Raw genomic sequence first — 287,474 nt, 5'->3', positions numbered from 1 at the left:
GCCACCAGGCAGGAAGTCTCAATAAATCTTAGCCTTCAACCAGGAGGGGCCAAGACGATCCCTCTGGAGGAGCAAGCATTTCCCGGCAGAGTAAATCACCAGGCCTCTTAGTCACTGCAGGTGTAGACGCTGCTCTCCTTCCCCAGGAAGTCTGTAAATCAAACCTTCAACCTGGATTTGAGAATCTGCTCAGAGGTAAGTGAGGCAGGAAGCAGGGATGCAGGAAGCATCCCTCCTCTGGGATGCTGGGAGAAAAACAGCTCCCCAAGTCAGGCTCGGGGGGGTGCTTCATGGAGGGGAGGGGCACAGCGTGGTGCTGAGGGACCACTGCTCTCACCTGAGCCCCCAGGGGTAGAGGAGATGCTCCTGGGGCCCCTGCCAGCCCTGACATTCTGTGGGTACCTGATCTGGTATCTGGGTGTCTGGGGGCAGCTGGAGCAAAGGGTCTGGGGCTCAGGGATGGAGGCTGGAGAGGGAGGTTGGGGGTGTGCAGCAGCTCTGAGCTGAGCTCTGGGTGGGGGTATTTGGTGGGAAGAGGGCTCTGATGGTCACAGAGACAGGCCCAGGGTGAGGGTGGCCAGCAGGGCCTTGGGCCACAGCAGCCAGAAGGATCCCAGAGGTGCAGGACTCAGCACTCTGGGCTGGGAGTCAAGGCCTGGGTCAGTTCTGGTGCTGCTGACTGGCTGTGTGACCTTGGGCTAGTCTCTTGACCTCTCTGGGCCTCAGTTGCCTCATTTGCAAAATGAAGGTGATTGTTCCTGCCCTGGATGCTGGGCTGTTGGGAGACCTCAAGGAGGTCAAGGAGCAAAAAGACAGTCGGGAGGGTCCATCCTGAACACAGGGTGTGGGGCCTGGCCACTGACCTGGGTGGGGCCTGGCTCTGCTCCACTGGCCTCTGCTCCCAGCCGCCTGGTGATTGGCCAGGTCCTGGTGTCCCCGCCCCTGAGAGTCCAGCTGACTGGACGAGGTGGGGCTTTTAGGCAAATAAGGCTGCTCCCTCACTCCCTCCCTTCCTGCCTCCTCCCCCTTCTCCCTCAAGGTCACCATCACTGGGTCTCACACATGCTGGCTTGAGTTTCCCCAGGAATGTCTGGAGGCTTGTAAAACATGTGATTTGCTGTCTAAATGCAGGACCGCTCTGGCCGTCTCTCCCCAAGATCCATGCTGCTCTCCCAGCCCTACCACTGACCCTCCCCTTCTTAATCCCTGCCCCCTCCCCCTGCTGTGTGATTTCGAGCAAGCACTTCACCTCTCTGAGCCTCAGGCTCCTCCCCTGTTAAATGGGGATGAGAATGTCTACCTCATGGATGTGTCCTGATTATTTACACACTCTCGTAGTCCTTAGACAAACATTTCTTGGGAGCTTCCTGTGTGCCAGGCCCTGGTCTGGACACTGAGGACACGGAGATGGACAGTGGAGAGGCCTCTGCTCTCTCGGTGCTTCCATCGTGGTGGGCTGCCCGGTGGCTGCAGCAAGGAGCTGGTGGGGAAGGTGTTTGCAAGTGGCCAAGAGCCGAGGCAATGCAGAGTGCGTGGGTGACACACCTCCAAAGTCACGGGTGGGTCATCAGCAGAGCCCAGGCCAGGCTGGCCGCAGAGCAGGCACATGACACACCCCTGTAAGGGGACCCACCACGTGGATTTCCAGACCCACATGTGAAGTTACCCCCTAGTGCAAGGATGTCAGGTCCCAGAGCAAGCCTCAGCTCATGGGGGAGGCTGAGACCTCCTGGGTCCCCTTGTCTCCTTGATCCCACCCAAGGGCTCACGGGCCATACAGGTGAGGGTCACCTGGTCTCAGAAGAGTAGCTCTCCGCTTCCCCTTCCTGAACTCTGTCACCCTGTCCATTAGCTCCAGAATGCCCAGCACGCTTACCTTGGGATTGGAGGTTTAGAGCTGAAATCTTGTTACCAGAACATCTGCTTCACTCATCAACCCCCAGCCGGCTGTGCAGGCAGCACTTTCCTCCCCACAGACGATAACAGAATTTTTAATTATTATAATTATCACTTGCAATATTGCTTTACAGCCACTGATAAATAAAATGAGATCTGGCTCCTCTCTACCTATCTCTCCCTTCGGCTTTAAATCTGATGACAAGTTTTGTGACATGCCCAGAAACAAGAGTGGGTAAGAGGAAGCCCCTGAGGGGACTTCATGCAGGAAGGAGTTTATAGTAGTGAGTGTGAACGTGGCTGTGGAGACACATTTGAGGGGGAGGTCCCCTCGTGCATGCCTGAGTGTGCACAAGTGTGTGCCTGAGTGTGCAGGCATGTGCTTGTGTACATGTGCAACAATGGGGGTGAGCAGGGGGCAGGCAGCACCTTGTCAGGGGCAGGGCATGGCAGGGGAGTCAGGTGAAGGCACCTGGGGGTGGTTGATGGGGCGCAGGTACAAGTCTGTCCCCAGGGCTAACAGCCAGGGCCCTGGAGGCAGGTGAGCCCCTGTGCCGGCGTCCTGGTTGTTTATTTCCCCTCTCCAAGCTTCTTTTTCCTCATCTCCAACTGAGCACAGGGACTGCTCCTCCTCCATAGGACCGTTAGGACCATAGGACCGTTAGTTGTGAGAATTAAGTGAGATGGGCTGTGAAGCATGGGAGCGCTCAGGGGGGGTTAGTTATTAGTATTGGGGGCAGGGTGGAGGTACAGGGGGATAACAGGTGACAGGGCATGACTGTGGGTGATAAGGAGTCAGGTCTGAGGGTCAGGGCAGCAGGGCCCAGGCTTTAGGCCTGCCTTGGCTGGGGGCGCAGAGGCCCTCCCTAGAGAGACCTGTCCGTCCTCCCAAGAGGTAGTTTGGGAGCTGTTGCCAAGCCAGCCTCTTCTCCCACCCCCAGCGCCCCCCAGTGGGAGCTTAGGACCCCACAGAGGGGACCATCAGGTCCCAGTGCTAGAGCCCAGCCTGCAGGAGTCCCAGTCCCAAGGGGGATGAGAAGGCACAGCCATTCCTGAGTACCTACTATGCGCTAAACACCTGTGCCTGCCTTGGCTCCCAGCCTCCCAACAAGCTGCCACTGCAGTTGAGTGACTAGCCCAGCGCCACAAGCCCACGTGGCATGAACCTGGGTCTGTCAGGGAACAGGGGCCACTTCTCTCCCGCGGTCCCTCCACTGACCACTCACTCAGGGGATCTTGGGGTGAGCCCGTGAGCCCCCTTCCCTCTAAATGTCAGGGGGGGTGGAGAGAACACGAGGAGGGCAGGCACCCCTCCCCATCAGGGTGCAGATTCCACCGCAGGACTTTCCAGTATGACCTTGGAGGGGTCCCTCCCCTCCTCTTAGCCTCGGTCTCCTCACCTGTCAAACAAGGACAAGGACCCCCACCCTGGGGGACAGTGCGGTCCACATGAAAATGGTGCAGCACAGTGATTACACACAGAGTGCTGAGCCTGCCAGCCTGGGTTCAGATCCCATCCTCAGCACCTATGAGCTGCGTGATCTGAAGTAACTTGCTTAACTACACAATTTTCTTATCCATAAAGGGGGAGGACCATAATTAAATAATAGGTGTCTTGTAGAGGTGTCATGAAGACTAGGGAAGTCAGGAGCCTTGGAGAAGTTACAGCAGGGCCTGGTGCAGGGTAAATGCTCAATAAATGGAAGCATGGTTTAATGTGAAGATGGGTAGTTATGAAGATTAATCATAACAGTAATAGCTGACACTTATATAGCAATTTGAAAAAAGGATATGATGTTGGTGAGCATTTTATTCAAGACAAACTCAGTGAATGTCACTGTCCCCATTACTCCCTGCCCACCCTATGCCGACCTCTCCCTGGGTCTTAATGCAATCCTCCCACCAACCTCCTTTCACAGGCCCCACCCACACCCCCAGCGCTCAGAGCTCTGCCCACCTCCCCCCAGGACCCGCACTCCGAATCATGGAAACAGCAGTTTCCATCTAATCATCGATCCAGCCCTACTGCTGTTCAGAGCGCACCTCCCTGAGGTTTAATTACCCAGACCTGCAGGGTCCCAGCAGCCTCTGTCTGCACCACCTCTGAGCCCAGCGGCCCAGCAGCTGCAAGGCTGTGCTTCTTCACCTGGGCTGAATTCTCTCCCGCTTCAGGAGAGGGAGAGTGGGTAGGAGGTGGAGTGGGGCAGGCACTCCAAGTGGGAATGGGGTAGCAGCTTGGTTCCAAAAGGCAGAATGTTTGTTTGTTTGTTTGTTTTTTATTTTATTGATTGATTGGTTGATTTCTGGCTGCGTTGGGTCCTCGTTGTTGTGCACGGGCTTTCTCTAGTTGCAGCGAGGGCTACTCATCCTTGGAGGGCGCAGGTCTCTCACTGCTGTGGCCTCTCCTGTTGCGGAGCACGGGCTCCAGGTGTGCAGGCCTCAACAGTTGTAGCACGCCAGCCCAGCAGTTGCGGCCCACGGGCTCCAGAGCTCAGGTTCAGTACCTGTGGCACACGGGCTCAGTTGCTCCACTCAGTAGCTCTGTGCCATGTGGGATCCTCCCAGACCAGGGATCAAACCCGTGTGCCCTGCATTGGCAGGCGGACTCCCAGCCACTGAACCACCAGGGAAGTCCCTATTTGTTTGTTTTACAAAGGACTTTTTTTTTTCTTTTCGCCATGCCACGCAGCATGCAGGATCTTAGTTCCCTGACCAAGGATCAAACCCATGGCCTCCGCAGTTGAAGCACGGAGCCCTAACCACTGGACCTCCAGGGAATTCCCAGGATGTTTGTTTTAGAATGAAGCATTTAGATGATGGAATTCTGCCCCTGCCCTCCCCTCTACTTTTCAGATGGGGAAACTGAGATCTAGAGAGATCAAAAAACTTCCCCAAGGTAACACTATATGTCAGTTAAAAGCAGGGATTAGAACTCAGGTCACCTCTCAAGCCAGGTCTCTTCAGACCACTCTGACTGGGGGATTAAAAGACATTTACGGGGGAACAAATGGATCCGTCTGCTGCTGTGTGTGAGAGGACTAGAAAGGGAGGCCCCTAATGCCCGGATGAGGAGGTTGGACCTTGTCATGTAAGCAATTGGGAGCCAGGGATGGTTCTTCAGCAGGATAGTGACATGATCAAAGCTGGCTCTAGGGAGCTGTCTATGGAAGCAACATGGAGGCATGATTGGAGATGATGAGTCTGGAGGCAGGGAGACTGGTGAGGAGACTAGAGTGGTGATCCAGGAGGCTAGTGATGAGGAGTGACCATAAAATAGTGATGTAACACTAGTGACCATATTTTGACTACTTATGGATTCCAGGAAATTCACGTGCTTCATTTTATTCAATCTTCAAAACTATCCCATTAACAGTCCCATTTTTCAGGACACTGAGGCTCAGAGAGGTTAAGTTACTCCCTGAGAGCCACACATGAATTAAGTGGCAGACCCTAGGCTTGAACTCAGCACTGCCTGCTCCACACAGGGCTGACATGTCTGGGACTGCAGCAGTAAGGGTGGGGAGGAGGGACATTGCCACAGAGATCTGATCTGAGAGGACAAACTGACAGGAGAGGGAGGTGGCAGAGTTGGATGAGACTTGGAGAATCAGCCTGGGAGTTTAAGCTTCTGAGGGCATGTTAGGATGGAGCCTGGGTTAGGCAAGGGAGATAGCCCATTGGGCAGATGTGTAATAAGAGGCAGGGAAGGTAAGGGGCATTTATCTCCCTACTCTCATTCCCAGTACCTTGTAATATGAAAAAAAAAAAAGGTTTTAAATCAATCCCTAATGACTCCCAAAATTACAGGAGCACTTCTCTAAGTTCCAGACTCTGAGCTTTGTATCAGTCAGTTTATGCTAGGCTATGCTGTGGTAACAAACATGCCCCAAATCTCAGTGGCTTAAAACTAAAAGGACTTCTTCCTCACTCATGCCACCTGTCCTTCTTGGTTGGCTGGGCCTTCTGATCCATGTTATCCAGTCTCTAAGACCCAGGCTAATGGGCCTGAGTGGAGCTCTTTTGGTCATTCCAGCAGAGAGAAAAAGGAGCAAGGGGAATTGTGCACACATTCTTAAACTCCCACCTGCACATGTTACTTTCACTCACATTCCATTGAGGAAAGCAAGTCAATGGCCTCATCCAAGTTCATGTGGGCAGCAGAGTGCAAACCCACGTGTCTGGGAGGAGAACAGGAAAATCTGGTGCACAGTACAAGTGCCCACGGTGTGTTTGATTTCCCCATTTGTGCATCCAGGGGGCAGCTGGAACCCAGCATATCCAAAAGAGAACTTCCTCTTCCTCAAACTTTCCTACCCCAAGCCTTCCCCGTGCCTGCAGACAGCACCTCCATCCACCAGTTCATCAATCTGAGAACCTGAGAGTCTCCCCCTTCCCACCACCCACATCAAATTCATCACACAGTTCTGTTGATTTGACCTCCACAATGTGTCTGAGTCCCATCTTCTTCTCTCCCAAGGAGTCTCCAGTCTTGTGGAGGCGTCAGGGCTTGTTCTAAGGAGACGTTAGTTCTCTGGAGGAGATAGCTCTGCCTTTAGAAGCCCGCCGGCAGCTGGGGGAGCCTATCCTCCCCGGTCAGGAGCCCTCTGGGAGAAACCAGGAACTGCTGAGGACACCTGGTCCCTGCAAACTCTCTGAGACATGAGCTCACACTGTCCCAACAGAGACCATTGGTGAGGTGGCCCCTCTCATAGGTGGGTTCCCCCCTCCCGGAGGCAGAGGGGCAGCTGGGGGGAGGTGGAGGCGAGCCTCCCCAGATAAGTAGACCCTGGGTCAGAGCTGCCAAGGGCATCCCTCTCCTGGGAGGCCAGACCCCATCAGTATCCTCCTCTGGTCTGGCGGTGCGAGGAGGGAGCCTGGACCCCAGCCTCACTGTGTCCCCAGAATCCTGCGTCATCGCGGACGTGCCCCTGCCCCTCTCTGGGCCGGGCCGGGTGACACTAATACTACATCTGCCTCCACGTTGGACTCTCCCCTCTCTCACCTCCCTGTCCCCTTGCCCCCAACCCTCTCCCCCCATCACTCCTGGTTCTTGATCCTGCAATTATGGAAACAGAAACTTGGCTAATTTCTTGGGCCCATAAATCACCCAACGGGGAGGCCAAGTGGGCGGCCCCCGCTTCACTCCATCACCCACCTTAATGCATCATCTGACACTTTCAATTCATTTTTCAATTCCTTTACCATCAGAAATGATGATTAAATTTCCAGCGTAAATATCACTTTACCAAACTGAATTAATCTCAGGAGAAGAGGGGCAGACAGGCCCCAGCAGCACCGTCAGAGCATCTCAGGCTTTAACCCTTCCGCCCAACTGAGGCCCTACTGGAAGGGCAGGGTCTCCTGGGGGGGTGGGGGTGGGGCCTCACTGGGGTCACATGACCCAGACCCCTTTGTCCTTTTGCAGCCATTCTCCTGTCGGGGGTCTGGGAGGAAAGTCTTGCCCAAGGTCGTCTTGCCCAAGTTCACCCTCCCCATCAGGGCAGAGTCAGGGACACCAGCCCCTCATCCCCCCACCTGGCTCCTTCTTGACCTGCCTCCAGCCCCTCGGGGGACTCAGTTGGGGAAGGGGCGCTTCATGGCTGAGAGAGGATGAGATGTGGGGAGTACCGGGGTTTGCCATTTTTCAAGTCACTTAAGGGGCCAGGGATCCTGCAGGCATGAGGATGGGGGCTCCCCGTGATCCCAGAACCTGGGGCGACAGGAGTCCTGGAGGGATGGGAGTGCGCACAACTTGCAGGCCCCTCACGCACAGCCAACACCATCGCCCCCGCGCCCGCCATGGCCTCTCATATCAATCCAACCAACAGCTGCATTTGACGTGTCTCCCGCCCCCAACCTCAGCCCAGACCTCCCCCCTGGTCTCCCCACTTCCACGTTCCCCCCCCCCCCCATCTGCAGAGTCATGGGCTCAAAATACTGCCCCATCATTTCCTGGCTGGAAACCCTTCAGTGCTTCCCTCTGCTCTCAGATCAGGTCCCCGCCCTTCACGGCCAGGAGGACCGAGGGAACCAGCTCCTTCCCCATCAAATCATTCCTCCACCTGGAGGGCCGTCTCCCTTCTTAACATCAAATTAGATGTCATCTCCTCGGAGAAACTTCTCTGACCACCATCCTCCATCTAAATGAGTTTTTACCCCCTACGATTCTATTTCTTTTCCTTCAGAGCACATAACACGAATGATAATCTTGCATTTATTTGTGGGCTTATTTGTTTGATAGAACTTCAATGAAGAGACTCACTCAGTGCCTCAGCAGAAGACCCTGGAAGCGGCCCTGGAATACAGCAGGTTCTCAGTGCAGACTTTTAGCCCACAATGACAGACGATACCCCTGTCTCTGAGCCCCGCCCGGGTTGGGGGGACACACCCAGGCACAAATGGGGAAACATCAGGCAAAGAAGTGCCCTAAGGGAGGGACAGAGTAGGAGTTCCTGGGGCAAGTTCAGGAGGCTTCTCAAAGGAGGCCTCTCGCCCTTCCAACCCTCTATTGCTGTCCGTCACCGGCCCCCTGCCCCATTTCTGTACCACAGTCTCCCTCTGCCCTGAGGGGAGGGCCCCCCACTGCACCCCACTATTAAGCCAGGGCAGCTGGGTGTGGGCAGGTAGGAGGAAAGTTAGCAGTGGCCCTCCTGCAGGATGTGAATTCCCATTCGGTGGCCTGGAAAGCAGAAGGGGCGTCTGCAGGAAGCCCGGGGCTCCGACCACCTTCCCACCCTGACGTGGGACAGGGCAGGCAGTTGGGCCTCAATACACTGTGTCACCCCAGGCAGGTGGCTGTCTTTCTTGAGGCCTTAGTCGCACTACTATTAAACCTCGAAGAGCTTCTCAGAGGCACCTTCCCAGCCCACCTCGGCCCCAGCTGTGCCAGGTGGGTCAGTCCCTTCCCCTAAGCCTCTCTTTCCTCATCTGTAAAATGGCTCAGTGATGCTTGTTCTGAAGTTTGAAAAACATGGGGTGTCAGAGATGACACACTAGACATATTAATATAACATTAATATTAATCGTGAAAGGGCTTTTTTAACTGTCGGGTGCTGTGCCCACATCAGGGCTTTGGTTGGTGAGGAGGAAGGATTGGGGCCAGGAGACCTTGTTCTCGTCTCTTTAGGCTGCTGGACGGCTGGATTAGTCAAGGTCCTCCCTGTTACTAATTCACCAACCATTTAAAAGTAATTTATTAAGCATCTGCTGTGTGCCATGCTTCATGCAAGGGGCTAGGACACCATGGTGAGCAGAGCCAGAACCGGGCCTCAGTTTCCTCCTCTGTGAAATGGGGCATAACCTGGATGGTCCAAGGGCCTCTCCAGCCAACCCTGAGCCTTTCATCTAGAATTACTCCCTGAGGCCAGGCTGAGGGTGCAGCTGGCAGAGCCAGAGCCTGGGCAGAGGGTTGAGAAGAGGCTGCAGACTGCAAAGTGGCCAGAGGGACAAGGAGGGGGGACATGGCTCCTGAGCCCGTTTCACCCCTAGGACAATGAGAGTTTCCAGAAAAGACCAGACATGCTCCCTACCCCACCCCTCCTGCTCAGCCCAGTGACCTCTGGTCAGTGGCTGCTGTGACCTCATCCTCCTCTGGGAGCCCTGGGCTGGGAAGGAGCTCCGGGACCTGACATGGACTTGGAGCCTGACCCCATGTCTGAGCAGGGAACTCCCATATCCCTCTGTGTTCAGATGGGAAAACCGAGGACAGAGAAGAAAGCAGCTTTCCCAGGTCACACAGCAAATTAGTGATGATTAGTTCCCACCAATGTGTGTGCTTCTGATAAGGAAACTTAAAATACAGTAACAATCATAATAATAAACAGTGCTGAGCACTTTACAGGTGAGACTGCGTTTCACCCTCACACCCTCCCCTTGGGGTGGATGCATGGCTGGCCCCATTTTACAGACAAGGAAACTGAAGTTTCACTCCCATGGCTGCCCCTCTCACCACCCCTGCACGGTCCCCAGTGGGTTTTCTATGCTGTGGGTGGTTATTTATCCACGTCTGCCCTCCCTACTCATCTCTGACCTCCAGGACGTCCAGGGCCGTCCGTGTCTGTTTCACTCCCCACAATACCCCAGCAGGTGCCCAGCACGTAAGAGGGGCTCAACAGAGATGTGTGGCAGGGCGGTAAAGTGAGAACCTAGGAAACCCAAGTCTCCCAGAGGAATTATGCCCCCACCCTGACCCCCAGCAGCAGGCAGACCCCAACTCCTGGCTACTGTTGGCACCGCCTGCCACACCCCATGTACTCACGCCTAGCGCTGCCTGCTGAGACAGGCTGACTCAGAAGGAGTTAACAGCCCGAGTCTCATTCCCGGGCCTGACTGGTTGGCTGAGCCCCATGATTAAGCCCCACAACAGAGCGGGCTGCTGACGGAGGCGTGGCCGTGCACTCTGGGGAGAGTCAAAGTCAGCCCCTTCCCCACCCGAAGCCCTGAGCACTGGTTCAAAGCAGCCCCACATCCCTCCCCTCTCCTCCCTTCATCTTCAAAGCAGCCCTGGAGCTGGAGCACGCTGCTGTTTGCTCCTGAGAAAGAGGCCCTTGGGGCGGGGGGACAGGCCCAGGGTCACACAGCTGTTTGGTGTTGGACCTGGGGCCAATGGCCCCTCCTCTGATTCAACAGCATCCTTCCTCCTCCTCCCTGGCTCTGTGGGTGGTTGAACACCAGGCTCTGGCTTTCAAAGTCCCTGAGCGCTTCCCTGTCCTCCGGCCACACTGCAGGGCGTTCTGCCTGCCACCAGTCTGCTTCTTAGACTGAGCAGTTCAGCCCCAGGAACTGCCCTTCCTCCCCCAGGCCTGCGAAGTGACTGAGAACATAGAAGATTCCCCCAGAAGAGCTGTTGGCCTGGCCAAGCCCACAGAGAGGAAACATGAACTCATATCCCAGTTCCTCTGTTTTCCTTAATTCATTAAATCACCCACCCATCCACCCAGCCTCCCATCCACCCATCATTCAATGAGCAGCTACTATGGGCCAGGCACTGCTCTAGACACTGGGATGAAGCAGTGGACAGAAGAGATGGGCAACATAGCAGGCTCTCAGGACACCAGAGCTGTATCACTGTTACTGTTACACTTTGATTATTATTGTTTGAAGACACCGCCTGTTCTGAGGTCTCAGAAGCCACCAACGAGGGGTGTGGGGTGAACACTGCTTTCCCGGATGAAGCTGCCCGCCCCAGGGGCTGCCAGGAGCCACAGAGCACCCTGAGCACCCATGGGCACGGGATGCACCCAGGCACGGGGTCAATCCTTCCCATCCCCCATCCTTGCAGACAAGGCAGGTGGCTCCTGATGACAAACTGTGGTGCCAGGAATCTGGGGAAGGTCTAACTAATTATGACAATTGACACCTTTGCCAGATGTCCACCGTGAGACGCCAACTCTGATGATAAAAGGTTCGGGTGATTCTGTTTGAAAAGCACTTTCCAAGCAATATGTTTTTCATTTGAGTCACCAGGAAATGGGTTTATTTTCAAGGACACCACCCAGGAAGGGCTGGCTGAGCTTTTGCTCCCCCTGCTGGAGGGTCGCAGAGGGTGCCAGGGCAGACAGGGCTGGGCAGCAGATCTGCCTTGCTCAGGACACAGGGCATGTCCACTAGGAGAGCCACATTCTCCGTGAGCCTCACGGCAGTTGGGCTCAATAACTATCTCACCTCTGCCTTGCTTTTCTCAGGATCTGCATAGTCATATAACTGTGGGGTGGGGGCACATCACCATCCCCCACCTTCTTTTCCTCCTCCCCCATCACTCACAGTTCTTGGTCTGTTTGTTCCTGATGTGACCCCAAGCTCCTGGACAGTGTCTGGCACATAGTAGGTACTCAATCAATGAATGCATCCTTTTTTTATTGAAGTAGAGTTGATTTACAATGTTGTGTTAATTTCTGATGTACAGCAAAGTGATCCAGTTATATATATATATATATATATATATATATATATATATATATATATATATATATATATATATATATATATATATATATATATATATACATATTCTTTTTTATATACTTTTCCATCATGGCTTGTCACAGGATATTGAATATAGTTCCCTGTGCTATACAGTAGAACCTGTTGTTTGTCTATTCTATATACACTAATTTGCATCTGCTATTCCCCAACTCCCAATCCATCCCTCCCTCCCCCTCCATCCCCCTTGGCAACCAAAAGTCTGTTCTTTACATCTGTGAGTCTGTTTCTGTTTTGTAAATAGGTTCATTTGTGTCATACTTTCAATTCCACACGTAAGTGATATCATATGGTATTTGTCTTTCTCTTTCTGCCTTACTTTGCTTAATATGATAATATCTAGGTCCATCCATGTTGCTGCAAATGGCATTATTTCATTCTTTGTTATGGCTGAGTAGTATTCCATCATATCCACATCTTCTTTATCCATTCATCCACCTACCAACATTTAGGTGATTTCCATGTCTTGTCTATTGTGAATAGTGCTGCCATGAACATTGGGGTGCATGTATCTTTTTTGAATTAGAGTTTTGTCCTGATATAGAGTGCATCTTCTTTTTTTTTTAACATCTTTATTGGAGTATAATTGCTTTACAAGACTGTGTTAGTTTCTGCTGTATAACAAAGTGAATCAGCTATACGTATACTTATATCCCCATATCCCCTCCCTCTTTCATCTCCCTCCCACCCTCCCTATCCCACCCCTCTAGGTGGTCACAAAGCACAGAGCTGATCTCCCTGTGCTATGCAGCTGCTTTCCACTAGCTATTTTACATTTTGTAGTGTATATATGTCAATGCCACTCTCTCATTTCATCCCAGCTTACCCTTGCCCCTTCCCATGTCCTCAAGTCCATTCTCCACATCTGCATCTTTATTTCTGTCCTGCCCCTAGGTTCCTCAGAACCTTTTTTTCTTTCTTTTTTTTAGATTCCATATATATGTGTTAGCATATGGTATTTGTTTTTCTCTTTCTGACTTACTTCACTCTGTATGACAGACTCTAGGTCCATCCTCACTACAAATAACTCAATTTCGTTTCTTTTTATGGCTGAGTAATATTCCATTGTATATATGTGCCACATCTCCTTTATCCATTCATCTGTCGATGGACACTTAGGTTGCTTCCATGTCCTGGCTATTGTAAATAGAGCTGCAATGAACATTTTGGTACATGACTCTTTTTGAATTATGGTTTTCTCAGGGTATATACCCAGCAGTGGGATTGCTGGGTCGTATGGTAGTTCTATTTTTAGTTTTTTAAGGAACCTCCATACTGTTCTCCATAGTGGCTGTATCAACTTACGTTCCCACCAACAGTGCAAGAGGGTTCCTTTTCTCCACACCCTCTCCAGCATTTATTGTTTGTTGATGGCCATTCTGACCGGTGTGAAGTGACACCTCATTGTAGTTTTGATCTGCATTTCTCTAATGATTAGTGATGCTGAGCATCCTTTCATATGTTTGTTGGCAATCTATATATCTGGTTGGCACCGATCCTCTGTGCGGGAATCTCTCCGCTTTGCCCTCCGCATCCCTGTTGCTGCGCTCTCCTTGATGGTTCCGAAGCTTCCCCCCCACCCCCACCCCCGCCACTCCCTGTCTCTGCCTGAGCAAAGGGGCTTCCTAGTGTGTGGAAACCTTTCCTCCTTCACAGCTCCCTCCCAGAGGTGCAGGTCCCGTCCCTATTTTTTGTCTCTGTTTTTCCTTTTTTCTTTTGTCCTACCCAGGTACGTGGGGAGTTTCTTGCCTTTGGGGAAGTCTGAGGTCTTCTGCCAGCTTTCAGTAGGTGCTCTGTAGGAGTTGCTCCACATGTGGATGTATTTTTGATGTATTTGTGGGGAGGAAGGTGATCTCCACGTCTCACTCCTCCGCCACCTTGAAGGTCCTCACTACAGTACATCTTTAATGACAGCGGCACACATACACTGAGTGCTTACTGGGTGCCCGGCTCCCACAAGCTCTCATTTAATGCCCACCACAGGCTTATGTGTGATAATAGGTGACAATCATGGCTGGCGTCTATTAGTCAGAGCTACAGGCCAGCACAGTTCTAAGCACTTCAAATGGATTAACCCTTAATCCCCACAAAGCCCCAGGAGACTTGCACTATTATTAACTTTCACTTCCAGGTGACTTACGTCCCTTAACTGAGGCTGCTTGGCTGCCGAGCGGCAGAGCTGAACCTGGAGTGTCCTCTAGAGGCTGACTCTGACCCTGTGCTGTGTTGTTTCCCCATTTTACAGATGGAATCCCAGGCTCCACCAGGTGTTCTGGTTCTCTGTTGCTGTGAAACAGACCGCTCTAAACTCAGTGGCTTAAAATTTTGCTCACAATTTTCAGGGCCAGGAATTTGGCCCATGGAGCACAGCTTGTGTGGCTGTAGTGACAGGCCACAGCCAGGTAGTCGGCAGGGCTGTCGATGGCTGCTGGGCTCTTTGGGGCCGTGTATCTGGGCCTCGGTTCTGGTTGTCAGCGGCTTCAGTTCTTCCCCTGACACGCCTGCTGGGGCTGTGATGGCCCAGATGCCTTCTTCCCTCACATGTATGTCACCTGGGATGGGCTCAGCTGCCACAGCTGGGGTCAGCAGGCATCACTCTCCCCAAGCCATCCCTCCCCTGGTTTCTTGGGCTTCCTCACAGCCCTAACATTGGCCTCCCCCAGAGAGGCAGGGGGCGCTGCCTGGGCCCAGAAACCAGCCCAGCATCACTTCTGCCATATCCTATTGGTCAAAGCAACCAAAGACCACTCCCGTCCAGACTCAAGGGGACAAATCACACAGAACCACAGCTGGTCTGTGAGTTGCGTGTGACAAACATCACCCAGAGGCAGGCCCCACCTGCCCCCAGTCTTGAACACCTATCCTATCCCACCTGCCTTTCCAACAAAGCCTCTTGTCCCACTCCATGAGCTCTGCGCCCCCTCCGCACCTTCATCCGTCACCTGCCGGACGCCTGGCCCACTCAGTGTCCTCCAGTTCCAGCCCAAGCCCCGAGAAGACACCTCAGGGTCCCCAAAGTGTGGTCGGTAGCCTCCCAAATGGAGGAGGGGCTTGCGAACATGCAGATTCCCCGGACCCTCCCCAGACCCAGGCACCAGGACCTCTGAAATGGGGTGTGGTCAGGGAGTCTGTATTTAACCACCTCCGGGGGTGAGTCTGCGCGCTCCAACCTCTGGGAACGGCTGTCCCAGTTAGCGCACCCCTTTCCCACCACCCCCAGGCCCTCCCGGTGGTGCCAGCCCCCGCTGACCTCTGCCCACGTGCCCTGGGCCGTCCCCCCAGCAGCCCTGCGGCCTGAACCACCACTGTCCTTCTCCGGGGTGTCAGGCGAGGTTCAGGGGGGAATGACTCGTCCAGTCTCTGCCCTCGGCTCCACCCCCGCCCCGCTCCTCCCCCTGGACCCCATCCCTGGGCCCAGGACCCTGATGGGGGCAGCTTCCTGGGTGGGGAGGGCCCTGCTGACTCGCTCACACCGGCCCCCCAGGAGGGACTGAGGGGCCCCGGCCTCAGCTTCAGAGTCCTGCGGCCCCAGGAAGAAATCGGGAAGCGCTCGGGCGTTTGTGACTCAGCCGACCCAGCAGTGCTCCACCGCCGCGGCCGCAGCCCCCGCTTGGCCAGGCCAGGCCTCGATTCGGCCACGGGAGCCGCGGCTCTCCTTTCTCCCGGTACAGTTCCCGGGACCTCACCTCAGGGTCCAGCTTCGCGGTTCAGTGAGAGAGAGACAAAATTACTCTGATATCGGCTTCCTAACTTTCCGTCACCAGGCTATTGGGGTCTCATGGAAAGTTCTGGAAGCCAGGCACACGGACCCCATCTGCATCGCCTCACTGAACCCTGGCCACAGCCGCATGGGGTGTGCTTCTGCCCCCTGTCCTGGCTGGGGACGTGAGGCCCGGAGCAGTGTGCCTCCCGGCCACAAGGCACGTGGCCACTCAGGGGACAGAGCAGGCGGTGGACCCCGAGCCCCCGCCCACGGCGCTGCCCTCCGTCCAGCACCTCCGGCTCTGCCTGCGGCCCCCAGCAGCCCCTGCGCGGTGACGGTGCACCGGGCTCAGCCCGCGCGGGAGAATCACAGCCCCGCCAAATGCGGCTGTGTCCGCCGCCCGGGCCGCCGCTGCGGGAGGAGCGGGCAGAGACCGGGGCGGGGGGAGCCGCCCGTCAGCCCCGCGAGCTCCGTCCTCTGAAGACCGTGTTGCGCCCGCTCCTCGTTCCGTAAATTCTGCAGTGGCCTTTGGCCAAAAGCAAGAAAACCCTGACCTAGAAAAGGTAAAAGGCCTTTGAAATTACGAGCCCGGAGCGCTGGCCTGATGTGTGGCCGGGGACAAGGTGGCTGAGGCCGCAGAAGGAAGAGGAAGAAAGGCGCGGCCGCAGTTGCCTCCCCGCGGCTCCTCCAGGTTTGCGCTGACGGCCTTGGGCCCAGAGGCCCCACGTGACCTGCCGGTGGAGAGGAAACGAGGGGGTGGTGTTGGGGGGCGCCCAGCGTGGGGAGGGGCACGCGCAGGGTCACCTCGCCCTGAGGATCCCCAGGCCCTCCAGCCGGGACGGCCGTGCAGCCAGGAGCTCCGCAGTGAAGGGGCGGCTGCCCACCTGCCGAGGCCAGGCTGGTTCTCAATATTTGGGGTTCATAGCGCCCTGGAATTCAGGGCAGCCCACTTAAAGGTGTCCCAACAATCCAGCCATGATGACAAGGCCACGTTTTGTCATGTCCACAAGTTTCTCTTGCCTTCTGCTCTGGGCCTGTCTGTGCAGGTTGTGCTCTCCCACACCCTGACTATGCCTCTTCTAGATATTTCTAGCTTAGGCTCAAAGCTTAGATGGGTCCTCCTACCTTGCTCCTACGTGAGTTGAGATTGGTTTACATTTGTCTGACCACAAGAGGGAAGGACGTTCAAGAAGGGAAGGGGGACATAGGGCCAAGCTTGCAGTCTCTGACCTAACTTACTAAGTAGTTTTTTGGACAAAGTGGGAAAAGTGAGGTGCGTCCTGCCTACATCTGCCCACCACATGGCAGTGGCAGAAAGTGGATGAGAAAGGCTATATGGGCTCTGGCCTTGTAGCACAGTAACCCTGTCCCCCCATAACTGTGGCTCTGATGAAACAACTCCTCCGCCTCTGCAGGGGTGGGGGGTCAGGAAGGCAGAGGTGGGCGAGACTGGAAAGGAGGGAGAAGACTCCCTCCCCCTCTGTCCCCTCTGTCAATCATACACTCCTCAGATGCTGCCCAGGTCCCAGGCACATCCCCTCGACAATCCCCATCCCAGACCCTACCACTACTAGAATGTTCCATCAGGCACCTGTAAGTCTCCTTTCTGAGGCTTCCTCTCAGCCTGCATGCCAGGCAGCCAGCCTTCCACCAGCAGTGGGTGAGAACTTGGAGGACCCATGTGGGATAGCTGGCAGGCATGTTCTAGAATGTCTCCTAGCATTCTTCACTGGGACCGAGCCCCAGTTACCCCCAGTGGTAACTGTTCTGAAATGCGCTTGGGCTGCTGACTTTGAACCCTTCCTAGCTATGCCTTCGGTAGGTCACCTCCCATTCTGACTTCAGTTTCCTCCTCTGTGAGTATGCCCACCTGGCAGCTTGCTAGGGAGGTTTGTGGTCCTGGATGCCAAGTGCTTAGACCAGCATCTGTGGCAGGAGGTACTCCACTGCCGTTTATGTGTACTCCAACGGGCATCAGTTCTTTGCTGCCCCAGTACTCATCTCCTCTTATTCCAACAACAGTCCTTGATCTGGGGAGAGATCAAAGGTAACCCCCTCCTTCTACTCTCAGTCTGTGGTTCTGGGTGGCTCCAGCTAGTCAGGGATTTACATTAACTTGGCCACAGTTATTGGCTCAAGGATGGTCACAAGGCCTGATAAGAGCCAACAAGGTGCAATGAAATGCTGGCTGGGAATGCTGGGACTGAAGCACTTGCTCTTTGCCTCTGAAATTGAACCTGAGGGGACAGAAAGGCTGCTGCAGCATCTTGCCAACACAGGATCTGAGGATGGAGCCAGTGGGGCAGAACCAGAGCAGGGAGAGAGAAAGAGACTCAGACTTTGTTTGAGCTCTTGAGCAAGCCATTCCTGAAACCCTCCTCTTTGACTTTTCAGTTACCTATGCCAATACTTCCCCTTTGTGCTGAAGCCAGTTTGATACGAATTTTCTTCTCATCATCTGTAACTGAAAGCAATGACCCAGATATTTTTTGTTATTACTATTATTATCTACCCTCAGGCCTCAGTTTCACCATCCACACAGTGAAAGGGTTGAGTCTGATGGAATCTCAGAGTCCAGCCCTGAATTGCTGGGATTCTAAGGAGCCTGAGGGCCTGACAAGGCTTGGAGCTCCCAGAGGCAGGGATGGGTTTTCCTTGCTTAGGCCACAGGGAGGATGGCAAGCTGTGGGAGGAATATTGATAAGGACAAGTCAGTCATGGCTTTCACTTGCTGGCCTGCTGGGGGATTTGGTTTGGAAAAACGGAGCCAGGGAAGGGAAGAAGAGCTTCTTGCTGAGCCCCGGGACGCTCAGTGGTGACAATGATACCCAGGCTCACAATAATCCCTCTCACCTCTCAGGTGTGTAAAATGTATCCTAATCCGCTTGAACCTCCCCATTGCACCACACGAGAAGCAGAGCCCAGGAGGAAAGGGCAGCCCAGAGAGGTTAAGTGGTTTGCCTGAGGTCACGCAGCCATTATAGGACTAAGCCTCCACCAACAGGGTAGTGGCTCCAGACAAGTGGCTTCCCCTCCCCAGGCCTCAGTTTCTACATCTGACAAGTGAGCATGACCATCCCTGCCTGACAAACCTCACAGGGTTTGGGTGAACAAATGAATGGGTGGTTGGGTAGGAACTGCTCTGAGATGCCAGGACAAGGCATTGGAATGTGGAAAAGGAAATGGGGAGCCTGGGAAGGCAGCTTTCTGGCACATTCAGCCCACACTCCATTCCTGTCTCTCTCTAGGGCAGGGAAAGCCATGCCGAGGTCAGGGGTTGTACAGATGCCAAAGATTGTCATCAAACTAGCCATCTTGCACCTCTGTGTCTATGCAAACGTGACGTGGCTGTTGAGGAGGTGATCCTGGGGGTCCGGAGGGCTGGGTGGGAATTAGGCTTGTGTTTCTCTAGGGTTCCCCATCTCTGCCTCACTGCACAGCAGCTCCGATTTCCAACTTCTAAAGGTTGGGGTGGAGGAAGGACCAGGACCCGGGGCTGCCTGCCCTGGGCCAGCCAGAAAGCAGAGCGGAAGGCAGGAGGGTGAGTTAGAAACTGCACGACCGTGGCACCTCATCCCGCCTGGTTCCTCTCCCACTTCCTGCATCCCGCCTCCTCCATGCAGCCTGGGTAACATTCTAAAAAGTAAATCCAGTCACATGCCTCCCATCTTAAAACCCTCCAGTGGCCTCCCACTGAACTTGGAATAAAATCCAGCCTTCTCACCATGGCCTCCATGGCTTCCTGTCTCTCCACAGCCTGGAATGCTCTGCCCCAGCTCTCCATCCCACAAGCTTCCCTCATCTTTGAAATCTCAGTTGAAATGGAGTCAGCCCCACATGTGCCACCCACTTATTCTCCATCCATTTCCCTATGATCTGTCTCCCTGGCTGGCCGGCACCCAGCAGGCACAGGGCCTAGTGGGTGTTTGAAAGAATGGATCAGCTAATTAATGCACTAGAGCAAATCTCTTTGACTTACTGGAGGTCACAAGACTCAAATCCTTAACTCGTCACTCCCAGGCCAGGCTCTTACTACCAACCGATCTTCACTATGAAAGTTGGGAGTGGGGAAAAGAGGAGAGAAGGGGCCAAAGGACAGATGCCAAATCCATTTCTCTTCCTAAATGAAGGCGCCTCAATCCAGGCTTCTCCAGTGTGAGAGAAGAGTTGGGAGCCGTTGAATAGATGGGGTGGGAGACATGACATGCTCAGGACCTTGGCCTTTGCTACTAAGACCACGGACTCTGGAGCCAGACTGACCAGGTTCAAATCCCTCATTTTCCAGTAACTAACTGTGTGACCTTGGACAAGTGATCCAACCTCTCTGTTGGGCTGAGCACAAGAAGAACCCAAGGAAGAGTTTCAGCAGGTGGGGACTGGGTGGTACAACTGGGTTTGCAGAGAAATGGGTTGGAAGGAACCAGTTTGGGTGTGAAGAGTTGTCATCTGTAATTATACTCCAGACCCAAACAGTCTCCTACAGAGTAGGCTTGTAGTAAATGTCAGCTAAGCTGGAGTCTGTGGGTCCCATCCCTTGTCCCACACTTGGATGACAAATACGGAGGTGTATGCCACCTTAGTCATGGTGTTCAGGCAGCACTGTGCCTGCCGTCCCCAATGTCCCCTCAATACTGACCATCTGTTACTCACCCAGGAGGCCCCCTCTCAGCTCTTCCTCCCTGCGGCCCTCTGATATCATCCTATAGTTTTGGCAAAGATATTCCCTAACACCCCACTTTTGTCAAAACACCAGCTTTGATTTCATTGAGCAAGACACAATCTGAGATCCAACTGATGCCACCAAAATAATTTTAAAATAATGAATTTTGATTTTGTAAAAATGGCAAATGTATAGTATAAAACATTTAAGCAACACTGACAATTACAAAAATAAATAAATTCGACATTTGGTGAATCTCATTCTAGGCACCTCTCTGTGCACATATGTAGCATAGAAGGAAAGATAGATGAGGAAAAATGAAATTATACACTATTTTTAATAAAAGGGTGTTAAATATAATTTTACTTAAATTTAACAGAAGAATTTAAAATCGAGGTTAAACTGAAATAAGTATTAACTTCAGATAAATGTTGCCTCACAAGAGATATCCTTTTCCTAAAAATATTTTTACAGTTAAGAAGAAAGCTTGAAAAAAAAATTAAAATGTTGTGGTCATGCTTTAAAAAAAAAAAAAAGCTTTATGTTTTTATTTTAGACTGAATGTACTGACTCCCTAGCAATAAAAGTGAGGAAATTAGTGCATTTATACTGTCCCTTAAAATGTTATTATTACCTTGTCAGGGTTTACAACATTTCGTGCTGTTATGGAAGCACAATTCTCATGGCAATTTAGAGTGAGCTTTGCATTTAAATAGAATCACTTTCCAGCCCCAATCCTTCCTTTCTTCCTTCCTTCCTTCTTTCTTATTTTAACTTTTGACATATCTTTGCCTTTCCTTTTATCTTTTTTACTTTCAATTTTTTGTTAATAAAATATTTTTTTCCAGAAAGACTCATGAATGTTGTTTCCTGAGCTCCAGACAGTTGGAAATGTCCCTGTCACCTTTTTACTTGAAAGACAACTTGGCTGGGTATAATATTCGGGAGTTGTATTTTCTTTCCCTCAGATTTTGTAGACATTGCTCCAATGTCTTCTAGCATTACTGAAGAGACCTTTGTGCCAATCTGATTTCTGCCTACCTTGTGATTTGATTTTTCTACCTAGATGAACAGATGAATCTTTTATTTCTGAAGCTCAGTTATTTCATTCAGATTCGTCTTAGAGCTGATATTTCTTCAGCAGTTATTCCTGGAAGATTGTGTGTACTTTGGACCTGAAGATTCATGACTTTATTTTCAGACTTTTATTTTAGTATAACTTTGAATATCTTTATACCATTGTCCCATACAAGGTTTATCTGTTGGCTAACCTTTTTCTGTCTTTTATGCCTCTCATCGCTCTAATCTTTTTTTTTAATCTTATTAATTTTATTTTTTTGGCTGCGTTGGGTCTTCATTGCTGAGCGCGGGCTTTCTCTAATTGCAGTGAGCGGGGCTACTCTTCGTTGCGGTGTGCAGGCTTCTCATTGTGGTGGCTTCTCTTGTTGTGGAGCATTGGCTCTAGGTTCACGGGCTTCAATAGTTTCAGCACACGGGCTCAGTAGTTGCAACACGCGGGCCCTAGAGTGCACAGGTTACAGTAGCTGTGGCCCACGGGCTCAGTAGTTGAGGCGCACGGGCTCTAGGACACATGGGCTTCAGTAGTTGTGGCACACAGGCTTAGTTACTCCATGGCATGTCATCACTCTAATCTTTGACCCCCCCAAAAAAGTTCTTCTTTTCTGTTTAATGTTGCATGACTTTCCATAGCTTAACCGTAATATTTCTTACTGTAGTTTAGTCATATTCATTTTATTTGCTAATGTTTCTAATGTGGCTTAATCTCTTTTGTTTGTTTTTTCTATTTCATTCCTAAGAACAGCCAGCTTGATTTTCACTATTTTATAATCACTTCTTTCCATCCTTATATTTCTTATTTGAGTCTTTTATAGAGACATTGTATCATTTGAAAATGATGAAGGCTGTAAAGAACAATTGTTTTTCCCTGCTTCTTTGGGCAATTCTTCTTGCAGAGTATTTTCTTCATCTGCTTTCATTTATGTTCCTTTTCTCCCCTTTCGCAGCACCTCTGCACAGTTCCTGTGCTGGTTTCTTCTTAACTCAGTTTCCAATGGGGCCAGCTCTTTGTGGGAGGGTAGTGTGGGAAAGGGTGGGAGAGACGACCTCGGGGAGACCACAGCTTTCATTTGGGTTTGTCGTCTTAAACTATTTTACCACATCAGTTTTTTCCTTTACTGTGGGAACACAGCTCAGTGTTTGACACCCAGCGGTCAGTGTGGCCCCTGCAAAGCCTCGAGGGAGGCTGTGACTGGGTCCCAGGGCTCTAAGCCAAAGACTTTTGGATAAAGTTTTCAGGTTTGGGATGTATCCTGCAAAGCCTCAACTTCCCTATCCACAAAACATACTAGGGATGTTTGCATAGATTCTCTCTTTCCTCTGGGCAATGGTCTAGATTTCACAGTATTTGGGCAAAAGGACTTCAGTGTTTGTGGTTTGGGGCTGTGGCAATTTCTGATTTCAATAAAAATTCAGGGGAAAAAATTCCCCTATATTCCAATTTCGGTTGTTGCTGTCTTTAGCTGATTTTGAGAGAGGAAGGTGATTCAAGTGTCCTTTAGCCATCATTTTTACCTGGAAGTTAAATGGTTTTTCATCCATTATCTCTTTTCATTCTAACACCAACCTTAAGAGGTGAACTATGCTATATCACCCTAGGCTGGTTAGTGGTGGCAACAGGGCTAACAACTAGAAGACACAGAGCCTGAGCATACCATAAGAGTGCATGCTCATCTGAGGTAAGAGCACCCTGCTCCGCCTCACGGACAAGTCCTGATCTGTCAGCCAAAATTCTCTCATACTTTGGGTTTGGGTATACACAAGACTTCATGGCTAATGCATAGCACTCACACTGCTGCTTTTGTGTTCACCATCCATGGCAGACATCACTAATCAACCACAATAATCTTTTATTCCCCCCTCCGTCTTTTCAACACTACATTATAGGCAGACATTACCAACTAACTAACATTGGCAAGTGAAATGAAGCGTATTTGCCACCCAAGTATTAGAGATTCTTCAGCTACATCAAAAAATGACAGAGGAGTCAGAAAAACCTGGGTTGAATTTTAGCTCTGGGATTACTAGCAGAATGACTTCAAACAAGGCTTTACTTCTCTGAACCTCAACTTTCCCATCTGTAAAATGGGGATCATTGTTATTACAAAAAATTATTGAGGGAACCACATTAGATAGTGCACGTTAGCCATGGTTGCATTAAAAAATAACTGCAAAACATATCTTAAAACAGTAAGCACTTATTTATTTCATGAGTCTGAAACATAGCTGGGGAATTCTTTTGGTCTGGATAAACTTGGCTGATCTCACCTGGACTTACACATCTGTCTGTGGTCAGCTGGCAGGTCAGCTGGAGCTGGCTAGTCTTAGATGACATTACTCGAATGAATGACAGTTATCCGGCTGTCATCTGGGGTAATGGGGGTGATTAGGCCCAGGGGGGTCTCTTATCTTCTACTAGGCTACCCCAGGCTTGTCCCATGGCAGCAGTAGGATTCCAAGAGATTGGGTAGAAGAACACTGTGTCTCTTGGGGTGAGGCTCTGAACTGTCACACTGTCATTTCCATCCCATTCTATTGGGCAAAGGAAGTCACAAGCCAGTCCAAGTACAAGGTGGGGAGAAATAAACTCCCCCACTTGATGAAAGGAGCTGCAAAGGGCTTGATTACAGGGACGGGTGGAGAATTGTGGCCATTCTTGCAACGAGTCGAGCATAGCCCTTCTCTCACTAACAGCCACAGTTGAAGCTCAATAGTGGGTTTGAGAGAAAAAAATTAAAACTCACAAATTACCTACTTTTTCTTTTGGTTGATGGAGCTCATAAAGACTGGATATGGGGAGCAGCTTTTACCTCACGAGTTAACTCCCGTGTTGGATAAGATTGTGCGATCCACGCTTAGTGGGAACAGTGCTGAAATCCATCAACACCGTCTGCCATCAGCATGTGATGGGAGTTGGTGGTAAGTGTGCCACCGTGTGCTGGGCAGTGAGACTAGAGCTCAGAGAAGGCAGGTCCTCCTTCATTATGCCCTCCCCACGTAGACAGGTACATGAAAAGAAGAGTCTTCTTATGACAACGTGGCATTATTTGCTAACCTGCTGACAGTGTGTTAGCCCAAAGCTGATAAGGACCAGGATTAGTGGGTGCAATGGGAAGGTCACTGGCATAGCATCAGAAAGCCTGTGTTCTGGTCCCAATTCCCCTGGACCAGCTGTGTGATGTCGGTATGAGTCTTTTCCTTCCTGGGGATGGAGGTTGGTTGGAAAGGGATGGAGGAGGAATGTTGTCTGACAGGGAATATGGGGTGAGCCCAGATGAGCTCTGAGATGTGTAATGAGTCAGTCTATTAAAGAGAGCCTGGCACCAAATCACCGCACTCCACCGCAACCCCAACTGCGTCCCCCACCCTGCTTCCCCATTTCCTAAACAAAGGCTTGAAGGCCACGGTTGGTCCCCATGGAGTTAATGGGCACTAACCTGCCTCCTAATTTAATGCAAATCTCAGCCCATCTTATTGTGCGGGAGTTTCAGTTCATTTGTACTTTCTTGGTGACACAACTCATCTCTGTCTCCAGTGGAGTCTGTAATCCCTGCAATTTCCATGGTGCTAGTAATTATGGGGGAAAAAAGTCAGAAGCACAGAAATTCTGCACCCTGTCTATGAGATTACACACTTTATGGAGTTTATTAAATTTATTTTGCAGTTACTGAAGAGATTAAACTCACTGTGTGGCTCCAGAGAGCAAAACAAGGACCAGTTGGCAGAATCTTCCAGTAGGCAGGTAAGAATTCAAAGGAAGAAGCACTTTCTGATAATCAGAGCCAATTGGTACTGAGTGAGCTGTCCCAGGAGGCCAGGGGCGAGGCCAGCAGGGTCCAGAGCCCAGTGTGGTCACTGTGGGGGGCGGAGAAGAGCAAGGGCTGAGGGCCATTCCTGGGTCCATTTCCCAACTCGCATTTCTCAGGAGTTTGGAAGAGTGAGTCAACTTTCCTAAGCCTGTTTTCATAAGAGGGTGGCCTCCCTGCTTAGTACAGAGCTATGCCCAGCGAGTGGTCACACTATTATTTCATCATTTAGAGTTGGGGGGAGGCTTCGTCTCCCCTCAAGTTTCCCCACTAACAGTGTGGAAACTGAGGCAGAGAGAGGTTCGGTAAATTACCAAAGGTCACACGGCCATTAAGTGGAGGAAGAGGGATTTGAACCAGGGCACTCAGGTTCTAGAACCCATGTTCTTAGCCACTACACTGTTCTTCAGCAACAGAGGGGTGGGTCAGTTTTGACTTCAGGAACAGTCCTCTAGCGGCCAGTCTAGGTGGTCGATTCAGGGACACAAAACTTGAGCCTGGTGATAGGTTTAGAAACACATGACCACTGTCCAGTGAACAGTGGCACTGGTCACATCTACTGGATGGGGGCCAGCTGTGGAGCGTTTGCATGGACCCAAACATCAATGTGTCAGATTCCCATGTTGGTCTTAGACCAGACTATTGGGGGAAGCCGGCATGGGAAGCCCCCAATACGGTGTCAGATATGTCACAGGGGGCAGTTGCGCTCCTCCAGACTGCTGTTGACAAAGACTCAGATTTAGAGCAAGAGGTAGAAGGGCCTGCGTCATAGGGAAGCGACACCTGGAGACAGAGCAGTGTGAGCATGAGCGGCCGGGATTCTCAGACGTGAGGACCCGTAGAACCCAAGCCAGGGAAGAAGGGAGGGAGGTACAGAGACCTTTGTTGGAGCCACACCTGGGTAAAGGGCTTTCACTAGTTGCCTAGTAAAAAGACATTGGAAACTCAAAAAGAGATTTCATTCAGTCATTCATTCTTGGAGACTTACATGCTTGTTATGTACTGGTGTCCACCAGAGGGGTGGACGAGACAGACCAGGCCCTGCCCACATGGAGTTTGTATTCTCCAGGGCCCCCATCAGTTGGGATACTGAATGCTGGTCAACACCATAGACACACCCCCAAATCTCAATGGTTTAATAAAAAGGTCTTTCTCATTCACATCAGTCTCATGTGGGTCTGTTGGCTCTTATAGCTTTGCTGTCTGAAACAGGTGGCCCCTAAGTCACTCTGAATGGGAAGAGAGGGATGAAGGAGTCACATTAGCTGTTTGCCATCTCAGTCTGGAAGTGACGTGTTACTTCTGCTCATGGCCCATTGGTCCGAACGAGTCACGTGAGGAGGACTAAGCTGCAAGCGAGGCTGGGAAATGCAGGCAGCACCTGCACTTCAGCAGATCCAAAGCTAGAAAGACATGGTTGTAATCGGAAGCATTGCTAGGTACTGGAAAAGGGCCATCCGAAAGTGAAGATCAGGATTCACATCCTGGGACCCTATCCACCATGAGCAAGACCCCGCACAACCTCTGGAATATTGCCAGCATTTCACCATTCTGGCCAAATGATATTGGTAACATCAACAACTTGACAATGTCTTGGCCACAGGCTCCATCGATTATCATTCAAAGTTGCATTTAATTTTACGGTACACATACGGTAAATTGTCAACAGTCCTCTTCTTAGAGGCTGACCTGTCTTTCTCAAGGAATCATCCAATCAATGTCCTAAAGCTCTTAAGTCTGGGAATTCCTGTGGGTCAATGGAGGAACCGGTACCACAGGACCATAGTCGAGTTCTGGAACCCAGAAAGGGCCACACCAGAAAGACAGCCCCTAGAGAAAGTCACCTCAGGAAGGCTTTCCTTTTCCTCTGGCTGACAGACAACTTGAACACCACTTTTCTCCTGGATGTGACAGGAAGAGCAAAGAGAAAAAAGATTGGGGTGAGGACTGAGTCTCTGAGAAGAGCCTCATTACTGGGAAGGACCCAGGTGCTAGCTCTGGAATGTTCCATGACAGTGACTGAGTGGCCAGGCTTGGAGCCTGCATTAAGCATGACAGCAGGAGAATCAGGAGACACGGCCAATTCATCACATCTCCTCACCTGAGCGGTGCTAACGTTTCTGAGTGACCAGGGCCCCCTTCTCAGGAGGATGCAGGAGCCAGGAAATCAAAGGGCACAGAGTCATGGGCCCGGCAGGGACCCCAGAACAGTCGCCAGTCCAGGCTCCTCATCTTATCAGTGGTCCATGATTGTGCTATGCTCTCCCATTCATTACCTCAAGAACCTGTGTGTGCGTTGGAGGGTGGGAGGAGGAAGTTCTTGTTATCCCCACGTGTCAGAAGAGAAAATTGAGCCACAGAGAGGGTAGTGCCTTGTCTAAGGTCACACAGCTGGTGTGTGGAGGCGTTGGGTGTGGAAACCAGGGCTCTGCTGGCTTCCACGCTGCTATTCCTCTCCAGGAACCAGAGAAGTGATGAGGCCTGAATTCATCCAGCAACAGCAAGCCCTCCTTTATCCTAAAGAGATATTGTTCTGATGTGTGATTGAGGGATAATCTTCCCAGCCCCTGTAACTTTATCAGTCAGGACAAGGAAGGCTCTGCTGCAGTAATAAATAGCCCCCAAATCAACAAAGATCAAAAATCTATCACTCAGGCTTTGTGTCCTTTGAGGCCCAGCTGAGGCTCTGCCCCTTATGGTCTTCACTCAGGGACTTAGGCCAACAGAGTGGCCACCATTTACTACATTGCCAGATACTGTAGCAAATCAACAGAGAGCTCTGGAGGGTCTCCCATCAACATCAAATGCTCCAGCTCAGAGTTGGCACACACCACTGTCTCAGTCTGCTCAAGCTGCCATAACAAAATACTAGAATAGTATTGAGTGGCTTAAACAACAGGAATTTATTTCTCACAGTTCTGGAGACTAGAAGTCCAAGATCAAGGTGCTGGCAGGGTTGGCGTCTAGTGAGGGCTCTCTCTCTGTTGCAGACGGCCGGCCACCTTCTTGCTGTGTCCTCACATGACCTTTGCTCCATGCATGAGTATGGAGAGAGGGAGAGGAAGCAAGCTCTGGTATCTCTTCTCCTAAGGACACTAATCCCATCACAGGGTCCCACCCTCAGGACTTCATCTAAACCTAATCACCTCCCAAGTGCCCGATCTCCAAACACCATCATATTGAGGGTTCAGGCTTCAGTATATGAATTCGGGGGGGGGGAGGACACAATTCAGTCCATAGCAAGCACTTTTGCTCACAATTGGCCAGAATGAGTTGCTCAACTACTCCCCCCTCAACCACAGGGGGCCGGGAAGTCAACCCTTCCTTGTGGAGAGCAGGAATACTGGGCAAGAGGTGCTGGTGACCCCCACACCCAGCTTTTAAGCAAGGGTGACTGGGTGGCTGCTGCTGCCTTTTTTTTTTTTTTTTTTTTTTTTCAGTACGCAGGCCTCTCACTGTTGTGGCCTCTCCCGTTGCGGAGCACAGGCTCCGGACGCGCAAGCTCAGCAGCCATGGCTCACGGGCCCAGCTGCTCGGCGGCATGTGGGATCTTCCCGGACCAGGGCACAAACCCGTGTCCCCTGCATCGGCAGGCAGACTCTCAACCACTGCACCACCAGGGAAGCCCTTGCTGCTGCCTTTTAGCAAAGTCACAGGACCCTGGGGCAGGAACACAACTGAGGGAAAGATCATGATAATGACTTTCATTGAGAAATTGCCCCAAGTCAGGCCAATGATGCGTTCTATATATACACGATCATGACACATGTATAACAGAGGTGTTGACACGCACTTTAATAGGTTGATTTGCACACAAATAGTTATTGAGTGTCTTTTGTGTGCCAAGCTATTCTCTAGACAGCAGGAAAAAGCAGTGAACAAAACCAGCCTAATCTTTGAGCTTGCATTTTACTGTAGAACATGGACAATGACCAGAAAAACAAATGTGCATATGATCCCGTGATGTCAGAGAGGGACACGTGATAGAGAAGAATAAAGCAGAGGGGCGGAGGGAGCCATGGAGAGGCTGCGGTGACGGGGTGTTCAGAGAAGGCCATCTGGGGGCGGTGGGGGGACATCTGAGCAGAGACCTGAGTCAGGTGGGTCATGTGCATCCAGGTGGATAAGCATCTGGGGCAAAGGGAAGGGCACGTGCCAAGACCCTGGTGTGGGACTGTACTGGGTGTGGTCATGGGATGGCCAGGAGACCAGTGAGGCTGGAGCAGGGTGAGGAAGAAATGGAGGGAGAGGAGGTCACATAGGATGGGGACCAGATCAGGCCAAGGCCTCAGAGGTCTTGGACTTCGTCCTGGGTGTGGGCTGACCTGGGGTGATCCAGATGTGTGGACATGTGGGCAGTGTAGTTTTGGCACCAGGAAATTCTGCCTCTGAATCCTGGCTCTGCCACTCCCCAGCTGGGTGAACTTGAGCAAATATGTCTCAGGTTCCTCATGCTCTGGGATGCCACCGCATCTACTTCAGGTGACGTCTAATTGGGGAAGAGCATATAAATGACTGCACAGGGCCAGCTGCTGCGGCCGCCTCTCATGACTCCATTGTGTCATCTTAACTGTTCCTGACAATATTTCTCCCCGCTTCCGCCTCCAGAATGCCCACCTGGCCTTGTCACCATTGAGTGACATTCTTCCCCTGAGGGGCTCCTGGGCAGCCTTCCCAGTCACCCTCCCCCTCTCCACTCCTCCCCTCCCCCGCAAGCAATGGGACCCACAGCCTTTTTGTGCATCACCCTGCTGCCAGCACAGCTCCCTTGACCAGAGCTGGGCCTGGCAGAAGTAATGGTATTAGACCCCTGAGTTATTCTTTCCTGGGCCCAACCTATAATGTGTAAACTGTAAACTGCATAAACTCAAGGGGTCTGTTGCGGGGTTCTGTCATGGGCCTGGTCAAGGAGGATGCTGGCGGGGGGAAGGGGAGGACCATGACGTGTAAAAGGAGCAGAAACCCAGGACCGTGAGGGAGACCCCCAGCTCTGCCCACTCCCTGCTCTCCGTTCTGGGGTCTGACCACATTCCTGACCTTGGATCTGGGGGGCCACCCCAGGTCCTGGATCCCCCTCTGGGTGTAAGTTAGCTTGAGTGAGTTTCTGGTTCCTGCCACCAAGAGAACGTCATTGCCTATGACTGCACACCCTTCTTTCAAGGCCCCATTTGTCTGTGGCCCCCTCCGTGGAGCCCATCCCGACCTTCCCTGTGGTGGGCATCTCCCGCCACCTCTGAGCCCAGCACCTTGAACCTCCCTGTGATCCTCCCATTCTACAGTGATGATTGTCCTTGTATCGCGTCATTCCCGCTGGACTGTCTCTTCCCAGGGAGTTGCGAATCCTGTTTCCTGATTCAAACCCCCAAACCCCAGGCCCTGGTGCAGGCCATACATACAGCAGGTGCTCAGTGCCAGTTTATTGAGCCAAGAGCTAATCAGGGTAGAGGTGACTTCACTGGATGCTGCCCCCCTGCCAGGCGTTTGCACTTCCTGCCTCCATCAGCCCGTTTAATCCTCATGAGGAGCCAGATGTCCTAGGTTCAAGTCTCAGCCCTGCCGCTAACTAGCTGTGTGACCTGAGCAAGTTGTTGAACCTCCGTGTGCTTCGGTTTCTCATCTGTAAAGTGGGGGTAATCATGGTTCCTCCCTCATGAGGTTGCTGTGAGGATTCAATGAGTTAACACAGCGAAGGTGCTTAGACTTGTACCTGGCACCAATAGGAGCTGTGCAAACATCAGCTATTTTGAGGCTGACGCAGATAAGGCGGCCTGAGGTCTAAGGTTACTGAATACACAACAGCACAGACCCTGCTTGGGAGAACGTGGAGATGCTGGGCCCACCGCTCACTGCCACTGGCACCACAGCGAGGTCCACCTACAAGGCTGGTGGCCTGTGGGGCAGGCTGTTCTGAACAGTGGCCCACACGTGCTAATAAAGATCTATGGAGGGGGCTTCCCTGGTGGCGCAGTGGTTGAGAGTCTGCCTGCCAATGCAGGGGACACGGGTTCGTGCCCCAGTCCGGGAAGATCCCACATGCCGCGGAGCGGCTGGGCCTGTGAGCCATGGCCGTTGAGCCTGCGCGTCCGGAGCCTGTGCTCCGCAACGGGAGAGGCCACAGCAGTGAGAGGTCCGCGTACCGCAAAAAAAAAAAAAAGATATACGGAGGAAGTGTGCACAGATAAGCCTAAGGGTGCTGCTAAAGCCGCGAGCAGAGGTTGACCTGAGAGAACAAGGTGGGTGGTCTGGGCAGAGCTGCGGTCAGAAGGGAATGTTCACCAAGAGGCACTGGAGCAGCCAGAGCAGTTGGTAAAAATGCAGAAATGTGCCTTTATTGGCTGGTGTCCGTTGCCATCCTGAGCCCCGTGTGCCCCATCCCCTCTCCCTCACACCTCCTCACCCTCCAGTAACTAAATAGTTACCATGCAGCCCAGAAGGGGGCCTCTGGGGCCCTGCCCAGCTCTGGCAGCCTCCAACCCTATTGGTCAGTGCCTTGGGTCTAGTGGTTGGTAAGTATTTTCAATCTCTCCCCGATCAAGAGACTATTTTTGCCGGCTTGAAACCTACTCCCTCTTTCTCTAGAGTAGCACCTCCTCCATTTTTCTTTGGGCACCCACTGCCACCACTTCCTAGGTCCTTGGTGGTTTGGGTTCCAGGAGATGAGCACATAATGTCAGCCTGGCCAATTAGTAATTAGAAATACTGCACATAACCTCTGGCCATAGCAATTAGTTTAGGGATGGGCATATACCTCAGGACTGACCAATGAAATTCTATCCTGAGACTTTTTTGGAATTACTGAGCGAGTGAAGGTCTCCCTTCTCCTGGAACCTCTGGGGGCCTCCAGGAAGAGAGGGGTTGTGTGGTAGGGAAGCAAAAAAGGAGAAAAATGAGAGTCAACTTCCAGGGAGAGATGGATTCCTGAAGACCTCATCTGATCACCTGGATCCAGCCATACCTGAAATTCCCCTGGACGTTTCATTTAATAAGCTTATAGTTCCTCTTCTGCTTTTCTTTCCCTTATAATCAAAAGGGTCCTGACTGATGCAGTTATTATCCCCATGAAATATTGTCCCTGGGAAGTAACTTATCTACACTCGTGTGCCTGGTCACATACAGGGATTCAAATCCAAAGCCAGCTGTCTCTAGTGGTGATGGTCTTTGAAGAAAGCTTTAATAGTTGGGCTGAGGGAAGCAAAGTAACAGGCCCTGCTCAAGATGCAATTTGCTGAGTCTGAAATCACTCAGCAAGGCAATCTGATTTGAGGAGGCCTATTTTGCCAGCAATCTCCACAATTTCCTGGAATCCTCACCACTCACCTCCCAGGGCCAGACTGTCCACGGACCATGACAGTTCTGTTATCAGGCTTGGCAGGACACAAGCTGTTGCTGTGACTGCCAATCCAAATAGGTGGTGAGGTACAGTGGAAGGTAATTTTCCTCTCTCTCACTTCCTGGGGAGCAGCTTCTCTGCTGCCATCAGGACGGCCTGATGCAGGGGGTGGGGAGAATCTCCAGGAAGCCACAGGCTCAAATGAACCTTGACAGGTAATCATTCCCCAGAGCAGCAGGTGAGTAGTGATTAGTGCTCCCAGGGAGAGAGAGAGGTGGCCGTGCCTCCACCAGTTCCCTAGGACTCCAGCCTGGAAGTTGCTGGAACGAGTGCAGGTGAGGGGAGGCTCCAGGTGCTATGGGATCATCTTCCTGTGACAGCCCAGGATGTACCACCAAAAGGCCCTTCTAGACTGGTCTCTGTTCGGGGATTCAGGGTTAAAGTCAAGGTGAAGCCGAGACCACGATCCCCGAACAGTCCCACATCTGTCTCTCCTTCTATATGGTGATCCCCTTGAAGGTGGGGAGGCTCTCATTCCACTGTTGGCTCCTGAAGGCCCAGCACAGTGCTAGCTCCTAGGAAAGCTTCGTTACATATTTGTTGATTGATTGAATAAATGGAAAAATAAATGAACTAAGAGGCCCTCATTCCACAGGTGGGGAAACTGAGACCTACAGAGAACTCACAGCTCATTTTCAGCTACCACCAGCTATAACACAAATGGGTGGGGGACCTTATGCCCTGCTTGGCCCAGGACAGCCCAATATATGCTTACTGCCCTGGTGTAATAATTAATAGTGCTTCCTCTCTCGCTCTCAATAGTTTCCTCATTTGGATAATTTTTCAGGGTCACTGACAGGGTGGGGTCTCTAGAGAGGGAAGGGAACCGGCATCACCAAAAACTACCTGAGGCTCAGCTTCCTTCTTTTAATCCTCACAACCACCCCCCACTCTCGATGGCTTTCCCACACTTTGAGCTTTCAGGTGTTCATAGATGCTCCATGACAGAGGTGTTCCATGGCCAAGTAAGTTTTGGAAAGGCTGAACTAAACAACCGTAAACTGACTTCCTCACCGTAGTGTTTCTCAGCGCCCCTCCTATGCTAATACAAGCATCAGGAAGAAAGAAAAGACACTCCACCACCACAACTCCAGAAAGGAGTTGGTGTGGGACAAATCTTTATGCTAGTTCCCTTTAGTTTATGTCTTCATCCAGACAGGCGATTTGCTGTGCCTCAGAATGTTATTGAGTTAACAGGAAAGGGGAAAAAAATGCACAGGCATTTTATGGGGCTAAAGAGAAGCTCAGAATAAATGGCTTTTTGCTCTGTCAAGCAAAGCAAGAGTTTTTGATTATGCAGACTTGAGCCCTAAGCTGGGGTGCAGGTGGAGGTGGAAAAAGGAGAACAGGCATGGGAGGGACATGGATAAAACTGAGAAGAGAAAGGAAACCAGGAGAAGCAGTGATCAGGAGATCCTAAGCCCGGGGAAACCTGTAGACCTCTTTGGAAATGCCCTGGACTTTGCAGAGAGCCTGAGCTGTGGTTCAAGCCAGTTTACAAGACATTAAAGGAAAGGTGGCACCAGTAATCTGGAGGACTGTGGGCAACCCAGCTGAGCCATCTGAGGCCGGGGTGTTCTGTGATTCTGAGTCTCAGTGTTACAATGGTAGGTTGGACTTTTGTTTCCCATCTTTTACTCCCTGCCTCTGCCACGTGGATTTGTAAAGCCCTAGAACAGGCAAGCTCACGATCTTGGCTTGGCCGTATGACTTGCTTTGGTCAATGGAATGTGGGTGCAAGTGACCCTGGCATTTCCAAACTGAAGCCTTACAAAGTAAGGGAGCCCTTGGGAGTCAGAGTGTGGGAGAAAAGCACAGGGAAGTGGGGAGCTTGAGAAAGCCATCCAATAATGCTGTGTATGAAGTCCTGGACACAAGCTGGGCATGTATGTAACTGACCCAAAACAATATACTAAAGGCTTGAAGAACTGAATTACAATGTAGTGTGCCCTTGGGGGAGGGGAGGCACACACTTGGGGAAAAATCAGATAGTATTACAGTCTTTGAAAACTCAACTGAAATTGAAACTGCCAACCAAAGAAGATGGGTGAGGATTTGTGGCCTGCACCCTCCTAATCTAACTTCCTTCTTTTAAAGAAAAATCAAAGTTCTTCACAAAATTTTTTAAAAAACCAAAGTTGCAAAATGTCCAGGATATACTCCAAAATTACTCAATATTCAAAGAATCAGAAAATCTCAACAACTTGTAGGGAAAAAGACTATCAATAGGAGCCCATTCTGAAATGATAATCATGTTGAAATTATCAGACAAAGATTTTTAAAGCAGCTATGATAACGATGTTCCATGAAATCAGGGAAGATACTCTTAAAACAAATGGAAAGATAGAAATTCTCAGCAAAGAAATAGAAGCTTAAAAAAGAATGAAATGATACTATTCAGCCTTAAGAAGAGAAGAAAATTCCGACATATACTACAATGCAGAGAAACCTTGAGGACATTATGCTAAGTGAAATAAACCAGCCACAAAAGACAAATTCTGGATGATTCCACTAACACAAGGTGCTTGGCATAGTCGCTAGCATAGAGACAGAAAGTAGAATGGTGGTTGCCGGGCCTGGGGGTCAGAATGAGGAGTTTCTATGTAATGAGTATAGAGTTTTACACGATGAAAAGAGTTATGAAGATGGATGGTAGTGATGGTTGCACAACATTATGAATGTATTTAATACCACTGAACTATACATTTTAAAATGGTTAAGGTGGTAAATTTTATGTCACGTGTACTTTACCACAATTTTAAAAATGGGAAAAAAATAAACAAATGGAATTTTAGATCTGAAAAAAGCAATAACTGAACTTTAAAATTTCATTGGATGGGCTCCATAAAGCAATGGATATAACAGAGGAATGAGTCAGTTAGCCTGAGGACAGATCAATAAAAGTTATCCAATGTAAACAACAGATGGGGGGATAGAAGAATGAAAAAATAATGAACAGAGCCTCAGGAAACTATGAGGCAATATCAGAAGGTCTAACATTTGTGTCTTTGAAGTCTTTCCAGAAGGAGAGAGGAAAGAGATCAGTGCAGAAAAAGTATTTGAAGAAACAATGGATATAAACTTCTCAAATTTGTAGAAAGACATTATTTTATGAATTCAAGAAGTTCAGCAAACCCAAAATGGATATACTCAAAGAAAATCATGCCTTGTTATGTCATAATCAAGTTACTGAAGACCAAAGACAAAAAAAAGAAAAACTTGAAAGCAACCATAGAAAAACAACACTTTACATATAGGAGAAAAATACATACAAATGACTATGGATTTCTAACTAGAATTCATAGAGCCAGAAGACAGTGGAACATTCTTTTTTTTTTGAATTTTATTTTATTTATTTTTTTATACAGCAGGTTCTTATTAGCTATCCATTTTATACATATTTGGAACATTCTTAAAGTATTAAAAGAAAACTACTGTCAACCCAGTATTCTATAGCTACTAAAAAATATCCTTCAGGAATGAAGGCAAAATAAAAACATTCTCAGATGAAAGAAAATTAAGAGAATTTGTCACCAGCAGACCTTCTCTGAAATAAATGCTAAAGGGAGTTCAGATAGAAAGGAAATGGTACCAGTGAAAAACTCGGAACTTCAGAAATGAAGCTAGAGTAACAGAATTGGTAAACACCTGGGTAACAATAATAGACTATTTTTCTCCCTTTAGTACTTTAAAATATGTATGATAGTTGAAAACAAAAATTATAACATGATCTGGTAGTATATACATGTAAAACTTATGACAACTGTAATACAAAGGTTGGAGAGTAAAAGAAATAATGGATTGTAACATTTCTAAATTTCACTCGAAGTGGTAAAATACTAATTTTAAGTAGCCTGTTCAGTATGTATATTGTATGTTAAGTGTGTATATTGTTATCCCTAGAGAACCACCAAAAATAATCTGTACAAAGAGATATAATAAAAACACCAAGATATTAATTTAAATGGAGCAATAAAAATATTCAGATAGGGCTTCCCTGGTGGCGCAGTGGTTGAGAGTCTGCCTGCCGATGCGGGGAACATGGCTTCGTGCCCCGGTCCGGGAGGGTCCCATGTGCCGCGGAGCGGCTGGGCCCGTGAGCCCTGGCCGCTGAGCCTGCACGTCCAGAGCCTGTGCTCTGCAACGGGAGAGGCCACAACAGTGAGAGGCCCACGTACCGCCAAAAAAAAAAACAAAAAAAAACAAAGACCATATAGGAAAAGAAAACTAAAGATTAATATTCCTTTGTGAATATAGATGCAAAAATCCTCGATAAAATATTAGCATGTCGAATCTAAGAATATATAATAAGAATAATACATCATGGCCAATTTTGTTTATTCCAGGAATGAAGATGACTGAAATTTAAGAATCGATCCATGTTATCCACCATGTCAACAGACTACAGAAGAAAAAATATACATACACGTACATATATATACACATATACATATATATATATGATCATATTAACAGATGCAGAAGACATTTTGACATTTAACAATATATGCTCATGATTTTTTAAAAGTCTCTGAACAAACAAGGAATAAAAATGAATTTCCCTAACCTGGTAAAGGGCATCTACAGAAAATTTACAGCTAACATCATACTTTAAAAAAAATTTTTTTTTAATTGAGGTACAGTTGATTTACAATGTCACGTTAGTTCCAGGTGTACAGCACAGTGATTCCGATATATATACATATATATCTTCTTTTTTAGATTATTTTCCCTTATACGTTATTACAAAATATTGCATATAGTTAGTTCCCTGTGCTATAAAATAGGTCCTTGTTGGTTATCTATTTTATATATAGTAGTATGTATATGTTAATCCCAACCTCCTAATTTATCCCTGCCCCCTCCTTTCCCCTTTGGTAACCAGAAGTTTGTTTTCTATATCTGTGAGTTAAATGTTTTGATGTCATTAAAATTATTAAAGTAAGAAAACTGGAAAAAAATTAATGCATCTCTATTTACATTTGGGGGAAATGTAAATATGTATTTACATTTAGGGGGAAAACATGGAAGAATAGACTAGAGCAATGGCTGGCAAAGGATGTCCTGAAGGCTACATCTGGCCTGCCATGTGTTTTTATATGAGCCACAAGCTGTGAATGGTTTTTATATTTTTAAATAGTAAGGGTAAATCAAAAGAAGAATAATATTTCATAATATATAAAATTATATGAAATTCAAATTTCAGTGTCAATAAATAAAGTTTTATTGGAACCCAGCTATGCCCATTCATTTATGTATTGTCCACGTCGGCTTTTGCACTGTAATGGCAAGGTAGAGCAGTTAACATCATACTTGATAGTGAAACATGGAAGGCATTTCTGCTAAGATAGGGAACAAGACAAGAATGTCAGCTCTCACTATTCTTATTCATCTTTGTACTAAAAGTCCTAGGCAGTCTAATAAGGGGGAAAAAACATACAGATTGAATGATTTCACAATATATGTATACATATATCAAAACTTCAAGTAGCACACTTTAAAATACACACATTTTGTCAGTTATACCTCAATAAAGCTGAAAAAAATAAGTAAAACTGTCCCTGTTCACAGGTGACATGACTGTCCATGTAGAAAATCCCAAGGAATCTATTTAAAAAAATTTCCTAGAACTAAGAAGTTCTAGCAAGGCCATAGTATACAAAGTTAACATATGAAAATCTCTATGTACTACAATGAACTAGAAATCAAAAATTTTAAAACAATACCATTTACAATAGCTAGAAATCAAAATTTTTAAAACAATACCATTTACAGTAGCTCCAAAAAATTAGAAATACTCAGGTATAAATGTAACAAAATATGTACAGGATCTACATGCTGAAAACTACCAAAAAAAAAAAACTGATGAAAGAAACCAAAGACCTAAATAAATGGAGAGACATATCACATTCATGGACTGGAAGACTCACTACTGTTAATATGTCAATTCTCCCCAAATTATTCTATAGATTTTATATAACCACAATCAGAAGTTTAATAAAATATTTTGTCAGATATAGACAAGCTAATTCCAAAATTTATATGAAAAGACAAAGGAACTGAGTCCAAACAATTTTGTAAAATAAGAACAAAATTCTTAAGACTCAACTGTCCCAACTTTAAGACTTACTATAAAGTTATAGTAATTAAGACAGGGTGATATTAGTGAGAGGATAAACACATAGATGAGCAGAATGGAACAGAGACCCCAAAAATGACCCACAAGAATATGGTCAATTGATGTTTGACAAAGGTGCAGAGGCAATTCAATAGATAAGGGATCATCTTTTTAACAAGTGATGGTTGAATCTGTGTGCAAAAAAACTGAACCTCGAAACACACCTCACACTTTACACAAAAATTAATTGAAAATGGATCATAGACTTAAATATAAAATGTAAACCTATAAACTTTAGAAAAAAACATAGGAGAAAGTCCTTGTGAACCTGAGTTAGGCAGAGCTCCTAGATGTGACATCAAAAATATGATCCATCAAAGAAAAAATGGATAAATTGGACTTCATCAAAATTAAAAACTTACTCTGTGAAAGACACTGGTAATAGAAAGAAAAGACAAGGGACAGATTAGAGGAAAATATTACAAATCACATATCCAGCAAAGAACTTGTGTTCAGAATCTATAAAGAACTCTCAAAACACAATATAAAAATGAACAACCCATTGAAAAAATAGACAAGAGATTTGAAGACAAAAGATTTTTCACCAAAGAAGGCATATGAATGGAAAATAAGCACATGAAAAGACGTTCAACATCACTAGCCATTAGGGAAACATGAAATAAAACCATAATAAGATACCACCAGGGGTTCCCTGGTGGCACAGTGGTTGGGAGTCCGCCTGCCGATGCAGGGGACACGGGTTCGTGCCCTGGTCTGGGAGGATCCCACGTGCCGCGGAGCGGCTGGGCCCGTGAGCCATGGCCGCTGAGCCTGCGCGTCCAGAGCCTGTGCTCTGCAATGGGAGAGGCCACAACAGTGAGAGGCCCCGCGTACGGCAAAAAAAAAAAAAAAAAAAAAAAAAAAAAAACCACCACACATCTACTAGAATGGCTATTAATTTCTTTTAAATTGGCAATACTTAGTGCTGCCAAGGATGTCAGCACTTCTCAATGCAGTGCTGGTCAGCATGCAAAATGGTACAGTCCTTTTGGGAAACAGTTTTGCAGTTTCTTATGATGTTGAGCATGCACTTACCACATGACCTAGCCATACTGTTACTATGTATTTGCACGAGAGAAACAAAAACTTACCTTTACACAAAAGCCTGTATATGAATGTTTAGAGCAGCGTTATTTACCATTACCCCAAATTGAGAACAACCCAAATGTTCTTCAACAGGTGAATGAAGAAAAAACCCCGGTAGAGTTAGCCCTCCAGGTCCCCGGACTCCACATCCATGGAGTCAACACAGATCAAAAATATTAGGAAAAAAATTTTTCTAGAACGTTCCAATAAGCAAAACTTGAATTTGCTGCACACCAGCAAGTTTTTACATAGCATTTACACTGTATTAGATATTATAAGTAATCTAGAGATGAAAAAGTATATGGGAGGATGTACATAGGTTCTAGGAAAATACTACACCATTTTATGTAAGGCACTTGAGCATCCTCAGATTTTGGTATCCACAGGGATCCTGGACCAATCCTCCTCAGATACCAAGGGAAGCCTTTACATCCATTCAGTGGAACACTACTCAGCAGTAAAGAGAGCCGAACTACTGACACACACAACATGGATAGATGTCAAAATAATTATGCCAAGTGGAAGAAGCCAGACTCAGAAGGCTACATGCTGTGTGTTTCCATTTGTATGACATTCTGGAAAAGGCAAAACTATAGGCATGAGGAACAGAGCAGGCTTAGAGGTGGGGAAATAGTGTGACCACAGAGGGGCACACAAGGGAATTTGGAGGTGATGGACTGTTCTGTGTCCTGATAGTGGTGGTTGTGACACTAACCCACGCATGTGTTAAAACTCAGAGACCTGTACACCACCAAAGGTTTGTACTGTTTGTAAATTTTTTTAACTGTTTAAGACAAAATATTTGAAAAAGTCGGATGTTCCTGCTCACCCCTCCTTTGCTCTCTTCATTCGTCATGGAAGAGCCTGACCAGGGAAGCTGCTGGCTCAAGAAGGACATGAGGACAGACCAGAGCCCACCTACACCCTGAAGAAGAGCCCTCTCACCTGCCGTGAGCAAGAAAATATGTTTGCTATTGTAACCCATTGAGATTTCCAGGTGACTAATTACGTAGCAAAAAACTAATACAGTTATACAAACTGATCTGATCATAGAAAACACCTGCTGGCATCTCTCAGCACTCTGTGTCCCTCGGAACCTGCTGCTCTGGGAAGGGTAGACTATTCTTGTAATCAGAATGTCTCAGAGCAAGAAATAAAGGGGCCACATTAACATCAGACAACTGCCCTGCACCTACCCGAGGACTATAGAACCTCGCTTCCCTCTTGGATCTCCCCTGTTAGCTCTGAGCATCCACGGTGAGCGGGGACACAGGCTTAGGGCTCCAATCACCCTCATCGTCCCCTCTGCCCTCCTCCTGGACTGCTGACCCCTGCAAGCCGTCAGCAGGGCCTCCCACCTCTGCCACCAGGGCTGGTGTCTCTGGGAGCCTGCTGAGGGCTGAGGTCTCTCCCTGTTCCAACAAGCAGTGACCCCAGAAGGCCCAGGAGGTGCTGGGCGGGTGGCCTGCTCTGGGGAGAATGCCCCACCTCTTGTCTCTGGATGTTACCTGGTCCCTGAGCCGCACTGCTCAGAAGCTGAGGCTCACACAGCGTGTCATGAATACAGCCATGCTCTGGCCTTTACCTTTCTCCCCATGGAATTGGAGAACTGTCCCTGTGGCCAGAAGGAGAAAGAGCACGATGCAGGCAGCTGCTTCTCCCCTCCCTCCACACCAACCATCGCTTCCCTCTTTACCCACAGGCACCTGCCTCCAGAAATAAATTCTTCTCTTCTCCTTTAATCTAATGTATCTGAAGAATGAAGAAAAGATATTTATGGAAGGGATGATGCCTAAGTCTACCTGCCAGGAGAACATGGGCCCCAGTTCCGATTCATCCAAAGCATCTCTGCCCATTTAACAGATGAAGAAACTGAGGCCCAGGGAGGCAACACAAGTTGCCCAAGGTTGCACACCTGCTAAGGGGTAACGATGGAGATGAGCCCACAGCCCTGTGCTTCCAAAGATCTTTTCCATGTAGAAGGTTCAGGAGGTGAGGTTGGGGGTTGGGGGGTCAGAGGCGAATGAGTCAGGGGCGAGTGGAAAGTCCTTTGAACTCATGTTTATCTGTAAAATTCATGTGAATCCAGATAGATGTATCTATCTTGGTTTTAATAAAAAGTGTTTCATGTTTGCCCTGGAGGGTAGTATAGGGTTTTATCTCTTTATTAATGTCCCTCTGTCATGGAGCAGATCCCCAGGGCTGAGCCTGCCCTGGGTTGAGAATTCCAGAAGTACACACCCAGCTGTCTCTGGGGATGGGGGGAGAATGTGCCAGGGGTGGGGGTGAGCCTGACTGACCTGCTATTAGAGGCTCAGGAGAATTAGGCTAAGGGGGAAGGGGGAGTGTCTCGGTGTCATCTGCCAGCACCAGGGCCAGAAACCAGGGACTTCAACCTGGAAAACTAATGAACTGTTCTGGACACTGATGTCTCCATTTTAGAGATGGGGAAATTGAGGCCCAGTGAGGGAAGGCGACCTGCACAAAATCACCCAGAGAAGTGGGAGCTGAATCCAGGCCAGAATCAGGTCTCCTCAAGCCCACTCCGTGGAGTCCAGAGTGTGGAGGCCGCCCTCCCGCGTGCCCCAGGCCCTGCAGTGGTCCCTGTTGGCCTCACTGGTGCTGGTGCTGACCGGAGGTGGGCTCTGTCCTCCAGGAGGTCACAGGTCAGGGGTGGGAGGGAGGGGAGTAGGCCACCTCCCCAGGTCCTGTGCAGGCACCTCCCAGCTGTGTGACCTTGGGCAGTGACAGCCTCTCTGAGCCTGGGTCTCCTCAGCTCTGAAACAGGGACAGTGATGGCTGTGTACCGAGTGACATGAGATAAGGGGCGCTGACAAGGGCCCAGCAGAGTGACCGCTCTGCACAGGTCACCTGTTATTTTCCTTATGATTTTGACAGTTGTCATCACAGTCACTCCTACAGGCAGATTCAGGCTGAGGGAGGGTCTGGACAGCGCTTCAGAGCCAGACAAGGCTTTGTCTGGTTGGGGTCCGGGAGGGTTTTAAGGAGACTGCACCTGAGCCAGGCAGGGAGCACACTGGGTAGGGAATGAAATCTCAGTGCCAAGGGCAGAAGAGCCCAGCAGGCAGGGAAAGCCCTGCTTTGAGCCTGGAAGCGGGGGGAGGGGACACATCCAGGGAACAGATGAAGATGCCAGTGTGACCTGATGTGGGTCCAGGGCTTGTCACATGCAAACCACGATCTCCACTGCTCAGAGCAGCTGCATGAGGCAAGTGTCACACTGGGGCTCAGGGCAGGCTACCCCCAAATATGGCAAAGTGGCATATTCATTAGTGTGAATTAAAGCTCCTTGAGGAACAGGCAGTGCAAGAACACTCTGACCCTCCTCTTTGTCTCCTGAAGGCAGAAAATAAATCTGCCGTGTGAAGGGTGCCCTCCTTGTACCAGGAGGTAGAGAGGCATCCTTATCGCCAGAGATCAGAAATTTGGGGCCAAGAAGGCTGTGTAAACAAACTGTGCTTAGATAATTCACTAATTAGTACCCAAGCCCAAGTTTCTTTGTCTTGTCAGTTCTTCACAAATACATTGTTTCTATGTCTAAAAGGTATAAAGCTGCCTGCTTTGGTCATTGCTATGAGTCTCACATTTCTGTAAACTCCCGTACGCACAAAATTACAATGTGATTTTCTCCTGTGAATCTGTCTCATGTCAATCTAACGACTAGACCAGCCAGAAGAACCTAGAAGAGTAGAGGAGCATTTTTTTCCTCCCCAACATTTGGTGTAGTCAGCAGGATAAATTTTCCTGGCTAGATGCTGAGAGATCCTGGGACCTCTGACAAGTACAGGCAGAAGGTTAGAACTCTTACCATGTCAGCCTCCTGGATCTCTGCCTACAGGGTCTGTTGCAAGCAGGAGTGGTGATAGTCCTTTTCTTTTTCTAAATTTTGATTATCAGGAGAAAATATTTGTGGAACTAGTTCCTTGTGACATAGCGACTTGGTTAACAAGGACTCTTGATTTTTCTTGATCCTTTTCTTCCCAGAGATGGTTACTGTTTTTCTTTGTCTTTGTTGGGCCATTTGTCATCAGGAGGAAAAACCACAGGGCAGAACACAGGCATAGACCCTACAAGCTACTCACAGACGGGTAAGCTCCCAGTTCTCATCAGACCAGAGTTTGTTTAGACAAACTTTTCTGTTTTTCTAAAACATCCCCCATGTAAAAACTGGATGAGGTTTTTCCTTTCTTCTTGTTTCATTTCCTGAGAACTTGCTCTGTGGCCAATGAGAATATTTTCTCTGGTCTCTGCCATCCAAATAGACTGAGATTTCAAGACAGGAAGTCACAAACAGCACTCCATTTGTCCAGCTGTTCCAGCTGGCAGGGGGGTTTGTCATGAGGGGTCCCAGTCCCCCCAGGAATCTTTGTCATCTCAATTTTCATTACGTTGTTAGTGCTGGAAAAATCGCATTCCAGTAGCACTTGCCTGGTGTCACAGATTAGCAAGTTTGTAACTGGAGGTGTCTCGTGTTCCCATGAGAGACAAGAGACACCATTTTCACTACACCATCCTCACACCTGTGTAATGAGGACCTTTGCTTTCTTAGGCTATCTTTGAGAGTGAACTTTCTGGATCTTTTGAGGGCTGGACTCTCTTATGGGACACCCTTTGCATCCTTCCTTAACCTAAAAAGGCTTGTTGGTTTGAGTTGCTAACAAGATTCTATTGGTCAATGGCCAGACAATGGATCCTTTAAATTGAAAATTTAAATTGAAAAAAAAATAATTTAGACAACTGTCTTATCTGTACCTATGGAAAGACAAAATTAAAAAGTATAATGAGGCTTCCCTGGTGGCGCAGTGGTTGAGAGTCCGCCTGCCGATGTAGGGGACACGGGTTTGTGTCCCGGTCCGGGAGGATCCCACGTGCCGCGGAGCGGCTGGGCCCGTGAGCCATGGCCGCTGAGCCTGCGCATCCGGAGCCTGTGCTCTGCAACGGGAGAGGCCACAACAGTGAGAGGCCCGTGTACCAAAAAAAAAAAAAAAAAAAAAAGTATAATGACCAAAATATATATATAGTGGCTAGCCTTAAGGACTCCCTAACAAGATGAAAGAAGAGGAATTAAATTAAAACAAAATTAAAGTCCACATCCAACATAAATTCCCCTTCTCAAACTCCAGCCCCATCTCCTTAGCTCTTAACTCCCAAAACTCCACCTTCCCCAGAAAATCCCTTAAACACCCAGCTGTTTGTTTTAACTTCCCTTTCCCTACAAGATTTACAAAGAGCACTCCAGCCTACTCTCTAGGCCTAGAGTATACAGGTTACCCATGTAAATGCTAAAATCCAAGAAAATTTTAACAGAAGCATCCAGAACAGACAAAAATGTTTGTTTTGCTGGGCTCTATAATCAGGCTTTGTCAGCTTCAGACTTTCCTATGCAATGTTCTTTGCAGGTATAATCCTAGAACCTCACCCAAAAAATTCATGTCCCCTGGGCCACAGAATTTAGAAATACTTTTATTTCCATCTTAGTTGGAAATTTTCTCCCTGATATAAAAAGGAAAATTAAAATAGTGTGGTGGAATGGGCAAACCAACTTCTAAGCATTATAATGGAAATGGCTACCCAATTCTTTGAAGATAACCTAAATGAATGCAAATGAAAATAAAGAGTTAAAATCAACAATTCTTAATTTACAACTTGACTCTAGAAAAACAAAAGTATAACTCTGAAAACAACTCAAAATCCACTCAGACCTTTTCCTGTTTGCCTTCAGACATTTGCAGATATTGTGAAAATCAGGACATTGAAAGTACAATTGTCCTTCACCTAAGAAAAAAAAAGGAAATTTTTAATAATAATTACCTTAGGCTAATAATAATAGGCAAATATACTACAAAACTCCTAGGGAAAAAAACTTGCATTCTTTCTCTGTCCCTTGAAGTTATACATCTTATCCTGTCTTTGAAATGTGAACACAGCCCACAATTGCCTGAGACTAAAGGGAAGAAAAATAAAAGAGAAAGAAATCTTTTTAAAATACAAACTGCAAAAAAGCTCTCTTGCCAAACTCTAGACCACAGCCTCCTTAAGATTACTTCCAGAGACAAATACAATTCTTAAAAGTCTTCTCCACAAATAGTAAAAGCCTTTAGCCATCTAAGCAAGTAAACTTAATTTATTCCAACTTGTTGACTGAAAAAAAATGCACAACCTAAAAACTGAGAGTTATGTTTTATTCGGCAGACAAAACTGAAGACTTAAGCCCAGGACACAACATCTCAGATAACTCTGAGAGGCTGCTCTGAAGAGGCAAGGGGGGAGGGCCAGGATATATAGGAGTTTTTGCAACAAAGACCAGGTAGTGAGAACATCAAAAGATTACTGTTAATTAAAGAAAACCAGATGTCTCAAGTTAAGGAATTTAGCATTTTTCTATGTATGGGAAAATGCAAAGTCTGGGCTCATTGAAATCATTCCTTTGATCTGCACCTCACCTCTCTGGGGCTGGTATCCGGTGCTTTCCCATCCTGAGTCCCCTCAGAGTGCACCACTGGGGGTGGCTGCAGTGGCTGACTGCTAGATGGGGGGCAAATCCTGCCTCCACCCTGAGATCCTTCAGTGCTCACCAATGGGCAGCCGTAATGTGATGGCTTGATGGCTGCAACTCCTTTGTTTACTAATATGGCAGGTGGCATTTTTAGTTCACAAACTGTTATTTATAAACTAGTGAGTTTCATATTGTTTTAGAACAGAAGCTATAAGATCTCTGTATGTATGTATGTATGTATGTACATCATAAATATGGTATTTTTCTACCTTTAGATGGAATTGCCAACATTAATTTGTAAAAGAGCTCTACTTAACTGACTTAAAAATAAGCACTCATATAAATTCAGTATTTGTAAACTGTCAGAAATATAGAAACTAACCCACATGCTTTCAAGTTCACGTGATCTGAGAAAAATCTTTGGTAAATAAAAACTTGTTTAAATGTGTTGATTTAATTTAATACAGACATGTTTTTAGAGTTATCAACATTAAATACTCTTATTCTACCTAGATTTACTAAAAGTCAAATAAGCTTATGTTATCTGTTACAAAATTTGTCATCAGGAAAAACAGTTCAGAATGATGGTTGACTTTGTCTAATGTCTCATGAAGTTTTCATGAATAGTCTAAACATAAATTCTAGGAGCAAAAAATATATAGAATGATATATATAATTATATACATATATATAATGTAGATGGGATAAGAGTTTATAGTTGAACTTTTTAATGATAATTATGTGTTATGGTATGTATATATCTTCCAAAATCTTTTTGGTAGCTTAAAACTTTAAAGCTTTGCTAAATTAAATGACAGGATTTCACTGAGTGTCTAGGTCATTTCCAAATAAGATAAAATACTGAAACATTAATTGCTAAACAAGTCTAAGTTTACCTACTTTTGACACCTTATTACAGAGACTATAGACGTTTGGGTCTATTAATAAACATTAATAAACATGTTTTGTGCCACATTGAAAAAATGTGCTATGAGGAAATATATCTTTCTAGAAATTATTAAATGAATTCATGAATTTGCCAATCTAAAAAATGCTGATGTAACAGTTCACAATTGATTACTTCTTAGTCTTCAATAGAAACTAAAATCTCTAAGGGTTAGGAATTCTAGTTAATATATGTAATTAAAGCTACTAAAGTAATAAGGATAAAAGGAAATGACTGTATATGAAAAGTAGGATGTGTATTTTCAGTAAAAGAAGGTATGCAGAAAGGAAATACATTTTTACTGAGGAAAATGAATGTAATTTTGTCCTAAAGTAAAATGATTATTCCAGAACAGAAAAAAAGAAAAAGGTAAGACAAAACCTAAATCAACATAGAAAGTTATAGAAGGTTTGTGGAAAAGGAACTTTTATACATGGACAGGACTAGCTAAGATTGGAATGAATGAGTTTTAGTATCAAAAGTAAGCTGGTACAAAATTAGAATTTGTTTTCCTCTCTATTAAAAGGATAAATTTTTATTGGACTTTTGATCTATTTTGGTAACAGATTGTGAAAGTTTCTTTACCTTTTAAGTAATATGCCTAGAAAACAAAGATTTTGTGTTTTGTCAAAACAATTTTGTGTTTGTTTTTATCAGGTCTTTACCTAGGAAAACTGAGTCTTCTTAATATTAAAAGAGCTAAGTTTTGTACACAACTGTGTAAACTTTTGTATTTACAGTCAGATACATAATTGAGTGTTATTTCATAATGATTTATAATCCTATTTAGTCAAAAGTCTAAACCTTTTGATATCTTTTTACAAACTTCCCCAAATCAAATTCTAAACCTCAAACTAACTTTGAAACTTTCCAGAAGATCCCTTGAATATTTCAAAAGATTTTTTCTCTCTCCTTATAAAAAGGGGGATATTAAGCTAATTAGGCTTATTTGATATGTTAAATTACATGGAAAACATTGTCAAATAAGAAGTAATACAAAGCCCTCTTTATGTTGTGTATATATTGATGTATATTATGTTATAAATATTATATAAAATTTCTAAAATTCTATGTCCTAGTATAATGTTATCAGCTATAATTTTATTTATCTTAAAATGTTTTTTGTTACAGAAATAACCAAATTTCCTTGTCAATTCTATTATAATGAACTCTCATCAGATCTTTAATAATGTGCACTTTAAAGTCTTTTATCATTTAAAGATAGTTATTGTTTTACTCAGATGCTTTTACAAATGCTTCCAATAAATGTGTTTCATCTTTGGAAAAATTCATGGAAAGGAATCTAACAAGTAATCTAAAATACAAGTTTCCAATAATTTTCAAATCATGCTGCTGAACTGGGTAAGAATTTACAGAACCCTAATGGAGAAACGGATGGTTTCATAAAATTTCTAATAAAAGATTAAGCAGAACAATAATTAATTATGTGAGACTGAATAAACTGATAGGATGATCATAATTTTTATGACTTTATTTAAAATATTACTCATTCTTTAATCTTTTGTTTTCCAGATATAAGGAAACCTTTCCTCTTAAGCTAACTATGACTTAGAACAATTTGGTAAATTATACTTTTGTAAGCAGAATTGAAACATTTATCTTTTTCTCCCTACCTGATCCCTCCAGAATTCAGAAATTCTCAGTGAGTATTCTTTTTTTTTCCCACAATATAGTTGTTTGCATAAGTTCAATAAGAATCTTCTCCTTCTAAAAGGATAGAATTGGAAATATTGGTAATATTATCAAGGCTTTGACTAGAATGTCATATTGAGAGAGAGATGATAGACTCAGATATGACCAGATAGCTTTAAGGAGCTAAGATTGACTTTATGGAGCCAATAAATCTCCTTGGAAAAACAGACTGATACCTTGCTTACAGGGTTCCCGGCAGCCAGGTGAGTAAGAAAGATCACTTCTTGGCAGATAAAAGAACCCCAGGATATTTGGGGAACTGCAAGGAGAGAGAAATTCACCCAAATCTATAGGTATTGCTGACGAGTCTGATGGCAAGTTCTTGGCTTGGCTTCCTGGCCTCAAGAGGCATTTAAAAGTTCAGCGGGAGACTCCTCCTTATCAAAAGTTCCAGCAAAGCAGATTTAGAAGAACCTATATCCTGTACTTATGTAAATAATCAAGCCAAGCTTATTAAAACTAGACTTATTTTGCAAACAAATTAGTCTTAATATGGCTATCTTTGGTAAAAATGGGGGTAATTTTAGAGAGAAAATAATATATTATATTATATATTATAATAATTATATATAATATATTATATTTCAGTAATATATCATTGTGGATATCAGATTCTGTTTCTGTTAATTGTCTCTGAGGTTTGTTATCTACTTGTAAACTGGACTGAAAATAAATTCTTCTATTTTCCTCCAATCGTCTGGCAACAACTCTCTAAACTAAAATATTCAATTTTTCTCCCACACTTCTGATTCAAAGCCACTGAGAACTAAAACTGCCCTTTTCCTAAAGGGCATGTAAACTAAAGTTGGACAACTTAATGTAAACTTCAGAGAAATCACCACAACAGCTCATGTATGGATAAACTTCACGCCTGTTGCTGTTTGGCCACACAGAAAAATCACTGGAGATGTTCAAACTATGAACCAGGAGAATCTCTCAGATTGCCACTGCCTGCCCTCACTCCATCTAAAGATGCTTCAAGTCTAACATCTAGAAATCTTCTTGACAGGATACCTTCTGAATTCAAAAACTGGTTTATAACTTGTTCCAATAATTAACCATTGTTATTCTTTTGTTTCCATAGAATTAGAAGAATTAGAATACTTCCGTAGAGGTATTAAGTACCTCATTGCTTGTGCAATATAGCATTGGCCTAACTTTGGGAAGCCACCTGTCTCACCACCTCTTGAAATGAGTTTAACTAAACTGACCTATTCTCAGGCCTAGGAAACTGGTTCAGTGAGATATGGAATAAACTGCCACTCAGCTACTAACCTAATTCTTCTCTCCACAGTCACCGGCTCAGCTATTAACATGAAAAACTTCCAGGGGAAGTTTCAGAGGAGACAACTGTTGAGGCAGACCACCCCAAAGTGTCATATTCATTAGTGTGAATTAAAGCTTCCTGAGGAACAGCCACTGCAAGAAGAACGCTCTGACCCTCCTCTTTGTCCCCTGAAGGCAGACAATAAATGTCCCGTTGAAAGGTGCTCTCCCTGTACCAGGAGGTAGAGAGGCAGCCTTATTGCCAGAGATCGGGAATTCGGGGCCAAGAAGGCTGTGTAAACAAACTCTGCTTAGGTAATTCACTAATTAGTACTCAAGCCCAGATTTCTTTGTCTTTGTCACAAATTTATTGTTTCTTTGTTTAAAAGATATAAAGGCTGCCTGCCTTGGTCATTTCTTTGAGTCTCGTATTTCTCTAAACTCCCGTACGAACAAAATTAAAATTTGATTTTCTCCTGTGAATCTGTCTCATGTCAACTTTTTAATTTTTATTTATTTATTTTTATTTTTGGCTGCATTGGGTCTTTGTTGCTGCGCACGGGCTTTCTCTAGTTGTGGCGAGCGGGGGCTACTCTTCATTGCGATGGGCGGGCTTCTTATTGAGGTGGCTTCTTTTGTCTCCAAGCATGGGCTCTAGGTGCGTGGGCTTCAGTAGTTGTGGCTCACGGGCTCAGTAGTTGTGGCACACAAGCTCTAGAGCACAGGCTCAGTAGTTGTGGTGCACCGGCTTAGCTGCTCCACAGCATGTGGGATCTTCCCAGACCAGGGCTTGAACCCATGTCCCCTGCATTGGCAGGTGGATTCTTAACCACTGAGCCACCAGGGAAGTCCTCATGTCAATTTAATGACTAGACCAGCCAGAAGAACCTAGAAGGGTAGAGGAATACTTTTTCCTCCTCAACTGTCACATGTGGGTAAACTGAGGCTCAGAGAGGGGAAGTCCATGTACAAAATTTGAGCTTGAGTGTTTGCCTCCAAGTCTTGGCCCTTTGAACAGAAATCCCAGGCTCTTTCCACTAGCCCAGATATTGCAAGTCGACAGCCTCAGGCAGAATCCTGCTCCCATATGGAATTTGTTTGACACCCACAGTATAATAAAAATCTGAAAATTTCATAGAAAGACACAAGATCTCTGATTTCTCTTGAAAAAACAGGAAATTGAGGCACTGTATTCCAACAGTCCTACATGGCAACAATTACGAACAGTCAAGCTCATCTTCAAGAGCATCACAGGCTTTGGAGTCAGATGACTTGGTCATCTGACTCAGTCACCTTGAATGACTCAGTCACTTACCTTGGGCAAGTGACGTATCCCTTGGGCCCCAATTACATCATCTATATGATGGGTATATCATTGATGTCTACCTAAAGGGTTGTCCTGAGCAATAAATGAGTTTAACACATGTAAACCCAGGTGGGCTCACAGGCCAGAGTATCATTGTGCTCACTCTGGTTCTCCTCTGATGGGACCTGCCCTCTCCTGGTGCCCACAGTTCCTCCCTCTGCCTTTTATCTCCACTGCCTTCACCCTCTCACTCATGTATGTGACCTGCCCACCTGCCCCAGGCCACTAGAGCTTGTGAGCCCTGAACTCCCAGGGCCACTTCCCAACCCAATGAGAGAAAGATTTAGGCTGAAAAAGGGCAGGACTCAGATATGCGTCAGAGTGTCCAGGCCAGAATGTTCTCGATGTGAGTTCCAAGCTGGATTCTGCACTCAATCTGTGTGTGTGAAACTGCCCGTCTGCATCTGGGGTGCCTTCACCAACCCATGTATTTATCCACAGGTGGTGTGGAGGCCCCCAGAGCACTGGAATAGAGAGAATGGTCTGAAAGGGGCAGAGAGCCTGGAGGACCCACCACTATCCTGGGGCAACATCAATGTGACTATGATGACAGGCTCATCCCCTCCCATATCCTCACACCTGGGGCTTCTCCAGGCTCTGCTGCTCTACCCACGTGATGCCTAGGACTTCCCTGAGCTCCCGCCAGGGGCTCCAGGCCAGTGGGGGGAAAAGACCCCTACTCCACCCTCCTGAAAAACATCTGTCACAACCAACAGGATGGTATGAATGGTCCATGGGTACTGTCAGTGGAGCCAAGAAGGGGGCCTGGGTGAACTTGGTGGGAGAGGAAAAGATTGATTTTCAGATTATCTCCCAATCCATAGTTGTCAAGGAAGAAAAAAGACCTAAACAATCATAAAATTAAATCAAATGACTTTCTGAATGCTGAATCGTTTCTCTCCCGCCCATGGACACATTTCACTCGTCCCTAGGAAGGGGATGATGAACGGGCTCACCATGTGTGTATTCCCCCACTGGTCCCTCTGACCATCCATGCATCTCCGCAGTCAGCAGGGATTGATTGTGCTCCTACTGTGTGCCCGGCCCTGTGCTTGGTGCCAAGAACCTGAGGATGAATGGGCAGACACCACCCCTTCCTCATGGGTCCACTGACCAGGGGCAGCACCTGGCAGTGAACAGCCACCACAAGTCCAGAAGCACTCCCCATCCTCTTGCGAGTCTTCCCTCCAGTGTCTCCTGAGTGAGCCCACCGAGACCACCCCGCTTGTAACTGCAGCCCACCCCCAGCTCCTCCAGCCCTACATCCTGCTCTTATCATCTTCAGACATACAGTATAATTTACTTATTCGTTGTGTTTATTGTTTATCTGTAATACACACATACACAGAGGCTTGTAAGCTCCAGATCAGCAAGGACTTTGTTGTGATTTGGTTTTGATGCATCACCAGCATCTGCAATGGTGCCTGGCATATAGCAGGTGCTCAGGAAATATCTGTGGGATGAATGAATGATCATTGACCTAGTCACCATTCTCATCAACCATCAGAACAGTGACAGTCCTGGGCCCAGTGCCTGAGCTCAGCCCAGAAGTGGGCGTCCCCTTTCTCAGTTGCCACTGGGGGTCAGTGGTAGAAGACGTTTGCAGTTCTAGGGGGAAGGAGAGAGCTAGGGAGGCGGTTTTAGGGCTTGGGGTACAACTGGGGGAACCACTGGTTTGGAGGAGGGAGAGTGAGTTTCAAAGAGCGCACTTGAGGGAGGGGTCGGGGAGCTGAGAACATGCGTGTAGCTGATGGTGGCGGTGGCTTCAGGGAGATGCTAGGTCTAAACGAGGGCCAGACAAGGAAAGAGCAGGTGAGGAGTAGGGCTTGGGGCCAGGCCAGGCCACGGGTGGGGCCCGGAGAGCCAGCAGGAAACACCCTGACCCCTGTCGGGTACTCGCACGCCTTGTTTCATGATGAGGTAAAGGGCTGCTCCCCAGTGCTGCACAGGGACTCAGGCTCTGGCACATCCCTTTCTCCCTGTCCCTCTCCCATCCCCTCCTGTCACCTGCCTCGCTTGATCCTGGTCTGGGCTTGAGGGTCAGCCAAGGACAGTGGGTGCATCACCTACCTTCAGACTCCCAGACTAGCCTTTGGGAAACCCTTGTCTACCCACCCCATCACACACCCATGGGGAAACTGAGGCCCAGAAAGGGTGAGAAGTACACTGGGTTGCTATACTCGCTTTCCCCTTTCCTGCCTCTCAAGAGTGGACAGGCCCTGGGTGGGAGGCCAGGAGACCTAGACTCTCTTCCTGCCGTCTGTCCCCTGCCCCCTGTGCCACTGGGTGGGCTCACTCAGGAGACTCTGGAGGGAAGACTCGCAAGAGGATGGGGAGTGCTTCTGGACTTTCTTTTTTTCTTTCTTTTTTTTTTTTCATTACCTACTCAATCCATTTGGTGTATTTCAAAAGGTGCAATACTTTTCTTCATTTATCAATGAAAGAAGTTAGAAATTAACTTCCAAAAAAAATCAGCAAATGGCAAACACATTTCCTTGAGAGTCACAGTCACATTATGCTGCCCAATGGCAGGAGGGTAAGTCATTATGCTGCCTCAATGTCCCCATCTGTAAATTGAGCCCAAGAAGCAATGTCTTCCTTCCTTTGAGCCTGCACAAAGCTGAACGCTCCAACTTCTGCTCACCCTGGACAATAATACATCCCTTGAACTGAACGGAAGCAACCTCCTGTTTCTCCTTTGCTGGAGGGAAGGGGAACTCAGAGTTACTGAGCAGCTCCTACACACCAGGCTCATTCACGTATGTTCTCTTACCTAGTGCTCACCACAGTCCTGGGAAGATTTCCCATTTTACAGAGAGAGAAACTGAGGCTCAGAGATACGACACAACTTACCCAGTTACCCAAATCCAGTGGGTGGCAGAATAGGGATTTGAACCCAGCTCTGTGTAAGGCCAAGCCCACTGTCCTCTCTGCACCCATAGCCTCTGACCTCCTGTCCCCGCCTCCATCCCTGTTCTGGAGAGACAGGCTGCCTCTCTTCCTACCGTAACCTCCTAACAAAAGTAGAGGAGTTTAGCTTCTCCCTGTCAGGCTCCTGGTGGCTGAGTCAGCCCCTCCCTGTGGTGAGCATTCCCTTCCTCCGATTGGGTCCCCAAGGCTTGTAGCGTCTTTACAAGCAAAATTTAGAAATCTGTTTGCTTTAACTCCACCTCTTTGTCTGAACAACACTGTCCAGGAGCGCCATGTAGAAGACACCAGGGCAGGTCAGGAGTTTCTGGGCCAGCTCTCAGGCCGGGCTCCTGCCAGCTCAGGATGCTTCACTCTGCCCTGCCAGCCAGCGTCCCCCTAATGTGATGAGTGGCCCTGATTTAGAGGTGGAGAGGGAGGGAGCTCCAGCTTGAGAGTTTTAGACCCTGGCTTCAGCAGGATGTTTGCTGGGATAGCATAGGCTGCATGCTAAAAGCACGACCCTGATCACTAGGGAAACACGGCAGATCTGCCTTGATCTTCACCCCTCTGACAGTCACTCCCCCGGCCTCTGCTCTAGCTTGTGGCTGCTGCCCCCAGACTGGACAGTTCTGGAACCAGGAGAGAAGGGGGGCTTGGGCTTGAGGGGCTGTGTGCTGCAGTGTTTACATGCTTGGGCTTGGAGCCAGCTGGACCTGTATTCAAGTCACAGCTGTGCCCCCGCTAGCTGGGTGCTCTCATATGAAGTATTTATTTTATGCAGTATTTATTTTATATGATACAGTAAACTTTACTTTCTGGCATCCAGTTCTATGAATTTTAGCACATGGGTAAATTTGTGTGACTTCCCCCACAGTCAGGATACAAAACAATCCCATAACCCCAATAACATCCTTCACACTAATGCCTCATAGTCACACCCTCTCCCCAACCTAAAACTCTAGCAGCTACTGATCTGTTCCCCATCACTATTGGTTTGTCTTCTCAAGAATGTCATATACATGAAAGCATACACTAATGTTTTGAAACTGGCTTTTCACTCAGCATAATGCCTTTGAGATTCATCCAAGTTGTTACATATATAAATAGTGCATTCCTTTTTATTGTTGAGTAGTATGCCATTGTGTGGATGGACCAATACTTGTTTATCCAGTCAAACTAACATTTGAATTGAAGGACATTTGAGTTGTTCTTCTTTTTGATGATTATGAACAGAGCTGCTGTAAGCATTCACATACAAGAATGGAATTGCTGGACCCTATGATAAGTACATAATTAATGTTTAAGAAACTACCAAAGTGTTTTCCACTACACCATTTTGCATGCCCATTGGCAAATGTGTGAGAGTTGTTCATACATCCTTCCCAGTTGTTCCACATCCTTGTCAACACTTGTTATTGTCAGTATTTTTATTTTAGCCATTCTAATATGTATGTAATGGTATGTCATTGTGGCTTTAATTCTCATTTCCTCAATCGCTAATGGTATAGAACAGCTTCCCACCTGTACATTCTCTTTGAGGTCTATTCAAGTCTTTTGTCCATTTTCTAGCTGTGTATTCTTACTGCTGAGTTTTGTGAGCTTTTTACATATTCTAGATACAAATCTTTTGTTGGCTATGTGATTTCAGATATTTTCTTCCAGTCTGTGGCCTGTCTTTTCATTCTCTTAAGAGTGCTTTTTGCATAGCAATTTTTTTCATTTTGATGAACTATCATTTATCAACTTTTTATTTTGTGGATCATGTTTTGATGATCCACACTTTGCCTAAATCCAAGGCATGAATATTTTCTCCTATGTTTTCTTTTAAGAGTTTCATTGTTCTTTTTACATTTGGATCTATGATCCATCTTGAGTTGATTTTGTATAAAGTGTGACATTTAGATGAAGGTTTACTTTTTGCATATGGATGTCCGCTCATTCCAGCATCATTTATTGAAAAGACTCAGCAAAGTCTTTAACCTCTCTGAGCCTCAGTCTTCTCCTCTGTAGGATGGGGTTGGTAACAATAGCACCTGCTTCACAGGGTTCTCATGTCATAATCATCCCCTGTTCCCTCCTGATTAGTAAAGAAACCAGGTTCTGGACATGTTAGGATTTTTATGTTTTCCACCAACTGTTTACTTCACAGTAAGTCTGTGATGAATAAAAGATGATGTTTATTTACAAGTTCCTGGTATGCAGTAGGTGTGCAGTATATAGGAAATGGTTGCAGCTGGACAGCCTGGGTTCAAATCCCAGCTCTGCTACTCCCTGTCCGTGTGGCCTTCGGGAAGCTATGTAATCTCTCTGGGCCTCAGTTTGCTCACCTACAGAAGAGGGATGAGGATAGTAGCACCTATAAAGTGTCTGGGGCAGGACCTGACACACAGTGCAGATGACATGCTGATAGTCAATTAGAGCTTCCTGACCCTCCCGTCTGTGGCCAGTCCCTTGGATGCCAAACTCATTTCCTGACACCTTGAGTAATGTAGGCAAACACTTATGAAAAAAAGTGAAAGGAAAAAGGATTTGAAGCTGTACATTCAGGATGACACCAGTTAAACACACACAGACAGGTATGGGCACATATATGGGGATGGGCACGTACCTGCATGCACACACCCTGGCAGCAACCAGCTGCCTGGGCATCGCTCAGGAGAGTAACCAGCTGTGTGGCTAGATACATGTCTCCCTGCTGCTGCTCATCCACGTGGGGCTGCCCCGGTGAGAAGCAGCTAAACAGAAATCAGTGCACCTATATATACAAATGGAATATTACTCAGCCATAAAAAGAAATGAAATTGAGTTATTTGTAGTGAGGTGGATGGACCTAGAGTCTGTCATACAGAGTGAAGTAAGTCAGAAAGAGAAAAACAAATACCATATGCTAACACATATATATGGAACCTAAAAAAAAAATGGGTCTGAGGAACCTAGGGGCAGGACAGGAATAAAGACGCAGATGTAGAGAATGGACTTGAGGACACGGGGAGGGGGAAGGGTAAGCTGGGACGAAGTGAGAGAGTGGCATGGACATATATACACTACCAAATGTAACATAGTTAGCAGGAAGCAACTGCATAGCACAGGGAGATCAGCTCGGTGCTTTGTGACCACCAAGGGGGTGGGATAGGGAGGGTGAGAGGGAGAAGCAAGAGGGAGGGGATATGGGGATATAAGTATACGTATAGCTGATTCACTTTGTTATACAGCAGAAACTAACACACCATTGTAAAGCAATTATACTCCAATAAAGATGTAAAAAAAAAAAAAAGAAAGAAAGAAATCAGTGCACCTGCCCCTGTGACTCACACCCGGGGGTGGGAGGGAGGATGGCAGAAGAGAGGGCGTGTGTGAAGCGTCCACTGCATCTTGTTGCTTGCAGCAGACCCGCCCAACCGCAGCCCCACAGGCCTCTCTGGTCTCTGGTTTAACCGCTTTGTGGCCGTTAACTTCTTTGCGGTGTCCCCAGTGCATTTTGAGATGACCTCATTGCTTTCAAGTCAGACCATCCAAATGAAGCCTCCATATTTGGTGAAAAACTTCAGAGCCATTTTCATCCACTGGGATAACAGACAGACAGAAATTCAATTTGATTTATAGTCATACACATAAAAGGAAACTTGAAATATGCCATAATATGAACAGTGGTCACCTCTGAGGAGTGGGATTATGGGTACCTGCTACTTTCTTCCTTACATCTTTTTGGTGTTTTCCTCGAGAGACATGCATTACTGTCAGAATCATCTCAAAGTAAACATTAGTTAAGAGCCTGCCCTGCACTTGGTGTTTTCCTCCACCGACCCAGACCCAGACCCAGGGGAGGCATGTACTCCTCCCCACCAGGTAATCAGAAACAGGTGTGGTGGATAATCGATCATTCCGGGGAGGTCAGGGCTGGGTCTGTATCAAGATTGGTACCCAGGTCAGAACTTTCCAGAAAGGCAGGTGTTACCTGCATCTTTGCAGCCTTGCTGCCAGCCTCTTTCCTGCCCAGAGGGTGCTGGGTAGGCCCTGGGGGCAGCTGCAGCCAAGGCCGTGATGGCTGTGACTAGCCACCATCAGGTGACCACCACGGGCCTGGCCCTACAACAAGTCTGTGAAGTGGACATTTCTGGCCCCACTTGGCAGATGAGAAAGTTAAGGATCAGAGAGGTGAAGTGACAGGGCTGAGGTTACACAGCTAGGACCTGGTAGAGTCAGGATGCCAATGCAGTGGCCACCAAGGCCTGATTTAAGGCTTAGAACACCTGGATAATCTCCATCATCCCCCACAAGCCTCCTTAAATGAAAGTATTGCCTAGGGTAAATGCAGCTTTAAGGCAAGAGCTCTGCCCACCCCGCAGAGGCCCGCTCCATGTCAGAATCCTGGAGCTGGGGTGTCATCTCAGTGGGGCCCTGCTCCAAAGCCCAGGTGCTCCCCCCTCTCCAGAAGGTTTCTCAGATTCAACCTTCACAGGCAGAGCCCCAGAACCTGGCCATCCAGGGCTCACTCCTGCTTAGGTGAGGCTGGGGAGAGCGGAAGGGACAGCTGGCTGGTCGGTGAGCCTACAGTGTGTCTCCAGCCATGGCCTCTCTGAGCTGTTCCCTCTTTGTGCTTCCAAAGACGCTCTTGGGGGAAAGAAGGCAGCCCACTTCAGTCACCTCTCTTGTTTCCATCCTGAGAGCAGAGCTGGGGTCCTGGCACTTGCAGTGAACTCTATCTCCACCCCTTCTCCACGGCCTGCGATCAGGGAACATGGGAGCACAGACCACCAGGCTCCCGGTCTTCGGGGCTGGGGTCAGGCTGAGGTGAGGTGTGGAGCAGAAGGGATGGGTTTCCGCCTTCGCTTCACTATGGGACACAGGTTGAAAATGAGACCGAGTGCAGCTCACTCAGGTGCTGGGCCACCGTGATCAAATCAGAGGTGCTGTTTCTGTTCACCTGTGGTTTCTGCCCTGCCTGCACCTGGACGGGTCTTCAGCTCCCCACCCTGCTCTGACTTGGGAGAAAGGAGAGGCAAGATCCCATCCTGACTCAATCGAAGCCTCTGCAAAAACTCTAGAGTGAGAGTCGCCTGTGGGTTTTGGCTATCCCTGGAGATTTTAGAAACTGGAGCAGATAAAATGCATAATAATTTCTATGCATGGAGGGACGGGGGATTTATCTCACCTGCGCTCTTGTACCTGCTGTCTCATTAAACCTCATCAGAACTAGGGTGGAGAAGGGATTATTATCTCACTATCTGCCTTTTAAGGATGAGGAATGGAGGCTCAGAAGGGACAGAACCGTGTCAGGTCACAGCAGCAGCAGCAGAGCCGGCACTAGACCAGGGTCAGAGTGACTCTAGTGTCTGCCTTGTTACCAAAGGCGATCTGCAGTCCCTGTCACCTTCATGCTCTCACGTGTTGCGAGAGGTGGGCAGTGTGGGGACCAGGATCCCCACTATACAGACAGAAAAACTGAGATAAGACAGTATGGGTGACCTGTCCAAGGTCCTGCAGTTTGTTTGCTGCTGGGCTTATTCCAGGGCCCAGAATTGCAGCTCTTCAGCTGAAGATGCTTGCAATGAAGATGGAATCGACTGTATTTCACTCTTTGTCCCTGGCTCTCAGTCTTTAGATTGCTGAAGAACCACCCAGGGATGGGTGTGTCTATTAAAATGCACAATCGAGGCCTGACCCAAAGACTCTGACTTAGTAGAGATGGGGATGGAGCCAGGGAATCTGTATTTTATACACAGCATACCCCCTCACCCAGGTGCTTCTAGCAGGTCAAGTGCATGCAGACCACCCTTGGAGAAACACTGGTTTAGGGTGTTCCAGACCCCATACTTTGTTCTATATGGATGTTTTATAGCCTAGTGTTTACGATCTAAGATTCTAGATTCATCCAATTTGGACTCAAGGACCAGCTCTTCCACTCACCGGCTTGAACCCAGGGAAAGTTATCTAACTGCTCTATGTCCAGTGTCCCCACCTGAAAGTGGGGATAGTAATAGTACCTCCCTCATAAGGTCCTTGCAAGGAATGCTGAGCACTTAGAACAGTGTCTGCACAGAGTGAAGCTTGATGATGGTAATCCTCAAATGGCCCTGCAGTGTAGATATCCTAGGCCCACTCTACAGATGAGGAGATATGGGCACAGAGATGAAGTAAGTTGTATAAGGACACACAGCCAGTGAGTGACAGAGCTGGGATGCAAGGAACACAGTGCTCCTAAATGCTAAGTGACCCTGCCCTGATAGCACAAACTCCCTGGCCCTGCCCTTTTCACCCACACCCACAGGGCACTGACACACAATAGAGAGTCAGGAGAGGCCCCCCAGTGCTAGGCAGAGATTTGCTACAAAGGGCTAGGGATCTGCACTGTGATTCTCCAATTGGTGCTGGCCAAAGGCTCCAAATTGCATCCCTTTTTGCCACAGATACTTTAAATATTATTGGATCTATTGTATCATAAGGCCAAAGGGATAGAGCAACATGCACTGTAGCCTAGAATTACTGCAGAGACTTCTCTTCCTAGGTTCCCACTCAAAAGTGGTAGCTTTATAGATGATCTTGCTGTTAGATGGAAGTGAATCCATGTGACGCTTTGTGGAATGTCAAGACAGCCAAGACTACATTATGAGCCACAGTGGACTTGCCATACCCCTTAGGCAATATTCTGACAGTATACTGTTGGCCCAGCCAGGTCAAAGAAAACTGCTTCTAGTGGACCTTACAAAACTGGTATAAAGAAAAAGCCATCAGCAAAGCCAATAGTTGTATTGTAATTGCCAGGGGCCATGTCGATTTGCTCTAGCAAAAATAATACATCTGGGAAAACAGCTGCAATTGGAAAAACTACCTGACTACGTTTACAATAATCCACAGTCATTTCCCAAGATCCATCTAACTTCTGAACAAGTTGATCAGATTAGCTAACACACCTATTTAAAAGCACCCCTGTTTCTTTCAAGGTTTTGTTTTTTTTGGTATGCGGGCCTCTCACTGCTGTGGCCTCTCCCATTGCGGAGCACAGGCTCCGGACACGCAGGCTCAGCGGCCATGGCTCACGGGCCTAGCCACTCCGTGGCATGTGGGATCCTCCCGGACCAGGGCACGAACCCGGGTCCCCTGCATCGGCAGGTGGACTCTCAACCACTGTGCCACCAGAAAAGCGCTTTTCAAGTTTTTTAAGTTCTTGTGAGAAGAGTTTTGGGGGGTTTTTTGTTTGTTTGCTTGTGTATTTTTTATACAATTTTGAAGTTACTTTCCGTTTAGTTATTACAAAGTATTGGCTATATCTCCCATGTTGCACAATACATCCTTGAGCCTATTTGCACCTGATAGTTTGTACCTCCCACTCCCCCACCCCTATAGTGCCCCTCCCCCCCACTGGTAACCACTAGTTTGTTCTCTTTATCTGTGAGCCTGCTTCTTTCTTTGTTATGTTCACTAGTTTGTTGTATTTTTTTTGATTCCACATATAAGTGATATCATACAGTATTTGTCTTTCTCTGTCTGACTTATTTCACTTAGCATAATACCCTCCAAGTCCATCCATGTTGCTACAAATGGCAAAACTTCATTCTCTTTTGAGGCTGAATAGTATTCCATTTTATATATAATATATACTGCACCTTCTTTACCCATTCATCTGCTGATGGATACTTAGGTTGTTTACATATCTTGGCAGTTGTAAATAATGCTTCTATGAACATTGGGGTTCATGTGTCTTTTTGAATTAGTGTTTTGTTTTTGATGGTGGCATTAATCTGCAATCTGCACCACCACCACCTCCTACGGGGAACATTATCACTTTGGGTTTATTACCTTTCTAGGGAGGGAAAGTTCCAGAACTTCTTCTTAACCCTTCCTGGGCCAGAGAACCAAAGTGGGAATTCTACCAGTTGCTATGTATGTCTATTCCAATTATACTTTCGGAAACTAGGGAAATAACAGACTTGGCCCACTGTGAGATGAACTTGAAATAATATGCCATCTATCACCTGGCAGTTGTAAATCCCCACTTTGACTAGTGGAGCACAGTGGCATGCCACCCAAAGTGGCAATTTCCCCAGGATTTAGCATCAGTTCATAGCCAGTATCTGAAATTCCTAAAAGGCCTGAGTCTTTCCTTTTCTCCAGTGGATAGTCACTCTAGTACAGGGATTGGCAAGCCTTGTCCTGTGTGCCAAGTCTGGCCCATGGCCTATCTTTGTATGGCCCATGAGCTAAAAATAGTTTTACATTTGTAAAGGGTTGTTAAAAAAAATAGCATCTTTGCTGATCCATATCCTGAGACCTGTTCCAGTACCGATTCTATATCAGTCAGGACCTAGACAGAAAATAGGATCACAGAATTTTATCAGGAAAATTTAATGTAAAGAATGATTGGCTAGTAATGGGATGAACTGCTAAGAAGTGAACAGAACTCTAACAGAAATAGCTGATCTATGGAGTTGAGGCAGGGTGCTCAAGGAGTAAACTAATTTGAAAGAACCACTCCTCCTGCCCACCCCCACCCCCCCAGTGCTGTGGTTCAGACCTCATTGGAGAGGGTGTGGCTGGAGCCACTGAAGTTTGGTGAAGAGTTTGCTGAGGCCCCACAGGCTGAGGCTGGCAGAAAACAGCCCACAGCAGGACCAAACCATGTCGCCAGGCATCTGCTCCTTGCGGTGCCACCGAACCTCGCTGGGAAACCCAGCCCCCCTGCAAGATGGAGACAATGATGGTGCCGACACCATTGTTGTGAGGATTCAGCAATTCAAAACATGTGAAAGGCTTAGAACGAATGGTGTTTCTCTAAGTGTGGGTAAGCCCTCCGTAAATGTTTTCTATCACTATTTTTGTCATCACTTTTTTTTTTTTTTTTTTTTTTGCGGTATGCGGGCCTCTCACTGCTGTGGCCTCTCCCATTGCGGAGCACGGGCTCCGGACGCGCAGGCTCAGCGGCCATGGCTCACGGGCCCAGCCACTCCGCGGCATGTGGGATCCTCCCAGACCGGGGCATGAACCCGTGTCCCCTGCATCGGCAGGCGGACTCTCAACCACTGCACCACCAGGGAAGCCCTGTCATCACCTTTATTACCACTCTCCCCAGGGGGAGGAAACTCAGCCTGCTGAAGGCCACGGCAGGACACAGCAACACTGGACTCCAAGCCCCAGCCCATCTGATGTCAAAGACCATGTTCTTTTCACTTGCACCAAGCAAGAAGCTCCTGATCCAGTCTCAGTATTATATAGATAAACAGGGAATCTGAGGTCCAGAGAGTGGAAGGCACATGCCTGGAGTCACACAGCGAGAGGGGCCCGAATCAGGCCCAGGCCCCCCTCTCAGCCATCTCTGGGCGGAATCCTGGAGACAACAGTAATCCCAGTCACCTGTGCGAATGTGACCCCACTCTGCTAACTTTCCCCTCCCCCTCCTTGTCTAATATTGATTTAACCTGTGGTTTTATGGTTAATCATCTCATAGTAAATCTCTGCTTTAATCTCCCACCGGGCCACCCAGGCTGTCTTTTTATTAGGAAATAAATAGTGCAGGCACTTTGTGCCACACCGCGGCCAATACAGGGAGCTTGCTGGTGGGAGGAGAGGCCGTGGAGCCTGGAGGAGCCTGGAGGCCCTGTAGACAAAAATAGGTGTGAGAATAATTCCAAGACGATGGGTGTGTGGGCATGGTTTATGCAAGACACAAAAGCTGAGATAAAATTGGCTTCTGCTCCAAAGCTCTAGGTAAGGTTTTAAATGAAAGGATCAGCTGAGGGATAAGTCCCCGCACTGCTGCTTCCATGCTGTGCCTTCTGAGGCCAGCCTGGCCCTCTCTGGGCCTCCGAGGAGGGGGTTTGGGAACTGTCACTCAGGGGTAATCCACCCACTCAGCGTGGTGAGAGTGAGCTGACAAGGGCCAGCTCAGAAGGAAGCTCCCCGCCACAGACCTCTGAGGAGCCCTGGGGTCAGCCCTGCCCCACCCAGCTTCCTGTCTCTCTGACTCTCTGAACAGAAAGAGCACAGGACAGGAAGTCGGAAGCCTGAGGCCTGGCAACCAAAAAAAGGCAGGAGGCTGCAAATAAGAAAAGAGCTTAGGAATTCCCTGGTGGTGCGGTGGTTAAGAATCTGTCTTCCAAGGCAGACGACACGGGTTGGAGCCCTGGTCCGGGAAGATCCCACATGCTGCAGGGCAACTAAGCCCGTGCGCCACAACTACTGAGCCTGCACTCTAGAGCCCGCGAACCACAACTACTGAAGCCCGTGCGCCACAACTACTAAAGCCCACATGCCTAGAGCCCGTGCTCCGCAACAAGAGAAGCCACCCCAATGAGAAGCCCGCGCACCGCGACGAAGAGTAGCCCCTGCTCACCGCAACTAGAGAAAAGCCCGCGTGCAGCAACCAAGACCCAACACAGCCAATAATTTATTAATTAATTAATTTAAAAATATATATATTAACCATCTAAAAAAAAAGAAAAGAAAAGAGTTTATTTAGGGTCTTAAGAACTGCAAATTGGGAGACAGAGATTGAGTTAAAACCGAAAGAATGTTCTGGGGAAGAGAAAGAGTCAAGGGCTTATTAAGGAAAATGCCACAAGGCTGTACTCTGACACAAGAAAAGAAATATTTGTCCTTAAGTGAGGGCTGTCACGAGTTGTTTTAGGGTAAGGATCCCCTAATTTTCTTGAGTTTCTGGCAGATGTTCTGGATGCCTTCGTTAGGAGGATAAGAGGTCAAAAGGTCAGATTCCCCCCAGACTGAGCCGTGCATAGGTCACACTTCCTCAATGGTCTCCTGGCTTCATTTTAGAGAATTCTCTTAGCAATACTAACTCCATTTATATTTTTCTTTCGCAGGCCTCAGCCCAGCCTGTATGACGATTTGCTGCATAACCTCGGACAAGGGTCTTCCTCTTTGGAGCCTGAGATACTGTGATTTATAAGAAATATATATTTAGTCTTCATGCACTGCTTCTGGCACAGAGCTCCTAAAACTCTTGGAATTTCCTAAGCTTTGAGAGCAATAAAGGTGCCTTTTGTTGTATGAAGGAGGTGACTTTTGGAAAGCACCTAGGTTAACCTCAGAATGGGGACCGGTTGCCAGGGGAACCAACCAGGCGATTGGAGGGTTAGAATTTTCAGTCCCTCCCCTCCCCCAGCCCCCACCAACCTCTAGGGAGGGGAAAGGGGCTAGACTTTCAGTTCAGTCACCAATGGCCAATGATGTAATCCACCGTTCCTATGTAATGAAGTCTCTTCCCACGCACCTTGCCCTATGTATCTCTTCTACCTGGCCATTCCTGAGTTATATCTATTTACAATAAATGGGTAATCTAGTGAATAAAATGTTTCTCTGGGTCCTGTGAGCTGCTCTAACAAATTAATTAAATCTGAGGCGGGGGTCTTGGCTCCCATCTATAGGCGGTTGGTCAGAAGCACAGGTGACAACCTGGACTTGCAATTGGCACCTGAAGTGAGGTGGGCAGGGAGTCGTAGGCACGAACCCTTCACCTGTGGGATCTGATGCTATTTCCAGGGAGATAGTGTTGGAACTGAGTTAATTGCTTGGTGGTGTGGAAAAAAGCACTCACATCGGATGTCTCGTCTGCAAAATGAGGGACATGCTGGACCCCAGTGTTCTTTACAGTGACCCAGGTTCTGGGAGCAGCTGCATGCTGGTCCACTCGATGGAAGGAAGGTGTGCGGACTGGACGGGGCCCCTCTGCCCAGCTACCTGCCACCTCTTCCCCGTGCCCCTCCGCCTCCCTCCCTCATCCCTGGGGGCCCCATCTGGCACCATCCTCATCCCTGCTCCCCAGATGCAGTGGGAACATTTCAGCATGGCTCAGTAGGATGCAGAGAACTGAGTCTGTCCCTCCAGATGGTGATGTCCTCTCCTGCTCCAAGCCCTAAACTTAGACTTGTTAGAGATGAAAACCAGAAGCTCTAGCTGCTCCTTCCTGTAGCTGTCATCCCACAACCTGTGCTTCAGAAAGCGATGCCATAGAAGAATTGGAAGCAGGGTCTGGAAGAGCTCTCTGCATTCCCACGGCAGCATTACACACAACAGCCAAAACGCAGCCCGACTGGCCACTGGCCGGTGAATGGATGAGCAAAATGTGGTCTGTCCCTACAATGGAATAGCATTCAGCCTTAAAAAGGAAGGAAAACCTGACACATGCTACAACACGGATGAACCTTGAGGACGTTATGCTAAGAAAGATAAGCCAGTCGCAGAAAGATAAACACTGTATGATTCCGCTTAGATGAGATACTTCAAGTAGTCAAATCATAGAGACAGAAAGTAGAACGGGGTCACCAGCAGCTGCGGGGAGAGAGGAAGGGGGAGATGTCGTTTAATGGGGATGGAGTTTCAGTTTTACAAGATAGGGTTGTGGGGATGGAGTTTCAGTTTTACAAGATAGGGTTGTGGGGATGGATGGTGGTAAGGGGTGCACAACATTAAGAATGCATTTAATACTACTGAACTATACACTTAAAATGATTAATATGGTAAATTCTACATTATGTGTATTTTACAACAATAAAAAAATTTGAAAGATAAAAAAACAGTGCCAAATAATAATAACAACAACTATTGATTAGTGGGCATTTACCACCTAAGTACTGGGCACTGCTTTAAGTAATTCACAAGCAGGAATTTATATACTGCTCCCAACAAGCCTGTAAAAAAGAAACCATTACCCCCATTTTACAGATGAGGAAACTGAGGCAGAAAGAAGCTAGGTAACTTGTCCAAGGTCATAGGGCTAGTAATGGCCAAGCCAGACCTGGACCAGACACTCTGGCTCTTGAATCCTCATGGTGACACATGTGATAGCCCTTATTAGCCCTGATCTGGGTTTTTTGTGCATTTGCCCGGTGAGATCCTAGAAGGAGGCTCAGGGGAAGCTGGGGGGAATCAGCTGTGGATTCCACAGGAGGACGAGGATTGTCCCCCATCAGCCACTTCCCCACAGTCCCCAGAGCCACCCAGAGCATCCCGATGGAAGAGTGAACCACACTCAGCCCGGCCTCTGGAGCCCCCAGTCCTGCGGCATGTGGAGCAGCAAGCATCTGGCACTGGGGAGTCTGATGACTGCTGGCTCATCCATGGGTGCGGAAGCAGGTTCTGCATCAAGCGGTGCTGTACCAGGAGCAGCTTGAAGACTCCGTGAGCCCTGAGAAGGAAAGTCACTGAGAGATTCAGAGATTTCCTGATCTTAGTAAAGGGAGTGGCCAGGGCTTTCTGGGTAAGAGAAAGCTCCAGAGTTTGATCACCTTCCAGGAGGCTGGACGCAGCTCTGGCTGAGCCCAGGGAAGTCAGATGTCAATGCTTCATCTCGCCTCTTGTCCTCAGGAAGGTTATCAGTCCCGGAGCTGGTCACCACTGCCTTCAGGAAGTAACCACAGCAGGGACCGGCTTCCTTCCATGTGCTGGCCAGTACCTCCCTGCCTCCCACCCAGACCTTCCCAACACGCTTTGCAGATTATCACTGTCTTAAAAAATCAGAAAGACAGAGTTTATTTCAGAGCTGTCACGTCACGGAAGGGAAAGAGGAGGGCCTGGGGTCAGGCAAGTCTAGGTCACTTTCTAGTGGAATGAACCTGTGGCCTCAAACAATTCACATCCCACCTCTGAGCCTTCTTTTCTTTGGCTGCAAATGGGAACAAGGACCCGACCTCACTGGCCACGTGAGGATGAAACGCAATCACTGCCAGTGGGGGTTGATACACTCTTCCATCACCTCTTTGCTCTTGAGGGAATGTCTTTTCGTGACCCAGGAAGGGAGGAGGTACCAGCCAGTGAACAGGAACAAGAAAACATTTAAAAGTAAAACATTCAGCATGCCTAATCTTTGAAAACCAAACCTTTCCGCCAGGTTCAGGCGGGGACCCTCCTGCTGGGTCCTGGCTCTCTGCCCCCTTCTCCCCACACTCAGGGGTTCCTGCTTTGCTTCCCTGCCTGGACCGGAGCCAGACAGACACCGGAGCACTACCAGCCACTGAGCCGCTGCCCAGAGAAGGGCCAGGCGCCCAGGCAGCGGGAAGGAGCCGGGAGAGAGGCCAGAAGCCAGCGGGGAAGATGGTGTATGTGGGAGTGTGTGTGTGCCCGTGTGTGTGCATGAGACAGCGACAGAAAGATGAAAGAGAGAGTGAGAGAGAAGACGGAACACAGAGACAGAGACAATGAGAAAGAGACAAAGAAGGAAAATTAACTGTGAATCCCTGTCTTTGCCTGGCGCCCTCCCTCCTCCCTGACCCCTTTTCTGCCACATCTTCACTCCACCACCACCCTGACCTCCTCCCAGCTCTGGTAACTCAGCCCCCCTTCTGTAAGTAGGGGTGATCAGAGCACCGCCCCTGGGGTCCCGTGAACCACAGCACAATAGGTGTTCAGTAAACGTGGCTCTTACGATGCCCCTCGTTCAGGGAAAGATTTATTGGGTAGAATCTGGGCTGTGCTTCCCGAGCGAAGCATCCAGAGGAATCAGGAGCCTTCTGATGCAGCCATCACCTCATCCAGAAAACCAGGACTGCTTTCAGTTGTTTATTTCTTATAAACATTTTGATGTTTCATTCATGAAATATGGTTTTCCTGAGGCCTCTTGAAATACGGAGGCTGGAGCGAAGAATTTAATGAGAACTCGGGCCTGTGCTCCCTGAACAGCACTAAGGACACCACTCCCAGGAAGCTGTGTCTGCTCTCAGAGCACGAGTCCTCATCCTAATGCTGCAGATTAAGTGGCGGGAAGGCTGAGGGACAACCTTCAGCTACAGGACAGAGCGGGGTCATGGACCCATTGCACAGGGAGGCAAAGTGGAGTCACCTCAGCATACATAAACACAACAGTAGCTGGAATGGGGATGATAGTTCAGACTTTTCAAAGCACATAGTAGGTGCACAACGAAGATTGACAGAATGAATGAAGGACATCCCATCCGCAGGTTTGACTTGGGTCCCAGAATGCCCCTGCAGAAGGGGGAGGGCAACTGCCATTATCTCATCTTTCTTGACAAAGAAGCAAAGGGTCAGAAAGGTCAAGCTACCTGCCCAAGGGCACACAGCAGCAGCTGGTCCTCTTGGCTCCTGGGAAGGACTGAATCCACCTCTCCTTTGACAGACAGGGGAGCTCAGGCTGAAAGAGTGACAGTGGTGAGTGCAAGGGCAGCAGCAAGGGTAGTGCCAGGGCTGGTCAGGACTCAGACCCAGGATTTCTCTGACCCAGCTCCCACCCAGAGGCTGTGATGGCCCTCGGCCCCGCCCCTCCCCGACCTCAGCCTTGGGAGCCAAAGGTCTGGCACTCACCAGGCCACTGGAGTTATGCACCCCATTCAGCTCTCTACAGCCTCCAGGGAGATGTTCCCCTGTGTCCTCCCCACCAGAAGGTCAGGGGAACGGGGACCTCCCCACAGATGTTCTGCATCATCCCAGGGCTGTGGTTGCCAAGTCCAGAACTGAAATACCTCTCAGGGCACTGCCACCTGGCCTCATGACCGGGCCTCGCTTACATACCTCCTGTGATGGGACACTCACTCCCCTAAGTCACCCACCACAGGGAGGCAGTCCTGACTGTTAGAAAGCCTTTCCCTAGACTAACCTGAAAGCTGTCCCTGTGGCCTTACTCTTCCATCCCAGGCACAACTGCTGGACCACCCAGCCTGAATCCCCTTTTCCCATGGCAGCACTCTAAATATTTGAAGGAATGATCATGGTGGTTCCTTCATTCATGAAATATTTACTGGAAGATAGCCATGGTGGCTTTTTTCATCCATCCATTCATTCATTCATCCTACCCTGGGCTGGCTTCCAAGGATGCAGCTGTGACACAGCCACAGTCTCTGCCCCCAGCATAGTGGGTGAGGCATGTGAATGGACCAGCAGTGACACAAAATGTCTAAGTGCTATGATGGGGGGTGGCGAGGCAAATGGCTGTGGAACCCAGAGAAGGCTCCTTTGGGAAGGGAGGTGGAGGTGAAGGGAGCAAGTTTCAAGCAGAGGGAGCAGGAAGTTCTGAAGTGGAGAGAGACTCCACAGCTCCCTGGGGACTGAAAAAGAGAAGGGAGAAGGCCGGGGGGCGAGGGAGGGGTGGGGTGATGAGGGGGAGGGGTGGGCACAGCTCCGAAGCCATGCTGCCCACAGCACCCTGCACCCCTGCTCCCTACCTCAGTTACCCCCATGTCCTAGATGGTCCAAGAGGCCAGAGTCCACCTCACCTTGGTGTTCAGGTAAACGTGAAACTCAAGGACACAGGAGCCAGGAGCAAAGTAGAGAAAAGGCCACGAGGGTCTCCCTAGTCTAGGCCCAGGGTAGGGACCCAGGCCAAGCAAGAGGACAGAGTGACCCACTTTGCTACCCCAGAATAAGTGCCAGGCCCTGGCCAGGCTCCCCACGTGCAGCGTGGGATCTGGACCTCACTACAGTCCAGCAGGGCAGAATCACTAATCCACCTGCTGAGGAGTTTGGTGAGGCACGTTCATTCACATCCCACAGTCCCATGGGGAGGGGCTTACTGGCCCTGCATGGGGGCTCCCTGACTTGTCCAGGCTCACACAGGTCTCTGGCCCCAGTGCTCAGCCTGTGCCCAGCCCCCTCTGGGGTGGTAAACAGGAGGCCAAGATGGGAGTGACAGGACAGCCCTGTCCAGGTAAAGGTCCTTGTGGTCAGACAGGAGCCAGCCTTGGCTCTGCCCTGGTCTCAGGCTCAGGCCCAGGCCCTGGTCAGGCCTGCCCAAGGCTTGATCTCTGGGTGCTGGGGTCACTGGGGTTAAGGTCTCTGCCCAGGGTCAGACAGACCCAGGTTAGAGTCCTGCCCCAGGGACTCAATGGCTGATCCTCTATTGCCTGTGGTCTCCAGGGTGCTGGGAGTTTGGGGGGCAGGGGGTGGTGCTTGCTGTGGGATGGTTGCTCCCTGGAGACCTAGAGGGGTAGACGGGCTCTGGAGTCAGATGCACCAGTTCACATCTTGGCTCTGACCCTGAGCAGCCATGTTCTGGGCAAGCCACGTAACCTCTTGAGCCTCAATGTCCTCATCTGTAAAATGGGGAGATAACGGTACCCCTCATAGGCAGGTTGTGAGGGGTCAGTTACCCACGGGATGGGCATTCAGCAGAGTCAGAGCCCCATCAATGTCAGATGTGATTCCCTGGCAGCCCTGAGGATGTCATCGACAGAGAAAGCCCTGGGCTGACAAATCTGGGAGCGAGGCTCTGACATTCACTCTCTTCCACACTATGTGATCCTCCCCAAGGCTTTGACCCTTTATATGTAAAAGGAAGATGGTGACGCCCATTTCATAGGACTGTGGTGGGGATGAAATGGCAATGTGAGAGCCCCTCCCCCACCCCAATGCCCGGCACCAAGGAGGGCCCAGGGAATGAGGTTGCCCCCCCTGCCCATGGAACTTGCCCCAGGCATTGCTGCTTGAGGGGCCTGGAGCTAGGCCAGTTTGGAAGGTATCTGGTGGGTTGGCTGGTGGGTAATCCTATAAGCTGACACCCAGCTCACTACCTGTGCCAGGTAGAGAGCAAAGGGCTTCGCACAGCTATTATCCCCCTGAACCCTCCCAATACAACTGCTGATGCCCCCATTTTACAGATGAGCAGGTCAGAGGTGAGCAGTGACTTGCCCAAAGCCCCACAGTTGGCAAATTGTGGAGCCCAATTAGAACCCAGCCAGCCTCCCCGAAGAGCATGCTCTCTCAGCCACCCACCCTCCCCGCCAGCAGTAGCAGAGATGAACAACCAGAAGGTGACAGTCCTGTCTGTGATGATGGTGCCTGAGGGGACAGAACCCTCTGCTTCCCCTGCTGGAGACCCCATGACTCAGCAGGAGGGGGCTCGCCATCCGGCCCCGCACACGGATTCACTTTCTAGGGCAGATCTGCCCGGGACACCGTCTCCCACTGTTTTATTTTATCTACTGAGCTGAGCAGGCCTGCAGGACAGAAGGTGGGCACAACATTGCTAGTACCTCTACGAGAGGGGGATGGAGGAGGGACGGGGGGGGAGGCTGCTCCGCAGTCAGCACTGGACGTTGAGGACGCCCACCTGGTGTCAACTGAAGAAAACATACAACGTGAGAGCTGTTAGTTTCCGTTTCATTCAGGGACCTTACTGGGGACTACAGACTGGGAGATGGCCTCTCAGAGAGCTCTGAGGAACCGCCCCAAAGAGGCAGGGGGAGAGGCCAGTATATATGTGATTTTAGCTAAGGAGTACGTGCAATCCAGCACACATCTCGGTAGAAGGTCACTGCTAGTCACGAGGAACAGATATCGCAGTTAAGGATTTTAGTGCTTTTCTCAGTATGGGAAGATGCAAGAATCTGGGTTCATAAAAAATTCTTCCTGAAATATATCTATCTAAGGGCCTGTTTTGCCTATTTTTCCAAAGCACGGGGTACCTCATCCTGTTCTTTGTCTTGAATTCCTTTCAGGGTGTCCTGTAGGTCAGCGACTGCAGTGGCTAATGACTTGATCCTTGTAGGACTGGGTGGCGGGTAATTTTGTTTTACACCAGGCCCCCTCCTTTGGTGACTTCCCCCCACCCTTGGCAACTCAGTGACCTTGTTCCTTCTCCCGCTCATACTCTGCACCCAGGAACAGATCCACTCTCAGTGTGAATGGGGACAGAGGGGAGATGACCATTATGAGGGCTCACAGAGGGTTCTCCCACTTCATGGGAAGGGGCTTGTGGTGACAAAGAGACAAGCTTTGGGGGGTATTGGTCTCAAGTCACTTAACCATTTGGGATCAGTTTTCTTGTCTATAAAATGGTATGATATGTATTGAAAATTCTTGAAGCTAATTGAGGGATTCATGGGGACTTATTACACTACTCCTTCCACTTTGTGTATGTTTGAAATATTCCATAATAAAAAAGTTTTTAAAAAATGGGATGATAAATCACACCTTTGTAGGAGGAAGTAGGATAATACCACATGTAGAGAGCTCAGTGCTGGGCAAGCCTACAGCAAATGCTCAGTGAGTACCAGCTGTTACTGTTATTATTAAAATAAAAACCATCCAGTCCAAGCCCCTGTAACTGTATGGAGAGAGAAACTGAGGCCCAGAGAAAGCAAGAGATGGGTTCCAGATTCCAAAGTTGTGAAAAGGGCGGGCCAGAAGGAAGACCCAGGTCCTCAAGGCTTGCATCCCTCACCCTGATAGGTCTCAGCCCTGCTGGGGATCTTCTGGGTGTCCTCAGAGAAGCCAGCAAATCTCCGGCTTCAAAGGGTAATTTTCAAAGAGAGGAAACACTCCCTGTCTCTGATATTAAACATAGAACCAGGTCAGTGCCCTAAAGGGGCCCCTGGATTGGGAAGAGGCTTTTGGGGAGGGAGCTCAGACACCCATTGAGCACCTACTGCATGCCAGGCATGGTGCCAGGCACTTAAGTCAGACAAGGCTGTGCTCAGATCCCAACTCTGCTGCTGATTTGCTATGGCCTTGAGCAATTCCTTTACCACTCTGAGCCTCAGTTTTCTCATCTGTGATATGGGAAAATAAGAGCCACTTTCTGGGAGGGTGAGAGGAATAAATGTAATAATTTACATGGGGCACCTGGCACACAGTGGGAGCTCACACACTCTAGCTCTCTTCCCCTCAGCACTGACTAGACTGGTGACCTGGTTGACCCCTGCCCCCCTGGCTCCATCCCCTCCTCTGCTGGAAACAGCCTCAGAGCTTTACACTCCTCCCCTGCACAGCAGCCCAGGGTCCAGAACACCACATTTTCTCTGTCTGCTCCTTACAGACAACAAAGGCTGATCCTGAGGGCCAGGCTGGGGGCACAGTGGGTGTGGAGGCAGGAAGGGGGAGGGGGTGTTGCTCTTTGAGAAACAGTCAGAGGAGGGGCCAGTAAGCATGACGGGGAACAAAGAAAATCTACCCTTCACTGATTCAAGACTGGATGATGGTGGTGAGGATGATGGTGAGGATGGTGAGGATGATGATGGCGGTGGTGAGGATGCTGATGGTGGTGAGGAGAATGATGGTGAGGATGGTGAGGATGGTGAGGATGCTGATGGTGATGGTAGTGGTGATGATGGTTGTGGTGAGGATGATGGTGATGATGATGGTAGTGGCGGTGGTGAGGAGTATGATGGTGAGGATGGTGAGGATGCTGATGGTGACGGTAGTGGTGATGATGGTTGTGGTGAGGATGATGGTGATGATGATGGTAGTGGCGGTGGTGAGGAGTATGATGGTGATGATGGTGAGGATGGTGAGGATGCTGATGGTGACGGTAGTGGTGATGATGGTTGTGGTGAGGACGATGGTGATGATGATGGTAGTGGTGGTGGTGAGGAGTATGATGGTGAGGATGGTGAGGATGGTGAGGATGCTGATGGTGATGGTAGTGGTGATGATGGTTGTGGTGAGGATGATGGTGATGATGATGGTAGTGGTGGTGGTGGTGAGGTGATGATGGTGATTCTTATGGTGCAGAGAATAGTGAGGATGACTATATCAGGCAGTTATATGGCACCTCTATGTGCCAGGCGGTGTTTTAAGTATTCTACATATATTAATGCATTTACTCTTTCCAACAACTCTAAAAAGTTGATATCAATATTATCCCCATTTTGTAGGTGACAAAACTGAGGCATAGAGAGGCTAAGTAACTTGCCCAAGGTCATGTATTTGGTAAGTGACAGTATTGGGATTCAAACCAATCTGGCTCCAGAGTCTACATTTTTAACCACAGTGTTATGATAATAATGACAGTAAAACAATGGACACAAATAAAAAGAGCAGCCAAACATTATTAAATATTGATGATGTGCCAGGAACTGTTCCAAACACTTTATTTATTTTTTTTACATCTTTATTGGAATATAATTGCTTTACAATGGTGTGTTAGTTTCTGCTTTACAACAAAGTGAATCAGTTATACATATACCTATGTTCCCATATCTCTTCCCTCTTCATATCATCTCATTTAATTTTCACTATATTCTTTTGAAGAAGGTAAATTTCCCCTCATTTTACAGATGGGAAACCGAGACTCAGAGAGGCAGGGTAACTGGCCCAATGGCTCTGTGATGATGCTGGGATCTGGACCTGGCTCTGTCAGACTCCAGAGCCTGCTCTCTTCACAGCTTTAGATGGTACAGGATGCAGTCTGGAGTCTTTCTCTGGAGTCTGGAGACTCAGGATCAGGCTTGGCTCGGTTCCTCACTCGCTGTGTGACCTTCGGCAAGCTGCTCACCCTCTCTGGTCCCTTCTAGTCCTCAGAGTGCATTCCACCCCATCCAATGTGGCAGCTGCTGCCCTCCCCCGACAGCACCTGCCATCTGTGCCCCGCAACCTGTCTCGGCACCGCCTCCAGGAAGCCTCCACGGCTCCTTCATAACCACCAGCGGCTCCTCCATCCAGCGTACACCTGTGGGCCTTAGGCCACGCCTGGGCAGCCTTTGAGTCCTGACTCCTCCTCTATTTGTTGTGCCCTTCAGGCTGTGTACTGGCTTCCAGTTGTACAACAGTCCCATTTTACTAATGAGGGAGCCAAGGATCAGAGAGGCTGAGCGACTTGCCCAAGGTCACACAGGAAGTGGAAGAGGCAGGACTTGAGCTCTGATTCTCTGGCCCTGAGTCCAGTGCGTTTTCCACTGCATCTGGACAAGGTGACTCAGGAGCCCCCTGGGATTTGCAACGTGTTCCTTCCCTGAGGACCAGCCGAGAGCTGCCTGCTGCCAAAAACTGATTTCTCCTTCCTCAGAACTTGAGGCCCTCAGGTCCCTGTGTTAATATTAGCAGCAAATATGAGGTGGAAGGAGTGAGCAAGTCAGACAGAGAGAGAGAAACTAAATGGCTCATTGAGAAACAGAGAGAAATATCGAGCAGCCTTTATGAAACACAGACACCAGGTTCACAAACACATAAACACACACACATTCACACATAAACACACATACACACATTCACATGGAAGGAAGGAGAGAAACACACATACAAGGTGAGAGATGGGATGTGTGGAAATGAGATAATAGATATAAAGAGAAAGAGGAGGGAGAGAAAGAGGAAAAAGCAGACTCAGACAAGGAAGGAGAAACAAAGAATAAGAAATAGCCACAGGTAGATCAAGAGAGAAATATACAGAAACGGGTTGAAAGGTACAAAAACCCACAACACATTTACAAAGACACAGTTACAGACACCCTCACATGAAGAGAGAATGTGAAACTCAGAAAGAAACAGAGGCTGGGCGAGAGAGAGACTCTGCACAGCCAGGCAGAGATGGACAGTCAGACAGACAGCCATATGGAGAAACAGAGGCGAGTTACAATAGACACAGGCAGAGGGAAAGAGGACCGGGTCAGGGAGATAGAAAAGGCCATAGTGAGTGAGAAAGAAGAGAGAATGAGAAGAGGATAATAAACAGAGAGTGATGGGGAAAGGCCATGAGAGAAGCTGGAGGAGAGGGAGCTGGAGGGAGGCAGGAGCCAGCAGCGCCCAGAGCATCAGATGCTCGGAGCTCACGCCTCTCCTCCGCTGCCCAAAGCCCTCTTCCCTCCACCACCTCCTGACTCAGCTCACAGGAGCCTGAACTGTCAGCGGAGTGGAGACAGTCTCCCTCCCAGATCCAGCCTCCCAGACACGCTTGGCCTCCATCCAGGTGTTGTGGGCGCATCTGCATTGAACAGGGCTTTCTCCTCCTGTCCTCGCCTTTTTTTTTTTTTTTTTTTTTTTTTTTTTGACTACGCCACATTGCATGTGAAATCTTAGTTCCCCGACCAGGGATCAAACCAGTGCCCCTGCAATGGAAGCTCAGAGTCTTAACCACTGGACCGCCAAGGAAGTCCCTCCTGTCTTCACCTTGAACCAGACTCCCTGATAGAAGGACAGAGACCTGCCCAGCATTTGCACCCCAAGCCCTGGCCTCAGAGCTGCTTGGTTCTACTGCTGGTTTCTGAGTCACAAGGACTAGGGGTGGGTACAACCCGCATCCCTTCAGCAAACCTCTGCGGGCACCCACCATGGGCAAGACACAGCCCCTGCCCCAGGGACCCCCACGTGGGAGGCAGGCAGCCCCCCTCACTGCTGCATGGCTATGGTGTCACCTGACCTCTCAAAGCCTCAACGTCCACCTCTGTGAAATAGGGATAATGGGGCTTCCCTCTCAGGTTGATGAAAAAATCAGAAGTGGATGCTGATGAAGCACCTGACACAAAATCTGGCATAGAGCAGGTGCTCACTAAGCACTAACTTTCTCTCATTAAGAAAGTCTGAAAAATACAGCAATAAAGGCAGAAAGTGAAACATAGCCAATAAGAGTGAGGGGGTCCTAGGAAGGGAGAGGTAGGTCATTCTAATTGGGTCAGGGGAGACGTTGGTGATATTTGAACCAGACCTTGGAGTATTTGAAAGTGAGAGACAGAGATGGGGGGTGGTGAGCATTCACCTTCTCAGGAGGGTAGATGCTGATAAACTTCACTCTCCTGGCCACTTGGATAAGTTTGGACCTACATAGGTGGGGTAGGAGCAGAGAGATGGATGGCTCTGCATGAGTAAGAGAGAAGAGCTTGGAGCTCCCAAAGGCCATCAATTAAGGGGGGTGGGGAAAAGGAGCAGTGAAAGGAGGGGAATGCCACCATTGTCACAAGTCAGGTCACAGAGTATGAAATTGTCAGGGACTGGAGCCAATTATTCCTAGAGCTGAAGAAGACAAAAGGACCCCAAGAAGCTAGCTTAGACTTTATGACTATATATAAATGCATATTTTCCTAGAGAAAAGATCCATAGTTTTTATCAGGTTCTCAAAGGGGTCTGTGTTAGTCAGAACAGGCCAGAATTATGCTTAGAAACAAACTCCCTGACTAGGAGTTTATCTCTTTGTCTGTCATGAACTACACTGTGGGGCAGGTGACTCTCCAGGGTCCCACATGGGTTGACGCAGCGATCCAGGCTGCTCTGAGCTTATACCTCAACTATCTCAACATGCTGCCTCCATGATCTCCAACAAAGAAGAAAGAGCTGGCACACCTTCCAGGGGCCTCTTCCTGCTGCAGCCCACATGACACACATCAATTCCACTCACTATTCCTTAGTCACAACTAGTCACATGGTGCACCTCACTGCAAGGGAAGCTGGGAAGACTTCCATGTGCCCAGGAAGGGGAGGAGAACTGGATATTGATGAGCAACAGTTATGTCAGGGACAACCCCCCCCGCAAAAGTTAGGAGCATTAGAGTTAGAACAGTGAGTCCCAAACTCTGATTTATAGACCACCTGACTCAGATAGTATCCTGAAAGCTTTGGGGAAATGCAGATCCCAGGCTATGATCATAGAGAGTTATGTGCTAAGATCCAAGAATCTGTATTTTTAACAAGTTCACAGGCGAATGTACAGAACCAGTTTGGGAACCCCTGGAGTGGAAGGTCCTTTGATCACAGCTAGGAGTTGCCTTCGAGGTCTTCCCAGGTTAGAATCTTAAACTGCCTCCAACTGGCTTGCTCTCCACTCTATATCTTCATGCTGCTGGGGTGAAATTACAAAGCCCTCTGTCAAGGTTGATGCATGCCATCACCCAGAATTCCAGAACCCAGGCCTGTGCTTCTCATGCCAACACTAAGATAGGGCCCATTTTGCTGATGTGATACTCCACCCCCAGTAGATATTGTTCCCTGGTATTTTCCAGGGCAAGTGGGCCTGTAAGACACAGGGTGCTCAAAAGTGCTCAAACACCTGCATTATGGTCAGTTCTCTTGGCCTCTGTTGTTTAATTCCTCCCAGAGAACAAGATTGGAAAGACAGTGCTAATTTAATTTGTCAGAATGAATAAAGATAAGATAGTAACCGAGGGTGATAAAGTGCTGGGAGCACATAATTCACATCCACAAAGCCTGGGCTCCTCCCATCACGACAGCCTTCCCCACACTGGAGCTGATTAAGCTAGAATGATGACAGTTAATTATCTTCCTCTGTTGCCGAGGGAGGCTGGCTTCTCCCAGCCAGGCCGTGGGCGTGAGAGGGTTTATAAATGGGCAAATGAGATCAAGGGGAGGAAGGAAGGAGCAGAGGCTTGTGGACCCCTCTGGGGTCAGCATTACGTGGGCGACGAGGGCACTTGGAGAACGTGTTCATTAGTTAGCGGTTCACCAATCCGCCCCAGGGCTTGGAGTCCGGTGCTGCTGGAAGCTGTTTACGGGGCTACCTGAAAGCAGGTTCATCACTGAGCCCAACGACCTGCTGGATCCAGAACATGGGCAGCGACATCCGTTGTGTTCACAGAGGGCATCACTAGTGTTCACGGGACATTCACCCCCCTGTGCACGACGAGGCTTTTCATCGGTGCACACAGGGATGTTGCCCATCAGCGAAGCAACAAGTATTTTCCTGGTACACGTTGGGGTGTGCATTGGTGTAAGGGCATGTGGGGATTCCAGGGGGCTGGATCAGCACTGCCCACACGGTGTGATGTAGAAGCACCCACATTCAGACAGCCCTGGGGATAATTCCCTGCCCAACTGCTAACTAGTTGTATGACCTTGGCAGAGATTTTTCTCTAAGCCTCAGTGTCTTCATCTGAGGTATGGGGACAGTCGTAGCACCCACTTTATAGAGTTCCGGGGAGGACCAAGAGATGGTGCCTGGAAAAAACCTGACTCGGCCCCCAGCCCACAGGAAGGGCTCCATGATCACGAGTTACCATCAGTGTCATGACCGTGAGGATCACACGGCTCCTTTCCGGGTGAACATGGGGCACATGTTTATCAGTGAACATGGGGGGAGGGGGCCTGATGCACTGATTCATGGACCTCGTGGGCAGAGACATTTATGGCCACAGGGAGAGACCTTTCTGTCACCTCCAAGGTGCCATGCCACCTTCCTCTGTGGCTCAGACAGTGAGGACTCGGTGCCCGGCTGGAAGGGAGGGAAAGCAGGTGGAAAGCCATCCCTGCAAAGCCCGAGACCTACTTTGCTGGAACTGGAAACAATTTGCGGCAACATAAAAGGAGGCATTAGAGAGAGAGGCAGGCGCTGCAAAGAAAGGGAAGAACTGATTGTGGGAGAGCAGTTGAACTGCAACCACAGCCTGGAATGAAGGGTCCGCGCGCAGGTGCCCTGCCCCTGATGGGGGGAGGGGAGGAGCAAACCCCACACAGTGGCAGAGATTCCGTGGCTAAGCTTTAGTCTCCTTTTGTGTGGAGCCTAAAATGAAGACAGCTGATCTTGGGGCCTGGGATGGGGAGACCCTTGGACCTGGGTCAGATAAGGCTGGAATTTTTTGGGGGGTGAGGGAGAGGGCAGAGGCTGTACCAGGCACGGGTTCAAGGAGTGACCCTGGCTGTGAGAGTGGGTTCAGGGAGCAGGACCAGGTGGGACTGAGCGGAGCCAGGAGGCTCAGAGGGAAAGGCTCAGATAAGACTGTGAACAGGGGGACAGCAGGAGGTGGTGCCTGGTGTGTGGGGAGCCCAAGGGCTGAGAGAAACAGCAGCCTGGCTCTTAGACCCGCACCCGAGCCCCAGCTCACGACCGGGCTCTGCGACCCCTTGGGAGATTGGGCGGCCCTGGATTGAGGAAATGTAACAAGCCCCACTCTTGTGGGGTGTCAACCAAGAAGACGCAGAAGGCTAAAATAAGAAAAAGCTTATTTGAGGGTCTTAGGAACCGCAATTCGGGAGACACACATTCAGGTAAAACCTGAAGTGTTCCCGGGGAAGAGAAAGAGTCAGGGGCTTACAGAGGCAATGCCACAAGGTTAAGTTGTCTGGAAAGAATTATGATCGACCCTGACACAAGAAAGGAAATACTTGTCCTCAAGGGATCAGCTGTCGTGAGTTATTTTAGGGTAAGTGTCCGATAAGTATCTTGAGTTTCTGGAACCTTGGGCGGATGTTCTGGGTGCCTTCGATAAGACAATAAGTGGTCAAAAGGTCAGATTCCATCCGAACTGGGGCGTCCATAAGTCTCACTCCCTCCATGGCCTCCCGGCTCTATTTAGGGGGCTCTGTTAGCAATGCCAGTTCCATTTTGATTTTCCTTTCACAGACAGTTGGGGATAGAAAAGCTTGTGGACATAACCCAACTCCATAACTAGACAGAAGGGATTCCCAGGTCTAGGGGTGGGGAGTGATTGTTCTAAGTCTCTGCAGCCGTTTGGATTCTTTTCAGCAAATATTCATGGCCTTCTGCCCTAGTGATGCAGAGCTTGGCCCTGTGACCTGTTTGGGCCAAGAGAGTGTCAGTGGATGTGACAGGTGGCAGTTCTGAGCCAAGTCCTTAAGGAGCATCCCGTGTTTCTGCTCAGCTTCTTGTGCTTATGCCATTTTCAATGAGCAGAACATGCCTTCAGGAGCCACTGATCCACAGGGCTTTGTCCCAGGGCCCAGCAGGAAGGGCACGTGACAACCACAGGACTGGAGATATACGACACAGTAGCCAATACTCTATTCATGAATCACTCGGTTTATTGCACACAATTAGCGTGCAACATGGGTTAATCAAAGTAGGGATAAAAGGGGTAACAAACCACTTCCAGGAGAAGTCCGGGCTGGAGGTATTTCAGCACGAGCAGCGGTCTCCAGTCCAGCAATGGGTCTCACGACAAGTGGGAGTGGGAAGCCTCCTTCTGCTCCGACAGGGCCTCTGGCAGCATCTCTCAGCAGCATGGAGTCAGGTCCTCCCGCGAAGAGCCTTCAAGTCACTCGTCTTAGTGGTCTCTTTTTAAGGAGGGATGGTCACCCCAGGAGAGGTCTTGATTCTATCAGCTTCTCCTTCTGTTTGAGTGATGTAGGTGATCCATCAAATTTCTTATCTAAAGCAATACTCTTAGTTCATCACTCGAAGGCACTCGCAGTCCCACACTGAGCATTTCAAAACATCCAATATGGAGTTCACGTTGGCCACTGTGACTCCATTTTGAACTACTTATCGTAGCTTAAGTCCTATAAGTTTCACACAAGATGAGTAGGAGTCAAAACAACAGAGGACGAGAGGCTCGTGGAGCAAGCCAAAACCCAGCCCCAGGTCTGCAGCCAAGTGCATCCAACTCAGAACCCAGGACAGGCTGCCCAGCCAGTCCACAGACCCATGAACAAGAAGAGCAAGTGCCCACTGCTGGAAGCTACACCCTTCAGGGGGTGTTTCACACAGCATTATGATGACAATGTCTGTGTGATATTGTGATTTGTAATGAGAAATATCATTTGGTCTTCATCCCCATTCCTGGCACAGAGCTCCTAAAACCTTTGGAATTTCGTAAGTGATGAGAGTAATAAGGGTGTCTTTATTATGCTAATGAGGCAACTTTTGGACCCCACCTAAGGATGGGGGCTGGTTGCCAGGAGAATCAACCATGTAATTAGAGGGTTAGAGTCCCATCCAACCTCCCTGGAGGGGAGAAGGGCTGGAAATTGAATCAGTCATCAGTGGTCAATGATTTAATCAATCATGCCTACATAATGCGGCCTCCATAAAAACCCAAAAGGACAGGGTTCAGAGAGTTTCCAGATTGGTGAACACGCGGAGGTGCAGGGAGGGTGGTGTGCCTGGAGAGGGCGTGGAAGCTCTGTGCCCCTTCCGACCTACCTTGTCCTATGCATCTCGTCCATCTGGCTGTTCCTGAGTTATATCCTTTTACAATAAACGAGTAATCTAGTGAGTAAACTGGTTTCTGAGTTCTGTGAACCGCTTTAGCAAATTAATCAAACCCAAGGAGGATGCTGTGGAAACCTCTGATTTATAGCCAGTAGGTCAGAAGCACAGGAGACAGCCTAGACTTTCCACTGAAGTCTGAAGTGTGTGCAGGGTGGCCGGCAACGGGGACCCAGCCTTGTGGGACTGAGCCTTTGCTCTGTAGGATCTGAGACTATCTCTAGGTAGATAGTGTCAGAACTGAGTTGAATTGTAGGACACTGAGCTAGTGCTGGGAAATTGCTTGATGTGGGAAAAACTACACCCACGTAGGAATCGGGAGCAGAAGTACAGGCTGACAGAGCGCCACACAGCAAGTCAGGGGCTGAGCTGGACCAAATCCCACAGAGAATAAAGGACTCTCTCTCTACCACCTCTGTCCCCACCAGGTCATCACGCCTCTGACAACATGCTAGCTAAGGTCTCACTCTTAACAGGCTGTGTTTGGACGCTACCCCTGGGTATGCCGTTTCCCGGGAGACCACTGTGAAAGGCTCAGGCTGCCTGGAAGGGATGTGCCAGCCCCCCTCCCTCTCCCCACAGCAGGGTCCCTCTCAGACCAAGCAGCGACACTGCGGTGACGGTGACGTGGCGGGGTCAGCAGGCGGCTGTGAGGCAGAGCGAGCCCGGGAGGAGGGCTGGGCAGCAGCAGAGGAGGTGGTACCCAGAGCTGGGGGGTCACAGGAGGGAGGAGGTGCAGGGCGCCGGGTGGGCGCTGCACCCGGGGGACCACGCTCCCGCCGGGATGAGCTCTTGGGTGCAGAGTGAGCAGACTGCAGACAGGAACGGCGCCCTGCTCCACACGCGCTTCTCTGTGATCCTGGGCCACTGACCTCGCTGCTCTGAACAGGGCAATGGGGAAAATAACACCCCCCAGGACTGCGGCTCGGAGTAATAAACCCTGAAATATGCAACAGACCCAGCCCAGAGCCTGGCAGGTGGACGGTCCCTGCCAGAGCGGGCTCCCTCCCCACCCAAACCTGTCCAGGACGCCCCAGCCAGGGACATGGCTCCACAGTCACGCTTCTGGGACTTGTGTCCTGCTCCACTGCCTCCTGACTGTGAGACCGTGGACAAGCCCCTCCCCTTCCCTGAGTCTCAGTTTCCTCACCTGCAAAATGGAGAAAATGATAGCATCTCCCTGCAAGTCGAGCTGAGGACTCAGTGAGACAATCCTCGTAAAATGCTGGCATCAGGGTCTGCACAGCAGGCCCCCTCCATCAAAGGCAGCCGGCGTCACCCCGAACTGGGGGCTTTGCAGGGACCTCTTATGAAGCCCTGGACCCACGGGAGGGTTGTTCCCAAAGTTATCATTCACTCCTGGTGTCCCTTCCAGAATCCCACGTGGGAGGTTTGTGGCTGTCCCTCTCCTGCCCCTGACACCTCCTCTCTCCCTCCCCATCCAGCTTTGACAGAGTGGGTCTGGCTCTACGTGGAGAAGGATTCCCTGTTCACGTGAAAATTTCATGGAAAACAACAATATCTTCTATCCGATCGATGACAAGAGCAAAAACATACCAGCATCCTTGCATTTTGCCTTTATGAACAAACAAGCTGTCCCCATGTGTGAGGGACTCGGTAAAAACTACTCAGGGAAACATGGCTCCTCCTTTTAAGCCACCTTATGTTAAAAGCAGTTTCCTCTCCACTACATGTTACCTTTTCTCCTCTTTCTTTGCTTTTATATGCAGGCAACCCTTGTTCATTACTATGGACTTAATTAACTCCTGCCCAAAATTCGTATGTTGATGCCCTGGCCCCCACTGTGCTGCTATTAGGAGATGGGGCCTTTGGGAGGTGATTAGGGTCAGATGAGGTCATGAAGGCGGGGCCCCCAGGATGGGATTAGTGTCCCTTTAAGAAGAGACCTCAGATTGCTTGCTCACACTCTCTCTTTCCCCACCTCCTGTGAGGACACAGCAAGAAGGCAGGTTTCTACAAGTCCCCTCACCAGAACCCAACCATGCTGGCACCCCCACCTCAGACCTCCAGCCTCCAGAACTGTGAGAAATAAATTACTGTTGTTTAAGCCCCCTTTTGTTATAGCAGCTGAGCTAAGACGTTCATTCTTATGAATGATCTGTTAAGGGAGATGAATCTAGGAAATTCATGTACTGTTGGAAAGATACAGCTCTTTAAAAAAGCATTCATTTATGGTGTAAAATACAGCTGAGTGAGAGTGTGTAAACCCAGGCAAGGTCGATGGGCCATTACGGTGCAGGTTGAATAGCTTTGCTGTAGAGCTGTCTGTAATTACCTGCTCCTAACTGGTGCTCAGGGCTTCTGTTTCTGTTCATGACCTGCAGGGAAATGATAGAGGTCTGGTGGGGTCTGTCACCGCCTTAAGGCCCCAGCTGCACCCTCAAACCTGTACAGCTCTATAGAACCCAGGTCCTTTCTCTGGTTGACTCCATCCTTGGGGCTCCAGGACCAAATGGTCCTGTCTCTGGACCTTTGTCCGTGGTCTTGGCATGGAGTCTGTGAGTTTCCCTCTCCCTAATGACTTGGTTCAGCCTCTTGGTTCCTTCCCACTGTAGAACCAGGCAGACAGTCTGGCAGGTGGAGCAGGGCTGGACTTCATACCATCCTCAGACCGGGGGCAAGACAGGCCCCTACCCTGAACCCCAGACATTAATGGACCCTGCTCTGTCCCTCCTCTAGCCATGCCTCTCCTCACAGGATGACACACACATGTAGCCAAAAGGATGTGCTCATTGGAGACTAGCCCCTGATTTAGATGACAGTTTGAATACCTGGGACCCCAGAAATCCCCATCCAAGTGGCCTGAAGCCCACTTCTTGACCCAGGTGGGCCTCTTCCCTGGGCCTGTGCTGCTGAGGGTGGACACAGTGGGCTGGGGCGTGAGCACCCCAGGCCTGAAGGGCGCTAAGGGGCAGCTGTCCATGGGGGTCGTGAAAGGAGTTTGAACACGTGCGCTGGGGCATCCACACCCTTGTGCTGTGGGGCAGACCTGGGGAGAGGAAGAGAAGGGGATGGGCCCAGAGGGGCCAAGGCAGGTTCTCCCTGCACCTCCACATCTGGGCTGGAACCCCAAGAACTTCAAATCAAACCTGGTCTCCCAGGTTGTTATAAAGTTGTCTTTGTCAAGGTAGCAAATAGAATATATGCTATTTCCACTTCACTGATTTGATTTATCATTTTAAATATTTAGGAACGAGGGCCTCCATTAGGTGTGGTCTCCATCCCTCAAATATCAGGGTCAACCTGGAGCACCTCTAGCGCACAAACAATATGCTGGGCCCTGGGGTCAGTGGGGAAGAAGCCCACCTCCAGCAGGTAATGCTGGCCACCTCGCCCGTAAGTGGAGGAGTCTGATCTGACTGAGGGGCAGACGGAGTCCTCACCGGGTCACATGCTCCCGCTGTGGGCCCTGCGTGCGGCTCAGCCGTCCATGGGGATGGTTTTTTGTTTGTTTGTTTGTTTTGCGGTACGTGGGCCTCTCACTGTTGTGGCCTCTCCCGTTGCGGAGCACAGGCTCCGGACGCGCAGGCTCAGCGGCCATGGCTCACGGGTCCAGCCGCTCCATCGCACGTGGGATCTTCCCGGACTGGGGCACGAACCCGTGTCCCCCGCATCGGCAGGCGGACTCTCAACCATTGCGCCACCAGGGAAGCCCCAAGGGGATGGTTTTATCGTGCTGTGTGAGGGGTCGCGCTCTGCTTCAGGGCGCCTTCAATGCTGTTCCAGAGAATAGCAGGGCCCTGTAACAGGAGAGGCTGGACAAGGTGGCAGAGGCCCCGTAGCTGGGCTTATGGCCCCATCCTCTTCCCGCTCTGTCTAATTATTCCTCACAACCAGCCCACAAGGGGGTACGATCACCTTCCCATCTTCAGGTGAAGTCACCTGTCCCCGGTGGCGTGCTCAGCGTAAGCACCCCCATCCTCTGACTGTCAGACCAGGGCCCCTTCAGGGGTCAGCTGAGTGTCAAGAGCAAGTGCCCAGAGCAGGGTCAGGGGCTGGAGTGGGCAGAAGCTGGGAGCAGCTGAGAGAGGCCCCAGTCACTCCTGTTTCACCCCCAGGACCTTTAGTGCCCAGCCCAGTCGTGGCACAGAGAGAGCATCCCCTGAGACACGTGGCTGGTGAAGGGACGACAGCTGTGGGACCCGGGTGGGAAGGCTCCCCCAGACGCCCTCAGCCGGGTCTCTCCTGTTTCACCAGCCTCCTTCTATGTCTGGCTTCCCCACTCTGTTTCCTCTGCCCTCCAGCATTTAGGGCCTCCGCTCAGTCTCCCAGAATACACCAGCTCCTGCCCACCACAGGGCCTTTACAGGTGCCCTTCTCTCTGCCCAGATCACCCTCGTGGTCCCGATGGCTCTTCCTCCCCTTCCCTGAGCAGGTCAAGTCCATATTATCACGTCTCTTTCAGAGCATCAAAGCCCTCCGCTGCCTGGCAGTTGCCCCGCGTGTGATGAATTAAAGATGTAGGCAGTGATCCATTCAGTGCAACTCTCCTCCGCTGGCTGCAAACTCCACGAGAGCAGCCACTGCGTCCTGGTCACCTGTCTCTCCAGCATCATAGTTCATGCACAAGAAATACGGAATGGGGCTTCCCTGGTGGCGCAGTGATTGGGAGTCCGCCTGCCGATGCAGGGGACACGGGTTCGTGTCCCGGTCCGGGAAGATCCCACATGCCACGGAGCGGCTGGGCCCGTGAGCCATGGCCGCTGAAACTGCGCGTCTGGAGCCTGTGCTCCACAACGGGAGAGGCCACAACAGTGAGAGGCCCACGTACCGCAAAAAAAAAAAAAAAAAAAGAAAAAAAAAGAAAGAAATACGGAATGGATGATTGAATGGATGAACAAATGGAGGAAATGAGATCTGAGCTGAGCCTGTGACTGCAGCCTGGAACCTCCCCCAGCCCCACCCATCAACCTCTCCCATCCCCAGACTCCACCTGAGGTCCTCCTCTGGGTTCTCGTCCCAAGTTCATGCCTCTGGAGTCCTTATCATTCTAGGTGGTCTGTGTAGATGGTCTGTGTCTCTGCCTGCCTCCCCATCCAGACCGGAGACTGTGAAAGTGGGATTCCCTCCAGGCCCCCAGTGTCCACCCCAGGGCAGGACCAGGGCGGGACAGTGAGCGTGTGTTGAATGAACAAAGGAGGAGCTTTTGAGAGAAGGGAGTCACCTGGCTCTACTCAGAGGCAATGGCTCTGGCCCTTTGCTCTGCAGGCTGAGCTGTGGTGCCTATTCTCCCCAACACACACACACACACACACACACACACACAAACACACACACATGTCTATGGCACAGATTTGGCTGCAGCCTTCAGAGATCCCGGGGGAAGATACAGGAAACAAGGTGGCACCTGGGAGCTGTGGGGCTGGGAGTAGGGCTGTCTGGGTAAGAGCATCAGTGAACTGGGTCCTCCTCTCCCCTCTGAGAAGAAGCAGGCAGTGGCATACTTGAGACTGCTGTCTGGTGGTCTGGCTTCTATTGTGGCTGTGGAGTTGGTAATATCTTAGAGGCACTGGTGGAGTGATGGCTTCTAACTCACCCCCACTCCCCTGAGGTCTGACATCTTAAAATTCATGGAACCACAGCACCTCGGGGAGGCAGGGACTCACCTAGGCACTTACTGATAACCTGTCATGGCAGGAACAGGATTTATTATTGTGTGCATACTTATTTGCAACCACTTACACACATACACACAAACACACACACACACGAGAATTTTATCTTTACCCACACAGCTTCCCCCATTCCCTGCCCTCTAAACGAGAATGTTATCTTTGCAAGATGGTTTCTGATGTGTATGTGAGCCCGCTTACAAAGCAGAGCCAGGAGAATTGACAATAGGAAGAAAACCAAAGGTGGAACCAAGACTGAGGTGATGGTTCTACATGAGGCAAGCGGGGAAGGGGAGGAAAGGAGACAGAACAGCTCTGCAAGCTGCGGGCTGGAGAGATCTACAAGCTTCAGCTTGTGAGAGGCTCTGCAATTCCCCGAAAGTGAGGAATGGGGCCTTGAGAAATTGTTGTGGGAGCACAAACCGCCTCCCCGGAGTCTTCTTCAGGAAATGGGAGTAAAATAGGAATTCCTTTTTAAATGACTGTTGGTCACCGGACTGTTTCTTTGGGTACAACACTGAATTGAGACTGGGCCCTACAGAACTCCAGTTACGATCAGGTCACGGTGTCATGAAGGATGCAGATGTTTCTCAAGGGCAGAGGTGGGGCTCTGGGTGTCATCCCCAGGGCCCAGGACCTGGCCTGTGCAGGGGAGACACTTCATAAATAAGTGCTGAACCAAAGAAGAGTCTTTACTTGTAGGAGTTCATTTTATCGTCAGAGAGATTGCAGAACAAAAGTCATGAACAAAAGACTATCTTTTTTTTTTTAAGGTTTTCACTTTTTAAAAAATTTTTTATTGGAGTATAGTTGCTTTACAACATTGTGTGAGTTTCTACTGTACAACAATGTGAATCAGCTATAGGTACACATATATCCCCTCTTTTATGGATTTCCTTCCCATATAGGTCACCACAGAGCACTGAGTAGAGTTCCCTGTTCTATACAGTAGGTTCTCAGCAGTTATCTATTTTATACATAGTATCAGTAGTGTATATATGTCAATCCCAATCTCCCAATTCATCCCACTCTGCCCTTTCCCCCTTGGTATCCATACATTTGTTCTCTACGTCTCTGTCTCTATTTCTGCTTTGTAAGTAAGATCATCTGTAAGATCATCTCCCTCCCTCTCAATTTTTTCAGATTCCACACATATGCATTAATATACAATATTTGTTTTTCTCTTTCTGACTTACTTCACTCTGTATGACAGTCTCTAGGTCCATCCACGTCTCTACAAATGACCCAATTTCGTCCCTTTTTGTGGCTGAGTAATATTCCATTGTATATATGCACATCTTCTTTATCCATTCCTCTGTTGCTGGACATTTAGGTTGTTTCCATGTCCTGGCTATTGTAAATAGTGCTGCAATGAACATTGGGGTGCATGGAGAGATATACCATGTTCTTGGATTGGAAGAATTAATATTGTGAAAATGACTATACTACCCAAAGCAATCTACAGATTCAATGCAATCCCTATCAAATTACCAATGGCATTTTTCACAGAACTAGAACAAAAAAATTTACAATTTGTATGGAAACACAAAAGACCTCAAATAGCAAATGAAATCTTGAGAAAAAAAAAAAAACGGAGCTGGAGGAATCAGGCTCCCTGACTTCAGACTACACTACAAAGCTACAGTAATCAAGACAGTATGGCACTGGCACAAAAACAGAAATATAGATCAACGGAACAGGATAGAAAGCCCAGAGATAAACCCACCCACTTATGGTCACCTAGTCTATGACAAAGGAAGCCAGAATATATAATGGAGCAAAGACAGCCTCTTCAATAAGTGGTGCTGGGAAAACTGGTCAGCTACATGTAAAAGAATGAAATTAGAACACTCCCTAATACCATACACAAAATAAACTCAAAATGGATTAAAGACCTAAATGTAAGGCCAGACACTATAAAACTCTTAGAAAAAAACATAGGCAGAACACTCTTTGACATAAATTGCAGCAAGATCTTTTTTGATCCACCTCCTAGAGTAATGAGAATAAAAACAAAAATAAACAAATGGGAACTAATGAAACTTAAACTTTCCTTGCACAGCAAAGGAAACCATAAACAAGATGAAAAGACAACACTTAGAATGGGAGAAAATATTTGCAAATGAAGCAACCGACAAAGGATTAATCTCCAGAATATACAAACAGCTCATGCAGCTCAATATCAAAAAAACAAACAACCCAATCAAAAAATGGGTGGAAGACCTAAATAGACATTTCTCCAAAGAAGACATACAGATGGCCAACAAAAACATGAAAAAATGCTCAACATCACTAATTATTAGAGAAAAACAAATCAAAACTACAATGAGATATCACCTCACATTGGTCAGATGGGCCATCATCAAAAAATCTACAAACAACAAATGCTGGAGAGGGTGTGGAGAAAAGGGAACCCTCTTGCACTGTTGTTGGGAATGTAAATTGATACAGCCACTATGGAGAACAGTATGGAACCAAAAATAGAATTACCATATGACCCAGCAATCCCACTCCTGGACATTTATCCAGAGAAAACCATATTTCAAAAAGACTATCTTAAGGAGAGTGATCAAGTTAGCATTTATTGGATGCCTCACCGAGAGTCAGGCAACAGTCTGGTCAGTGGGCGTCACCTCCCCCATCCCATAGAGGAGGAAATAGACTCAGAGAGGGGAAGAGACTCACCCAAGGTCACACAGCTGGGCAGTGAGGAGTTGGGTGCAAACCCCACCTGCCTGGCTCCCCCTCCATGCTCTTTCCACTCACCCCCGTGAGCAGAGGAGAGGGAGGCAATGTGGGCTATGGGGGACCTGGGCAGGAGTCGGGCAGGGGCGGGGGGAGGTCACATGTGAGCTGGAGTTTGAAGGGGGCTAAGGATTCTACTGGACAGAGCGGATAGGACACTCGTGTAGGAGAGGGAGAGACGTTCCAGGAGGAAGAAGCAGCATGAGGAACAACCAGGAAGTGGGGAAGCCCAGAGCATCTTTGGAGCATAGAGAAAAGTGGGGCTTGGTAGGATCAGTAAGGGGAGATAGAACAGGAGGGGCAGGGTGGTCCTTGGCCAGAAAGTCCCTCCAAGGGCACAGCTTTGCACAAATCTTCCAGCCCCCTGGAGTCAACTGTGTGAACTCAGTTTGGATGTGAATGCTTAGGCCTGTTTCTTTCAGCCCTTCTGACTGGGGTCATTTCCCTGCCCTATCAATAGCCATCTGCCAGCCCTCCCTTGGGGCCCTGACCTCTCCCATAGGCCCAGCTCTGCGCATCCAGGTTCAGCAGGCCCTGCAGACTCCATCTGCCTGTGCTGAGCCCATCACCCAGCCTCCTCAGGCTGCGCCCCATGGACGGCTCTGAGCTGAGTCACGGCTGGAGTCACTGATGAGAGTGGCTATTTGAAGTACCCACCCCCCTGCCTATTGTCCAGATTAAAGCCACATCTCCCTAAAGCACCAGCAGAACAAGTCACTCCCCTGCTACAGTCCACCAGTGGCTTGCCATCCCAATGCCCATGGCCTTTAAAGCCACACATGCACCCCCGCCTCCCAACATTGCCACTTCAACCCTGTTATTCTCACCGTGGGAGGAAATCATTTTTCGGGCTATGCAGCTGTTGGTTTAGCACTCACTCCTAAGCCACCCACCAGCCATCGGGCACGGGCCAAGGCTGAAACACTGCTTCCACCTGACCACTCCCCTGGGCTTTCCATCATCTACTGTCCCCCAGACACATGCCCAGTGTCCCTGTGTTTGTCTGTGGTCTGGGATCTCTCCTAGGAGTCAGGCCATGTGCTTTCCTTTAGAGCATCTGCCGGGCATAGTCATCTCTCTCTCTCTGGGATCCCAGCCCAGGGCTCTCCGTCTCTGCCAATTGGGGAGAGTGTCACCGTCAGCTCAGGGGCCACACTCAGCATCTCTGGGAGGGGGAAGGTTTCTGGCTGGCCGGTAGCCACCACCTGCCGGACTCCTGGGTGTCTACCATGAGCGTGGGGAACCATGGTGGAAGCATTGCTGCTGCCAGAGAAGCCCTTCTGAAATGCAGATTCCCCGTGAAAGGAAGCAAATCACACTCTCAGCGTTCTCCGGCCTCCCTCCCAATCACCTGGATGCTGAGTCCTGGAGTCAGGACTTGTCACTGGGGTCAGGTGCTCATGTCACCAACAGCACCGGCTCTGGGTTCAGCCGGGCCTGAGCTCGAGTCCTGTCTCTACCTCTTGCACCCTGGGTGATCTGGAACATGTCCCTTGATCACTCTGGACCTCAGCCTCCCATCTGTTCTTGGGGCAAAAGATGCGAAGGAAAAGATGGGGTGAAAATGGCCACCTTGGAGGGTGGAGGAGAGGATTGGATGAGATGAGTCTTGTAAGTGCTTGGCCCCGTGCCTGTGTGTAGGAGATCTCGGCACGTATCAGCTGTCGTCGCTGTCACTGTCATAGAAGCAGCAGGGCAGGGTGGTGACAGGCTCGGGGCCAGGAGTCAGCCTGGTTGGGTGTGAATCTGGGCTCTACCCCTCCCCGGTGTGTGACTGGGAAAGCTTCTTAACTGTGCTGGGCCTCAGTTTCTGCATCTGTAAGATGGGGAGGATGGTGGTGCCTTCCTCGCAGGGTTGTGAGGATTCAGTGAGTTCCTGTGGGTAAAGCACTTGCTCACAGTGCCTCCATGTGAGCCCCTCCCACCATGTTCACAGTGGCTGCTTCTGGGTCTGTCAGCTTCACCCTACCCCAAGCTCACCAAGGGTAGGGCCAGTGTCTCCATTCGGGTGACCAGCTCATCCCGTTTTACCTGGCACTGTCCCAATTTCAGCACTGAAAGTCCTGCATCCCAGGAAGCCCTCAGGACCCAGCAAACCAGGACAGTTGGTCACACTAGTCTCCATTTGTGCATCCCCTGACCCCCAGCTTTGTCCATCCGATTCCAGCTCACCTTCACCTCCTCAAAGAGGCTGGGCCTGACCCCAACTGGTCCCTCTGTCACTTGTCACATTAATGTCTCCATTTTTTTCCCATCCTCCCCCCCAGCCTCTGGAGGGGAAGTTCTCTGGAAACAGGGGTCCTGCGCCCCCTCCTCCACAGGATCCCCAGCACCCAGTTAAGGTCTGGCATGTAACTGGTACTCAATACATAAGTAAATGTCATTCATTTATTAAGCACCTGCTCTATTCCAGGCCCTGTCCTAGGCACTGGGGACACTCCCCTGAGCAGGACAGATTCAACGCCCTGGGAAGGGGGCACGGGCAGTGGGCAGAGCAGGGCAGACAGTCCAGCGTGGGTGCATCAGGGGCCCTCCCAGAGGAAGTGGTGTCAGCTGGGGTCAGGAGGACGAGCAAGGGTACGCAGGCCACAGGAGGGGGAGAGGCTCCTGGCAGAGCCACCGGTGGAGCAAAGGCTGGGAGGACAGAGGAGGTAAAAGGATCCAGCAGGGTTTTCTTGGTGGCGCAGTGGTTGAGAGTCCGCCTGCCGATGCAGGGGACACGGGTTCGTGCCCCGGTCCAGGAAGATCCCACATGCCGCAGAGCGGCTGGGCCCGTGAGCCATGACCGCTGAGCCTGCGCGTCCGGAGCCTGTGCTCCGCAACAGGAGAGGCCACAACAGTGAGAGGCCCGCGTACCCCCCCCAAAAAAAAAAAGGATCCAGCAGTCAGTGTCCCTGAAAATTCCAGAAATAGAGCCACCCAAAGGCTGTGCATGGCCAGAGCCATTTCACCCAGGAGGGAACCAGGCCTGGAGAGGTTAGCGGGCCTGCCCGGGTCACCCAGGGGTCAGTGATAGGATCGCTGGTCTGGGAGCCCACTGCCCTGGACCCCTGGCCAGCCTCCTCGGCCTTAGGTCTTTCTCTGCATCCCGGTCCACCCAGCCGCTTTCACGCTGATCTTTTTTCCTCTTCTCCAGCAATTCCTCTTTCACCTTCCACCTTGGTAGCTGAGACAATTTCTCAATGTCCAGCCAAAGGGGTAATACTTATTGGATTTGATTTAAGTAATAAAACACTTGCTGGCCCAGCCATTTGGATGGGAGATCTGGGAACAGCGGGGCCCAGCTGCAGACACACGCAGCAGTCTTGCTGCTTTCCCAACATGAGACCCCAGAGGTGCTGACTGGGGGCTTGGGGCCAGCGGCCCTGGGGGTGGACCCTCTATTTCCAGGCTGCGTGAGCCTAGGGACGTCGCTTCACTCCTGGGAGCCTCAGCTTGCTTCCGTGTAAAGTGGGGCACCACCATGTACCCCTCAGGGGCTGTCGTGAGGACTGGAGATGCTGAGAAGCCTGAGAATGGTGTGCGAGTTGTCATCTTCCCAGAGCCCCTGGGGTTCCAAGGCCTGACAGACAGGGGCACCGTGGCCGCAGCTGTCTTGGTCCTGCCCCCTTCACAGACAGGGCCCTCACCACCTCCCGAGCCAAACAGCACACCTCAGGGTGGTTCTGTGTGGAAAGAAACGGATCAACACACCAGTCCAAGTTCTTCAGGCCCCAGGACAATCCCTGCCCATCCTCTGAGCCCCTGCCCTGCACGTCGGACACTGGGCGGAGACCCAGGTTCGAAGTCCTGACACTGCATCCCCGTCCCACCCCCCAGAGCTGCTTCCGCCTCAGGTCTCACCCTCCTCATCGTACAATGGGGTCATTGCCCCCGCATCTCGGGCTTGTTGGGGGACTGAGACATAAAGGATGCCCGCTGTGCTGCCCCGTGTTCTGTGATTGCCATCACCCTGCTTAGCTTTTTCCCTACCTTCTCCTCTGCAGCTTCTCTTGGAGCCGGGAGCTCATCCTTAGGGAGCAGGCCCCTGTTCTTATGATCCTCCCGTCTGGACTCTGAGTCCCCCTCAACAGGGTTTAATCCCCTTTTCCAGTCTGAGGTTCATTCTTGTCTATTTGTTATTCAATCTAGAGCAGCACTACCGCAGAGATCATCTGGTCCAATTCCATCATTGTCAGGTGGGGAAACAGAGTCCTAGCAGGTCACTCGGAGACTCCGAGCTGAGATTAGAGCCAGGGAAACCCCGTGTCGAGCCCAGGGCTGTCCACCTCTCCAGGCGACCCCCTTTAGATGCGCCCTCCTCTGAGAGCCACCACTGGGGACTCCACACGCAGCCTCTCCCAGATCAGGAGAGGGCAGGTCCGCTCTGCAGCCTCCAGGTTTCTCCATCTGTGAATCAGTCACAATACTCCCTGCCTCTCAGACGTGCTGGGAGGAGAGCCTTGCTTGGAATTGTCCCAGTCAAGGAACACTGCCTGGCTAGATACGGAAAATTCGGGAATGGGTTGAGGGGTCAGGCATGGTGTCTTCGAGGGAGCTAATGAATAAATCACAAGTCATTCAGAGGTGTCTGAAGCTCATCCACCTTCACTGGACTGACCTTCCTCTCCCATGCTCTCCATCCGTCCTGCAGAGTGCAGGTGAGGAATAAGTAAACAGCAGCTTCCCCACGCCACCACCCGACACACATATCAGCTTCCATGCAGACATCACTCACCGGGCTGGCAGGGCCAGAAGCGGGAACCCCAGCCAGCCTCCCCTCTGGGACCAACCACAATCCTAATACCAACAGCTACTGCTTATTGAGCACCTACTACGTTCCATGCATCATCTTGTTTCTGTCTCACAAGAAGAAGTGAGTTAAGCACTATAATTAGCCTCAATTTACAGAATTGTAAGAGGGTCAGACAGTGGCACAGAGGAGAAGAGACAGACTCTGAGTCAAACTGGCATGAGCTTGAATTCCAGCTCTAGCCCTTGACCGTTGTGAGGCCTTGAGCAAGTTATTTTAGCCTCAGTTTCCCCATCTCTAAAACGGGGAGCAACAATCTCACTGGGCTCTTTTGAGGATCCCATGAACAAGTGGGTCAGGGTCTGGCGTGTAGTAATTATTCAGCACATGGTGGCCTTGTTTATTCATATTAACATTGTTGCATTACTCCTGTGTTCTTTCTTTCCCCTGTGCCACCCTGGCTGCCTGTGCTGGGAGAACTGGGGAGCTGAAACCAACCAGAAAAAGAGCATGAACTTCAAGTGGCTACAGAGAGATAAGACTTCCCTGCTGGGGGTCAACACACACAAACACACACACACACGCGTGCACACGTGTGCGTGCACACCTGCGCTTTTCTTCCAGCAAGAAAAGGTAGGGTGAGGACTCCTTCCTGGTGGCAGCTCCTGGGCACTCTGCAGGTCCCGATGGTTGCAGGCTCCTGGTGTGTTGCCCTGTCTGGGCGGGGTCCCTATTTGCTGGCACTAAGCAGAAGGTAGATGAAGTCTGGGCAGGCAGAAGGCTTGAGTGAGGCTCTTCCTCTTGAGATCCTGATTCCACTCCTGCTTTAAGAATCTATTCTCGGGCTTCCCTGGTGGCGCAGTGGTTGGGAGTCCGCCTGCCGATTCAGGGGACACGGGTTCGTGCCCCGGTCCGGGAAGATCCCACATGCCGCGGAGCAGCTGGGCCCAGAAGCCATGGCCGCTGAGCCTGCGGGTCCGGAGCCTATGCTCCACAACGGGAGAGGCCACAGCAGTGAGAGGCCCGCGTACCACAAAAAAAAAAAAAAGAATCTATTCTCGACCAGCAGAATTGTCTCAGCACCCAGCACAGAGCCTGGCACAAAGGGGACATTCAGAAAATATTTATTAAGGGCTTCCCTGATGGCGCAGTGGTTGAGAGTCCTCCTGACAATGCAGGGGACACGGATTCGTGCCCCTGTCCAGGAGGATCCCACATGCCGCGGAACAGCTGGGCCCGTGAGCCATGGCCGCTGAGCCTGCGCGTCCGGAGCCTGTGCTCCACAACGGGAGAGGCCACAACAGTGAGAGGCCCGTGTACCACAAAAAAAAAAAAAAAAAAGAAAAAAAAAAGAAAAAAAAAAGAAAATATTTATTAAATAAGTGAACAAATTCTAAGATTCTATAGTTCTAGGTACCTGAGACTCTGATTCTAATATTCTGTGGTTCTGTGGTTCAAGAATCTTAAAGTGCTCGTACTTTTAACCGAGGATCCCAGGCTCAAATGCCAAGAAGAGGCAGGCAGAGAATGTGTGTGAGTGAAACGGGCCGGATATGAGTGCCAACACACACACTGTGTGAGGGGCAGCCTGGGAGGGTCTGGGGAGCCCAGTCCCATCATAGCTATGACCAGTAGGAGCCCAGCGTGGCCAGATCTTCCGATTTTTCAGGGCAAGGCAGACAGCTGGATTTTTTTGCCTTTTCTCTTTCTACCTTTTTGTTGTTGTTGTTAATAGCCTCATTTTTTTAAACTGCCATGTTTTTTTAAATAATAATAGGAGAAACTGTGTGTGGGGTTTATGGGAACTCTCTGGACCACCTTTGCAACTTTTCTGCAAATCTAAATCTATTCTAAAAGAAAAAAATTATATTAAAGAGAACAAAAACACCACGAGGGCCAAAAGAAATAGATCTGTGAGCTGAATCAGCCCCCCAGGCAACTGTTTGCAAACTCTGTGCTCAATAGCAGTGAAACTAGGCACTAAACTTGAAGTCAAGGCCCAGGGTCTGAACAGCTGACACACTTCCACCTCCTGGCCAGGCCAGGGAGGCAAGGCCCACACCTAGAGACAGAGGCTGGAGAAGTGGGGGGAGAGGCAGAGAAGAGCAGGTGAGGGGCAGCGTGGGGCTGGAGCGGGGGATTCTGGGTAGATACATTAAATTGAGAGGCCTAGAGGATGTGGAGAAAAGGGGACCCTTGCGCACTGTTACTGGGAATGTCAACAGGTACAGCCATTATAGAAAACAGTACGGAGCTTCCTCAGAAAATTGAAAATAGAGCTACCGTATGATCCAGCAATCCTACTTCTGGGCACGGATCCAGGTCCAAGTCCTGACTCCGCTCCCTACTAGCTGAGTGACCTCAGGAGAGTCACTTCCCCTCTTCAGGCCTCAATTTCCTGATCTGTAACGTGGAGATAGTGATTGCTTGGCCTCAGCTCATGACCCCAGAAGCTACCTGGTCCACCACGTCAGGGCAGAAGGCACAGTGCCTCAGGCCCAGTGCAGCAGGGCTCCCACAGGTAGGCCTGGCCGACGCCCCAGCCTGGCACGGCCGAGCCTCTGCGTCCAGCCCTGCTGACATCTGGCCACTCTCGCAGGTGACAAGGCCCATCGTTCCTGGCATCTCAGCTCTGAAGCTTCTCTCCTTCTCTGCTCTGGGCCTTGCTTCCCTTTCAGAGTCGGGTTCTGCTCCTTGATTGCAGCTTGTTTTAGGCAGAACCTTTTGTTGCAAGGGGCAGAGCATGAAGAGTTAAAGCAACAGGTATAGGACTTGTTGGTCCACAGAACTGGAACATACAGTGCGTGGAACTGGCTTCACAGGGACAGCTGGAGGCAAAAGCTCTACCTGCTTCCTCCCTTCTCTTCGCTCTGCTTCCCTCTGTGTCGACGTCCTTCTCAGACAGGCCTTCTCCCCACTGAGGGGAAAATGGCCACCAGCGATTCCAGGCTTAGATGGTCCTTACAGCTTGTGACCCCAGAGGAAGAGGGCCCATCTCCCCCCCAGTGTCCATATCAGAGGATCCTGTTAATAAGAGAGAAGGGAAGGGTCTGGACAAACCCCTCAGAGCTCCTCGCAGTGAGCTGATGCAGCCTTCGCTTCACAGGACCCAGGGAGAATGAGGATCTGTCTCCCTGATAGGACTGTAGCCCCCACTCCCCAGCCCAAGAAGGTGAACTGTGAGGTCCGTGGGGTCAGTAGAGGCAGGGGTGGGCTAGATCAAAGGACTCAGAAGACAGCGGAAAGTTTGGAAAGGTAGAATCTGCTCCCAGGCTCTCTGATCAGAAACAGGAAGCAAAGGCATGACTGGAAGGACTGGAGGACTCGACCTCCCATCACAGTCCTCAGGGCCCCTGGAAGAGGTAATGTCCCTGGACTTCTCCTGGGCTCTGGGCCTGGCCAAGCTGCCTCCTGCATCTGGGAGTGAATGAGTCAACAACAGGAAGGCGGACGCCTTAGAATAACCCAGGATTTGGGGAAGAAAACATCAGCAAGTAAATCACAGGAGGAACCAATCAGCAGGGACCTCCAGTCAGCTGCACCAATGAATTCACCCAGTCAGATGAATTCATTTGTTCGGCCAATCACGTGTTGAGTTCTGCCATGAGCTACTATTAAGACACAGTGGGGCTGGCATTGGTGATGCTTCCAGATTCCCAATGACCTTGGGCCTCTAGGAGTCTCCCCACCTCCCCCACCAGGGGGCACGTCCTTCCCAACACGCAAAGGACAAAATGGCCTTGCATTGGACGGGAGCCTTTCAAGGCATGCAGGGAGCAGGGGACCACGCTCGACATGTCAGTGGTGCATTGAGACACTCGTGTCTCCAGGCCCCGGATGATGTCAAAATGTTATGACTTCCCTGGAAGAAATGATGGGTGGAACTGAGTGGAATTAAATATCGACCTGACTGGAGAGGCTGCTGCTGAGTGTGTAGCCATGGCGACAGCATCCCTGCGGACTCCCCAGTCACCAGAGGGGACGGGGCAGCCGGGAGAGAAGGAGCCTGTTGGACCCTCCTGGGGACACCCCTGAATTTCTGTCTCATTCAGGTTACTGAGGACCCAACTTTGTTCATTCGTTCCCTCCCTCACTCCATATATTTCCCTAGCATCTATTTTGTTCTGAACACCACGACGTGTTCCCTGTCCTCAGAGATCCTATCGTCCAGCTGAGGAAGGAGACGTAAATAGATAAACAAAAGAATATGATCAGAAACCTGGATGCTTATTGTGAAGTGAGAGAATAAAACAACATGACGGAGAAGAAAATGGCTTAATCTAGGGGGTCCAGGGAGGGCCTCCCTGAGGGAATATTTGAACTGAGACCAGAAGGGTCAGGAGTCAGACAAAAAGGGAAGAGGAAGAGCTTTCCTGGTGGCAGGAACTGCCAAGTGAAGGCCCTGAGGCAGGAAGGAGCTTGGGGCTTCCCAGGAACAGAGGCCGCTAGTGTGGTTAGAATGAGGCTGGAAACGGACAAGGACCAGGCCAGGAGGGACTGCATGTTCTAGTAGTGGCTTATCCCAGGGCAGTAGGGGCCATGGGAGAGGGTTAAGCTGGACTGTGATGCCACCAGGCCGGTGTTTTTACAGTTCTTTTGTCTGCTCTGTGGACAGTGGACTAGGGGAAGAGAGGGAAGGGAGAAGAGCATCCCAGGAAGAGGGAGCAGCTCGCAGGCAGGTCAGGCCTGAAGGAACAGGACGTGTTCCAGGAACTGCCGGAGCTGGTGGGAGCATGGAGGGAGGGGAGGTGCTTGAGATGAGGGTGGGGTTGGGTGGGGCCCTGCCACAGAGGGCTTCACAGGTGCCTGTTCAGAGTATGGCTTTTTAATGGGGGGAAGTGACATGATTCAATTTTTTTAAGTTCCCCTTAAGCTCAGCCTTACTATGCCCTACAGCCACTGCTGACCAAGGTTTTAGGAGGCTCAGCTCCTATTGGATGGGAATGGGTCATGGTGGGAATCCTCAGACAGAGAGGGGCGTTAGGGCCCTGGCTCTGTCCTTCTCAGCTGTGTGGCCTTGGGTGAGCTCCTGAACCTCTCTGAGCCTCATCTCCCTCCTCAGGAAACAGGGTTGAGACCCCTCACTCCACAGGGCTTCCCTGAGGGCCTGACGAGCTCCTGTGTGTGGCTCAGTCCTCAGCGCTGTCACCTGTGGCATCATGAATCCATCTCCTCCCTGGGGAAGGGGCATCACAATATCCCTGGGAGGCAGAAGGTCCAGGGGTGTCTCTTCCATTTTCCAGATGAGAAAAACGAGGTCCAGGGATGGGAAATGACTTGCCCAAGGGTGGCGAGTGGCAGGCAGCGCCCAGGAGACAGAGGCTGAGGATGGTGGGCGGTTAGAGTTGGCGCTCTCTGGAGCCCCATGGGCGTGGGTTCAAATCCCGTCTCTTAGTCACCAGCTCAGGGCCTTGATCAGGTGGCCCAACCCCTCTGGGTCTCAGTCACATCATCTCCAGCCTGTCAGAGGCTCAAAGTGACTGAGGTCACACCATGTGTGGAGCCCGGCACAGGGAAGAAGCTGCTTAAACTGACAAAAAAGAAGAGCATTAGGGTGAGATGGAGACACTGCCTGGGAGAATCAGTCTCCCCTCCTAGGGAGCAGCTGCCCCAAATTCCCCCACTTCTCTTCTCCCACTTGGCTCTTGGCAGGATCCACTGTCATTTCTACACAGAGGTAACAGTAACAATAATTATACTCATCCCAATTCGCAGACCCTTCCTCCCAGCGGTGCTTTGCCAGCACCGGTTGCGCCCCACCCACCGCCCCAGAAAGAGGGGCACTAAAGGCAGTCGTAGGGCAGGACATCCAACACCAGCACGCCATGTGACTCTGAGCAGGGCCGTTCTCATCCTGGGCCTGTTTCCCCATCTGCACAAAGCAGGTATGGAAATAGATACTTATAGAGGTAAGAAGTGTCAGTCACACTGGGCCACTAACCTCTGAGGCTGTTCAGAGGATGTGCGTGTGTGTTGGCCCCTCTGACCTTATCCCTCTCCCCTCTCCCCAGATCACAAAGCAACAGCCTCCATGACCTCCTGCCAGTCCTCAAAGAGGCTATGCCTTTTCCAGCCTCAGGGCCTTTGCACTTGCTGTTTCTTCTGCTTCTGCTTCCCTCAGGTGTCACCAGGTTTGTCCCTTCATTTCATTCAGGTCTCAACTCAGACATCCCTTAGAGTATCACCCACCCCAGCCTATCACTCCTTGACCCCCTGAATTTGTCCCCCACAAACTTGATGTGTTCAAAGCCTAACCCCCAATACCATAGAATGTGACTGTACTTAGAGATAGCACCTCTAAAGAGGTGATTCAGTTAAAATGAAGCCGTTAGGAGGGGCCCTAATCCAATCTGACTGGTGTCCTTATAAGAAGAGATTAGGACACACAGAGAGACACCAGGGATGTGTGTACACAGAGGAAGACACAGCAAGAAGGTGGCTGTCTGCAAGCCAAGGAGAGAGGCCTCAAAGAAACTAAATCTGCCAACACCCTGATTTTGGACTTCTAGCCTCTATAACTGTGAGAAAGCAGATTTCTGTTGCTTAAGCCGTGGTATTTTGTTAAGGCAGCCCAAGCAAACTATTACAGCCCTCAACCCTATTTTGTTTTTCTGTGTAGCACTTATCAGGTCTGACATTATTTATATATACATATTTCTTTATTGTTTGTCCCCTCCTCACCCCGTACAATAGGAACTCCACGAGGTCAGACAGTTGGCTGGTTCTGTTTCCGGGAATCATAGGCACATAGTAGGTCCTCAGTAAATGAAGAAGTTGGAGCCGGACACCCCTGAGTTCAAGTTCTAGCCCCGTCACTCCCTTACACTGTAACCTTGGACTGGATCCTTGACCTCTCTGGATCCTTGACCTCTCCTCCTTTACAGAGGAGCCCAAAGTGTCTCCTCTGTAAAATGGACCTAATAATCGTGCCAGACTCAGAAGGGGGTGTGACACTATGGAGAATTAATGCAGGCAAATTGCCTAGTGCAGTGCCTGGTGCGTAATATATGCTCCGGAAATAAGAGATAAGTTGTGGCTGTTCTCTTAACAGTAGTAAGTCCATTCATTCATTCATTCATTTATTCCATAAATACATACGGACACTTTTTCTGCTGCCAGATGCTGGGGACATGGAAAATCAGGCTTGGCTTCTGACTTAGAGGTGCTCCCAGGTTAGTGGGGGAGACAGACCAGGGGATCGGTAATGAGGGTCCATGAGCAGAGACAGAAATAGGCTCCTCAGGGAAGGTTCACAGAGAAGAGGGTGTTGGGATTGGGTCTTGAGGAGTGAGTAAGAGCTCGCCAGGCCAATAGGGAGGAGAAGGGCATCCAGGCAAAGCAAAGGGCAAATGCAAAAGCAGGGGCAGGTCCTTGTCTGGTGTGTACCTGGCTAACATCTGTGCCTCTGCGTGGCTGGTGCAGGGCCAAGGAGCTTGGACTGTGATCCAAGGACACCATGGAGCCTGGGAAGGATTTATAGCAGGAGGGAACCAGTCAATTTTGTGCTGTGGAAGGTCACTCCAGGGCAGAGTAGAGGGCAGACTGGAGTGGAGGTACTGTAGGGCAGAGAGGGTGTCAGTGCATAGAGCTGGAGCATGGCGGTGGTGGTGGGGGGGGGGCAGTCAGCCAGAAGACCAGAGAGGAACCCAGTGGTGAAGATAGGCCCCAGGTCAGCTCTGGAGAAGCATCCAGGCCAAGGGGCTTGATGTGGAAGTGCCTGAGCTGCGGGATGGGTCTCCCAGCTAGGCAGAGCTGGACTGACAGGTAGGGCTCCATGGCTGTGGGGTCAGAGAGCTGAGGTGGGTCAATCAGGGTGTCATCTTCATAGTTCACAGGGAGTCAGGAAGGAACATTCTGTCAACCAGAACCAGAGCAGGAAACTTGACAGGACTAGAAAAGTTTCCTTCCACAAGAAAGCCAAAGGGAAATCATTTGTTTCCATGACACATGTTTTCAGGAGACCATGTGATTGTTTTTGCACTGGAAAGCCATGAATGGAAAATTCCACCTGCTGAGACAGACACTTCCTCCTCCAGGCACTAAACAATGGAGGAAGCTTCTGTCCTGAGTTTACTGGTGCCTGAAACCCTACCATTTGAGCTCCATTCCTAAGGCTTGAGGCTTTGTCCTTTGTTAAAACGCAAACAACTTCACAGAAGTCGTGTCTTCAACACAGACTTATTTTCATTAATTCAACAAATATTTATTGACTTCTTGCTCTAAACCAGGCAGTACCTAGAGGTTGGGAACAAAGAGATTAGTTAAGACTTGTCCAGGTCCATACCTTTGTTTTTAAATGATTGAAGAAGACAATGTAGGTGATACAAACAAACTTTAACACTTCATGAAGCAGGAAGTCTTCGTTCCCAAGGGTCCAGAGAACTGCAAAATTGGGCAGAAGGCAGGAGGCATTTATAAGATAAAGAATAAGGAACAAGGAAGAGAAAACCAGAAAATGAATATAGAACAAGGACGGGAAAAGGAGAAAATAAATAAGGAACAAGGAAAAAGCATAAAGCCCAAAGCTGGCTTGGCCTTGCTTTTCTGGTCAAGTGGAGCCCAGCTTGCATTTCTGGTCAAGTGGAGCACTTACAGGGACACAAAAGTTATCTGGGTTTCGTTATGCTGATGTGGCACCTTGGGCAGGAGCGGCTCCATCTTGGGCCTAGAGATTTATTTCAACACCTTCAAGGAGCTGGAAAGCTCTGTGTGTAGGGGGTGGGCGGGGGACAATAGAAAACTTGATCATAATGGTGCAGCAAATGGTGGTGGGAGCACCCAGCAGAGGTGACTCATTTCGTAGTTGCAAAAGGTGAAGCTTGGGCTTCCCTGGTGGCGCAGTGGTTGAGAGTGGCCTGTCGATGCAGGGGACACGGGTTCGTGCCCCGGTCCAGGAAGATCCCACATGCCGCGGAGCGGCTGGGCCCGTGAGCCATGGCCGCTGAGCCTGCGCGTCCTGAGCCTGTGCTCCGCAACAGGAGAGGCCACAGTAGTGAGAGGCCCGCGTACCGCAAAAAAAAAAAAAAAGGTGAAGCTTGAGCTGCGATCTACAGGGGGAAGGGGGTTGGAGTAAGGATGGAGAATCCCAGCTCGGGGCACAGCCAGGGAGATGGATGGAGTCATGAGCCACGATGGTGGGAGACGGGGGACTCCGTGCCTCTCAGCAGCCTTGGACATGAGGCAGGACATTAGAGATGGGGCTGGAGCGGCAAAGGAGACTTCTCATTGATTGGAAGTTATTACCCATCTCAGGTGGTGGCATCTGTCACAACCTTTGCTGCCCCCCACCCCCCAGCTTCCATCTCACCTCTTTCCAACAAGCCCACCACACTCTCCTTGAGGGAGCTGCCTCTTCCCACTCTCCGTCATGTGGTATGAATGACTCGCCCTCAGCTCCCGAGGTGGGTTCTGATTGTCTTAAGCCATCAGCCTACCCCATCCTGCTGGTACGTGATTGGTTCAGGGCAGGGCACATGACCCAGCTCAGGCCAACGAGAGGCGAGATGTTTGCTGGAGTTTCTGGGGGAAGGATCGCTCTCTCTCTTCTGGGGGAGCTCCCAGAAGGGACCCGAGCTTTTCTTCTGACTCCAGGGCGTGAGGGGCACGAGGGGCCAGGGGTGAAGGCAACCCCGGAGGAGAGAATGTCAGAGAGGTGGAGCCTGGCTGGACCCACCTTTGCTGGTTCGCTGAGCCACCAAATTCCCACATTTGTTTAACCCGTTTATTGTTACTTTCAAGTGAAAAGTTCCTAACTGGAGCAGGGCATTTCCGGAGGACAGAATTGGACAGAGCTGGAAAAGAAGCAGGTAGGGGTGCTCCGACCAGGGGTGGGGTGGGGGTGGTCTAATCCCCTTTCTTTTTTATTCCATCTCCATGTACAGTACTTTTTTTTTTTTTACATCTTTATTGGAGTATAATTGCTTTACAATGGTGTGTTAATTTCTGCTTTATAACAAAGTGAATCACATACATATACACATGTTCCCATATCTCTTCCCTCTTACGTCTCCCTCCCTCCCACCCTCCTTATCCCACCCCTCTAGTACAGTACTTATGAGTCAAGATCTTTCCCCAGAAAATATTCCCTGACCCCTATCACTGCCCTGGCTCCTCGTTGGAAAGCCAAGGTGTCAGGAGTCCTAGGTTCTATCCTAACCCAGCCAGTTGCCTGACTGTGGGGCTCAGGGTGAATCATACCCCCTCTCTGGTCCTCCATTTGTGATTCGCCCACCAGCCCCCAGACTGAGCTCTAGGGCAATGTCCAAGCAGCCCCAGAGCCCAGGGCAGGCCTGGCACAGAGCAGATGTCAGTTGGGTTGTTGACCAATTAATGTGGGAGCTGTACCTTCCTGCTCTAACCTCCTATGTCAGGGACCAGCTGCTGTTCCCCCATTCACCCAGAATGCCTCCTGGAGACCCCAGCCCCACGTTAGAGCAGCAGGAAGAGATTTAGCATGCAACCTACCTGGTTCAGGGAAAAAAATTCACCAAAAGTTCAACCCTTTACTTTCCATTTGCAGCTGACCTGGGCAGTCAAGCTCTAAGACTCTCTCCTCAGTCTGCTCCTTGCAGGCAATGATGAAGAGCCCATGCCTGGCGACAAGGTTCAAAGAGTGAAATCAATCAGTGGGGGTCAGCCTAGGTTTATTCCTTTAAAACAGCAGAGCCACAGCTCTGCTCTGCTGGGTGGCATGGACTGCATCTCAGAGTGCAGGACATGTGTCTGTTCACAGGCAGGATCAGAGGAGGAAGGAGTGGAGGGACCCACCTTCTTCCATGAGAAAGGATACAACCCCAGGAGCACTGAAGGGTGAGTCAGGGGTTCAATGGGATCCTATATATGAGTGACGTGTGTGTGTGTGGTATGTAGCTCTTGTGTGAGATGTAAGGGTGCGGCATCAGTGAAAGTGGTAGAGGAAAAGGAGGAAGTAGCAGATGATGATGTGAATTCCAAGGTAAGTATCTTTTTTTTTTTTTTTTGCGGTACGCGGCCCTCTCACTGCTGTGGCCTCTCCCTTTGCTGAGCACAGGCTCCGGATGCGCAGGCTCAGCGGCCATGGCTCACGGGCCCAGCCGCTCCGCGGCATGTGGGATCTTCCCAGGCCGGGGCACGAACCCGTGTCCCCTGCATCGGCAAGCGGACTCTCAACCACTGCGCCACCAGGGAAGCCCCCAAGGTAAGTATCTTGAACTTCATCCTGTGAGCACTGTACCCCACCACACACACACACACACACACACACACGCACACACACATGCCAGAGGAATTTTTAAGGTGTGCCCAGCAGTACAAGAAGACATTACATAGGCATAGGACATCCTCCCTCAGTTCCAGTTTTACTCTAATACACGGAAATATCCACTGCTTTGTATTTTATATTAAAACAATCATGGGTATAATATAGAAAGCAAAATGTGCATATTTTTGAAATATTAAATTGGAGAGTTCAAAGAACCTGTGAGCTTGTGGTTAGGGGTCTAGATGAAGCACTGTCTACATTCAGACCTTTTGGTAATCTGGGTGTTCCCATATCATGACGCCATTAGCAAGAAACCCCCAGTTTCTCCTCCGGGGTCGGGGGGTGGGAGGGAGGGGGGTCGCGGCGGGTGGGGCTCTGTCCGCGGTGCTGAAGCAGGATTAAATCATTCCAACGGGTGAGTTCAGACCTTAAAGCTTCTGGTCTATTTCTATCTCTTGGAAGGGGATGAAGGGGGAAGGCTCGAGAAGCCTCTCAAGAAGTTGAGCAACCCTGAAGGCTAGGGAGTGAATATTCCTTACTACTTACCCTTCAGTTCAGGGGACAGAATCCGCAGAGCAAGGGAGAGATGGAGCGTCATGAGGAAAGCTGGAGGAACAAGAGTAGGGCAATTATGTGTGACATTCACAGACGTCAGGGAAAATATTTTCTTGAGTTTGGAGACTTTTTTTCCCTTCCTAAGAACGATCCAGTGTTCTTGAAGAAGGAAAGATCCCCAGTGACCTTCTCTTTGTGTGTGTGTGTGCGTGTGTGTGTGTGTACACATGGGTATGTATCTGACTGACTGCATGTAATAAATTCTCTGTGTGATGATACATCTCTCATATTAAACAATTGGCATCTCATAATTCAGTTACTCAAGAGGGAGAATGTAGGACAAATCTTTAGCTTGCATTTTATTCCAGTTCAAAAATGTGTGCATTCCATGATCATTTTGAAATATATAGAAATATCGAATCACTATGCTTATAACAGGAACTGATATAGTGTTGTAGGTCAGTTATACTTCAAGAACAAACAAACAAACAAACTCATAGCAAAAGAGATCAGATTTGTGTTACCAGAGGCAGCGGGTGGGGTGAGGGGAAATTGGATGAAGGCAATCAAAATGTACAAACTTCCAGTTATAAGATGAATAAGTACTAGGGATGTAATGTACAACATGATAAATATAATTAACACTGCTGTATGTTATATACAAAAGTTATTAAGAGAGTAAATCCTAAGTTCTCATCACAAGGAAACTTTTTTTTTCTATTTCTTTAATTCTATATCATATGAGATGATCAATGTTCACTAAACTTATTGTGATAATCATTTCATGATGTATATAATTCAAGTCATTATGCTGTACACCTTAAACGTATACACTGCTGTATGTCAACTATATCTCAATAAAATGGGAAGAAAAAATTTAATAAAAAATAAAAATTAATTTTTAAATGTGTGCCCCCTAAGTTTTTTCAACTCCACCCATAGCTTTGTGGTCATAGCAACCATGAAGATCTGCTAAGAAGAGAAAGATCTGGCATCCCTGAGGGAAGAGTTCCCCTCTTGGTGGGCACTGAAGGGAAAGACTAAAAGGATTTCATAATCCCAGGGAGCTGGAAAGCCCACAGCTCAGTGCATCCATCCTTCTGGCAGACAGGGTCCCTGGTTATACTACATGACCAGCCCATCAGGACTGTAGGGAAGGTCCCCTCACCCCAGCCCCTCAGTCCTCAACTGCTCTGTCCCCCAATCTTGCTGGGCCTGCGAGGCCTGGGAAACTCCAGCCTGAAGATGATGTGATGCTGGCCAACTTTGATGGGTGGTCAGAGCCTCGGCTTCAGACATCCGGGTTGGAGTCTGGGCTCCACTCACCCACGGTGGGATATGGGGAGTGTTGTTTCATTTGATGTCGTTGCTGACCCAGGTGAGTGCCCCATCACCCCCTCTCCCATCTCTCTAACATCATACCTATTGTTTATACATGTGACAGTCATTTGATCATGGTTGACACTGGCATTTCTTCCTGATGGATATAATGACTTTTAATTTGCCTTCTTGTTTTGTTTTGTTTTTTTTGCTGTACGCTGGCCTCTCACTGTTGTGGCCTCTTCTGTTGCGGAGCACAGGCTCCGGACGCGCAGGCTCAGCAGCCATGGCTCACGGGCCTAGCCGCTCCGCGGCATGTGGGATCTTCCTGGACCGGGGCACGAACCCGTGTCCCCGGCATCGGCAGGCGGACTCTCAACCACTGCGCCACCAGGGAAGCCCACCTTCTTGTTATTTTAATCAGTTTAGCCACCATCAACACATGTATTGTTGTCCTCACTAATATAATTGCTTTTAGCCAAATAAGAATAATTCCTGCTATAGTCAACACAATAAAAATGTGTTATCTATATTTCTTTGCATGTATTATCTGGGTTTCTGTGCTTCTTCAGGCTTCTGTCAACTTGGACAAACCCACCTACTCCTCTACTTGAACAAGCTCTCTTGTCTTCCTGTAGCCACAGTCACTGGGATGGATCCTACATCCCCTCCTGAAGAACACACTAATCGGTAGATTTACAGCTACTTACTCTGTTTATGTGGCCACTCTAGTGACTGTGTATTGAGAACTTACTCTGGGCCAGGCATGGTGCTAAGCACTTTGCCAAGATTATCCCTAAGACAGAGGCACCATTCTTATCCCCATTTTACTGATGTGGAAACAGGCTTACAATGGTTGAATGATTAGCCCAAAGGCCCCCATATGATGAATAGATAAGCTGGCCTTTGATCTTGGATCTTTCTGATTCTAGAGCCCACACTTCCTGCTTGCATTTTGCACCATTGATCAGAGATAGTCATCCCCCTCCAGATGCTCCATCTCCTCCTCTTTGCCCTCCTCTTCCCTCACCCCCTTTTCTTCCTCCCCACCTCTTTGTAAATCACCACTTTCTCCCTTTCCCTTCCTTCAGCTCTTGCCCACAGCCCAGCACTGCCAAGATCCCTCTGGGCAGGCACACTGAGATTTGACATTCCATGTCACTTGCTGGGACAGCAAGAGGGAAATGGCTTCAGAGACAACCTCATCTTATGGGGAGAAAATCCGGATTTAAACCCACCCTGAAACCCCTTCGCTGCTCCAGGGCCTCTTGTCTAGGAGATGATACATTGGTTTCCCTTCACTCTTTCTAGCAGCTCAGATGTGGAACTAGCTCTACCCTCAGCATCACCTTGCTGCAGATGTGTACGTGATGATAACACTGAGGTTACTTTCACACAGTTGTGTCAAGGAACTTCTTCTGGACATCACCTGATTCTCACATCATCCTAGGAAATAGAGCATTATACCCCTTAAATGGGGAAACTGAGGCTCGAAGTGATTTTTGGAAGCTGAGGAATTCTAGAGGTCATTAGTCTTCTATTTCACAGATAAAGAAACTGAAACCCAGAGAGGGGTCTCCAGCAAGAGAGGCAGAACAAGCATCTGATCCCAGGGTCTCTAATTTTCAGGCCAGTGTCTGTAACAAAATGGCAGGCACAGCCTGTGAGTCAGTCCAGGGTGTTGGTTGTATTTTTGTTTTGGTTTGGTTTTAGTTTCAGCATGACTCCCATTTTGCCTGGTCTTCTGAGAAGTTGGGAACTGTTGGGGGCAGATCTGTTTGGATTTAGACTTGAGTCCCAGGTTTGCCACTGACTCACTGTGCATGACCTTGGACAGCCTTTCCTTTGCCTCTACACACCTCGGTTTTCTTATGTGTACAGCGATCTTTCACAGGAGCAGGCCGCTGAGTTTGAGTTCCCCAGCATTCTGGATGTACTCAGAGTGTCCCATTCCCTCAGGAGTTTCAAAACTGGACATGGTCTCCATGACCTCTTGGCTTGGGAACATCTGCTTCACTTCCCCAGCAATGATTTTATCTCCTCCTGCTGGAAACTCGGCTCCATGTACTTGGGCTGAATAAGTTGATTTCTAGAAATTACCATTTCATGGGCTGCTCACATCAGAAGCAGGTAGTTGTTCTGAGTGCTTCTGCACAAGCCCCAGAGTCCAGCTGGGACAAATCCATCCCTCCAAAGCAACATCTGATGGCTGGTGGCACTGAATTATGTCACACTATAATAGCATCTCCCTGGGCTCCTGTAACCTTTATTTAACTGAAGTTGGAATCTCCCACCAAAAGACCCACTTCCCTGTCTGGGGACTTTTCCTGGCAGGAGGCGTCCTGGGAGCCAACTGCGACGGTGTTATAGAGGGCAGAACAGGTATCGATGGCAGAAGGAGGTGCCTCAGGACCTGGCAGGGGGGTCAGGAATAGGGCCCCCGATAGGAGAGGAGGAGGCAGGGGTTCAGAGGGCCACACTGATGTGATAATTCAGTTCACAGGGTCTGTCACCCAGCGTAGGTGCCCTGGAGATTCATGTCATCATTTACCCATTTACTTTCTCACTCCCTCACTCAGCAAACACTTCTTGGCCAGTGATGGGCCGGGTAATGTGCCAGGTGAGGGGGACACAGGGGTGATGAAGAGGTTACCTTTACCCTCAAGGGGCTCACAGTCTGGAGCAGGAGACAGAGGCTCTGCCTCAAGAAGTGCAAGAAGAGACACCAGGAGCAGGTGGAGGGAGCACGGAACTCCCTCAGGGGCAGGTGGGGCGGGCATGGGCCTTAGGGTGGGGCCCCCAAAGCGGACCCTGAGACAAGGGCTCTGGTGCCGGTAGTTCATCTTGGGGGTGAGCCCAGGGAGCACGCGTGAGGACATGGAGAGACTGAGCAGGGCAGGGAGGAGAGTCAGCAAAGCCTGGGCTCATGAGTGGTTTACAGCAGTGGGCACTGGGGCTCAGTCCTCCTGGGGACCCTCTGAGGAAAGAATAAAATAAATGCAGGTACTTGAGGTGGGAAGATGTCAGCACGCCCAGAACTTTCTGTAGCTGCAGGAGAACTCAGAAAGTCGAGGGGGGATGAGAGGGGATGAGGGGATGAGGTGGGGGATCAACAGCATCTGCTGTGGCGTCTTAGAGAAGCTGACATTTGAGCTGGGTTTGAAGCGTGACTCGGAGTTTTGCAGCTGGAGCAGGCGTGCGGAGCAGCTCATCCAGGCAGCATGAAGGGTATATGGATGGGAGGGGAAAAAATAAAAGTGGCTCAGAGGGCCAGAGGAGTTCAAGAAAATAACTTATTTTAAAATTAATTATGGGGGAGAGTTGAGCAGCCTTTATGCATGGAAGCCTTAGGTAGTGGAGTTGGGGGAGTTGACAAATGAGAGAGAGAGACAGAGACAGACAGAGACAGGGAGAGAATACTCAGTAGGGACAACCCTTGGCAAAGGTAGAAAGGAACAGATCCAGAGGACAGAAGAGATGTCTTCCACCAGAAGGGAAATTTTCTCTTCCTGAGCTGGCTGAGAATAGGCTTAGCCATAGGAGAGAAGGGAGCCCTCAGGAAAGTCAGTTACCTGTGGGGAGTGAAGGAGCTGCTGAGTGGGATGGGAGAGGGCTTGTGAAGGTGGAGGACTTGAATAGTCCTTGAAGGTAGGTAGGGGAGTGGAGCAGATTACAGGAAGGCCGGAAGGATGGGCGATGCTGGAGCCAGCTTACATTGGCACTGACTCCCTGGCAGTGTACTCATTGAGTACAGTTTTCTTGATGGCTTCCTGGCAGCTCAGAACAGGAGTTGAGAAAGCAGATGGTTGCATTGGAAAATGGCTGGGGTTTGGCAGGGCAGGGTGGCAAGAGGAGAATGCCAGCCCCCTGCAGGCACAGGATTTGTGAGGGCAGGCCTTACTGGCTTCCCATCTCCTTTGCTATCCTTGCCCCAGGAAGAAGAATGGGTGATAGTGAGGCCCTGGACTGTCATTCAAGTTCTGCTGCCCACTTTCTGTGTGACCCTAGGCAAGTCATTTCCCCTCTCTGGACCTCCATTTCTATATGTTAACTCAGGACTTCTCAACCTCAGCACCATTGGCATTTGGGGCTAGATAATTCCTTATTGTGGAGAGCTGTCCTGTGCATTATAGGATGTTTAGCAGCATCCCGGGCCTCTGTCCACTAGATGTCAGTAGCACAAACACACACCCTTGTTACAACCAAATGTCTTCTAAGAAGCAAAACTGCCGCAATTGAGAACCACTGTACTAATTGGAATAAGAAGAGGAAGACCTATCCAGCCAAACCATGTGAAAATGGTTCTCATGAGGAACACATAAAATAATGGGAACTGAGGCTGGGAGAAAATCTTTGACAGCTGATTAGAGAAGTATGAGTAGTTATTTATCACAACTTCTGCTCCATTTCCCACCTGTAAAATACATGGTTCAGAGGCTGAGCTGGGTCTAAAATCCAGGCACCCTGTTTCCAAGGTCCAGGCTTTTTCCATACTACCAGTTTTGTGAAATTCCACCTTTTCCCAAGGCACCCTTGGAGGATGCCACATCCTTGTCTTTGCACAGTGACAAGAGGGACCTGAAATAGGCAGAGGTGAGGAGAAAGGCAAAGATGATAAGAACAAAAGAGAACCCAGGGCTTCCCTGGTGGCGCAGTGGTTGAGAGTCCACCTGCCGCTGCAGGGGATGCGAGTTCGTGCCCCGGTCCGGGAAGATCTCACGTGCTGTGGAGCGGCTGGGCCCGTGAGCCGTGGCTGCTGAGCCTGCGCGTCCACAGCCTGTGTTCCGCAACGGGAGAGGCCACAACAGTGAGAGGTCCGCGTACCGCAAAAAAAAAAAAAAAAAAAAAAAAAGAGAGAGAGAGAGAGCCCAAATCTTCCAAGGGTTGACATGGAGATAGCAAAGGAAACCAGGGTGGAGAGTATTTGAGTCGGGGTCCGTTCAGGAGGCAGAGAGCACATCAGTAATCTGAACATGGAAAATTTACTGTAAACAAGTGTTAATTAGGAAAAGGGGGTTAAGGACTAAAATGAGTAGAAAGGATACTAAAGAAGAGAGGAATGGCAAATGTAGGAAATTTTTACTGCCTCTAGGAATGACTGAGAGCGTGGCTGGAGCGGGTCCCTCCAGTGCCCCCTATTGACAGATATTAACATTGCACCAGCTGGCCGAGAAGAAATGTTCACGGGGTCCAACTCCAGTATCACAAAGTAGGGCAAAGAAGGGTAGACTTGGAGCTGAGAGAAAATAAAGTGACAACAGCCACAATCCTTACCTTGGGCTAATCAGCTTCCACATACACCTTCCATGCACTTTGGAACTTCATTCACAACACAGCAACTCTGTTTCCACCTAACAGGGCACAGTTATCTTTTGTACAAATAAAAAAGTTCTCACACTTGCCTCAAAATAAGGAGATACGTAGTTGAATGTCATTATATCCATTGCTGGCTGTATGAATGACTCCTCAAATTCAGTACAGCCACACTGAATATTCTGTTTCCTAAAGAGTAAATTCTAAAGTTAACTTCCAAGAACTTATAGAGAGATAATAATGGGAAGAAGGAGTGAGGAGAAGAAAATGGTTAACATACAGATATAAGTTTATAAACATAACAAGCAAAGCTACTACAGTCCTCATTTCTGTAATTGGTCAAAGCCATAATTTATATTTATTGCTTCCTTCTTCCACTACCTGTTTCACATTTCCCCCACCCTCAACCAGAACCTCAGCTAGTTGGAATTTTTTACCAGGAAGAGTGAACCAAAACTTCATTCCTGAATGGTATGAATCCTCAATTATTCTGCTTTTTGGGGTTGCTGAAGTTTTTCAGTAAGATTTACAATTGGACATGGAAGTATTAAGAGGTGCCCCAGAGGATACCCTGAGGTCCATACATAGTCCTCTGAACTCCCATTGTGTAGCAGCACCCCAATTTCCCCTTATTAATCAGGATCAATTCTTCTATGCAGTTAGAGTAACGCTTTTTTTGGCTTCAGTGTTTGTTCAGTGACATAAGGATCTCAAACGGCTACACAGCAGTCTCATCCTTCTGCTCACTGGAACCACTGTTGCATCCTCTGGTATGCCCCCTCAGGAACAGAGACCTCCAAGCCAGTAGAGCTCAAATTTGCTACAAGAAGCGACAATTCTGCAAGTGGGTGATTAAGAATGACAGTGAGAAGTACTAGTTGTCATTTATTGCTTCTTGGCTCCAAATCCACCCTTCAAGGCCTGTCTGTGGTACTAGAACATTTTTCCTTCCAAGGATGATGTTAACCTTTGTCAATAGGTGGCACCGGCAGGGCACAGGACATGCTACCTGATGCCAGTCTACTCTGCTTCTTGTTCCTGCAGCACCTGGTTGTGTGCAGGACACTCAGCGGAGCACGCCCCTCATGGCATCAGTGGCAAGCCCACAGCTGGTTTCTGAAAGGCAAGGTTGACGGGAGCCCCAGCTCACTTCCAAGAATATTCCCAGGGGGCTTCCCTGGTGGCGCAGTGGTTGGGAATCCACCTGCCAATGCAGGGGACACGGGTTCAAGCCGTGGTCCGGGAGGATCCCACATGCTGTGGAGCAGCTGGGCCCATGCGCCACAACTGCTGAGCCTGCACTCTAGAGCCCGCGCACCTAGAGCTGGTGCTCCAAGACGAGAGAGGCCACCACAATGAGAGGTCCGTGCACGGCAATGAAGAGTGGCTCCCGCTCACCGCAACTAAAAAGAAAGCCCATGTGCAACGAGGACCCAACGCAGCCAAAAATAAAAATTAAAAATGAATGTCATTCTTTAACACATTATCTGTGAATAAAGTTTAAAAAAAAAAACGAAGAAGAATATTCCCAGTCTTCCCTATACCCTAACACTAACCCTAACCCTAACACTAACCCTAACCCCAACTCTGTGAGAAACTTCTTAGCAGCCAGTTCCCTAGCTGGCTTCTCAGTATGTTCAACAGCAATCCCCATAGCCAATTTCTGAATGGCATCAGCACCTCAGCAGGCCATTCTCTGCCCACTAAACTTGGCCCACCATTAGACTACCTCTGGCCTGGACAACCCAGTGACATTTTCTGCCATCCAGTGGGCTGCATCCATGCTCTGTCCAATGGTCTGAATTCCACCCATGGGGAGGATCCTCCCTCCCTCCCAAGTTTTATTCCTTGCATACTCTCCTTCCATCTTAGTGGTATTCTTTAGAGTTCTTTTTATTCCCCTTTAGTTAATTTAATGTAGTTTCTGTCTCCTGGTTGGACCTTGGCTGACACAGAACACTCCCATTTCCACACGTTGATTAATGGACCCATGTATTCTAATGATGAGGGAGGCAGCCTCATACAATTGTGTCTGATTCAAAGCATATACTGCATTATTTCAGGATTTGTCTACCAACTGGTGCCATACCTGAGCCTTCAGGATGCCATTCCACCTTTCAATTAGGCCATCCACTTCCGGATGATGAGTTATATTGTAAAACTAATGAATTCCATGGGGATGAGCCTACTGCTGCACTTCCTTTGTTATGAAATGAATTCCTTGAGAAGAGACATTCTGGGTAGAATACCATGATGGTGGCATTCTGTAAGTACACAGGTGGTGGTGTGGATAAAAGCATTAAAGGCAGAGACAGCAAATTTATATCCAGAAAAAAAATTATATTCTAGTAAGGAAGTATCTCTGCCCCATACGTGATGGAAGAGATACAATGAAATCAACCTGCCACCAGGTAAGCGGCTGGTCTCTCCAGGGAATGGTGCCATATCATGGGCACATGTTGGTCTTTTCTGTTGAAAGATTGAGCACCCAGAAGTGGCAGTATCCAAAGCTGTCCTTAGTAAGGGGAAATTCATGTTTTTGAGCCCATGCATATCGTCCATCCCTGCCACTATGGACACTTTATTCACAGTACAAATGGACAAGAACAAGGACCACTGGATAAACAAGGTAACTGATACCATAAAGCATGACATGTTGTTCATCTGATAATTGAAAGCCTCCAGGGCAGCAGATTCCCATTAGTGAGCATTCACATGGGACACAAATCTTCACAGTTTATGCCCATCCTGAAGAGTCCACCCTCACACCTCTTCCCCAGAATTCCTTGTTACCAATCTTCCAATCCCATTCTTTCCAAGTCCCTTACCATCCAGCCAAACCATACCATTAACAACTGCTCATGGGGACTTCCCTGGAGGTCCAGTGGTTAAGAATCCATCTTGCAATGCAGGGGATGCCGTTTCGATCCCTGCTCAGGGAATTAGGACCCCACATGCCATGGGGCAACTAAGCCCGCATGCCACAGCTAGAGACAAGCCCACGCACTGCAACTAAGAGCCTGTGCGCCTCAACGAAATATCCCGCGTGCCTCAACTAAGACCCAACACAACCAAAAAATTAATTAATTAATTTTTTTAAAAAAACTGCTCATAAATCAGTGTAGATTCATACTTCATATCAAATTCCAAAACGGACAACCAAATACACTGCTTAAAGTTCTACCCACTGAAAAGATTTTCCTTCACCACTGTCCTTCAGGGTCACCCCCTGATGATGTTATAATGCTGCAGTCTTCTACTCTGGGGTGGTACTCACATATCATGTAGCAGCAGCATCTGTAAACCAGGCTTGAGTTTGTACTCCTCAGCTAACTGACCATAAGGAACTCCCCACAAAGCCATCGGCGTGATATGAGGAAGAGGCAATGAAGTGGGAATCTGAATCATTGAATCATACAACTTACTCATATCTTCCAGAGTTGCCCAAGCGTGGTCTCTTTTATACCACTTCCATCTGATTGTAGATTGCTGCTACACAAAGTTAAATTTATGGTTAGGGCTTCCCTGGTGGCACAGTGGTTGAGAGTCCGCCTGCCGATGTGGGGGACATGGGTTCGTGCCCCGGTCTGGGAGGATCCCACGTGCCACGGAGCGGCTGGGTCCGTGAGCCATGGCCGCTGAGCCTGCGCGTCCGGAGCCTGTGCTCCGCAACGGGAGAGGCCACAACAGTGAGAGGCCCGCATAACGCAAAAAAAAAAAAAAAAAAAAAAATTTATGGCTAGCTGTGTTAGAGGAATCCTAAATGGGGGTCTCAGGCAGCATGGTCACCTGCTGTAGTCTCTTACCACAGACCAGTAGAAAGCTAGAAGATGTTTCTCAGAAGAAGAAGTGTTATCTGCATAAGAGGGAAAGATTTACTCTAAAATCCTGGAAGTTGGCACAGTGATCCTCCTTTGGGGCCTTGCCTGAGACTATACGGCATTCCTATTTGCTATAAAGTCTTTGATAATCATCAGATCTAATGGATTATAAGAGCCATGTGGTAGAAGGACATGTACTAAAGCCTTAACTTGCTCTTTTTCTTTGGTGCCCACTCAAAACTGTCAGTCTTGCAGGGATTTTGTCAGTGGGTCCAAGAAACATGCACAGATGTGATATACGCTTCCTCCAAAATCCAAAAAGCCTACCAAGTGCCGTGCCTCTTCTTTTGAGGTAAGTAGTATAAAGTGCAGCAGCTTGACTTTCACCTCAGAGAGGATATCTCAATGTGTTCCATACTATTGAACCCTCAGAAACTTTACTGAGATAGTGACCTTTGAAATGTTGTGGTATTTATTTCCCACCCTTTCATTCACATATGTTGTTCTTGCTGTTCATCAAAAGCAATAAGCTTGTCATCAGTGTAGTGCACCAGTGTGATGCTTTGTGGAATGTCGAGATGATCACGTTATCTGTGGACTATATAATGGCAGAAAGCAAGAGAACTGACTTAGCTCTGAAGCAAGACTGTGAAGGTGTATTTTTGGCCTTTCCAGGTAAAGAAAAACTGGTTTGGCGGTCCTCACAAGTTGGTTTGGAGAAAAAGGCAGTATCTAGGTCAATGGCTACATACTAAGTACTATACTGAGTTGCTCCCGTAAACATACTATATCTGGGACAGCAGCTGCAGTTGGAGTCACCACCCGATGAAATAGATGAATAATCTAGTCATTCTCCAAAACTCATCAAATGTCTGCATAGGCCCAACAGGAAAGTTAAATAGGAATGGGATGGGAATCACCACCTCTGTGTACTTCAGCCTTCACCAGTCTCTGAACTTTCCCCAGGAATAGAGAATTGCTTCCAATTTACTATCATGGTAAAAAGGAACTTCCAGTGAGCACTTCCTTCCACAAGTGCCCTCACTTCATGAGTCAGAGACCCAAAGTGGGGATTCTTCCAGTTGCCAAGCATGTCTACTTCAATTATACAATTCAGGAAATGGGGAAGTGACCCACTGGACACACCTGAGCTGAGTATCTATCACCTGACTACCTAAGTTTTCACTTTGACCGGTAGCCTCAGTGGCATTTTGCATTCCCAGGAATTATCAAAAATTCAGAGCAGTGTCTAGTAATCTCCAAAGATCTGAGTACCTTCCTTTCCCAAGGGTAATCATCTAGTGACCGGCCAAAGCTCCCTCTGGTGAAGGCTTGGAAGAAGATTGATGGTACCTACTCATAGCACTGCTGCAGGAATCTTCTTCAAGGGGCCTGGCCTCCTCTTCAATAAAGGGGCTCTAACCTGTCTCAAAACGAAGAGAGGCCACCACTCACCAATGTGGTGAGTCAGCTCAGATTTTGGCTGGTTGGTTGGTTGATTTTTTTTCTGTTATGTAAATCAAACCATACTCTACTAGGCTGTCCACCTAGTTCCTTCCTCGGGATGCACAGATTCATTAGCCACTACCAAAGATCTCTGTTAGCCAAGGCATTCTGATTACTGGTACATCCCTGCTGCCATTTATGGTAAATGCACTCACCTTGTCTTTGGCTATTAAGTACTGCCACTTAGCCTCTACCACTCCAGGATCCTACCATCCCCATGAAATCAGGGAGCCTGTCTGAATGACAGCATTATAATATCTGGTCTGCAAAGGTGAACATCCACAGAGTATCTTAAGGATGTATGTTCTCAACTCACTAACATGTTTTTCAAAGCCTTGTGTGTGAAAGTGTCTTCTTGGAATTTTATGGAACATAGTTTAAGGGTGGCTGTGCAGGTCACATATGATAAATCCAGTCCAAAATCCTCTATCCTTAAGCCTTTGGATCAGAGGAAAACATAGGCAGAACACCCTTTGACATAAACCGCAGCAATATCTTTTTCAATCAGTCTCCTGGAGTAATGAAAATAAAAACAAAAATAAACAAATGGGACCTAATTAAACTCAAAAGATTTTGGACAGCAAAGGAAACAAAAACAAAATGAAAAGACAACCCACAGAATGGCAGAAAATATTCACAAACGATGCAACCAACAAGGGATTAGTCTCCAAAATTTACAAACAGTTCATGTGGCTCAATATTCAAAACATAAACAACCCAATCAAAAAGTGAGTGGAACACCTAAATAGACATGTCTTCAAAGAAGACATACAGATGGCCAAGAGGCACATGAAAGGATGCTCAACATCACTAATTATTAGAGAAATGCAAATCAAAACTACAATGAGATATCACCTCACACCAGTCAGAATGGCCATCACCAAAAAATCCACAAACAATAAATACTGGAGAGGGTGTGGAGAAAAGGGGACCCTCCTACACTATTGGTGGGAATGTAAATTGGTACAGCCACTATGGAGAACAGTATGGAGCTTCTTTAAAAGACTAAAAATAGAGCTACCATATGACCCAGCAATCTCACTCCTGGGCATATATCCAGAGAAAAACATGGTTCAAAAGGATACTTGCACCCCAGTGTTCATTGCAGCACTCTTTACAATAGCCAAGACATGGAAGCAACCTAAATGGCCATCTCCTGATGAATGGATAAAGAAGATGTGGTACATATATACAATGGAATATTACTCAGCCATAAAAAAGAACAAAATAATGCCATTTGCAGTGACATGGATGGACCTAGAGATTGCCGTACTGAGTGAAATAAGTCAGACAAAGAAAGACCAATATCACATGATATCGCTTATATGCAGAATCTTTTTAAAAAATGATACAAATGAACTTATTTACAAAACAAAAACAGACTCACAGTCTTAGAGAATAAACTTATGGTTACCAGGGGGAAGGGCAGGGCGTGGATAGATTGGGAGTTTCAGATTGACATATACACACGGCTATATTTAAAACAGATAACCAACAAGGACCTACTGTAAAAATAAAAAATAAAAATAAAATAAATAAAATAGATTATCCTTCAAAAAAAGAAGACTTTGGAATCCTTCCACATTATTCCATGGAAACTCTAGCATCTCCACTCATTGAATGTAAGTCATTTTCAAGTCCAAGTTTCAGTCAACCAACTAAAATGTTAGAGCCACCTTCAGCTGCACAAGCTGACACTTTAAATCCCGACTCTACATCTATGAATTCAGAATGATTTAGTATTCTCTTCCACCCTTAGAATCAAGTCCATATATATTCCCCAGGATTATGTCAAAGCTTGCCATTCTCCTACTGTATAAACTGTCTCCTTCTGGATCCCACTATATACCTGACCCTTTGGAGCATGTTGAGATTTGACCTTCATTATGGATCTAATGGCAACAAAGGATGTTTGTGTTATGTCTTGAGGAGAATGGTCATCCCTTTTCAAGGTATATGCCCTGTATCACAGGGTTTTCAAACAAAGGAAAACTAGTCTCTTTAGATACAAGAGGGAGAATTCTTTCTTTCTTTCTTTCTTTCTTATTTATTTATTTTTGGCTGCGTTGGGTCTTCATTGCTGCACGCAGGCTTCCTTTAGTTGCGGAGAGCGGGAGCTACTCTTCGTTGCAGTGCACAGGCTTCTCATTGTGGTGGCTTCTCTTGTTGCGGAGCATGGGCTCTAGGCACGCAGGCTTCAGTAGTTGTGGCGCGCAGGCTCAGTAGTTGTGGTGCATGGGCTTAGTTGCTCCGCGGCATGTGTGATCTTCCCAGACCAGGGCTCGAACCCATGTCTCCTGCATTGGCAGGCGGATTCTTAACCACTGCGCCACCAGGGAAGCCAGGGAGAGTTCTTTCCATTGGTAAAGTGAGCCTCAGAGTGGCTCTCCATTTCATCTGAGTCCAACCAGATGTCTCTACCAGACGTTTCAGGATCCCATTCTTTCCTAACTTATGCCCAAACCCTCATGTGAGAAACTTGGCAATACTGTAAATTTAACTGACGTTTAAATTCTGTGACCCACACCATTAAATTTTATATTTTCTTTTCAGCAATATCAGCCCTGTGGCTACATGAAATAAGTTTCTTTTAAAGACGCCATGGAAGCTCTGTGGTTCTCAAATCATGGTTTGAGCTGAGAATTAAATGACCTGAACTTATCATTTTCTTTTGAGTGAGTGCTCCAGTACATTCAAGAATCCATGTCACTGGAAGCAACCTAAGTGTTCACTCACAGGTGAATGGTTAAAGAAGATGTGGCACATACATACAATGGAATGTTACTCAGCCATAAAAAGAAATGAAATTGAGTTATTTGTAATGAGGTGGATGGACCTAAAGTCTGTCATACAGAGTGAAGTAAGTCAGAAAGAGAAAAACAAATACCATATGCTAACACATATATATGGAATCTAAAAAAACAAACAAAAAAAATGGTTCTGAAGAACCTAGGGGCAGGACGGGAATAAAGATGCAGACGTGGAGAATGAACTTGAGGACATGGGGAGGGGGAAGGGTAAGCTGGGACGAAGTGAGAGGATGGCATGGACATATATACACTACCAAATGTAAAATAGATAGCTAGTGAGAAGCAGCCACATAGCTCAGGGAGATCAGCTCGGTGCTTTGTGACCACCTAGAGGGGTGGGGTAGGGAGGGTGGGAGGGTGATGCAAGAGGGAGGGGATATGGGGATATATGTATAACTGATTCACTTTGTTATGCAGCAGAAATTAACACACCATTATAAAGCAATTATACTCCAATAAAGTTGTTAAAAAAAATCCATGTCACACCACAGTCTTTGCAGTCATAATTACTGATACGATGGTCAATTGCACTAATCACTTGGGCTCCCCAGACACTTGCTTCAATTAGCATTGCATCAAAATCCATCACAGGTGATAGCATAATTACAATGCCACTATGCTGTTGATTAGTAACATCCCATGTCCCATTGGCAAGGAGCACAGCACTGTGCTCAAGCCCAAGGGCACAACAAAACCAATCAAAATCCCACCTTTGAAGGTCTGTTCCTGGGTCCACTCCTGCTCCCAATTCTATATCCATTAGAATCCAGTCAAGAGACAGAGTTCAGAACCCATAAACTGAGCATGGAAATTTTTAATATAAAGAATTGTTAACTAGCAAAGGTAGTTAATTACTAACAGGGGGTGAAAGAGGATTCTAAGGAACTGGAAGCAGCAAGAAAGAAACACCCAGAAGAAAAAGTGGTCTGCAAAAAAACGCAGCTAATATGTCTAGGCTGAGGGAGAGTGAATAATGATGGAACTAAAAGACTAAGGAGAAAGTCTTCCCCCAAGACTGAGATTCAGACCTCTTCAGGGAGGGTATGAGGACCACAGGAACATGCAGCCTCCAGTGCCTAAGAAACATGCCAGGGAACATGGGCTAGCACTTGTCTGTAGAAAAGGCGCTCTGGAGAGTGAAGCTTGAGGATACATCCAGAGCTGGTCCACAAGGGCCACTGAGGTCATGGCTCCCGTACTGAGAAAAAAGAAAAAGATGGGTGGAGGATCAGAAGCTGGAATGGCATTGCACTCCTGCTATCACCTACAGTGTCCCTCTAGTGCCCCCTATTGACAAAGCCTAACATTGCTCCAGCTGGCAAAAGAGAACTGTTTACAGGGTCCAGCTCCAGCATCTCAAAGCAGGGCAAAGAAGGATGTATTTGAAGCTCAGAGACAAAAAAATAGATAACTGGTATTGTGGGAGAGACAGAAATGGAAGGGAGCAACGAGGCTGTCAGGGAAAGAGGCTAGAGGGGCAAGGGTTTCTCTGCCTTTAGCAGAGGGTGGGGCAGGCAGGGGCTGTAGCCCTGGGGAGTGAACTCTGCCCCCCAGTGCTCTTCAGAAAGAGAAGGGAGTCCTATAATAAACACAGCTCAAGAAAGCCACATTGTTCAGCTTTCAAATGAACAGAAACTAAAATTCCTGGACAGGTTCCCTCTCCCCACCCCTGGGAGAAAGTAGGAAATGAGTTGAGATGCATTTCATTTCTTTTGAAGAGGCTTTCTCAGCTCCTTGGCTCCTGCTGACTCAGGCCAGCCCCACCATCTGCAGATTCAACAGACATTCAAATGTTCATCCAACAGCATTATCAGCAGGCCTCCTAGGTGACAAGCACTGAGTCTGGGAGGCTCTTTGACTGTGGGCCTCAGCTAAGCCTGTCTACAGCTGTCTGTGGCTGAGCCTGGCTTGAGCAAGTGTTGAGAGGGAAGATTGATCCATGGACAAGAGAAATTGCAAGTAGTTAATGTGGTTCACGTTCAGATTCTCCAGAATTCTGTGAGGATTACAAGAGCGAGGACTTTGGAGCCAAGTGACATGGGCTCTAATTCTGACTTGGTTCTTTAGTGGCTGTGTGACCTTAAGCAATTCGCCTCACCTCTCTGAGCCTGTTTCCTCATATATCAAATGGTTTGGGCTGTATCTACCTCAGGGTTGCTGGGAAGAGTAGGGATAGTGTCTGTATTAAATGTAATCCAAGGACCTGCTAGGGTAGGTGCCCAGACCCATCAGACCAAAGCCCAAACCACACCCAAGGTTTCACCAGACTCAGAGCAGATGCTCAGGCCAGTGGCCTGGCACCACCACCAAACAATGCCAGCCCCATTGTCACTAATAGTGAACCATCGGTGCCCTACCTGATTCCACCTACTCACTGGACAGATCAGAGCCCCAGAGAAGGCAGGTGATTACCCAAGGCAACACAGCATGGTGGTGGCCAAGACAGCACTGGAACAAGGCCTCAAATGGCATCAAGCCATTTGACCATCTGGAAGACTAAAATAATGTGTTTCAGAGTATGGGTTCTAGAGCAAGGCAGGCCTGAGTTCGTGTTCTCCCTCTGCAACTTTCATTTATTCAGCAAATATTCATTGAGTGTCTGGCACATGCCAGGCACCTGTGCTCAGTGTTGGGGACACAGGGGGACCGGATTCACATGGCCCCCGCCATCTCACAGTCTGGAGGGCGAGACAGTGAACAAATAACCAATGAATAAATAAGCTCATCACCCACTGTGGGAGAGAAGGAGGGACATACAAGGGGTGAGGCCCTGAGACAGGACAGTGGGGCAGGGGGTCCCCCAGGGCAGTCGGGGAGGGCCTCTCTAGGGGGCATCTGAGCTGGGACCTGGACACCAAGAAGGACCAGCCACACAGAGACTGCTGCAGGGCGTCCAGGCTGAGAGCTCAGGGCAGTGAGGAGAAGTGATGCCCGTGTAAGAAAAGGAGCAGGAGAGACACGCAGGGAGAGGGCGGAGCCCCGTCAGGCAGTTCCTCGGAGGCCACGGCCAGGAACTCAGCTCCGCCCACCGAGCAGTGGGAGGTCACTGAAGGTCTGAGCCGCTGGTGATGGGACCTGGCGTATTTTTTCAAGCGATCACTCTGGCTGCTTCTATTTGTCAGTCACTCGATGGCTCTGTGACCTTGGACAGGTCGCTTAAGTTCGCGGAGCCCCGATCTCCTCACCTATAAAGTGGGGGTGACAATGATTCCTGCCTCACCAGCCTCCTCGGAGGACGATAGGGCAATCCACAAGGAGCACTTGGCAACTCGCCCTGTGCCTTCTAAGTGCTGAATAGAGCTTCTTTTGCTTTTTTTTTTTAAATAGATCTTTATTGGCATATAATTGCTTCACAATACTGTGTTAGTTTCTGTTGTACAACAAAGTGAATCAGCCATATGCATACATATACCCCCATCTCCCCTCCCTCTTGAGCCTCCCTCCCACCCTCCTTATCCCACCTCTCTAGGTCATCGCAAAGCACCAAGCTGATCTCCCTGTGCTATGCTGCTGCTTCCCACTAGCTAACTATTCTACAATTGGTAGTGTATAAATGTCGATGCTACTCTCACTTCACCCCAGCTTCCCCCTCCCCCCAACCATGTCCTCAAGTCCATTCTCTTTGTCTACGTCTTTATTCTTGCCCTGTCACTATGTTCATCAGTACCATTTTTTGTTGATTCCATATATATGTGTTAGCATATGGTATTTGTTTTTCCCTTTCTGACTTACTTCACTCTATATGACAGACTCTAGGTCCATCCACCTCACTACAAATAACTCAGTTTCGTTTCTCTTTATGGCTGAGTAATATTCCATTGTATATATGTGCCACATCTTCTTTATCCATTCATCTCTCGACAGACATTTAGGTTGTTCATTGCAGCACTATTTACAATAGCCAGGACGTGGAGCTCTGCTTTTTCACATCACCATGTCCAAGGCTCTCGCCCTTCACCGGCAGGACGTCGCTTGGCTTGAACCTGTTGAAACCATAGGTCCCTCCAATTCCATCAACACCACCCAGCCTCCCACTCACTGCCCTGGGAGCACCACAGCCTCTGGTTCTTTCTTCTCCCATTTCTTGGATGAGGCCCCCGAGTCTCACTGAAGGTCAGGACCGGTCTCAGTGCCCCTGAGAGTAGGAGGCCCGCGGACCAAGAGCCTTGGACACCATCGTCCCTGCTCATGTCACCACATCACAAGGTAGGTTCTGCCCACATAACGACACTGTTATTTCTGCACTGGCCTCAGCCCTGGGGGTGTCTATTAAGCCCCTGTCCAGCAGAGGCTGCTGGGGGAGGTCAGTGGGAGCCCAGTGACAGGGAGCAGCCAGGCCCCGCTCTCAGTTAGGCCTTGCAAATGGCCTTAGCGTCTGTCAAAGTCACGGCTCCATCTCCTGGGTGCCCGGGATATATAACATGTGCCAATCAGCACCCGGCGGAGAGGCTGTGAGAAGTAATAATTGCCTTGGCAGGTTCCTACAGCCAGATTTATTATGAAATAAAGAAAAATATTTAGCTCCTGGCCCCTCTGTACTTGTGGAAATCCTATTTACTGGAGTGGGGCCAGCGGGGGCTTCTACCCCACATCTGCTCTGCCCGTGGCCCTGGGCAGAGCCAGGCTGGACCATTCGTCTTCTTGTGCTCCAGGCAGCCTTGTCTGAGAGGCCACTGCCTCTGACACATTTCACAGCATTTGAAAATCGGCGCCCAGGCCATAGATCACCCATCTGGTGTTGTATCAAGGGATCGTCTGACTTTCAACGCCACCCGGACAGGCACAGAGCGAGCAGTTAAAGGCCCAGGCTTTGGAGTCAGCCCGGCGTGTGTTCAAGTTCAAGTCCGGGCTCTGCCGTGCAATGGCTGTGACTTTAGGTGAGGAAATGCCTCCCTCAGCCTCTGCCTCCTCACCTCTAAAATGAAGGGGAAGTGGCCCCTACTTTGAAAAGCTGTTGTGTGGATTAAGTAAGAGACAAAGCCTGCAGGTGCTCAGCGACAGGCCATGGTGAGCACGTTTACTCCCCAGAGACTTCAGTATTATGGTAAGAGATGGCATTTATTGAGGGCCAGTAATGTCACCAGGGACTCTGCTAGTTCTTTTTAAACAATTTTATCTCCAGACTTCACAACCAATCCTGCAAGTAGGTAATGCTATGTCCATTCTCTAGATTAAGAAACTGAACCTGGGGTGGTTCGGGGACTTGAGCAAGGTCACCAGCTGGGGGGATGTGCGAGCTTGGCTTATTGATTCTGGAGCTGGTGCGTCTCCTAATACACAACCCACCGTCCCAGCTCCTCTGAAAGGTCAACTAAGGCCAGACAGACAGGCAGAACCACACCACCCTCCCTCCCTCCCTCACACCAACATTTCCTGAGCATCAGCTCCAAGTCCAGTGCTTTGCTGAGAAGTGGATACACTCAGATGGACACAGAAACACTTCCTGCCCTTAAGGAACTCAGCACCTGATGGAGGGAGAAGCAGGGCTGCTGACCCACTGCACAGAACACATATGTATCAGTTAGCTTTTGCTGCATAACAAACTTACTGGCTTAAAAGAAAGAACAATTATCTCTTCCAGTTATGGGAGTTGGTTGGGCAGTTTCTGCTACATTTAATCATATAAGTACACTCACCTGACAGGTCAGCCAGGCTGGAGGGACTAAGATGGCCTCATTCACCACATGTTGGTTCTTCTCCACATGCCCTCAAATCTCCCAGTAGGCAAGATAGGTTTCATTACATGGCAGAGTGCCAAGAGGGCAAAATCAAAAGCTGCAATGCCCCTTGAGGTCTAGAAGCCAGAGCTCACTTGATGCCAATTCTGCCACATTCTGTTGGTCAAAGCAAGTTATACTCTATTGCTTGGCCAGTATCTATGACATACATTTGCAGTCCATCAGGTAAGGCTTAGTGGTCAGTTCAGAATGAGTGTGAGGGGGTCAGTTTGTGCCTCAGCTAAATGGGATCATAACTGTCTAAAACTTGTTTAATTCAGATTAAAGGATGTTGAATTGCGAGGTCATCAGAATGGGTCATATCCTTTAACCAGTGGAGAAACTGAGTCAGAGTCAGCCAGTGTGTGAACAGAATCAGTACATCACAGAGCCAGTCTTCATATGAAGAAACTGAGACCCAGAAACAGGAATTGTCTTCACCAAGTCCTATGGCAAGTCTGTGACAGAGCCAGGAGTGACTCAGGTCCCTGCCAGTCAGGGCACTCCTCCTCCCACTCCACCCCCTGAGGAAGCCAGAGACTGGGAATGGGCTGGACTCAGGCAGCTGGACAATCATCCCCACCAGATATGTGTCTGTTCTTTCTACACACCTGGCACCACATAGGCACTTAACCACTACCTCATCTCATCATGATAGAACTGTCCCCATTTTACAGATGAGAAACCAAGGCCAGGAGAGGCAGCTGATTTGCCCAGGGTCTCACAGATGGTGGGGACCATGTGCCTGACACTGAAGCCTGAGCTTCCCATGCTGGACGCGAAGGAGCTCAACCTAGATCCAGGCCCCCAGGGGTTGAGAGGCAGCTCTGTGGCCCTCGGAGGTCTCAGGATAAAGCCCCCTGTCTGAGTAAGTGCTTCAGAGGCTTGGGTGGAGACAGCAACAGCCAAGGTCCCTTGGAACCAGCTCTGCAAGTGGAAGGCCCCTGAATGATGCCCTGGTCCATGCTCCTCCCCCCATTTGCTGGATGGAAAATTTGAGGCCAGACCAGGGCCCTCCCGCTGCACTGGGAGGCTGGGGGCAGGTGAGAAGGCCCCAGTCAGGCAGGCCAGACACACATAAGGCTGCTCTGTGGCATTCAGAGAGCACGTTTATTTACAAAGCACTTTACAAACATCAGCTTATGCCTCCCCACAGCCCCCTGCGAGGTAGGTCAGTAGTCATATCTACAGTTTACAGATGGGGAAATTGAGGCACGGAATGGGGGTGTGGCTTGCCCCATTTTAAAGAGAACTTCCCACCCCCCATCAAAAAATAAACAAAAAAAGCATACATCCTCCATCCCAAAATATACCTTCTTTCTCCAAACTCTAGGGGTACTGAGCACCCCTGATTTAATAGCATCCCAGTGGTCAGCCTGACCAGAAGCCACAGGGACCTCAACCCCAGGGGCTGTCATTCAGCCTTGCAGATTGTCACTGACCCAGGCTGAGCAGGACCCAGCCAGTGAGGCCTGAAAGTTATAGGCAGTGGGGGCTGAGGTGACTTCATTCTGCAGACATTGGGTCAAGTAGGGAAGGGACCCCACACGGGACAGGGTAGGGATGGGCAGATCCTGTTTCGGGGAAGCTCAGAGCACATTCAGGGAAGCAGAAATGGAGGCGGGGGTGGGGATCATGAGCAAGATATCCCCCGGGCTGCAGGGAGGCAGCGGGTGGAGGAGGGAGCTTAAGTTCCCCCTGGGAGGACGAGTCTGAAGTGCCCACTGGCAAATCAGGGCAGAGTCCAGTCTCCCCAGGACCCTCAGGGGCTGAGCCAGATGGGATGCTAGATGCCAAGCCCCAGTGCACTCTCTACCCATGTCCAGACAAGCTGGGTGGAAACCCTGGCCTGGCACTTGCTCTACAGGGCCTCACTCATCTCTGCCAAGGGCTGGGATGCAATCCAGGGGCTTGAGCCTGGGTCTCCCAGAGCCGGCAGTTCTGAGCCCATCACTCTGCAGGGCAGCGCCAGGCCTCTCAGCAGGCCAGCAGGACCCCGCGGAGGTGGGCTGGGCTGCAGTCTTGCTAAGCTCCTCCTTGGCCCGCAGCGTACCCACAGAGGTGCTGAAAGGCCCTGCCCACAGTGGAAGGGGGCACCAGGATGGCCCAGCGCCCACTCCGGTAATTTCCCTGTGAGGGCTACAGCTGAGCAGAGTTGGGGGCGCAGGTCTTCCTTGTCAGTCCGGGATGGTGGCCTGGCCCTGAGTGCGCAGTGGGTGCCCCAGGCCAGGGGCCCCTGCTATCTTGACTCCAGTCCCTCCAAGTACTCCAGGGCCACATCATAGCAGAAGTGGTACTGATCCTGGGAGAGGGAGAGAAGGAATCACCAGCCTGGTCCCTCCCTAGTACTGGGGAAAAGGGGCAAGCATGAGCCCTGCCCCATCGATGGGGAGAAGGGGAGAAATGGGGGTAACATTTTGGCACCAGAGGACTAGAACCCAAGGCCCAACTGTGGGGGCCAGATAAGGGAGAGGGGTGCTGGGCGTGGACCGGGAAGTTGGAAGTGGCTGGGCAAGGGGTACATGGCGCCTCACCAGGGTCTCCACCATATTGGGTTTGTAGTTTCTAAGCATTTTGGCAGCAAAGAAAACGTCTACCAGGTTGTGGCAGCGGATCATCTCCAGGACTGTGGCACAGGCGCAGAAGGTGCCGCTGCGGCCGCCCCCATTTCTAAAGGAGAGACACGAAAGATTTGGGGTTGGGCTTGGTGGGTAGGGCGAACTCAAGGGTGAAGGTCAGGGAAGGGCCAGGGAATCCAGAAGGGAGGGGCGGGGCAGGGAACCCAGATGGGAGGAGTCAGGGAGCCCAGAGGTGAGCAGCAGGAAGAGAAGGTTAAGGGGATAAAAGACTAGCATCCAAAGTGGAAGGTATCTAGGAAGGCAGAGCTTCCAAGAGAAACAGAGCAGATTCGAGAGAAAGGAGGCCAGACACACTCCAGGAGAAAGACACTGAGACAAAGCCAGCGACAGAAGAGGGCTGCAGAGCAGCAAGCAAAAAACCAGAGAGGAGGATAGAAAACAAACACTGGGAACACCAGCCACCCCTAGTAACACAGATACACTCCCAGTCAAACCCATGGCCTCTCACACGGAGACCCTCCCATTCCCCCAGTCCCCAGCCCTCTCCCTCCACTGTCCCGTGACCTGGGGTGTGGGGTTCCTCTTGGGAGATGGGGGACGGTCTAGGCCCTCTGTCCCCTTCTCAAGGGGTCTCTCCCACCAGAACCAAAAGCCCTCTAGGGCCAGGCCCTGCCTGACTCAGCTCCCTGCCCTGCCCCCCATGTGCCCAGCCTGACACAGGGAAGGGTAAGTGCTGAAAGCATGAAAAAAGTGGGAGGCAAAGAAGTGACTGCACCCAGACGTGAGTGAATAAATGAATCTGTGAATGAGGCATGTGAATGAATGAATGAAAAAAGCTACATGCATGCAGCCATGAACAAAGACCAGAATTCCGCTGATTTGAAAAGTATATTACCATATCATGGGCTAAACTAACTATTCTGACAAGACTCTCTCTAATTAAATTGGCAAAGTCAAACATCACACAGAGGGTACTGGGCGAGTGTTCAGGATTGAGTCCACACCCTGGAAAGTGACTGGGCCAGCCTCGCCCGGCTGGGCAGAGTCCAGGCTGCGCTGTGTAGGAGCTCAGGGTTTGGGTGCCAGCCCTGAGGCCCTCTCTCACACTGGCCTCTGCCCCGGTCCCATGGGGCCCTGAGCCCTCCTCCCAGCCCAGGGAGGGCCGGCACTCACAGGCAGTGTACGACGGTGCGCCCGTCCCCGCTCTCCGCCTGCCACCTGTCCACCTCGGCCAACAGGTGCAGGAAGGCCTTTTTGGAGTCCGGCGTGTCCCGGTACGCAGACCAGCGCAGGAACTGGAAGTGTCGCACCAGCAGGTGCCCCTCCTGCAGCTGAAGGTGCAGGTAATCAGCCAGGGGACGTGAGTGCCAAGGGTTGCACGGCCCCCTGAGGACCTCAAGAGGGTCATTCAAAGCCACTCAGCCCCCACCCAGGTTCTCATCCTGGAGCTCCCAGATCACTCACCCGAGAGATGTTCTGCACCCGGAAAACGCGGGTCACCAAGTCCTCGTCCGCTGTGCCTGACACGAACTCCACCTCCATGAGGCCATACTGCTGCCGGCCCGGCTCAGGCCAGTACTGCGGGCACGGCTGGGAGTGCGGGCAGAGGGGACGGAGCGGAGCTGAGCTGAGCCAGCTGGGCAGCTGCCACCCACACCCACCCCCAGACTTACACGCTTGCCCGGGGCCCACCATTCACTCCAGACTCACCTTCAGTGCCCCCCACATCCCACCGCTCACCCATCAGACCGCAGTGCATGCCCGCCCCAGTGCGTTTGTACTGACACACTCAGGTCAGCAGAGGCAAACCCTTTATAGTGGTACACAGACACTCACTGCCGTGCCACGAGACAGCTACACCCAACACACTCACCAGCACACACACCTACACGAAGTTGCCTTCTTCCAGGGACAGGCCTCAGATCACCCCCACCCACGCCAGCACCCCTGCCCCACGGCCCTCTCTCTTGCTGTCTCGGCCCTCCAGCATCAGCTCACAGGCGTGAGGTGTCCCTGTGCTGCAACACAGCTCAGCACCCCGACTCCTGCCCCAAGATCCCTCCGTGCAGTCAGGGTCCTAAATGTACCCCCTCCAGGCCACAGACTCAAGATAGTGGAAGGACACAGGAGAAGCAGCCCCCACACACGTACATACACGGGTCCTCTGGGCAGCTGGTCCAAGGCCCCAGCTTCTAGCAGCCTTCTAGCAAGGCTCTTCCTTTCTCAGGGCCTCAGTTTCTCCATCTGTGAAATGGTCCCTAGGCTCCTCCCAGACAACACCATGCTCCATCTGCCTCCCTCTCTGACCACGAAAAGAGGACACTACCTTCCTCCTTTGCCTGGGGGACTGGCAACTCCTTGCATTCAGGCCTTTACACATGCTGTTCCCTCTCCATGGATCACTCATCTCCCACCTCTTCACCTAGTTAACTCTACCCTTCCGACACTTCTCAGCTCAGATATTACCTCCTCCAGGAAGCCCTCCCTGATCCATCATCCCCCCAGGCTCCTGTGCGTCCCTGTGCCAGCTCCACGATAGACCCCTCCCTCTGCTGTCATGATCAGCTTTTGTACCTGCTTACCCCTGGACCGTGAGATCTGGGAGGGGCCGTGTGTTCTTCGGTCTCCCCACCAGGCTGAAAGGGAGTGGCCCATGAGGAAAGGTGGTTGCATGAATGAGCAAATGGGTGACCAGTGAATGACATCTGTGTGAGACTCCCTATGGGTCCCTCGCCTCCATCTGAGCAAGGGCAGGTCCTTGCCACATGGGATTCCCTGTCCAGGTGCTGGAGCCCATTACCCTGCAGTTCTAGGTCATTTATACCAAGTGCCTGACTTGCAAAGAACCCAGTTAACAATCTTCCCCAGGCAGCCATTAAGAGGCTGTCATGCTCATTTTACAGCAAATCTTCCTGGGCCTGCTGGGATGGGGACCTGGGGAGAGCGGGGGCCCAGAGATCTAGAGAAGATGGTCATGCAGGGTGGAAGGCTGGGGGTCTGTACCTCCCAGGAGTTCCAGCTTTGGGAGCCCTGAAAGGAAATGAGGGTAGCTGCCCCTAGGCTGAAATCACTGGCCAGTGTCTGGACCAACCTCAGAAGCGACTGTCACCCTCATCATCTTCATCTCTGCCACGTACTGAGCACCTGCTATGTGCCGGGCATGACACAGTGCTAAGCATACATCTCACATGGTCCTGACAATAACCCCTGAGAGAACAGATGCTGTGATAGTCCCCATTTCACAGAGAAGGAAGCTGAGGCTCAGAGAGGTAGATTAACTTACCCTAGATCAGACAGTCAGAAGGTAAGGAGGCTGGAAGTTTACTCTGCCTCAAAGCACCCCCCCATCATGAGCAGTTTCGTTGAGTGACTGAAAAAGCAGAGGCTCTGGGAGGAGGCAGCCCAGGGTAGGGGGCACAGCTCTGCCACTGCCCAGCTATGTGACCTTGGAGAAGTCACTTCACCTCTCTGGGTCTTAATTTTCTCACCTGAAGCCCATAAGTGCAAAGCAGAGTCCCTGGCATACATCAGATGCTCCATAAAGAACAGCTATTTTTCTCTAGTCTGAGCCTCGTTTTACAGACAAGGAAACTGAGGCTCTGGGAGGAAGTAGGACACATCTAAGGTTGCTACTCAGCAAGTAGGTGGCAGAGCTGGGTTCCAGCCACTGACTTTGGAGACGTGCCCTTGAATACACTGAGGTCCTAGGCTGCAGGGAGCCAGCCTGCCCAGCCAGCGGGGCCCTCACCCAGGCGGAGTTGGACTGGTGCAGCTGGTTGAGCATGACGATGGAGGTGCACCCGTAGTCGTAGACCAGCCGCCAGAAGTCAGGCGTGGTGCCCTGCAGCGGGTGCAGGGTCACGATGAAGGCTGCGCTCCGCGTGTAGCTCTGCAGGGAAACCAGGACTCAGTGCCCCGACATTGCCAAGCCTCTGCAACAGACTGTCCTCCTGCCCTGCCCACCACAGCTCTGCCCCCAAAGGACCAGGCTGCCTCTAGGAGCCCAATTTGGAGGCTGGCCAGCAACTGAGGCCTGAGTTGATGGGGTGAACCCTCGGACCTCTAATGCCCAAGCCCATGGCCCCCAGGAGCTAAACGGCAAACGGTTCCCAGTGGGTGGCAATGGGAGCTTGGGTATGGTAGGCAGAGGCTGGCCAAGCTTGCTCCCTGCCTCAGTGCCTTTGCACCTGCTATTCCTGTTGCCAGGAACAAATTTCCCAAGTGTATACATGGCTCTCTCCCTCACTTCTTTCTGGTCTTTGCTTAACTTCACCTCTTCAAAGTGGCCCTCCTTACAAACTCATTAAAAATTGCCACACACATACCCCAAGACCTACATTAAATACTTTTTCTGCCTGGTTGTTTTTGTAGAAATTACCAGCGACTGACATTCCATTGCATATTTGTTTGTTGATTGTCTCAACCCATTCCCCAAATACAAGGTTCAGGAGGGCAGAGATTTCAGGGTGTGGCCTGTGCCCAGAACTTTGTAGGAGTTCAATAAATATTTTTGACTAGATAAATAGCTAGGTCCCTTCCAACTCCACGGATAAAAGGTCTGAGACCCCAACCCAGGACCCCAGACCAATGACTGGTACTGACTCTGTTCCCTGCTCCCAACCTTGCCCCTCCAGGTGGGCTGGCACCAGCCTTCACCCCTTTCAGTGCTCCAGCCCCAAGTCTCCTCCTGGTGCCCTGCCTTGACCCACCTGTGCCATGTCCCCCTCCCTCTCCTGATGCTCTTCTCTTCCGATCCCCTCCCCAGGACTCACTGAAGGCTCCCTGATTGCCAGTTCCTGAAGGCCAGGCCCAGCCAGACTCTAAACCTCAGGCCTGGGCACCCAGTGGAGCTCCCTGCAGACTTAACCACCCACAGCAGACCCCAGCTGGCCCCAAGATTAGCTCACTACAACCTAAGCATCAGGGCCTCCTGGCTCCTGGGACTCATGGTTCATGAGGCAAAAGGCTTTGCATGGCTGGGATCACGTGTTTGAGAATCATGGCCCCAGGGAAGCTTTGCCCCCTTACTCGCCCATTCCCATCCAAGGCCAGGGAGCCAGTGTGACCCTCTCCAGTTCAGAGACTCTCAGGACCTCAGAGAGCCTCCTTTCCATCTCCCCATGTGCAGATGGGCACACTGAGGCCAAAGAGCAAGCTGAGAGGGAGGCCACAGATTCCTACGTCCCCATCCAAAGCTCGCCAGCACCCTCTGCCACCTCTCCAGGGCCCCGGCCCCCTCTCCCTTCACTCCCTTCAGTGGCTGGGGCCACTCCCCCACTTGCCTTCAGCTCGCTCCAGGAAGCCCCTGGGAAGCAAGTGTGGGAGCTTTCCCTCCTTAGAGAAACCCCACTGTCCCCTGCACCAGCGTGCCAAGGGGCCCTGGCCAGGAACTAGGCCAAGAAAGGCCCATCTCCCTCGCCCCTGCTGTAGGGGAACCTCCCTCTCCACGGCTCTCATTTCCACGTGGAGGGACGTCCAGTGGTGACACACCTGGCCTCGGCCCACCTTCATGCACTCCTCCCATGGGCGAGTTTGGGATGAGGACCGGGCGCACTCAGCTCGGCCCCTTCCCTGCTTTTTTGCAGGCCAGCCTGGCCTCAGAGGTGTGCATTCAACTGCTACCGCTCCCTGCCGCAGGAAAGGCCTATCCCTGATGTAGGGGGCATGTGTGGGGCTGAGGCTGGACAGCTGTGGCCAGGAGGACCGGTCTGCCTGCCTGAGGGGTGAAGGAGCAGCCAGTGCACTTCGCCACATTGCTGAAGTCACACTCTCCCGTGTCACTGGCTTTCTTAAAACGGTAACATTTTACCTCCACCTGTCTGGCTCCTACACCTCTCTCTCAACTGGATCCAGTTTGCGAAGGAGTGAGGGGACACTCCCAGACTCATCCCCCTCAGGTAGCAGCACCTGGGAGTTATTCACTGGACCCTAAAGCCCCTGTTCTGCTTGCAATGCCCAATAAAGGTGATGGAGCCCCCTGAGCTGGGAGCAAGGGAAGGGGCTCCTAAACAGCTCCTAAGCCCTCAGACCATGGCCAGGCTGGGCCCAGGGAGCAAGTCATTACTCCAGGCCAGGTCCTGGGCAGGCTCTAGCTCGACCACCCCAAGACAAGCTCGCCTGGCTCCAGATATCAAATCTCAAGTCCCAACCCCAAACCCTCCCAGCCTCCCCAGTCAAAGCCCTCGAATTACTCATCCTACCCCAGGCTCTGCTGGGCCTGACCCTGGAGACAGCCCTGTCTGAACTCCACCACCCAGACTTCTATTCAGGCCAGGGGTAATACCTGAGGGGGAGCACTGGCTTAAGTGCCCTGAATGGAAGATCCTTGGGGGAAGGAGGACCACACAACGGGCCTGGTCCCAAGAAAGGCAGAGGGTCCCCCTAATCAGAGCCCTCAGCTCTGTCCCCCTGGCTCCTGGACCTTCTCAGGTGCTGCTGGGTGGGAGAGTCCCAGAGCCCACACCACCCCCGTGCCCTCACATCTGTCAGAGCTGCGTTGATGTAGTTGTTGGGGTCCCCGTCGGTGGAGATGAGGAAGGGCAGGCAGCGGTCAGGCGGCAGGACGTCCATGCTGCGGTTCTTGTCCTGGTTCCGGGGCAGCAAGGCGATGCTGCACTCCTCCACATCCAGCGGCGGCGTGACTGAGTTCAGCGTCTACAAGGAGTGGGGAGAGGAAAGGGGGGCGACTCCTGTGTTTGTGGGGCCTCCTCCCAGCCCCATGAAGGAGATGGGGCTGGGTTATTAGGCCCATTTAATGGATGGAGAAACTGAGGTCCAGAGGGAAGGGAGAGAGGGAGGGATACAGGCTCCCTCTCTCCAGGATGCACAGGGCCTGGACAGAGCTCTGGAGACTGGAGTCTGCCTCCTCAGCACCTATGTAACTTTAGACAAGCTACTGTATCTCTCAGCCTCATTTTCCCTCAACTGTAAAATGGGATAATAATGTGCCTACCTCAAGGGGCTGCTGGGAGGATAAGTGAGATAATATCAGGCCTGGCACATGCACAGCCTTCAATACGCAGTTGGTGCCATAAGGATCTTTACCAGGTGCTTGCAAGGAGCTAAGCCCTGAAACCCCATATCTTCCACAAAGCAGACTCCAGGGACCTGACACAGCTGGTCACCTTCCTCCATCATGGCCCTGTCAAGGGACACCTGGCACAACAGCAAGTCACCTCCCCTACCCTCCTGCCTTCATGCCTCATGCATCCTGATTCGCAGGGTCTCCATTTCTTCTCTTGTTCTTGGGGTTCCCTATCAGGGAATCTCAGGGCTCACGGTTCTCAGGGCTCAACATCCTTCTCCAGGAATCACAGAGAACATTTCCTGTGACATCACTCTATGCCGGTCCTAGAGCACCAGGCACCCGGCATGTACCACTGAACTCTCACGGGAACCTTGGAGTAGAAAGGACATCTGGGGTCTCTCTGTACCCAGTGACCATGCTCAAACTTCTCTGGAGAAGCAGCCTTCTCCCATCTCAGTCATGTGACATGGTGAGACTGGCCCTGCCCCCAGAACCAGGCCTAGGCTGATCAGTGTGCTCTATCTCTCTGGTCCCAGTGATCAGCTCAGAAATGGGCACGTGAGATTCTGGTTGGGACTTCTATTGGGGCTGCTGGGAACGCAAAGCGCCCTCTTCCAGAGTCTTCTGACAGCAAAGATAACGTAAGCCTGGCACCATGAGGGGCCAGAGTGTGGGTCTGAGAATGAAGCCAAAAACAGAAGAAAGCAGAACCAAAAATGGACACAGACTAAATCTTGGCGTCATCATTCGAACCCCTGGATCCAGCCATAACTAAAGCTGCACCATCCTCAGACTTTTCAGTTACAAGAGCCACTGAGCTGGACTTTTATCACTTGCAGCCAAAAGAATCCTAATGACTACAAAGACTGCAAGAACAATATTAACTATCTTTCTTTTCTGGGCAAGAAAACTGTGGTTTAGAGAGGTAAAGTGATTGGTTCAAGGTTATTCACAGCTCTTAACTAGGTAAACCAGGATTTGAACCCAGGTTTATCTGACTTCAAAGCCTGGGCTCTTAATTTCTTGGATGCACCACCTCCTCCACTGTCTCTAAGTCCTTCCTAGTAACCCAGCTCTGTGCATCCTGCTTGGCCCTCGGTGACTCCTACAGCACTGAGGACCTCCCAATACTACACACACACACACACACACACACACACTCACTCACATACTCACAAACCACACCTATACACATACACTCATGCCCCACCTGGAACTCCTCCCGCAGCTGGGAGGAATTACTCTGAGGGTCAATGCGGATCATCTCCTTGTAGGTGGCCTTGAATTCGCTGACAGGGATGGTGGTCTCCCCACACAGGCAGGCCTCCAGGATTGCATCATGGATGAAGATGTACTGCTCCTGGAGCAGGAGACGAGAATAGGAGGAACCAGGAGGGGAGCAGAAGTTAGAGATTTTAGGGTTGAGGGGGGAGGCAAGCTCATATTTGAGGCCGGGTTGCTCTGAGGTGGAGTCCAACCACCTGTTACTACAGGTTGGACCCACTGTACCTGAAACAACCTTCAGGGATGTTTGCTCACTTAGCCCATATTTCATCCCCATAATAACCCTACGAGAAGCTCTGAAGGTGAGGGGACAGCCCAGGGTCACACGTCTAGTGAGGAGACAAACCCAGTAAGCATGATGACTTGACTGTAGAACCTATGACCTTGGCGCAGTGCTGTCTGACCTCACCCAACTGAACACAGTGGAGCTGAGTTTGGGAAAGCCCTAAGAGGCTGGCCGGCCAAGTTCAGGGATGGGAAAGAACAAGGGGACATCCTAGGACACCCTTCTGACCCACTCCACTGGCTTCGGGCTCCTGCACGAGGGACACTCCTGCGGGAGGGGAAGTGGGGAGAGGGCTGCAACCCCACCTCAGTCTGGATCATGTTGACACGCCGGGAGCAGAGGGTCTTCACGCAGTTGTAAATGTCCACGACGCCCTCACACTCCGCCATGTCCAGCATCACATCCAGAACGATGTAGCAACCTGTGCGGCCAGTGCCCGCGCTGGGGAGACAGCGGCCCAGGCCAGGTCAGGGCCTTGGGGGGGAAGCCCGGGACCAAGCAGAAGAAGAGAAGAGGGTGCCTGGGGCCCCTGGCCGTATCTACACCACACAGGGGATGGGGGATACAGGAGGAGCCAGGGACAAGGCTGCTCGGAAGAGTTCCGGTGGAATGTGATAGAGGACGGGGGTGGGGCAGGGGGAGGCTAGGCCTTGGGGAAGGAGAGGAAAGAAAGGGTAAGGAAAATGCAGATGTGAAACCAGCCCAACTTAGCAGCTGTGACTGGGGAAGAGGAACAAAGGTGCTACTCAGAGAACATTAATCCAAGAATGTTCTGGTCTCCTGGATGTCCCAAAATCTCCTGCACATCCTTCAAAGCCCTAGGCACTCAAACCCACTCACATACTCAGTGGATCCTCCAGCAGATGTCATGCTTTTGAGCTCCCAGAGCAATTTGGGTGGACTTTTATCAAAACCTTCCTTCCTGCTCCATGGTCATTGTTTATGTGGTTGTCTCCCTCACCAACTGGGAGCTCCTTGCGAGCTGGGCTGGGTCGGACCCAACTCTGGGATCCTCACATTCAGCACCAGGTTGAGCAGAGTTGAGAGGAGGGGGGAGGACAAAGATGACACCAAGATCTCAAGCTTGAAAATGGCAGTAGCAAAGTGTCGGCCAAGACACACAGCCACCGGGTCTCCCGTACGCCGCTGCTGGGGGCTTGAATTAGTGCAACGACTTTGGAAAACTGTAGTACCTAGTAAGGCTGAACATTCACACAGAGCAATTCCACTCCTACGTACATGCCTCCCTGGAAGGTGTGTGTGTGTCGGCCAAAAGACAGGTAATAGAATGTCCTTAGTAGCACTATTCATAATAGCTCAAAGCTGGAAATGCCTATCCATAGCAGAGTGGATAAACACATTGTGGTTTATTCACCCAGTGGAATAGGATACAATATGGATGAACCTTATAAACATAAGGTTAAGGGAAAGTCAGATTCCAAAGTGCACCTGATGTATGGTTCCATTTATACAAAGTTCAAAAGCATGCAAAATGAATCTATGGTTTAGAAGTCAGGATAGTGATTGCTCTGGAAGGGAGGATGGGGGTACAGACCAGAAGGGGGCTCCAGGGGCACACTTGCTCAAAGGAAGCAAATGGATCTCAGTCTTGCCTGGCGCCTCACCAACCCCTCACCCCCCTCCATGTCTCCAGCGCCCCCTCGGCATCTGAGAGAAGGGCCTCCCCAGGTCTTGGGGCGCACACGAGGGTGCCAACCCCAGAGCCAAAGCTCAAAGGGCAAAGGGCCCCTGGTGGTCATTCTCCCCTGTCCTCTGTCTCTGAGCAGGAAGGACCCAAGCCCAGTCCCGTTTAGGGACCTCTAACAGCCCCATTCCCCGCCCCTCTTCTCCCTGGGCTTCCTGACACCCCACCTGCAGTGGATGACAATGGGCCCAGCATCGGGGGGCGTGGAGGCCTTCACGCGCCGGATGAAGGCCAGCAGCCCCGTGGCGTGGTAGGGGACGCCGTGCTCCGGCCACGCTGTGAAGTGGAACTGGCGGACCTCATGGCGGGCAGAGTAGCCTCTCTGGGGAGACAAGAGCAGTAACAGTCAGAGTCCCTGCTGGCGTTTGTCAGACACTTGCTGTGTGCCGGGCACTGGGGTAAGCATCTCACCGCAAGAACTCAGTTCACCCCAATGAGACTTATGAGGTGGGTATTAATGATTCATTGTACAGGTGAGCAAACTAAGGCTCGAAAGAGGAGAAACCACTTGCCCGAAGTTAGACGAGACAGATATTATGCAGGAGTTGGGCTGCGATCTTCCTGATGCCAAACCTGTGTTATTAGTCACCCACCTCTACCGCCTGGGTTACGCAACAGACCTAGGAGATCTTTTTGACTCTCCGGGTCTTAGTTTAAAGGGGGAAAACTATCTTCTGAGGATTTTACAGATGATCAAGTGGGACCATGATTAGGAACATCTGGTCATCCTTGACCCTGTGGCTTTTCATGAGTGACGTAACCACTCTGAGCCTCACTTTCCTTAACTGTAAAATGGGTCTAAGGGCAAAGGCCTAATCCCACAGAGCTTTCCAGGGCTGAAACAATATGTGCAACGGACTTAGAACAGCGCCCAGCACAGAACAGGACCGGCACCTGGGCTGCGACCCTCATCATCCTCATCGCCTCGACTTCCTCTTGGAGTCGCCAGCAAAGACGGCCACCTTTCCACCCGTCCACGGTGCTCCCAGAAGTTACCGAGCAGTTACTGCCTTGCTGGGCAGGCAGCGGGGCCCTTCCCACCCTCCACTCCTGGGCTGGGGGAGGTGGGCTCTGCCCCACCTCGCAGGCAGCCTGGGAAGGGCCCCGTGACGACAGAAGACTCACCCGCTCCAGGGCAAAGCTGCGCACGACATACTCTGCTAGGATCTCCGTCTTCACCAGCGTGATCTTGATGTCCCCGTACATGTCCGAGTCCTCTGGCCAGTATCGCGAGCATTTCACCTGGAGTCCCCGTGGGGCAGGCTCAGCGGGCTCTTCACTGCCTCCTGGCCCACCACACCCGTCCCCCACAGTCCCACTTACCCTGCCCACCTCCACCAGCTTGGTGATCATGACAATGCTGGAACAGTGCTCCTGCCACACCATGCGCCAGAAGTCATAGACCATCTCGGGCTTCGGCCCTGGGGGCACAGAGGGTGCTTGTCCCTGAGGCCAGGTCTCCACCCAGGCCCAGCACATGGCTGCCCCGCACCACCACCCCAGGCCAGGAGACACCTGAGCCCCAAATGGGGGCTTCGTGCTCACCCCACACACACCCCACCAATGGCCAACTCACGCCTGTTGGGCCCTGGGGGTGGGCATTATCAGGGAGGGCCTGCCTGGAGACCCCCCTCATCCCGAGCGCAACTCAAGAAGCAGAGCTAGAGGGCCATGGCACAAGTCTCCAGGCGGGATGGACAGATGGACAGCTGGGCGGGAAGACGCAGCCAGAGGGACCCAGGGGGCCCCCAGACCAAGAGGCACAATCCACACCCGTGAGGACCGAGTCTGGCTGGCCCTTTTGCATGCAGACAGGACAGCTGGACCAGGAGCTACAAATGGATGGTGCACATCAGGGAAACACAAACACAAAGAGGGGGCGGAGACGGATGGCCAGATTCCAGACACTCAGTCAGAGAGTGGGGCTCAGACAGACAGAGAGACAGATGGGAGGCAGGCAGATAAGCAGGGAAGGCAGGAAGGCAGGCAGAGGGCACTCAGCACACTGAGGGGCACATGGGCGGAGATGCCAGGTACCTTGAGTGGCTATGAAGTGGTTCGACCTGTGGTAACCCTGGAAGAGGAGAAGAGGGTGTGTTAAGACCCCAGGGAGCAGCCCCTCACTTGCTCAGGCCCCCTCTGCCCTCCTCTCCCAGAAGCTGCACACACCCCCCAGGGAACTGTCCCACCCTCCTGACCAGGGTGACCCTGTCCTCCCAGTCCCCAAGTAAGGAAGGACGTACAGCTTAGACACCAGTGTCTTAGGTTTAAACCCATCTTTGCTATGTGACCCTAGGGAGGACACAACTCCTTTATGGGCCTAGAGGGTCTCCCCCTTCCTAAATTGGGGATAATTATCCACAATCTGCTTACAACCTGGCTGCTGTTTGAAGACAAATAAATTGCGGGGTGACCCTGCCCTGTTCCTAAAGCCCCAGAGACCCTAAGCAATCCCAGATCCTAGGCTGGGTCTTGTCAGCTATCCCAGCCCCCCACTCAGGGCAACCAGGATGGGCAATGTCCCTCCCGACTACCCCAGTCACCCAGAGCTTGGGTGGCCAGAGGAAGGCTTCAGGTTAGGAGCAAATGAGCACAGGAGTTGCTCATGGCCCTTAGATAAAATGTGTTTTAAAATCTTTGAAATCAATAATAAAAACAATAACAAATAATTAAAATAATTATTTATTAAAATACTAATACATTTTTGACGTCCTATTATGGTCACATACTGTGCTAAGCACTTTACCTACATTATTTCCCACAAAAGAGAGGCCAAGAGCTACTTCGTCCTCCATCCCCAGAGCCCTCAGGCTGAGAAGTGGAACCAGCCAGACTCCACTCCCACCCTGGGGCCTTAGCCACCCATGAGGTCCTGCCCACAGGAGACACCCAGGGAATCAATGTAGGCAACACGGGATAGGTAAGAAGTACTGCAGGGCCGGTGCAAGAGAAACAACCAAGCTCGGCCACTTGCCTCAAGTTCACACCCTCAATACAGCTCCCAGCAAATCCTCTGGCCCCGTGGGCTTCCCAGGCCCAAGGGGCCCTGGAGTCAGACTGCCAGAGTTCAAATCCCTGCTCTGCATAGCTCTTGCTAAGTATGTGCCCTTGGGCAAATCCCTTTACTTCTCTATGCCTGTATTTTCACATCTATAAAATGGGAATATTTATAGCATTTACTTCCTTGGACTCTTGTGAGGAGTAAATAGAGTTACATATGCCAAGGGCTTGGCACCATGGCAAGCACTAAGCCAGTACTTAATCAATAACAGCCATTACTATTACTACTACTTTAAAGGCCAATGAGTACCCCTGAATATCTAAATGGTGTGAATGTCAAGAATTCCTGGAGATCTAAATGGTGTGAATGTCAAGAATTCCTGGGCAGGGCTTCCCTGGTGGCGCAGTGGTTGAGAGTCCGCCTGCCAATGCAGGGGACACGGGTTCATGCCCCGCTCCGGGAAGATCCCACATGCCGCGGAGCGGCTGGGCCCATGAGCCATGGCCACTGAGCCTGCGCGTCCAGAGCCTGTGCTCCGCAACGGGAGAGGCCACAGCAGTGAGAGGCCCGTGTACCGCAAAAAAAAAAAAAAAAAAAAAAAAAAAAAAAGAATTCCTGGGCAGACAGTGGTTTACAACAGGGGTCAAGAAACTGAGTCTTGGGTCAAGTTGACCTGGGTCTCTGTTGCAACTCTACCACGGAGCAGCTGTGTGATTCCAGGCACTAAGTGGGCTCTTCTCAGCCTTTACTGTGCCAATCTCCTGGAGATCTTGTTAAAAGGCAGATTCAGATTCAGAAGGTCTGGGGCAGGGCCCAGGACTGTGCATTTCCAACCAGATCCCAGGTGGTGCCAAGGCTGGGCTTCAAAACACACTCTGAGTAGCCAGGCTCTGTAAGCCTCTGTTCTCCTCCAGAATATGAGGATAATAGCAAGACATGCACATGTTGAATGCCTACACGTTCCCATGAAAATGACCAAAACACAGTCAACGTTACCACTAACGAAAAGCCTCCCAGAGTCATTCGGCCCTCACTACTGGAACCTCTCTGGGTCTAGCCTAATTCCCTCCTGCCATCTCCCCAGCCACTGCCTCTGCTTCAAGTCCTCAGGGGAGCTGCTGGGCATCTGGGGTCAGAGGGGCGCCCAGCAGAGGTGCCGCCAGTGCTGCCCTCCACCCCCAGCCTTAGTCAAGCGGGGAACAGGCTACTCCACCTAAAACCGGTTTGCCTGAGAATCTCACGTGAGAGAGCCAGGGTCTCTTCTGATTCACCCATCTCTGTCCCTCCAGTGCCCAGCACACTGCCAGCACCCAATTGCTAGTCAGTATACAGCAAACAACTGAACAAGGTTTTAGACAGATGGCCTTCAATATCTGCATATTAACTTCTTAATTGCATACATGTATTACACAATTATATCACACAGAGGACAGTGAAATGGAAAGATTTAAATGATCAGATGTTAAAGGAAGATAAGGAGACACCTTGAGCACACCCGCTTCAGAGACCAGGATTAGAGAGCAGAGGTCTTCACACTCGGGGCCATCAGCATGTCCTAGGGGCCTGCCCCCACCCCTCCCTGGCGCCTCTGAGTGGCAGACACCCACCCTTCCCTGGCACCTCTGAGTGGGTGGAGCTGGGAGACTGAAGACCTGCATGGTGGACAAGACCCCAGGGCATCCCAATGCCCCCGAAGGGAGAGATCCAGGGTCTCGTGTAAGGGTGGAGGGCTCAGGCTGGGTTTGAGCTAATCCAGAGCCATGGGGCCATGAGTCAGCCACTCAACATTTCTAAGCCTCAATTTTCTCCTCTGCCAAATGCAGGTCCCAACCTTGCAGAGTGTGATAAGGATGGCATGATGTGCCTGAGGTGCCTGGCACAGAGCAGGTGCTCAGCCAATGACACTCTTGTTAATGGACATTTGAAGATTACTTGAGCCAAGTCTCCTCAGGGCATTTCGTAAGAGTCTGACAATAACTTAATGAGTAGTGTGTTTTGTGGAGACTGAGATGTAAAGTATTGATACAATGACCTATATTCATCCCCCTCCTAAGGGGGGCGCTAGGGCTGAGTACATCCACTGCCTTCTGTGGGCCTAATATTCCACTTAAGTTTAGGAACTTTACAAATGAACTGTTTAAACAAACTCAAAACAAGGCAGAGGGTGTCTAGAAGCACATCTGGGACAACTGTCATCTCCAGCAGGTGCGACAGCCGGGACCTTACACTTTATATATTAGGTATCTCCGTGCTGTCTGAAAGTCTAATAATGAATTGTATTTTTGCAATCACAAAAAAAGCAAGAAATATATTTGTAAAAGAAAAAAGGAGATAAAACAGACAAATTACCCAAAAAAGAAAACAATCCCATCGGACATCAACTATTACGAACATAATATGTATTAAAAGATAAATCAGAGGATTGCTAGATGAATTGGGGTATTTTTAATTCTTAAAAGGCCCAAACACAGCACAATTTTTGAAAATAAAATACCCATACTGCTCCCCCAAAATAAAACATTCAAATTAGGGCTACATTGAGGGCAAAGTAGCGAGGGTTGAGTTTCAAGCAAACTGATCACAAAGGGATTTGAACACCAGGGAAACTAGTATTAAGGGGACTGCCTGGGGCCATCCTTGCTTCCTGGAAGGCCCTGAGCCCCAAGCAGTGGAAACGCGGCACCCAGGGCAACTCCTCCCATCGCACCCCTCCCAGGCCTGCAAAAGGTGCGGCTAGTGAGGATTCATCAGGCATGGGGAGCCCGGGACAAGGGTGACAGAGGTGATGGCCAGTGAAGAACAGAGCCTGGGGAGGCACCCGGAGGCACCCCAACATTGCCGGCCCGTCTCAGGGCAGAGGAGATGATGGGAATGGTTTAAACAGGGATCGTGTCGAATCTTCAGCCCTGGGCGGCCCCTGAAGTGGACGGTTGGTGTTGGGTGCACAGGTGGAGGGGAAGGAGGACAGAGACAGAGAGAGAGACACAGCCAGAGACTGTGAGAGAGTCTGAGACATAGCCAGCCAGACAGACAGGAGGAGGAGGAGATGGAGAGAGACATACTTACTTCACGGTTTATCCGAATCTTAATGATTCCAGTGAGGGAACAGTACAAAGCAAAAGAGACAGATATTAGGCCAGAGGCAGATGGAGGTGGACGGAGCACAGGAGTGGCCAGAATGGGTGATGCCAGCAGGGCTGGCAGAGCAGAGATGTGAGGGCTGGGCAAGAGAGGGGGAGGGGCAAGTCCCTGCCGGGGCCCAAGGAGAAGCCGACGAGGACCTTGAGGAGACCGAGGCGAGGCCCCTGTCACCAAAACTGCCCAAGTCTGAGAGGTGAGGCCAGGCCCAGCCCCATAGCCCAGTCAGGGGAGAGGATGGGAGGTGGGGGAGAAGGCAAGGAATTCTGGGAAATATGGGGTAGCGCATCTGGCCACCAGGAGGGAATGAAGACAAAGGAAAGGAAAGGTCACCTCCAGAGTCCCTGACTACCCCCCTCCCAGATACATGCCTCCTCCACCTCCAGCCGGTCATGCCGCTCCTACCTGGGCCACCCTTCCCTCCCCTCTCCAGCCACCCAAGGCCAACACAAGCCCTCTGCTTCCATGCAGCCGGCCACAGCTAACCCTGGCACTACCACCACCTTGCTGTGTGATGCTGAGGAAGCCATTCCTCTTTTCTGGCCTGTGCTTTTCCATCCAGTCTGAATTTATTTTACTTGTACACTTATGTGTCTCCCCAACTAGAATCTATATGTTCACGGAAAGCAGGGACTGTGTCTGCTTGCTCACTGTTGTATCCCTGGTGCCCAGCACAATGCCTGGCACACAGTAGGTGCTCAAAACATAGCTAACAAATGAATAAACGACTCTCTACCAAACTTGGCTCGCTGCAGGTCAGGGAGTCTGATCAGGGTCCGACTCCTGGGCCTGTCCTGTCTCACCCTCATCCACACTTGGGGAACAGACTCAGCACCTCTCCTTCACACTCAAGCTCAGGCCCCCTGGCTGCCTGTCCTGGCTCTGGCCCCTCCCTCCGGTCCAGCCCGACCAGTTGCTGCTGTGGCTGGCAGGACAGTCTCATGGTTAGCAGCAAAGGCTTTGGAGACCCTGACAGGCTGAGATTTGAATCCCTTCTTTACCACTCCCTAGCTGTGTGATCTGGGAAGAGTAGCTTCACCTCTCTGAGCCCCAGTTTCCTCACCTGTTAAGTGAGGCCACACAATGCTAACTAATGCATAGGGTGGTTATAGGGATTATATAAAATTAATTATTTGGTATAAAGTGCTTAGCACAGTGCTTGGCACACAGTACATGGTCAATAAACCTGAGTTCTTATTCTTAAAGTACCACTCTGATCATGGGTAAACACTTTTAATGACTCCCTGGTGCCCCTAGGGAAAAGGCCAAATTCCTCAGCTTGCCATTCGTGGCCTTCAGCCCAGCCCCTGTCTGCCTTCAGCCTCGCTGTGTATCCCCAGAATCCCACCCCCAGCCTCTTGGCCCCTCACCGAGAGGGGATCCTTCCTCATATCTAGGCCTAGCTGTCTGCCCTCTTCCCTTCATTCTGCCTCACTGACACTCCCCCCCACCATCCCCATCCCCCTGTCTCTCAGGGCAACTCTGGCCTGCAGGAAGCCCTCCTGACAGCTGCAGCCCACCCTCTCCTCCCCCAGGCTGAGCTCCCCGGCACTGACTGCAGGAGGTGGGGGCACTCAGAACCCAGCCACGTGAACCCCCATTTATTCCCTGACAGGTCCCGCCCTGCCTGGACAGTGAGCCTGGAGCGGGCAGGGCCGGTCAGCAGAGATGACGGGGCGAGGCACTCACGTCTATGTAGTTGGCATTAATATAGTCGGCATCGGGGTCTCCCAGCATCGGGTGCAGTTTCACTCGGTGCCGATCATCTGGAAACACAGAGCAGGTGGCCATGGGGTGGGCAGGGGCTGAACTGGGGAGCCCAGAGCTGAGGCAGTGGGGGAAGCTTCCTGGAGGCCAGAGGTGGGGCACAGGCAGGTCAGCCAGGGAACCTAGAGGCTCAGGGCCAACAAGTAGGCCCTTGGTACGGCTGGAGGCAAGGCAGGCCAGTGGTTAGAGTCTGCGCTGCAGCGTCAAGGCCTGAGGTCCTGTGCTGCTCACACAAGTGTATCAGCTGTGTGACCTTGAGCAGGGCGCTTAACCTCCCAAGCCTCAGTTTCCTTATCTGTAAAGTGGGGGTTCTACTACATCCACTTCACAGGGTTACTGAGAGGACCAAGTGAGATAACAGGTGTGATGCTCAGTACACAGCTTGGCATGAGACCGGCCCTCAATAAATGGCTCACTCTGCTGTCCTCCTGCTTCCTGTTCCATCCCACCCACTGCCCCAGACCCCAGGCCCTCCCCAAGGACTCACAGGCAGGCATGGGCTCCTGCCGGCCGCCCTTGACCTTGTCTTTCTTCTTTGTAGCATCCCAGCCTTCAAAAAAGCTCTGCCAGAAGGGAAAGTGGTAGTTAGTGAGGGAGGGAAGCCCCTCTCTCATAAGAGCCCTATCCCCTCAAGAGGATAGGAGTGGGACCACGACAAGGGCCAGGTTCAGGGTTAAACCTGGGGCCTGAAATAAAGTCACTGTAAATTCCTTTGTAAGTGAGGGACTAAGTTCAAGACCAAGCTGTGTAGGGGGAAGAGAGAAAAGAGGGAAAAAGAGGGTTAGAGTTCAGAGACATTTTAGAATGAGGGTCAGGTTTAGGGCAACTCCAGGTTTGAGCTGGGAAGAAGGTAAAGGTGAGGGTCAAATTAAGTCCAGATGGAGGTAGGATGGGATTCAAGTCAGAGTCCAAACGGAGCTTAGGATTGAGAGTCAGGGTCAAAGTCAGACTGGGATTTAGGTTGGAGGTCAGGGTCAGTGTTGGTGGTCAGGTTCATATCAGGAATAGAATAAGGGTCCAGATGGAGAATGAGATAAGATTCAAGATAAGTTTTCAAGTCAGGGTTAGGATGAGAGTTAGAAACCAGGTCAGTCTGAGGTTAGGATCAAGGTCAAGATCAAGGTCAAAAAATTAGGTTGAATTTGGGGACTGTCAGAGCATGGGTCCATCCAGGGCTGGGCTGAGGGCTGCCAGGGTCCACAGGGAGGAGCAACCAGGCAAGGCCCTGGCGAGTGGTCCTGGCTGGACTGGGGCCGTGCACCTCATACTCCTGCTTGAAGCCATAGCCCTCGGCCGTCTTCATCTGGTTGATGTGCTGCAAGAGGTCGGCCACACGCACCGCGGGATGCAGCTGCCCCGTGTGGTACGGGGAGCCCTTCCGGCCACACGGACGCCGCGGTGAGCCCCCCAGGAGGCTGCTGGCCTCAGTGACCCCACCAGTGCGCTGGTCTCCTGTAGTCAGAGAAAGGGAAAGGGGTTTCTGATACACACGGGCCCCAGCCTGGGGAACCCCAGATGGACTCAGGGGGCCGAGGGAGGGAAGGGAGCACGGCCAGCGTGGAGGACGCCTGGGTTGTTTGTTGGAGCCAAGCAGCTAGCTGGGCCCACCCTGTGTGACCCTGGGTGGCCCCTTCCCTGCTGCATCTCAGTTTTCCCATCTGTAAAATGAGGGGATTGGTTCATATGAACTTGGAGGGCCCTTCTGGTTCAGCCCCGCCAGCTGTGATCCCGTGGTCCCCTCACCCTCCTGGGCTCCCCTGCAGGGCCCACCCCTCTGTGACTTCACCTGCTGCCTGCAGGGGGAAGTGCTCAGCAGAGCCCATGACATCCCTCCTCCCTTCCCCTCTTCCAGGGAACAATCTGGAACATTGACAACTCCCAGCAATTACCCCCATTCAAAGACAAGCAAGTCCCAAAACTAGCTGCTGCCGCCACCCCTTCTGCAGATTAACAGGAAGCACCTGAATAGACGCGTTTCTCCTGCGTAAGCGTTTCCATTGTCAGCCTGTGCGTAGGCTCAGCCCGTGGGGGAGAGGCAGAGAGGTTCACAGTGCCCCACGTGCCCCAGGAAACTATCCTCTCCCTCCAGACCACCCACTCCCTGGCTCTCCTGGTCAGCATCCCCAAGGACATCCCACCCTGGTCCTCAGATCAGGTCCTGGGATTGAGAAAACAGTCCTGCTCAGCCACACCCACCTTCCAACACTCACTCCCACACACTCATTCCCTTCTGGCCTGGGAGAGGTGCAGGGGCCTGTTCTCCACACGTCTCACCGCTGTTCTCTGCCCAGCGGGGCCTAGATGTCAGCCCTCTCCCTGCCCTGTGCCTTCACACATGCTGTTCCTCTGCTTCAAACACTCCCCCCTTTATGCCTGGCGAACTCATACTCATCCTTCAGGTCTCAGCTAAAATGACCCTCCTTGGGGAGCCTTCTCTGGCTGGTGCCTGGCCTCTAATTCCTAGTCATGACTCACAGACAGAATGAATGCAGCACCGGGACGGACGCCACCACCCCTCTCCTCTGTGCAGCTCCACTTCCCCAAAGTCCAATCTCTGCCTCTTCAAATCAGGGAGACTGCAGGCCCTGCTTGGGTTCCCCTTCCTGTGCTGAGGTTTGAAAACTGCCTCCAAGCAGAAAGGTGATGCCAGGCAAGGCTCACCTCATTTGTTTCTCTTCTCTCGGGAATCACAGTCATGAGGTGCGTGGCACCCAATGTCTGAAAACAACTGTTTCACGTATTTTATCCAGATTTCTACTTGCTTACAGCTGGAGGGCAAGTCATGTGCCAGGTACACATTCGTGGTCCAATGCCCCAAACCCTTCGATTTTCAGATAGGGAAACTGAGATCCAAAGAGGAGAGATTTGCCTGATGCAGTAGTTGTCCAAGTGTGTTCCAGAAAATACTGGTTGTGCCAGATGACTCAACGGTATTCCATTAAAAAGAAGAGAAGGAGGATGAGGAGGGGTTCTACGTTTTAAAGGAGTCTGTGAAATGGTTTTAAACAAAAATAAGTAGGTTTCTTTTCCCTGTTAAACCTCTCAAGGCTTCCAACAAGTTAGTGTGTATTTTAAATCTCCAAGAGATGGAGGAAAATAGCAATGTTTCACCTCTCTCTTTCACCACGGAAAGCTTGTTTCATGAAACATCCTCAGGGGAACACAATGTAATATGGTGATTAAGAGACATGCTCTGGAGTCAGACAGGCCTCAGATCAAATCCCAACTCTGCATGTGACCTTGGGGATGTTAATTACTCTCCAGAAATTTCCCTTTTCATATGACAAATGAAGATTAAAACTGTTACTCTCCAAGATGATGATGTAAATATTCAATAAGATAATGTGTATAAAGCACCCAGCCCAGTGCCTGGCACATGAGCACCTGCAGATGGAGCTGTTGACATGATTAGGAGCTTCCAGGAAAGGGAGGAACCTCTGGAGTCCCAGAAAGCCAGGGCAGCTGTTTGAAAAGAGGTGGCCTTTCTGTCTTGGTCCTTCTCCACTGTAGAATCTTGGTCCAGGACCTGACAATTCTAAAGACCATCTACCACAAACACACAAGACAAGCACAAAGGTTTGAAGAAAAAAAGATTTCTGCTGGCTCAAGGAACTCAGAAATGAAGGAGTCCTAAGTGTTCTTCGTGGAAACCATGCCAACAGCTCCATAGAGAGCTCTCCGGGTGCAGAATCCAACAGCTCATCCCAGAGATCTTGAAGGGTTGGAAGCCCTGATACAGCCTCACAAGTAGGCATGGAATCATCTTGCAAGGGGTGAAGACAAGCCAAAAATCCCACTTGCTCGGGGTCCAGACAGGAAGCCAGAGCCAAAGCTGGGCGGCTTCCAGCTGAGCCCAAGAGCAACACAAGATGTTCTACAAATAAGACCACCAGAAGACAAAGGATGATGAACAATTATGCTGCCAAGAAGATCCTCCATTTCCTGGGGCCCAGAGAAGACAGGTCCTTACTCTTCTCACCCATGAATTACCATGGGATTTCACTCACACTCATACACATACACACACACACACACACACACACACACACACACACACACTCCCCACCCTCCACCGCCGCGCCTCTCCCATACACACACATACCCTAAGAACCAGCTTGCCAACAGCTGGAAGCCCCTGAAAGGGAGGAAGAGAGGAAGGAAGGTAAGAGCCAGCCATCAGCGTCAAGGTCACCACTCAGGGTCTCTCCCAGGCTCTCTCCAGCTCCATTATGATTGTCGGACAATTTTGGAGAGTAACCACTGGACAGCGGATGTTTTGCGGGGAGGGCTGAGGCCCAGAGGAAAGAACACTGGGTGTGGAGTCAGAGAAGCCTGAATTTTTTTTTTTAATGTTGAGCCTTCTTTTAATTTATTAATTTTTATTTTTGGCTGTGTTGGGTCTTCATTTCTGTGCGAGGGCTTTCTCTAGTTGTGGCAAGCGAGGGCCGCTCTTCATCACGGTGCACGGGCCTCTCACTGTCATGGCCTCTCTTGTTGCAGAGCACAGGAGAAGCCTGAATTTGAATTCTGACTCAAGCCACTTGACTTCTCTGGACCTCAGTTTCTTTATTTGAAAACGGAGATCCTCAGACTTTCCTCAAAGATGGGCACTTTCCCCGATTCCCATCCACCCTCAGATGAAGACAGGCCACCGGTACAATCTAGCAGCATATTATATTTTTCCTTCACTATCTGCAATTAGCAAATAACTTTAAAGAAACACAGTCTGTAATAATAGCTAACAATATCTAACATACTGAGTGCTTTCATATGCCTAGCATGATTCTTAAGTCATTCAATCCTTAGAATATCCCTATAAAGTAGGTGCTATTGTTATCCCCCCTATTAAACAAGGAAACTGAGGCCCAGAAGGGTTAAGTTACCTGCTCCTTAAGTAGAAGCATCAGGATTCAAACCCAGGCCCAACTGACTCTGGGATCCTGTTGTCTTTCTCTGTTTTCGCCTCCCTGATAAAGGGGTATTTGTGGTGTCAAGTAAGGGGCACTTATTTGACAAACCATTTGGCCGGAACCCACTGGTTCCCACCCAGATCAAGAGCTCCAGATGGACAAGGGCCCAGAGGGTTTGAGGGTTTTCATAGCCAAGATCAGAGACGACAGGGGCACATTCCAACATCTTGGGAACATCCCAGCTCAACATTTACTCAGCATGGGAAGTCCCCATTTAAAACTTCCATATTGAGGATACATCAAAATCAACATGGCTTTCTGTTCTAAACCACAAAACTCTGGCCTCCACTGTTTGGAAAGAAAAGAAGGAAGTGGCGGCTAGACCAGCATGGGGCATAAAGAGAGAGATGCCTTGAGACTGAGCTCCAGTCTCCTGAACACACCTTGAGCTTCCCAGCCGTCACACCTTCCCCGTGTCCTGCACCCTGCCTTCAGTGCCCACGCCCTCCTCACCATCAGTCAAATCTTATCCATCTCAGCCGAAACCCTGACCTTCCCTGCCCAAAGGTGTATCTTCTCAAGACTATGGCAGCACTAACTGTCCCCACTACCCCCCGACAATTAGCCTAGTGTGGACTTCCCTGGGTCAATCTCATCTCCCCAACTAGTCAGTGAGTTCCTTGGGAGCAGAACCCATGTTTCCTGCCTCACCGCATCTCTCCATAAGATTCAGCAGCAAGGCATGTGCCCACACCACCTTCACCTCCCACTCTCCCCAGCACCCACTTGAGTTTTCAGCCCAAGCAAACCTCTCCATGTCGTCCTCTGTGCCCACCTCCATGCATTTACACATGCTGTTCTTCATGCACATTTGCCTTTTTCTTCTCATCTCTGCTGGTCCAAATCCTACCCGGTCCTCTAGGCCCAGCATGATACAGCAGAAACAGCAATTTGCAATTCAGAAAGACCTGACTTTAAATCCTGACTCTGCCACCTTCTGCTTGATCTGGACAAGTGATTCTCCTCTCTGGGTCTCTGTTTCCTCATTTGCAAGATGAAGGGTTGATAACAGCTACTACCGTGTGTGTAAATTTAATGAGGGAGGTCACAAAGAGAATGTGATGCATAAATGCATGTCAATGAATTTGAAAACATAAATGAAATGGACACATTCCTAGACAAATATAACTTACTAAAAGTGTCTTGAAAAAAACAGAAAGCTTGAATAGTCCTTTACTCCTTTAAATAGATTGAATTAAAAGTTTAAAATGTTTCCATAAAGAAAACAACAAAAAAAGATTGTTTCACGGGTGAATTCCACCAAACTTTCAAGGAGTCAATTACTCCAATCTCCCATGATAAGGAAAAAAGAGAAGAGACCTCAATGCATTTTATAATACAAACAGAATCTTGATACCAGAAACCAGACAAAGACAGTATAAAAAAAGAAAAATTATAGGCCAATCACACTCAGGAATACAACTTTAGAATCTTGAACAATATTATAATTATACTGAATCCAATAATTCATTTAAAAAAATTATGTATGATGACCAAGTTGAATTTACCCCAGGAATTGAAGGTTATTTTAACATTAGAAAATCTAAAAATGTCACTCACCTCACTAACAAACTAAAGGAAAAAAATATGGCATCATAGTAAATTCAGAAAAAAAGCATTTGCTAAGTTTAATGCCCATTTAAAATAAAATCTCTTAGCAAACTAAAAACTGAAAGGAATTTTGTTCATCTGATAAGACATTTCTTCCAAAAACCTATGACAAACTTCATTCTCACTGTTTTAATGTTAGAAGCATTTCTTTTAAAACCAGGAAAACAAGACAATGATTTCTGCTATAACCATTTCCATTTGAGGTTCCAGCCAGTGGCATGCAGAAAGATAAGGAAAAAAAGGATTAGAAATGAGAAATAAGAAACAGAACTGTCAATATTCACAGATCCTTTGTACTCAGGAAATCTAAATGATTCTACAGACAAATTAGAATTAATCAGAAAGTTTAGACCCTGAATAGCCAAAGCAATCTTGAGAAAGAAGAACAAAGCTGGAGGTATCAAGCACCCTGACTTCAAACTATACTACAAAGCTACAGTATGGTACTGGCACAAAAGCAGACATATAGCTCAATGGAACAGAATAGAGAGTCCAGAAATAAACCTACATACATATGGTCTATTAATCTATGACAAAGAGGCAAGAATATACAATGGGGAAAAGACAGTCTCTTCAACAAGTGGTACTGGGAAAACTGGACAACTACAAGTAAAATAATGAAACTAGACCATTTTCTCATACCATATTTAAAAATAAACTCAAAATGCCTTAAAGCCTTAGGCATTTTTCCAAAGAAGACATGCAGATGGCCAACAGGCACATGAAAAGATGTTCAACATCACTAATCATCAGGGAAATGCAAATCAAAACCACAGTGAGATATCATCTCACACCCATCAGAATGGCCATCCTCAAAAAGGCAAGAAATAACAAATGTTGGTGAGGATGTGGAGAAAAGGGAAGCCTCCTGCACTGTTGGTAGGAATGTAAATTGGTGTAGTCACTATAGGAAACAGTGCAGAGGTTCTTCAAAAACTTTAAAATAGAACTACCGTATGACCCAACAATTCCACTTCTGAATATTTACCCAAAGAAAATGAAAACACTAGTTCAAAAAGAGATATGCACCTCAGTGTTCTTTGCAGCACTATTTATAATAGCCAAGATATGGAAGCAACCTAAATGTCCAATGACAGAAGAATAAATAAAGAAGATGTGGTATACATACATACATATATATATATATATATATATATATATATATATATATATATATATATAAAATCTTGCCATTTGTGACAACATGGATGGACCTGGAGAGTATTATGCTTGTTGAAATAAATCAGACAGAGAAAGACAAATATTATATGTTTTCACTTATGTGTAGAATCTAAAAAGCCAAACAAATAGACAAATATAACAAAACAGAAACAGACTCACAGATATGAAGAACAAATTAGTGGTTGCCCAAGAGGAGAGGAGTGGGAGGATGGGCAAAACAGAGGAAGAGGATTAAGAGGTACAAACTACCAGTGATAAAATAAAGTAGTCACAGGGATATAATATACAGCACAGGGAATATAGTTAATAATATTGTAATAACTTTGTATGGTGTATAATCTATAAAAATATCAAATCACTATATTATATACCTGAAACTAAACCAACTATACTTCAATAAAAAAAGAAAGTTTATGAAAAGTTTCATGACATCAGATTTGGCAAGGATTTCTGGGCTATGACACCAAAGGCATAAGCAACAAAAGAGAAAAAAAGACAAAATGGACTACAACAAAATGTAAACATTTGTTCATCAAAAGACACTATCTGCAGAGTAAAAAGGCAACCCACACTATGAGATAAAATATTTGTAAATTGTTCATCTGATAAGGATTAATATCCAGAATATATACAGAACTCCTAAAACTCAACAACAAACGGACAAACAACCCAATTCAAAAATTCTCCAGCTAAAATACACAAATGGCCAATAAACACATGAAAAGATGCCCAACATCACATCATTCAGCATTAGGGAAATGCAAATCAGAACTATGAAGGGCTGCCCTGGTGGCGCAGTGGTTGAGAGTCCGCCTGCCGATGCAGGGGACACAGGTTCATGCCCCAGTCCGGGAATATCCCACGTGCCACAGAGTGGCTGGGCCCGTGAGCCATGGCCACTGAGCCTGCGTGTCCAGAGCCTGTGCTCCGCAACGAGAGAGGCCACAACAGTGAGAGGTCCGCGTACCACAAAAAAAAAAAAAAAAAAAAACTATGAGATACCATCTCACATCCATTACGATGGCTGCTATAAAAAAAGCTGTCTTGAACAGAAAACAAGTGTTGGCAAGGATGTGGGGAAAACTGGAACCCTTGTACACTATTGGTGGGAATGTAAAATGGTGCATCCACTGTGGAAAACAGTATGGCAGTTCCTCAAAAAATTAAAAATAGAACTACTATATGATCCAGCAATTCCATTTCTGGGTATATACCCTAAAGTATTAAAAGCAGGGTGCCAAAGAGATATTTGTATACACCCATGTTCATAGTAGCATTATACACAAGAGCTAAAACATGGAAGCAATCCAAGTGTCCATCAACAGACAAATGGATAAGAAAAGTATGTGTATACATACAATGAAATATTATTCAGCCTTAAAAAGAAAGGCAATTCTGGGAATTCCCCGGCGGTCCAGTGGTTAGGACTCTGTGCTTCCACTGCAGGGGGTACAGATTCGATCCCTGGTTGGGGGACTAAAGATCCCACATGCTGTGCGGCATGGCCAAAAATTTTTAAATAAATAAATAAAATATTTTTTAAAAATCAATTTTAAGAAAACAAAGGCAATTCTGAAAGATGCTACAACATGGATGAACCTTGAGTACATTATGCTAATGGAAATAAGCCAGTCCCTAAAGACAAGTACCGTATGATTCCACTTAATATGAGATACAGTAATCAAAGTCATAGAGACAGAAAGTAGAATGGTGGTTGCCAGGGGCTGAGAAGGTAGGGAAAGGGGCGTTTAATGGATACAGAGTTTCAGTTTTACAAAATGAAAACTGATCCAAAGATTCAAAGCAAATTCACCCAACAAAGTTTTCCAAGGAACTTGAAAAGATGATTCTAAAATCTGTAAGAAAGAGTATGAGTGCAAATAGAGCCAAGACACCCTTGATGAAGAACTAAGTTGGGAGGGCTTGATGTGTCAAAAAATCAAGACCTAGATAAGTAGTTTGCTATTGGTACAGGAATCACCAAACCAGCTGATGAAAGAGAATAGGGAGCCAAAACACAATCCATATATGTATGGGAATGTGATATATCATAAGGGTGGCACTACAAATCAGTGGTGAAAATATGAACTATAATACCTGATGCTGGGACAGTTGGTTTTCCCTATAGAAAAAATAAAATTCTTAATTTTTTTTTCATATCACATATAAAAATTAACTACAGATGGATAAAGATTTAAATGTGAAATGCAAAATATTAAAAGTTTTAGAAAAAAGTAAAAAATATCTTACGACCTTGCATAAGGAAGAATTCTTTAAGCAAGCACAAAAAATAGAAATCAAAAAGGAATAGATTGATGACTGAATTGAAATAAAAATCTGTTCCTCCAAAGATACTATAAATAACGTGCAAAGATGAGCCACAAATTGGGAGAAGATATTTGCAATTCATAAGGGACAAATGAGTCCCATCCCAAATATATAAAGAACTCCTAAAAACCACTAAGATAGCAACAGAAAACCAAACAGAAAATTAGGTAAAAGACATGAACAGGCATTTTATGGAAGAAGAAACCTGAATGGCCAATGATGATTTGCAAATATATTCAACCTCACTAGTAATCAGAGAAATGTAAATTAAGACTATAGAGAATTACCATCTTATACAAACTAGTTTGACAAAAGTGAAGAAGCCTGGCAAATTTTGATCTTGATGTGGAGCAATGGAAACTTACACCCTGCTGCTAGGAGTGAACACAGGCAAAGACACTTTGGAAAACAATTTGACACTGTCTTATAAAGCAGAACAAGCACATACTTTATAATCCAGCAGTTCTACTTCCAGAATCTGCTGTGCAGGTGCATCTGGAGATTCATTTAAGAATGTTCACAGCAGCCTCGTTTGTAATAACAAGAAAACTAGGGGGCTTCCCTGGTGGCACAGTGGTTGAGAGTCTGCCTGCCGATGCAGGGGACACGGGTTTGTGCCCTGGTTCGAGAAGATCCCACATGCCGCGGAGCGGCTAGGCCCATGAGCCATGGCCGCTGAGCCTGCGTGTCCGGAGCCTGTGCTCCCCAACGGGAGAGGCCACAACAGTGAGAGGCCAGCGTACCACAAAAAAAATAAAAAATAAAATAAGAAAGAAAACTAGGAACAAATCAAATGCCCACGGATGTCAGAATGAAGAAATAAATTGTGATATAGTCATACAGCGGAAAGCTATACATCAGAGAAAATAAATGAACTACAGCAAAACATCCACCTGGGTAAATATTGGAAACATGGTGTTGTGTTGAAAACTAGAGAGCAATTTCATTTCTATCAAGCTCGAAAATGAGCAAAATTATATAATGCACTGTTTGGGGACACATGCACATATGGTAAAATTACTCCCAAAAAGGTGAGAAAGTTATAAACATAAATTTCAGGGGAATATTTACATGTAAGAGGGAGGTAGGGGATATGGAAGGGGCACCCAGATGACGTTCAAGTTCACTAGCGGGGTTCACCGGTGTTTGGTGTATTATTATGACTTTATGATTTTCATAAATGTTATTTTTTGTACAAATCAGCACTAAGTAGAATAAAAAGATATGTGATGGAGCAATTTATGACAAGCTCCTAGCATATACAGCTGACTCACTATACTCTCCCTGCAGGCCAGGTACAGCACTAAATGATGTACACACATTCTCTTATTTAGTCTTCCAGCAGCCCTACCAGCAGAGATGATCTTTATCCTCACTTTATACACGAGAAAGCAGACATCCAGAGAGATTAAGCCACTTGCCCCAGGTCATGCACCTAAGGGGATCTGAGATGCAAACTGAGGTCTGACTCCCAAGCACTTCATCTCACACAGCAAGAAAGAGACTGCTCTGATCCCACAGCAGCGCTCCCTCCTCTAAGTCCCCAGAACTCTTCCCACAATTAAACTGTGAACTTGCACTCCTCTTAGATGAATCTAAGTCCTCAATTTTCCTAAAGCTCCTCCAGTACAAAGATAATACCTGTGCCTTCTCTGTGTTCCCAGGGCCGGTGCTGGTACCCAGCAGGATGCTTAGTACTGTTGGTTCGGGGTGTTACAGAATCATCTGATGTGGGGCTCTGGGCTGTTGGCTCACAAGTCTGGGGGAGGAGTGCCTGGGGGCCACGAGGAAGGGCCGGGCACTCACCCCGGGGGCTGTAGCCATGGCCGTCCATGAAGGAGAGGCCCAGCCGCTCATCCTCCTGCAAGGTGCTCTGGTCGGTGAAGCTCCGGTCCACGGCACTCATCATGTGGGTCTTCTCCTGGCGGTAGTTGACCGTGGCCTTGGTCATGTTCACTGGCTTCCTGCAGAGGAGGGTTGATGGGAGACATGGGTGCTCAGCTGGGCAGGACAGCAGCCAGAGGTTGATGGGGGGTCTTGAGGCCAGGAGCCCGTCTAGAAGCATCTCTGGGTGCTGAGGGGGCTCTGCCTCCATCCTTGGCCACCAGACCCAGTGAGCTGCTGCCTCCCCCAAGAGGGACTGGGCAGGGTCCCTGTCCTGGGGACCTTTGCTGACAGCGAGGGATGGAACAGCAGTGGCCTCAGGCTGGGATCTGCCTCCTAACTCTCACTGGCCCCGAGGGCTCAGGAAAGGGGAGGAAAGTCACTCCGGTTGACTATTTTGGTGTCACAGCAGACAGTCACTGCACCTCAAACAAGGGAGATGCCTGCCCCAGCTCCAGCCCCAGCAAGCCCCATAGGTAACCTTCCTTCCTCCGTCCTCACCACACAGCTGCCCTGGGAACTCTTCCTCCTGCAGTGGGGTTGGACTACACTCCTTCATGGCAAAGAGTCTGGCTAGTACTCGGTCAGTCTCATAAGTTTTTACTGGGCACAGAATGACTCCAACCATGACTTCTTCTTACCCCCCAGAACCCCCAGGATGGTTGCACCACAGACCACACCAGACTTACAAAGAAATCCACACAGGGTCCCTATTCCCGTCACTGCCCACCAGTCCATCCAGCCACCGGAAGCAGCAGAGAGAGAAGGCGAGAGGCCCCGGTCCCTCCTGAGAGGGCAGATGGGCAGGGGCCACACACAGTCCAGGCCCGCAGCCCAGCTTTACAGATGAGGATGGCAGTTTGTGACCCCAGGGAACTCGGAGGAAAGTGGGAGGGAGAACGGGGTGGGGAGGCAAGGGCCACAGCTCCAAGACCGAGGGGCTGAGCAACGGGCAAAGGGAAAGGACTCGGGACCTGCGCTGAGACTGGAGAAGAGCCAGGGCCCAATCACAGGGGGGGCTCGAGACGAGAGAGCCGTTCACCTCTAGGCCCTACAGCATGCAGGGTGTGGGGCAGACCTGAGAGAGGACTTCCGGGTCATGTGGGCTCAGGGACGCTGGTCATCCATGGAGATGAAGAGGCCAGTGCAGGGATCCCCCAGACAAACAGGCAAACTCCACCAGCCCCTCCTGGCTCAAGAGCCGTCTGGGGCCCAAGGGAGACAGGATGACCTCTGGATGCCCCTCCTGCCAGGACCTCGACCTCCTTCCTGTGCTAAGATGGCTCTGTGTCCACGCTGGGGACCAGTGCTGCCGTGCACTGCGGTGGGTGCGGCCTTCCCAGTCTGGACAAGAGATGGCTCAGCAGGCCCAGGCCTCCTGCTCCCAGCCCCACCCGCGGGCCCTGGGCATCACCCTTACTGTTGCCCAGGGTAGAGCCAAAGACCCCTTTGGGGGCAGGTGAGAAGAAGCCTCTGTGGCTGTGACCTTGACCATCAACATAAGAGAGACGGTGGAGGAGGAAGGGAGGTGAGGAGGGGCAAGAGGACTGACACAGGAGGAGGAGAGTAAAGGGACAATGACAAGGAGAGAGAGAGGGAAGGAGACAGAGGGAGGGAGGGACAGGTCAGACACCAGCAACCACAGGGAAGACAGAGGACAGCCCGTCAAGCTGGCTGAACAATGGTGCCCAAGGAGGACCTGTCACCATGGATACTGGCCTAGAAGGTCTGCAGTGGTGTACCCCAGGGCTCTGTTCCCACCCAGGCCTCCTGGTCCACTTGGAAGAAGAACCTGAAACACCAACCATCCAGAGCCACAGACACAGCCAGGAGGGACACCTAGCACTGAGGCCTCCAGCCGATCTCAGGGTGAGATCAAGCAGATGCCACGTAACATGGACACTTGGAAAAGTTCTGCATTTAGGTTCAAAATTAGCTGCAAAGTAGAGAGGGAGGGCGAGCTGCCTTGTCAGCAGCTCCTGGAAAAGCCAAGCTGGAGGCTCCACATGAGTTGACAGGGGTGTGGTTGCTGGAAAAGCCAGTGTGACGGTGGGTGACTTCAATGCAAGAAGAGGGTCCAGGGAGGAGGTGAGAGACCACTATCCTCTGGGCTGGCCCAGGGCCACCTGAGCCTGCTGTGCAAGGAGGGGACAAGCACAGGTAAGGGGAATGTTCTGGAAGGCTTGCAGGGTCAGCGATCACAGAGGCAGGAAACAGAGCAGCATAGACAGACCATGGAGTCCGACGGGGCCTGGGTTATAACCCCAGCTCTGCCCGTCCTGTGGCCTCTGAGGAGTCCCTTAACCTCCCTGAGCCTCAGTTTCCTCATCAGTAAAATGGGGTGATCACAGTGCCTCTTCTCAGGGTTGTTGTGTGAATTCTGTGTGAAGAACTGAGCCCAGGGGAGGTGCCCAGGAAATGGTGGGTCTGAGGAGCTGGGGTCACCAGCTGGAGAAGGACTGGTGGCACCCTGGGAGCTGGGTGCACCATGTGGAGAGCTGCCATCTGTCTGCCACCCACACATGCGCACAGAGCTGTGGATCCAGAGCGGAACCCGGGTGAGGACCTTCCTAGATGCGGACTGCGGTCTGATGTCAGGAGGTCCCACCCAGCAGGAGTGGCTCAAGACACAAGGGGCTGCCTCGGGGGTGAGAGGACACAGAGGCTCAGGGAGGTCGAGTGACTTGCCCGGGGTGGCTCAGCAGAGCCAGGTCTGAACCTGAGACTCTGACCACAAAGCCAGCCCTTGTAACCTCCACGCAGGAGGATGATGGAGGGAGGAGAGACAGAGCAGAGGAGGGAAGCTCAGAGACAGGGTGGCCGTGGAGGAGGGGCTGATGCCAGGCCAGGCCGGGGTGGGGGCAGGGGCTCCCCAGGAGGGGCGGGGCTCTGAGGCAGGTGCGCTACTTACGGGTAGTAGGAGTAGGCATAGTGGTCTCTCCTGGCAGCGTGCAAAGAGAACAGCACAGGTGGGCCGCAGTCCTTCCCCAGGCCGGGCCCAGGGCAGCACCCCCAGCAGGTAGGGGCTTGGTGCTTTCCGTGCCGGGGATGGGGTTGGCCGGGGACCGACAGGTCAGAAGGGCCTTCCTTGACCCAAGGGCTGGCCGGGCTCAGTCTCTGAGGACCAGGACCCAAGGTCCCTTCTAGAACCTTCCCCAAGCCCACTGCTGGAGTGAGAAGGAGGCGGGGAAAGGGCCTGGAGGGAAGCAGAGCTTTCACACACAGTCATGCACACATGCATTCACTAAGAGAAATGCACTGCACGCTCACATATGCAGACACACTCATCTGGATACACACGTTCATACACAGAAACACAATGACACACTCATGCACTTACAAACACAGATACTTACACACATGCAGACACTCATACACATGTATTCAAACACACACACTGACACACACAGGTACATACACAAACACACATTCACACACGCTCACACACAGACGCCTGCGCTCACACACACGGACACCCCCACTCACACACTCAAGGTAACTGCCGCACTCTCCCCTGCAGACAGTCCCCACTGCGGTCCCCGTGCCGCCCACCCCTGCAGGTCCCTCTCTCTGCCCCTGATGGGACAGCCCTCTGCACGCACCTGTGCCTGGGAGGGAACAAGTGGCCGGGGCAGGGGACACTGCGGCCTCATCATCCACCCAGACTGCCCCTGGGTGTGGGGTCCATGAAAGGAGCCAGATCACCCCCTCACGGGCACTCAGAGCACAGGGGGGTCAAGAGCCCTGACCTGACCACCAGGCACCATCAGCGAGGAGGGGGGGCAGGTCTGCTTCCCAGCTCCCAGGTGGGGAAGCCGGTCCCGGAGAGTCACGGTCTGCCTGGGGCTCTTGGAGGTCAGCGAGAGTCCAGAGCAGGCCCAGGACCCTGCCCCCAGAGCCAGCTCCCCCTGCGGCCCGTCCAGGCCCACTCCAGGGTCCTCCACTCACCCACCCCACGTCACCCATCAGTGGGGGAGGGAAGGGAAGGAGAGGGGAGGGGAAGGTTGAGGCCCAGCCAGGGCAGGAGATTGGCTCAGAGGTCACACAGCATGTCACCCACCCCAGGGACAGAGGGAGGGTCCAGGGCCCTGAGCTGGTCACAGAGGCCCTGAGGGGAGGGGGGAGGGGCTGAAGGAGTAGCGTTCTTCTGGTATCAGCTGAAATATCATGACTTTAAAAGAGCCTTCCCTAAGGAGTCCCCCACAGTCACCAACTACATTATGTCCCCCTTTACCCTCTCTCTGCCCCCCACCCCGACACCCTGGTCTTTTCACAATTTGTAATTACGCATTTGTGCTTTTTCTAGTTTAATGCCAGGCCCCCCACTTATAACCACAAAGCACAAGAGGACAGCATCTTGGTCGCTTTTGCCCACCACTGGATCCCCAAGGCCCAGGACAGTGCCCAGCACATTATATTCCCTAGATATTTTATTGAATTGAGTAATCAATAAATGAGGAAAAATAAATAAAAGAATTCCACCTTTATGAGCTTCCATTTCCTCCTCTAAACAAGTGAGGTTAATAATAATCCCCCCACGGCAAGCACGCGCTCAGCCCTTCCCTGCCCCCTCCTCCTGCTGGGTTGGCGGGGGCGGTTCAGGAAGACCCAAGTCCCCTGGGCCAGACGCTGGGGACACACAGCCAACAAGACAGAACTTCCTCCACCCCCATGAAGCTCTCAGTCCAGCAGGGAAGAGAAATACTGAGCAAAGCGCTGCAAGCATGTGAATGAAGTGCCAGGGTTGGGGGGGCTGGGGCGGGGAGGGCTGCAAAGGGAAGTAGGGAGGGTCTCTGGAAGCGGAGCCAAGGGATCCAACTGGCCAGGGGCACCCCGGAGTTCCCCAGGGCAGGTGCATCCAGCCTCACTGTCCGCAGGGCGGACCAGGGTGCACGGGGGCTAACTGGGAGCTGCCCTCCCTCCGCAACCTCCTAATCTGTCCATTACACCTGTCCCCCGGTTGATCTGAACACCCCCATCCCTGCCAGAGCTGCTCTGTCCCATGGCACCCCACAATGCAGACTAGGGGAGCCCTTAGGAGCACAGTGGACCCTGAAGGCCGGGCAGGATTCGGGGGATGCAGCGAGGTGCTACAGAATGGGACCGAATGGCTTTTAGAGGATCTAAGGAGGGGCAGGGGGGTGGGGGGGTGGGGTGGATCCTAGAGGCTTCCAGTAGCAGCTGCATAAAGTGGAGGTTTCCTAGTGAGGCTCTGGCAGCATCTCTGACCCATCCTCTCCTGGGCCTAGCACTCTCTTTGCAGGGGTGGGTAACATCCCCTACTTTGCCAATCTTCCCTTGAGGGTAAATTTCTAGAGCCTCAAATACCACCTGCAACCCCCAAGATCTGACCCCTCCCTTACAGCCCTCTCTATCTGCACCACTACCCAGCCCCCAGGGCCTTGCCACTTACAGGAACCTACTGTGTGCCAGTTGTGGTGAGGCCCTTCACGTGCCCAGCCGTGAGGAGGATGGGCTTTGCAGTCAGGCCTGGGTTCACTCAGGACCTGCCACTTAGCCAAGTGACATGGGCAAGTCGCTTAATGATAGTTTCCTGACCTGTCTAAGGGACTTAGACCTGCTTCGTGGGCCAGGATCCAAGAAAGAAAAATACTCTGATGTATTCTGAGTCCCAGAACAGTGCTTCGTACACAGTAGGTGCTCAATAACTCCTGTTCTAATGGCTGATGTGTATAGAACTCCTGGCACAGAGTAATATTCATTAAATGATAGTTTAAAATATTTTGTCTCAGGAATCTGTACAGGGACTACGGGAAGGGAAAAATCAGAGCCCAGCACTCTGGACTGGACACCCCCACGCCACCCCAGCGGTGGTATGCCCCACCCCCAGACGCTCTAGGAGAGTTTTTCTACTATCGTTGCCTGGCCTCAGGCAAGGGGGCCCTGGCCAGTTCTCCCTCATCTCCCTGGATCCTGCTTATCTGCTCCTGGCATCCCAGAGACCCAGAGCCAACACACCCATGTGTGCCCAGCCTGGCAGCAGCAAGAGCTACAGAAGCCAGAGCCCAGGCGGGGAGAGGGTGGAGCAGGCTCTGCCTCTGGCTCCCTGGGTGACCTTGGGCAGGTCCATGCCCCTTCTGGGCCTCAGCATCGCCATCCCTCAATTAAGGGGCTTGGACCACAGTGTCCCGGGGCTGCCTGGTGGGGAATGCGGTGGGGTGGGGAGGGAGAGCAAAGGGGTCTCAGAAGTCCCTACTCGGCTCCAACCCGAGGCTCAGCCTTCAGCTGCTCCATATACTGAGCTCCCAGGAGAGGTTTATTTGGTGTTTTGAAGATGGGTTCTGCTGCTTTTGAAAGACTGGAAAACCACTAGACTAGATGTCCTTGAGCTACATGGCAGCTCTCAGTTTCTGGGCTCTTAGCCTCTATAATTCTAAATTCTGAGATTCTCAGAATCTCCAATCCTGGATTTCTAAAACTCCAAAATGGTAAATTCTGGATTCTAAGATATGCTGGGATTCACTCTGCCCACTGCAACATGCACTGGGAAAATGCATCCCTCACAAACACAAGGACTGGACCTTTGAGGCCCAGGAGATGGCACGGGCAGGAAGGAGGTCTCCTCTGAGTCATGGTCCCAGGAGGACTCCTCAGGGATCAACAGTAACAGAGTCCACGGCAAGCTGAGCCCAAGAAAAGGTGGGGCCTGGGAAGTGCAGAGGGTCCTTGCTTTGAAGTGCAGTGAGCCCTGCCCCCACCTCAGGATCAACACCACAACCTCGTGGTTAGGGCAGACAAGAGAGCAGAAGACCTTCGGGGGGCTGAGGGTTCGAAGTCAGGTTACCTCCACACCATCCCCATCAGAACAGCCCAGCAGTCACAGGAGGGTGGTGCCCACGCCCAGCACGGCTCCTTGGCAGCCGGCAGTGAGTGCCCTTGCCTGGGCAGTGGCACCTGGCACCAGCCAGAAGTGGGCTCCAGCCAAGCCACTCTAAGGCAGCTCCATTTGCAGAGTCTCGGGCTTCACCCCACCCGGCTTGGGTCCATCCACAGGCCTGATGCCCAGGCTGGCAGCCCTCCACACACCGGCCAGGCGACTGCCTGACCAGCCCCCAGCCTCCTCTCTGCTCACCAGGCCTCTGACGGAGAGAAGCCTCGGGTGGGCCAGGGCACCGGCCTCACTCACCCCTTTCGGATGATAATGATAATGGCCCCCAGGAGGAGGATGAGGACAGCAAGTCCCCCTGCACAGATGCCCAGGATGAGCCCCATCTCCTCCGACTTCTGGGACACCTCCAGGGGCTGTTTGCTTTCCTTGCAGGCAGCTGGGAAGAACAAAGCAGAACAAAGGATCAAAGGGGAGATGAGGACCACCTTAAGCCCCAAGGAATAAACCCGGCTGCACAAACAGGTACACAAAGACATCTGCCCCTCATCCTCAGCACGTGTCCCGCCTTTCAATCAAACCCATCTCCTCATCATCCCTCACACCTTCTGCATTCCCGTGTCAGAGGCTTTACGTGCCCTGTGCCCCTATCTGGGATATTAGCTCCCTTCACTCTTCCTCAAATCCTCCCCATCCTTCAGTGGACGGAAGATGGAGGATGTGTGGGGCCTTCAGACCCCACCCTTTTGCCCTCCTGGGAGGCAATGGGGGGAGAGAATTATGTACCCAGGGCATGGTTAGGGCATCTCAGGATGGGGAACCAACCACATTCCCCATGTGAGAACAGGGACAATCCCTACACCACAGGGTCCATGCTGTCCCCACTTCTCCCCACCACAGGAAAGGGGCAGATACAGACCTCAGTGTCCAGTACCCACCACCCCCGTGGCCCGACCATAATGGCTCCCCCTCCTCCAGGCCCCTGCCAAGGCCCCTTCTGTGACCATGGCAGGATGAGGGTTTGTCCCCACTGCCCAGTCTGGAAGAAGGAGCCCTTGAGGTGGGGCACATAGGGAGCAAGAAAGGGAAATGTTTCCTGACCCCCAAGCCTGCCAGACCACCCTCCTCTGCTCCCACAGGCCTGGGGACCCAGGGTCCACCTCCCCAGAGCCCAGCAAGTAAGAAACCCGCTACTGAAGGACTGAACCCAGGGGGACTTACCCTTCCTGGCAATGCGGATGCAATTCAGCCGGGTCTCCTGGAGGCACAGATGGGGGTCTCAGCACCGCTGAAGCCAAGACCTGACCCTCCCCAGAGGGAATCTTAGACAGCGTGTCTTGGGCCTGGTCAGGGCTTTTTTGGCGTGGACTGTTACTAAAGACACCCCACCTGGCAAGAGGGCCTGGGGGGAACCAGGGAGGGAGGGGCCAAGAGGGAAGGAGCCCGCAATAGGGTAATGCCTTAGGAAGCGGGGATGAGATGGGTGGAAACAGAAAGAAACAGCATGGGAAGAGGGCTGGTTTGGGGAGGCGCTCAGAAATGACGGTGGGGCCTAGATCCAGGGGTCTGCTTAGGATGGGGGCAACCTGGGAAGGAGCGATCCGAGGAGGGAGGAGCCTGGAGAAGGGCGGGGCTTCAGGGAGGAGGCGGCTCCCAGGCCTCCTCAAGGTCTGGTGAAAGTGGGAACCTGAGATGGACTCCCTCTGGAGAGAGAGGGGCCTGAGATAGAAGACCAGGGCCTCAGGGGGCAGCAGGGACCAGGCTGGGAGCTTGGATAGAAAAGAGTCTGGGGAAAAATGGTTCAGGAAGGGGGTACTGCTGGAGAGAAACTGGCTGGGGTTAAGAGGGCGGGGCTCAGGTGAGTGGGCGGGGCTGGGAGTGGGAGGAGCTATCGGAGGGCAAGGCTCATCAGGACGGGGGTAGGGCCTGGTGGGGGTGGGTCTCTGGCCTCTGTAGCAGCCTGCTCCAAGGTATCGCCAATCCTGCCCCCCAGCCGTCCCCGCCACCACCCCGGCCGGCCCCTCACCCCCTTCAGGTGGCTTGTTGCCTGGAAGTAGATGAGGTAGGCCTTCCTGGGCTCAAGCGGTGGGTTCCAGAAGCCACGATAGGTATGGTTGTCACCCACGGTGAAGGGCATGGCCTCAGGCAGACTGCTGGCCGCCAGTTCGGCCCCGAAGTAGTGCACCAGGCCTCGGGCCAGCGCCGCATCGAAGGTCAGAGGCACTGGGAAGCAGTCCTGGCCGCCTGGCTCCCGCCGGAGTCTCCGCGGTCGCTCCTCCTCCACGATAACCTGGTACACACTGGCCATGGGGAGGGGAAAGCGCAGTGGTCACGGTTGCCAGACAACAGGGAGAGCCGTCCGGTGGCTAAGGGCGTGGGCTTTGGGGTCAGGCCCAGGAGAGGGCTCTCATCTCGGCTCTGCCTCTTACTAGCTGGGCAAGTCACTTAAGCTCCCTGGGCCTCAGTTTCCTCCTCTGTAAAATGGGAGTGATTACAGGACTGTTACATAAGGTAGAGGTGAGGAAGGAGGCAAGTTTAGCAAGCAGCCAGTGCCTGTCAGCTGTTATTACTGTAACTAAGGCTGAAAGAATGTGAGCCCTGCTTAAGGGAACCAAGCCCTAAAGCCCCACCCTGACTCCTCAATGAGTCCTCCAGGGCCTGGGAACCCCAAGCCTCAGGCTCCAGCCAGGTTCCCGACAGGTCCCTCTAGGCCACGATAAATTCGAGTAAGACATGATGCATTCACTCATCCAGAAAGTGTTTACTAAGCTCAGACATGGGCCCTGTGCTGGGCACTTGGGGGATGTAGGCTTCCTGGAACTGCCCTCCAGTGGGGGAGCTGGTCACTTAGCAGGCAAACGAGGTCACACTAACCCTACATCTCGAGTACCCTCCCAACCCGGAGGCAGCCTCGAGACTGCAACTCTGAGCGTGCCATCTCCCAGTCCTGATGGCTGATTTGTGTTCCCTGGGCTGTATTCCCTCTGATTTGTGTCTCCTGATCCCGACTTGTGTGTTTCTATTTATTTTCATCACTTTACTGAATGGCCTTGCTGTGAACTCCTCCACATCCTCAGTGGAACAAAGCCAAGAGTAAATAAATGAATGCTGACAAATTTAAATATTTCCAGTCCCAGCCTCGGTCACGTCTTGGCATGGGATACCCCATACTGACAGCCTGCACTCTGGCAAAGTAGAAATGCCTTTTCCTTGCTCTCCAGCTGTTTCTTTTGAGCTTCCAAGTTGGGAGGGAATCACCCCAGCACCCTGGGATTTGGGCCAGACAGGTTCATTCCATCACTAACCAGCCCAGGCCCTTCTCAACCCTCCATTTCCCAGGCTGATGTGAGGCCTCTCCTGGCCCAAAGTCCCACCAGGAGATGATAATCATCATTAGCCATGAACGAAGCACATCTTGATCTGGGATGATCCCCGTGATGCACCTAAGGGAGGCTCAGAGGGGTGAAGGGACATGCCCAAGGTTGCACAGCCATCAGGCCCCTCCCCCTCACATGGTCCACCCCTCGCCCAGACCCAGCCTTGCCATCATCATCCCTGAGTGACGCTGACCAGGCCTGCTCACAGGATCCCCCAAGGGAAAAGGAAAGGAGAAGGTGATGCTGGTTTCCCAACTCCTCCCAGATTCAGAGGCAACAGGGCCCTGAGGCTCCTGCAAAACGCCAAATGCCCCTGAGATGCCCAGACTTTTTCCTGGGGTCTGGGAATCAGCCCAGGGCAGGCTTTGCAGTGGCAAATACAGGGGAGCCAAAGCAGGAGAAAAGAGTGGAAGGGGGGAGGAGTGAGGAAATGAGGGGGTGTCAAGGGCACCTGGGAAACCCACTGCCTTCTTGGGGGGCTTAAGAGGACCCTCCCATGCCCAAATGCAGGCTGTCACCCTCTCCCAGTGCATGAAACTTTATGGTAGGAGGGGATGGACCAGAGGGGCAGGGAGGCTCTGTGACTTCAAGGAAAGGTACAGGCTTTGCAGACAAACCTGCCTTCCAAACCTGGAAGCTTCCAACCTGGCTTCTGTGGCCATGGGGGCTCATTATTCAGGCTCTCTGAGGCTGTTTCCTGATGTGTAAAGTAAGGGTACTAATACCCACTCCACAGGCTGCCACGAGGATAACATGACTCATGCAGCTAAAGCCTGTAACATGATGTCTGGCTGACAGGAAGTATGTGCACACATTCCACAAACACGCTCACTCTCTTTCACATACACACTCACACATCACACACACATCACGTGTCTTCACCACACGTGCACACACACACACATACACACACACACACATCTTGTCTCCAGCACCTTCCCCCCAAAAGAAACAGCCACTATGGCATCAGCTTTCTCTGCAAAGAAGTGGGGAGACCAAGCTCTTGGCCACTCCAGAGAGATGGCCCCATCTGGCTGGCTGCACTAGCCTTCCAGAAAGCCCATCTCTGTGTCTCCCTGGATGGGATCCTCCAGGGAAAATGCTGGGAAAAATAAGGCCCCCAGAGTTCACTTCTCCAAGGTGTCAGAAGGAGGCCCTCTGGAGAGGCCTGAACAGTCCCCTCTCCAGGCTGGATGTTGTCCAGAGATCTCGTGACAGTCACCGCCAGGCACCCTGCAGCCTCAGAGAGGAGTGACTGCAGGCATCCTGCCTGCCCAGGATCACAGAATGTCCTCCTCCTGACACTCTGAACCCTTAGTGCGAGACTGAGGAAGGACAGGGGTGAGCTGGCCTGGGTGGGGACTCTGGGTCAGAGGAGGGGCCTCTTCCCTATGGCCCTGACCCCCCGCCCCTCCGTGCAGGCGTCCCCACCTGATGGGCGCCCCACGGCCCTGCGCCGGCCTCAGCAGCACGGTGATGGTGTTCTCAGACTCGCCCAGCGGCGACGGCATGTCGGCATAATCAAAGCTAGGAGCTGGGGAAGGGGACAGGACATAAGCACAGAGCCTGGCCACTGGACCAGGAAGGTCAGGCCTCCAGCATCCTTGACCCCTGTCCTCAGATCTCTTCCCCTTCAGCCTTCGCCTCCTTGTTCCCTCTGACCTGAGCTTCCCTGACCCCTGACCTCAGCCCTTGGATTCCACCGATCGTAGTCTCTAGACTCCTCTGATTTAATCTTCCCTGACCCCTGGCCTCAACCTCTAAATGGTACGTTTATCTCAGCAGGAGCCCTCCATCACCACCCCCAGGAAGCCTCACCCCCTACCCATGGAACCCTGAGACTCTGTGCTTCCTCCAAAGGGGCCAGGGCGGGTCAGGCGGGGCTCACCTGAGATGTTGGTGGTGATCTCGGTGAGCGCCGCCTGGCCAAAGCCTTTGCCCGTGCGGGCCCGCACGGAGAACAGGTAGGTGGTGCCCGGGTGCAGGTTGGAGAAGACGTGGTAGGTCTCATTGCGGAGCTTGGAGATGGTACGCCGTGGGCCCGGCACATTCACCGCCGGGTCTGACGACTCGATGCTCTGGTAGCTGATCTGGGGGCAGGATGGGCAGGTAGGCGGGCACAGGGATGGGGAAGGGCATCACTAGTCCCGTAGCCTCCCACCCATCATGGTTCAGGTGAGCTAGGGATAAGGTTGGGCAAAGGGGAGAAGCTTGGTGGGGGGACCGTGGATGCCCCTTAGTCCAGGCCTCTGGGCACCTTCGTCTCTCTCTTCTGCCTTCAGGGCCCCTGTCCCCATAACACATGGGGCACAGACCCCAGCCATAGTGGAAGGAATCCCGATGATCACCTCTGTTCCTCCGCCCCATACACTTCCCTCTCCAACCCGTGGGCCCACCTTCCACCAGGGGCCCCAGTTGTAATAGGGTCCAAACCCACCTCATACTGAGTGATGAGGCCATTGGGCTCCTGGGGCTCCTCCCACTTGAGGAAGATCATGTCCTCCAGTGGAGTGAAGGTCAGGGACTCAGCTGCAATCCCACCAGGCACTGCAAGGGAAAGGCGACATGGGGCAGGGGAAAGCAAGCTTCGGAACAAGATAGCTGAGTTCAGATTCCAGCTTTGCTATTCCCTAGCTGGAATGCTTGGACCACTCAGCCTCTCTGAGCCTCAGCTTCCTCATCTGTGAAATGGGGATGATAATAACACCTCCCTCACCAGAATTAAATGATGTGATGTACATAAAGCCCCAAGGCAAATAAATATCAGCACTCTCATATGGTTCAGTCTACGCCTGAGTACTCGAAAAGGGCAGCTGGCACTTTCATCACTGTGCAGGATGCATTTGGCAGAGAAGAATGAATGCTCCTATTTTGTTCCAGTTGAGTGGTTTTCAGAAAATATAAACATTTGCCAGAAAAATGAAAACAACCGCATTAGAGTGGCAGGATTATGGGTGGAGCTGTTTTCTTGTCTAAAAATTACCAATTACACAAACAATATGTTCAATGTAGAAAATCAAAATAGGCATAAAGAAAATTAATGGCACCTACAATTCCATCACCCAGAGATAAATACTGTCAACATTTCAGCAGAAGCCCTTTCAGGTATGGTTTTGTTTTTGTTTTGTTTTGTTTTAAGGTATCATCTTAACAGCAGGCTCAAGGAATTTCTTCTAGGAAGAGAACGGCCTTTGTTTGGGAAAACACCTTGATAAACCGTTGTGGGGAAGCTGAACTCCTAAGATAGAGGAAAGCAGAAACCCAGATAACAATCAGGGACAGCTCAAGTGCCTTGTGTTAAAATGAACAGTTAACAAGGCAACACCACTATCCACCCACCAAAATGATAAAAGGAAAAAGACAATTCCAAGTGTTGGTGAGGATGCAGAGCAACCGAAATTTTCACACACTGCTAGTGGGAGCATAAACTGATACAACCACTTGGGAAAACTGGATGTATCTACTTATTATGAACACATATCCTACAACCTAGCCGTTCTACTCCTAGGCATAAACCCATCAGAAATGTATATATCTACCAAAAAAAGAGAGAATCTACAAGAATTTTATTTGCAGCACAATTTAAAATAGTTGAAAACAACCCAAATGCCCAACAATAGTAAATAAGAAAAATAAATGTGGCATATTCACATAATGGACCATTCAGCATTGAGAATGAATTCTCTAGAACTGTACACACAACATGGCTGAATCTCTCAAGCATAAAGCTGAGAGAAAGAAGCCAGTCATAAAAAGAGTACACACTGTATGATTCCACTGATGCAATGTTCAAAACCAAGCGGAAATTAATCTGTGGCATTACAGGTCAGGATAATGCCTACCTTTGGAAGGTTGTGAGGGGGAAGGTGCATAAAGGGGGGCTTCTGGGCTGCTGGTAATGCTTTTTCTTGGTCTGGGTGTGGTTATCCTGATGTGTGCCATCTTTGAGTATGCTTTGAGCTGACCACTTAAGAAGAGCACACTTCCCGTAAGTATGATACTAGTACTTCAGTGAAAAGTAAAAAATATTAAATAATGAGCAGTTATCAGAGGGAGGGGGAGAAGAGGGACAGAGAAAGAAGAAAGAAAACCAAGTAACCCAAGTGAGGCCTGGCCAGGGTTGGGGGAGGGGGTGTAAAGCAGCCACAACAACGTACCTAGCAGGGGGTGAGGGGAAAGGTCAACAGATTTTAAGAATGGAGCAGTCTGATATTCAGTTTGAGGTTACTTAATAAGGGTATCAGTATATGCTACCCAAAATATGCCACTTGGTATAAGGATTATTTTGAGCTGAATTGAGAAGGCAATGTAGGAGCATACATGAGAAAAAATTCTCTGCCCTCCCCCTATTTGCCTAAAAGTAGGACATAAATTTGTAAAGGTGCCCCCTTCCCCTCTCTGCCAGGAAGGAGAGAAGTTAATCACTGAGAAAACTAGACCCTTATCAGCCTGGAGAAATCTACCTAACAAACTTTACAGACTACCATTAGTTTCCCCATATATTTGACTTACCCTAATTTGCTGCCCCTAGAAGCTCAAAGTCCTTTTCCTTTGTCTTGTCACTTCTCTAAAAATTCACTGTTCTTTTGTTAGGACACTATATAAGTCCAAGTTCTCACCATCCCTTTGAGTTACTAATCACTGAGTACTCCCCTGTTATGGGTGATGCATGTGTTCATAAACTACTATTTCCTAGAATGGAAAATAATCCAAAAAAATAAGTATATGTATATATATATATATCTTATATCTGAATCACCTTGCTGTACACCTGAAACTAACACAATATTGTAAATCAATTATACCTCAATTTAAAACTTTTTAATAAAATAAATAAATAAAAATAAAAATAAACTCCTGTTTATTTTTCTCTTGTTAATCTGTCTTTTCTCCGTCTAATTTACAAGGCCCCAACCAATGAACCTAAGATGAGTAGAAGAAAAAAGTTAAGTTTTTCCTTTCCTACATTTGCAATGATTCAGGGTAAACGCCTCTAGTCCTCACTCCCATCCCCAGCAAATCCTCAGCGCATCAGTGCAGGGCATAGAGGATACACATTGCCTCATGTGAGTGGGGTTTTCTGGAAATCAAGGAAGGAGTTGAATTTTATATCTAGGATGCTGCTGTGCAGAACAGAAAACTGCATATGCGAGGAAGCAAAAAACAAAACAAAACAAAAAACTATTAACCAAGGAGCTTGGGGTTACCTGGGATTTTACAGCAATCTGGAGAACGCTTTTGCTGGCATTAGAGTGTAGCTGTTAAGAAAAACAACTCTCAAACAGATGGCCAGGTTTGAAACCCAGCTCTGCTACCCATCTACTAGCTATGTGCCCTCATCTGTAAAATGGGAATGGTAATAGTAAATAACCAAATAGGGTTGTCATGAGGATCATATGCATTAATACATGAAAAGCATTCAGAATAGTGCTTGACATATAGTAAGTGCTTAATAAATATTAGCTTGACATAAGTAGAACAGTACACCCAACAAGGACAGAACGCCTATTTTTTTCAAGTAGATATGGAACATTTATCAAAATTTAACCATATGTCAGGCCATAAAGCAAGGATCAAATTTCAAAAGACCAAAACTAGAGTATATACTCTGACCATAGTGGAAGTAAGCTAAAAATCAATAACAAAAAGATAATTAGAAAAATCCCAATTGCTTAGAAATCAAGCAATGTAATTCTAAATAACTCTTGGGTCAAAGAAGAAATTAGAAAATATTTTAAACTGAATGATACTGAAGATAGGCTATATCAGAACCTGTGGGATGCAGCTAAAGCAGGGCTTAGAGGGAAATTTATAGCTTTAAATGTATATATTAGAAATAAAGAAATTCTCAAAATCAATGATCTAATAAGTTTCTATCTCAAAAAGCTAAAAGAAAAGCTGATCAAATCCAAAGAAAGTATTTTTTTAAAAAAAGAAATAAAGAATAGAAAACATTCAATAAAGAAAATAAACTAGGGGCTTCTCTGGTGGCGCAGTGGTTAAGAATCTGCCTGCCAATGCAGGGGTCACAGGTTTGAGCCCTGGTCCGGGAAGATCCCACACGCCGTGGAAGCAACTGAGCCCGTGTGCCACAACTGCTGAGCTTGCACTCTAGAGCCGGTGAGCCTAGAGCCCGTGCTCCGCAACAGGAGAGGCCACCGCAATGAGAGGCCCGTGAACTGCAATGAAGAGTAGCCCCTGCTCGCTGCAACTAGAGAAAGCCCGTGCACAGCAATGAAGACCCAACGCAGTCAAAAATACATAAATAAAATAAACAAATTTTTAAAAAGAAAGAAAGAAAGAAAATAAACTAGGCCAAAAGTTGGCTCTTTGGAAAGATTAATAAAATTTATACACCCTTACCATGAGAAACATGAGAATAAGAGAGAAGACACAAATTACCAATATCAGGAATGAAAAAGGGAAAAGCACTATAGCTCCTACCGATGTTCAATAAATATAATAAGAGTATTATAACCAACTTTATGGCAAGAAATTTGACAATTTAGGTGAAATGATCAAACTCCTTAAAAACGCAGTATACCAAAACTGATACAAGAGTAGAAAACCTGAATATTCCAATATCTGTTTTGAAAATTAAAACTACTATTAAAAAACCCTGCCACAAAGAAAACTCCAGGCCCAAATGACTTCACTGCTAAATGTTCCCAAACAATTAAGGAAGAAATATACCAACTTAACCCAAAGTCTTCAGGGGAATAGATATCGGTATCATTACTTTACTGTTACACAGTCGGTTTAATCCTAAGCAAATAATTTCCTATAGCAATTTCAGTCTCAGACATGCAGCGTCTGTGGGAGGCACTGAGGACACTGGGAATAAGGGGGCCTCTTACCATCCTCGTCCGTCTGGAACGTGACCTCCTTGCCCTCCTTGCGCCCCTCGGGGTTAGTGAGGACGAGCCGCACGTGGACATTCCGGTAGGGCAGTAGGTTCTTGATGGTGTAGCGGCTGACACCCTGCTCTATCTTCACACATTCCCGGATGGTCTGGTTGTGGCTGCTGCCCAGGGTGTAGTGATAGCACAGGGACACAGTGTAGGTGTGGCAACGTGTCACGTTGTAGCCCAGTGGTTCCCACTGCAGGGTCAGCTGGCGGGCCTGGATCTCAGCAAAAGCCAGGCCTTTGGGGGCCCTCATGGGCTCTGGGCAACCCAGGAAGCAGAGAGAAAAGGTAGAAGAAATGGGAAAAGAAGAGTAGATGGGAGAGAAAACATCATTCAGCTGACTGATATCAACCTTCCTTTGCCCCCAAGAGTCCAAGAGACCCCCTAGAAGAGCAAACAGTGCGTAAAAGTGTGTTTGGAGTCAGGCGGGGCCACATCTGAATCCTGGCTCTGCTACTTGCAGCTGGCAACCACTGGCTAAGCTGCTTCACCTCTCTGAGCTTTAACTGCAAAATGGGATAATAGGCCCTACGTCATAGGATGGCTGTGAGGTTTAAGGTAATACATGCAAAGCATGTGCAATAATGGCTAATACACAACAGGCCCTCGAAAATTTTAGCTATAATTTTTTTAATAATACAGTTCACCTCCTATTTCAAGATCATGATGGAGGATGTCAAGACAGTCTGAATCAACCAACTGCTCTATTTTCCTTTATTTATTAATTCCAAACTTGTTCTAAAACAGCTTATAGTAATATATACGATACAATAGTATAGAGAAGTCAGGATGATGGGGGAAATGAAAGGCAAATAGTTAAATAATGCCAGAGAATGTTAGGAAAATAGAAATTCATGTCATTAGGTTCTATGTGGAGCTAAAGATGAGATTCAAATTAGGTGGTGAGTTTCCTGGCTTCCAAAGCAAAAAGGGAAATACAATCTGTTAGATGATGATAATGATGATGATGATGATAATGGCTGTTAACATTTATTAGAGGCTTTGTATGTGCTAGGCATTGTTCAGAGGCTTTAAAATGCTTTATCTCATTTAATCCTCTCTGTAATCCAATAGACAGGTGCGATCATTAGCCCTGTTACACACATGTAGAAATGGAGGCACACAGGAGAGATAAGTAACTTGCCCACAGTCGCACAGACAGTAAGTGGTAAAGCTGGGATCCAAACCTGGACAGGCTGGCTTCAGAATCCACACTGTTAACCACCACTACCCTGCCTCCCCATGAGGAATTCACTGTCCAAAAAATAAAAATAAATCACACCAATGCCTCTGGAGAGGCAGCTACCCCAACACAAGGGAGGTGTATATTACTCTGCTTTACAGCCTCTTGATGATTCCATAAAACCAGAAAGTTATCCTCATTTTATAAGTAAAGAAATCAAGGCTTCTGAAGCAAAGCCAGGATGGAGCCCAGGGGGCTCAGACCCGTCCTGCATCTGCATTGACCAGCTGTGTGATCCTAAGCAAATCTCTGGGCCTCAGTTTCCTCATCTATAAAATGATGGAAAAAGCCAAGATTACTAATGATCCTCTTCTCTCTTGCCCCCTGACTGTGCAGGTTCTGTGACACCTGCAAAGTTTCCCCAGTTAGAGGACCTCAGGACACACCTTAATGAACAGGAAAGCAAGCACTACTGCTTGGCCTCTTAAGATCATTCAATATGACCCTATTATCATTTTTATATGATTAATTTGCTCAGAATGCTCTTTACAAAGATGACACAAAGAGAAACATCAGGCTGCTCTTTACTTGGGAATGCCTGGGTAGGCGGCACAGCTTTAGACACTGGTCCCAAGGACAGCACAATGCAAGTTTGTTTCCGCCCAGGAGCTTTCCTTCCTTCCTTGGACCACAGGCAAGTGGCAGTCTCCAGTCATACATCAGACCACCAAAGAGAGATTTCAGCACATGCTAAGAGCAAGGCCCACCTCTTGACTTCTTACAGAGAGCCTGGCTCTCTTCTCCCCACAAACGAGGCAGACCAGATCCCCACCCGACAAAAACGTTAAAGGGCTGGCTCCCTGCTCACTGCAGCCTGAGGGTTGCTGGCTGCAAGCCCACTTACCACACTTGTGTTTTCTCTCCTGTTCCTGGCCCACAGAGATTTTCCTAATGGTTTTCCATATAGTTTTGTTTTAACCCTTCGTTCTTATGTGTTTGGAGAGGAGTGGGAGGATTTTGTGTGTGCTCACTCTGCCATCTTGCTCAGAGATCCTTGCTTTATTCCCTGACTTTCTGGCTCTGGTCCTGGCTGCCCAATGTGTCCTGTCCCAAGGTGTCTATGTCTATGTCGGTGTCTATGTCTATGTCTATGTCTATGTCTATGTCTACTAAAGCCAAGTACCATGGCTTTATTTGCACTAGTGAGAGTGGATCTCGTTTCCCTGCAGCTCTGCTCACACCATCCCTACCCCCGGGAACACCTGCTCCACATTCTTTGCCATCCTTCCAGGTTTGGCCAAAATGCACTGCTTCCTTCACCATCTGGCAGCATTTAGAGAAGGACATGAAACGTTAAATATAAACTGGTAACACAGGCTGGGTGGGGACTATGACCAACAAGACTGTAAGTGTCCCATCCAAAAGGGGCAGCTGCCACTCAGTTCCAGGTGATATCGCCATGCAGGACTACAGGTTCAGGGTTGCCAGATCCTCACATTTCTTAAGAGAAGCCAGAAATTCCGATTTGTGTGTGTGAAATCTCCAGCTTTTTAAATACTGGCAACCTACTCAGGTTTCTTAAAACCACTTTGCAGGGCACAAAATGGTAACCTCTAACTTGGAGGATGAAACTTTCACCCTTGTGCTTCCGGTAGGGCAGTAGGTTCTTGATGGTGTAGCGGCTGACACCCCGCTCTATCTTCACACATTCCCGGATGGTCTGGTTGTGGCTGGGTATCTCATTCTCCAACAGCTGTGTTAGCCCCCATCCGCCTGGCTAGAAGAAGGGGTCTTTGAAAAGAAAGCTCACTTCTCTTTCTCTCCCCACCCTGAGCAAATCTGGGCAGATCCAGGGGCTCAAATAGTTTGTTGACTAAAGGCTGATATGTTGATTGAGGGGTGTGAATTCATGAGTCTCTCTGTGTTTCCAAAAACCATCTGGCACCCAGACACACTCTCTTCAGCTGCCAGCACACACTGGCAAAACAGAACTTGGGGACCTCAAAGCCCCATCTCTCTAAATTCCATATGGCTGTAGGCTACTCAGAGATCAAAGGTCAAAATGCACATTAAAACAAGAAGGCTAACAGTTAACATCTGTTAAATTAGGCCAAAATGTGTTGATTTTAATGATGTTAAGGAGGATTCAATAACCTTGAGACATTAACTGTTTCTTGAGGAAGGGCCTTTGGAGTGGGGTCGGGGGCTCCAGAGTTCAAATCCTATCATCTCCACCTCTCATTAGTTCTGTGACTTCAGGCAAGGGATTTAACCCCCTTTTGAACATCAAGTTCCTTGACTAAAAGATGGAGATATAGTAACACCTACTTTGAAAAGCAAGTGTGAGAGTTACATGAGATGGTCTAACTTATAGTAGTTAATTAATTAATATGTGCACGCTAAGGGTGAGATACACCCTTCTATACAGCAGCACCCTTTATAGTAACAGTATAAATTAGTGCAACCATTTTTAAAGCAATATATGTCAAAGTCCTTTCTTAAACCACCCCTGACTACTTATCTGAAAGAAATAACTCAAGGAGGAAACAAAGCACGATAAGCACTAAATTTTTCAATACAGTCTTATTCACAATAATAGGAATCTAGAGACAAATAGCCCAGCCATATGGAGACACTCAGTGGACTCCTAGAGCCAATAAACATAATTATAAACAACGTAACACACGTAACACCATCAAGAAAAGGAAGCAGAGTACAGAATGCTTTCTACATCCCAATGACAAGGGTGTGAAATGTGTACTGTAGGCATGTGGGCAGAGATTTGAAGAAGGCAGGAAAACTAAAACAGCTGTTGGGCTAGGATGGTAAGATTTAGAGTGATTTCTTTTAAATGCCTTCTACTGACGTCATATTATTGTTTTTACATTAAATAATATTGTGGGAGCGGAGTTTCATGGCGACCACGGAGATGACAACACAGCTGGCCAATAGCAAAACAACTATGGGCCAAGGCGCCTAAGCAAGGAGGGGTGGTGATGCCAACGAAGAGAAGGCAGGGTGAGTTGTCCGGATCCTGTCTGCCTGGTCCCTGCCCCAGGTCGCATCCCAGCCAGCCTATGTAAGGTGTTTAGCAGTGCTGGCACAAAGTGGGCACTCAGCCCACAATGGCAGCTGCTGCTGCTGTTCCTGATGGTGTGGTCATGATGGTGGTGGTAGTTTCAAACACTAGACTGGAAGGCAGGACGTTCCAACTTTGGTTCTGACTCTGCTACAGGCTCACTGCGTAGATTTGGGCAAGTGACTAAATCTCTAAATCTCAGTTTTCTCATCTGTGAAATGGGAACGAACAACAGCTGTCACCATAAAACATGCGTTCTTAACCCACTGTATGATCACAGGCAAGTGCCTTCCTCTCTCTGGGTTTCATCTGTACATTAAGGAGAGTAGAAGAGAGATTCTCTGTGGATCCCAGGCTCTGATTTCTTTTATTCTAAGTACCTGACCAGAACTGGCTTTGAAGAGTTAAAAACACCATAGCGACAACAGTTGTCATTTACTGAGTGCTCACTGTGTGTTAGGCGCTATACTTCACAGGCATTTAATGCATTTGCATGCCATCACCTGCATTTAACCCAAAACACTGGAGGGTCCCCCGGTTCAGGCTTCACTGCTTTTCTCTTTTCCGCCTACACTTATTTCCTAAGATCTAAGGACTAAATCAGGGGTTCTCAACCTCAGCATTATTGACGTTTCGGACTAGATAATTCTTTGTTGAAGAGGCTGTTTATACACTGTGGGATGTTTATCAGCTTCTCTGGCTTCCTCTACCCCTTAGACACCATTAACACCCCACCCCCAGTTGTTACAACCAATACGTCTCCAGACCCTGCAGATGTCTCCTGGGAGACAAAATCACCCCCCAGTTGAGAACCACCAGCATAAGAGATCTCATCCAGTGTCATGGATGTAAATACCATCTACACCATGTCTATACTGATGACTTTCAAATTTATATCTGCAGCCCGAACCTCTTCCCTGAACTCCATACTCGTAAATCCATCCACCTGATAGATATCTCCACTTGAACGTCTAATACGCATTTTAAAGTCAACATTTCCAGCACAGAACTCCTTATCTGTGGCACCCCGTCTACTACACCTGCCCCTCCCGCAGTCAGCTCCCTCGCAGTAAATGATAACTCCATCCTTCCAGCTGCTCAAGCAAAACACCCTGGAGCCATCTTGACTTCTATTTCCTTCTCTCACTGCACATCCAATCCATGAACAAATGCAGTTAGCTCTACCTTCAAAACAAACCCAGAAAATAAACCACTTTTCACCACCACCACCACTACTTCCTCCCAGCTCCCAGCCTCCACCATGTCCCAGCTGAATTGTTGCAGTAGCCTCCTCACTGGTCTCTCCTCTGGTCCCCTTGCCCTCCTGGAATCTGTTCTCCACAAAAGGACCAAAGTGATCCTTTTAAACATAGTAAGTGATGTCATTCCTGCTCTCCAAACCCGCAATGGCTCCCCAGCCCACCCAGCGTAAAATGGCTCTGAGTCCCACATCCCCAGCGTGACTCTGACCTTCTCTCCTGCCAGCTCCCCCTCAGTCACTGGACCACAGTTCTATTGGTCTCCTTGCTGCTCCTCACACGTGCCAAGCACTCTATACAGACTTCCTTGCTATTACGTCTGCCTGGAATGCCCCTTCCCCCAGCAATTCCTCCAGCTTCCTGCGTGGCACTGTCCATCACCTCCTTCAGGTCTCTGCTCAAATGTCCCCTTCTCAGCAAAAGGGTTCCTGAGCCTTTTTGAAATGACAATTCTCCTGCCCCCACACCCCATCCCCCTTCCTGCTTTAACCTTCACAGCCCTGGTCACCATCTGACCATCCATATATTTCACTTGTTTACTGTCTCCTCTGCCAGAATGTGAGGTCCATGCAGAGCTCCGGCACGAGGAACTCACTCACTAGTGGCTTTTGTCTGTCTTGGTCACAGTCTTATATCCCTAGCAACTAAACAGTACGTGACACATAACAGGCACTCAATAAACATGTGTTGAATGAATCTTCACACTTACCCTGTATGGTAAGGATTATTATCATTCTCATGTTATAAAACAAGGGGACTAAAGCTTTGCGAGGTTAAGTAACCTGACTCAGCTAGAAAGTAACTTCCACTGGAATACTCTTACCCAACACCCAAGGGTCTCTCTAAATATGGCATTAAACTATATTTTAGATGGTTCCCGGATCAGCTTTTTAAAACCCTTAAGAATATTGATTGGCAAAAAATAAATAAACCTCGACCCTAAGCATGTAGCTTATCCAAAAATTAACTCAAAATGGATCACAGACTTGCATGTAAAACTATAACACTTTTCTTTCTTTTTTTTAAAGGAGAAAATTTGGGGGATCTAGGGCTAGGCAAGGAGTTCTTAAATTTGACATCAAAAGCACAATTCATAAAAGAAAATTTTGATAAACTGGCCCTCATCAAAATTAAAAATGGTTGCTCCATGAAAGCTCAGGTGAAGAGGATAAAAAGACAAGCTAAAAGCCAGGGGAAAGCATTTACAAACTACACACCCAAAAAAAGACTAGTATCTAGAATGTGTAAAGAACTCTCAAAACTCAACAATATAAAGTGAATAATCCAATTAGAAAATGGGCAAGGACAGGGACTTCCCTGGTGGCACAGTGGTTAAGAATCTGCCTGCCGTACATACAGTGGAATACTACTCAGCCATAAAAAGAAACGAAATTGAGTTATTTGTAGTGAGGTGGATGGACCTAGTGTCTGTCATACAGAGTGAACTAAGTCAGAAAGAGAAAAACAAATACCGTATGCTAACACATATATATGGAATCTAAAAATAAAAAAATGGTACTGATGAACCTAGTTGCAGGGCAGGAATAAAGATGTAGACATAGACAATGGACTTGAGGACACGGGGTGGGAGGGGGAAGCTGGGGTGAAGTGAGAGTAGCATCGACATATATACACTACCCAATGTAAAACAGTTAGCTAGTGGGAAGCAGCTGCGTAGCACAGGGAGATCAGCTCGGTGCTTTACGATGACCTACAGGGGTGGGATAGGGAGGATGGGAGGGAGGCTCAAGAGGGAGGGGACATAGGGACATATGTATACATATGGCTGATTCACTCTGGTGTACAAAAGAAACTAACACAGTATTGTGAAACAATTATACTCCAATAAAGATCAATAAAAAAGAGAGAAAAAAAGGAATCCGCTTGCCAAGGCAGGGGACATGGGTTCAAGCCCTGATCCGGGAAGATCCCACATGCTGCGGAGTAACTAAGCCTGTGCGCCACAACTACTGAGCCTGTGCTCTAGAGCCCACGAGCCACAACTACTGAGCCCAACTGCCACAACTACTGAAGCCCGCACGCTTAGAGCCCATGCTCCACAACAAGAGAAGCCACCACAATGAGAAGCCTGTGCACCGCAACAAAGAGTAGCCCCCGCTCGCCACAACTAGAGAAAAGCCCGCGTGCAGCAATGAAGACCCAATGCAGCCAATAATTAATTAATTAATTAATTAATTTTAAATGGGCAAGGACATGAATAATTCACCAAGAGGATATACAGATGGCAAACAGCACATGAAAAGATGTTTAACATCACAAGGCATTAAAGAAATGCAAATTAAGACCAGGATAGGATATTACTACACACCTCTCAGAACGGCTAAAATTTTTTTTTTTAATAATAATAATGACAGCACCAAATGCTGGCAAGGATGTAGAAAACTGGATCACTCATATATTGCTGGTGAGAATGTAAAACAATACAGCCTCTCTGACGGTTTCCAATAAAACTAAATATTCAATTACCATATGATCCATTAGTTGTACCCTCAGGCATCTATCCCAGAAAAATATGAAAAATTATGTTCATGAAAAACTTGTAAATAAATGTTCATAGCAGCTCTACTTGTAATAACCAAAAACTGGGACCAGTTCAAGTGTCCTTCAACAGATAAATGGTTAAACACACTCTGGTATATCCACACCATGGAATACTACTCAGCATTAAAAAGGAATGAAATATTGATTTATACAACAACTTGGATGAATCTCCAGGAAATTACAATAAGCAAAAAAGCAAATCTCAGTGCCAAGACAATTCAATGGGAAAAGAATAGTCTTTTCAATAAATGGTGCTGGAACAAGTGGACATCTGCAAGCAAAAGAATGAGATTGGACTCCTACCTCACACCATATACAAAAATTCACTCAAAATGGATCAAGGACCTAAATGTAAGAGCTAAAACTATAAAACTCTTAGAAAAAAATAAGGGTAAATCTTCGTGACTTTGGATTAGGCAATGTTCTTTTAGATATGACATTGAAAGCACAAACAAAAGAAAAAATAGATAAATTCTACTTCATCAAAATTAAAAACCTTTGTGCTTCAAAGGACACCATCAAGAAAACTAAAAGACAACCCACAGAATGGAAGAAAACACTTGCAAATATATCTGAAAAGGGTTTAGTACCAGAACATATAAAGAACTTTTACAACTCAATAATAAAAAACTGAACTTAAAAATGAGTAAAGGATCTGAATAGACATTTCTACAGAGAAGACATATAAATGGCCAATAAGCACATGAAAAAAGTTCAATATCATTAACCATCAGGGAGATGCAACACCAAAATGAGACACCACTTCATACCCACTAGGACGGTTATAATCAGAAGACAGGTAATAACGAGTGTTAGTGAGAATGTAGAGAAACTGGAACTCCCATACACTGCTGATGAGAATGTAAAGTGGAGTGGTTGCTTTGGAAAACAGTCCAGCAGTTCCCTAAATGGTTGAACATAGTTACCATACTATATATATATACATATATATATATATACACACACACCCAGGAGAAATGAAAACATACGTCCATACCAAACCCTGTACTTTAATATTCATAAGAATACTGTTCATAATAACCAACAAGTATAAACAACGCAAATGCCTACCAATGAATGGATAAGTAAATTATGGTATGTCTACAAAACAAAATATTATTCAACAATAAAAAGTAGGGCTTCCCTGGTGGCGCAGTGGTTGAGAGTCTGCCTGCCGATGCAGGGGACACGGGTTCGTGCCCCGGTCTGGGAGGATCCCACGTACCGCGGAGCGGCTGGGCCCGTGAGCCATGGCCGCTGGGCCTGCGCGTCCGGAGCCTGTGCTCCGCAACGGGAGAGGCCACAACAGTGAGAGGCCCACATACCGCAAAAAAAAAAAAAAAAGTACTGGGACTTTCCTGGTGGCAGGATTTCCCTGGAGGCACAGTGGTTAAGAATACGCCTGCCAATGCAGGGGATGCAGGTTCGAGCCCTGGTCCAGGAAGATCCCACATGCCGTGGAGCAACTAAGCCTGTGCATCACAACTATTGAGCCTGCACTCTAGAGCCCGCGAGCCACAACTACTGAAGCCCGCACGTCTAGAGCCCATGCTTCGCAACAAAAGAAGCCACCACAGTGAGAAGCCTGTGCACCACAAGAAGAGTAGCCTTTGCTTGCAGCAACTAGAGAAAGCCCGTGTGCAGCAACAAAGACCCAACGCAGCCAAAAATAAAATAAATAAATTTATTTTAAAAAATACTAATGCATGCCACAACATGGATAAACCTTGAAAAATTGTGCTAAGTGAAAGAAGCCAGTCACTAAAGACTACATATTGTATGACTCCATTTATATGAAATGTCCACAAAAAGGCAAATCTATAGAGACAAAAAGTAAATTAGTGGCTGCCTTGAGCCGAAGGAATTAGGGGGAAATGAGGGGAGGGGTGGACTGCAAAAGAATACAAGGTTTCCTTTGGGGGAGATGAAAAATGTTCTAAAATTGATTGTGGTGATGGTTGCACAACTCTGTGAATATACTAAAAACCATTGAATTGTACACTCTAATGAGTGAAATGTATGAGGTGTGAATTATATCTCATAAAGCTGTTACCAAATAAAAAAGCCGATTCAAAAGGTTATACACTGTATGATTTCATTATCTATATAACATTTCTAAAGTGACAAAATTTTAGAAATGAAGGACAAATTAGTGGTAACCAGGGGTTGGGGGTAGAGGAAGGGACAGAAATGATATAAAAGAGCAACGAAGGGGGCTTCCCTGGTGGCGCAGTGGTTGAGAGTCCGCCTGCCGATGCAGGGGACGCGGGTTTGTGCCCTGGTCTGGGAAGATCCCACATGCCGTGGAGCGGCTGGGCCTGTGAGCCATGGCCGCTGAGCCTGAGCGTCCGGAGCCTGTGCTCCGCAACGGGAGAGGCCACAACAATGAGAGGCCAGGGTACCGCAAAAAAAAAAAAAAAGAGCAACAAAGGATCCTTAAGTTGATTGAACTGTTCACTATCTTGACTGTGGTGAGAAATACACAAAGCAACCAACACATGTGATAAACTGTATAGAACTAAATATACACAGATACACACAAATCAGGACAAATTAAACTGGGGAAGTCTGAATAAGATCTGTGGATTTTAACAATGTCAGTATCTTGAGTGTGATTTACACTACAGTTTTGCAAAATGCAGGCAACAGGGTAAAGTGTATAAGGAAATTTCTCTTACATTTTTTCTTACAACCACATATGAATCTTTTATATCTCAATAAAAATTCAGCAACAACAAAAACGCTGAAATCACAGAGTAAGAAAATTGTTCTGTTGTCAATTTCTCTTCTGATTAAACAATAAAGTCTCCCCTGGTGCAGGTGTGCCATTGCTCGTAACAGCTGCATTACCCTTTGAAACAAGCAAAAGCAGACTTCAGGCTCAATTGCCCAGACAAGAGAACCCAGCTAGAATTTAATAACACTTTTATTTTATGGTGTTTAGTTGTTTATTTTATCTAGATGATATAATGTAGAATTAAGAACACAGATTCTGAAGACAGCTGGTCAAGGGTTCCAATCCCTTACTGCTCTGCTGCTTACTAGCTGTGTGACTTTGAGCCAGTCACTTAACATCTCTGTTAATAATGATCTGTACAGAGGTTACAGATTTTACACCTCATCTGTAAAACGGGTATGACAAGACTACCTAGATCATGGTGTTGTTCTGAGTTTTAAGTCAATAAATGACACACACACAATATATGTATAAATGTCCATCACAAAGTGAAATGTTAGCTATCATTATTTTCTTTACCATAACTAGGATTGAAGGAAGGCCACGATGTTTTAGAAAGTTTTAGAAGCACAGATCGAGGCCATACTACCGCTCGGAATGTACCCTTCGCCCCTCGGTTGCCCTGAGTCCATACCCGGGTATCTGGAGGAGGGAGTGGAGCCAGGAGGCACCCACCTGCGCACTTGGTGCGGCTGACGAGGGGCGGCCCGGGGCGGCCGGTGCCGCCGTCACCGGGGCGCGTGAGCAGGACGCTGATCTCGTACTCCGTGTCGGGGTCGAGGTGCCACAGCTTGTAGGTCTGCAGGCTGACCGCGTGCACCTCCGCCCACGGGCCGCGCGCCATGCGGTACTCAATCTCCTTACGCACGATCGGCCCGTCGCCAATGATGGAGTTGGTGTTGAGCTGGATGATGAGGTAGGTGGGACCAGCGCGCAGCAGCTGCGGGGGCGCAATGGGGGTAGGGGGCTCTGCAAGGAGATGGGAGAGAGACGGAGCCCGCGGATGCCGCTATGAATCCCTGGCCCTCAGCTCCGCACCCCACCACACCCAAAAACCCAAGAGCCCTCCTGTCCCCCCAGGCTCCTCACGCAGCCCCCAAGCCCTAGACTAGACTGCCTCTCCCCACTAAATCCCCAGGCCCTAAGAAGCTCCCCACTCCAAAAGCTGACCCCGACCTCACCCCTCAGCCTACACCCTCTCCCTCACTCCCTTCTGAATCCCCAAGTCCTCGCCTCCAAGAACTGACCGCTTGCCCGCTCCGGTCAACCCTAGGGCCCAATAGCCAGATCCCGCCTCGCCGGGCTCACACCTTGACCCAGTCCCCACGCGGGCCCACCTCTCAGTCACATCCCCTCACCTCCAGTTGGACCTGATCGCGGGTGAGATTGTGCCCCTCCGCAAGCCCCGCCCCGCGGTCAGACCACGCCCCCGGTCAAACCCTTCCTTCCCTACCCGTCCATGGGCCACGCCCCCTGACAAGACTCCGCCCCCTGGTAGAAACTGCGCCCCCACCCTCCGCTCGCCCCGCCCCTCGGAGGCCCGCCCTCCGCAAGCGTCCCCGAGCTCACCTTTGACGATCAGCTCTGCGAAGTTGGAGACGCCCACGCCACGCGGGGCCTGGGACACACAGCGGTACAGGTCCTGCTCCGCGCGGCGCACGGCGGCCAGCGGGAAGGTGGCCAGGAAGCGCCGGTGGCTGATGTGCCTCACGCCGGCCGCGGGCACCAGTGCCCCGCTCTGTCGCTGAGCGGGGAGAGGGGCCAATGGGTCATGGGCGCCGGGGAAGAAAGGTCCAGATCTCGCTGTGACCCGGGCGAGGGGAGTGGTAAATGTCCCGGCCCCATTTAGCCATCCCTACTACACAGGGGCATTTGGGGTTCCTGGAACCAGCTCTGCCACAGGAAGGTGTGGGTCTGATTAAGGGAATGTGGTCGCTCTGCCTTTGATGGAAGGTGTGGTTGGAGGATCCTGGAGCCGCTCTCTGTCCTCGGGGGATGGGGCACCCAAGAGGGCAGAGCAGAGCCTAGGGAGAGCCAGGACGCATTGTTTGGGTGCTGGAGAATAACGGAAGGACTCAGCATTCCGCAGAGGAGCCAGAACTTTTCATAAGAAGTTGGCCAAGGTCCCCCCGCACTCCCACCCCACCCACCTCACCTGCAGAAGGAAGCGCTCGGCCTCCGCTGCTCTGCCAGCAGCCATGCACTGGAACGAGGCGTTCTGGCCCGCGTTGACCTCCACGTCACCCAGGCGGGAGAAGTGCGGGGCCTTTGCTGCCAGAACAGAGCCTTGGCGTGAGCTGGGCTCGCGCCCCCTGTCAGCAGGAGCCGCAGCCTCCCGTACCCCTCACCCTGCACCCCAGTGGGCTGGGACTCACCGCAGGGGTAGCTGAGAAGCAGGATGTCATCTAGGCCCATGTAGCCCCTGCGGTCTGAGGAGATGAGGGCCTCAAACAGCACCTGGGGGAGGTGGGAGGGTCCCTGTCATGCTGACATCCCTCCAGCCCTGCCTGGGGAGATGCCCACAAGAGCCCCCTTTCAGCTGTGCTCCAGCCCCATCCTCCTCAACAAGCAGCCCAGCTCACAGTTACCCTCCATACCAAGACAGCTTGTTGTGGAAGGGGGTGTCAGCACCCAGAGCTAACAAGGTCAAGGCCAGAGGTTCCATCCCAATCCTGGACAGTTACCTTCAAGCCACAAAACTTCCCAGCCAGACAGGGTTTCCAAGTCAGCACTATTCCAACTCACCTCGACCCCAACCATAAACTATTCCTAATAACAATGACCTCTGACACTGAACCAGACTGAACCATCACTGAAGAACCCAGTGCTGACCACAGACTGACTCCTGATGCTGACACAAACTAATTCCAACCTTGGCCACTTGCTTACTCTGATCTCATGCTGACACCCCTCTACCCACACCCCCAAGCACAGACTGACTGCAGACTGAACCCAGCCCACCTGATATTCATTGGGCCAGAAGGTGCTGACAGCCAGCTCAGCCTGGTGCCACTGGCGGCCGTGGGATCCAGTCATATTCCAGACGGCACTGCCCAGGGGACCCCCATTGACACGCACATAGATGCCCAAAGTGCCCGGGCTGTGCCCATCCCGGCTGTACAGGAAGTAGCTGAACTGCACACAGTGGGTGTCATTCTCACTCAGACTCTGGAAGATGACATGGGCCCGCTGGCCTGGAGCATGCTGGGAAGCATTGACCATCAAGTAGGAGCCTGGAAAGAAAGGAGGAAGAGGCAGGAGCTGAGAACTCAGGGGAGGACCAGGGTCAGGTGGGCACAGAGAAGGAGGCAGAAACAAAGGAGTCCAGGCATTTGGACCCATCTGGAGTCAGGGGCCTGAGTTCTGGTCCCAGCTCTGACTCACTGGGTAAGTCCCTTCATTTCCCTGCATCTGTTTCCCAAAGTAAAGACTTGGAGCAGCAAAAAAACACACAAATCTGGCTGTGCCAAAACCCCTTTCTGGCTCCTCACCTCACCCTTTATGATCCCAGTCCAAGCTTGTGCTAATCCACAGCTTTCCCCACATTCTGAGCTGTCCTGGGAGGCAAGGACTAGGACATTCATCTCAGGAGTCAAGAGTCCGGCACATGACAGGCCCTCAACATCCACCTCTTCTGAAGCCCTCCCACTCCAACCCTCTATGGGTGTCTCTCCTGGCCCTTGGATCATTAATAAAGTATGTATCGCTCTCCCCACCAGCCTGTGACGCCTCAGGGCTCCGCTGCGTCCCCAGCACAGGTCCGCAAGCTGAATGAACTTACAGAACACAGATGGAATGAAAGGGCTCTAACTTCCCTTCCAGCCCCCAGCCCCTCAATCTAAACTCCTAGGATACAACTCTTTTGATTTCGAACCTGGAGAAAGGCAGCCCTGCCCCTTCCCCAGAGATCCAAGCTGTATGCTGGGAGTGGGGGAGAGGGGGAGAGGGAGAAAGGGGGCTGGACTCCTCAGGACCTGGCTGGGGGATTATGGCTTCCCTCCTGTGGGGAGAAGGCCCCAGCAGCTGCTAACGGGGTGCCTGCAGCCACCCAGGGCCGCCCCCTCCCAGGCCTGGCTGCCAGCCCACACAAGCCCATTCAGATCCCAAACCAATAGGCTCCCTGCTCCAGGAGGGCTCTCCAGGGACTCTGCTGGAGGGAACCACATTCATCTCTGGGAGCCAGAAGCCTGTGAAGAAGGCAGCTCCTGCATCAGTCCTGGTGGGGTAGTAAACAAAACTCCAGGTCCCCATTCCCCCCCAGGAAGGGGCACATCCCAGCCCCCGCACAGTCTCCCTTGGCCCACTCCATCCTCTCTCCTCTCCCTGTGAGCTGTGGGTGTGTCTCTCTCCCCCTTTCAACCTGACACTTTGGTCTTGCCTCTTCCTCCTGCTCGCCCTGCCTCTCTCCCTTCTTCTTCCCTAGTCTTTTCTCACTCTGCATCCCTCCACCTCTCTTCCATTTACTCCCTTCATCCGTCACCCCTCCTTCTCCTCTCTCCTGCTCTCTGACTCTGAGTGTGAATCTCCCTCCTTCCTCCTCTCTCCACCTCCAACTCTTCCCCAGAATGTGAGCACCAACACAGCAGAGAGACTGTCCATCTGGCTCACCACTGCATCCCCAGGATCCAGCCCAAGGCCCACACTACATACAAAATTTCTCTCCCTTTTTCATCACTGGGTATGTCTCTGCTTGTGTGGGGGAGAGAGAGAAGCAGAGCCCACACAGGGTGGTCAGGACTGTAAGAGGTGAATTCAAATCAGCAACCTGTACCCGAATGCTAACCTGTACCAGGCCAAGGCTGGGCCCTGGGGATATGGAATCGGCCCGCTCAGCATCCCTGCCATGGTGGGCACCTTGACAGATCACTGTCACACAGGTCAGACTTTGATACCTGCCAGGACAGAGGTCAAACAAGGAGCTGAGAGCCCTGGGAAGGCGGAGAGGAATGCCCCAGGGAGGGCACAGTGTGAGCAAATGCACAGAAGAGGGGAGGCAGGGGGGCCTCCAGGAGTCGAGGTGAGGGGCAGGAGCCCAGGCTGCGGAGGCTGCCTGTGCCAGGTCGTGGAGGGCCTCTCTCCTGCTGGCTTCAAGTCCTGGTCCCACACTGAGAACCTTTGCTGCCCCTCCCACGCACCCTTGACAGCAGATGCGATCTCGGCCATGCTGTGAGCTGAGCAGCAAAGGCCCTGGCCTACTACTATGACAGGGCAAAGGGCAGGGGCCATAGGCTGTCCCATTCTGGGTTCCCACAGCAAGCCCTTTTGGTCCTCGCACTATGCTGTGTCCTCCGACTCAGCCTTCATCAGTAATAAAGGCGATAATTTGGCCTCCACCTGTCTTATCCTTTTCTTAATCCCCAGTTGCTTCTGTACCCAGTGAAGAGGAGTGCTAGTAGTTGGACCCCCTCAAATATCTCCAACAATAGCATCTAAGCATTAATTGAACCCTTACATGCCACCCCCATGTTATGTACTTTATAGGCATTATCTAATAATCCTATGAAATGGATTATTGTGCTCTCCATTTTATAGTTAAGGAAATGGAAGCTCAGAGAAGTTAGGTGACTTGCCCAGAGTCACAAAGATGGTAAGTGATGAAGCAAAGATCTGAAGCCCAGCCTTCATGACTCTGGAACCAGTACACTAGAGGCCATCATCAGGGTAGAAGGCCAAGACTAGAATCTACATAATTAGTCTCCTCTCAGTCCAGTGTTCACGACACCAAATATTCCCCATCCTGAAAGAGGGGCAGGGCAGGGCCGAAGTCGGGAAAGATCCAGGAAGAAAGGGGCAGAGGCAGAAAGGTTTTACACACAGCCAGCCCCGAAGGTTACTGCTCTGTCAGCATCTTCAAGTCCTGGGAGACCAGGATTCAGAGGCTCGCAGGGAGAAGAGAGCCTCCCTGAAGGTGGAGGGTTTACGAAGACCTGGCAGGAGGAAGGTGGATTCTGAACTAAGCTGCCATAGGAGTAATGGGAGGTGGGCTTTATCTTACAGTTTGCAAGGGTCTTTGATTACTTGAACCTGCACCCATTTTACAGGTAAAACTACCTGAAATACACAATTGGTTAGGGTCCAGAGAGCTCCATATTCACAGTGTCATTTGTGTCATTACAGATGCCAGAGCAGATGGAGGCCCAGAAAGATTAGGCAATGTACCCAAGGTAACACAGCAGGTGGGCAGCATGCCCCTGGAAGGAGGTGAAGGGGGAATGGTGATTGAGAGTAGGCTCACCATGGGGCAGGTCCGCAGGAGCCCGGGTGCCAGGGTGGATCCTCACTTGCTCCCACTGGAAGTCGTCATACTGGGCCTGGCTGTACTCACAGGGCACTGCTGGGTCACTCGCCTCCTCGAAGGTGCAGCCGGCTGTGAGGGAAGGGCCTGCTTAGCCCAGGCTAGAGCAGGGCTGCTAGCCAGAAGGGCTCCTGGGGCTACCCTCTAGGTGCCCCCCACTGTCCCTTCCTACCCAGGCCCACCCTCATCCCCTCCGTCTCCTCAAGCCCTCCCCCCACTGCTCCCTCCCTCTAACCAAACACTCCCTCCCCCACCCTCTCCTTCTTTTCATTGTCTCCTCCCAATGCCAAGACCTCCCCACATTGCCCACCCCCCAGTACTCCCCAGGACCCCCCACTGCTCAACCACCAATCAAAGACCCTCCTCAACAAAAACCAGTTATCATTACTATCCATTAAAGCCTCTCAACAACTCATGAAATCAAAGCTAGAATTATCCCCACTTTACAGATGAGGAAACTGAGGCCCAAAGAGGCTGTGACCTCCTTAAGGTCACACAGCAGGTTAATGACAGAGGTGGGGTTTGGACCAAGATCCACCAACTGCTGGTCAGTGTTCCATCACCTGCCCCTCCATCTTTGCAGAGAGGACAGACAGTGGGCCCCAGGACTGGCAGGGTAATGAATGCCCTAGGTCAGCCCTGATGGTATCTCCTTAAAAATAAGAACAATGTCCACTGATGACATCAGGCTTACGACAAGCCCTGCACAGTGCTAAATGCTTTAAGCGTGGAGTCCCATTTAGGCCTCGCCTTCTAAGGAGGTACCACTACTGTATTTATTCCTACTTGACAGATAGGCTTAAGTGATGCACATTATCCAAAGTCACCCAACTGAGGTCTCTGCCTGCAGGAATGTGGCAGGCAAAACAGTCATGTGTGGACTGAGGACACATATGACTAGAGGAAGCAAATTCCCATGATTTGGAACCAATATACATAGTTTAAATAAGGCGGGGATTGAAATGGATGTGAGTCCTTTGGTTGGTAATGAGGTCCATGTATCTTAGCTGGCTCATCAAAGCCCTGAGTTGGACATAATACACTTGAGAACACCACTGGTTCAGAAAGTAACTGCAGACAGGTCCCTGCACTCACTCCTGAACCTTAGTGTCTGGAGCCCCATCAGGGGTAAATGAAGGCATCTGAGACCCGGAAAAATGCACGGACAAGTGGCGAGGAAGCAGACACAAATCGTGCCAGGCCCTGTCCTGGGTGCCTATCAGCCACTGGTACTTCTCCCCACTTGACAGATGAGGTGACTGAGGCTCTGAGGGGTGAAGGAATTCATCCACAGTATACGGTGGTAGATAAGCAAGTGGGCTTTGGCATCAGACAGACTTGGGATTGAACCTTGACTCTGCAATTTGCCAGCCCTGTGATGGTGATCCTTTCTCATCTTCAGTTTCCCCACCCACAAGTGGAGATGTTGAGGTTTCAGTGCGGGGTCCACTTAGCACAATGTGTAGCACATGCAAGCACTCAGGAGCTAGCAGCTCTGCACCTGTTCCACCTGAGCCACCTGAGTAACAGAAGCAGGATTTGAATCCATGGCGGTCAGAGGCCGAAGTCCACATTTCTCACCAGAAAAGCCTTCACTATGAGAAGGAGCAAGTTTTAGCTGCTTCCCAGCCTCAAGAAGAGGAGGGACAAGAAACAGAGAGTAACTGGGGAGTGAGTGCCACATGCCAGGCACAACGGTGGGCATCTGCACGCACTGCTGGTGACCTCACTTTCAGGAGGCTCTGCTGTTTCATCTGCAGCAGGGACTTCTCCAGGTTTTTGCGGATCATGTGAAGCAGCATCTCGAAATGCACAGCCAGGCACAAGGGGCTTGCCACTATTGGTGGTGGGGGGGGTCTCCCTTTCCTCTTTATGGACCCCATCAGAGTGTAAAACAGTAAAAGGTGGGCAAAAGGCTGGCACCAGGTGGATGGGATGAAATAACAGCAGCCTCTCTCCAGAGCTGGGGTAGGACATTGGCTGAGCTCTTTGCCTCATTGTGTGAAGACCCCTGGTCAGCATGTGCCCTATGGCCTGTGGAGGTGGGTTTTAACTCCATCTGTGCTGGGGAGGCCTCAGCTCTCCCCCTAGAAAATGATCCATAGCACAGCATGGAGAGAGAACATAGCTAGTAGGGATGATCAGGGAGGGCTTCCTGGAGGAGGGGACAGCTGACTTCATTCAGCCTGAGCTGAGTCTGTGCCTGAGGGTCTTAGCCAAGGCCTCCCTGAGCCTCCAAATTACCAGAGAGGGAACCCAGGATCTAGAGTCTCGCTGGGGCTCAGATCCTTCCTGTTCCTTCTCAAGTAACAAGGCAGCTGCCCCAGATGTCTCACCCATGGCCCTGCGGCGAGCCTGGGAATGCCAGCTCCTTGGCTTCCTCCCATCCATTCTGAGCCAGGCCACGTGAGTTTCCAGGACTCCCAGCCTGACTGACCTGGTCAGAGGGACCCCCAGACTGTCTGACCTTGGCCAGAGTAACCCTGAGATTGCCTGATGCAGGTCAGTGACCCCCAGACAGATAGACCTGAGCCAGAGTGGCCCCATCATCATCCAGATGACCACCAGACCATCTGACTTCGGCCACAATGACCACCAGACTGACTGACTGAGCCCAGACCAGCTGACCATGTCCAGAGTGATCCCTGACTTCTGTCAAAACGGAAGTCCTGCACCTGTCCCAAGCCAGGGTGATCTCCCCGGCTGACCATTCCCATCCAGAGTACCCCCTTCCAGAGGCAGAATGATTCCCTCTCCCTGATCCATGCCCATCCCCAGCCCTGTGTTTCTGGGCCAGGCCCATTCCAGCCACAGCTCTCAGGGGGTAACATCTCTGGGGCCAGGTTCTCCAAGGTGAGCCCCACCCCCACCTGCTCCCCAGCTCACCCTGGGATGGGAACAATCAGCCCTCCTGGATCCTGGGAAAAGCCCCATCACCTCCAGTCTGGATGGCTCAGGAGCTAGGAGTCCCAATGCCAAGTCCCCGCTTCTACTAGAGACTCAACTCCTGCTAGGGGCCGCCAGCCCAGGGGGAAAAAAAATAGACCAGACTTTGTGTCGAGAGCAAGAATGGTCAGGGAATACCTCTCGACTCCATCAACACAGACGTGGGCACAGATATGCACACACACATCAACACCATCACAAGAGGGCTGCCACTTACCACCATGACCCCTGTGCCACTGATTTCTCATAATAACTCACAAGGTCAGTACTATTATTATTCCTATTTTACAGATGGACACCGAGGCAGAGAGAGATGAGGTGGCTTGCTCAAGGCCACATCTTAAGTACCAGAAGCTGGGATTTACACCACCTATCTTTTTTTTTTTTTTTATCTTTATTGGAGTATAATTGCTTTACAATGGTGTGTTAGTTTCTGCTTTATAACAAAGTGAATCAGTTATACATATACATATGTTCCTATATCTCTGCCCTCTTGCATCTCCCTCCCTCCCACCCTCCCTATCCCACCCCTCCAGGCGGTCACAAAGCACCAAACTGATCTCCCTGTGCTATGCGGCTGCTTCCCACTAGCTATCTACCTTACGTTTGGTAGTGTATATATGTCCATGCCTCTCTCTCACTTTGTCACAGTTTACCCTTCCCCCTCCCCATATCCTCAAGTCCATTCTCTAGTAGGTCTGTGTCTTTATTCCCGTCTTACCCCTAGGTTCTTCATGACATTTTTTTTCTTAGATTCCATATATATGTGTTAGCATACAGTATTTGTCTTTCTCTTTCTGACTTACTTCACTCTGTATGACAGACTCTAGGTCCATCCACCTCACTACAAATAACTCAATTTTGTTTCTTTTTATGGCTGAGTAATATTCCACTGTATATATGTGCCACATCTTCTTTATCTATTCGTCCAATGATGGACACTTAGGTTGCTTCCATCTCCTGGCTATTGTAAATAGAGCTGCAATGAACACTTTGGTACATGACTCTTTTTGAATTATGGTTTTCTCAGGGTATATGCCCAGTAGTGGGATTGCTGGGTCATATGGTTGTTCTATTTGTAGTTTTTTAAGGAACCTCCATACTGTTCTCCATAGTGGCTGTGCCAATTCACATTCCCACCAGCAGTGCAAGAGTGTTCCCTTTTCTCCACACCCTCTCCAGCATTTATTGTTTCTAGATTTTTTGATGATGGCCATTCTGACCTGTGTGAGATATCTCATTGTGGTTTTGATTTGCATTTCTCTAATGATTAATGATGTTGAGCATTCTTTCATGTGTTTGTTGGCAATCTGTATATCTTCTTTGGAGAACTGTCTATTTAGGTCTTCTGCCCATTTTTGGATTGGGTTGTTTGGTTTTTTGTTATTGAGCTGCATGAGCTGCTTGTAAATTTTGGAGATTAATCCTTTGTCAGTTGCTTCATTTGCAAATATTTTCTCCCATTCTGAGGGTTGTCTTTTTGTCTTGTTTATGGTTTCCTTTGCTGTGCAAAAGTTTTTAAGTTTCATTAGGTCCCATTTGTTTATTTTTGTTTTTATTTCCATTTCTCTAGGAGGTGGGTCCAAAAGGATCTTGCTGTGATTTATGTCATAGAGTGTTCTGCCTATGTTTTCCTCTAAGAGTTTGATAGTTTCTGGCCTTACATTTAGGTCTTTAATCCATTTTGAGCTTATTTTTGTGTAGGGTGTCAGGGAGTGTTCTAATCTCATACTTTTACATGTACCTGTCCAGTTTTCCCAGCATCACTTATTGAAGAGGCTGTCTTTTCTCCACTGTACATTCCTGCCTCTTTTATCAAAGATAAGGTGACCATATGTGCATGGGTTTATCTCTGGGCTTTCTATCCTGTTCCATTGATCTATATTTCTGTTTTTGTGCCAGTACCATACTGTCTTGATTACTGTAGCTTTGTAGTATAGTCTGAAGTCAGGGAGCCTGATGCCTCCAGCTCCGTTTTTCGTTCTCAAGATTGCTTTGGCTATTCGGGGTCTTTTGTGTTTCCATACAAATTGTGAAAATTTTTGTTCTAGTTCTGTGAAAAATGCCAGTGGTAGTTTGATAGGGATTGCATTGAATCTGTAGATTGCTTTGAGTAGTAGAGTCATTTTCACAATGTTTATTCTTCCAATCCAAGAACATGGTATATCTCTCCATCTATTTGTATCATCTTTAATTTCTTTCATCCATGTCTTATAATTTTCTGCATACAGGTCTTTTGTCTCCTTAGGTAGGTTTATTCCTAGATACTTTATTCTTTTTGTTGCAATGGTAAATGGGAGTGTTTTCTTAATTTCACTTTCAGATTTTTCATCATTAGTGTATAGGCATGCCAGAGATTTCTGTGCATTAATTTTGTATCCTGCTACTTTACCAAATTCATTGATTAGCTCTAGTAGTTTTCTGGTAGCGTCTTTAGGATTCTCTATGTATAGTATCGTGTCATCTGCAAACAGGGACAGTTTTACTCCTTCTTTTCCGATTTGAATTCCTTTTATTTCTTTTTCTTCTCTGATTGCTGTGGCTAAAACTTCCAAAACAATGTTGAATAAGAGTGGTGAGAGTGGGCAACCTTGTCTTGTTCCTGATCTTAGTGGAAATTACACCACCTATCTTTATGCAAGGAGACTAGGCACAAACAAAGCAAGGCCCTGGTATTCTGCTGGCCACATGTGCAAATTCGGTTCCATTCATTGGACATTCATTCACTGACAGTACAAAGCAGGCCCCAGGTTGGCACTAGTAGAGGCACAAGAATGGTTAAGACTCTGCTCTGCCCTCAAGGACCCCCTAGTCTGAGTGGAGGTAAGGGAATGAGACAAAGCAGAGAAGGGTCAAGGCCACAAGGGGAGTCCGGGGAGGAGGGTGGGTACAGGGGGAAGGCTTCCTGGAGGTGGGTGCATCTGAGCAGAGGGATGGAAGGATAGGTACCATTCTGGCCAGTAGAGATGGAGAGAGGGGCATCTGAGGTAAAGGGCCCAGCAGGAGCGAAGGAAGGTAGTGAGTAAACACAGGTGGTCCAGGGCACAGAGAGGAGCCCAAACTGGCCAAACAATGGTAGATAAGATGGGAGGGAAGGAGGCTGAGGCCAGATCACAGACAGCCAAGTGCCAGGGTGAGAAGTCCAGCCTCATTTTAAGGGGGGAAACCACACTAGGTATTTGAGCAGAGAAGCACCTGGATTCAGATGAGACAAGTGACACATCCTATAAGCCATGAGGAGGGCAGGTGGCTTCTCCAGACGGCACTGTAGGATCAGAAGTGGGACAAGCCATCAAGGGGTCTGGAGTCAGATGTCAGGAACTGGTGAGGAAGGGGCCTCAAGTCCCTTTCCTGGGTGCAAATGGCACGCGCTCCAATCACACCGACAGAGATGCACAACACACACAGACACACACTCAGTGTTCACATACACACACTCTCTCCCCCCAGCCTCGTCTAAGCCTTGGGGATACAGTCTCAGCTGGGCTGGGGACAGGGAGAAAACCAGACCCCTCCGTGGGTACGCCATCTCTGCCACGGCCTCCCTGAGAAGGTGGGCTGAATCAACCCAGGACCCCCAGCAGCTCCCCCAGACTCAGCGCAAACTGGCCCAGCTACATTCCTCAGCTAATCTCCACAATCTGGCAGGCGGTTGCCTGAGCAACCGTCAGCCACAATTCGGGAAGGCAGGATGATGGTTTATCCACATCCGCTGGGCTCTGGATGAGGTGAGGTAAGGGGCAAAGCAACCTCTGCAGGAGGAGCCAGAGTGCGGGAGGGCGTCTCCCTGGAGTGAGGGTCTCCACCCCTCCATATGCTTGTACTTCCATATGCAGACCTGTGTGTGTGTGTGTGTGTGCGCGCGCGCGCGCGAGTACACGTGTACATGGCTGTGAGACTGATAGCCTGGTACTGACTTGTGAGTACTCGACTGGGAGGCAGAAGGCCTGGATCTAATTCCTGCTGAGCCTCTGACGTCCTGTGTGACCCTGGACAGGTGGCTTGTCCTGTCCGAAGCCCTGCTTCCTCACCTATGAAATGAGAATGGGGACCTTGGTGACCTCTGAGGCTGTTCCACCTCTAGAATTCTCATTCCATTCGTGTGAGCATGCATGTGGGCAAGAATAACTTGAAGGCAGAGAGAGATACTATAGGGGAGAGATGAGGGTGAGTGTGGCTCTCAAAGTGTAGGTCCCTCAGGCACTGTTCTGTGAAGTTGTGGGTGTGTGGCTGTATGTTTATCTGCAGAGATATATGGGCACATTCAGCAGTAAGCATGTGCCTAAGGGGGAGGTGAGCGTACACGGCAGGTAGAGGGGTGTCATGCGTGCGTGCGTGTGCGTGTGCGTGCGCGCGTGTGCACGTGGGCACCACAAGCATGGAAGCACCAGACTTCCTCGCCACCAGACAGGGAATGGTGTTCTGTGCCAAGTGTGGCTGCCAGCCACCATCAGTGTTTTCCGAAGACCCTAGGTAAACAGAGGCTGTTTGCAATGAGATTTTTGTTCCCTCTGGTTTGTCAATAGAACATTCAGTTCCCAAGGGACGGCCCCAGGAGAAACAAAACTCCTCCCAACAGATTACAAATTTAGGGGCTGGCACCATACCCAACCCCTGGCATAGCCCCAACCCTTGCCTGGGGAACCCAAATACAAGGCCAAGGATAACACTGGTCTATTTCACCACCTGAAGCCACACCCCCTTTCTAGGTAGCCCAACCCAACCCTAGAACCAACACAGGCTCACCCTTGCACATTCCTGCCCAACCCAGCCTCATCCCATGTTCACCACAACAACAGCTCCCTCTCAGGCCTGTCTAACCCCTACCTCCTCCCTTCTTGAGATCAGAGACTGTCTCTTAATGCCTTTGAGCCCCATCCCCAAGCCCTGTGTATAGTAGAATGCCAACAGTGGCTGGACTTATCGACCCCATGATTCCAGCTAGTCTGATCTAGGCTCAAGGACCCAGGCTCAAGGACCATGACTCCAGCCCAGAGACCTGGCCCAGCCCACTTCACTGCTCTCCTGGTCCAGATCAACACAACCAGACCTTGGCTAGGGCTCCCCGGAGCTGCCCTCCAGAGCCCTGAATAATTGATGTGCAATTAACAAGGGCAGGGCTGGCAGCAATATGCCCACCTTTTAATCACCCAGCATTCAGCAGAGCTGCAACCAAGAACACCCAGGGCCAGGCCACAGGGAGAGAAAGCTGAGCTGATATCCCCTACAGGAGCCAATACAGAACCCAGCGATGCCAACATCCTTCCATCTCTACTGAGAATAGAAGGAAGCCAACTACAGCAGGGGAAACTTCGGCCAGGCTCACTCCCCATCTCCCGGATCAACATGCCCAGCAAATCCCAAAGTTAACAGCAGGGCTGCCAGGTTGGTAGTGTAAGGGGAAGGCACAGGGAGGGGCCAGACTCCATACAGAGGCAAAGGGCTGAATGGAGGGTTGTTCTTTGCAGAGGTACAGCGGGCAAAGGGTACACAGACCCCTGTAGTGCAGACACCGTGTGTCATATAAAAACACAGTGCAGCGTAGAGAGGCAGAGGGCTGTACACGAACATGTACAGTGCAAAGATCTGAACTTTCTAATGGTCCAGTGGCAAGAGAGGGCTACGTGGCCGTGGTGTGGCATGTTGCAGGTGCAATGCAGCAGCTCCTCAGAACGCAGTTATACGATGCAGGGGAGCAGAGAAGTGTACACAGTCCCCCACACAACACCTGGCACAGCACGGCAGGACTGGTCGGTGCCAGTGGAGAAGTGTCCCATCCATCGTGGCCATGACCCAGAGCTGCACAGAGGCACAGTGCAGCAGTGAGCACTTAGTGGTACATTGGGCTGGCGCTCAGCACCAAGGGATAGGTGTATGCAGGAACACCAAGGGGGTATGTCCAAGCCTCACTAGGCTTGGCACATAGTTGGAGCTCCATGAATTCTCACTGAAAGGACGTCTAGTGGAGGCACGCAGAACATGCAGAGATATAGGGAAGAGAAAGACGTGGTGCAGTGCAGAATTGCTGGGTGCTCAATATAGTCCCAAGGAGTACAGTAAGTGTAGACTTGAGAGCAGGGGTAGAAAGTGGCACCAAAATGGAATGTAGTAAAGACACCATGTGAAACAGGGAATTCAGCGCAAGAGCTCTGCATCTTGAAATCCAGTAGAATGCACACAACCCAACAGTGAACAGGTATAGTGCAGGGTAGAGGCCCAGGACAGTGACCATGTGCAGTGCACAGACGCAACACCAGCTACTTGCAAAGGTAATGCCTGCAAAAACCCACGCCAGTCCCGAGCCCAACAAAATGGCCTCAGGCTGCAGTGTAGCTACTGACTCCTCAGGCAGTGAGCAGTGGGGGCCAGAGGAACACTGCAGTGAGGCCACTTGAAGCAAAGATGTTGCTCAACTGGGGCTGCCAACAGAAACCTGGGGAGGGACACCAGCTGACACCTCAGTGGCTATACAGGGTGAGATAACCTAGAGGGCGGCATTAGAGCGGCAGTGGTACAGTATGACAGGCTGGGCCAGGAGATGCGCATCTCCAGTGCAGTGCAGTGAAGCAGTGGGACAGAAGTGCTGTGCCGGGCAAAGGGGCACTGTGTTTGTACAGCGCGACGGTGGACTGCAGACAGGCTGTGCCCAGCCATACGCGATGCAGTGCAGATGCCCACTACAACAATGCAGTGCAGTACAGAGAGGCCATGTGATGCAGATGCAGTGTCGTGGTAGCACGGCATCTGTTGGCACAGTGCAGTGGTGCGTTGCCAGGGACTGTGCACAATCCCAGGAGGGTCCACCAGCCCAACACAACATCGTCATACAATAGAGTCACACAGCACAGAAGAGAGCCGCAAAGACACAAATGGCAGCACAACTGCAGAACAGAGGTACAGCACAATGGGACAATGCGGGTGGAGCATACAGACACGCAGGAGAGTCCACACAGCCAATGTAATGCGGAATCTCACACAGTGCAGCCATGCAGCATAGGGCTGAGATGCAGTGCAGTGCAAGGATGCAATGCAATGGCCCAGTCCTGAGGTGATGGGTCCAGGACTCCCCAGAGAGCACACGCCCAGAGCTGTCCAGGGCTTTGATGCAGAGCAGTTCTTAGTGTGAGGTGAAGACGTGGCACACTTCTCCCTATGATGCACTGGAGAGCAGGGAAGCCAGGACCCCCAGAAACCCTTGTGCCTACAGCTCTGCCTGGGTGGGCTGGCTACCCCATGGGTTGGGGTGAGGCCTCATCTGCCCCGGGGGCTTCCCCCCACCTCACCTCCCTCTCCCAGTATCTTCCACCCCAGGGACTCTCCAAGGGCACAGGATGAAGCCACTGCCACCCGTGGGGCAGACAGCCAGAACTGAGCACATTGTCCAGGTATTTCTATCTGAGCAGGGCCCCAGCACGCAGGCAGGGGAACAATGAATTCAGATTCTGCTGAAAAGCTTTTGGATAATTAAAGCACATCCCCTGGCCACCAGCCCAGGGCCAGGCAGTGTGGGGCAGGACAAGAGAGAGAGAGACGCAGAGGGAGACCTATTGAATTAGGCCCTGGCACAGGGTGGGCGGGAAGTGGAATGAACAGAGGGGAGGGGGTGAGAGGCGAGCCAGACCCAATGACCTGGATGGTCACTCCAGCACTCCCAGCCACCATTACCCCTCCCAGGCCTGGATTTCATCAGAAGCCAAGAACAAACTTTTCTGAGCACACAGGATGCTGCACACATACACACACCCTTAATAATAGTTTAGCACATACAGTGTTTACTACATGCCAGAACCTGTTCTGAACGATATACGTATGTATATAAAATATATCCTCACAGCAACCCCATGCAGTGGGTTCGTTCCACTATTATCCCCATCTCACAGATGAGAACACTAAAGGCCCAGAGAGGTCAAGTAACTTGCCCAAGGGTTACATGGCTAGCAGTGGTAGAGTGAGGATTCGAACCCAGATGGTGTGGCTCCCAAGTCCATGCTCTTCACCACCACACTCTAGGTACAAACACACAGGCACACATGCACAACCACAAGGGTGTACACATACACACATGCAAACACACACATACGCACATAGACACATCCTGAGCAATGTATTTCCCACTCTCTCAGCTGAGACCCACCTGTCCTGTCCAGATAGGTTTCTGATACCTCCCAGTTGTCACCTCTTATCCCCCCTCAGCTGTCCCATATGCCCCTTCTATCCATCCCTCACCTGTCCCCCAACCCTCAGTTGTTCCCCCAACACCACCTGTCCCCTCATTCCCAGCTGTTCCCACCCCCCAGATATATCTTTATTGCAAGTAACCTCCCATCCCCCCCATTGTCCCCCACCAAGTTGTCACTCCACCCCAGCTGTGATCTTGCTCATCAAATATCTCCAACACCCCTTCCCAAGGTCCCTATCCCAATCCTTCATCCTCCCCACCTATACTCAGCTCCCAAACCTCAGGCCCCCCCTTTTCCTCATCCCTTCAGATTCACCACCAGGTCCTGGGGTCTGCACCCTGGGAATCTGCTCAAGACCTCCTGAGTCATCCAGTAACAGCTGCCTTCTGAGTTGTCAACCCCAGGGGTCCTCCCCAGCCATTCTTCAGGCAATGGCAGCCCCATCCAGGGCCAGCCAAGGGGGGATACCGGCCCCCAACCATGACTGCCCTCTGGAGCCCCAGCTCAACTCCCACTCCGAGCCTTCCCTGTGTACCCAGGGGTCCACATCAATGCAAACACTGAGTAGGCACATGCCATGTACAAGGCCCTGGGGACGGGAGATGACAATGACCCAGCCCAGCCCTTCCTCCCAGCACAGGCTCCGGACGCGCAGGCTCAGCAGCCATGGCTCACGGGCCCAGCCGCTCTGCGGCATGTGGGATCCTCCCGGACCAGGGCACGAACCCGTGTCCCCTGCATCGGCAGGCGGACTCTCAACCACTGCGCCACCAGGGAAGCCCAGAGCTGAACTTTTGAAGGCTGAGCGAGTAGCCAGGCCTCCAGGAAGCAAGACGGGTGGGAGTGGTGTTCTCGGCAGAAGGCACAGCACGTGCAAAGACAGAGAGGCATGAAAGGGCCTGGCAGGTTCTGGGACCAACATTGGCCTGGTGAGCCTGGATCATAAGGCGGACGTGGGGAGTGGGGTCAGGGGAGGAGAGGCATAAGCATGAAGCTGTCATGGAAAGCAGAGGCTGGGTCATACAGGGCCTTATCTGTCATGTTAGGCTTTGGTCCCTGGGTGCTGGAGAGCCTTCAGCTTAGAAGAAGGGAGTGGCAGGATCCTATGCCTGCCTGAGAGGTCATTCAGATCCTGGGGTGGTAGAAGCACTGGCAAACTGATGGCAGAATGGAGACCAAGGAGGGGGCTGCTGCAATCGTCCAGGCAAGAAATGATGGGGCTGGAGAGAAGGGGACATGGATTCAGCAAAACCTTCTTCAGTGGCCACTGAGTGACAGGCCATCCACTCCTTGAGGTGCCCGGGCCTCACTAAAGATGCTGTAGGCCTTGCACCTCTAGACCAGCACTGTCTATAGAATTTTTTGTTGTGACGGAAATGCTCTCTACCTTCACGGACTGACCAATTCCATAGCTACTAGCAACAGGCGACTCTTGAGGACTTGCAATCTGGCTGGTGAGACTGAGGGACTGAATGTTTATTTTAATGAACTGTAGCTAAGTGGCCACATGTAAGTGGCCACCATACTGAAGAGAGCAGGTAGAGAACATTTCCATCATTTTAGAAGGTTCTATTGGATAACACAGCTCTAGAACGACAAACCATAGAGAAGCAGAACCGCTGGGGTCTCCTCCAGTGGCAGCACCCTCTGGCTGCTGTAGGGAGGTGAGAAGGCAAGCCCCAGGGCAGGCGGTGTCACAGGCTGAGCGGGCACAGCTCCAGTCCCTGATCCATAGCTGCGCACAGTCACCGGGACACTCCCCACCCAAACATGCTTATCCCTTTCCAGGAGACGCAGACAGCTAAATACACAAATAGACACACAGACCACCGGGCACCCCATGGCCAAACTCACAAACACCCGGGTACTCCAATGCATGCGCATCCCACTGCTGGATACATAGATACCCCACACCCGGACACTTGGGTACCCACACCCAGACACCCAGGCACCTGGGCAGCCTGGGCAGCCCCACAGCTGGACACAACATGGCTACACTCCCACACACCCATTAACCTGAGGACTCCCAGACACCTGGATACACCCACCTCCAGATCCAGAGACACTGGGATAGCCTTATGTTGACACACCCGGTTCCTCCCACATCCTGGTACAGGGACACCCACACCCAGAACCTGAGACACCACCCACCCACATAGCTCCACCCCCAAACTCCTGGAATCTGACACTTGGATACCCAGATACCCCAGCATCAGGCTCCCCAGGTTCAGACCAGCTTGTCGCCTCCTTACTCCAAATTCAGATCCTGCCACACAGGGTAACCAGATGGCTGGACTCCCTGAGAAGCCACACATGTGTCCTGTGCCCCAGGCTGCAATCACAACCACAAACACACACACACACACACACACACACACACACTCTCTGACTGCCCAGATGTCAGAATCACACCTGCACACACCTCAGCCTCCTCCCCAAACCCCACCTGCAGGGGTCAACACAGGGGGCAGCTCTCCTCCCTTCCTGGGCTCACAAGCAGCCAGGACTGGGGCTGAGACAGAGGACAGAGTCTGTGCTCCTACTGCAGGGCCCTCCCCCTCCTCCCCAGACGCTCAGACTGACAGTTGGGACTCGATGCCTCTCACCAACTGCCGAACCTCCAGCACAAAGAGCTGAGACCAGGGGCCGGACAGGCCCTGCCAGCTGCTGGGGGGCAAGGGCAGTGGGGGTGGGGCTGGGGGAGGGGGGCACGGAGGACGGTGGCTGGGGGGAGGGGCTGGCAGGCAGAGAGTTGACCTCTCCAACTCACAGCTCCCAGACAACACTCTCTGCATGGCCTTTTCACACACACCATCCCCCAGCAGAATTTTCCAGATTCCTGGAGGGAAACCTATTATCTGTAATCTCTACTTTCAGTGGAGTTAGTGCGCCCCCATCTGGCATCTCCAGCTCAGAACCTGACCAACTGGACATCACTCATTCTTTTTTTTTTTTTTTTTTTTTTTTTGCGGTACGCGGGCCTCTCTCATTGTTGTGGCCTCTCCCGTTGTGGAGCACAGGTTCCGGACGCGCAGGCTCAGCGGCCATGGCTCACAGGCCCAGCCGCTCCGCGGCATGTGGGATCCTCCCGGACCGGGGCACAAACCCGTGTCCCCTGCATCGGCAGGCAGACTCTCAACCACTGCGCCACCAGGGAAGCCCATCACTCATTCTTTCATGCTGGGTGTATTTACTCAGCAGGAGTGGGCCAGGCCTTGTACCTGGCACTAAAGATTCAGAAGGGAACTAAATACCCAGTCCCTGTCCCCACAGAGCTCATGGTCTGTAAGGGAGAAAGGACAAATAAACTGTAATTATAATAATTACAGTGTTATGGAAAAATCTAATCAACCCCCACCCTCCCTTTTTAGGCTAGAAGGGGGAGTAACCAAGGAAGGCTTCAGAGAGGAGGTGATGTCTAAGCTAAAATCCGAAGGAGGAGCAGGAGCTCACCCAGTGAAGAGGTGGAGTTAGAGAGCTCTGGGGAGAAAATATAGCTTGTGCAAAGGCCCAGAGAGATGGCAGGAGTGGACATTTAGTGGGTATTAGTAAGTGGGTTAGACTGGCCACAGCATAGGATGCAAGGCAAGTAATGCAAAGCTGATGGGACTGGACAGGCAGGCAGGGGTTAGAGCAGGCAAGAGGACATGGGGGAGGGACTTAACCCAGGAGGTAATGGGGAGCCTTGAAAAGGTTTCAAACCAAGGTTTCAAACATATGTTTTAGGAAGATCCCTGACACTATGGAGGGAGGGGTGGAGGAAGAGGCTGGAGCCTTCCTGCCTGTGAAAGATGGATGAGAATGGAGAGAAGGAGACAGATGAGAGAGATCCTGAGATGGCATAAAGGTAGGTTGCATCAGGATGCAGGGAGAGCAGCTTGGAGGAGCGAGGGGGTTAAAAGAGGAAGGAGGGCACAAGGTACCCCAGCAACTCTAGCTAACCCAGCCCTGCATGAAAAGCCACCACCCACCCCATTCTAGCTTAGCTGATGAAGGCATGGAAGGATGGCAGCATGCCTGGAGCAAGCAGAGTGTCCACCCTGGATCTTCCCTGACACCAGAGCTAGGAGGGAGGCCGTGCAGGAGCTCAGCACCACCCCCACTCTGGCCACTCGCACATCTTCCTGCTGAGTCCCTCCCCCACCCCCAGGGAGAAGGGCCAGCTGCCCAGACAAGCCTTTATTGCCCAACCTGAAACCACTGGGCAGCCTCTCCCTCATTCCTGCTGTCCACAACTCCAGCAAGCAAAAGGACAAAATGAGCTAGAACGCAGCAGAATAAATTACTGCCAGATTTGCATGGCTCAGAGACATCACCACCCACCCTTTGTGGGGAGGGAGACTCAGGAGGCCTTCAGGGAGCTGGGCTGACTCTAACCAACTTGGGGACAAGGGGAGATCACACCCCTTCTACTAAGGGCTTCTGAATTAAGCTCAACAGTAATAGCTACAGGTGCCAGGAACTGTAGAAGTGAAGTGACTTGCCCAAGGTCACAGGGACAGCATGTGGCAGAGACAGATTTGCACCCAGGTCCCCCTGGCTTCACATCACAGTCTCTGGCTCTGTAGCAGTCCTCAAAATCATCTTTTGTTCTCTGGTACTCACAAACAGAGCTTTAGTTTACAATCTACCAAGTACTATACACCTTCATTATGAAGCCCATGGGGCAGGTGAGGAAACGGCGGCCCCAAGAATGGAAGTAACCCACTCAAGATCTCACTCCCAAACCTCAGTCTTTGACAGTCTCCCCTACTGGCAGGAGTTGGGGCACCTGAGGGTTCTTGGAATCAAGATGATGGTGGCAGGGATGGGGGAGCATGTACCCTTGGTTTGATCTCAGGGTGGGGGAGGGGGACAAAGTTGCTGCAGGACAGGGGGAGGGATTGGGGCAGGATAAGGAGGGAGGTCGCCTTAGGCGTCCTCTCAGGCACCGAGCGGTCAAAGCTAAAGCTGTGCGCGATGGTCTGGGGCCGCTGGGCCCGGCCGAGCTCAGAGCCGGTGGCCGGAGCGGCTGCAGGTGCCCAGGGAGCTCCGCCCGAGGGGCCGGAGGGAGCAGCGGGGCAGCGAACGCGATCGGGAGAGGCCAGTTCTCGGAGACCGGCGGCCTGAAGGAGTCTCTGGGGCCGACGTGCTTCTGCCTGTGTCTTGGCTCGGGTACCCGTCTGGGGCGTCTCCCCGTTACTCAGCGCCCCGGGTACCGGGCTGAAGCCGCCCAGCTGGAGGGGGTAGGGGTGCTGAGGCCGCCACCGGTAAGGGACCGGCCACCCCCGCCCCCGGGGAGGCATCCGGCGCTACTCCGCAGGAGAGGGCCGCAGTCTGGGATCCCAGGCCTCAGGGTAGGATGGGGGGTTGGGAAGGGGGTGGACAGACACACCAACACACACACAGACCACACACGGTCCACAGCACACACGGGTACACAGACACAGCTTTAGATACACACATTCAGAAACGCTATCACACGTAAAACTACACACACACACACACACACAACACAGCCCAAAAGACTTCAGACTCCAAAACACACCCGGAGACAGCGCGGTCATACAGCACACAGAAGCACGGAGACACACGCTCACACACGTACACTCACTCACGGCCGTCCCGGCCGGCGGGGAGGCCGCACAAAGTTGCGGAGTCGACTGAGGGGGTGTCCCGGGAGACCCTTGCGTTCGCGGCGCGCCCAGCGCGCAACGGGAGGGGGCGCCGTCCGGCCGCCCAGAGCCAGGCCCGGCCCGCCCGGACTCACCCCCGCCCAGCTGCCCTGGAGCAGCCACGGCCCGGCCCCCGCAGGAGCGCCCGGCAGCCCGGCCTTCCCCTCCCGCCGGCCTCGGCGCGCCCCGCGGCCCCGCGCGTCCGCCACCCCCCCGCGCCGGGCCCTCCCCAGCCCCGGCCCGGGCGCCCCGCAGCCCCGGCGCCGCCTCGGATCTACCGCCAGCCAGCGCCGCGCCGAACTTGCGAAACAACAAACAGCCCGAAATGTCGGAGTCGGCGGCCGCCGGGCCCCCACCCCTCCCTGGCGAGCCTCAGGCCCGGCCCGACCCGGGAGGGGAGGGGAGGAGAAGGGAGGGGGCGCCGCCACGACAACTTGTTCCGGGCCCGCGCGCCCCACACGCACACCCGAGGGACACACACACACACACACACACACACACACCCTGCCACCGCCCCCTCGGGCGGCCCCGGGCCCCGTGCACACACTCAGCCACGGCCCAGGCGCGCACCACACTCGCAACATTCCCGGACACGCAGCCAGCACGCACGAACACACTCACATCCGTTCCAGAAACGCTCCTACACACGCATTCCCGGCACACTTGGCATTCACTCGGACCCGCGCAGCCCCCCGGCGGCGCACACCACCAACCCCAGACACTCCCACACGTACACATTGCGCACACGGCGCACGGACACACACGTTCCGGACCCGTTCCCACGCCTTCACACACGTACACGGATCTCACAAGCACACACACCGCACACGCGTTCCCTGTTCCACACGCGGGCAGAATCTACAGAGCACTCTTCGCCACACGCAGAACACAAACACACGAGCCATTCTCGGACACACAGCAAACACTCCGGGCTAGGGCACACAAAATGCCCACAAATGCAACACATTAGCAGACACAACTCCTGCCACACAACCAAACTCAAATGTACAAACAACAGGCACACAATCCTACTTGGCCCCACACACACTACACAGTGGCAGAGACACAAGACACTCAGCGCACACTCCATGCCTCCTCGATGCACACAACATTCACCTCAACATACTCGTGGACACACAACACACACAGCACCTCTTCTTGCACATAACTCAGGACACACACCATTCGCAGGCACACAACACCCTGAGCACACGATCGCACATCCAACTCTCAGACACACAGGGAGCAGGCTCGCAACGTCCGGTCACCCAACACTCCCACTTTCTTTCGAGCTACGCCACGGGCGCCGGGGGCTCCGCGGGGCAAGATGGGTCCGACCGACTCGCGCTTACCTGCCGGAGTCTCGGTCTCTGGTGCGCAGAGCTGAAAGGTGAGCGCCAGGACGAGAGCCTGGGCGCGGGCCATGGTGCGCTGCAGGCTGCCCCGGGGGCCCGGCGCGGGGGGCGCAGCCGCCGGAGCCCGAGCCGGGCCCGAGGCGAGCCAGAGCCGGAGCGAAGCGGCGCGGCGCGGAGCGGGACTGGCGCCGAGTCCAGAGCGGGAGCCCAAGCAAGCGGGGCGCTGACGTCAGGCTCGGCCGCGCGTTCCTCGGTCTCGAGGCGCCCCCTGCTGGCAGCCGCGCGCGCCGCTGCCCGGTTCGGTCGCCCGCGGCCCTGACGCGCCCCTCCCCCACTCCCGGACCCCCTGGAGATCCCGGGCTGGGCCCGGACGCCCACCAGCCTCTGCACCCACCGGGCACCGACATTCTTAGGTGAGCAGATCCACGCCTCTGCTCACTGCCCAAGGCTAGCTCCCACACAGCTCTCCAGGACAGAGACCAGGGACACCCGGCCTCTCAGTTCCATCCAACGCTTGAATCCCCTCTACCTAGATCCCGTCAAATGCGCATCCATACATACCTCCAAGGACAGGGAGCTCATCACCTACCAAAAGCGGGTGGTGGGGTCTTTGGGAAAGCTAGCTTTTAACGTCGTTCATAGTATTCCTTTACCATCCTTTTAAAGTCCATGGGATCCGTAGTGATGTCCCCCCTTTCATTTCTGATATTCGTAATTTGTGTCCTCTCTCGTCTTTTCTTGGTCTGGCTAGAGGCTTATCGATGTATTGATCTTTTCAAAGAATCAGCTTCTGGTTCGGCTGATTTTTCTCTATTGATTCCCCATTTTCCACTTCACTGATGTCAGCTCTAATTTTTGTTATTTTCCTGCTTCCTTGGCATTCAATTTGCTCTTCTTTTTCTAGTTTCCTAAGGCAGAAGCTAGTTTAGACGACCAATTGCAGATCTTTCTTCTTTTCTCATATATGCATTCAGTGCTATAAATTTCCCTCTGTGCACTGCTTTCCCCACATCCCCACACATTTTGATAAGTTGTGTTTTCATTTTCATTCAGTTTTCATTTAGTTTGAAATTTTAAAATTCCTCTTGAGATTTCTCCTTTGACCCATGTGTTATTTAGAAGTGTTTTAATCTCCAAGTATTTGGGGATTTTTCAACTCTCTTTCTGTTATTGAATTCTAGTTAATTCCACTATGGTCTGAGAGCAATCACTGCATGATTCTTTTCTTTTTAATTTGTTAAGTGTGTTTTATGGCCCAGTAGGTGGTCTATCTTGGTGAAAACTCCATGTGATCTTGGGAAGAATGTGTATTCTGCTGTTGTTGGATGAAGTAGTCTTTAGATGACCTCTATATTTAGTTGATTGATGGTGTTGTGGAGTTCAACTACGTCCTTTCTGATTTTCTGCCTGCTGGATATGTTCATTTCTTTTATTTATTTATTTATTTACTTATTTATTTTTGGCTGTGCTGGGCTTCGTTGCTGTGCATGGGCTTTCTCTAGTTGCGGCAAGCGGGGGCTGCTCTTCGTTGCGGTGCACGGGCTTCTCCTTGCAGTGGCTTCTCTTGTTGCGGAGCATGGGCTCTATGCGTGCAGGCTTCAGTAGCTGTGGCATGTGGGCTTCAGTAGTTGTGGCATGCGAGCTTCAGTAGTTGTGGCTCATGGGCTCTAGAGCACAGGCTCAGTAGTTGTGGCGCATGGGCTTAGTTGCTCCACGGCACGTGGGATCCTCCCAGACCAGGGCTCAAACCCATGTCCCCTGCATCAGCAGGTGGATTCTCAATCACTGCACCACCAGGGATGTCCTATGTTCATTTCTGACAGAGAGATGTTGAAGTCTCCAACTGTAATAGTGGATTCAGCTATTTCTCTTTGCAATGCTGGCTTTTAAAAAGTTCTTCCTCTTTATGCCGTGAAATCTGGCCCCCTCACTGACTCTCATTGATTCTAGTCTATCCCCTGGATACACAGCTTAAGTCCATTTGGGCATCTGCCCAGTATAAGCTCTTGTACAATGACCACAAACTAGTTGTCCATTAGTACATAAGACCAGGCACCTTCTATGTGCTTCACCCACATAGACTCATTTAATCCCCACCACTATTATTCTCATTACACACTTGAGAAAATTAAGGTACAGAGACAGAAAGTGACTTTTCCAAGGTTATGAAGTATGCAGCAGCACCAAGATTTGAATCAAGGCTATCCGGCTTGAATTGAATAGAAGCTGAGACCTGTCTTCCATATGGAACAAATCAACGAACACTGGATACTGTTTCATCTGTTCAACACTTACTCTAAGCCAAAGTGGGGACATAAAACAGACAAAAATCCCTACCCTCACGGAGCTTATATTCCAATGGAAAGACAAGAACAATAAACAACCCAAAAAAGCAAATTATGTGGTATGTGAGAGTAATATACTAGAGAAGTGGGGGAGAGAAACAGTAAGGGGGAAGGGAATTATTGTAGTTTTAAACAGAGCACCTGCTATATGACACATTCATTATGTGTCTGCACCTCTAGAACATGAGCCCCCTAAGGGCAAGGACTCTGTCTTATATCCCACTGCTTGGTATCTGGCATGTAGTCAGCACTCAATAAATATTGAATGGATGATTAGATAAATGAATGAATGTAGACATGGTTATTGCCTTCATGAAGCCTACATTTTAGGGGGAGAGACCAATAGCAAACATGCAGAGAAGAGACAGGAAGGATCATCCAGAAAAGGAAACTCAAGGAGAAACATCTGATGAAAAAAAGAAACAACCAAGGATGCTGCTGTTTCCAGAGGACTCTTGCAGGAGCCTCATGGCAGGAGTTTACCATTGGTCCTATTTGGGGGGATGTGGAAACTGAGGCTCAGAAATCATAAGGCACTTCCCCAAGGTCACACAGCTAGTAAATGGTGGGTCCAGAGCTCAGACCTAGATCAGACTGATTCCACAGCTCTCTGCTCTTTGTGCAGGGGAAGACTATGGGCAGAGACTGTGATGGAGGGAGAAAAGGAACACAAGTAACAGATGGACAGATGAAAAGAGAACATTCTGCTCCACTTGAAAAAGACCACAAGCTTCTATAATCCTTGAGAGAAGAAGGAAGGGAAACAGAAAGTCTTGGCCGGGAGTCACTGGCCCAAATCTAGGGAAAAGGAGATGGTACCACAGACAGGGCCAGGCCATGAGGAAATTCAATCACTTTCAACTCATGGAATATTCATGACACCTACCCTGTGCCAGGCCCCATATTGGGTGCTGGTGTCATGGAGATGCGCTAAACATGGCCCCACTCTTGCCTGGAGGGGGAAATGGCACATAAATAAATAAGAGACTATGTCCTAAAGGTCATAACACCAGTCCAAAGAAAACACAAAGTCAGCAGGGGTTAACTCAGCCTAGGGGAGTGGAAAACAACATCAAAGAAGGGATATCTGAACCTGGAGTTTCCTAGACAGGCAAGGCAGAGAAGAGCATTTCAGGCAGAAGGAGCAGACTGAATAAAGGCACAAGACATGGAAGTACTGGGAAAGGTGGGTGTCAGGTATGGTTGCATCATAGTCTCTACATGGCCCAATAGCAGGAGATAAAGACAGTGTGGAGGTTGGGGTACAAAGGGTCTTAAATGCAAGGCCAGGACAATTGGACCTGAACCTTTCACTCAGTGGTTCTCAAACTGTGCCCCTGCGGAAACCCTGGTGTTCCTCAAGCCAAGCTGAGGCGTCCTACTGTTGAATTAAAACCACAGCCATATTTTTCTAATTTGCAAGAAGATAGATTAATTACAACGAGTAGAAAGTTTTGGTTGTCATTTTAAGGTGTTTTTCCTCCACATATTTTTCTGAAGAATTTAGAATGTGTTAGTAGTGTGAGAGAATGTTAGAATTAGCATAGAATCATAGTTTTATTTACAAGTTTAATATATCAATAGTTCACAGTGTTCTACAAAGAACTGTAGTTTATGGTTCTCCCTGAGTATTGAGGAATCATGGAAGGACTTTAAGCAAGGGAAAGACAAAATCTGGTCTTTCTGCTAGGAAAAAAAAAAAGTCATTCTGGAGGCCTGAGAAAGAAGGAAGTGGGGAGGGAAAAAGAAGGGAGAGAATCTCAGGAAGAAGGTTGTTGACACAGTTCCACCAAGAGCTGATGTCCTGGGCCAAAAGTGAGGCCTATCAGGATGGACAGGGGACTAAGTCCAGCCCCCAAAGAGGAAGACCTGCTGGGTAAGTCTCCACACTTCCTGGCTAAGATGCCCAGGAAATTCAGAGGAAACGATTTAGTATAGAAGATAATGTCAACAGCTCAATGTCACCTAGGGAGTCTTCCAACAGAAGTAGAACTGTGGGTCACTGTGAAAATAGAAGATAGGCAAGACTGGGTATTTGTGTGTGTTTGTGAGTGTATTGCGGGACCAAGTCCCACCATGGAACACCAACTTTCTCTAATAATAAAAATAAGTACAAACACTTTTTAAGCATGTACTATGAGCCAGTCTAGATGTTTTACATATGATGTTTCTTATTTAATCTTTACAATAACCCCCAGGAACATTTATCAAATGCTTTCATGTGCCAAACATTGTGCTAAATGCTTCAAGTGAATAATATCTCACAACAGCCTTGAATCAGATACTATTATTTCCTTCCTTTTACAGGTAAGGAAGTGGAGACAGAGAGGCCAGGTGACTTGTCCAAGGTTAAATGGACTTGTCCAAGTCCAGTGGCAGAGCCAGGACTCAAAGCCAAGTTTGCTAGAATGCAGCACGTGCACTCTTCATCATGACATTTTCTTTTCTTCCTCAGAGGAAAGGCTCTCAGTTGGCAAGTTTGGGGTCAATAAAATCCAGTGAAAGGAATTCTTCCTTATCCTTTGAAGTCCTGGTTCAGTTTTTCTCAAGTTTGTTCCCCAGGCCACCTCCATCAGAATATTCTTGAGAGCTTCTAAGAAATGTAGATTCCTGGACCCTTCCCCAAGGTTCTAACTCAGTAGGTCTCAGATGAGACCTCAGGTGAGTTTCATGTATATTGAAGATTTTGAGTCACAGGACCGGCTCCAACAGCACTCCCTCCAAGGGTGCCCACCCCCACCCCAATCCCAAAACACCTCTCTCCTTCAGACTCCAGCAGTGCCCTCTGTCATGTCCTAATATTCAACTGGGGTGTTAGTTACGCTCATGTCTTGCTTCCACTAATAATATGATCTAGCATCTTTCCTGGGCTACACCTTTTTACCCATTGTCCCATTCAATCCTACTGCACCCTGAGCATTCTGAGAGGGGGCTCTCCTTATGATTCCTCCCTTGTACTCTGAGCACACTTGGCATTTTACAATGTGCTATCCGGTCCACGACAACATTATTCTGTTGTTCTATCCAATCCTTACAACAATCTTGAAGGAAGTATATTAGCCCCGATGAGAAAGCTGACTCACAGTTTCAGTCACTTGCCCGAGGTGGCCAAGCTAAGAAGTGGAGGGTTTAGGATGTGAACCTAAATCTTCTAACTCCAAACCCAGTACTCTTGCCTCTATATCAGCTTACATCTACTCTACTTGGTGTAGGGAAGTAAGCTTTGCCACCCTATGCTAGCAGAAGACAGCGGGGATTAAATGAGATAATGCCTTAAAGGGCCTGGCAGAGTGAACACTCAAATGGTGGGGAGGAGGAGAAACTGAGGCCAGAGAAGGTGAAATGTCTTCCCCCCCAAGTCAAACACCAATCGCAGACCATAGACACAGCCTTAAGCCAGTCTCAGACGCTCCTTGTTAGGAGTTCAACTCTGGCAGGCTCAGAATCTCCGAGTCTCCCTTATGTCCCTCCACCGACCAGGCCTCACGCCCCTGTCAGTCTCACCAAGCGCCACCGCGCGGACCGCGGAGGAAGGGGACGGCCTTCTAAAAGGAGCAAAGGGCGTGGTCACGCGACGGGGCGGGGCGCAGGCGCGAGGTCGCTGGAAGATGACGTATCTCACAGCGTCCGGCTCTGAGTTAACCGGAGGGAGCATGTGGGTCTGCGGGGCGCGAACCCCGGCTCAGCTGGGGCGGCGGCTATTCCCCGCGTTCCGCCGCCGCCGGCCTGCTGCCGCCGCCTTCTCCGCATCTGCCGAGCCCTCCCGGGTCCGGGCGCTGGTCTATGAGCACCACGGGGACCCAGCCAAGGTCGTCGAGTAAGACACCGCGCCGAAATGGGGCAAGGGGGCTCGGGTTCCTGGAGGGTTTTAAGATGGGCTGTGGAAAATGGGGACTGGAAAGGGAGGGACAAGTCCCGAGGAGGAAGGCAGCGAATAGGACCGAAACTGTAGCCCAGGGCGTGTGTGGTAGCTCAGAAAGTCGTTGCTTGGAAGTTGAAAACCCGAGAGGCACAGTTATAATTGTAGTAATGGCTGACGTTCATTGATCCTGTACTGTGTGTCGGGCAATCCCTGTGTAAATGGATGCTATCATTTCATCGTCACAACAACCTTTTGGAGGAGGTACTTGAGATTTAGCCCCGTTTTGCAGATGAGAAAATGGAAGCATGGGAAGTAAAATCACTTGTCCAAGGTCACACAAGCCAGTAAGTGGCAGAGTCGGAATTTTTTAACCCGGGTCTGTCTGACTGGCCTACGTGAGTTCCTACGCTCTATTATATTATGGAAGGAATTTTCAGAATACTTTTTCGTCCATTTGGATCTTCACATCTCAGAAAGTAGGTCAGACATCATTGTTTCTATTTTACAGAAGGCAGGGGACTTGTCCAAAGTGATATAGCTAATAAAGATTGGAACAGAGACAGGGATCCATGGCTTCTGCGTCCTGTCTCGTGTGATTTCCTCTCCACTGCGCTGTGTATGTGCCTTTAGTTAAAAAGAGATCCTGTTTTGGAGCCATACAGACCTAAGGTCAAATACAGGCTCAGCCTCTTAGTAGCTGTTTGATCTTGGACAAGTCGCTCAGCCCTTGTTACTTTTATGATTATGTCCTAAAATTCTTGTTGGATTTTAACCCATGATTTTCACGTGGCTCATAAAAACAGTATGTGACTTTTCAACGATTATAAATCTGCATATAAGTGATTATAGTCATTCAAAAGAGCTAGTAGGGTCATTAGTGGCGCTAGGGCAAAAGCATGGGTCTGGAATCAGAAGACCTGGGGTCAAATCCTTGCCTCTCTGTCCTAGCTGTGTGTGTTTGGCAAGTTACTGAGATTCTCTAAGCCTCGGTTTCGTCACATTTAAAAATGGAGACAATGGGGGGCTTCCCTGGTGGCGCAATGGTTGAAAATCCGCCTGCCGATGCAGGGGACACGGGTTCGTGCCCCGGTCCGGGAAGATCCCACATGCCACGGAGCGGCTAGGCCCGTGAGCTGTGGCCGCTGAGCCTGCGCGTCCGGAGCCTGTGCTCCGCAACGGGAGAGGCCACAACAGTGAGAGGCCCGCGTACCGAAAAAAAAAAAAACGGAGACAATGTAGTCATAGCTCATAGTGCTAATCAGCTACAATAAAAGCAATGCTCTTCACCAGAAAGCACCTGCATACTCTCTTGCAGTCCCTTATTTCCAACTCTTTTGATTCCCAGCAAATGGTTTGATTGTTTTCCAAAGGTCAGGCCGACAAGGAATTATTTTCATGATTAAAATACAGGCTAGAGGGCTTCCCTGGTGGCGCAGTGGTTAAGAATCCGCCTGCCAATGCAGGGGACACGGGTTTGAGCCGTGGTCCGGGAAGATCCCACATGCCGCGGAGCAACTAAGCCCGTGCGCCACAACTACTGAGCCTGCACTCTTGAGCCCGTGCACCACAACTACTGAGCCTGCGTGCCACAACTACTGAAGCCCGTGCTCTACAACAAGAGAAGCCACCACAATGAGGAGCCCGCACACAGCAAAGAAGACCCAACACGGCCATAAATAAATAAATTTATTTTTAAAAAAATATACAGGCTAGAGTGCTGGCTTCAGCAGCACATATACTAAAATTGGAACGATACTGAGATTAGTATGGTCCCTGCGCAAGGATGACATGCAAATTTGTGAAGTGTTCCATATTGTTACTTAAAAAAAAAAAACACAAGCTAGATGTTTTGACAGCCGAAGGGGTTAAGCCTCAGATAATTTCATGGTCATGCACTCCGCCGAGCCACATCCACCATTAGAGCAATTGAAAAGAATGTTGAAAGACACGTCAGTCAATAAACCCAAATTTGTATATTGATCATAGGTAATAAATCACCATGTTGGGAAGACATCTCCCTGAGGATTGGTGTAATGAGTTGGTAAAGCTCTGATGAACGCTCTTTTTCCAGGAGTGCACCCCAAACAGGAACGATGTAGTGCCTCTCTCACAGGCTTGTAATTTATGCGTCTGGTGCAGGACCTGCCACACAATAGGAGCTGCAAAAAAGTTTGTTGAATCTGAATCTAATTTCTGTAATAAGTGCTCCTTTTATTGAGTTCTGTGGTGATGAGGAAGGCGTCTCCAATGTGCAGGGACCCTGAGAAAAGGCCTGGGAAGGTTAGGCAGCTGAGTGCAGCTGCCTCCTGATTGATTCCCTGCCCTTGGAGAGTCAGGGAAGCTAGAACAGACCGGTCTGGTTGCAGATGCCACTTAGGAAAGAAAGACAGCTTGTCTCCTTGTGTGGAACCCTGATAATTTCCAGGAAGTTCAAGACATGATACTTCCACGAAACATTGTATTCTAGCTTGGCCTCACATCTCAGTCACCTGTGGCACTTAATGGAAACTATGTATTCCCAGGTGCCACTCCCGAGGTACTTAGCAGGTCTAGAACAGCCCTAAACATCTGAGTTTTTAAAGCTCTCCAAGTGACTCTGATGCCTAGGCCAGGGTTGAAAACCATTGCCCTGTGGATACGGATTGTCAGGCACACAGTAATTCTCTCTGCCCCTGAAAGGCAGCTTTCCCTCCTGACCCAGATTCAGGTGACCTGACTTGTTCGTGTATGGACTGAGGCCAGAGGCTGGGATTCTCTTCTTTGTAGTCATGTCTTAGGTGGTTTAGGGTAACCACGCTGTCACAGAAAGAATCAGGTGTCCTTTAAACATCCTGGTGACTGGATGTGTCAGGTTACACCAGGCGGGGTCATGGCGTCTGAGCAGAGCCCGAGCAGAGAGTATTCCCCGACCTGCTGTGGTTTGTGATACTTGCACTGTGGGCGGAGCGCTGGGAACAGCAGGGAGGGAAGGAGCAAGAGTCTGCTCAGATCTGAGAGGTTGCAGAACTCCTCAGAATGAGGCCTCCAGGGACCTCCTGTTCTTGTGTCAACATTCTGAATGTCCCTCTCTTCATTCCTCTTGGCCCCAAACATTCCAGCTGTTCTCTACTAAGGCCTTTTCCTTTGGTCTCTTAGAGTTTCTTTCTTTTATGCCCAAAATGAATCCCCTAAATAAGCACTTGGGCCTTTTTCATGTAAAGAATTGAACTGCTGACCTAAATGAAGCAAGACTGCAGGAGAAAATTAGATGGGAGAATTACAAACATTCCAGAAATTTCAGAGGTCCCCATGACCATCAACCCTCATGCAGAGTTCTGGATTCTCTATCACATAATTCCCAGAAACTCCAATGTCCTCTTTCCTTTTGTTCCTGGAAGTCCCATTTTAGAACTTGCTGTTCTCTGGATCTTGTGGTAAAAACAGCTCTCATTTATTGTGTACCTACCATGCGACAGGCATTGGGCTAAGTTCACGTATATTATGGATTTTAAGAATCACAGTAGGGGCTTCCCTGGTAGCGCAGTGGTTAAGAATCCGCCTGCCAATGCAGAGGACACGGGTTCAAGCCCTGATCCGGGAAGATCCCACATGCCACAGAGCAACTAAGCCCGTGTGCCACAACTACTGAGCCCGTGAGCCACAACTACTGAAGCCTGTGCACCTAGAGCCTGTGCGCCGCAACAAGAGAAGCCCGCGCACCACAACGAAGAGTAGCCCCCGCTCACCGCAACTAGAGAAAGCCCACGCGCAGCAACGAAGACCCAACGCAGCCAAAAATAAATAAATAGAATAAATAAATTTATTTTAAAAAATTAAATTTAATAAAAAAATAAATAAAAATCACAGTAACCCAGCTTGCTCATTGCTATCACCACTTTACAGATAAGAGAACTGAGGCTCAAGACACTTGAAAGTCACTCCCCCAAGATCATACAACTAGGATGTCCCTTCTTTACTAAAGGTCCATGATATAGATATAGGCCTGAAGAAACAATGACAGTCATATTGCAAATGTTTTTTGAGCATGAGATGGAGTTATAATACTGGGAAGAAGATAGGTCAGAAGAGGTGAAATTCTAGGTCATTCAGGTGACCCCAAGTCTCTGCTCTTCATAGGAAGCACAGCCCCCTCCCCACCCCCAGGGAAGATGGTAGGAATGCTATCCTCTGTCTCGTCCCCTTTTCAGGATCCTGACGCTTTCATAAAACAGCATCCTAGTCATCATGGCTTTCTCACCTGCCTGCTGCTAGCACAGAATTAAATGAAGCTGTGAAACCTTTGGACAAATACCCATTCTGTCTTAGCCAGATGGAATTTGGGGGAGCATGTGGTGGGGACCCAGGTTGTATAGGTGGTGAGTTCTCACTGTAGGGCACTGTTTACTCTTTGGAGGATTTCTTCTTTTTATAGTTGATGTCAGTGTTTAAAACCAAAACTCTGTGCAAGTGACTTGGTTTTTAAACCAGAATTACAGTACTTTGAAAAAAACAATTTAGCATTCAGGTTTGGCACCCTGAGAACTGGGATTTGTTTGCCTGTTTGTCTCCTGGAGCTATTTTCTGTGGTCATGAATGGAGGAGGAGAGGACAGAACTCATCGTGCACCTGCCATGTGAACCAGCATTTATTCTTCAAGGGCCTACTAAGCGCTAGGTGCTGAAGGTGCAGAGATTGATCATCTGTGGCCTTTTCCCTCAAGGAGCTCACACTCTAGTCCAGGAGATGGTCCAGGGGCTAAGTGCTATGATATCTATGTTTAGAGTCTGTGGACACCCAGAAGATGAGCACCCGACCCTACCCCCTCGGGGTGGTCAGAATGCTTTCTCTGAAGACATGAGGTCTAAGCTGAGTCCCCCAGAAGATCAGGTGAGCCATATACAAGGAGGGATAGTAGAAGAACCTGCATGGGCAGAAGCCTGGAGGGAAGAGAAAATGTGGTGTGTCTGACTAAGGAATATTTGTCGGGCGCCCTCATATGGGATCTTTGAGAGAGGAATCTGTGGAAACAGGCTCAGAAGGGACAAGCCTGAAGTCGCAGGATTCAGACTCAAGCTGGATTTCACATCCTGTGACACCGTTACATTACCTTCCCTCTGGACGTCACATGACGCGGCCGGGTTTGGGGCCCAGCCCTTCTACCCTCTTTTCCTCATTCTTTCCTCTGAGGGTGAGACTTGGCAGCACACCTCTGAGGGATTGCACCGTAGACGGGGGGTTCCCAACGTGCAGAGTGTCTGGGAGGAAGTTCTTATATCCGGCCCTCTCCTAGCAGCTCCTGCAAGCACGCTGGTGTGATTCCAGGTCTTTCCCACCCTGGATGGCGTGGGAAGGGTCTTCATTTTAGAGAAGGAAAAGCAAAGATAACATGAGGCTAATCTGTGGCTCAAGGGGTGTCTTGGGGACCACCTGCAAGAGCACTGGCCTGGCTTGTAGTCCCACCCACGCCACTCATTGTTAGAATGAGGACATCACTCCAGTCTCCATTCTTTTCAGGTTTTTTTGTTGTTGTTGTTTTGTTTTGGGGGGGTGTTTTTTATTGAAGTATAGTTGATTTACAATGTTGTGTCAGTTTCTGGTGTACAACAAAGTGATTCAGTTATATATACATATTTTTTTTCATATTCTTTTTCATTATAGATTATTAAAGGATACTGAATATAGTTCCCTGTGCTATTCCATTCTTTTCATTTATTTTTTGATAAAAGAAAGGGGTTGACCAAGGTCAGCAGCGGTAAACATGGGAATGCGTGCCATCCCCCCGCCCTGTCTTCTGTGCCAGTGACAAATCTTCACAGCTCCCTTTTCTATGTACCTCAGAACCTACACACCGCTTTGCCTCATTCTCATGAAACAACACTTTTTCCTGCCAAGACAAGATGAGGCCTCAGCACCCTTCTCAACATTATCCTGCAGCCGTGGAAATGGTTCTGAGGCTTGAGTCCTCTGATCCAACAATTGTCCAGCTCCGACAAGTCTGTGAAGCTGAAGCAGGTGTTGGACTGCCTGCTCGTCAGTGTTTGCTCCAGGGAGCAACAATGTGACTTGAAATAAGGGGTCCTGGGCACAAGATTTCACCAAGGGCCCCCTTTGCCTTTGGTTAGTTACACAATCAGAGGCCCACCAGGCAGGGGCTGCATGGTCGTCGTCCTACCCATCAAAGAGAAAAGCAGCTGCAGGCAGGGCCTCTGCCCCCTGCTGTGGCCCAGTCTTGCTCTCTGAGGCAGCAAGGAGAGTTAGGCCTCAGCAGACTAAGCAACAGACTCTCTGCAGCTCCCTTCAAGCAAGTTTCCTGATGTTAGCAGATGTAGAGTATTATGGGGCTTGCAACCTTTCTGGTAATCTTAGTTGAGGGAAGTAGGAGATTGAGAGGGTAGGGAGAGGGTTTCTTTGCCAACACTGGGTAGAAGCTTCCAGAAGTTGCCGTCTGTCTCTGATTCCCTGGCATTCAAAGCGATTGTGCTACAGAACAAAAAGTCCTGAATGGTGGGAAGGCAAGATGACTTGGAGGCAGAGAACGCGGAAGAGGCACAGGGAGGAAAGCGGGAGTGTCCACACACCCCGAAGAAACACAGAACCCGTGAGCTTTGCCCGGGAAAGGCAAAGAGCCCAGGACTCCATGAGAACCCCACCAGCTGTGGCCACCAGCATCCCCTGCTGGGGGGTGAGCTGGAGAACTTCATTCCTCCACAGTTGCCCAGTTGTGCCCTGCTTACTAATGATTAATCAAATGCCAGAACAGTGTTCAAATGCCCAGCACTTCACTAAATCACAGAAGGCGGCTTGTTTGTGACCATGGGGGTTGCATACAGACCCGGGAGAGCCACGTAAGACATCAGTTACCTTCCCCCAGTGCTCTGTGATGGAACACACATTCTTGGCTCTCTGTAATGAGCAGAGGAGAAAGTCTCTGTGGCCCATGACAACTCTTCCTGTGCAAAATGACGAGTGACCACTTTGAGGTGATTGAGTGGAAGATGCAAGATAAGTACAAATGGTTGCTAATTAAATGCGAAGGCAGGAAAGATATCTTAGCAGAGCTGGCTGATGCCCGCCTTATACAGCCAGTATAACTGAGCCAGGCCCCAGAGTACTGGCCTCTTTTTCCCCCCTCTCAAAAGGGTCTTTCTTCTGCCTGCTTTTGTCTCCCTTGTAGTTCATATGGCATCACAGGTGTACAGCCTTTGCCTCAAAGGAGCCATTGTGACCTTATCCAGTGTGGGATCTGTCGAGTGAAGGCAGAGGCATCCCTCCGAGTCGCGTGGCGCCACTACTCACAGGGGAAGGGCCTGAACAGTCTTGGGAAAGTGACTTGAGATCCAGCCAGGCTGTGTTTGGGTGCCTCCTTTGCACTCCATAACACAGCCACCAGTTCCTTTGGTGAGTTTAAAGCAAAAAAAACAAGGAAGAAATTGCTATCATTACACCCGAGGTCCAACTCCTGGAATTCAGACTCGGCCCGGTTTTCCTTCCTGTCTCGGCAGAATGGTATCCTTGACGACGCTGTTAGAACTGCCTGCAGGATCAGCAGTGTCTGGTATTGATGGCATTCCGTGGGGCAGGCTGGGGCTGGTGTCCCTGGTGAGACGCAGCTGGACCAACACACCTCCCCCTGGGCAAGCAGCCTGTGTCAGGCCTGTCCCCGCCCTCACCCACCTCTGTCTGCAGCTTCAACTTTCCGTCTCCTGCCCCACTCCCCTTCCCTCCCACTTCTGTGAATTTCAACTGGGGCAGAGCAGCTAGGCTCCCAGAAGACAAAGAAGAGAACTGGGAACAGGTTGCAGCGCAGTGCAGCACTTTTCAGACTGCTGTTTGGGGAACTCAGTGTGCTGTGAGGGTAGTGTTCTCAGCTCAGTTAACTCTGGAAACTCTGGGTTACACAAAGCCACGTGGGTTTCTTTACTGGAGGACTTCTCAGAGCCTCTGTGACTCTGATGTGCAGTTTGAATCTTAGAAAGGGAGTTTAGTAGGCAGCGTTTCCCAAAAGTATTGGACCCCAGGGAATACCTATTAATATCTCCCAGGACAGAGATTCCACACACACAGTGTAGGGGATGCCGGCTTAGTGTTGGACAGTCTGAGCTTTGGAGTCAAGCTTAAGATCAAGTCTTGCCACTTACTAACAGTTTAACCTTGGGCAAGTTACTTAACTTCTCTGAGCTTCAGTTCCCATCTGAAAATTGGGGTGATAACACCCTCCAGACATTTTGAGGGCTCAACAGCGTCTTGTATATGAACGCTAAGCACAGTGTCTGGAGCTTGGTAAGCTGCTAACAGTAGTTATCATTTAACTGTCCAGCCAGATCACCCAGAATAAGTTCATCTACTATCCTAGACTCCACCTACACACCGCTGACTCACCTCTGTGTGTCCAGTGCAGCGCACCCTCTGCTGCATTCCGTACTGCAGGCCACCTGCTTCAGGCTTCAGGTGTAACACCTACCTCCCCGCTCCAAGCCGCTCTTCTTTCCTCCTATCTCAACATCCAGTTGCCCAAGCCTGGGAGCCATCAAAGACTCCCCAGCCACCCCCATGGAGTCAGTCACCAAGTGATGTCAATGCCACTTTTTATTTAAGAGATGCCAGGTTATCAGATCCTTCTCTCCGTTCCCACAACTCCAATCCAGGCTGTGCCGGGCCTACCATCAGGTCAGATTCTTTACCATTCCCTCTGGCAGGAAATCCTTCCTTTCTCTCAGTCCACCCCGTAAACTCCCGTTTATCCTTCAAGCTTCAGCGAAGATACCACGCCTTCCGAAGTCCCTTTGGTAACCCTTTGCTCTCCCTCCGGCTGGTCACGCACTCCGTTGGCTTTAGCACTACAAACGCCCTCCCAGTGTTTCCACGCGTGAGTCCCCACGCCATCAATCTGGGCAGGAGATACCCTTGGCACAGTCCCTGGCACTTAGTAGGACTGTTGATAAATATTTGTTTAATTAAATTTACTTGAATTTTCCAAAAAGTTGCCGTCTTCCTCTGAGTGATTGATTGATTTTTTTCAGAGGTATAGCCAGCTGTTTCAAAGGTTTCCTTGGGGGCTTCCCTGGTGGCGCAGTGGTTGAGAGTCCGCCTGCCGATGCAAGGGACGCGGGTTCGTGCCCCGGTCCGGGAAGATCCCACATGCCGCGGAGCGGCTGGGCCCGTGAGCCATGGCCGCTGAGCCTGCGCGTCCGGAGCCTGTGCTCCGCAACGGGAGAGGCCATGACAGGCAGAGGCCTGCATACAGCAAAAAAAAAAAAAAAAAAAAAAAAAAAAGGTTTCCTTGGATATTCCCACCTCTGACAACAGCTGCCATTTCTTCACCATCTACTGTGTATCAGGTACTCTAGCAAGTGCTTTATGTCCATTAACTCACCTAATCCATGAGCTGACTTCTAGTGTTCTCCCATTCCACAGATGAGTACTGTGAGGTTCAGCTAGCTGGTCGATGACCGAGGTAGGATTCACACCCAGGACTGCCTGTTTCACTCCAAATCCATGTTCTACCCTTCATCTATGAACTGAGAGCCACCTGTATTCTTATCCTGACCACGGTCATCTAGATTTTTAAGAATTACAAACGTACTGCAAATTTGATCTGCACTCTCCTGTGAGGAAAAGAGGCATGGGTTTTTGCTTAGATTGAACTCCCTTAAGGGTAATCTCCGTTTTTATTTGCACCCATCGTTCAGGGGTATTTTCCTAAACAGCCCAGGACCAGGGAGAGCAAGTACCAGCCTCAGTAGCTAAGTCCTTGGGGTGTGAGCCCCTCCCCTGACTCCCTGACTGGTCACTTTTGCACCGCATTTTCTCACTAAAGAGGAAAATGGGATAATTTCTTTAAGAAGCATTCTCCAGCATTGTTGTGGTCCCAGATGCTGTGCTGAACACTGAGTTAAGACTAAAAGTTCTCTGCCCTCCGTGAGCTTACGGGCTAGTAGGGAGACAACACACATTCTAACTTGAAAACTCAGTGATAAGTAAAAAATACCCTGACCTGAGTCTGAAAGACCTGGATTCAAATCCGAATTCATATCTGCACTCCAAAATCCAGAAAGCTCTGAAAACTAGCCGTTTTGTTTTTTCATAACTCATTTGGAGGCAAACCCTAATCTGGAGTGAAGTTTTTATATGGTCACTGTTCAACCCACTTAGTGTGAATATTCCTACTTTTTGCTTCAGGAACAATGTGTCTGATGGGAGTTCTGCCCCTCCCCCAGGGAGAGGTACAGATAACACACGGGCCTGCACTGTGGAGGACATCCAGCCCCAGGAGTTGGAAAAGGAATGTGAATTTATGCTTTGTGATCAGTTGAAGAAAATGTATGAAAAGACTTCATAAACTAGATGGTCTTAAATGACATAGTCACCCCATCTGTGTAATGGGAGCACTGAGGGTGGAACAAGTGATTTTTTTCAGGGCCAAGAAGAGGGTCAAAAGATGCTTTAGGGGAAGTAAAATTTCAGCCAGGTCCTAAAGGGTGAGTTCAATTTCTCACTTTGCAGAGAAGCTGTGGAAAAGGAATCCTGGGCTGAAGGAAGAACGTGTAGAAAATGTGCAGGAAAAAATGTCTTTAAGTAGCTTGAGCACGTGGACTCTGTCAGCTTACAGAAAAACTCTGATTATCTGTCAAACTGCGAGAGAGAAGCGGTACAGATAATATAAAGGGGCAGCTAGTCCACGATCCATTTGCTCTGGGCAGGATTTTTCTCCGGAGGGCAGACTTACGTATGTGTTCACAGAGAAACAGTGCCGTCTGGGCTGACGCCTCCCTGCTTATCCTGGTGGGGAGGCTGTGGAGCCCTCCCCCTGCCCCCCGGCTCCCCAAGCAGGCCCAGCAAGGGTCACGGCTGCCCCCTACTCCAGGCTTCTCTTCCAGCCCTCTGCGTGGTGTGGGGTCAGCCCTTCACCAGCCGGCTTCTCTAGCGTCAGACTGCCAGGTTCAAACCATATCAGCCACTTATGACATTTGGTGGCCTGAAACAAGTTATTTACTGCGCCTTTGTTCCTCGGCTGTAAAATCAGAATAATATGAAAGCTCATACGGAAAGCACTCAGCTGCATGCCTGACTGGTACATACTCAAACAGTAGTTATTATTATTACGAGGACTCTCCGTCCTCCAGCTATGCATAAGTACATACATTCCTTAATACTTAACCTAAAAGGGAAAAAAAAAGCCCTTTCTGTATTCTCTCTGCCCTGGTCATCAACTCCTTCCTAGTTAACCATTTTCTGTAGAGAGTGTTTTGTTTTGGGGTTTTTTTTTGCGGTACGCGGGCCTCTCCCTGCTGTGGCCTCTCCCGTTGCGGAGCACAGGCTCCGGACGCGCAGGCTCAGCGGCCATGGCTCACGGGCCCAGCCGCTCCGCGGCATGTGGGATCCTCCCGGACCTGGGCACGAACCCGTGTCCCCTGCATCGGCAGGCGGACTCTCAACCACTGCGCCACCAGGGAAGCCCGAGAGTGTTTTTATTTTGATTTTTTTGCAGCTGTTTCTCAATCATGGTAAAGCATGGCCTCCCTTACTTTGGTCATAATCCAGTACAGGGATTCCCAGGTTGGGTCCCCAGGGGTCCTCATAGGCAGTCAGAGGGATTCCCATGCTAATTTCAGGTACTGGTTTAGAGCAAGGTAATTAAGAGAGCCAACGCTGAAAGTGGATAAGCCCGCCCTGACCAATTCTCTTACACTGCATAAGTTTCATCATCTCCAGGAGCCTTCATTTCCTGCTTGATAGAATGTGAATAGTCATACTTTCATCACAGGTGTGTAACATCTTAGATTATGTGTTTAAAGCCCTTAGCACAGGACCTGGTGTATAATAAACACCTCACAAATGCCTGCCACAATTATTACTACTAGTACAAGCCATTTCTTGGAAATCACACTTTTACCCCAAGTGGAGCCTCAGGTATAATTAAAAGATCAGATTTCAGCAGGAAGTGGGTGGAATTACATCAGCTTAGTGCAGTGACACTGTTGCCTAATGCTAAGAACCTCTGGTTGGCTTTTATATGTGCCTTTGGTAAGTAAAAATAAGGAGAATTATTAACAAGTACATTTGGGCAGAGAATAGCACTGCAAACATGAAGTCTTAGAGGTATGGAGAGAGACAGAAAAGGAATCTCTGATAATTAAGTCATGAGGATCCATTGGTCTAATACACTGATCAGTCCTTTCTGGTTGGAAGGTCTCCTTTTATTAAAAAAAAAAAAAAAGCACATGGGCATTGACACTGGGCAGGTTTTACCCATTAACCAACATTCCAGTGGATAAAGACGTTAGTCCCCTGATGTCTACAGCGCACCCACTGAGCACTCTGAGTTACCACACAGGCTTGAAATGGGAAGAGCTCTTGGAAGTGATCAAGTGCAAGTGGGGGTGATGGTGGCATCCCCCCCATTTTACAAATGGAGAGACGAAGGCCTAGAGCAGGGAAGAAACCTGCCTGCGGTGACGCAGCCGTGCTGTGATGGAGTTTCACACCTGAGGCCCGCAGCTCTCCATCCAGCATCCTTTCTGATGGACCAGATCCTCATCCAGAAGGGACATCCTTCCAGGGGGTGAACCACAGTCACCCAGGGAGTTCCTTTCCCAACTCTATGTCACCACTTGGGGTGCCCCTTATCTAGAGATTCTGATTCAGTAGGTCAGCCCTGGGGCCTGAGGAACCATAATATTAATATACCAGGTGATTCTTAGCATCGCTAACCACTACTAACCAATGCCCGCAGGAGTTTTAGCTACTTTCTGCGCTCGAGTGGGTGGTGGAGTGGAAAGGTCACTAGGGACTTTCCACTTGCAGTTAATGAGCATTACTCTGTGTCCTGTACTAATTCCTTATAGCTCCTCTCTTTCTTAACAACCCTAATTCCCGGGCACACAATGGCAGCTCAAAAATGTTGCTGCCTGACCTACTTTGGGGAGATGATTTGAGCAAAAGACTCCCTGGCTAGCCTGGCTGACATGAACATCTCTCTCTGGCTTTGCGCTTAGACTGAAGAATGTGGAGCTGGCTGCTGTGGGCGGATCAGACGTCCATGTGAAGATGCTGGCAGCCCCTGTCAATCCATCTGACATTAATATGATCCAAGGTAACCTTGGTTTCTGTGGCTTATGTTAATTGGCTTTTTTGCTTAGCCGCCACCTCGTTTTCATTCCTCCCCAGGTGTGGGTGTGAAATTCCTGTGATTAGCAGCAGCTGGTCTCCAGATGAGCCGTCTACAGTGTGAGCCCTCTCTGGCCTCCCTTCCCTGGAATGTGAGGCTTTTTGAGTTAGGAAGGTTGCAGCGGGGAGCAAACCAACCCTTGTGAAGTGTGCGATATGCTGGGCTCATTTCCTACATTATCTAATCTTCCTAATAACCATGAAGCTGAGGAGTATTATCCCCCTTTACAGATGAAGGAGCTCGGGCTCAGAGAGGTTGGTTAGTTACACAGCTGATCAGAGGCAGAGGCCAGAACAGGCTGAGGTCTGTCTGACTCCACAGTCCCTGCTCTTTCACTGCCCAAGCTTCACTAGATGATGCTCTGTGCTCTTCTCTCTTAGGAAATTATGGCCTCCTTCCCAAGCTGCCTGCTGTTGGAGGGAATGAAGGTGTTGGACAGGTCGTAGCAGTGGGCAGCAGTGCGACCAGGGTGAAGCCAGGAGACTGGGTGATTCCAGCGAATGCTGGTTTGGGTGAGTTTCTCCAGGTGTCTGCAGCTTTTTGTTGTTGCAGATCCTATTTCACCCGCGTGGTACACGTCCGTTCGTTGTCGCTGTAAGTAAGCAGCACAGGGTTTATTATTAAGTCCGTATACCCACCTCCAGTGGGGATGGAAGCTGCACCAGGAGAGCGGCAGTTCTGTTTCCTTTGCTCAGGAGGTGATACACCTGCTCTCATCACTGTGGGCGCATGTTGATCGGAGCTATGAGTCTCTGAATCCCTACATCCCTAGGGAATGTAGGGTGCAATGGGGAATCAAATAAGACAGCCCCTTCCCTCCAGGAGGTTAAAATCTAATTGAAGAAATCTCCAAACCAGCAACCTCCATAAAGGGAGTGCTGCAGGTTCACAGGAAGCAGAGGGCACTTCTGGTGACTCTGGGTGAGAGAGACACAGTCTTAAGGAAGGATCAGGGCTTCATGGAGGAGGCTTCATTGGAAGGGACGTTTGGTGGATGAATTTTGGTAGGTAGAGGCGCGCCCCAAATTGTGGCATTTAGAGGAAACAAAATGAGCAAAGACACAAGGGTGAGTTTGGGAAATGGAGGAGAACCCCGTGTAGCCACAGCAGAGGATGAGCATGTGAGAGAGGACTGCAGAAGTGAAGGGGAGGTTACAGAGCAGGTGGGGCCGCCTGGGGAAGGCCCTGCGAAAGCCATGCTGAGAGTTAGGGTTTTCTGTGACATGTGGTAAAGAGTCTTTGGTGAGATTTGTGTTTTCGTACTTGGTCGTTTTTGAGGCACAAACATTATACAGATGGATCCTGACAGGAGCCACAAGAGGGAAGCAGGGCTGACATCCACCCCATTGGACATACGAGAAACTGAAACCTAAGAAGAAGCACTTGTCCAAATGCAAACAGCTAACTGAAAGGAGAGCCCCTTGGACTCTTGTCTCCTCCGTTTTTCCCGCTACACTCCAATGGGAGGACCCTTTGGGTTATAACTTGCAGAGAGTCAACTCAAACTTGTTTTACCAGAAAAGAAGTTAATTGGTTTGTGGAACTGGGAAGTGCAAGAGATGGAGGGCTTCAGGCACAGCTGGATCCAGAAACACCAATGCTATGAGGCCTCTTTCTCTTATTCTCATTAGCTCTCCAATGGGATCTCCCCACACAGAGATATAGGAATAGCAACAAATATTGACCACTCCCTTTGTACCAGGCACTGTTGTAAGCACTTTACCTATATTTACTCAGTCATTCCCACAAAATGATGTAGATACTGTTATCATTCCCATTATGCAGATGAGACTACAGTAAATGTAAAGGATTAAGCAATTTGCCCAAGGTCACCCAGCCAATAAGTGGTGGAGGTAAGATTCAGACCCACTCTGATATATACCTTTCATAGATGGCCACCAGCAGCCTGAGGTTTACATCATCCTGAGAGCAAACAAAGAAGCATGTCCTCCACAATGTGTCCAATACAACCATATCCATCCCCCAGAAGGGCTCTGACCAGCCCTGTCTGGATCCTTGCCCATCCATGAACCTATCACTAGAGGGTGGGCTTAGGCCACTCCAATTGCCCTGGTTGAGTCTCTTGCCAACCTCTGTGGTATAGAGAGTGAGGCCTTGTGGTCGACAGCCCCAGAGGTTAGGCAGGAGCAGTTCTAGAAAGGAAAATGTACCAGGCAAGAGAAGACAGCACCAGGAGTCTACCAGAAGTTCTTTCCTTCTCTGAGATCAGGGAAGTGCCAAGAACAGCCCCACCCTCTCCGAAAGTCCCCTGGCAGTGAAAGAGCACAGCCAGGTGAGCAAATTGAGATCTGTAAGGATTCACTGGATACTGACTGGTGCTTCGGGCCAGCCCCCGTGCAGAGTGAAGGGCACACAACGTGGGTCAGACACAGGCTCTGCCCTCAAAGTGCTCTTGGCTGGGGGTGGGGAAAAGAGCACTTCATACAGTGCAGTGTAATGAGTGGCGTAATCACAGGACGAACACGAAGGCAAGAGTCCTCTATCTTGGGAAGCATTAGGAAAGGCTTCTCAGAGAAGTGATGCTTGAACTGGGTCTGGAAGGCAGTAGAAGTACAGCCAGGGGAGGAAGGGCCTCCCAGGCAGGGCATGCGGCATGGGCAAAGGTGTGGTGATGGGAGAAGGCAGGGCATCATCAGCACGGCAGGTAGCTCAGGATGGCCGGGTCACGGGTGGATAGGAACAAGTGAGATGAGGCTGGAGGGGTCGGCTGGGGCCTGGACGTGGAGGGCTCGCATCCCCAGTCACTGGGGGCCTGATGAAGAGTGGACACGAGGAATGATTGGATCAGACTTGTGCAGCGCAGAGAATGCTCTGGAAGGGCAGAGGGTGGAGGCGGGAAGCCAGTGAGGAGGTGGCTGAGCAATGCACGCTTCAGACGATGAGGGCCTGGGCAAGTAGTACTGTAGGACTGGAGAGACGGGGTGGGCCGGGAAGCTTGGTGAGATTGGAGAGGATAAAGGACGCGTCCCGGGTGTGTGCGTAATTGCACGTGTGTGGGGGTTCATAGCCAGGGCAGGGATTTCTCCCCGGAGGAAAGGTGATTCTTTTAAACCAGGCGCCAGTCGGAGACGATGGGGATGAGGATTTTATCATTGTCAGGATGCTAATTAACTCAGTTTATTCAGTAAACATTTTGTGAGCATCTGAGAGTGCCAGGCTCTAACATACAGCAGTGAACAGGCATGGTCTTTCTTCTAGTGAAGACTGCCGTTTAGTAGAGTAGCAGTCATTCAAGAGAGAAGTCCTCAACTGGCCAGATCTTGGGCATTTTTCATGCACTGAGCTACTCAGCTGTTGCTGTGCCTGTAGCCAGCGTTTTCCCACATGCAACCAATCCCAAGGGAGACAGAGCCAGCTGATGTGGGAACGGGCTTTCTCGTTGGAAACACTCAAAGCCCCCTGAGGCAGCGTGGGGCATAGCAAGCACTAGCCTGGGAATGAGATACAGGCTCTCCTTCCACCACCACCACCCCACCACCCCGTGACCTTGTTTAAATCACAACTGCTTTGAGCCTCAGTTTCCTCATCTCTAAAATGGAGCTAATAGTCGTTGCCTTGTCTGTCTCAACTGAGGGAATACATACAATGATCTTCGCAAACACTAAATTTGCGGCAAACTTTTTTCTTAAAGGGCGAATTAGTAAATGTTTTAGGCTTTGCAGGCCATTCCACTTGTACTCAACCTTGCCAATGTAAATAGCCATAAATAATACATAAAAAGTGGGCTCTGTTCCAATGAAGCTTTATTTACAAAAACAGGTGGTGAGCCAAGTTTGGCCCATGGGCCACAGGTTAGGGACCACTGCGTTAGATGACAGAGATGGCTACGGGTCAGGTGCACGTGAGTGTGGGATGGGAGTCCTCAGAACTCGGGCCTGGGAATTCGGATCAGAAAAGGAGACCAAGGGATGCTCCACACCTACTGTGTACCAGGCACAGTGACAGGCTGTACAGTGTCATCACTTAATCTTCACACTACAGTGGGAGTGTTATTCTCCGTATTTCATAGATTAGAAACACTGCAACTCAAAAAGGGTGAAGTGACCATTCAAAGTCAGCACAACTAGTGAGTGGCAGAGCCAGGGCTTTTAAGCAGGTCCCTCCAACTCCAAAGCCTAAGGGTTTCTACTTTAAAGCCCTGGAGGCTGACGTGGGTGCTGCCCCCATCCCATCCCACCCAGGTTCTCTTAAGAGGATTAGGGACTGCCAAGCCCCAGAAATCCGTGTCAAGGGTTGGATTTCCATTGTCCTGCCACTAAAGGGAAGTAGAAAACACCTTTGATTTCACGCACAGAAAGCCATTCACTAAGCATCTGGCACAGAGTAGAGTACAGTAAACGTTGACTAAGATGAATGAGGGTGATAGTTATGAAGATGACGCTGAAGATCTGCAAACCAGGCTGCACGAAGCCCAGAGACAGACAAGGCACCTCCTGGACTCCAAAGCAGTCCTTCAGTTTTTCAACCTCTTGTTTTCTCAGCCAGAAATCTACTCTGGGATTGACACAGCCTTTAATAAAGAGTGTTCCTGCCTCCTATCACCAGTTCCTGGCCCCTAAAGCCCACCTTGGCTCTCCCCTCCTGCAACACAGTTAGCGGTCTAGGCTGGCCCCTGCTCCCCACACTGGACCACGTACAGCCAGGGGACTGTCAAAACCTCAGCCACTGGGTCATGAGTCACACTCGAAAGCTTTGGAAGGGTAGGCCGAGGGCCCCTGAGACATCACAGCCACCAGACGCCAAGCCAACAAGGCTCCAAGTCGTTTCCCTGAGGTGACTTAGCAAGTGCGCGGCAAGCCAGGGCTTGAATCTGCATCTGTCTGACTCTCTGCTTTATACAGGATCCCGCCTGCACAGGTGAGGAGGACCTGTCACCCAATGCTCATCAAATCCTGTTGATTCTATCTTCAAAACATAATTCGAATCCATCTACTTTTCCTCATCCCCACTGCCAAAGTCTAGGCACCTGTCACCTCGTATCTGGGCCCCTCCAGAAGCCCCCTGATCGGCCTCCCTGTTCCCACTCTGCCCACCCCTCCACTCCCCTGCCACAGTCTTTTCCATGCAGCAACGAAGTGATCTTAAAGCATAAATCCAATCACCTCAGACTTCTCTAAAATTAGAAGCTTCCTGGAAGCTTCCTGGGACTTCCCTGCCAGGCCAGTGGTTAAGACTCTGCGCTTCCACTGCAGGGAGCACAGGTTCGATCCCTGGTCGGGGGATTAAGATCCCGCATGCTGTGCAGTGTGGCTCCATAATAAATAAATAAATAAATAAATAAGAAAATTAAAGCTTCCTATTCACTAAAATAAAATCCGTTCTTTATGCCATGACCCTGAGCCCTTATGTTTTTCAGACTGCAGGCTGTGACCCATTAGCGAAATCAATCCAGTGGGTTGCAAACAGAATTTTTCTTTTGTTAAAGTTGGTCAGAATAGAATAGAAAATAACAGTACATCCCATAGAGTAGGGTAAGTATTGTTCCGTGAAACTTCGGTTTCTGTTATGAATCTGTGTATGTGTACACGTATTTACGTATGTACATGTACTGAGTTAGACTGTAACACACGGTTACTGTGAGTCAAGATCATGAAAGCCTGTATGACGTCCGTCCAGCCTGTGCCAAGTCAGCCATGTCTCCAGCCACTCTTCCCACCATTCTCTCCCCTCCAGTGTGCATTCTTCCTGCTCCATTCCTATGTCTGTCCTGCCTCAGAGTCTCTGCACATGCTTCTTCCTCCACTGGAATGTTCTTTGTGGATTCTGAGAGGCTGCATCTCTATCCTTCAACTCTTAGCCTGTCGCCTCCTCAGAGGAGCTGTCCCTGACTCCCATCTAAGGCAATTCTCTCCTCTCTCTCCCTCTCTCTCTCTCTCTCTCTCTCCCCCCCTCCCTCCCTCCCCTCCCTCCCTCTCTCTCTCTCTCTCTCTGTATAACTTAGAATTCTTGTACTTGCTTGTTCGTGTCTCACCTGTTCTGCTCCACTGGAGTGAGCGCACTGCGAACGTAAGGACTCTGTCGTTGTTGGAGGGGCCTGGCTCACAGCCGGTGCCGGATGAGTATCTGCAGGCGGAAGGGGGCAGCCCGGGGAGCTGGGCGACGGGGCAAGCCACAGCCTCAGTTCCTGCCCTGTTGAGTGAGGACTTTAAATTGCACATTTTATTATTCTTTTGTCTAGAACTGGAATGTGGTCTGGGGGTTAATGAGCATTTTTTTCCACTTTACAGGATTGTTTCACTTTCCATATCTCATTTGATCTGTGCAGCAGTTCTTCGGGGAGGCCAGTCAAGGCTCTTCTTGCCAGTGTCATCTACATATTAGAATAAGCAAATCTCAGTGACTTAGTGCTGTGCTCAGACTAGCAGACCAGCCAAGCCAGGTCCCACACCTCGGCCTTTGACTTTGGCTTTCATGCTTTTTTCCATAATACCACCAAGTCACCCTGCCTTAGGTGAGAATGAGGGAAAACGGGGCTTTTCTCAACTTCTCTTGCCCTGGTAATGATGTTGCTGTCTCGCCCTCAGAGTCCAGTAGTTTGAGATCCTCAGCCACCTGCTGTGTGACACTAGCTAAATCTACTGGTAACTGATGTGGGAATAGCACAGTCTCCATAACGTAATTATCATGAGGACTCAGACATTCAAAAAGGCTTTGGGATTTTCCTTTTTCTCCAAGTATTACTGAAGTCCGCTGGCCTCGATGCCCGTCCACTGAGGAGGGGGAGTGGGGTTGGGCATGCAGGGGGTCCTTCCTTACTCCCCTGGCCTCCTCCCACCTAGGAACCTGGCGGACCGAGGCTGTGTTCAGCGAGGAAGCGCTCATCTCCGTTCCGAGCGACATCGCTCTTCAGAGCGCCGCCACCCTGGGGGTCAACCCCTGTACGGCCTACCGGATGCTGATGGACTTTGAGCAGCTGCGGCCAGGTAGGAACCGCAGTGGGCGGGCAGGCCGGGCACTCCTGACTGGGGTGTGACCCCTGTCGCGACCCTGAGGCCTGGGAACTTACGTGCGAGGAAGACGGCCCCAACCTGGGTGGTGGTGTTGCTTTACGTGGAAAGATGTTAGCTTGGATCCTGGAAAACATGCTGAAACCTCATGAGGAGTACACCCTAGAAAACCGCTGAAGGGTCACATTCCCTAGAGCTTGGGCTGGAATTCTGTCATTCAGCGAAATCGTATGGAGCTGTGCTGAGCTCTGGGGCTACAAAGCCAGACAACATAGACACAGTCCCTGTGTTTTCAATAAAATGCTGGACTTAGTCTTTCCGCTCAGCGCTGCCAGAGCACTTTCCAGGCCACATACGTGCCTTTCCATGCATTGCCCCGTCACATGCACTGGACGTCAGAGCGGTGCAGTGAGGTCCACAGCACGGGTCTGAACCCCAGCTTCGCCTCACTAACTGGGAACTGACCTCTCAGATCATCGGACTTTTCATCCGTAAAATGGAGAGTAAGGGGTTCTGAGGGCTCAGTGAAACATGCCGTGTGACACTTAGCACAGGGCCTGGCATGCAGCACAGAATGATAACATGCTGTTATCATTCTCCCTTTTTATAAAGGAGGAAACTGAGGTCCAGAGAGGTAAATTATTTGCATGAGATCACGCAGCAAGGAAATGACAAAGCCAGGTGTTTGATTCCAGGTTCCCCTGAAAGCAGAGCCTAAGAAAAGAACTGGGGGCCGACAGTTCGCTGGGGAGGTGACCCCAGGAAGCAGGAGTGAGGGACTGGGGACAGGGACAGGGAAGGAGGAAGAGCCAGCGAAAGCTGATTCCTGCCGTGGGCAACCGGGGCCCAGTCCTGCTGGGGACCCTCCACAGGCCCTCACAGAACCCTCCTCAGAACTAACCTCCAAGTGACAGGAGGCTGGGCCAGTTACCCACCAACTCCCGTCCCCCGTGGTTGGAGGGTTACCCCACACACCACGCATATCCGGGAGCTGGCAGGGGCCCTAGGGATCACCCAGTCCAGCTCTGTCATGCCGACGAGGAAACTGAGGTGAAGAGATGCCGGAGTGTGATCACCTTCGGTGGCAGCTCTGCGTAAGTCTGACTGAAAACCAGTCCCAGCTTCCTGCAGAGACAAATGCCGGTTCTCCCAGCTGTGGCAGAGCAGCCCTAGGTCTCTTTAAGTGCAGAAAGCCAGCAGGTGTGATCAGGGACCTTTGCTCAAGTCCCAGGGCAGCAGATGTTTTGGTCGCCTGCATCCTCTCCCCTCAGACCCCCTCTGATTTGGGCTGCAGCTGTGGTCGTCACATCAGGCTATTCTGACACCACCCACCTCAAGTGCCCATGGTGTATCTCTCCACTTTCCTGCCCCAGGGCTGGTGTGAAACGTGTGATTTTGACCCAGAGTAAGAATTACGCTTTAAATTGTCACCCAGTATATAGACGTATATGAATATATATGTAATGAAAACCAAAGTTTCATGGAATAATATTTACCCTCACTATGTGTGATGCACTCCACTATTTTTTTATTCTATTTTCCTTGATTTTAACTTTAAAAACAAAAAAAAAGCTTGCAACCCACTAGGTTGGTTTCATAACCCACTGATGGGTGATGATCTGCAGGCTGATCCTAGGTAAGGAGGATGGGCCTTCTTCCAGAAAGTCCTCTGTCTCTAGCACGAGATCCCTGCTGCCTCTCAAAACCCAGATAGCATTTCAGGGTAACAGAGCCCCTTCCCGGACACAACAGCACTGGGCTCGAGTGAGGAGCCCCCCAGTGGGTGCTTCTAGGACTCCTGTTTTATGGGGCAGAAACTGAGGTTCAAAGAGGTCAGGACTCATCCCGCCCCGTTCACTTTCCGTTACAGTCAGTGGAGAAGCTGGGACTCACACCCCAGTATGTCTCGTTCCAGAGCCCATGCTTTTCCCAGCATGGCCCGTGGCCTCCCCCGTTGGCTAAGTCCAAAGTTAGGCCTCGGCTTTGACCACAGACTATCTGGAGGTCCCTGTTTCAGGGGCTGCCAGTTTCTCCAGTGCAGTTCTAATCCCATTTTGAGGCAGTGCATCTTCCCCTCAAGAAGCCGCAGCCTGTTGATAGAAATGGACTGAGATAACAACCAAGGATAAGTCTGGGCTGACCGTGACCATTAACAGAGACGGCCGCAGGGTGCTGTGGGAGTGCACGGGGGAAGAATCTGGGAAGGCTTCATGTAGGAAGCCACACTCGAGCTGTCCTTCGAAGGATATATAGGATTTGAAAACGAAGGGAGAATGAAAGAGGAAAACATTGCAAGCCAAAGAAATAACCTAAGCAGAGACTTGAGGGCGTAAAAATTGGGAGGAGGATGAAGGATGCAAAATCATTCACGCAGCAGGGTCTAAGTTGCATCCAGTGTGAACTCTTGAGTTGCTGAATCCTGGCAGGCTTCATGGGTGTTGTAGAGGTTTGCGGGGCACGGGAGAAGAGTGAGCAACAGTCCAAGGACTGAGAAGGCTCAGCAGCCAGGTCCTGGGTCCTTTCAGAGTCTGAGGACTCCACCTCTGGCCCTATAATAGTATCCTAGGCTGGAAGCCCTTGACCTATTACAGGTCTCAACTTGAGTCTCTTCCTGGCTCCACAGGGGATTCTGTCATCCAGAATGCATCCAACAGTGGAGTGGGTCAAGCAGTCATCCAGATCGCCGCAGCCCTTGGCCTGAGGACCATCAACGTGGTCCGAGACAGGTGCGTGGGCAGGCCTGGTCCTAGCACACCACTTGGGCCTTTCTGCCTGGCACCCGCGGATGCCCATGTTTCCACCAGGTGGCGCCCTTGCATAAGCGGTCTTCCTTTCCTGCGGGCAGGAGCTGGCTTATAGCTGAGTCAGCCACCAGCACTGAAGTCCAGTGGCTTTTGGCTATAGGATGAATGAATCTGAAATGTAAAGGGAGGGCAGGAAGGAGAAGGCCCTTAGTGAACAGCTAAGAGTTTCTGAGGCTTGTGATAAACCTCATGTTTTTAAAACCACAGTTCACATTTGGGAATATTTTAAGCTGTGTTATTCTTTCTTTGAACCAACTAACCCAGAGCCCTTGTTTCCCTTGCATTTGTGTGATACTTTGAAGTGCACTAAATACAGATGTAAAGGAGATGGGGCAGGTTTGTCATCAGAGAGAGGAAGCCACTTGCTCAGGAAGACACAGCAAACCAATGACAAACTTAGTTTCCCAATTTGTTCTCTCTCCATCATATCATCCAACTTCCTTAAGCCTCACCATCCACGCACTTGGTTGTGTCTCTTCAGGGAAGCCCAGCCTTGGCAGGAGAACTGATACTCGCTTCAGTTCCCCATCCCCTCAGTTGTGCTAACAAAAAAAATGTTCTGTTTGCCTTGGTAAAGAGGCTCAGAGCCACTCCTGGACCGGAGTGTGTTTGCACAACACTCTGAAAAGCCCCTTGAAAAGAGGGGAAAAGGAAGCAGAGTTTGTCGTTTCAGTAGAAGAAATCAGGAAGTGAAATGACTCCTCCCTGAGCCCAGATGGTTTCTAGCGTCCTTGAGCCGACAGGAGCAGTAGAAACCACCCAGTGCGCTCTCATGCCAGTGAGGAAACTGAGGCCAGGAGATGCTTGCATGTGATGGGAGACTGGTGGCCAGGCCCAGCTTAGCTTCCCACAAAGAGAAACTCTGGTTCTCACAGCTGTGGCAGAGGGGTCCTGGGAGCCTTCCGTGGAGAAAGTGAGCAGATATGACGAGGCCCTTGGATTGTGTTTGGTTTCCAGACCTGACATCCAGAAGCTGACCGACAGACTGAAGAATCTGGGGGCCCATCATGTTGTCACAGAAGAGGAACTAAGAAAGCATGAGATGAAAAACTTCTTTAAGGTATCAGTGATGAGGGACATTGCACCTCCATTCCAGGCCCAACTCCCTGAAGAAAGAAATTCACTTGAATTAGAAAAGCTGGCACTGGCCCCATTGTCTCCAAAATCCTCCCTTTGTCTCTTTTCCTGGAAGGATAAAGCCCATTCCCTCAGCCAGGGGAAAGCATGGATTAAGTGCCCAGGGCTGTGAGGGGGCAGGAGAGACAGACAAGGTTTAGGAAACCCTGTGTGATTGGTAGTTTTGAATGTTAGTGGTGGACTACATCAGCCCACACAGCCGAAGTGAATCTCAGAGCTGGGAGAGAGCTGAGGAAACGGAGGTACAGGAGGGAAGAGAAAGAAAAGGAGTTACATTTCCAAGGCATCTGCCTTATATTTTATCTGATAATCCCCACAAAAGCTCTACAAAGTAGGTGCTATCTATTTTATAGGTGAGAAAACGAAGACTTGGAAAAAAAGAAAGGACTTTACTGAGACCACACAGTCATAAGTGGTGGAGTTGGGCTGGTCCCAGGCCTCTCTGAATTCAAAGCCCCTTAACCCTGCCCAGCACACCTAGTAAGTGACCGAACCACATCTCAGCCTCTTATCACTGAACCCTGGAGGGACCGGACACACACTTACTTTAGAACACACGCCTCTTGAGAACATTTCTAAAGCAGTAGGTCAGCACATCTAATATAAACTGAGTTGTAAGTGCTGAGAAGAGGGGGAAATGAAGTCCGTCAAAACAGAACATAGGTGCCCTTTGTCTGTTCTTTCCCAGAGGAGGTGAGTTTTGAACAAAATCCTACAACATAACAGGATTAAGCTGGTAAAGAAAAGGCCCTTCCCAGAGGGAGTTGGAAGGCATGACTGTCCCACTTTCTTCGCTCCTTCCTGACACAGCCCTTGGGCCAGGGAAGTGCTGTTTAGCAAGCTTCAAGCCCCACCACAGGGGGTTAGCTCGCTCACTGCAGGTCCCTTCTTTTCCAGGACGTGCCCCAGCCTCAGCTTGCTCTCAACTGTGTCGGCGGGAAAAGCTCCACGGAGCTGCTGCGGCACTTGGCGTAAGTCCCTCGGCCCCGTGGGTCCAGTGCACAAAGGCGCCCTCCCGGGATTTAGCCAGGAGGGCCACCGAGCGACCAAGTCCCAGTAGCCAGTGCAGGCCAAGGCCAGGTCAGCACGACCCTGAGTAGGAAGATGGGACCCACGTCACGTCCTAGTTACCTGGGCCCTCCCTTTCTCAGCCTCCTCCTTTACAGATGACCATCTGGCTCTGTTCTCCTAGGGACCCCAGAAGTAGACTCCTGGGCGCTCTGTGATAGGGGAACGGGTAAGGATTCATAACCTAGGGGCATCTGAAAAAAGTCACTTAGTCCTAGCTTATTAGCTTTTAAATTTTTTATTAGCTTTTAAAAATAGATTCTAATTTTAAAGGTAACATCATGCTGTTACAAAACATCTTGAAAGCATGTAAAAGTACAAAGGAAAAATTAAGCACAAAGCTTACCTACCATCCCACCACAGAGGGGGATGACGTGTTGACAGTGTTGACAGTGCATGTCCTTTCCTTCTTTTTTTCCTTTAATATAATCTTCTCGAATTGAAGGGCGCCTGAAAGGACACTTCCCAACTAGAGCACCAACATTTGTTAACTCATATTTGCTAGCACTCAGTAGCCACAGGGTACCTAGATGGCTGAGACACTGAGGGAACCCTCTAGAACTCAGGCTGGATGGGAATTTGGGTCATGTGACCAGAGAGCTGTAGTCACAATCACAGAGTGTTTACCACGCACCAGACTGTGCAGAGTGCATGATGTACCCCTTCCACAATCGCCTAGGTGAGGGGTACTGCTCCCATCCCCGTCCAGATGAGGCCCAGAGAGGGTAGTCAGCTTGCCCGAGTTGCTGTGGCTCCGAGCATACCTCTTCAGCCCTACTCTGGGCAGCCTCCGAGGCCAACTGCCATCCCCATGTGGCTTGTGCTTACTAGCTGTGGACCTATGAAAAGTTAAGCAATATGTGAAAAATGATCCAGGTCTCAGTCCCTTCATCAGTAAAATGGGGGGATATAAACCCTTTCTGCCTCAGAAGGTGAGTCCAAGGGGCTCTGAGGTCTGTACACAGCACTCTACAAATGAGAGGTGGGCCCCAGTTTTCTCATCTGTGAAATAGGAGTCATAAAAGTCCTCCCTTGGGGTTACTGTGAGGATTCACTGGCCAGCACATGTGAAGTGCTCAGACCTGTTCCTGGCACATAGTAAACACCCAGTATACGGTAGCCATTCTGATTAGATCAAGTGTAATGCGGGTCCACAGAGGGAGGGCTCGCCCCCCACCATGCAGGAGCTACTTTCCAGAGCAGGTGGCAGTTGAAGGGAACTTAAGACCAGACTGGCCCCCGGCCTCAGGCACAGAGAGTTACCTGCCTCTCTCAGCAGCTTCTTCCATCCTGGAGTTCACAGAGCCTCCCTCGTGTTGTCCTAAAATGGATCAACAAACTCCTAAAAGAACCAGGGGAGTGGGGAGGGGAGCACAGGTTAAGTCAGGCATGTGAAGTCCTAGCTTACCTTTTAAAACTTATATGAGCCCCTCTCCTGTTTGACCGCTGGGGCGGGTTTGGGTGTCAGACAGCAGGTCCTGACAATTGCCATTGTCCTCTGCACTGTCCACACCGTTCCTTAGCCGCGTCGTCTCGCTGGAGCGTGTACAGGAGAGGCAGTGTGGCCCGCTGTGGACATGTTGCCCAGCGTCATACACTGACAGTGTAGAGCCTGGCCCGATCTACTTCCGGTTCCACTCACGACTCGGGCTGTGAGCTTTGCTCAGCAGAGTATTCTTCTCTGCAGCTCTTCCGCAAAGCCTGACTGGGAGCTTAACTCTGGGCTCCCAACCCTGGCTAGACATCGAGGTCGTCTGCAGGGGGTGTTTGCTTGCTTGTTTGTTTTCTGTCGTTTTTAGTACAGAGCTTTGCTTCCCAATTCATTAGGTCTGGGTTGGGCCTAGGGACCTGTATTTTTGAACCCTTCCCAGGGATTCTGAGAACGAGGTTTAGGAACCAGGGTTGGAATAGATGCATTGTAACTGGTTCAAGAAGGCCTCTGTCTCTCCCTGCGACCACTGTCTTCTCTCTGGACCCTTCAGGCCTGGAGGAACCATGGTGACCTATGGGGGGATGGCCAAGCAGCCTGTCGTCGCCTCTGTGGTAAGCTGGTGGGGCAGGGTGGGGGAGTGCCTGGAGACAGGGGCCTGGACACCACCGTTGTCTAAACTCAGGCAGTGCCCCCCGCCCCTGGGGGAATCCATACCTTAAGCATTGCCTGCAGTTCTTGCCCTCAGAGCCCCAGTATGTCCTTCCTGTGTCCACAGAGCCTGCTCATTTTTAAGGATCTCAAACTTCGGGGCTTTTGGTTATCCCAGTGGAAGAAGGACCACAGTCCAGGTAAGTGGATGATGGCCCCATTACCAAGGGTCACATGAGGGCAGTGCCTACTGCAGAAGTGACCAGCCACTCTGAGCCCTGGAGAGGTGATTGGACCCCCAGGCCCACAACAGGATAAAGGAAAACAGTCTCTGAATACAGCTACAGTCAGCAAATAGTTATTGGACTAAAGTGGGCTAGTCCTTGGGGCACCATATTGAACAAGGCACCCCCTGCCGCCCTCCTGAGGAGCTGACGGGGGGGAAGACTGTCATGGAAGACAGCCAAGGAAAGAGAACAGACTCTGGAACCGGCCTGCCCAGGCCCAAATCCTGCTTCCACCATTACTGGCTATGGGTTTCTGCTGAGCGAGCTGCGGGACATTGGGCAAGTTACTTAACCTCTGCCTCAGTTTAAATGTCATAATTGTTTAAACTACCGTCAGCTCTGTGTGACACAGGAGGAAACAGGGGCTCAGAGTAGTGAAGTAGCTTGCCCCAAGTCATCCCCACCTAAGGGGTGTGCAGCCAGGATGTGAACAGCCGGTCTCTCTGACTCCAGAACCTGAGCCAGCACGCTATTCTTCCTCTCCTGGAGGACTGGCTCCCCACATTGTGACCACCACCGACCCCAAGCTGGGCTGAGGAATGGCGTGGAGTTATCCCAGTGACGGGGAGGGAAGTGGTCGTCTGAAGGGGGTGTTCCAAGCAGAGAAAATAGCATGTGTTAAAGCCCAGTAGAGAGTGGGAAGCCGGACAGATAGGTTGTGGCCAGATTACGAAAGGCTTTATAATCCTCTTTAAGGAGCTCAGACTCGATCTTAAAGGGAAATGGGAAGCACTGAAGTGTTTTAAGCAGGGGATACGATTCGATTTGAATGTTGAATGAATTGATGTCTATGAAAAAGTACTTCTCAGCCAAGGCCTTCACTTCTCATCTTCCTCTACCATATTGGGTCCTTAGTGGGAGGCAAGCCTGGGAGGGGACGTTGGTGGCTTCTGCTGGTGCGGTTCTGAGGGAGCCTGGGCTCTCAGGGAAGGCTCTTTTCCCTGAGCAGAGCTCCTCTTTTCCACATCTGTTGGTGTGCCAGGCACCACCCACCCCCTCCCCATGCCTCTTCTGGCTTCTGCCCCTCTGAGTGATTCCGCCCTCCCACCATTCAGGACTTCCCGCTACACCCAGTCAGGTCCTGTGGGTCTGAGCCATCACAGCACCACTCTGCCTGCCCGTCAGCTCCTGGGGCTGCTCCCCGTGCTTCTTTCCCCACCCTGGCCCTCACTGTCCTGAGCACAGGCGGGCCCCAGGCCGCCTTCACAGTGGCCGCCGTGTCCCTGACCGAACCCAGGGCTCTCGAGGCTTCCCTGGAGCCCAGCACCAGCTCCTGCCAGCAGGGGAAGCCCGCGTGTCCCCTCACCGAGCCCTGCGGTTGCTCCCCCGTCTGACACCCTCCAACCTCCCACAGACCAGTTCAAGGAGCTGATCCTCACGCTGTGCGATCTCATCCACCGAGGCCAGCTCACGGCCCCTGCCTGCTCCGAGGTCCCACTGCAGGACTACCAGCGTGCCTTAGAAGCATCCATGCAGCCTTTCGTGTCTTCCAAGCAGATCCTCACCATGTGATGTGATAATCCCAGAGGAGCCGGAGCCAAGTGGGAGGGGAGACGGATCAGCAGGACTGGTTTCGGGCCCCCCAGTTGGGGCCCTCCGCCTTCCGCAGTCTGCTCCTCTCCCCACCGCCACTTCTGAGTCGGAGAATTGGGAGGCCAGCCAAGGCTTTCCCTGGGGCCAGCCCCCGGGTATCTAATAAAGTCCGAACTTGCTAAAAAAACAAACAAAAAAACCCAATAGAAGTCACCCCTAATAAGAAGGACCATCCCTTGCCAGCTCCCAGCACTAGAAGCCCCCCTTACCTACCCTCCACCTATCCTCCAGCCATCACTTCCTGACCGCCCTGACAGCAAAGCCTTGGCGGGGCTGGCAGGTACAAAAGCCGGTAAAACAGATCTCTGCCCTTCAAGCCCACAGAGGAGGATCTTCTGAAAAGGAAGGTTTGACTCATTCTCAGGTGGCCTTCGGCTCAATCTGGGACAGGGGGAGGATCAGCTCCACAGAGGAGTGAATGCCAGGCTGAGAAACCAAGGACATGGGGTCTCAGGTGCCTGGGCCATCCTCCCGGAACTTCCGTTCTAACTGGGGAGGTAGATGTTGCCCCGGTGGCTCTCAGCCTGAGCTCATTGTACTCCCAGGGGACCCTGGCTCTCATATTTGAGGGGGTGCTACTGGTGCCTGGTGAGTAGAGGCCAGTGATGCTGCTACAGCCTCCCACGGCGCACAGCACAGCCTCCCTCAGCAGGGGCTTATCCAGCCCAAACGTCCACAGTGCCGCTGTTGAGAAACCCCGCGTCAAGCCACTGGTCCCACGACAGTTACCATAGTGATGAGTGTGCAGAAGAAGACACGCGTGAGGTGCTGTGAGCGCCTAACCAAGATCCTGTCCTAGGCCTCCCTGAGGTGAAGCTTGAAAGTGAGCCCTGAGAAATGAGTAGCTTTATTCAGACAAAGAGAAGAGTTTGACACTATGTGAGTCTTTGGTGTTTGCTTCATGATCCACTCACTCAAAGCAAAGAACCAGAGGCTTTGGGGTGTCTCCCTCATCACCTGGCCCTCTGTCCCTGAGCTCTAGAGCCTCACTGCGGGGGGACTTACTGAGAGCCTAGCATGTGCCTGAGGCCAGGGCTGCCCGTGAGTGACGCGGGGCTGGCCCGCAAGTAGCTAAGCCTAGCGCACGGCATACTCATGAGGCCGCTGATACGGAGGTGTTCGGAGGGCCGTGGGGACACAGCAGCTCTGCCTGAGGGTTTAAGGAAGGCCTCCCAGAGGAAGTATGGTCACAGCCAATCTTAAGGCCCAGCAGGAGAAGGTGTACCAAGCAAAGCCAACAGCACTTGTGAGAGTCTGGCAGCCCTGGAGAGCCTAGCAGTCGGGGAACTGCCCACAGGTAAGTATAGCTGCTGCCTAGGACGTGGGGGGAGTATGAAGACTGAGATGGGAGCAGTGGGCAGCAGTCAGAGCAGGAAGGCTCAGGACTTGCCCCCAAGACATGGGGGAGGCACTGAGGGATTGTAGGCCGTGGAGTGATGTGGGAAACTGGCTCTGAAGGCTAGTTACATGCCAGCACATACCTGGGCCCCGGCATCATCCTCTTGTCTTCGGGAGCATCTTGTGTGTCCTCTGGAGAAAAGGACTCGGCTTCATCCTGGGGCTGGGAAAGGTCTACAGGTGCCCTCTGGGTAAGATTTGCCACCTTGTACACCTGGGCTCAGAATCAGCCGCAGCTCACCCAAGTCCCTCCCGTTCTGTATCCTCAAGATCAGTGGGATGGATGATTTGTGCAGTTGGTCAATGGGGGAAAGTGCAAAAAGTCTTGAGAGGGAGCGGGAGGCTGCCCAGAGCCTACAGGAGTGAAAGTTAGGATTAGGTTCTGCAGGGAGACTCCACAAGGTTGGGCTTACGGGATGCGATGAGCCTGCAGCCATGGAGAAGGATCGGGCCCCTGGTAGAGACTCATAGTGGGCAGACAGGTGGGAGGAAGGTTCATAACACCACATCACGGTTACAGACCTCGGGGGTGTGCAGAGTGTCCCGGGAATAGTACCTCTGGGGGTCTGGAGCTGATTTTTTTTTTTTTTTTTTTTTTTTTTGGCTGCTCCATTTGGCATGAGGGATGTTAGTTCCCCGACCAGGGATCGAAATCATGGCCCCTGCATTGGGGGCACGGAGTCTTAGCCACTGGACCGCCAGGGAAGTCCCTGGAGCTGGAGCTGATGTTGGGCTTTAAAGGATGATAGTATTTTCTCAGGCAGGGGAGGGAGACAAGCATTACAGACTAAGGGAGCAGGCTAAGTTATAGAGGCAGAACATTTATGTCAGAATCTTCTCGTTTTCCCCAAATGCCATTCTATTGCTAAGAATTAAAACTGATGACTCTTAGGCGGGCACATGGTGGGCTGGAATAAACAGTTTCCCTGCCTCCCTTGCAGCTGACAAGCTCTGGCACATGTGATGTAAGCAGAGGTGCTAGGTGTCCATTTCTTAGGAACCTCTTTAAAATATAGCTGGCACCCATCCTGTACCCTTTCCTTCCCCTTTCACCTTCCTCCTGGCTGGGATACAAACATGGAATTTGCACAGCCATCTTTGACCATGTTGAGAATGGGACAGCAACAAGATCAAAGGAGCCTGGGTCCCTGAGACCCAGAAACACTGACTGCCCACCTGAGGACTTGAGAAATAAGCTTCTGTGTTATTTAAGCCCCTAGTGTTTGGGCTTTCTCTGAACCTAATCATAAATGATACATATTCTATGATTTAATTTATATGGAAATCCTGTCAATCCATCTGAAGCTGAAAATTTCACAAAATCACAGTCTGAATTGTGGCAGTGTGTGATTCCCAGCTAAGGAATTTGGACTTCACCCTACTGGCAGTAGGGAACAAAAGATTTCTGAGCCAGAAGATCAGAACTGTGGTTCAGAAAAATCCCTCTGGCAGCAACCTGGGGGGACAATTTGGAGAAGGGAGGTGCTAAAGGAAGAGATAATCAGAAATTCCCAGATAAGTAAAGTCTCCCTAAATTTTGAAGACCAACATAGGGATTACCAACATTTAATGAGGCCAGAGGAAAGGAGCCTGAGGCAAAACAATGTCAAAAGGGAATCTGACTTAAGATGGATCATCGCTTCCCTACTTAACAAGTACAGGAGATTGTTTTTCATTTTCAGGCTGAATAATCTCTCTGTGGAGTTGGGACAGCTCTTCGGGCCCACTAAGTAAACAGTATACTTTTTAAGTGGCTGAAGGAGGAACTCTGGCTCCAGGAGACCAAAGGAGGACAATCAGGCATGACCTCCTAAACCAAAGCTTGGGTGCACCTGAAGCCCTGAGGTTTCATGACTGGCTCTCCCTGTTGTCTTCTGGAATCATCCACCCTTCAACTGCCTACAGCCACTGTCATAATATTGATGACTGTCTGGTGTCTTGGGACACCAATTAACCCTGCTTTCCTCAGGGAAAAAACCGATGCCCGGAAGAAAGAGGTTCTTGCATTAGCCTGTGTGCCAGGCATCTCTGCCCTGGTACCTGGAAGCTGTCAGCAGCTCCCGCCAGCCCCATGCTTATTGACAGGTACCATGCCCTGGGTAGGATGCTGGGCCCAGCTTGGGCAGCTGGAGGAAATGGTGGAAGAAGAGAAACTCAGTCCTGGCACAGCATCTGCCTGCATCTGAAGGCAGGAAGATCCTGGGAAGACAGAGGGCCCACCCGCAGGTGAGTTAGCACCCTCTGAGAGGGAAGAAAGCTTGCCCTATGTCCCTGACCCTTTACAGTGTACGGGCACTTCCACACGTACCTGCATTTGATTTTTACAACTTCCCTGTGTCATTGAGGTTTTAATATCCCCACTTTTCAGAAGAGGAAGATGCTGAGAGAGGAAGTGAGCTGCTCAAGGTCACATACCAGGAAGCAAGCTGGCACCAGAGGCCAGGTCCCCTGACCCTGTCTGGTCAGCATGCCAGTCAACCCCAGTTCCTCTGGCCCCACAGTTGGACTTTGAGCTCCCTCTTTTCTCAGGACTCCTTGATTTTGTTCAGTAATAATTGACATGTCACTCAGAATGGGTCCCTGAGTCTATGTCTCACGGGGAAGCATGAAAAAAAGCAGGAGGCCACTGAAGTAATCCAGGTGAGAACTCATTCACTTATTAATTCGGTAAATAGTTTGAACACCCGATATGTGAAAAGCACTGTCAGAAGTGCCAGGGATACAGCAGGAGCCAAACATCGTGGCCCATGATACCAGGAAGCTTACATTCTAGTGGAGGAGAAAGACAATGAACAACTGAATAAAAGGTAATTACAGAGTGTAGCAAGCGCTGTGAAAGAAAAAATAAAGTGATATCATAGTGATGGGGGGGTACTTGAGAGAAGGTGGGCAAGGAAGGTCTGGGTCCTGAATAAGAAGTCAGCCATGTTCCAGGCAGGGGGAGCAGCATGTTAAAGCCCTGATGTGTGAACAATATGACGAGGCCTGAACTGGCTTAGCTAAGTGGGAGTGAAGTGAATGGATTCGTGAATATTTAGAAGGAAGAATCAACAAGATAGAGTGAATGAGGTGCGTGAAGGTGGAACTTTGGCACCTTCCTGGAAGGAGGTGCCACTCCCTGAGTTAGCAAGCTCCAGAAGAGGAGCAGGTTTTGGAGACAGGTATATCGGTGGGCAGGGTTCTTTCCCATCTGTACGATAGGTTGAGCAGGTTATTTAACAACCAAGTTTAGCACTGGTTCTTCATAATACAGGTACTATGATCCTCACACTTTACAAAATACCAAACGGATCAGGACTGCAGCATAAAAATCAGTTCTAAAAGTAACAGAATAAACCATGGGAGGTTTTGTTTGTTTGACTACGCCCAGTTTTATTTGCAGCACGAGGGATCTTCCTTGCATCGTGGATTTATCTATCTATCTGCACCACATCTTAGCTGCGGCATGCGGGATCTTTAGTTGTGGCATGCAAACTCTTAGTTGCGGCATGCATGTGGGATCTAGTTCCCTGACCAGGGATTGAACCTGGGCCCCCTGCATTGGGAGTGCAGAGTCTTAGCCGCTAGACCACCGGGGCAGTCCCCAGGGGAGGTTTAAAAAAAAAAAAATTTAAACCTCAGAGTGAGGAAGGCCTTTCAAACTATAACACATAATCCAGAATCAAAGAAAAATAAAGGATAAATTCGATCCCATAAACATACAATGTTTTTGCATGGCAGAAAAGCACTCTAGGCAAAGTCAAAAGTCAACAAACTGGGAAAAAATATTTGCAACTCATTTGACAAAGAGCTAATTTTCCTAATACATAGCTCCTATGAGTAAGAAAAATGGGCAAAAAATATAAACAGAGAAAGGAAAATATGTGTCTTAAACATACGAGGCTCACTCCACTCAACATAACTGCAAATTAAATTATCCCAAGATACCATTTTTCAGCTATCAGATTGACAACGATCATAAAGTTTCATAACGTGTTGATGAGGAGATGGAGAAACAGGTGCTTGCGGAAAATTGAGCAATATCTATCAGAACTATGTTTGCCCACACCCTTTGACCCAACTATTATACTTCTAGGAATAGATCCTACATATATGTATATATACAAAGTTACTCACTGAAGCTGTTATAACAAAAGGTTTCAATCTATCTCAATGTCCTTTGACCCAACTATCCTACTTCTAGGAATAGATCCTACATATATGTATATATACAAAGTTAGTGAAGCTGTTAAAAGGTTTCCATCTATCTCAACGTCCTTTCCTAGGGCACTGATTAAAGAAATTACTGTGTATAAAATGGCATATTATGAGCCATAAAATAGTCCTGAGGAAGCTCTTTTTGTACTCTAATGGAATGATTTTCAAATTATACTGAGTGCAGAACTGTATGTATAGTACACCACCATTTGCTTTACCTGTGTAAAACCTCTGAAAGGACATTTAAGAAACAGATTATATTGTCTGCCTCTAGGCCGCCAGAGGACAGAGATGGGAAGACGTTTCACTGTATATCATTTAAACCAGTTAATGAATTATCCGTTCAACATATAATTTTTTTTACATCTTTATTGGAGTATAATTGCTTAACAATGGTGTGTTAGTTTCTGCTTTATAACAAAATTAATCAGTTATACATATACATATGTTCCCATATCCCCTCCCTCTTGCGTCTCCCACCCACCCTCCCTATCCCACCCCTCCAGGCGGTCACAAAGCACCGAGCTGATCTCCCTGTGCTATGCGACTGCTTCCCACTAGCTATCTACCTTATGTTTGGTAGTGTATATATGTCCATTACTCTCTTTCGCTTCAACATATAACTTTTAAAGTAAAAACAGCAAAGAAACAAAACTCCTTTGTGGTTCCAGGTAAACTGGGTTAGTGAGAAGGGAACCAATATTTATTGAGCTCCTACCATGTTCCAGATACTGTTCCAAACCCTTCCACATATACTTTTAGTTACCCTGTAGTCCATTGAGATGGGATAAATTATTCTAATTTTACAAGTTAGAAAAGAGATTTAAAAGAAAATAGGTTAAGTTGGTCTAGTTAATTTAGCCAGTGCCAAGCCTAATCTAGCTCCAAAGTTCCAGCCTTCTCCACTTTCCACACCGCTTCCACTGAAGCAAGTCATCCTATTTTTAAAGTAATATTGGCGTTACTTTATTAGGCACTTAAGATGTGCTGGGGACAGTACGCCTATAATTCTCAAAACAACGCTGGAAGGCTGGAATTACTCTCCCCCTTTTACAGAGAAGACAAACGAAGCTCAAAAGGGAAGCGCGTAACGACACCAAGGTCAGATACTTAGACGGTTAGAAGCCAGGTTTAATTCCAAATCTACTCTAAAGTCGAAACCACTCCTGGATCAAAGGACAAAAGCAGAAATATTCGAAGAGCTATGGGGGAGGTGCGGACACTTCCGGGGGGAAGGGGAGAAGGGGAAAAGCCAACGGGCTACGGAGGGCGGCGCAGGCGCTGCGCGCCAAGCTCGCGAGAGAACGTGCCCGGGGACTGAAGGCCCCCGCACTGCCCGCGCCGCCTGTCGATCACCTGGCCCCGCCCCGCGCCGGCGCGCCCCCGGGCAAGCCCCGGCCGGGCGGGAAGCGAACGCGCGCTCCCTCCTGTTACCCTCCTCTCGCGGGAAGGGCGGGGGAGGCTGGAGGCGCGTGCTCGCGAGCTGCGTGCTCGCGTACGTCGCCGGGTTCGGCTGCGTCCGTCCCGCCGCCCGCCCGTTGCCGCCGCCGCCGTCGCCGCGCTTTCGCTTCGCCGGCCGCCGCCTTGGGGGGCTGGGGCCGGGCCAAGCCGCCGCCGAAGCTGTTGCCGGGATGCCACGGGTGTACATCGGCCGCCTGAGCTACCAGGCCCGGGAGCGCGATGTGGAGCGCTTCTTTAAGGGCTACGGGAAGATCCTGGAGGTGGATCTGAAGAACGGGTGAGGAGGACGGAAGAGGGGCCTGCCGGGTGGGGACGGGGCCCCGGCGGTGGCGGGGAGGCCGCGGGGACGGGAGTGGGATGCCTACCCCGCGCGGAGCTGCCGGCCTGCTCCGGCTCCGCCATAGTCGCGGCGCCTCGGGGGCGCGGGTAGGCCCCGGTTCCCACTGCGCCTGCGCGGGTGGGGGTGGTGGAGGGATAATGGGAGCGATGGTGAGGCTCTGAGTGGGACGGGGAGAAGGAAAACCTGAGTGGGGTTGGGGCTTCGGGAGGGAGGGCACAGCTCCAGGGCTCCGGGGAGGCCTGGGTTTTTCCTTCCCAGGCGCTGGAGCCGGAGCCTGGTTCATCTTCAGTAGAGACAGACCTTTCCCGCTCTGAGGGCTGCTGGAAACAAACAGATTTCCTCCTCCCTTCTCACCTCTTCCCCAGTCTAATGGATCAGATGGTCACAACGCATCTCTCCCGGGGACGGGAGCTCTGAAGGGACGCCCTTTTTAGACTTGCCATGTGCTACACTTTTTTGGGCGGGAGACTCTAGTTTGAGTAGTCTAGGGACGGTTTCGAAAGTATCGGCTTGCGGTGCTGAAAGCCTTCACCGCTCCCTCTACAAGGGTAAATTAAAGTCTTAGCCTGCTATCTTCAAGACTGCGTACAGAGTTTCCATGCTGGGGTTTCCGTTCTCCAACTTACCAAAAAATTGTTTTGTCGTTGTAGAATTTGTTAGAGAATAGTGGCCACCGTGACTAGTCAACTAGTTGATGTAGACGGAGACCTACAGTTAGGAAATTGCTAACTTACTACCCACCCGGGTATGGTCTGTTACTTGTATTCCTAATCTACTTTGGTAGAGCAGGGCCCGCAGGGGCTACAGGTTTCAGGGAAAGCATGAGGAGTCAGCCCTGGAGAAGATATTCAACGAGGAAAACTGAGAACCGGGAACTGTTAGGTAGGACTTCAAAGCCATGGATATAAAAAAATAAAAGGAGTGGGGGAAGCATTTTAGGGTACTAAACCTTGGCTGTTAGAAGAACTCTTGGCTTTTTTTTTTTTTTAAGATCTACTTTGCAACAGGTCTGATATGGCTAGAGTTTACTCCCCAATGTAATACTAGCAACTAACACTTGAGAAGTTATGAAAGATAAGTAAGTTGAACATTTGAGAAAAATTGGAAGCTACAATGTACTCAAACTGTTGGCTGGGTTTAAAATTTTAACAAGTCATTTCAAGTTTATTGTTAGGAAGGATCACCTTCTTACTAAGGAAAATGTCCATCAAGTGTTTATTATGAATACTGATTTCTTTTAGAGTAGGTTTAGGAAGTTACTCATTTTGTACAATAGAGCTTTCAGTTCTTAAACATACTAGATAAAGTGGGCGGGGGGTTGTTCTTGTGATACATATCATATGTCTGAACAATCAAGTTCAAACTCCCAGTTTTCTTCAGAGCCCAATTAAGTGGACAGAGTAAATTTTGTGGGGAAAGCATGGGTTTTGAAAGCAAACAGGCCTGGGTCAAATCGTGGCTTCACCACTTACTACCTATGGGCAAGTTACTTCTCTGATTCTGAGTTTCCTCATCCACCAGGAAAAGGAAGATTAGAGATAATAGTTGTAAAGCATTTGGCTCATAGCTGTACATGGTAGCTATAATCAAAGGGATTTGACCTTGATCATAAGGAGACATCTTAGCTTAAGTGTTTAGTAACACGAAGCGTATTTGGTGAGGTCTGTTCTCTAAGGTTACTCAAGTGATAGCAGGAAATGCTGTTGTTGTTAATAGGAAAGCTAATTAATGGAACAAATATGTTGATAACCGACAAGATGCCTCTACTGTGCTAAATGAAGGGAGAAGGCAGAAAACCAGTTCTGCCCTTGAGTGGATTAAGTGCTTGTGGTTATACACTTTGAGTTAAGCAATGCTTGCTCTCAATTTAAACTCAGGAAGTGAAACTTGGAATGGTTTGTCTGAAAGAGGCTTTGAAGTGTGGATTGACTGGGGCTTGAAGTGTCTGGGCATAGTGCATGTCATAACTGGTGATGGTAGAATAAGGAAGAATTTTGAGATACAATAAACAGTCTAGCTTGGATTGGGTCTCATGAATGATCTAGAAGTTTAACAACATAAATCAGAAACAACAACTGTAAGATTTTACACTAAACATGCAAAATCATGGAGAGGAGTTCAAATGCTCCGGAGGGAATAATTGAGCAACCTGAGAAATGGTGATCTAAGAGGAAGAATCGATCGATCCTTCCAGGACCCTAAATACGCGGGTCTCTTGGGGAACTATTCATTTCTACAGTTGTGCTGCTAAACCATGATATGCATGAAATCTGTGATTGAAAGTCAAGGGAATGAAGAATGGGAAGTCATTTTAGGGATTTGAAGGCAGGTGTGACAGTCACCAAACAGGTGCACCTCCTGGTAGCATTCAGGAATCATTGCAGAGGAAAATGACTTCTGAACAAAGGGCCAATGGTATATAGATGTATTTCAAGCAATTGACCGGATTAGATGGCGGTAGCACAGAGGAGTTTGAAAGGATGGCATAGTTCAGCAACATGTGTAAGCTTATAGTCCTGGAAACGTACGAAGGATAGTAGAGCCCCTTGAGAAGCCTTTTTAACATATCTGGATTGTGATTATTAGTAACTGAAACTCAAAAGATTTTGGATGGTTAGGGCTTTGAAGAATTGCTGAAGAGTTCAAATTTGTAGAAGTGAGATTTATCAGTAGACAGTAGCTATGTTGAGCTGAAGGGTTGTAGGTAAAGTTCTGAATTAATTAAGTAGGCATAAAGCAGTGGTATAATAGAAAGTTGACCAAATCAGGCAGCAGATGAGCTCTCCAAAGGAGATTTAGTATCCAGGAGAACATTTTATGGACCCTCTTGGGATTAGGAGAAGGGAGATGTATGCAGTAACGTATTGCCTGCTTTTATTGTACCAGGTAATCCTAATCTAGATTGCCTTAGTTTTAGAGAACTCCTGGAAAGATGGTTTAGTTTGGGACCACGAGCATGACGTAAATCTCCCACAACAACATAGGCCACTCCAGATCCCCTCTGGTCTCCTCCATTTGTATGTGCCACACTAACGCCAGCAAGAGCCACGGTGGGCCAGGGGTCAAGGAAGCAACAATATTAGCAGCTGTTTATAGCCTTCCAACTCTGTGGTAACTTTTGCTGTCTTTGATTATTTGTGAATTCTGTGAGCTTTCTTTTTTATTAGTAAATCACTTTTTTTCATGTAAAATGTAGATTTTTTTTTTTAAGTACAGTACTTTCTTTTGCCACAAAATATTGTGGTTTTGGTCTCAGGTCTTTATATTTTAATTTTCCCATGTTTTAGTTAATGAAACATATCACATCCTAAGATTATTTTTACCTAGTAGCTGGACAGGTAAACCCCCAAACCATTGAGGGTTTGGGGGGGGTTTGGATTTGGTTTTTTGTTTTAGTTGGTTAAATGTGTGAATTAAAGCTCTCCAGGGAAACTTGACTATAAATTTCAGAACCTTTGTTTCATATTACAGACAGTGAAATTGTGAACAGCCAGAATTTTCAGGGATGTCCTGGTCTGTGTAGTTGGATTTTCATGATATCTAAGTATTACCAAGAAGTTTCTTGTTTTCACCCTCTGTTTTAAATTTCTTCAAGTAGAAGATACCCCGTAGTTAATTTTTTAAATATGTTACGGCTTTCAGTGAGTCAGGTGGTTGTTCTGTTTGTCCCTGAGCACTGTAGGCACTGTTAGGCCTGAGATACTGGGATGAATCTCTGCCAACCCCAGAACCTACAAAGGGATTTTCTCTTTTGACTGAATCCTTGATGAGAGCTTGTTTTTCTTCTTGTCTTTTAAAGAGGCAATAAGGAAAATATAATTGATGTTCCAGGTTATTGGTTTCTGGTTAATTGAACTGGTAGTTTAGTATTAAATGCCCATTCTTGGGAATTCCCTGGCAGTCCAGTGGTTAGGACTCTGTGCTTTCACTGCTGAGGACCCGGGTTCAATCCCGGGTCAGGGAACTAAAATCCTGCAAGCTGCATGGTGTGGCCAAAAAGAAAAAAGAAAAAAGCCCATACTTAATCTGTATAACATTTCAAAATAGTATGTATTTATTTCTGATTATAAGAATTTTACATATTTATTGTACATTTTTTTAAATATAGAGGACAAAAAATTAAAGATGACAGTATCTGCACTTTGAGACTTTGTCTTTTTTCCACACACAGGTGCATGCACTTCTTAAGCCTCCCCGCCTCCCTTTTTCACATTGGATTCATACTCTACGTTCTGTTTTGTAACCAGCTTCTACCTAACAGCCTGATCCTTTTGTCCTTCTACCTAACAGCCTGATCTCCCACAACCTAATTCTTAAGGGCTACATAGTATTCCTACATATAAATACTATTTAATGTACATAAGCAAAACCATGTTGCAAGACATTGCGGTTGTCTTTGGTTTTCCACTATTTTACATGTATATAACGCTGTGGCAAATATCCTTTATGTAAATCTTAGGGCAGATTCCTGAAAATGGACTTTGGAGTCAGAGCGTATATAGTTGTCCCTCAGTATATTCACAGGATTGGTTCCAGGACCCACTGCAGATACCCAAGTCTACGGATGCCCAAGGCCCATAGTCGTCCCTCCACACCTACGGGTTCAACCAACCCAGGATATGGAGAGCTGAGTGTACACATTTTTAGCTTTTGCTGCCTTTTGGTTTCCATTGTATTTGTTTCTGTTTTCACCTGCTGTATTTAAGAGTTCCTGTTTTTCTGAATTCTCAACTACTCTTGATCATAATTTTTTAATATTATGACTTTTTAATTAGAATGTCTAAAAATATATATTAGGAAGTTGTCTTGCAGCCTTTAAGCCTTATCTGTGTAGCCTACCAAGCATAACAGGTTCAAGAACTTTTTTTAGAAAATACCTTTTTGACTGATTAGAAAATAAATACAGGTGCATTGTAGATAATTTAGACAATACCAACAGCAGAAAGTAGAAAAGAGGTATCATTAAGAATCCTTTTAACATAGACAAGGTCTTATGTGCAATTTTGTGTCCCACTTTTTCTGCTTAATTTTTCTCATATTTTTTCTGTTACATTAAAATCTTCCTCATAAACATCATTTAGGGCTGCATAAAATCCATTGTATGGCTATATCATGATTTACCCAACCATTCCTCCTAGGCTGTCTTTCAGTTCTTGCTGTTCTGTATAACCTTGTGAAGGGTATCACGTGCAAAAAACTTTGTTTGCATTTTAATCATTCCTTAGGACGGATTCTATGAAGTGAAATTCATGTGTCACAGTAGGAGTGAACACTTTGAAAGCTCTTGATGCGTGTAGCCAAATAACTGTCCTGCAAAGCTGTGCCAGTTACCCTTATACCAGCAGTGCACGAGCACGCCCATCACGGCAGCCTCATCAGCACTGAGCCGGCCGTGCTGTTTAGCGTCTTTGCTAATTTAACAGGTGAAATGGTTTCAGGTGTTTTAACCAAGAACTTTTTCTTAAACAAATAAGAAATCATGAGAAACAGGGCTATGGATTAAGTAGCATTCTGTCATTGTTTTATTCATAGTATCGGATGTAACTGACAAATGTGACCAAGTTGTTTTTGTACTGAAGTCTCTTGCTGAGGTCAACATACCTCCCCCCAAAATATATTAGGTATGTTACTTTTTTTCTTAAGCCATAGGTAATTTTTTAATTTCTTTCATTTTGAAAAGTCATTGCCAAGAAACCATACCATGCTGCGGTTTGACCAAATGTTACCACCTTAAACTGCCCTGGCTTGAGACTTCCACTCCTTGTTCCTGGTTTCCCAGTCAGTTTATGATAAGAATAAACATCGTCTGTAATTACTTGGCCAAGTCATTTTATATCCCTATTCCTCAGTATAATAGCTTGCTCCTCCTTTCCTTGTTGATGTATCATGAATAAAAGGGCCACGTGAAGTATTTTTCCCTTAAAAGGTAGGCACAGGATGTAGACTAGATAAAATGTGGTTTGGGTTCCCGGTATTTTTGGATACTTCCAAGTAACCTAAACAGCAAATTGTATTCTTTTTTTTTTTTTTTTTTTTGCGGTACGCGGGCCTCTCACTGCTGTGGCCTCTCCCGTTGCGGAGCACAGGCTCCAACGCGCAGGCTCAGCGGCCATGGCCCACGGGCCCAGCTGCTCTGCGGCAAGCGGGATCCTCCCGGACCAGGGCACGAACCCGTCTCCCCTGCATCGGCAGGCAGACGCTCAACCACTGCGCCACCAGGGAAGCCCACAAATTGTATTTTGAGATCCTCGGAAGAAAGGTGCTCCAGGCATCTGAGAGAATACTATTGGGGGTGGTATTTATAAGTTTGTAAGCTAACACTGAAATTTTAAAATAAGTGTTGTCTCCAGTTTGTACTGATGGGGAAACTGAGGCACGGGGGATTAAATGACGGGGCCAAGGTTACAAAATGAGTTATTGACAACTCCGGAAACTGAAGATCTTTCTTATTCACATACCAGATAGAGCATGAGTGGTATCAGCCAAAGTTGCTCTCATGCTGTTTCCTTCCAGATGATTCATTCCTATCCTTTGGGGCTTGCCTCCAAGGGTGAGAAGGTAGTTCTGGTTCCACAGCCTGAAGTCCTTAGTCTCTCTGCAGAGGCTTCCAACAAGCTGCCAAGTTACTGCCAAAAGTGAGACAGGTGCTATTTTTTTTATGACGTTGGCCCCGGACAGAGACTGCTACTGATTCTCCTCAGGCTACTCTTTGCAGAGCTGAAGGGTGGTATCAGCTTTGTGATGGCTGACCCGGGTAGGATCTGTGCAAGTAAATGCAGTGAATAGTCTCTGTCCTGTTGTCATAGCTAGGGCTGGTCTTGGAGTATCCTGAAGGTGAGGGATGGATTGTGCCCTGGATTTGCACGCCTGTATTTTGAGGAAATGCCCTACATGACCTTTCCTGTGTGTTGAGATGAAAGTCTAGAGGTCCTGGAACTGCACATGATGCCTGAAGAGCCACTTAAAGGGCCCTCCGCCAGGGCCCCCAGCCATGTCTTGTTCCTGGTTGCCAGATGGGGGCCTCCATGAACAGAGACCTCCAAGGCCTAGAGAGGGGGAAACTGGAGGAGGGAGGTTTGAATTCAGCCATCAGGAGTGAAAGAGGTGAGCGGGAGGCTTGGGTGAGGGGGTCAGGAACCACAGACCAGATGAACTGACTTTGAGAAAAGTTATTTCATGTGGATGAAGTGAAGCTATTGATCCATTAATGTTTAAGGAATTTGAAACATCCATTAAAATATTAAGTGAATTAAATGACTGATTTTCAAGGGAAGGGCATCCCCAAGAAATAGCATGGGGAGTGGCATCTTTAACCAAAAAGAAAAAGAAACAGGGACTGTGGGGTGGTTATGAGGGACATGGAAACAGCCAAGATGGTCCCAAGAGGCATAATTTCTAAGAGGCTTTAACACCTGTCACCCTGCCTATAGTGTGGTTTTAGAGGTAAGTACAAACTGGCTTTGTTTGTAGCTTTGGTGTGGAATCAGGTAGTGTTGTCTGCTGAGTGTACACCTTTACTTCATTAGCTACAAGTAACAGTGATTCTATCTTACGTTCTAGGAGTTTTATTCTAAATTAGCAATATGACTTTCATCTCGAGTTTTTTTTAATTGTTTTTAATTTGTGATTGAGTCTTCATGAGACTTAGAGTGTCATCAGGGAACAGTTGATCTCTTTTTCTTGTGAGACCTTTTAATTTCACTTACCCTTAGTGTGGATAAGTGTTAGAAAATTGAAATGTACACAGGTATGATTATGTTTGCTCCCCTTTAAGGAAAGCAGCCCTGTTGACTTTAAAAGGTCACAGTGAAACACTTCATTATGACAGCGGGGTTATGGTTGTGATAGTTTGATCCACAAACTGTTTGCAAGTATGTTGCTTCCTGCGGGTAGTCCCATTTTATAGGGTAGAAATATGGTAGCAGCCTAGTAAAAGTGAATTTGCTTAGTTCATTTTTGAAAGGCTTTTGGAGAGTTGAAACAAAATGGCAAATAGGCCCATAGACCACTTACAAAGTAAGACTAGATTTGATATTGGTTACAGATTCCTCTCTTCCTCCTGCTTTCTGAAGGAATTTTGTATTATCACTTAGTTTTTAGAATAATGATTGTTTCTGTTCTCTTTTCCTCACTCCAGTATGTGAATATTCCTTCAGAGATGGGCTGGTATTTTCTTAATGATTTGTTATCTTTCTCTGTTTTCCTAGACTGGTGTTAAGATTTTGATAACTGACATACAGGTTTGGTTCCACTATTAGCTTAGAGGATGTTCACAACTTATTAGTATTAGTACACATCAGATGCAGAAATGGTATTTCTTGCCACTTAATATTTCTCATAAGATGCTAATATTCATGTGGGCATTTCTCTTCCACAGCATATAATTTGATGTAACTGATTTTCTGTGCTAGAGCTTGTGTTTCTCAAACTGTTTGCTCTATGGACCACTTCTTTCCACTGGTGTGGAGATAGTAGAACATGGTGATGGAGTGTTGATTTTAGGTTAGGACCTAGGGTTGAAGAATCCCAGGTGTTGGGTAGCCTTTACTTAACTGCTGTAAGCGTTCATTTCTTCATCTATGAAATTACCAGTAAATCTCAGAGTTGTGAACATTATTATAAAGGATTTTGAAAAGGGAAAGAGTCCTGGTGGGCTAGAGTAGTCCTGTTAATAGTGGTTTGGAGTTAAATCAGATCATAGATGGCTGTCATCTGCAAAGTACTTTTCTGGTTGCTGCCATAATCTTTGTATAATTGGAAGTCTGTGAACTTTATAGCATTCTTTGATTTCTCATCCATTTTTTTCCCACACCATTCATGCTTATATTTTTTGGTCCCGGTCACCATTCCTTACAAAACTAATTAAATGCATTCTTAAATACATAATACTGTCAATATCCATTCACATCTACCACCTCTAGGCCCAACCTTCCATCATCTCTATGCTGGTCTAATTTTTGCTGAGCCTTAAAACCAAAGACAGATTCCAGGGGTTAATATGGGGCCTCCAGAATGGGGATTGCACAGAATAATCTTATTTTTCCTCTATTCTTCTAGTCTGTTATGTTCTGAACCCACACATGTTTTCGGAAGGACCAGATGGCTGACACTGGCTAATGGGAACCAAAAGACGAGTGAAAGTAACCTGGTTGTCACATACTCCAAGCTTAGGGGTGCTTCACCTGCCCCAAGATCAATTTCTTTTTTTCCTCTGGAGAATTGACCCAGCTGTATCAAAAAAACATTAATACAGCCTGGCTTATCTAAGGTTAGATTATCAAGTCAAGCAGCAGCATTTGTTGAATTTGAAAGGATTGTGCTCAGGACTGTGGGAGAAAAGAAACAGCTGCCTTTACAAAGGCACTGTGACCTTGTGGTTAAGAGCTTGGGTTTTGGAGTCGGATGGACCTGGGTTCTAGTCCAGCTATACCGCTTAGGAGCTCCTTGACTACAAGCCAGTTGCTTAGCCTCTCCCAGTCTCATTTTTCTCATTGTAAAATGGGAGTAATAGTAGTAGTAAGTAGTGCATTCTTCGCATATGATATGAGGGATTAATGAGATATTATAGATGAATTATTTACTGTGTGCCAGGCACTGTTCTAAACATTAGCCTTTGTTAATATTAAAGAGCTCATAATCAAATGAGAGGATAAGCACAAAGGAAAAAGAACAAGGCTTGAAAGGTCACCAAAACATTATAATGTAAAACATAAAATTGAATGGAAGTGCTAATGCTAAAGACAGTGCTAAAATGCTTAGAGTCCGGCAAGTTTCTGAGACTTCATGAAAGAGAATTCTCAAGTCTATGGAAGATGATTGCTGTGATTCACCTTGCATAATCCAGGCATTCCAGGTTTAGAGAATGGCATCAACAAAGATCTTTAGGAGTCAGTATAGACCTCTGAGCAAAAGAATGATAAAGCAGCTGACTTTCCCCACTACATTTAAAGAGACGAGTTGACTCAGTAAAAATAGCCATGTTCTTGAACGAAGGAAGGTGATCAAACAGGAAGAGAACGCCCTGGGGGCCCAGCAGAAAGAGCACACTGTAAAACTAGGCAATGCACTAAGTGGGCAACCAGAGAAGAACAGCCAAAGGCAATGACAGTGTTGTTAGGAGTGAATCAGGTGGTCAGGGGACCGAGAAGAGAGGAATCATGAGGTAGGTTTTCTTCTTTGAAGGTGGGGAAAGATCAAGTGCAGACTGAGCTGTGGCCAACGTTTGCAGACCAGGAATCCACACTAGCTCTAAGCAGAGAGCTCTTGGTGTGCGGGAACTGCCAGTTTGCCGACGTGAAAAGAGCCCCAGACTGGGTACTGGTGAGCCCTGAAGTCGCACCCCAGCTCTGCCACTCAGTGAGCACGGGTAAGTCATCCACCTTCCACGGGTGGCCGTGATGGCCCTCCCTCCTCTGAGGCTAAAGAGAGGGAGGCCGGAATGCCCAGAGCAGCCTCCTTCCTGTCTCAGGATAAAAAGGATCTCAGGAACCCACTTCCTGTGGTAGGAGCTCCTAGTGGTGGGTTATAAACAACCCTCGCTTACTGGGATAGTCACATTGCAACCATAATCAGTGACTCAGAGCAGTGAATGTGACATTGGTTAATTCTACTTTGAGGGCCTGACCACTGCTTCCCTGGAATTTTGCAGACCTTTGGAATTGGGGGCACTTACATGCTTGTCACTCACAAGCTTTCTCTGAGTTGGCCTCACCTGAGCACTAGAGAGTTGGTTGCAGAAGTGTCTTTCTGCAGTTTTCCAAGCACTTTATGCAGAGAGCGAGAACTTCCGTTTTTTATTACTATCCTATTAGTGTGCCCTCTTTTCACCTCATAACACAAGCTGGCTGAAGCATAGGATCAACACTGAGTGCTTTGAAAGAGAGCTGTTTGATTCCTGTTCACTGAATGCCGTTTCTTTCAGGGTAGATTTAAGGGCTCTGCCCTTAAAGTACATTGCTGTTGACCCTAGTTTCAGGGTTCAAGCCACCCCATGGGTTAACTTCAACAGATGAAAATTTTTCCTTGGCTACAGCAACATCCCTAATCCTGACCAGCCATGGAGAGGTTCGGTTCTTGCAAGGAAAATGAGTGAATGTGGGAATGGCTCACCACATTGGGAAAACAAAACTCACATCCTGCTGATGGTTGGCTGAGGACTGTCATGTCCACATACAAAGAAAAGCATGTGGCACAGTTTTAGGACAAAGGTGAGCAGAGATCCACCGTGGAAAGGGGCAAATTTTTCTTATAGAGAGAACATCCAAGGCGTGCCCCGGCGGTAAGCAGCTCTGGCGGGTGACAGCAGGCACACGCATGGAGGCTTGCTTTCCCTCGCTCCTCGTCCCCACTCCCCGTCAGTCAGCTGGTGGCGCGCACCCCCTTAGTCACGCCCTGGTCAGTGAGGATGTTTGGAAGACGGAGGTGGCCCTAAGCCATTTCTGGAGGGGTGAGATGGACTCCCCAGCCTCTTCAGTAGGACATATACAGCGTGGTATCTGGGACCATTGGTGTAGGTTATTAGATCAGGGGAGGACTATTCAGCAACAACACAACTTCAGGTGGCAATTTTTCTTGGGTGAAAAAGTGTGATTAACATTTTGAAAATTGAAGTCTTGGAGTACTTTAGTTTTAAAAACATGTCATTCCAGTTCTAGCATTTCAGAGTTCTGACTGATAGTCTGAGCAGTACATCAGCTGTTGAATGAGGAAGACCAGCACATTGGCAGTGGTATAAGAATGGACTAAAGTTTAGAGCAGCCCACGTAATTCAACGTGGCTTTTGTTTGTGGTACCCAGAATACCTATCTATAGTTGGTAAGAATCATGGTGCCCACTTTTCTTAGAAAATGGCAGTGATTCCTCGGCCATCATTTTTTGACTAAATTTGTTGGGATTAAATGTGATCTAGAGGAAAAGAGTGGGAAAAGGCAATAGCAGAGAAACATTGAAGAAAGGAGTTTTTCTTTTAATTTAAAAAATTTACATTTAATAGTTAGGCCATGCTTTTTGTTCTTTCACATAGGTGTAGAGAGAAAGGTCGAAAGATACAACATCTGGGAGTCAAGCCAGAGGAGGCATATTGGTGGGGTTTTGGTTTGGTTTGGTTTTTATCAGTCCCTACCTTAGAGGGATTTATTAATTTGTCGTAGATTCATTCTCCTGAATTCCTTCATCTTCTTCATTCTCATACTAGAATTACTGAAAGATGGTTGTTTTTAATAGAGAAGAGGAGGGGTGTCTGCAGCTAGAATTGAGAAATTTATCTGCTGGGTTATGTTTGTAAGGCTTATCTACAGGTCACACCAGAGATATGTCTACATAAATACATGCCGACACATAGTGTGTGCACACATGAATGCGTGTATTTTATATCCCTCCTTTGACAAATGATTCAAAAGGAGAGTACTTTTTGGGAGAGGAGATTACTTTCACGTTTTTTGCTACAAAGCACAAAGGGATGTTAAGATCGATTTAGAAAGATTCTCCCATGTTACCAGGAAGAGCTTTGCTTTCTTAAAGGCACTAGAATTTAATTCAGAGACAGTTAAACTATTTAAATAAAACTAAAATTTTATCCCATTGTTAAGCCAGAGGAGGACTAATTTTCATTTTAACTGTCATACTTTTGATGTTAGGAGAAACCTCAGAGATATGTAGGATAGCTCCCTCATTTCACGGATAAACTAGGATCCAGAGAAATAAAATGATTTAAATGTGCTTTTCAGAGTTGGTTTATTGCAGAACCAGGACTAGAACCCAGGCCAGTTCCTGCTGCTCCAGTCTTAGGTAGAGTTCTGGAGTCATGCCACAGGCTTTGAATGTCAGCTTTGCTGTTTTATTATGCACATTGTTTAATGCGATGTGCCTCAGTTTCCTCATCTGTAAAACAGATAACAGTACCTGGCTCTTGGGTATTGTGGTTATTAAATAAGATAACACTGTTTAGTACATAGAGATTACTTAATAAATATGAAGTACCATTTTATTGTTGCTATGTAGTCTTCCTGCCTAATTTGGGGAACCCGTTCACTCCACTTACTTACCAATTACTCCAGTTACTTACCGAGTGAAGTAATTCTTGCAGTAAAACTGATCTAAATAAACAGTGATGTGGTAGAAGCAACCACACACTGATCTGGTCTTTACTTTGCTCTCAGAACAGGAATCCCGTCAGGTATGGTTTATGGTGCAGGAGTATATTTGGTTTAGTCTTCCAGGCCCACCCAGCATGTCAGTGACAGAGAGAAGCGACAGTCAGGTTCCTGATTTAATCCTTGGACTGGACTTTGACATTAAAATGTTCCAAATAGATTTTGTGGCTTTTCACAGAGTAGTAGCCAAGATTTTTCTGTGAAATAAATTTGATCTTAAGTCAGCTGTTTTAATAAGTTACTAGGATATCCCCAACATGTGGCTAAGTAACTTGCTTGTTGAAGAAAATGGGGTGTTCTGTGACTTCTTTATTTAATCCTCAGGAGTCAGCGTTGTCCTTATGACATCACATCAGATGAGTTAGGGGCATTTAATGGTGCCGAGCCAGTGTGAACTCTTAGAGGGGCGTAGAGGCCATTTTATCATGCCCTTGTTGGATGTTTTCTCTCATCCCTCTATACTTGGCATCTGAGCAAGTGGACAAAGCAGACCTGTAACCAATCTTGACAACTAAATTAAGGAAGGTACTCTTGGGGGCAGGAGGTATTTTATGATCTATTTAGGAATAAACCAAAGGATAAGTAGTTAGATTTGATTTTTTTTATTAGCTCTTTTTTATTTATTTTGTCTCTAAAAATGATAGTATAGCTTTCCTGATGACTCACTCTATTTAGGAAAGAAAAAAGTAGCTGCAATATATTTTATCTATTAAAGATTTTTAATGATCATAAAGCACTTTTTAACATAGGAAGGTATTGATTTGGAGAGGCTTTACTTTGTCAAATATGACAGTCATGGTCAAAACCATTCTTATTACGCTGCTCGTCAATTCCAGCTTATGGAAGTGTGAAACCATGTTTTAAGGATTTCATAACCCATAAGTTGAGCCAGGTGTCTTCTGAATTGTGTTATTGCAGAACATTTCCCATTAAACACTGGGTGTTTCTGTGTTACTTTTCTTTAATGGAGTTGAGATTCAGTGCCTCTTAAAATTTGAATGCCACTCAGACATTTCAGCATAAAGAACCCTCCAAAGTTTTTAGCTGTACATTGTCACCTTGAGAGACTCCTGTTTGATAGAAACTCTTTAATCTTTAGTAAAGGAAGAATTCCTCAATTCTGAGTTCTCTCACTTAACATGTTGCTGAGTACAGCATTACATGCTAAAGAAACGGGAATAATTTTGGTCAGGCTGGATGAACTTCTGGCAAGTCTTGTAACCTGTTTTTAGTTCTAGTAGGTGTAAACCCGGAGGGAAACTGTAGTCAGTATCTGCCTATATACATAGCTCTGTTAGAGTTTAAAGATGTTGCTTCTAACTTGTGTGGTTAAGATGGTTTTGGTTTTTAGGTATAGGCAGTGCTCACAAAGCTAGACTTTTCACAGCCACATCAGAGCAAACTAAAAGTTTCTTGATAACAGTTGATAGGGCATTTGTTTAACCTTGCTTATAAATATCTTACAGATTTTGCCTTTTCGTTTTATAAGTTGTACTCTTCAGCAGGCATTAATAGGATTGGGGTAGGGGGTTGTTTTCTTTTGGATATATGTTAAACCACCAAACCTGTTGGCTGGGAAATTCCTAGCACTACTGTGTAAAAGAAGTTTGCACAGGTGTTTATAGATTTTAGAGAATTCCAGCCTACCTAAAATCTCATGGAAATGAATTTGGAATATCATGAGGAAGAGAATAGCTCCAAATCTTTTTCACTGGTAGTTTCTAGGATAGTTAATTCACTTGTGACTTACTTGTTTAGGTAGAGAAATGGGAAATTTAAAAAAATTTTTTTCTTTCACTGAGGAGAGTCAAGGTACTGTGATTTCTTTTTTTTTTTTTTTTTTTTTTTAAACCTGGTTTGTTATTCCAAACATGATATAACAGTTAAGACACAGTGCCTAAATGTAGGTCTAATTGTTCTCTAAGATACCATTTTGGGGCTAAAGCTAAAAAAAAAAATGAGTTTTTATGTGACTTGAAAGAGCAAATACTCAATCTTGTAGAATTATGTATTTTAATACCTTATACCAAGCATCCCTGTGGAGGTCTTTGCAGTTGCCACCAGCTACTTGGGGAACAGAAGAAGTGGTCTCTGTATATTTAGTCAGCCTCCTATTAGAAAGACAGGAGTCAGCCTTCAGAAGTCTCCCTGCCCTCTTGCAGTGCCCGTGGGCACAAAGCTGAGTGGTTTCTGCTAAAAGGAAGAGAAAGCTGATCGTAGTTTGCAAAACCCACCTAACCTTTGCTAAGCATGAACCTCATTGCTTTCTCTTTAATGTTAGTGAAGCTGGGTGTCAGAATGGGGCCAACCAGGATTTTGTTTGCTTTCTTCTAGATATGGGTTTGTGGAGTTTGATGATCTGCGAGATGCAGATGATGCTGTTTATGAACTGAATGGCAAAGACCTTTGTGGTGAGCGAGTAATTGTTGAGCATGCCCGCGGCCCGCGACGAGATGGCAGTTACGGTTCTGGACGCAGTAAGCATTTAAAGGGCATTTGTATCAGTGACATGCCTCTGTTATTAAATGTTAATTTTTAAAGTAATTAATTCATTAATGTTACACTGAAATGTATTGATATTTAAGCCATTTGTTTTATAAATTTATGTATCTTTTTAAATGTAAAATTGCAAATAAACATCTTTAATAATGTTTAATTGTAATTAAATTAATGACATAAATTTCTTGTTTTAATACTTTATAATTATGTTTAATGATGTGTGTTTGTGTTGTTGTTTTTTTTCTCTGTAATGCAATTGTTTAACATAGATTTAACAAAGACCTCAATGTTTTAATTAAAAGAATCCTTTGAGGCTAAGATGACTGCCTGTTCCATTTGCTGACCTTGGGTTACCTTTCCATGCGTGGCTCTTTGAACCATTGTGGCCCTTGGCTGACCAAAAACAGGAAGCCATGTGACGACCGCAACCTTTCCCCATTAGACCTGGGTGGTGAGGATCCCAAGGGTTAGACACAGATGAGATTAAACTGAAATAGGTGCCTGAAAATCTTTTTTTCATATAAAATGTTCACAAAAATTTTAATCACTGTGAGTAACACCAGTAACTGATTTAGTAATTTGGTTAGTTATTTCTAAATTGTTAAATTGTTGATAGTTTTTAATTTATGCATGTTAATTTTAAATATAAATATTAATGAATATACATACTTACAACTTTGTAAATTAAATTAAATTTTCATGTTAGCTGATTGCTCTTTTTTAAATCTAGATTAGAATTAAGGGTGGGGATAGAGTTAAAATATATACTGTTTGGGGTGGGGGTAGATGGTATATTTAAGGGGAATATGTGCTGTATCATTTTTTCTTTTTCCTCCACTGAAGTAATCTCATCTATTTGAACCTTCCAAAGGTGGATATGGTTATAGAAGAAGTGGCCGAGATAAATATGGCCCTCCTACCCGCACAGAATACAGACTTATTGTGGAGAATTTGTCAAGTCGGTGCAGCTGGCAAGACCTAAAGGTTTGGGCCCTGTTAACCTTCTGGGTTACAGCTGGGCAGGAGTTAAAGTTGAGTTAAGGAAAGAGATTATTTTATGCAGGCACAGGGCACACAGAGAAAACTTTCACAAAGCATTTGGAGATTTTCCAATTAAAGTTTCCATAGGAACACAAAAGCCACTGGAATCTCACTGCTACTGGATGTTATGGGGCCAGCATGCTAAGGACAACCTATGTTATGTGAAATTTTCCTCTGTAGAGAATGTTACAGAGAGATAACAGTGTAGTTTCTCCCTAATAAAAGAAAAAATTGCAGCCAGCAGTTTCCTGCAGTATCAGTTGTAATATGCAAGTTTGTGTCAGCTTCCATTGTAGAGCCTCATTGGTGAAAATGACTGTCTGACCCATGTTCTTTTCTGAGATTTGTTTTTCATTGAATATTTGTCCTGAAAGAGTTTTCATGTCAAAAAATACAGTCCAGTGGTGTACTGGCCATGCAGTGTACTGATCACAGCTCGTTTTTTGAAAATGGTGTTGGTTTTTAATCTCAAGAGGGAAAGAACCTTATTGAGCGTGCCTTAACCTGGATGGTCTTAGGAGGGCAAATGTAAAGGTTACTCAGAGTTTCCTACCTCGCTTCTCATTTTTAGTCCATCATTAAACAAGTCATCTCTAGCAAAATGAGTGAGTATGTTTAGGTTCAGCAAAAAGTAGTAACTTATCAAAGCACTTTTACATCTTTTTTTTTTCTTTTTTTAATGTGCTCTCAACAGTCTTTAGCGAACAAAGATAAGATCCAGAAAACGTTAATTCTCACAGTTGGTCTTAGCAGAAGAGCTGAGACTAAAACATATGCTGGTATTTTTTCTAGTACACTGTGTTGGTTGTCAGTATTACAGCAGGCCCTTACTGAGTGTCTGCCAACAAGACTGTCCTCTCTGCAGGAATGACTCCAGTATTCTGAGAGTTAAGGATTGAACATTATGGGTAGAAACTAGAAAGGCTTTCAAACTTGGGGTTAAAATGGAGCCTAGCCAACGTCCTCAGTTAGTTTTATACTTCTGTGTCTTTGGCAGTTTCCCTCTCAGGAGAGGAGAGTATTCGAGCCAATTTCCTAGGAAGTCAAGGGAGCCTTCAGAGCAGGACTTTGGAGCCCACCTGCCTGGATGGAATCCCAGCTCTGCCACTTATCAGTTACTTTACTTCAGCAACTTACTTTCCTCTTACACTTCATATTCCTCAACTATAAAATGGGAGAAATATTCATTTCTACTCAGAGTTATTGTGAGAAATGAATGCATTTTTATATAAAAAGCCTAGAATGGTTCCAGGCACAAATGCTAGCTATTAATCACGGAAATGCAAAAATAAAACTAATGTAAGGTGGTATGTTGTTAGTTTTTTTAAATGTGTAAATTCATAATACCCAGTGGTGGCATTGAGTTGAAATTTGTAGAGTAGTGGCATTGAGAATTGGTCGTTTTACCCACGGTGTGGGTGGTGCTAAGAATTTAGGTCCTGAAGTCTGGCTGCTTATGTTCAGACCCCAGCTCCTTCACTTACTACCTGAACGACCTTGAGCAGTTTGCTTAGTATCTCTTGTATTTCACTTTCCTGTAGAATAGGGATAATGATTGTATCTACCTCGTGTGGCTATAAGTAGGACTAAATTAATTAAATCCTACCTATCATCCAATGAACATTCAATATGTTAGCAGCCATTATTATTAATTTGGAAGTATGGCAATATCTCTTCTTGCCCAGGACAGTCCCAGGTGTGGCATAACTTAATAGCATCTTCCTTTACTCTTAGATGTACCCCAGTTTGGATGATAAATTATATGGGCTCCCTGCCTTTTTCCCAGAGCCCCCATTCCTGCAAATAATTCAGCTGAAGTAAAGAAATTTTTGCGTGAAGACGGTCATTGCTAGATTATGAATAATGGCCAAGAACTACATATAAAACCCAGAAGTCCCAGCAATTGGGAAGTCCTCAGAAAAAGTATTGGACACACTAATTATGAAGAATGTAATGTATGTTAAGACATGTAAACATTTTATGATGCAGTGAGTAGAGGAATAGTATCAAATGGCGTATAGTCGGTGTTTGTAACTTTGCAAAATAGGGAGAGGAAAGCAATAACAAAAATGAACTGCTATTGAATATTCATGTATTCATTTCACAAATGTTTATTATTGAGTATATATTATATATAAACAAACATGGGGAAATTGGCCACAAGACCCCAGATTTCATTTTCTTTTTAAACACTAATCACATCTTCTCTTATTTATATATCACTTCAGTATTTATCTGCCATGTTAGTTGTATTCTCTCATTGGGTTATATTAAGTCCTCAAAGAGAATGAGGATCTAAGAGGCTTACAATAGTGAAGGGACATGGGTGGTCATTCCACTTCGAAGCCAGAGCTGGAAAATATTCTTCTGTTGTCTTTTTGTCTTTCGTAATCCATTTTTGAATTTGTTTACCTTTTACCTTAGATATTTATCCACAGCTATACATGTTTTCAATAAGGATTTATGATGAAATGCAAAAGAGCTGAGTTAAATGTAGTAACTTGAGCTTCTAAAGCTTCTGTAAACAACTTGCCACTATAAAATTTGGGAAATGATAGTTAACTAAAAAATTTTATATTCAAACAAAACTATTTAAAGAAACAGTTAAATTATTTATTTATCATCTCTACCACCCACCTAATGCCTAACACTTCAGAGAACCTCAGTAAATGGTCGGTGTGTAGTTGGAAATACTTAAGAGTCAACTTTGTTCTGAGGAAGGCTAGCATTTCTTCCTAAAGGAAAGGGAAAACTTTCATTATGATGATTGTGTTAGATATTTTCACAAAATGTGTCTTAACCTATTGGGGGATTTTGTTTTTCTTTAGGATTATATGCGTCAGGCGGGAGAAGTGACCTATGCAGATGCTCACAAGGGACGCAAAAATGAAGGGGTGATTGAATTTGTGTCTTACTCTGATATGAAAAGAGCTTTGGAAAAGTTAGATGGAACTGAAGTCAATGGCAGAAAAATCAGATTAGTTGAAGACAAGCCCGGTTCTAGACGACGCCGGTCCTACTCCAGGAGCCGGAGTCACTCAAGGTACTACTGATGTGTTGGCACTTGCTATAAATTCATTAATGAGCACATAGATAATCCATTTTCATTCTTCTGTTGAAGTCTCAGTACCATGGTTCCGTCTGGTCCAGTTACTCAGAACTTTGAACTGAACATTTATTTGTAAAACTCTTGAACTCTTTTGTCATGAGTACAAATAGAAGTAAAGTCCTTTCTCTGATGCAGGTATCAGTGACCTTCTCTCACATTTCTTCTTGGGTCCCCTAAATCATACCATTACTGGGAGTGAACATGACCGCTCACCCCTTGTTACTCTCCCAGATACTCCAGCTACTCAGCAGTGGAGACTTTGTCTTATTTGGTGGCTGTTCTGCAGATGGGCCTGGCATTTGTGAACAAGACACACATGGTCCGTGCCCTCATGAAACTCAATCTAGTGGAGAAGACGGGCATTGAGCAAATAATTACCATTGTGATAAGTACGTCAAAGGGAAAGTACGCGGCCCAACTCGTCCGGAGAGCTGGCAGAGGCTTCCCTAAGGACATGTCATAGAAGCTGAGACCTAAAGGATGAGTTGGACATGGTGGGCAGAGAGGGGGGATAGAGCCTTTTTAGCAGAGAGAGCAGCGTAGTTTGAAGGCCCTGTTGTGGGGAAGGGGGAAGCAGGGGAGCGTGGCTTGAGATGAGGCAGAGAAGAGCAAGATCTTGCTGAGCCACAGGCCAGGTTAAGGGTTTAAGAGTAGCGGGAAGTCATTAGTCTAAGCTTTTCAGGTTTTGTTGTTTTGTTTTTTAACTCTTTATTATGGAAAACAAAAAGCATTAGAGAAAATATGAACCTTGAAGTCCCCTTATACTTATCACCCATCCAGCTTCAGTATCTTTTATTTTGCCAGTCTGTTTCATCACCCCCTCCTGCTTCATTGTTTGAAGGCAAATTTAGAAGTCCTGTCATTCTGCCTATTAAGTGGGTATCTCTAACCTTTTATTTATTTATTTTATAAATTTATTTATTTATCTTATAAATTGATTGATTGATTTTTGGCTGCATTGGGTCTTCGTTGCTGTGCCTGGGCTTTCTTTAGTTGTGTCATACAGGGGTTACTCTTCATTGCGGTACACGGGCTTCTCATTTTGGTGCCTTCTCCTATTGCGGAGCACAGGCTCTAGGCGCGTGGGCTTCGGTAGTTGAAGCATGCGGGCTCAGTAGTTGTGGCTCATGGGCTCTAGAGCACAGGCTCAGTAGTTGTGGAACACTGGCTTAGTTGCTCCGCAGCATGTGGGATCTTCCCAGACCAGGGCTCGAACCCGTGTTCCCTGCATTGGCAGGTGGATTCTTAACCACTGCGCCACCAGGGAAGCCCTAACCTTTTAAATAAAATCATGAGGCCATACCACAGCAACACATCTGTGTATTCAACTTTCCCCAATTACCTCAAATATGTATGTATTTTTGTAGTTGGTTTGTTCATATTAGAATCCCAACTAGGTGTACACATTGCAATCAGATGACATGTGTCTTAATTCTACTTTTACTCATGGCTGCATTCCTCCTTCACCCTCTTTTTATTTGCCATCCATTTAGTTGTGGAAGAAATGGTTTTCTGTTTTGAAGATTTTTCCATAGTTGAGATTTGGCAGATTGTGCTCTTCTGGTGATGTTTAACACATCCCTTTATCCTGTCCCTCATATTTCCTATAGAGTCATAGTTAGGTCTTGTGGGCATTTAGAGTAAGGCCAGTATTTTAGCAGGTGCTTTGTACTTCTTGTTGCAGCACTTGTGTGGTGTCTGATGTCCCACTTTGAATGATGATAACATGCACCCATGTGAGCCGTCCATTATACACTTCTGCACCAGCATTCCACCTAACAGTGGAATTATTAACATCTGCTCATAATCATTACCTCGAGCCATTCAGCTGTGGTTGTAACATTCTGACTTTCTAGTTTTCTGTTCTTTGTGCATTTAAAGGCTGTAGTTCTATGAAGGATGATTTCCCTCTTCCACCCTTTTGCTACCACCCTAAAATAAATTTTTTATAAGAAATGCAAAATAAAAGTTGATACCTTTATTTATCAATTTCCAGTGTATTGAATGTGCCCAGCAACACCCAAAGGTGGTGGTAAGGTTGCTTGTTTAGTATTATTTTGAATGAATTCTTGGATCTTTGCATATTTAATGTTTGACCCATTGCAGTCAGTTTGTTTTTGCTCAAATTGTTCTGTCTTTGGTCATTGGGAGCCCTTCAGGTTGGCTTCTCTGTCTTTTGGTTTTGTTTGATTTTTGTGTGACTGTGCTTTACTAAATATTTCCCCAAATTTTTTATTGCAGTATTTTCAAACATAAAATGTTGAAGGAATAGTTCATAAACACTCATATGCTCTCCTTATAGCTTCAACAGTTACTAAAATTCTGCCTTTCTCTCTGTATATTTTTAGACACGCCCTATACATAAATAAATGTAGCATTTGAAGGGAGGTTGTGGAGAGTGACACTTCACCCCCAAATACTTCAGCGTGTATCTCCAAGAATGAGGATAAGCACAATTCTGTCTTCCAACCTAAGAACATTAACAGTGATCCCATAAAGTCATCTAGTGTCTAGGCCATATTCAGATTTCCCCAGTTGTTCATGGCTGTCCTTAGAGCTATGTTTTCTCCTGGCCAGGATCCATCCAGTCATGTATTGCAAGGGGTTATTGGGTCTCTTCAGTCTGAAGCAGTCCCCCGCCTCATCCCCCCACCCCACCCCATGACAATTACTTTTCTTAGCTTTTTTTTTTTTTTTTAATACTGTCCCACATTCTGAATTTATGTTTCCCCTTTGTATTGTTGTACTTTATCCCCTGAGCTTCTATAAACTGGAAGTTAGGTCTAGAGAGGTGTGACTGAGATACAGATTAAACATTCTGAGCAAGAGTTCTTTCATAGATGATAGTGCCCAGGAATCTTTGAAAGTCTCTTTCCATCATGATGAGAGGTTCCGTCTTTGCCTTTCCTGCCGTGCACCTGGAATTGGTCATTTTCCCCAAGGAGCCCTGGTTGCTTTTGGTAGGAAACGACGGAGTCCACAGTCTTGGCTTATTAGAGACTCTTTAATCTTGGAGGGTACAGTTGACCCTTGAACAAGCGGGGTTGGGGCACCAGCCCTTCACATCTGCAGTGCCCACACCTGTGGATTCAGCCAACCACAGATCGTGAGGTACTACTGTAGTGCGTATCTATTGAAAAAAACCCCGTGTGTAAGTGGCCCCGGGCAGTTCAGACCCATGTTGTTCAAGAATCAGCTGTATTTTTAAAACAGCTCTCTGGTCTCAGTTGAATAAATAAGTGAAGGGCAAAAGTGTATGCAGGAAGGCTGGTTGGGGGCTGCTGCGGTACCAGGGAGAGTGGTGGTGGCTTGCTGGGGGGCAGCCGAGGTGGGTGAACTGGAGAAGGTTGAGAGGGGAATCAGCAGTGCAGGAGAGGGCGAGGCAGAGAGGGCAGTCGAGGGTGGCTGTGGTTCCTCGTGTGAGGAACTGGTGAATAACAGCGGCGTCGGTGGGAATGAGGAACCCAGCAAGAAGAGCAGGTCTGGGGGGCAGTGGGTTCAGGAACGGAGGCACTACGAGTTCAGGCAGGCCATCCAGGCGGAGTGTTGGCGGGTGACTGGATCTCTGGGCCCAGGGCACGGGAGAGAGTTCTCTTTCAACTTTGTGCCTGGACACAGCCAGGGCCATGCCTATTTTTTGATAGGATGTCTGAATTGACTCTTTTCAGCCAACGTTTTGTCAGCAAGTATTAAAAACAAAAAAACTTTCTCCCCTAGATCTCGCTCTCGAAGCAGACATTCTCGTAAGAGCAGAAGCCGAAGCGGCAGCAGCAAAAGCAGTCATTCTAAGAGTAGATCCCGATCCAGGTAGGTCGTCCTGGTATTCACGCAGGGCCCACATGCACCGTTTCCCACTTTGGTGTTAATGGTGTTCCCAGGATTCCCAGCTCCGGACTGGAGTCTCGGGGGTTCAGAAAGCAGTCCTTGGCCAGCACAAGCTGGGCTTTGTATTGTGGGGCACAGCTCCACACACAGCTTTAGTCTGTTCTTCTCATGAGCAGCCTGAAAGTACTAAGTCACATGCGGCTTCACCATCCCCGTGTCTCCCCAGGTCAGGCTCCCGTTCCCGGAGCAAGAGCCGCAGCCGCAGCCAGAGCCGCAGCCGCAGCAAGAAGGACAAGAGCCGGAGCCCCAGCAAGGACCAGAGCCGCAGCCGCAGCCGCAGCGCCGACAAGCGCCACAGCAAGAGCAAGGACCAGGCCGAGGAGAAGGTCCAGAACAGCGACAGCACCGGCAAGTCCAAGAGCCGCAGCCCCAGCAGGCAGAAAAGCAAGAGCAAAAGTAGAAGCCGCAGTCAGGAGAGGGGCACACAGGAGAAGCGGGGCAGCGTGAGCAGAAGCAGAAGCAAGGAGAAGAGCCGGAGCCAGGAGAAGAGCCTGCGCAAGAGCCGCAGCCGGAGCCGCAGCAAAGGAGGCAGCCGCAGCCGCAGCCGCAGCAAAAGCAAGGACAAGAGGAAGGGGAGGAAGAGAAGCAGGGAGGAGAGCCGCAGCCGCAGCCGTAGCCGCAGCCGCAGCAAGAGCGAGAGGAGCAGAAAACGAGGCAGCAAGCGAGACAGCAAGTCGGGCAGCAGCAAGAAGAAGAAGAAGGAAGATGCCGACCGCTCCCAGTCCAGATCGCGATCCCGCTCAGGCTCGAAGGAGCGGGAACACGCCAAGTCCGAGTCTGGCCAGAGGGAAGGCCGAGGGGAGAGTGAGGATGCTGGCGCCAATCAGGAGACCCGGTCCAGGTCGAGGTCCAATTCCAAATCAAAACCAAACCTCCCGTCAGAATCACGCTCCAGATCAAAGTCCGCCTCAAAAACCCGATCCCGGTCCAAGTCTAGATCCAGGTCTGCGTCCAGATCGCCCTCCCGGTCTAGATCTAGGTCCCACTCAAGGTCCTAACTGGCTACGACCACAGCTGGAACTACCCAAGAAGTCTTTTGTACATGTTTGGTAGCCGTAGCACAAGTGATTGAAGTAGAACATATGTCACTGCTGTACATTTTTAACTCCCCTAATGGTGTGTCTACAATTGTTAAGTCTAAGCGCTTCCTCTCCGTAAAGCCTCCTGGCGTCAGGCCTTCCTGCTCGACTGAAAGCAGTCTTCTCTTTGAAAACCCCCTTTACTCATGGCCCACAGTAGAATATCCAAAATGCCTTGGCTTTGAGGCCTGGCCTTTCCTACAGGGAGCTCAGTACCTGGATGGCTTTAAGGCTGGAATGATGACATAGGTAGGTATGGTGAGTTCAACCATTTTGCCCTTGAATTGATGCCCTTTGATGTATGCCATTTAGTGAAAGTGCTAAGTCTTAAGTTTCCTACCACTTTGGTTTCATATTTTTGGACTTAACAAAGTTGTGAATAGCACAGTCGAGGAAAATTGATACCTGCAGTAACCCATAGGAAATAAACTGTAGAGTTCCATATTCTGGTATTGTGATTATATTGTTTTATATTAAAAAAGAAAAGAAAAGAATTTTTTTTAATTTTATTTTTCCCCGTCTTGCAAAGTATAGTGACCCCTGTTTCCATTAAATTTGAATAAAGACTATTTTTGCTTGACAAAATTTCATGGTGCTTGAATTGACGTTGCATTTCCTGATCTATCTTGCTATCTTTTTCTTAGCATAAAAAGTTCATGGTATAATGGCTGTTTTGTTCCTTGAGCTCACCCATGGGTAGGTAGCCAAACACTTTTCCTGAAGGATTTTTCTCACCCAACAGAAAAAAGTCAAGTTTCTTAGGAGTTTATAAATCCTTCCTATCAAGACTCCTATGGCCAAGCTGATAAGTGAATCAATTCGGCAACTCAGAGCATCACCAGATGAGCTCTTCCTGAACAGAGTTATTTCTTCTGTGCTGATTGTTGAAAGTCTTGCCATGATGAATCTGAAGTGTAGGATACCTCATCGCCTTAGCATTTGGATTAATCAAAACCAGGAAGAAAAACCGTTCAGGATTACCCATGTCCCACTCACTCTCTGCGTTACTTGTCTGACCTATCTCTATAAGAGGTTCCAGAGATACATAGAGTGGTTCTGATCTGGTCTCCACCGTTGAGGCACTGTAGAGAGGCATCGATCAGAGCAGGAGGGAAGCTGGAGGGCCTGTGTGACAGGCTGTGACAAGCTTGGGAGGAGAGAGAGCCCCTTTCCAGACTGCTGCCTGTGGACGTACTGGGGGCTGTTCCTAGATTGAAAATGCTGTCCTGTTGCCTTCTATGGACCATACCCTGTACAACATGCTGGGAAGACACAGTCAGTGTTTCTTGCCCTCCTGGAGTTTGTGATCTGGTTGCAAATGATAAACACCACTGGGGTAAAGTGGGCATTCAGAGAAGGGAGTTGGAACTTCATCTGGGTTTAGAGACATCTCGGAGGAGACAACACTTAGGCTGACCCTTTGGAGATGTTGGGGTGGGAGGCCTTCCTGTTGAAAGAAACATCTGCGGAGCAAAGCCACGGAGCTGGGAAAGCCCCGGGCATGGGCACTCAAGGAACGTGGACTTTGATAATGGGGAATGAGAAGCAAGTTTGGCCAAGTGGATCACATTAGATGACTTTAAATACGAGGAGGAGGAATTTGGCCCTTGAGTTACATAGAAGATACTTGAATATCGAGGATTGGGTTGTAGAGCTGTGCTGTGGAAGGTGGATCTGACGGTAAGTGATGTGAGAGAGCGGAGGCAGGGAGACCAGCGGTAAGTGCAGATGCTCTGGGGCCTGAACAGAGGCAGTAACAGGAGGGAACAAGAGAGATCAGCAGGTGACCTGGGGAAAGGAACTGTCAGAGGTGATCAAGATGGTGACGCCTTTCTGAGGAATGGGGAAGATGAGGGAGAGGGGGTTCAGTTGGGGAAACTTGGCATTTAAGGAACAGAGGGAAGCCAGACCAAGGAACCTCGCTTCATCTCCCTGGAGCTTTCCCTGCGTTCTTGTGTCATGGTGACAAGGTGATAACTCCAACCAGTAGAATTCCCACGGCCTCAGATCTTAGGTTGGTCTCCAGTAGGTGACAAGAATTCAACATTCCCTAATTTTTTCCCTGTAAGGATGGGAACGTTTCTTGGTTTTTTTGTTTTTTCCAAGTTTAAAATTTTTTCAGCCTTCCTTTTTTTTTTTTTTTTTTTTTTAAATCTTGGCTGTGCCACGTGGCTTGCAGGGATCTCAGTTCCCCAACCAGGGATTGCACCTGGGCCACATCAGTGAAAGTGCCAAATCCTAACCACTAGGCCACCAGGGAACTCCCTTAAGCCTAGTTTTTAAAAATTCACCTTAATTTCACACAACTTTATTTTCCCAAATTCTCTTCCAAGCGTTGTTCCTATTCATTCATATTTTAGACAATTGTGTTTACATAATTTAATAAACTTTGTCAATATCACAAGCATTGGAAAGTTCTCGTTAAATGTTTAAGGCACATTAATTCTAACCGATGAACTTATTAGCACATGTGATCCCTAAGTATAATGGTATAGAAGTTCCATGTGTACATAGAATGCATTTGCAGTCATTTTTTTCCCAGCAATCTTAAAATTCATTTATATTAAATTCTGAGTGAAAAGAGAAAAACAAGAGAGATGAAAACTCATCTGTTGCGTTCCAAACATGCACCAGGGATTAGAACTTTCAGAGTCATTTTGCATCTTGTTCTCAGCACCATCCTGGGATCAGTATTGTTAGGCTCAGTCACAGATGAAGAGACTCCGGCGTGATGTCCACCCACCCCCAACAGCGTTAGGTTAACATTAGTGCCTTCTGTGGGCCAAGCAATGTTCTAAGGCACTGAGAATAGAATGTGAACAAGACAGGGAAGTCCCCCCCTTCTCATGAAACATACATTGCTTTGAAGACTGGGATCATAGGGCTTGGCCCATGATGGTCTCAGTACTGTCTTCTGTGGGCCAGTCAGTGTTCACTGTCTTTGGCAAATCACTGCAAACAGACTCTCCTGCCACCCCTTAGAAAACGTTTTCTAAATGCAGCTTGATCTTGACTGCATTGTTTCCCCATGACAACAAATTGAGCCGAGGGTAGCAGTAACATTTGAGACTAAAGTTACGTAATGCCTGTCTCCCCCCTCCCACCCACCCGTGGTCCAGTGAAAGAAAGACCTTGGGAAGCTGAAAGAGGAACACCCTAAATTTGATTAATTCACCTACCAGCATCTATGAGCTAGGTGTTTTAAAGTGAACTATGTAATAATGCACATAAAAGCTGAAGACAAAAGTTCAGGGAGGAGAAGGGGTTTGCCCAAGGTAGCACATTAGTGCTAAAGTGCATCTCTAGATTTCTCTTTCTTTTTGTAAATTTTTATCATTTGTGATACAGTTACAAGAAAACATTTGCTTGAAGTCGCAACAGCCAGGATTTGAGCTCAGGTTCAAGTCAAGCAGGGTTTCTACAAGAATCTGCTTTCCTTAAAAATTTCTAAGTTGCTGCAGGACAATGCCACTAGCCCACTGCTGTGATTAAATTTTAATTGCTTTGTCATTTCATCAATACTCAAAGGCCTGCCAGGGAGTGCCCACTTGGCCAAGCCCAGGTCATCATCCCAGATGCTAGATGCCAAAGAGTGATGAGAAGGAGGACGGCTCATTTTAGCTTCTACAGTGGGAAACAGTGCATTAATGCCCACAAAAATGCACTCAATAAGGAATTTCCCCAAAATAGGAAGCAGCCAAAGAAATACAAATGCCCACTATCATTCAACAGGATGCTCAAAATTCACAAGTCCCCTTCTTTCCATACTTAACCTTCCTCACCTCCCCCCAGAAAGAATGAAAGACAAAAATAGGAACAGAGAACAAGGTAATGGATAGAAAACAGTAACAAATGTAGATAAACTATACCTATATATATATAGTAATATATACTATATACTATATATAGTATATATATATAGTATATATATATATATTACTATATATATAGTAATCATTTCAAATGTCAATGTTCTAAATAATTAAAAGACTGGCTGTTGGTGGATTTAAAAACAAGACCCAACTATATGTTGTCCTTATATTTAAAATGGGTTTCTTGGGAATTCCCTGGCAGTCCAGTGGTTAGGACTTGGCACTTTCACTGCAAGGGCCCGGGTTCAATCCCTGATTGGGAAACGAAGATCCCACAAGCTGCGCAGTGTGGCCAAAAAAAAAAAAAAAGGCGGTGGGGGTGGGGGGGAGGGTTCTTGCAGACATAGTAAAAGTAAAGGTGTAGAGGAAGATATCATGGTAACACTAATCAAAAGAAAGCTGGAGTAGCTACATTTCAGACAAAGCAGACCTAAGAGCAAGGAATATTATCAAGGATAAAGAAAGGCACTACATAATGATAAAGAGGTCAATTCTCCAAGAAGATATGACTAATGTGTATGCACCTAACAAAGCATCAAATATATGAGGCAAAAACAACTGTAAGGAGAAAGAGACAAATCCCCTTTACAGAAGACTTCAACATCTCTCTATCAGTAACTGACAGATCCAGCAGGCAGAAAAATCAGGAAGGACATAGTGGAACTGAATGGTGCCATCAAGACTGGATCTAATTGACAGTGATAACATCATGCTAAGTATGCTTTCAGACTATAATGGAGTTAATCTAGAAAAATCAACAGAAAGATAGCTGGAAAATCCCAAAGTACTTGGAGATTAAACAACACACTTCTAAATGACACATGGATCAAAGAAGTCTCAAGAGAAATATTTTGAGCTAAAGGAGACTATAACTTACCAGAATTTGTGGGATGCAGCAAAAGCAATGCTTAGAGGGAAATTTACAGCATTAAATGCATCTATTAGAAAAGAAGAGCTGAAATCAATAATTAAAACTTTTGCTTCAGGGAACTAGAAAAAGCAAAATTAAGTCTAAAGTAAGCAGAGGAAAGAAAAATTAGAGCAGAAATCAATGAAATTAAAAGCAGGAAATCAACAGGAAACAAAAAGGTAAAGCAGGAAACAAAATCAACAAAACCAAAAGCTGAGCCTTTGAGAAAGCTGATAAAACTTCTACCTAGGCTAACCAATAAAGAAAGAAGACACAATTACAAATATCAGGAACACGGATTTGATCAGCTCGAGATGGTGGAGTAGGAGGAAATGGAGCTCACCTCCCCCCCCACGAACACATCAAAAAAATATCTACATGTGGAACAATTCTCACTGAAAACTGACCAGAGAACTCCTATACAACCGAAGTTGCAAGAAAGATTTCCACGTAACCAGGTAGGACAGACAGAAAGCATACGGTCGGGACCTCCAGCCCTCAGAGGGATCTGAAAGGAAGAGAAGTCCACAAGGGTGGACCCTTATCCTGGGGAGAAAGCAGGTTGAGTCACAGACTGGATAACCCAGTCTGGAGTCCTACAGGGAGGAGACAAGCCCCCTTGGCTACTGGGAGAACTGCAAGGACAGAAGGGCAAGAGAAGCCTAGACTCTACTCGTGAAGAGTGCATGGGTGCTGGCTTGCCAACAATCAGAACAGACAGACTCTGCACTGGCAGCTGCCACCTTGCCACATTCCCCAATCCAAGCAGGGCAAACGCCCCAGCCCTGCTCACTCCACACCACAGCTTGGTGCACAATCTGAGCCAGCTGGGCCCTGAGAAAGGATGCAGAGACAGCTTGGGGGCCTGGGGTGTGGTCTGGGTGGGGTGGCAGAGGCCACAGTCAGTGCTTATTCCTGTGACAGCACCACAGGAGACACTGCAGCCACCATGCCACATTCAGTCTCCCAGCCTAGTGAACGCTCCAGCCCTGCTCACTCCACACCACAGCTTGGTGCTGGATCTAGGGCAGACAGGTCCTGGGAAAGGTCCGCCACAGAGGCAACCGAGATCTCTGGCAGCAGCACGAACACCTTGATTCCTGCAACCACAGTGCCCTGACTGCCAGCCTAGCTAACACTCCAGCCCTGCCCACTCCACGCCACAGCCTTGCACTAGATCTGGAACAACAACAACGGGAAGGAAAGGGCAACAACAGCCATGGAGCAGAGAGGAAGTCCTGCCTCTCACCCTGCACAGGCTTTAGATCCTCCAACACCAACCACACCCCCTATCAGCCAGCACACCTGAGGAAAGACGTGGCTGGCATCCATATCAAAACCAGCCCTCGCACCAAAGATGTTGGACACACACAGTCCACACAGGGACATTCCCACACAAAAACACCCCTTCAAGACCACACTAGATATCTTGTTTCTCCTAAATTCACAGAGACAGAGAAAGTTAAGTAAAAGAAAAGGCAGAAGAACTATTCCCAATTAAAAGAACAAAAGAAATACCCTGAAAGAACAAACAGTGGAATAAAGCTCACCAGTCTACTAGACCCCAAGTTCAAAAAGGTGGTAATAAAAGTGTTAACTGAATGAAGAAAGATTATTGATATCAATGCAGAGCACTGTATCAAGGAGGTA

The 287,474-nt window shown here is 49.1% G+C and overlaps 3 protein-coding genes across 9 annotated transcripts; 2 read left to right on the top strand and 1 right to left on the bottom strand.

The window, feature by feature from the left end:
- Positions 1 to 129,538: 129,538 nt before the first annotated feature.
- PTPRU (protein tyrosine phosphatase receptor type U) lies at positions 129,539 to 213,753 on the bottom strand. 5 transcript variants are annotated; one of them, XM_082613596.1, is made up of 30 exons: positions 213,589 to 213,753; positions 195,397 to 195,528; positions 192,123 to 192,394; positions 191,537 to 191,618; positions 191,317 to 191,432; positions 190,731 to 190,905; positions 189,837 to 190,130; positions 178,291 to 178,599; positions 173,871 to 173,980; positions 173,322 to 173,523; positions 172,865 to 172,967; positions 170,083 to 170,356; positions 169,278 to 169,314; positions 168,357 to 168,495; positions 161,132 to 161,289; positions 150,496 to 150,686; positions 149,722 to 149,797; positions 149,157 to 149,233; positions 143,366 to 143,402; positions 142,652 to 142,749; positions 142,454 to 142,570; positions 141,496 to 141,650; positions 139,929 to 140,064; positions 139,264 to 139,413; positions 137,507 to 137,680; positions 134,775 to 134,915; positions 132,491 to 132,616; positions 132,200 to 132,357; positions 130,982 to 131,117; positions 129,539 to 130,749 (listed from the first exon to the last, which is right to left on the bottom strand). In XM_082613596.1, exons 1-30 carry the CDS (start codon positions 213,659 to 213,661, stop codon positions 130,687 to 130,689), a joined length of 4,311 nt encoding a protein of 1,436 aa, XP_082469722.1. In that variant the 5' UTR covers positions 213,662 to 213,753; the 3' UTR covers positions 129,539 to 130,686. The 5 variants fall into 5 exon arrangements, with proteins under 5 accessions (XP_082469722.1, XP_082469720.1, XP_082469721.1 ...); XM_082613594.1 differs by lacking the exon at positions 213,589 to 213,753 and adding exons at positions 201,598 to 201,667; positions 212,858 to 212,905 and having other exon boundaries at positions 142,454 to 142,749; XM_082613595.1 differs by lacking the exon at positions 213,589 to 213,753 and adding exons at positions 201,598 to 201,667; positions 212,740 to 212,768 and having other exon boundaries at positions 142,454 to 142,749.
- Positions 213,754 to 219,563: 5,810 nt separating this feature from the next.
- On the top strand, positions 219,564 to 253,693 carry MECR (mitochondrial trans-2-enoyl-CoA reductase). 3 transcript variants are annotated; one of them, XR_014293574.1, is made up of 11 exons: positions 219,564 to 219,753; positions 232,773 to 232,870; positions 233,326 to 233,457; positions 239,746 to 239,889; positions 242,537 to 242,639; positions 243,675 to 243,777; positions 244,752 to 244,825; positions 246,905 to 246,965; positions 247,130 to 247,202; positions 248,644 to 252,506; positions 252,649 to 253,693. XR_014293574.1 is itself a non-coding variant. In XM_082616125.1 (10 exons), exons 1-10 carry the CDS (start codon positions 219,590 to 219,592, stop codon positions 248,799 to 248,801), a joined length of 1,110 nt encoding a protein of 369 aa, XP_082472251.1. In that variant the 5' UTR covers positions 219,564 to 219,589; the 3' UTR covers positions 248,802 to 253,693. The 3 variants fall into 3 exon arrangements, 2 of the variants coding, with proteins under 2 accessions (XP_082472251.1, XP_082472252.1); XM_082616125.1 differs by having other exon boundaries at positions 248,644 to 253,693; XM_082616126.1 differs by lacking the exon at positions 219,564 to 219,753 and adding an exon at positions 229,067 to 229,115 and having other exon boundaries at positions 248,644 to 253,693.
- A 2,300-nt stretch (positions 253,694 to 255,993) lies between these two features.
- Positions 255,994 to 281,627, top strand: SRSF4 (serine and arginine rich splicing factor 4). Its single transcript, XM_082613587.1, has 6 exons — positions 255,994 to 256,215; positions 271,764 to 271,906; positions 272,800 to 272,912; positions 275,798 to 276,012; positions 279,796 to 279,885; positions 280,130 to 281,627. Exons 1-6 carry the CDS (start codon positions 256,109 to 256,111, stop codon positions 280,959 to 280,961), a joined length of 1,500 nt encoding a protein of 499 aa, XP_082469713.1. The 5' UTR covers positions 255,994 to 256,108; the 3' UTR covers positions 280,962 to 281,627.
- Positions 281,628 to 287,474: the final 5,847 nt, after the last annotated feature.

This window comes from Mesoplodon mirus, assembly GCF_964341445.2.
Source record: "Mesoplodon mirus genome assembly, chromosome: 3".
NCBI classification, from domain to species: domain Eukaryota; kingdom Metazoa; phylum Chordata; class Mammalia; order Artiodactyla; family Ziphiidae; genus Mesoplodon; species Mesoplodon mirus.
Note: the sequence above shows the minus strand (reverse complement) of the source record. Positions and strands in the feature narration are given on the sequence as shown.

Excerpts from the sequence above, each read along its gene's own strand:
- MECR (XM_082616125.1), top strand. The coding sequence starts at position 219,590 with ATGTGGGTCTGCGGGGCGCGAACCCCGGCTCAGCTGGGGCGGCGGCTA. Across the intron at positions 232,871-233,325 it reads TGACATTAATATGATCCAAG|GAAATTATGGCCTCCTTCCC; the intron begins GTAACCTTGGTT and ends CTTCTCTCTTAG. Across the intron at positions 242,640-243,674 it reads ATCAACGTGGTCCGAGACAG|ACCTGACATCCAGAAGCTGA; the intron begins GTGCGTGGGCAG and ends TTTGGTTTCCAG.
- SRSF4 (XM_082613587.1), top strand. The coding sequence starts at position 256,109 with ATGCCACGGGTGTACATCGGCCGCCTGAGCTACCAGGCCCGGGAGCGC. Across the intron at positions 256,216-271,763 it reads GAGGTGGATCTGAAGAACGG|ATATGGGTTTGTGGAGTTTG; the intron begins GTGAGGAGGACG and ends GCTTTCTTCTAG. Across the intron at positions 272,913-275,797 it reads GCAGCTGGCAAGACCTAAAG|GATTATATGCGTCAGGCGGG; the intron begins GTTTGGGCCCTG and ends GTTTTTCTTTAG.
- PTPRU (XM_082613593.1), bottom strand. The coding sequence starts at position 213,661 with ATGGCCCGCGCCCAGGCTCTCGTCCTGGCGCTCACCTTTCAGCTCTGC. Across the intron at positions 173,524-173,870 it reads GCCTCATCACTCAGTATGAG|ATCAGCTACCAGAGCATCGA; the intron begins GTGGGTTTGGAC and ends TCCTGCCCCCAG. Across the intron at positions 150,687-161,131 it reads CCATGGCTACAGCCCCCGGG|GAGACCAGCGCACTGGTGGG; the intron begins GTGAGTGCCCGG and ends CTCTGACTACAG.